Source organism: Ambystoma mexicanum, chromosome 4p (genome assembly GCF_040938575.1).
Source record: "Ambystoma mexicanum isolate Mex_15411 chromosome 4p, UKY_AmexF1_1, whole genome shotgun sequence".
Classification (NCBI taxonomy): Eukaryota; Metazoa; Chordata; class Amphibia; order Caudata; family Ambystomatidae; genus Ambystoma; species Ambystoma mexicanum.
In genome coordinates, this window is record NC_090927.1 from 1,127,559,648 (window position 1) to 1,127,848,005 (window position 288,358).

General features: G+C 46.5%; 1 protein-coding gene across 2 annotated transcripts; it reads left to right on the forward strand.

Moving 5' to 3' along the window:
- Positions 1–22,288: 22,288 nt before the first annotated feature.
- SOD2 (superoxide dismutase 2) lies at positions 22,289–203,755 on the forward strand. 2 transcript variants are annotated; one of them, XM_069606716.1, is made up of 5 exons: positions 22,290–22,435; positions 88,798–88,997; positions 127,333–127,449; positions 202,335–202,514; positions 203,413–203,755. In XM_069606716.1, exons 1-5 carry the CDS (start codon positions 22,413–22,415, stop codon positions 203,559–203,561), a joined length of 669 nt encoding a protein of 222 aa, XP_069462817.1. In that variant the 5' UTR covers positions 22,290–22,412; the 3' UTR covers positions 203,562–203,755. The 2 variants fall into 2 exon arrangements, with proteins under 2 accessions (XP_069462818.1, XP_069462817.1); XM_069606717.1 differs by lacking the exon at positions 127,333–127,449 and having other exon boundaries at positions 22,289–22,435.
- Positions 203,756–288,358: the final 84,603 nt, after the last annotated feature.

The following is a 288,358-nucleotide window of genomic DNA, read 5'->3' on the forward strand; positions in this document are numbered from 1 at the left end:
CTGTGGTTTGTCAATTTGTGGGGTAGCAGGTGGTATGTTTAATTTCTTCTTATCGATTTTAACTTGGAGGGTGGCAATTTTATCACTGAGTGCTTTCTGAATGTGGAGCACAAGTTTTATTTTTGACACAGTTGTCAGGTACTGGGATGGGGTCCTCCAATTCCTTTAGTATTGTAAAGAGCTGGTTGGTGCCTGATTTAGCTTGTGATATTCTATTGTCAAAACTTTCCTTTAAGTGTGCTCTGTGTTTACTGCTCCTCATTTTTAATGGGGCGATGTTGTCAAGGGCTGTGGCCATAGTTGTATTAACAAGGGTGGATGGGTCTAGTGTGTCTGGCAGTGAGTTTAAGGTTGGGAGTATAAGCGGTAGTAGTTTGTCCGTAGTTATATTCTCTTTATTCCTTGTTAGTGTGGGTGGTGCTAAAAGATTATTTTGGGTCAGGTGGATTTTGGCATCTGTAGTGAAGGCTATAAGAGCGTGGTCTGTCCATACCTGTGGGCTGACAGTAGTGACAGTGGTATTGCAATTATAGTCAGCCACCCAGTCAAGTGTTCTACCCTTCTCATGGGTCGGTTGTGTCACTTTTTGGGTAAAGCCGAGCTCTGAAAGGGCATTGGCTATATTTGTGGCTTGTACATCTTTATGATCATTAAAGCCCAGGTTCAGATCTCCTAGTAAGAGAGCTTGTGATGTATGTTTGAGGTTGTCTGATAGGATCATAGATATGTCCTCTTTGAAGGAGCCAATGGGGCCTGGTGGCCTGTAAATCAGGTGTATGGTGATAGTTTAGGAATTAGAGGTCAGTAACTTGACTGTTAAGGATTTGCAGGATTTGGGACGCATAGGTGCTGCTCTTCTCATTCACAGGTTTGTTTTTGCTATGATAGCTATACCTCCTCTGCGGGTGTTTACTCTATCCTCTCTGAGGATGGAATAGTTGGCTGGCACAGCAAGCATCAAAGCAGGGCCAGCTGCTTGGTGTAGCCAAGTTTCGGTGATGGCTAAAAAGTCATAGTTACCTATTTGTAGAATGTCAGCAATTTCTGTAGCATGGGCTATTAAAGACCTGGCATTAATGAGGGCTCCTTTAATGGCTGGATTATCTGTAGGTTGAGTGGGCGAAGTGGAGCTACTAGGGTCAGCTGGGATAGTTAGTAGTTTATTTAGTTTGTTTATTCTAAGTTTGTGATTGGTAGCTGCACTTGGTGGGGACTAATTTGTTTAAGTAGAGGTAGTCTCATATTTATTCCTATGATGGGCACAGACGTTGTGGTATCTGGCAGGTACTTCGAAATATTTTAGGTAGTCTTGATCGTAATTTGGTGTTCCTAAGAGTAAGGTCACACAGGATGTTTGTTCTTGGGGGGTTAGGTAGGTTATTAGGAATGAGTGACTTTCCTGGGATACATTCCATGTCTAAGGTGGTGGTGGCTAGCCTGGTATTTCTATTCAGCATTTTTGTAGTCATATATTGTGGTGAAGGAAGTTATAAACCAGGGCGCAGTTAGGTAAAGGAAGATGGCGAGCATTATAGTCTTAGCAGTGTATATATCTCAGGAGGTGAGATAAGGAACTATGTTGGTACTGTGGGATAACTCCAGACTAAGATATGAGTGCTCAGGGTGCCTAGTTAATCGTAGTGGTTAGCTAGCGTGTAATGCATATCAGATATACACAGGATACGCAGAATGCTAGTAGGCTAGTTCAATAGGCAATGTGTGGTCAAGATTCGCTGGGTCTACATCAATATTCAAATAGGCTGATTCAATATTCAAAATCACTGGGTGTACATCAATATTCAAATAGGCTGATTCAATAGGCAATGCGTGGTCATAATTCACTGGGTGTACATCAATATTCAAATAGGCTGATTCAATAGGTTGTCCCCTTTAGTGCATGGTGTTGGCTTGTATGTCAGATTTGAATACTCCCTGCTGCCCTTAGTTCTCTCATCTGATACATTCCCTGCTCGTCATCTGTGTCATCAGATACTACGCTTGGAGGAGCGGGAGGAGGTGCGGAGGGTGTGTTCCCTCTTCTTTCACCTCATGGTGGCTTAGCATCCACGGACGTCTCACCGTTTCCCCCTTTCCCTCCTGAAACATGCACCACAACTCGAATATGGCCATGCGTTTAGTCAATTTCTTCCCCGTCCTATGTCCAATCTAAGGGTGACGTCACCAAGCTATAGTCACAATACAGGTAGATGGACGATCGTGTACACACAACAATGACCCGTCACTCCAAACCCACACAAACCCCACAGCTGTCTTACTGCTCCTCCGGGCAGCGTATACGAATATTCTCTTGTGATTGAACTGCACCCATTGCATCGCCTAACTTGTGAAACGCCTCTCTTCAAGAGACTTACCCAGTCGACCAAGCGTAAGATATTTATGTAGTCTCTAAGCTTGTGTGTCCTTTTCAGGGATAGCCTGGCGGCGTCAGACGGGAGGCGGCTATCCGAAGCACTGCCAGTGGTTACTAGATGGATGGATCCGTGAGGATGCTGGGCGAGAAGAAGAGCTCCCACCTAGTTAGACGCCCGGAACAGATGAGGATGTGCCTCGACTCCGATGACAATGGGAATCAGGTAAAATGCAATGCACTACAGGTGATGGAATTGCAGGAGTCAGGTAAGAAGCGCTTCAAGCGATGGTATTGCTGGAAGCAGGAAAGGTGCGCACTGAAGATGAGGTGCCAGATTCAGGTAAGCTGCGTTTCAAGCGATGGTGCGCCTGGAGTCAGGTAAGGTGCGCGCTGAAGATGATGTACTGGAATCAGATGAGATGCACGCTGAAGATGAACTGGAATCAGGTAAGAGAGCTTCAGGCGGCAGTAAGGGTTACGCTGCAAGAAGCAAACTAACGTGAAACGCTTGCATGCGGGTGGGGCAGGCTTAAATAGCCTGGTCCCAGCCACGCCCCTTTGGCTCTGCGTTGTGGCCACACCTTGCCACTCCCAGAGACTGCTGCACATGCACCCCAATGTCTCCCAATGGCCACACCCGGCCTTGAAGCATGTGGGGAGCCTGCTGGGGAGAAAGTAACACGTGCCCCAGACACAAAGTGTGCAGAGGACACTTTCTTTTGAGCCTGGTGCCAAAGGTGCCAGGACTGGGTCCATTTGAACCCTTTCGATGATAAAGATAGTGGCCCTTGTCCCTGTGACCATGACAAAAAGGGACTTCTACCTCCACTCCTTGTCCCTACTCACTACAACAGTACTAGACAATACTTTGACACTACTAGGCCATGCTCCGTCAATGCTCGACACTGCTAAACAAAGCCCCCACAATATTCAATGCCCTCCTCACAACCCCAATTGCTGTTAGTCTGGACCAATACTTACATTCCGTGTTATGCTGACACTGCTCGGCTGCCGACTCCCCGTCAAGTGCGCTCGCTTCCCCATCCTGGTCTGATTGGACATCTCGCCGATCTCGAGCATGATGATTTCCAAAACAGCTCCCGACGGCCTTTAAACAGGCACGCGTATTCCCGTCTTCTCAAAATATGCGAGGGTCCCACAGAGACTATCATGTTCACCGACAAAGGAGTCAGTTTAGTGACGGGCTGGTGCAGGTAATCATCCTCTGGCTATCAGCTTGTTGGGACAAACTCCCAGGTAGGTTTGAGGGCTACTAGGAGTTCGCGGACTCAGAACTCACAGAAGACCCAACACCTTCCCTTCCCAAAAGGAACACAGGCACAGAAAACAGCAAGTTCAACTGCAGTTTATTACAACCAAAACCAACAGGGATCAGTACAAGGATAGAAACACAATCCTGGAACGCCTCGTCGTGCCCTGGCTCGCAGGCCAGTTTTCAACTAAAACCATGTCATAGTGACGTCCCAATTTGGCCTTTCTCCAGAAAACCTATCGGGCAACTGGATTGGGTGTTGAATTATAGTCCAGCTATAGTGTATCCTATAAATGTTAGTTCACTGGCTCTCGCATGTCAGGTGGCTGGCCTGGCCCATCCCTGATTATCTAATTCTACACAATATTGCAGTGTGAGGGTCTTACCATTGGTTCTTGCCCATTACTACTCACCCCTAGAATACAGAACTGTGGTTGGCTAGAGCAGACGTCCCCATGCCTAGGATTAGAAATGGTTATCAGCTCGAGGCGTACATTCTCAAGGTAACAGGAGCAACTATGTGTCTGCATTGTAACGTGTTTGCACCACCATTGTCTATGAGAGTGCCGTTCATATCATGCAACTCTTGTCTTCTTGCTGTAACGACTTTGTTGCAAGCTTCTGTCTGGCGGTGTGAGACTGTGTCTCTTCCAAGCGCCAGTTTCGATTAATTATCCAGGCTTGGCGAGTAACATGTCTAGAGACCGTGAATTGTCCTGAATATTGGAGAATTATTTGTCTTAACTGCAGCTGGTGTTACTGTCGTTCAGGGAATGGAATGCCACTCATATCCCTGGCCTTGGCAGCCAGCTTCGTTTCACACATTTGCTTCTCCGTGCAGCCTGAATTTAGCACAGCTCAGCTCTTCGCCGAGGGTCTGTGGCCTGCTGTGATTTTCCAAGCCATGTCATGGCTTCTGTATGTTGTGCTATTCTATATTCTCCATATATTAGTCACACTGGACTGTCCACTGGACTCTCAGGTCCCATAGGTGTTCCTGCAGTTCCAGAAGGTTAGTTGCATTTAAGCATCTGCAAGCATTCATTCAGGAGCTCTTGCTTGTTGCGGTTTCTGCGTTGCTGCGTTTGAGCTAGTGACAAAATAATAAAGCAATGACAGTATGTACACGTGTCTTTCCTCTAACTATAGAACTGTGCATCAGTGTTCTTTGTGTACTCATGTGTGTGTGTTTTATTTTGCGGATGGCAGGTGTGCTTCTTGTCTAACGCTGCTAAGTCGTGGTGTCTAACAACGTCATTGGTTTGGCTTCTCTGCGCTTTAGTCAATGCTGCCAATTGAAGTCTCCTTAGTTGCTGCCTGAGTGTCTTCATCCACTCTGGGCAGGGTCTGTACTGGCCCTGGTCTGTAAGGTTGGCGCATTGGGTACCTTTTGGCATACTTGTCAATGGTTGGAGAACTGGGAATTTGTGCGAAATAGTATGGACGGTTAACAATACCTTTGGTTCTTCTTCCGCATCATGTACTTCATTGGTGGGGAGGAGGGTGTGATTTTGCCCATCCCTAAGAGAGTTGGAGATGGATGAGCGGAGAGCTTGAGAAGGAAGGTGTTTTGGAAGAGAAAGTTGGAGTTAGTGCGGTCCCAGGCCCCAGAAAGCCTTGTGGATGATGAAAGGGTCTTGAACTTGATCCTTGCAGCCACAGGGAGACAGTGAAGCGATTTCAGAGCTGGAGAGATACGAACCCTGAGCTTGAGGCCAAGGACAAGTCTCGCAGTCCTGTTCTGCATAAATTGCAAAGGTCGAAGAGTAGGGTCTGGCAGATTTAGAAAGAGGCTGTTGCAGTTATCCAGCCTATAGAGGACCAGAGCTCTGGAGACAGTGAGCTTGTGGGGGAAAGTGAGAAAAGAAAGAATATCTCTGATGAGGTGCAGCTGATAGTTTGACTTCTTAGAGACGTCTGAGATGGGAGGAGAGAAGGAGAGGGTGGAGTCAAAGATGACACCAAGGTTCTTAGCCTCACAGGAAGGAGTAGGAAGGGGCCCAGAGTGGACAGCCAGAGAGAGAGAGAGGAAAGGCGGGAGCAGGTGTCCCAATGAGGAGGATCTCAGTCTTACTGGCATTAAGGCAGAGATCACTGGCGGCACACCATTCCTGAATTGCGGCCATACAGTCTGGTGTGAGAGAAGGAGCAGAGGTGGCAGTAGGGGAGCATGAAAGAGAGTTGGGTGTCATCTGCATAGCACTGAAAATTGGAGCAGAAAGTAGGAATGCAGTGGGAAAGCGGTGCCAAGTAGTGGTTAAAAAGCCAAAGAGAAAAGTTAGACCCCTGGGGAACACTACAAGTAGAGAGAGAGAAGAGAGGAAAGTCCCCAGTTGGACCTGAGAGGCTTGATCAGTAAGAAAGGAGTCAACCAGGCCAGGGCCTAATCAGTGATACCAAGGTTGTCCCAGAGGCGATTGAGCAGGATGGCATGGTCAACCGTGTCAAAAGCAGAGGATAGATCAAGGAGAATGAGGACAGAAGGAAGACTAGAGTCAAGATTGGAGAGCAGGTCTTCACAGGTTTTTAGGAGAGCAATTTCCCTGCTTCTGGCAGCTCTGAAGACAGACTGGTGGTCGTGGAGACAACCAACAGATACAGTGTACAGATTTAGCTGGGAGATGGCCTGCTTTTCCAGGAGTTTGCCCTTACATTGCAGCATGCTCCTTCTTCACCCTGCAGGCTTACATGTGTGGTGGCACTTCTCTCCCATGTTTCTTGTTGCCATCTGTGTGCCTTAAATGACTTGAACCACCTTGAACCCCTCCCCACTGCCTCAGCATCCGTATAAGTCCCCTTCCTACTTACCTTTTGCAAGGCCACGATTGCTGCTATGACCTCATTTGCTCTGCACGCTATGGGACCTGTCTCTTCCATCAGGATCTGACCAGCATTCTTACGTTTCCCTCAGCCATCAGCTGAATACTTGCTTGGAAGACAGCACTCTTTCAATCTGCATCATATTGCCTCTTTTTTCTATGTCAAAATTACTTTTTTCTGCCCACTACAGTGTAGATTTAGCTCATTATCCATGCTTATGTCTCTCAATGTTGCCCATCCTCATGTACGCTTTTCCTGTATTGTTCCTCTATGTATCTTATACTAATAATTTTGCTCCTCCTGCCTATTGTCAACACTACACCACAGTGGGGATTCTAAACTTTTCCCTGGTAATTACTGTCCCTTTTCCATGTGTAACTGATTCCAAATCTATCTTTTTTCTAATGTGTCTGTTTCCCGTGCTAAACTGTTGCAGCTGCTTGCTCCTGCTTGGATACTCCTTACTGGGCATTCTGTAACCTTCCTGCCCTTGCTGCTGTTTCTCATTTGTGTTTTATAATCTCTGCTTTCTAACTACATTCTCGGCCTGCACTTTTTGTATGTTGTCAGGATCTTGGATCTATATGCAACCCACTCTGCTCAGCTAACTGTTTTCTGCTGCATTTCAGTGCTGTGTTTGAAAGCTGCATTTAGACGTACATTTAAATCTGGGCATTTTAGTGCTTGTCTGAAAACTGGATTTAAACGTACATTTAAAACTGGGTATTGTGTTCTGCTGCATTCTGGCGCTCATCCGGCCTAGGTAAGTACAATCCTGTTACCTTGTGCATATCCTGAACAATGCACCCACTTCATCTTGCCTGCCTGGCTGCAAGGCCACCTGGTGAGTTCATTCATGCACTGTGCAGATCCCTTCTCTATCCCTCTTCCTCTTCCCTTCCCACCACACAGATGGCACTCTCTAGTTCCCCACATCTATTCTAACTGCCATTCTATCCTCTACCCTATCTCCCACATGAATTCTGGAAGAACAAAGCTTAAAAGAGAGAGCCCTCTTGGCCTCGAAAACAGGCCTACCTATTGCTGACACCTACATCAATGCCACTTCCAGCCAGATTATTACTGATATCCTTTTCTCTTTCCCCTCCCCTGACCTATGGACGCCCCACTTGGTATCCACTGTCTCCCCTTTTTCCTCTTCACCCATTAATGGTGGCATCAGATGGGAAGTACTCTTGGCATAATTCTCTTCCTGTAGGTGCATCATTAATGTCTAGCATAATGGCACTGTCATGGCCCTAGGTTCTCAACCAACTGTTGACCTTCCTGACTGGTGCCTGCGCTCTCTTATTAACTTCCCCCCTTCTCCTCCTACTCCTCTCTCCTCCTCGCTAAACTCTCCACCGCCACCAACGGGAGTACCACATCCCTGTACGCCTCCTCAGAAAACTTTCAAAGGTGGCTATCAGCTTCACTTAGCTACTTTGAACGTTCTTTCTGCTGTCAAATACTCCTCTGATATCTGTCTCCTTCTTGAAGAATTTGACCTTGACATCCTCGCCCTTGCCCAGCCATGGTTCAATGCCAGCTCAGTCACTGCCCTTGACACTCTCCTTCCTGAGGGCTACAAACTCCTCTCCAAACCAAGGTCCAACCGGCTCGGAGGTGGAGTGGCCCTGCCTCTATCATAACTTCTCAATCCTACACTCCTATGAATGTCTGGTCTGTAGGCTAGGGGTCTCACTTGCTTTATCACTCACCCTTCCTACCATCTATAGGCCCCCTTCCTCTCTGAATGGGCTGACCTCACTTCCTCCCTCTTGACCTCAACCTCCAAACTCCTCCTTCTTGGTGGCTTCAATATCCACCTCGACTCCCCTGAATCAGCCACCTCAGAGTTCTGTGTCCTCCGTGACTCCCTCTCTCTTACTATCCTTCCTTCCGTTCTAACACACTCAGCCGGGCATACTCTGAATGCCTTTATCTCTGGCGATATCCCTTTCATTAACCTTTTCACCACCCCTCTCTCCTGGTCCGACCACTCTCTCCTCTCCTCCCACTTGGGACCCCTCGGTCCACTGTCCGAGCGGCCTCCTGCACTGCCAGCCTACTTCACCGTCATTCGACTGATGAAGCGAGTGTCAGTCACTGCCTTTCCCTTGACTTCATCCCCCCTCCTATCCCTGCATCTGACTCTCCCTTTGACTCTGTCCTTGCCAACCTTCACCACTCTACCTCCAAAACCCTTGACATCCTTGCCCCTGTCATGAGGATGTACCTGAAGCCCGCCTCCAAGAGCAATAGTTGTTATGACTCTGATATAGCTTCTCAAAAACATAAATGCAGAGTTGCTTGAATGCAAATGGCAGACCTCAGGTTGGCCCTTCGACAAACGAACCTGTCGTCTGCTCCAAAGGCAATATCGTTCCTCCATCCAATCCAGGAAGAGGACCCACATCCCAGCCCGCATCTCTGGAGCCACTTACAACACGGCTGAACTTTTCATAATCTGCAAGGAACTCGCTAATCCAACTTCAGTCTCCCTCCTTCCTAGGCCCTCTGCACCACTTTGGCCTCCCACTTCACTTCTAAAGCTCAGGACATCCTGTCCTCACTCTCTACCACCACCATCCCCTCACTCTCTCCTGCTCACCTGTATCCTTTGGCTTCCCTCCCTCCAACCCACGGACTATCTTCTCTCCTGCCCACAGCACCTGATGAGGTCTCTAAAACTGTCTCCTCTATGAAGGTCTAATCCAAACAGGTGCTCCCCTGCTCCTTTAGAACCATTAAGGACAACGTCTCCACTCTTGCCCCAGCTCTTGCAGACTTCTGTAACCACTCCTTCGCCACTCACTCTTTCCCTCTATCCCTCAAGCAACTCCCTTGTGTATCCTTTCCTAAAAAAGCAATCGGCTAACCCCTCTTGCCTGGCTAACTCCACCACCCCCTTCCTGGGTAAACTCTTGGAGAAGCTGGCCCTCCCCCAACTAATCCTTCATACTGAACTCATTGGTTGCCTCCATGACCATCAATCTGGATTCCGGGCATCCAAAGGCATGGAAACTGCCCTCCTGAACACCCATGAAGACTTGATCGCAACTCTTGACTCTAACTCTCCTGCTATTCTCATTCTCCTCGACCTCTCCTCTGCCTTTGACACAGTCAAGCATTCTATCCTCATAAATCGGCTCTGCGATGCCCGCGGTATCCAAGACCAGGCACTGGACTGGCTGACATCTTTCCTCACTAACCACCCTTCCCAACTGCAACTGGGCCCTTTCTCCTCCACCACCTCACTCTCTACCTGGGGCAACCCCCAGGACTCTATCCTATTGCTGTGGCTCTTCAATATCAATCCCGCCCCTCTTGCTCACCTCATCGCCTCCTTTTCTCCTCACTTCTAGTGTTATGCTGATGACACACCACTCTCCTTCAAACTTCCCTCTTCTATCTCCACCTCCTCTCTCATTCCCGACTCTCTGGCTGCCATTCAGGCATGGCATGCGGCTAATGATCTTTGGCTTAATGCCAGTAAGACAGAGATCCTTCTCATTGAGACCACTGTGCCCTGTTTCCCTCCCACCCTCTGGCCACCATCCTTGGGCCTTCTGCACTTACCAATCTGTGAGGCCAAAACCCTGGGGGCTATCTTTGACTCTGCTCTCACCTTCACCCCTCACATCTTGGATCTTGCCAAGAAGGCCCACTCCCAGCTCCACCAACTTAGAGGCATTCTCCCTTTCATCACCTTTCCCCAGAAGCTCAATGTTTCCAGAGCTCTGGTCCTTTCTAGGTTGGACTACTGCAACAGCCTCTTCCTCAGTCTATCCCTGTTCTCCCTAAGCCCCCTTGAGTTAATCCAGAATAGGGCTGCTGTCACGACCCTCGCCCAAAACCCCCTCTGGCAACCCGTTGGCCAGGTGGAGTCAGGACTCGGGCCTCTAGAGCCTGGCATCCTCGTCAAAAGCCCTCATGGGGCCAGTCCTGGCGCCTATGGCGCCAGGCTCATACACCATGAAAAACAATGTGCTTGGGAACTACTTTATTGTATTGTCAGCCAACATGGAGGCATCCACATAGCTTGGTTCCTAAAAACCAAGCTATGCGGTCTAGTGTTTTGGGTGTGGTAGCCTAGGGACTACTTTACCTGGACTATTTTGTTGGGGCTATTTAAACCACACCCGAGCAACCGCCTTCCGTACTAAATACGGCTTGTTTGAATATCAAGTCAAGAATGCCTTTGGGTTATGCAACGCTCCTGCGGCATTCCAGTACTTCATGAATGACGTCTTAAGGGAGTTAATTGATGTGTGTGCCTTAGTGTACATAGACGACATCTTAGTATACTCAGCCTCGGAACAAGATCATGTCAGGCACGTTCGTTCAGTCCTCACCAAGCTCTGTCAACATCGCTTGTTTGCAAACCTTGAAAAATGCTTTTTTCACGTCACCGAAGTAGAATTTCTTGGTTTTATCCTTATTCCAGGAGGCATCAGAATGGAAGTGCACAAGGTAGATGCCATTCTGAAATGGCCTTCAACAACATCTCTGAAAGGGGTGCAAAGCATGCTGGGCTTTGCGAACTTCTACCGCCGGTTCATCCTAGACTTCTCTCAGGTTGTGCACCCAATCACTGTACTATTACGAAAAAACAATTAAAAGTTTGCTTGGACCGAAGAAGCAGAAGAAGGCTTTTAGGAACTTAAATGAAGGTTTACCTCCGCTCCAATCCTGCGACATCCTCGTCCAGACCTCCCTTATGTCATTCAAACTGATGTATCCAGTCCCACAATGGGGGCTGTCCTTTCACAGAGAGACTCGGAAACCGGCCAGCTACATCCTGTGGCCTTCTGGTCGAAAAAGTTCCCACCTCCTGTTAGGGAGAATTCTCTGTTTAGGCTGAATTTCCCTACCTAGTGAGTCCCCCAGCAGCTTTGCTGGATTTCTGGGGTTTAATTTTTTTCTCCTGCCAAGAGTGAGACTCTTTTACCCTCACTCTTGGACATGTTGAAGTGTGTTTTCTTGGTTAAACCTTGTGTTGAATGGGCTATGGGGTCTTTTACTCCATAGGGCCTCATGTATTTTTGTGATGTGGGTCACACAGCACCCTCTGTGCCGTGACCCAGGGGTGTCCTAGGGACTCCCCAACATAGACTCCATACCCTGGGACTGACTACTGTCTCCCAGGGCATGTAAAGTCACCAAAGACTTTGCTAGTCTTGAATCCTGAACAGAACCAGTACAAACCATCATATTGTGGACGTACTGGCTGGGGCAATTCGATTGCCCCAGGGTCTGTTAGTCGAGGGGGCACGTCTCCGTCCCCCCTGATCGAGTTTTGGCTGGTGGCAGTGGAAACTACTTTTTATATTCGACCGCGAATATTTCCCTATGGGATTTCCCATTGTTTTAGGCTAACACATTTAATTATTTATTTACGGTAGCCTTAAACATACCGCCGGTTTATATATTTATTTTTATAACTCCGGTTGGGACTTTTTGCCAAAACTTGATTCTAAAATGGCGTTGGTGTTCGCCTCTGTAACTCTGACCCAAAGTGGAGCCCTTTGTTCCACTTTTGGCGGGCTTCTCCACAGAAGCCCTCCAAAGTGGTGCCACTCTGTCTGGGGTACTTAGGAGGGGTGGAGGGGGATTTAGGCACCCTGGACTGAGTTACCTTGGTAACTCAAGTCGCACTCCGTCCTGATTGGCCCAAGTGGTGAGCCGCCCGGCTCACCACTTAGCATGTTTGAGTGACAGCTAGGCTGGGTGAATGGGGGTTTGCTGCATAAAAGCAGGGCTTTGGGGACTGGGACTTCAGAAGTCGCCACAGGACCAAGAATCCGACGAGGGAAGAGCTGAGCCGACCTGCTTCGACGACACCACCCGGTGGAGCCCTGCTGAACCGTCTCACCACTTTTTCCCGACGACCGAGGAGAACTCTTAACGGAGTGGCTCCTTCCCTTGACTGGTGGGGACAACCAGTTTTCGCCTTCTTTCCGTTCTTTGAGGTATCTCGTGGCCGCCTTGCCAGTGCCAAGCACCCCGGCAACCGGAACCCCACCACTTTTACCCCAACCACGAAAGTCGGTACGACCCTTTAACCGGAGGACTCCGCGGCTGGTTTCTTCCCGGGCAGTGCAACGACCCTCTTCTTCTGCTCTTCAGCGAGAACTTCTTCTCCCCTGACCGACGTCGAGCCCTGCTGCCACTGCCTGGAACAACTGCCACCGCTGGAGGATCCTTTCCGCTTAAGGTACCGTGTTCCGCCTGGCTTCCCTTGCTACCGACTGTACGGGGTAGATTTAGCCCCCGGCTTTCGAACCTGGGAGTGCCTGGGACACCCTGGCTAAACTTTCTAAGCCACTCTACACTCTTGTCTAACTCTTTGCAAGACTTTGAATCCCTAATAACAGTGTGATCTTGGGCACATTTTCGCTCCGGCTACTCTAAGAGTAGGCCCTGCCTAGTGGCTTTTGCTCACCTGTGACTTTGTGCTTCTTTGAGCCTATTGCAAGTGTTCTGGACCTTAGAGTGGTGTGTTTAACCCATTTCTGCTTTTTCTCTCCCTTTCTTGGAAACTACTAGAGTGTCATCTAACGTTAAGCACTCACCTCTGTTTTAATTAAGTGGTGTTAACCTAGAATTGTCTAGATAGGAGAAAGGATTGAATCTACTTTCTTTGTAACTGTGTTTGAAGTGTTTACTATATTTTGCTAGAGTGTTTTTAACTTATGTGTATTTTAAATAAATAACTATATACTTTTGAAACCAAGCTCTGGTCAGTGTTTGCTTGTGCTATTGTATGTTGGTACATATTGTGTATACTTTGCATACTGCCTAACTCTTCTTGAGAGAAGTCTGACTGCTCAGCCACAGCTACCAGGTAAATCTGGGTGGTACAGACTGCTACCAAAGGGGTTTACTGCTCTACCTGTAGTCTTAAATCTTTTGCAGTGTTCCCCAAGGGAACTGCACAGGTTTCTGCCTAACACTGGTGTACAGCGGTGGGATTTGTATTGAGTATACATTTTATTGTGCTTTAGATACCTTAGTGCAACTAACCACAAAGCTTAGCACTGAAAAAGTAAAACCTCTAACATGTCAGTTATAGAAAGCTATAGTCAAGAGTCCCTTGCAGCCAAAACTGCTGATTGTTTAAGAGTGCTCTGTAAACATAAGGATCTCCTGACTAAGGGCAAGAAAATGGAGCTGATTGAAAGATTGTTAGCTAACCAAAGTCTGGGTGATGGTTCAGAGGAACCTACCACTCCAGCAACTGTAGATGACAGTGTTGAAGTTAACATGGAGCAAAATGTTGATGTTTCTGAGGAAGAGTCAGAAGAGGAGGGTGAGGCTGTTGTAACTGTCCCCCCTAGGCCTCTGCCTGCTCTACCTGCTGTGCCTACTGGACCTTTACCAGGTCCCACATTTAGTCCTCAGTACTTTGAACTGGAGAAAATGAAGCTAGAATTGGAGTATAAGAAACTTAATGCTCAAACTGACAAAGAACTAAGGCTAAGGGAAATGGAGCTCAAGTATGACTTAGAAATGAAGAAATTATCTGTTGAGAATGTTTCTCTCTCTGGCTCCTCTAGAAGTTCCAGTCCTAAAAGACCCCGGATGCCTAAAGAATTGGTTGGTATGTATGAGCCTAAGTTGGATGTGTTGGATTGGTTGTCTCTGTTTGAATATAATCATGGGCTCCAGAACATCACAGGAAATGACTTACTCACCTGGTTGTTCTCTAGGCTTCCCCCTGTTGCAACTGATGTGGTAATGGAGATGGGGGAGGAGGATAGGAAGGACTATGAATGTGTGAAACTAGCTTTGATAGCTAGGTTTGGGAAGACCCCTTCCCAGTATCTTAAGAGGTTTAGGAGCCTCAAAAAGCATGATGGTACCCCTTGGGCTACCTGGGTGAGTGAATGTTTGAAAAACTTAGATGGATGGATTAAGGGTTACAAGGTGAACACTTATGAGGGGATGAGAAATCTCTTTATGTTGGAGTCAATTTATGATGCCTGCTCTCCTGAGCTCAGACAGCACTTGGCTGATTCACAGGAATTAGATCCTAGGAGACTAGCTAAGGCTGCTGACTTGTGGGTTGCCAACAGGGCCACTCACAAGGATTCTGGGGTAACTCAGAAGAAGGATGGGGAGAAACAGCCTAAAACAGACTCCAAAGAGAATTCTAATAATTCCTATCCCAAAGAGGGCCCCAAACCACAAAATAACCAGGGTAAGCCACATGGGAAACCTAGTCATCAGAGCAAGCCACCCTTCCAGAGAGCATTTGGGCAATGCTATGTCTGTCAGGGTACTGACCATATCAAAGGAGATCCCAAGTGCAAGGGTAAACCTGCAGGGATCAGCACAGTCTCCTTAGCCTTCACTCCTGAGGATGAAGTACAGATGGCTAGTGCCCACTTTGAACTCTTTGCTGAAGAACCCTTGGGTCTTCAAGCAACTGTAAACTTAGAGCCTATGGGTCTGGTTAGTCCCCAGAATAGGGTTGTGTATAACTCCCTACCTGTTAACTCTAAGGTGTATTATGTGGACAGTGTTCTTGTCAATGGCCAGGATACTCCTGCCAGGAGAGACACTGGGGCCAGCAGAACAGTAGTGGATGAAAGCTTCTTTCAACCTGAGGATGTGGCCAAAGCACCCAAAGGTCCCACTAAGATGTCTGGAGGCCCTGTCCAAATGGTTCCTATTCTACCAGCCCTCATTCAATGTAACAACATGACAGTAAGGATCCCTGTCAGTGTTCAGGCTGAGGTACCTGGGAAGGTCCTGTTAGGGAATGACCTAAGAACTCTAGGAGTAGTGTCACATACCCCCAGGCCTCCCAGTATGGAGAAGCAGAACTTAACCAAATTGGCTAGAAAGGCTACCTTGAAGGACCCTTCTAAGCCTGTGGGACCCTCTACTGAGAACCCCACTACAAGCCCTGGTGTTAGTAAGTTGACCTCTAGCCCAGGCACATTTCAGGATAGTATGCTAGGAACATGGGCGCCCCAACCAAGCTCCATCATTGTTCCCCTAGTCTCAGAGTCTCTGACTCCCCCTGCTTCTGAGGAAGAGGTGGATAGACCAACTAGGCCCCTATCTGGACCTGAGAGAACTGGTAATTCTCAGTGCTGGTGGAAAACCAGAAAAGAAAAGTCTAAGGCCAAAAACCTTCAGAGTGTTGGACCTTCTACTGAAGACCCCAACTTAAATCCTAATATTAGGGGGGAAACTCCTAAAATAGGTAAGGGTAGATCTAAGAGGAAGGGGAAGCAGGTGCATTGCCTAACCCCAACCCCTCCAACCAAGAGGCCTAAGACCCAACCTGCTCCCACAAGAGAGGTGGTGAGGAACCTTGGAGGCCCCTCTAGATCTAAGGGAATCCTTTATAAGGACCCCTTCAAAAAGCCTAACATAGGTTCAGAAGTTATACCAACTTCTGAGGGACTGGTCAACCAGATCCCCTATAACAAAAAGACTGATGTTCCTCAAAGGGTTTGTAGGTCCTTTAGCTTGCAAAAGAAAACCTTTGAGTCCTCCCTTAAGCATAGGTCAAGGTGTCACCATCAAAATGCTGATGGACTCTCTAGGATGTATATCATCGACTAGAGGTATGAGGTTCATCCAGGAGTGGATTAAATCCTCCTGTCCCTTAGTCTGGGGGGGGCGAGTGTTAGGGAGAATTCTCTGTTTAGGCTGAATTTCCCTACCTAGTGAGTCCCCCAGCAGCTTTGCTGGATTTCTGGGGTTTAATTTTTTTCTCCTGCCAAGAGTGAGACTCTTTTACCCTCACTCTTGGACATGTTGAAGTGTGTTTTCTTGGTTAAACCTTGTGTTGAATGGGCTATGGGGTCTTTTACTCCATAGGGCCTCATGTATTTTTGTGATGTGGGTCACACAGCACCCTCTGTGCCGTGACCCAGGGGTGTCCTAGGGACTCCCCAACATAGACTCCATACCCTGGGACTGACTACTGTCTCCCAGGGCATGTAAAGTCACCAAAGACTTTGCTAGTCTTGAATCCTGAACAGAACCAGTACAAACCATCATATTGTGGACGTACTGGCTGGGGCAATTCGATTGCCCCAGGGTCTGTTAGTCGAGGGGGCACGTCTCCGTCCCCCCTGATCGAGTTTTGGCTGGTGGCAGTGGAAACTACTTTTTATATTCGACCGCGAATATTTCCCTATGGGATTTCCCATTGTTTTAGGCTAACACATTTAATTATTTATTTACGGTAGCCTTAAACATACCGCCGGTTTATATATTTATTTTTATAACTCCGGTTGGGACTTTTTGCCAAAACTTGATTCTAAAATGGCGTTGGTGTTCGCCTCTGTAACTCTGACCCAAAGTGGAGCCCTTTGTTCCACTTTTGGCGGGCTTCTCCACAGAAGCCCTCCAAAGTGGTGCCACTCTGTCTGGGGTACTTAGGAGGGGTGGAGGGGGATTTAGGCACCCTGGACTGAGTTACCTTGGTAACTCAAGTCGCACTCCGTCCTGATTGGCCCAAGTGGTGAGCCGCCCGGCTCACCACTTAGCATGTTTGAGTGACAGCTAGGCTGGGTGAATGGGGGTTTGCTGCATAAAAGCAGGGCTTTGGGGACTGGGACTTCAGAAGTCGCCACAGGACCAAGAATCCGACGAGGGAAGAGCTGAGCCGACCTGCTTCGACGACACCACCCGGTGGAGCCCTGCTGAACCGTCTCACCACTTTTTCCCGACGACCGAGGAGAACTCTTAACGGAGTGGCTCCTTCCCTTGACTGGTGGGGACAACCAGTTTTCGCCTTCTTTCCGTTCTTTGAGGTATCTCGTGGCCGCCTTGCCAGTGCCAAGCACCCCGGCAACCGGAACCCCACCACTTTTACCCCAACCACGAAAGTCGGTACGACCCTTTAACCGGAGGACTCCGCGGCTGGTTTCTTCCCGGGCAGTGCAACGACCCTCTTCTTCTGCTCTTCAGCGAGAACTTCTTCTCCCCTGACCGACGTCGAGCCCTGCTGCCACTGCCTGGAACAACTGCCACCGCTGGAGGATCCTTTCCGCTTAAGGTACCGTGTTCCGCCTGGCTTCCCTTGCTACCGACTGTACGGGGTAGATTTAGCCCCCGGCTTTCGAACCTGGGAGTGCCTGGGACACCCTGGCTAAACTTTCTAAGCCACTCTACACTCTTGTCTAACTCTTTGCAAGACTTTGAATCCCTAATAACAGTGTGATCTTGGGCACATTTTCGCTCCGGCTACTCTAAGAGTAGGCCCTGCCTAGTGGCTTTTGCTCACCTGTGACTTTGTGCTTCTTTGAGCCTATTGCAAGTGTTCTGGACCTTAGAGTGGTGTGTTTAACCCATTTCTGCTTTTTCTCTCCCTTTCTTGGAAACTACTAGAGTGTCATCTAACGTTAAGCACTCACCTCTGTTTTAATTAAGTGGTGTTAACCTAGAATTGTCTAGATAGGAGAAAGGATTGAATCTACTTTCTTTGTAACTGTGTTTGAAGTGTTTACTATATTTTGCTAGAGTGTTTTTAACTTATGTGTATTTTAAATAAATAACTATATACTTTTGAAACCAAGCTCTGGTCAGTGTTTGCTTGTGCTATTGTATGTTGGTACATATTGTGTATACTTTGCATACTGCCTAACTCTTCTTGAGAGAAGTCTGACTGCTCAGCCACAGCTACCAGGTAAATCTGGGTGGTACAGACTGCTACCAAAGGGGTTTACTGCTCTACCTGTAGTCTTAAATCTTTTGCAGTGTTCCCCAAGGGAACTGCACAGGTTTCTGCCTAACACCTCCAGAGATTAATTATGCCATCACGGACAAGGAACTCCTGGCTATCAAATCTGCCTTTAAAGCCTGGAGGCACTACCTTCTGGGGGCCAGACACACGATTACAGTCATCACAGACCACCGAAACCTGCAATATCTCAAAACAGCCAAAGCCCAGTCCTCGCGCCAATTACGGTGGGCCCTTTTCTTCGCCGAATATGATTATGTAATCACATTAAGACCAGGAGTTAGAAAGGGAAAGGCGGATGCCTTATCTCGCATGGGCATAGATGTAAAAGTATATACAACTCCAGACCCAGTACCTATTATACCTGAAGACAAACTCTTGGGTATCACGACAGCCTTAACACAAGCAGAACTACGAAAAGAAATCCAACGGACAATGAATCCTGATGCCTACCTCGCATGGCAAACTCAAGGAGAACAATATACCGTCAAGGACCATCTACCCTTTTTAGGGATCGTCTATATGTACCCAAGAAGGAATTACAACAGCATATTATTTCAAACTATCACGATTCACTGATCGAATGGCATCCTGGGATCGCCAAAACCCTAGCTAAGGTGAAAGAGAACTTTTGGTGGCCTACCTGGCGTAAGGACATCATTCAGTATATTCAGTCCTGCGGTGTCTGCGCACAAAATAAATCACAGAAACAAAAACCATCTGGTCTCCTACAACCATTGGACATTCGTCCAGTTCCATGGCACACTCTTTTCTTTGACTTCATCACTGATCTACCTCCAAGCCAAGAGTTCAACACCATCCTTGTAGTTGTAGACTTATTCTCGAAGATGGCCCATTTTATTCCTTTCAAAGGCCTCCCAGACGCAGCCACTTTAGCAAAAGTGTTCCTGCAGGGTGTGGTTAAGATACATGGCTTCCCTTCGGTTCTGGTCTCTAATCGAGGCAGCCAGTTTGTTTCAAACTTCTGGAAAAAATGTTGTGCAACGGCGCAGATCGACATTCGGCTATCTACCAGTCACCATCCCCAAACGGACAGCCAAACCGAGAGAACCAATCAGACATTCGAGCAATATTTACGGTGCATGCTGCACCACGAACACAGGAAATTGAAGGACCTACTATGGATACCCGAATATGCATATAACAATTCTTTGCATTCAAGCACGGGACAAACGCCCTTCTGTACCCTTTATTGCCGACATCCACGTACCTCTGAACTAGACCTTCCAGCCAGCTTGGAAATGCCAATGGTAAAGACTCTACACACAACCATTACTCAGGCTTTCAAAAGGGCAAAGGAACACCTTATTCATGCCAAAGAAAAAACAAAAGAGATTCTTATGGCGCCAGGCTCATACACCATGAAAAACAATGTGCTTGGGAACTACTTTATTGTATTGTCAGCCAACATGGAGGCATCCATGCGGTCTAGTGTTTTGGGTGTGGTAGCCTAGGGACTACTTTACCTGGACTATTTTGTTGGGGCTATTTAAAACACACCCGAGCAAGACAACAGGCCTGATCCTCTGAGACTCATGCCAGACTTCCTTAAGTTTCCGGGAACTTCTCAGAACTCTGCTTTTCTCTACCTCTTTCCTTTCCATGCTAATCACCCCACTGCTGCTGAGACTAGCGGCCTGGTCCTTCATGAATCTCACAGGTTACCAGTCCCTCCCCCCTCAGCACTGCCCCTGCGGGCCCCCTGCCTGTCGATTGTGTATCTTACACAAGGGTCTCTTCCGCTTTAGCACTTGCCATTGGCCTCCACCCTGGCCGCCCTGCACTTCCCTCCTGGGTCCTGGGCTCCCCACAGTACATGTCCATACCTTGCTAGCCTCCACCCAACCTCCCTTCTGTATCTCCTGCACCTCTCTTCATAGCACTTTCACGTCCAAATATCACAAGGCCTAGTAGGACCATGATTGTACGTTTACTGTTTTTGCTACTGCTATTTTGCCCTTTTGCTCCCCCCACTAGTCTTGTGACGATTTTGTATTTATTGTTTTTATCCACTGTTATTTTACTTCCCTTGCTCCCTCCCCATTTTGTCTTGTGGCGCCTGGAAACACCATTTAGTTGTATAGGCGCATAATAAATGCTCAATAAATAAATAAAGAGTAGAGTTGAGCATAATCCTTTGCCTCTGTTTCTTTAATAGAATTATAACTTTCTGTTACGTTAGTAGGGAAAATCTGTATTAAACTAAACATATAATATATATATATATATATATATATATATATATATATATATATATATATATATATATATATATTTAATAGTGCCTTGATTGGACATTTCTTTATTTTCAACTGTTGTACTTTGCTGTTTGGGTTGCTTCTGGTTCGCTTCCACGCCCCCATAGATGCCAACATCTGGAAATACTTAGGTGGGAGATGTGGCACAGAAAGCGGGAGAAATTATTTCTCTCATAAGTTTGCATAGGGATTTGCATTATTTTAGGCGGTTGAAAGTGAAAAATAGCAATATATTCAATGTAAAAAGCAGGAGTCTCCCACCTAAAGCAGGATGGTTGGCATGTATGCACTCCTCTTAAAAATATAGTCTGCCCTCAGTCCACGTTACCACAAAAGGCAATCTCTGAGTATTGACTGGGCTTGTTTCACCTTTATGATTGGGATCACTCCTATTCTGTAGAAATGTCAGGACTGCGTAGGCAGATTAGCTGCTACTCATCATTGAGCTCCTGCGGGGCAGAAGTCATTTTGTGACAACATGTTGGGCTGAATTTAAACTGGGAAAAGTTAAAATACCTGTTCCAGAATGCCAAGAATAATATCAGTTCTGGTTGACATACATGGACTAGGAAAACTTGAGAACTGTATCATACATGCCAACCCTCCCGATTTAGCCAGTAGACTCTCGATTTTCAGATTCTCCTGCCTAAAATAATTCTAACCGCTGGGCATTGTTATGGGAAAATTAATGGAACAGTGTGAAACCCAGAACGGGCCAGAACGGTACCCTAATATATAAAACGGCAGTAAAAACTCACCTGAAAATGATGCAAACACACATGAAGAACATTTTGGAAATGGAGAAGGTTGAACAATGTGCTGTCATTAACCCAAATTAATGTCTCCCGGTTTCTCTACGGGTCTTCAGAATGTTGGCATGTATGCTGTATGTCAATCATGACATCTTCATATACCATAGTTCTCAACGTTTTCTGGCCCCGGGGTGGGTGAAAACGCCTGATTTTGTTTTTGGGGGGTGAAATCGCATTGGCTTGTATGGGTGAAAGTGCGCTGGAAAGCGACACCCTCCAAAGTGTTTGAGTTGATATGTATACAGATGAAATAGAGAAACCCGCGTCCCGAGAGCTGTGTAATGCGTGATACCTTGCTGCTGTGCTGGCTTTTCCCATTGTATATGTGTACTTGTAGTTTCATTTTCCCTTTAAGTCTCAGCATGCCAACTCGCAGTGAAAAGTACATGTGTCCAGTTGCCATCTGGATAGGCTCAGTCTCTGTCTTCCTTAACAAATGTACATGTGACAGAAGTTAATACAATAAGGTTCTCGACATTTTTAAAAAATATTAATGACAGTCACGCTATCGCTAATCCTCCTGTAAACAAGCATTGTAATTGTTTAGAATTTGGCACGAGGATTCATTTTCAGCCTCAGGGCAAGTTCAAAGTCAGCAAGGTAGACTGGCGGAGGTTCTCGCAGTCACCAGTAGAATGGATGAAGGACATTGAAAGCCATGAACGAGAGAACCGAATTTGGCGGCCATTTTGGAATGGATGTAATGTTGCCTGTTTTCGAATATCTAAGAGATTTTAGAAGGTATACAATCGAGAGCGCATCAAGTATCATGCTGACATTTATTTTAAAATTAAGGAACCACACATATATATATAGTACTTGTGTTTCTTCACGTAAAGATTTCAATCATAAGCTATAGAAGAAAACCTTGCACAATAAATTGCACAATAAATAATGACAATTCAATTTCTTTTTTTCGTAAGTGATAATGGAGTAAATTGTAAGTATTTCAGCTGTCTGAACCGTAAAAGATGACATTCTGTCATGGCCGCCCACTTTGTTTAAATTAAGACGCAGACGCATATGCCCTCTATTGACAGGCGAGGATATGACATGCATGGATCTAACGACTGCAGGTTAAAACGGCAGGATCAGGTTGTGCAGCACGTCTTTCTCGCCTTCCAATTAGAACGGAACCGTAGCCATGCTGAGGTTATATACCACCAGGTGAGGACGTATGCTGGGGCCAGGAAGTCACTTCACAAAGGGCAGTTCAGGCCCAGTAGGCTCAGCGCCTTTGGGAAGTTTGTGTGTACGGACAGCCCTGAAACGCACGCCCCTAGGCTGCCAGCCAACGGCCTTTAACCTTAATTGTCGCTTGTTTAACGTTATTCGCTATATGCCCTTTATATTGAAGTAACGGCGAAGCGTTCATTTTATTTTCAGGTACTTTGTACATGATTCATAAATGTCACCATAAAAAGTTGAACATGTTCATGAAAGAGCCTTAGCGAAATGGGTGTTGGGCATCAGTCGATGGTCCCTGGAATCCCTTTTCCAGGGAAACCGAATAGAGGCAATTAAGTATTACTTAAATTATGACAACATTTCAGTTACCCACAAAAGTTAGTTCAACAAGTAAAGCCCTCCGCCGCCCCCCCCCAAATATTATTTGGCCATATGCAAGTATTACTTTGCACAGCTTACTTCTAGTTATATACAGTGAATATCTCATACTTGTAGACGTTGAATTTGCATCAGGATACATAATAAGGCAGTATAGTGAAACAGACAAATGGAACAGTGAATACTCTTCTTTATTCATCCGATGACTGCCTTATTGGGCGGTAGCTCGGCCCATACACTCGACCAACAGTGGTCGAGATTTTGTGAACATAATCGGGACAGTTGGATGCCTTCCCCCTCATGAACGTAAACGCGTAGCTCTCAACTCGCATGCTTTTTGCGGGTGTTACCCGCCATGAAAACAGCGGACTCACCCGCCAAGCCACCTGCATGCCCATTCGTATCAATGGGCTCTCACCCGCCAAAAACAGAATCGGCTGTTTTCACCCGACTTTGCAACACAAATGGTTGAGAGCTATGTAAGTATGGGACATTGCACCCCCAATTGAGAGCTGAAATTATACAATCTAGCCCATTTCTTCAATCCATCTTGTGGGCCTGTGAATTGTTCTTCTCGATAGACTCCGAGCAGTGGTGGTGCATTTGTCTCTTTTACTGTTGTTGGTATGTATGTCCCCATCCATGACATCGGAGCAGTTCTCTGAGAGGACTGTTTGTTGTTCTCGTTGTATTTCCTTTCCTCTTTTCTTGAAGAAAGAGGAGCTCCTAGTGATCTGGGCTGCCACTGTTATCACAGATCCCATAATGTGTCACAGTCGGGGGCTCCTGGGCTGAACTCTGGAGTTTCTTTGGACTCTTGCAACTGTCGCACCAGCACTTGGTCTCCTATTTCCATCTATGGCTCTCTGGACTTCCTCCTATTGTGAGCATAAATCTTCATTTTTTTTTCCCTTGCTGTCTTCATCCTTGTTTCAAACTCTTAGTGTTAAGTACGCTGCCACTTCAGTGTCCGGGGGTGGGGGGCTGTGGCACAGTAGTCTATGCTTCTGCCTCATCATTTCTGACGGGCACACTCCTGTGGAACTGTATGATGTGTTGCGATCGTCCCTGAGGAGTGTATAGATGGCCTGCATGAATGACCCTTTCGTGATGATGGAACATATTTGAAGAGTCCTTTTTAAGTTGCCCATGAATCTTTCGACGGTCCCATTCGCTTAGCAAGATTATGGCTTGTCAAAATCGAATCCATCACGTCCTGGCCAGTTCCTTGTTCTGTAAAACAAATTCAATCTTTTCTTGGCCTTGCATACTTTTACACTTCATTCAGTATTCTTGTACAGTAATTGTAGTTTTTGTTTCAGACTCTTAATCCAGGTGTATAAGTACCAGAATGCAATGTGATTTAAAAAAAAAAAAAAAAAGAATGTGATAAGAACTGGTTTAGCATCCCTCAGCTGGAATGAACTCATGTTAGCTGCCTTTAATCTTTCCACTGGGTTATACATGTCATTCTCCTACGGTTAGTCGTTATTCAACGCTGGCCTGCAGCTTTTAAGCATGAGGTGCATACAGACAAGAGGCTGAATACCTTTTCACAAAAAGACTTCAGTCATAATTCAACCACCTAATAGTATAGTATGCACTCGGCAAGAGACTGCATGCTTCTCACTAAAACGGACCCTCATTCCCAGCCCAACTTCACATAATGTGTAGTCGGAGACAAGTGTTTAGTGAAGAGACATCAATCATAGATTAGCTTGCAATAATATTTAGTCAAGGAAAGTCAGTTTAACAGAAGACCTCACCCAAAGGCACAGCGTGTGTGTGGGGCGGGAGGGTTCAGCTGCCCCCCTAGTTTTTCAGCAATCTGGGCAGGAATCTCACTTTTCCCCATAGAGAGATTTACAGTTTTCAGTTTCTGGCTGTACATCTTAAAGGACTGCACACTGTCAGTTTGGCTGCAGATTAAACCCTATTGGCTTTAAAGTGAGTCGGGATCCGTAACCTGTGCAACATAATCTGGTAAACAATCGGAGGCTGCAATAATGGAAGATTCAAGCTCCTGGCAGATGCACACTAGTTGACACAAACAAGGACTATATAAATCAGTAGTGAACTTTTTTGTAAAGCGGACGGCCACAACACAAACCTCACTGGCAATAGATGTATATTGGTGATCCTGTTGTTGTGGGTCATACAACATATGGAGGTCCTCGCCTCAAGTTTCAGGAAAATATGCTGAAAGAATAAGACTTGACAGTAATTAACTACTGCCTCATTATGATTGTTACCTGGCGTTTCAAAAATACTGCGCCGTTTCTTTGTCTGATTATATATGAAACTCAACAAAAAGTACAACTACTGTTGGTAATGTAGTGATTTTGGGCACAGTTGGGATCCAGATCTGGTGTTGACATTTGTGAAGTGGGTGATATGTACGGAAAGCTACAAAGGTAGCTTTGCAGTTTGTGGAACTGTTAGATTCAAATCTAATGGCTTTCTTATTAAATAAATAGGTGTTGTAAAATGCACTGCTTAGCCATGGGGTGGGCTCTGTTGTATTCAATTGCACATATTTAGGGCTGGTGTGGGGGAATTGCTGCATACAAAGTGAAAAGTTGGCACCCATGAATTCACGGCTACGCTTCCTAATAACTGCTGTCCGCACAATAGAAGCCTCAATTTTCGTCTGAAGTCTGTCAAGCAAATGGCATCTTTTGAAGCATGTCTTGTGTTTATGCGATTGCCTGTTGTCCAGGAGTGACCACATGCCCCTTATCCCCTCCTCTTGCGAGGCTGTGACAATGAACCCCTGGTCATCAGTCATTCATGTTTAAAACACCCTAGGCCTTGCCCCAGTGCTTAAAGACAGGATGGCCTACTCTCTGGTGTTATGAAAACAATTAAACATACGTACTCGGGGAATGAAGGTTCTTGACTCACTTAGAGATAACTTTCTGACCAGTTGCACTTAAATATTCCTTGGACAAAAGTTATCATTTGAATATGATCCCCCTCTCTTCTGAGGGTTTTCATCATTAAACAAGCTAGAGCAAAAGCAGCTATAACATATCATCAAACCTATGAACAAGATTATCATGTAAGCAAAGAGCATGTTGAATATTCAATTGATGAAACAAGTGATGCTTAGTTTCAAAATAAGGGAAATGCACTCTCCTTAACAACTTCGCGCTACACGCCTCTCTTTATGCTTTATGGCATCTGGACAAGCCATTTGTATGCATCTGCTTCTCTGGACCTGGCATTGTGTCTCTCTCCTCTTCCCCATCCCCTCTCGCTTTAAAGTCAAGTCTGCTGGCCTCTTCCCTCTCTGTCTCTCTGGGCCATATATTTATGAACAGTAAAATGGCGGCCCTGCTTGTGTGGATTTGTCATGTCGTCTTTTTCCAACAATTGTCACTTTCTTTATCCGAAGTGGAGATCTGTAACATTACAGAATCTCATTCTTCGGCAGGCTGTTAAAAGCTTAGTTATCAAAAGTGACATCTTCTTAACTCTTACTAAGTGCTTCTCATTACAAACTATGGGACCTGAGTTTGTACTTGTGCAAAGTGCTCGCTGCCAACTATTCGCTTGCACTAGTGACTTCCTGTTCGACTTAACTGTGCAATGCTAAAAGCTTCCAACTGACCTCGTGTGGTTAGCTGGCCGTCTTGATTAGCTAAGCTAGAGAATGTAAAAACACTGCAAGTTTGGGCCTCTGTCTTTACACATGCTGGGTTATAGCACTTCGGTTCTAGATCTATGAACGCTGTCTTAAATTGGTATGAGTTCCTGGTGCATGTCAACCCCCCCGCCCCCTCAAGACAGCTGTAATAGATCAGAGATCTGTAGTGCTTATGACACTTTTAGGAGATATTATTTGCAAAACAAGCAGCATATAGTAGTAGCAAAAATAAAGCATGCACATTGGAGCAATTGTGGTTAATGATCACTGCATTTACAAATAAATGAGTTTCAGAGTGCATACATGAGCGCCTAGAAACATATCGTAGGTGCTAAGAAAAAACGTAGATGAATAAATGCATGTAACGTGAAGCGTTCAGATTCATTCCTACCAGTGGCTAAGTAAAAACATATATGAATACATTTATTTAATGTAAGGTATTCAGATATTCCTATTACTGGTCATAGCCTTGAGGTAAGAAGGTGGGGGTCTTTGTGAACCCATTGGAAATTAACATCCAGCACAAATTGGCTACTAACTGTCTGCCCAAACAAGCCTTTGAATGCGCAATCTTGCATTTATGGCCACTTGTGTACATTGTCCAAAGTTTTTACGTTGTTGATCCTTGAGGTATGTCTCCCACCGTGATTTATAGGTAGAGTCCAAGGCATACATTCGTTTTCAAAAATGGATTAGCAGAGATTGCTAATTAACATTGTTTTGATTAACAAACAGACACCATCTGATTAGCAATTTTGTACCAATATTAATGTTACCAGAAGTTATTTGTACCCAAGATATGAAATGAGCAACAATACAGCAGTTTTGCAAACCACTGAAATAAGAGCTGATTCAGGCCTTGCAAATACTTAAAACATCTGCTAGACCTGCAGGTTGGGTAACTTAGTTTACCTATTCAACCTAAAAGAAATGGACTCAACCCATAGGAATGGAGGGCAACACATTTAAAATTAGATTTCTGTAAAATGGTGCATGTCACTGCAAACCTGCTTCATGTTTGGCACACTGCTTCTAGCCATGCTCAGTGAAACTTGTATTTGATATTTACTGCAAACAAAGTAAATGTTTCAAATATCCCTTGCTAACGCTTCTCGCCCTTAATAAAATCTACTTGACTGGGCGAAAAGACTTGGCAAGCCCTTGATGAGTGTCTGTAGAAGGTTAGCTGCATGAATGGACACTAATAGATATGATAAAAAGGCTCTGAAAAAAATGTGGCCAGCGGTCTTCTGATGGTACTACTATATAATACAATCGTAATCCTAAAGCAAAGCGAGCAGATGTACAGACTGGATGGAACTATTGATCACTACTTTGCATAAGCATATAGTTGGCTTTGTGAATTAATTATGTAAGACGGGGGAAAAAGAGACTAAGCCGAGTGGATGGCTTAGCAGACAGACCAGTTGGAATATTGATGTCATCCCACTTTCAGGGGACCTGCTATAAAGCAACAGGGTGATAATATAGAATGTCAAAGAGTATGGAATTGTTCATGGGTTTGGCACCAGTTGCAAAATGTATGCAACCTGCAGGTTACAAAACTAGGTTTTCCATCAAAAGCATTTGATCATGTGATTGTGAACATTTTCAAAAGTGTTCACTTGTCAAAATGATGCATCTTCCCCAACAAAATTAAATACACTTGACACTATGAAATGAAGATACTCTAAATAGATGTATAGAAATAATGTATAGATTTTGAATTATTGTATAAAATCATTTTTGTATGACAATCTTGTAAAAAATCATAAATGATTAAATAAAAAAAAAAAAAAGATACTCTAACCTACACTTTTCTTTAAAGCGTGGCGATCATGCAGTGTTTTACAGTATCTGTACTGTAATTATGCATTATGTAACCAGTAAGGAATTGAATTGCATGACTGTTTTATAAAAAAAAAATAGACCGTTAAAGGATAGTTCCGGGACTTTTTTTTTATTGTTCCTATGGTTCGGCCATGTGTTTTTAAGCATAAATCGGTAGATCGTAGAAAACTTTCCTATGGACCTTACCCGACTTTTCGTCCATTAACGCACTCGAAAACATCCGCCATTTTATGATAATCCTCTCACTTGCCGCATCGCCCTGGCTCACCTGCTTTTGCGGCACTAAATCAAATCCCCCGCCCCTGAAACAGACTTGATCAAAACATTCATATTCCCCGCCTCTATCCGTGACGTGACTGAGCTGCGTAGGCAAACGCGCCCAGGCGTCTTCTACGCGACTCCACACAGAACCAGGAAATCAACACAGATGAGCTCAAACAACACAGCGCGCCACAATTGGGAATATGAAACTGTGCTTTTAAATTAAACCGCAAGATTGTAAATTTGGTAAAGTACATTTATTCGACATCAAATGTTTTGAGAATATTCAGCGATTTGCATTTTTATTTGCTCACGTTCCAAAAAGTTCGTTTCGAGGCACACGATGTTCCTTTGCTGTACACAGGGTCTTAGATCATCTCACAATACAGCGCCACAATTCGGAATATGAAACAGTGGTTTAAAAGCAAACGGCAAGATTGTACATTTGGCAAAGTACATTTATTTGACATCAAATGTTTTGAGAATATTCAGCGATTTGCATTTTTATTTGCTCTCGATCCAAAATATTTCGTCTTGAGGCAAGCGATGTTCGTGTGCAGTAGACAGGGTGTTGGTTTACGATAAAATAAGCTCTTCGGTCGCACTGATAATCGCATGGCTATTCCAACAACGAGGCACTAGGGCACCACAACGGTCTGTATGTTGCATCTAGCCGCTAGTACCACGTAAGGGCATACTTGTACTTGGCGATTGTCCCACAAAATGGTCAGGGTGCTAACGTTGTTCACGCGGAGAAGCAACTGGCGGTTGAAAAACCCATCCGCCGGTGTCTGGTACTCGTGACACATGCAGTAATGGACGATGTATCTATTTGAAAAACATAAAAAAAAAGGAAATTAGTCTCACCATCAGATCTTTATTAAAATTATTCATTTTATATATTAGGTCTGGAAATTATTTCATAGCTAGGACAGTGCAACTGGGTTTTATACGTCAAGGGGGGCTGTAGGATACTGAGACAGTCCCCCAGTGCAGGGGTTGACAGGGAGTGCAGGTGGAGAGTGGAAGGGCCCAGTTCCGAGGTCGCAGACAGTGGACAAGTTGTAGCAGGGGAGAGGGAGAGAGAAAGCAGAAGCAAAGAGGAAGGTTTGGAGGTGCTTCCGTAAAAGGAGACGGTTCTCCCCAAGATAGTGCGCGGTACAAAACAATATGCCACATAGAATGAACAAGTACAACTTAACCCGTCTTTAAAGCTACTGTATAGTAATTAAATTGCAGTATAAACTCATCTAAAGAGTTACTTACATTATATTTGCATTTTCCATTGTGTCTGCGCGTAGGGCAGCCCCGAAATACCACTCCTTCTATGCCGACGTTTTATTTCTTCTAATGAACGAACATGAAATGGCTTTCGTTTCTGAAATTATATTCATTATCGTTTCTTATGTGGTCCCGGCCTGTCAAGGTCAAATAACAATAGAACCTTATACTGAGTCGTGGGCCATTCTGGCACTCGAGAAAAAATCAAAGCAGCTGACCGTCACTTTGAACGAACACACATTCCTAGTTAGCTAAATTCAGTGTACGGCCGTTTTCCAGGACTTGAAATTTACACTCCATCTTTGCATTTTGTCTGCTTGCTTTGCTGCCCCACAGAACCATAAATACGGAGACATTCTATATTTTTGGAAAAATAATTTATATTACTGTTTGGTTTAATTTAATGCGCAAATGAACAAGGTTGGATATATAAACATATTCAATGGGCCTGCGACATGAGGAGACTCGAGAGAACAGACAATCAAATTACAATCATTTAAACCGTGATGTGTATTTCTCAATGAGCTCTTCTTTAGGTGGACATGGAACAGAGGCAATGTTGGGTGGCAATGCAGTTGTCACCTGCACAGGTTCGTTCACAACTCCATTTATGTGCCTATCTAGGACGTCAACAATAAGTCTCTCAATAAACTCATATTGCATATCCTCAAACACTGGTTTGATCACCCATTGTTTACTTCTTTTAGTGAAGGCCTTATTGTAGCGAAGCGTCCCTAAAGTTCCGGTCGTCCTACTTTGTTGACGTCCAACGTTATGGTTATGTGCCAAGACCGCTAGAAGAGTCCGATTTATCATGCCCTCCATGCCAAAATGCAATCGTTTTGGCCTGTACTTTAGGCACATATTGTGGAACACCTCCAAATCTCCTGTGTGGCAGAATTCCGTGAGTCCCCTCAAATCTCTTGTTATAGTTTTATCAAATACAATCTTTTCAATGGCTTTGTGAGTGGGTGATGAAGGAATCAACCACTTCTTCTTCCGTGCCTCCTCTGTGGACAAATGGCCATGTTCACAATTGTGGAAATGTTGGTTTGTGTTCCAACGATGAACGTTTGTGCAGTGTGGCATTACTGACCGCCATTTTTCCAGTAGAATTTCCAACGACCCTCCACATGTTTTTGAGCTCCACCAAAGATGGTTGCTGATTGACTTGGACCACTGTGAAATACCTTGCGTTTCTTTTTTTTTTTACCTGCAGCAGACATTTTTTTATTGATTGTTTTTGCAAGATGCCAAACGTCAAATTGGTGATTTATATTTTTGTACTCTTCTCTCATTGTCTTGGCAATTGAAACGTGTCTGTCCGTGGCTATCAGGTCGATCACCATTCCCCGCGATTGTAGTTCTTGCAATGATGCTACAAAGCCAACTTTCTCCATGGCCACTGAGGATGTACTTTGTGACACCTGCACAACCACCAAACTCACAATTTTCTTACTTTCCATGTCCTGAAAGTGGTAGGTGCAGTACTTGGCTGAAAATCCTGGGCTCTCGCACTGTCCATCACCGGCTAGCCTGAACCGTTTGCCCGCGAATGTACTATCAATAGACATTTTTTCCATTCTCCAAGCTTCGCTAATGGCTGGAAATAGATAATCGGTTTGGTATTTGTAGAACTGAGTTTTCGCAATGAAACGGATTCCCACAAACTGAAAGAAAGACTCTAATTTTTTAAAACTTGAACCACTAAAAAGTGCAGCCGCTGCACAAAGTAGATTGCCTGCTGGCAGTTGTCCCAGCATGGGTTGTGCAGACCATGAGAAAGGATGATATTTTGTACAGGTGGCATGTATTTTAAGGTTAGTGCCTCGAATTGCACGAGTCACATTAATCAATGGCTCCCCACATACTTCCCCACCTACCGAATGCCCACATTTCAACCGAATAATTATATCAATCAAACAACTATCGAATACAATGAATTTGGCCTCTTTCCTTATAGTGTCACTCTGCATCCCAGCTGGTTCGGCCTGTAACGTTGAGGACATGTCACTCACATGAAAGGTAGAATCTCTGATATCGTCTTCCCTATGTTCAGTGATATTGAAGGTGTTTCATTGTAGTCCACTTCATTCTCTTCCATTGCAACATCTGTTCCTTCTCCGGCAATGGGTGAATAGGACAATTTCTTCAACTTTCTCGCGGTCTTAGTTTTTGCGGGTGTGGATTCTGTGAATTTATCTCCAACTGCATCCGAACTACCAGGAGGACATTCACTATCAATGGCTGGTGGTGGTATAGCTCTGTTGTCAATCACTTCATATTCTTCCCATTGGCACGATGCATCTCCAGTCTCAAGTCCCTGCCAAAAGGTTTGACAAGCAACATCTCTCGTTCGCTTCACTGTCTGTGTAGATCTAGTTCGTACACCCACTCGCAACTAGAGGACAGATTGGAAAAGGGATGTTCAGTTTAAACACAACTTACAGTATTGAACTATTAACAGTGAAAAACAACATAATATAGTGACCAGGACACTAACCTTCTTTTGCTTTCTTTTCTTTGAAACTTTCTTGCCTCGAACTTCAACATCAGGACGCTGTTGCTCCGACTCGTGTGTGCATGTCTCCACTTCCTCTTGCGCTGCAACGACTACATTTTCATGATAAGCACATCCATCACGCACTGACGCTCCATCGACTCCCTGAAACATAGAACTTTCATTAGTATGTATAATAATATTGAAAACACAAAATGTACTTGGGGACCAATACCCACGTACATCTCAATAGCAAAACACGAATGAACGCTTTGTGTAGAACATTCAAACGACAATTATTCACGCATTGCTGATCTAGTTAGATGGAACTGGCAAGATCCATACCTCGGGCTCCTCATAGACTTCCATTGATGATATTATTGAAGATGATGCTTCAGTGACTCCCTGAAACACAGTAATTGCATTAGTATGGTTTTCTATTTTGATAAAAAGAACAGAAACTTTGTGCAGGCGTGAACGGCTCATCTAAATAGACCTGCACAAATGATCAGTTGTCTAAAATAAATAATGGATATGTAAATATGATTCGATTTGCTTGATCGTTGGAAGTGTCACCACCCAGAGATCTGCATCAACTACTAGGGGTGATGTTCTTGTAGAAGAAGCTCCGTCATCTCCCTGAAACATAGTACTAGCGTTAATAAAGAAGGAAGTATAGCGGATGTAATCACGTCATATGATTTCGCTTGATCGAACTGTCAGTATCCATACCTCGAAATGCATAAGAACATCAAGGGACGATGTAACTGCGGTGCACACTTCTGCAAGCTGTTGCGCCGACCCGTAACTGCATGCTCCCCCTTCTTCTTGGACTAATGCTCCATCGACTCCCTGAAACATAGGACTTTCATTAGTAATGAACACAAAATTGAAAAAAGAAGACACATAGGAGGGCGACGGAACTGTCCTGAAACGTACCTCGAGCATCTGAGTGACATCAACGGTAGTCGTCAATACGTTGGACTCCTCAGCATCTCCCTGAAAGACAGTACTTGCGTTATTTTGGAAAACAATAATTATAACTGAAAACAAAGACTAGAGGACGAGTACAAGGGTGTAACATTAGGTAACATAATTACACGATAAATTAAAACTATTGATTTACATGCCTAAAACAAGTCAGTGGCAGAATAGCCAAGTAAGATTACCCGATAGGCGCTTGAAGTGGCTGATGACTGCAATAATGACACGGATGGAGAATCTTCCGCCTACATATTGAGTGGATACATAAATGGGGAAATTATTGTTAGCTAATGCTACACACTACCGCAAGGCCAAGAGATAAATACGTAAACTTGACTCACCAGTGTAGGGATGTGGACGAATAGAGTGGGAATAGCGGTTGAGAGCAATTTTCGCCTCGCTCGCGGTGTGTTCTTCTTTATTAGCAATGATGTGGAGTACATGTCAGAGGTAAAGTGCCTGCTGCAGATGCGGTATCGATCACCCCTCTTGTCCGCAAAGACCTCTAGGACTCTACTTTCAAGCTCAGACGGTGGATATCCGCAATATCGGACCCATTCTCTTATCTGATCTATTGTCTTAGGGAAAACATGCATTATAGTACCTTCTGATTTATTATGGGTCTTCGAAGGACAACCGCCAATGGAACAGGCAGGCATTGTGGAAAGTTCTGAAAAGAAAAGATCAACAATTCTCTATGAATACCAATGTAAACCTTGACGAACAAACAGTTAGATGCAGGGATCAGAGTAGTTTCTTGTCGTAGAACAGGGAGCAGTTCACAGGTTGCAATCTGACGAGTTTCCTCAAAGTGGTCACGGAAGTTCACAGAGACGAAGAGCAGATAACCAGCACCTTCACGGGTTGACTAGCAAAGCGCAAAGAAGTGCTCATTAGAAATATGAAGTGGGTTATAAAGAATTTGAAACAGGGGTGTGTTTGTGAATGAATGACGTGTATATGTCGTGGCATTATGTGGATTGCAGGGGGCCGTCCAGCGTGAGGGGGGATGCTTGGCAGGAGACACGGGGTCTGGAGGTAGACATGGGAACAACAACCCATGCTCTATAGACCACTTTGAAGTGTACATGGTCTTTGGCACCTCTTGGCCTTTATCGCTCCCTGACTGCTCCAGTTGCCAGCACAAGTACCCCGGTGCGAACTGCCTTTGATAGGGCGCGGGGTGGATTGGGGCGGTGGTCGTGCAGACAAGACTCGTTTGCCGCAGGGCCTCACCAAGGAGAGGCCATCTAACTGCATGTAAGAGGCTGGCTGCAGGATCTAGTACATGGAAGGCAGGGGGGTGAGTTTATAAATACCTCACCCTCCCAGGAGAATATATGGGTGCAGTTCACCCTGGAGACCCTGGATGCCTAGGCAGTTAGTCAGCAGCAGGCTGGCCTGTGGTGGCAAGGCGGCACGGGCCAGAGGGGGTCATCTCTGTACCCGGTGACCAAAAGGATGATTTATTATGATCAACCATATTTACCTATAACCATGTTTTGTATCAATAAAATACAACGGCCTTCCTTTTATTGCCAACGCTTGGACAAATCAAAACAACCATTGTTAAAATATATATTGGGTTTTATTTTGGATCTTAATTTCAATTGAACATAAATAATAAACATTACACATTGTAAATTTGCGGTTGCAGCACATCCAGGGAAAATCCGCGGTATTGTCCACTGTCGCTGGGGAAATGTTGTCTAATGGCAAGTACCGCACAGGCAGGTATTACTCTCCGAACGCGGTGTCCGAGCCTCCCGTGAAGCCACCAAGTGAAGCAACGATAGGCCACCAGCCTGTACCACCTGTGAAAATGAAAGATGCAAACTGTATTAAAATGACAAAACTTTCTTATCACTGTCGATTCAGGTAAAAAATGTCATTCTGCTTTGAAAAAAATTCTATCTAGAAAATGCACAATATGGAACCAATTTACATGCATTCGAATGATATGTAGATGTAATTTTATATGTGGGAGACGACCATGACATAGTAGTGGCATCACTGACATCACAACCAGAGTATACTTACTCGTTACTCGGATTACGCGGACGAACAGTGCCGCGAAGTTCGTGCATAAGCACCATCATCATCCTCAACACGCTCCGTGAGAGGCAGGCTTCCCTGAACTCTGGCAGCTCGGTGATGCATTGCGGACTTTGCTCGCCTTCCTGCAGACTTTGCTCGCCTTCTGAAATGTAGGCCAGGCATCCCGAGTTTTCTCGGCAGCAGCAGTTCTCCTCCTCAGTTGGCATTAGCTCGCACCGATTGCACGTGCACCAGGTGGAGACGCCGTCCATGCGACATGGTCCAGGCTCTTCATCCGTTGACTGGTCCTCCCAACTGCCGTCCGAATCCCCATCGTTTTCGCGTGCTTGCCTTTCCAGTAGTTCTTCCTCGGTGTACTCGGGCTCGTACATATACGGCATTATTGTAGCCATTATGTGGTAAAGAAAGTAAAATAATTTATAGCGGTGGTACTGGTATCTGTTCACACGGGCTACAATCAACGAAGGTAGCAGACCAGAGCACAGAAACGAGTCACAGAATACTCAAAGTAACACAGAGAGAGGAATGGATTCGAAAATCTGCTGCTGTGTGTTGTGAAACGGTCTGTTTATACTTATTGAGGAAAGAGGCGTCCTGCCATTTCCATGGCGACACTTCATTAGCTGAGGCGCAGCGATTGTTGACACGAAACGGGAAATGGGCGGTACGCGTCTGCTGATGTCAGGCTCAGGGGCGGGGGATTTGATTTAGTGCCGCAAAAGCAGGTGAGCCAGGGCGATGCGGCAAGTGAGAGGATTATCATAAAATGGCGGATGTTTTCGAGTGCGTTAATGGACGAAAAGTCGGGTAAGGTCCATAGGAAAGTTTTCTACGATCTACCGATTTATGCTTAAAAACACATGGCCGAACCATAGGAACAAGTCCCGGAACTATCCTTTAACATATATTGGTCTTATAGGGTATAGAAAGCTTCATAAAAGTATCATCCTGATTACTTCTGGTTTGCAATTATTTGGAAAATAAATTCTTGCCTAGCACTCCCATAAATACCTTTGGCACTTAAGAGTGTAGGAGGTGATTAATGCTGCACTTTCTCTCCACTAGCACTTAAACTGAAAAGAGGGTTAAGAGAGCCCCAAGGGCAAAAGAAGAATGCAGGGTGAGTTGTGGTTTCATTGAAGAGGGGAAACTTAAATAGCTAGCTTTGCTACACAAGTGTCCATTTGATTAGCAAACCTACAGAATTGCATAGCAAATTGCTATGAGACACCGCTTATTTTATGTCTTAAGAGTCATCCAATGCGTACTGTTGTGTGCTCAAACTTGGGCCTTGAGGTATAATGCAGTATGATTTCAGTACATTGGAGCCAGATTGTGATTCCAATAGTGGTGGATTCAGCAATATTTCAGTCTTTCTAAATTCAGGGTTTGCTACCAGTCTTGATGTGTGGCAGGAAGCAGAATGGTGATGGATACATAATTTGCATTCCAGATTTCTGCAAGATCATGGGCATTGACTGGTTATGTATGTATTCCTGAAACCAGAAGTATCCATCACCTGTCTCACATCTGTTGGCTCTTTGGGGCCCAGGGCTAGAGAGGAAGCTGGTGTCCTCTTGTGTCTGGCTTGAATCAGACTTAGTGACTGGGCCCTATCTGTTCCACTTGCCGCTGCAGTGGTCTCACAGGAGACATTTGAACATAATCGTCGCTTTCGTCCTCCTGGCTGTGTGGCCTTCCCAGACACAATCCTGTGGCGAGCTTTGGCCACTGTAGGGTTTTCAATAAAATCACCTTTAACACTTGAGGAAAGAATCTCTGGATTCCACACACGTCTCTGTGCTCAGACGGAATTGTGGAGATTCGAGCTTGCCACAATGGGATTCTTTTTTTAGTGAGAGACTGACCCCAACATTCTTTGCGAGAAGCAAGTCCTTGGAACACACCATGCACCTGGCAATGGCTGACACTGCCAATTTGTTCCTGATTAATGAAAAAATAAAATGCCTTTGAAATTGGACACATTGCTGGTACCCCAGGTGTCTGCAGAGTTCAGCTCTGAACTGAAAACTGGTTGCTTCAAGGTGCTGCACGTCATCCACATTCATGATTCATTGTCTTAAGCAGCATAGGAGAGAAATTCCAAGTATTAGCAGCAGACCACACAGTGAGCAAACTGCTGAATAAGTGAGTGTCCTCATGAATGCATTGAGCATGGTCAGGCCTTTATTGCAGGGTTTTTGAAGCGAACATGGTGACCGCAGAGAAAACCGTATTTAATCCCGTCAACTGTGAGCTGTCGTGTGTATTTTTTAGAATGAATGGCCTCTTCCATTATGTCTTCAGAGGCTAGGAGAGATGCAGTCTTTGACTTTTGCAGAGTGTGCTTCGAGCTGAGATTCCTCACTGCTGCACACTCTTCAACAAATGTTTTGTAGGTGGGCCAAATACAGGGTCACTTTAGGACCTTTTAAGGGCCTTAACTTGAGGCTTGACAGGATAGGAATTTGAGTTGTGAAGGCCTGGGTGTATTCAAAATAAGCGTACATACAACGTTTAACTTGTATACTTAGTGATCAGGTTGGTACCCCAATTTTAACATCACAACGCGTTTCATCGAACTCTACAAGATATGAGCCATTTGTTAAGCTATGTACTTGACTGGAAAAATGCAATTGGTGTACGATGGAGTGTGCATTCAGTGTTATTTACTTGTGCTACACGCGCACAAATTATGCCAGTGTAACCTTGGCATTCACGCAATGAGTACAGTGTTATTTCAGTGAACAGGCATGAGAATAAGGCACTACATAGTCCCTAATTCAAATGTCATTAATAAATTGCACGTTACCCCAGGCATGCAGTTCCTGACAAACCATGCAAGGTGTAGTTTGAAGGGGAGTATTTAAAACACCATGCAAAATCCAGTTTGTCAATCCCGTTTCCCAAGCATCAAACTTCTTGTTAGTACACTAAGCAACACAAAGGTAGAGCCTGACATTGCCTGATGCATGGCAACCCTGGACAAGGTAAGTGCATTTATCTGTTCTGGCCATGAAATCCCATTCCAATCTGGGACTCCTGCTGAGTGTGTGCAGAAAGTCTGTTATACCAGAAGGATTTAATGCTGCTTCTTGGTCACTTCCAATTATAGATGGGTCATTTTGAACCAATCCAAATACATTTGTAATGACGTCACTTAGCATCTAGAAGCCCTGCTCTATCGCTTGAACATTAGAATCTGATGCATGGAATCCTTGTCGCTGGGCATCACTTTCAGTCTGTAGGATTTGCATTATTGCTTGTGACCAAGTTCTACCTGTTACTGGCGCATGTCCCACCTCACAGGGTATTCTAGGGTCAGAGGTGTGCAGGTAGCTGATCTCCTGACACGCCTCAGAACAACAGTTTTCTGCATGGTAGCTGTCCAATTATTTTTTTATAAAATTACCTAAAGGATTGTATCGCCTCATTCAGGTGAGATTGTATAAGCATTCCTTGGCACAGTTTACCTATTGATATAGCTTGTGCCAGGGAAGTGTTATGGGAATTCCCAGCCCGATTATGGGCCCACGCTGGGTTCTGTTTTTCTTTTATTGCATTAATAAAAGCTTGAGGTAGAAGCTTAACTTATTATTACTCCAAGGGGTTTGGAACTGCGTATAATTTTAAAAATTACATCAAATGTTGGAATCTGCATGCCATGTCTAATGTGTGAACAGCTTGATTTGCCTTAATTGCTTACCCCAACTAGACCAAAGAGGCACTGTTTCCTGCCATGTTTGTTCAGTCATGTTTGAAAAGTGGTCTTTGTCAAACGAATCTGCAACATACATGTGCTGTGCATAATCTAGCTCTGGAGGGATCTTCCCCTGCTTGGTATAGCTTCAGTTAAATATATGGCAACTGTGCTTGGTATTCAGGACCATCGGTTTGGAAAGGTACTGTACAGTTTTCCTAGAAAGTGTATTTGAGCCACAGGAAGATCTCCCGTTTGACAAACAAAAAGGCATTGTAATCTCTAACATAACACACATGAGACCCCATTTAATGGAGCTCTTCAGTATCATCAAAATCATAAAACCGAGCATTTTGCGCAAATGCCGGGAGCCTAGCCCTAACAGTTCTCTATATGTTCTGGACACAGGATTACCGGGTGCAGTGTCTGGATTTTTTTTTTTTTTTTTTTTTTATTGGCAATTTTGGTTTGGAGCAAGCTAATTTTGCCCGCAAGTGCATTCTGTATATTAGTGCACCAGAGCTTATTTTGAGGAATGTTATCAGTCGTGGGTATGGGTGATTCCATTTCTCGGAGGATGGAGAATAGCTCCTTGGTATCTGATTTAACCTTAGATATTCTATCATTAAAGGTATTCCTTTTAGTGCTTATGATTTCCTTTTTATACTGTTTGGCGAGAGTGGCTAATTTAATTTTGTTCTCCTTAGTGGGTGAGTGTTGCCAAATTGACTGCAGCTTTCTTTTTTGAATTCTGAAGTCTTTCAACTGTGATGTGAACCAGTTGTTTGGGTGACAAAGTTGTTTGCTTTTATGTATTTTGGTGGGGGCAATCAAGTGAAGTACCTTAATCATCGTGCTGTTGTAGGCTTCCACAAGCGATGTGGGGTCTGTGATGTTATCTAGATTGTCGAGAGTGGGGAGGAGGTGGGGGGTAAGAGTTGTTCTGCTGTGATATCTTTTTTTGCTTCTGGTGGGGAGTGGCCGGGTCATAAGTATAGGTTTGGGTCGGATAAGGTCAAGTGAGGCATTGAATACAATTAAGTAGTGGTCAGTCCAAGATTGTGGCATTATGTTGGTAATGCTAATGTTGCAATTCCGATTAGCAACCCAGTCTAGGGTCCTACCTTTGGCATGAGTAGGGGAATCACGAAACTAACACCAGAGAAGTTTACCTGGCATGTCCCAACACAAGGGTCAGGCAAAGTCAGGCAATTGATCAGAATCACACACACACACCTGACAACTCTTTTCTTTCCCCACCGGGATAAAGTGTGGAGCACGAGAGCACACAACGAGCAAGGCAGACCACACAAGGAGACGGCTATCCCAGTATGGCAAGAGAAAGGCGGCTTGAACCAAAAGGGCGACAAGGCGAGAAGCGACCCAAACCCGAGTAGCCTCCGAGAAAGGAATCGTGAGATTGCAAACAATAGAAGATGTGTATTGCAGCAGATGTCAATGGTACGCAGAGCCCTCCTACACTGATAATCAGAACAGTGAAAGGCTCCTCCTACCATGGTACTATCCTTGATTCCAGAGAAAAAGAAAAGCCCAGCGGTTCATCACAGTTGCTGAGTGGAGGGGAGAGCCAATAAACAGAACTGTGTTTAACGAAGGTCACAAATTTAGGGAGAATCAAAGAACTGTAAACTCCTAAGGGGAAAACCAGCTGAGGGGACCAGCACCACGTGGATGCCCATTCGAGAGAGACTGGTTAATTCCCCCATTACTGAAACTACCAATACCAGAAGGCCTTGGGAAAGTCACAAGAAGAGGTCAAAGTGGTCATACAGGGGTCTAGCAAAATCCTGTGTACAGTCAGTCTTTGACCGACCAGAGAAGCTGGCAAACATGAACCCGACAGATGGGTGCTTGTAGAACGGGGTGAAGCATGATGCCCAAAGGAACATTGTGAATAAACGCCATAGTGAACCTGACTGAGAGGCGAACTTTGAAAGGAGGCTCGAGCCCGACAGAGGGAAGCCTTCTTGAAGAGACATTTTGTGAGCTAACGCCATAGTGAACCTGACAGGAGGGAGGCTGCTATATGAAAGGGATCTGAGCCCGGAAGATGGGGATCCAGGGGTGAGAAACCATCACCCACCATACATGCAGAAAGGAACTTTTGTTTTATTATTGTGAATCCATCAGATCCTCGGCGGCAAGAGACTTCACCACCGAAGATCCAGATACTTCAGAGTGGAACTATAGTCTTGTGCTGGGGAAGCTCGGGAGTGTGCTTTGCTCAGGAGTCCTACCTTTTCCCGTGCTCAAAACGTGGGGAAGGGAGACGCCCTCGCCCCGGCTACCACATCCTGACTTATCATTTGTGAACACTTCTTTCTTATGAACACTATCCCTCACACCTTTCGTATTTAACTGTACTTTTTTGGTTTATTTTGTTTGTTTTTAGTACAGGCCCGTTTATTTGACAAGAAAGCATACAATGGTTTCACTAGCTTGGCAAAATTAGACTCTTAAAATATGCCGAAATTGAAAAGGGTATACAGTGATTTTCTTTCTTTTTTTTTTTTTTTTTTTTTTTAACATTTTCTGTAAAAAGTATATATGGGGGTGGGGTAAGGAATTAGAAGGGGTGGGGGTAATAAAGCAAGGAAAAGGGTGCGATTTGGGGCCAAATTGACAAAACAAAAATCTTTTTTTAATTAAGTTTTCGTTCTAATTTCATTTATATTGCATGGAACCTTAGGGTCTCATCACGAGTTGGGCTGTATTCCCGGCTGTAATACCGCCGACTGTAATAGCCCTAGCACCGACCGGTCCGGCTGTATTACCGCCGGATCACGAGTTGGGTGTTAACGGTAAATCCCCATTCCTCATTGGGTCCATTGGATTCAATGGGGCATTTTCAGTGCTAATTATGCGGGCTAATACAGCCGGCAGTAATACAGCCGAAAACGGGAGATTTTCACCTCCAGAGAAAGGCTGGAGGTAAAACAGCCCATTTAGCGCCCAACTCGTGATAGGGCCCTTAAATGTGGCTGTAATACCGTTACCACCGCATTTAAGGGCTACAGCCCAACTCGTGATGAGGCCCTTAATCCAAATTAGTCTTCTTGGAAAAGTACAAAACAGCCAAAGATGCCGGTACGTCTGCTGACCAGCTGAAGTCTGATTCAAGTTTATAACTTAATTCTTGCACAACGTCTGTCTAACCAAGGAACTCGGACTACGATTCTGAACCAATTTGTGGATCTGACAAAAGATCCTGAACCTGTACAACTTCTAAATACTCTAGTTCCAAACATATCATTGGTGGTAGGTAGATCGCTCAGCGGAACAGAGGCCCTTGTGTGAGTGTCATTGGTATCACAGAGATGATATTGACAGATGAAGCTTTGCATAATGACACAGTAAATCCAGCTTTCGCCATTTTCTCAACACAGAAACCTAATCGATCAGATAAGCAAAATCTTTCACAACCCAAGTCAGTTACTCCTAAAGGAAAAGCGATCTGTGTTACAATCGAAACCCAAGAAAGCCGCCCCACAACCGGCACCTAGGAGATCCAATCACCCGGTAAGAATAGGTGTAGCAGGTCTCACTTGTGACTAGGTTGCTATCAGGAATAAACATTTGACCATTGTTTTGAGTTTGCAGTCACAAAGATTGATGGATTTCATTCCATAGGTGAATCATATACAGATAATGACACCCAACAAAATTAATCTACATCCCCGTTTGCAGAAGAGGGTCCTGAAGTTGGCCAAAACTCACTACAGCCTGAACTCACCTCTGCTCTGTTTTTAACTTTAGCAGAAAAAAGGAATAAATGTCTCCTATGATCAGACTCAAGACGTGCAGTTCATTGAAAATACCAACAACAATCTTAGCTCAAAGTCACCTTTCCAGTTAACTGAACCTGGTGTCCATGTCCAGTGACCCATACTCTTACAACCAAAAGATCACCCCTTACCAACTTGGCGAGATGCATCAAACCTTAATGTGACACAATCCAGGAGCAACGTCATCATCTCCCCTCATCATTACTCCAAAGATCAAGACGGATCTCTTAATAACAGACCATTTAGACGTCAAGCTGATGTTGACACACACACACACACACTCTCTCTCTCACTCTCACTCTCACTCTCACTCTCACTCTCACTCTCACTCTCACTCTCACTCTCACTCTCCAGGGCCTCTTCTACAAGATCCAAAATACTGCACCCTCGAGCTTGAACTAATTTAGAACACGAAAGATAACCGAGTTCTCAATCTAAGAATAGTGTTTGATCTCTTCCAATTCATTCCAAATCTACATCATCTGCGATCAGAAGACCTCAGAATTATTGAATTTGTGGATGAAAGACGGACCGATCAAATCTACTTACACCTGACATCACCGGTTATCAAAAATATACTATTAGAAGCTACAGCGAGTATGTTGATGCTATGATTTGACCTTACAACTCTCAAGGAATCTGAAAGAGAGCCCAAACGCTAATGCCAGCCAATGCAGCCAAGTTCAAACATCAAATTCAAATGCCCCGAGTCTATACTAAGTAATAAAGAACCACAATCTGTCAATCGAGACCCAAAGTACTTGGACCCCCTTCAAACGGGACGTGTCCCTATGGATCCAGGACCAGAGCTAAAAGTGACATTTGAACCTTTAAAAACCCAACGGCAGGTCACTAGTATTCTTGAAGCACAGAATGAACCGAAGTCCAATTGGTACATCAAGACTGGTCGTGGCTGTCAAGCGTGTTGACGCCCAGCGATTGTCTGTAGTTATTTGAATCTAAAGAGACGATCCGGGTCCTCTCTCCAAGACATAGTGATGTGACTGGCCCCCGGTTACTATTAGCCTCCTGGAATACCCAAGGTTTCAGTCATTTAACCAAATGAAATAAATGTAGGTCTATACGACCTTTTATGTTTTCAAGAAACATGGATGTGGACAAATCCGACCCTAGATGGTTTCATGTCATCTCTGAGTCCGACCACGAAGGGCAAAAAAGGGCATCCAACATCGGGGTTGTTGACTGCCATTAAATCTGGAACCCCCTGAGTGCCATGACATCTTTCTCAATGACTCAAGAAACCATACTGACATGGGAAACTGGACACAATGGGCCGGCTGACTCTTCAAATATCAAAGTAGCCGTTATCAACGTCTACTGGAATCCAGCTGTAATATCAATTGAGGATTTCATTGATCATGTTTCTGATCTGTTGGACGATGTTTACATCGTCCAACAAACAAAATCATTTCTTTGCAGCGACCTGAACACTCTATCCCTCTGCCTCTCCAATAACAGAACTGGGGAAAATATAATTTGTTTGCCCTATTTTATCAAACACCTGTATTTCCAAAGCAGGTGCTATTACTCTGAACTTAGCTCGACATCCTGTCAGCACCCGACACCAGGCCTTGATCTACAAAAAAAAAGAAATTGTCCTTGACAGCTGCATCTGAAACCAACTTTCCGTTACCAGGTCCTGTGAGCTGGTCGACCTGACACAATTATCGGTTATGTGTTGCGCGCCTCTCTTTCCTCAACCTTGGCTGTATGATCGTTCGCTGGGGGAAGGATGCATAGGTTCTAATTGAATTAACAAAACAAAAGCTCCAACGAGCGGCTTAATTCTCGTAACTGCTAAAAGCCACAATTTCTAGCAAGGCCTACTCCAAAATGGTGAAACCCTTCGTATCACGGCACACAGCCCTCATGTTACTCAAGCACAACGTTTACCCTATCTGGCTGCAGGATACTCCTCTCCTCCCCCGCCCCCATTTTTTTTACCAGCTACCAAAAGCTGTGCTTGATATAGAATAAATCAGCAGGTTCTTAACACAACCAAAATGTAATATAAGTCACTGCTACTAGCTACAAAACTATTAAACAACGCCCTGGCTTTAACAAATATCATAAGCAATGTTATTACATTGTTGTTCCTTTGTTCATTGTGTAAGGCTCTGCGATGCTGCCTAATATGTGTCAAAGTGAACTACAAATAACATCTGTGCAGAATTGCCAATCCAAACGGCAAAATACTGACACTAAAGGAACAGCTCCTTGCTAATACAATTTACGCAGCCTGAACCTCTTTCCATGATTGGGGCATTGCACTTGCATGCCAAAAGGTCCTTTTAACCATAATTTAAAAATTAATTTTTCAGTTTTAAATTACTACAACAAGGTATAAAATGAACAGTGTTGCATAGAAATTTGCTATGCAATTCTGTAAGTTTGCTAATTAAATTGGCACTTGTGTAGAACAGAGAGCTTTTTAAATTACCCTGTCTATTCAATGAAAGCACAGCTTGCTTTGCCTTCCTCTCTTGCCCGCAGGACTTTCTCCACTCTCTTTTCTCTGTTCATTGCAAGTTCAAAGGGGCTATTGGAAACATAGTGCAGCAGTATTCGTCTCATCCACTCTTAAAAGTACCAAAGCCCTGTGTGGGAGTGCTACACAAGGTAAGTTCTTTTTTTAAAAAATAATAGCAAACCAGAATTAATGTGGATGATCCATTCATTAAGGTAACTATATCCTGTCTGGCAAAGACCATTGTGTTACTTTCTTTTTGTGAAAGACAGTCTTGCAATTCCATTCTTAAAAATGTAAGTTGTGACATGATGCATAATTACAGTATTGGTATTGTAAAACACTGCATTCTCTCCATGTTTTTCAGTAAATTTTAGGGTTGTGTATCTAAATCTGATAGAGATAGCATATATTTAATTTTGTTGGGAAAGGTGCATCATATTGACAAGTGAACACTTGGGTACATGATAAAACAACCAGATGCTTTTGATGGCAAATGCTAGTTCTACGACCTGCTGGTTGCGTAAATCGGTGCAACTGGTGCTCAATCCATGAGTTAATCCCAAACTCCTCGACATTATCTCTCATCATCCTGTTGCTTTAAACCAGCTACCCTGAAATTGAGATGGCCAAAAATTAAATATTCCTAGTTTGCTCTATTCTCTGCCTGTTTGCCACCAACTCTGCTTAGTCTGTTATTTTCTTTTAATGCTTACAAGATTAATTCACAAAGATGGTTATATGTTTGCACAAAGTAGTGCTAAATAGTTCCCTCTGTCTATACGTCTACAAATCTATTGCAATACCATACTCTTTAGTTACCTTCCTGACCTCGCTTTGCTCTATGATTATGATTGCGCCTGTGTGGGGGAGAGCTGGGCAATCTAGAGGCCGGGAATATACAAAGAATCGCCAAAAGGAGCAGTCCGCCTTTCATGCCGCAACCAGTATGCCTCTGCATAGCCTTCACCGTGTCCTTGGAGGTAGTGCCCCAGGCCGAGTCTCTAAAGGAGTGCCACACAGCAGCACCCCTGCCCACTCACCTGCACACCTCTGTCCCATCAGCAGGAAATAGTTTTGCGGACATGTGTAATTTCTTTTAAAAGGAAGCATGAATTGTGCAAAGCCTGGTTAACTTATTTTATTTAAAGGCAACAAAATAATTATCGGCACCCCCAGGTGGTGACTCAGAGTGCTTATAGCGATAAATACCACATTCATGGGTACACAGGGCTGGAATGCTGCGCGTGAGCCTACCTGGCTTGGGCATGAGTAATGTTAGCTGCTGTGACCTCCCCCGATTATTGAAAACATTTGATATCAAGGCATGGGCATCATGTCAACTTGAAGTTGACATTTAACCTGCCTGCTACAATACTATACTATGTACTTGGTCACAGGCTATGGCCTTCCATTAACATTATGAACCTTTTCATTTCTGAAACTTCTAAACTTCTCCTTACACAGTAAATGATGGGTCAGCAGAGGGCCTTGCACTGAAAACAATTTTCAGAGCCTTTGTATCTTATCTATTTATTTGTGTCTATTTATGCATCTTACCTTTATGTTGTACTGACACCTGTCACACTAATGGCTTACTTCCGCTGTACACCCACATTCTGTATTTTTGCTAATTTTATTTCTTGGGTGCAAACAACTTTTGATGACCTTAAAAATATTAATACGCGGGGGGCGCTGTTGTGCGCATCGAAGATGGCTGCCTGAAGGGAGAGCTCTGGCTCAGACGAAAATCCTGTGTGTAAATATCCTTCCTGAGCCGCTCTACACGCGTTTGTAGAGGAGATTCCGGAGGTGAGGGGTCTCCTACATGCACTCCCAAAAATCGGGCAAATCCGTGGCTGGACTGCCGAGATATCCTGCTTGGAAGAAGTGCCGGCAAGGGACAGGCGGCGTAGCTGCCCAGCAGCTCTGCGACATATTCACGGGAGGCCAGAGGCGGAAAGCGGAGGACCAGGCCGTAGTTGGGGAGGAGCGCGGCTGGGGGCGCAGTGGTGCAGAGCCTCCTGGAGAAGACACGGTGGCCCGGTTCCATTGGGCTTACACGCAGAGAGCCCCCGCTGCTGGAACGTGCGGAGGGCACACCTGTGGGCGTGCTGTCGGGGAGCCGGTGTGCGCATCGGCGCGAGCCGTGGGCCCCAACCAACGTGAGCCGAGACGGCATCGTCTCCCTGTGGGACTGGACCCGCTCCTGCCTGGATAAGGCGCAGAAAAAACACCGGCGGCACAAGTTAGTGGAACCCCCGCCACCTCCATCCCCCGCAAACGGCATACGCGGCCCAGCGAACACGGCAGATGCCACGTTGTGTGGGAACGACATGGAGGTCCGGAGGGGCCATTTTTGGGTCCATGCAGACACTGACACCCTGCGCACCTGGGCGAGGGGTAAAACTCTGCCGCCTGCTCCACGATTCACCCGTTAGTGGCACGGGAGACCCATCAATGCCCTGAGTGGACACAGCAATATAGGGCCTAGGCTGCCAGAGGGCGCGCCTGTGGGCGTACTGCTGGGGAGCCGGTGTGCACATCGGCCCGGGCCCCGACCAACTTGAGCCGAGACAGCATGGTCTCCCTGTGGGACTGGACCCACTCCTACCTGGAAAGACGCGGAAAATACTGCCGGCCGGCGACACAAGTGTGTTGAACCCCCCACCGCCCCCATCCCTCGCAAGCAGAATACGCGGCCCAGCGAACACTGTGGAAGCCACGTTGTACAGGATCAACGCGAGGGGCTGGAGGGGCTATTTTGGAACCGCGCAGTCACTGATACCCGGCACAACCATGGCGAGGGGTAAAACACTGCCGCCTGCTCCATAATTAACCCTGCAGTGACACAGGAGACTCATCGACGTCCTAAGTGGACACAGCAATATAAGACCTAGGCTGGCTCCCCGTGGAGGGTCAGCGTGATGCCCTGCTAAGGACTAAAGTGTACTGGACATCCTAAGTGGCTAGGGTGGGGCCGACCTGGTTGCAGTACTAGATCAGATAGGGGGAGCAAGCGGAGGTCAGCAGATATCCGAACCCGGGAGCGGGTGCAGACGACACAAAGCCCCTATATTGTTTGGTCCTGGTCAGCGACTCACTACGTGGGAGGACACAACCCACTCCGAGGACGCCCATCAACCTACATGGGCAGTACTGAAAAGAAGGGTGCAGGAGGCAAAAAGGTGGGCCCAATGGACTCCTTCGCTAGCTCCCAGTCGTGCGGGGTGCCTGGTGGGTCGCATTTACCCCCCCCCCCCGGACAGGCAAGATGACGACCCCCCCCCCCCTGGAATGCCTGGCGACATTGGTCCAGAATGGGTTCATTGCTGTCAACGTCAAGCTGGATGATATAGTGGCGACGATCGGATCCTTGAAGGCCAGAGTGGAGAAGGAGAGTTCACGAATAACAGAGACGGAGAATAGAATAAGTGCAAGCAAAGACATAATATCTCAACATGGCCAAGACATAGCCCAACTCAAATCTGAACTTCGCAAAACTCAGAGTAAATGCGAGGATTTGGAATCCAGATCCCCTAGAAACAACATACGGATTGTTGGGGTGGCGGAGACCTTTGGCAAGGGTGACATGGAGCGGCAGGTAGAACAACTTTTAAAAGAGATCCTGGGGCCTGAATCTTTCTCGGAGCATTTTCTGGTTGAGAGGGCTCACCGCACCCTGGCGCCTCTGCCGAAACCTGGGGCACTGCCTCGTACCATAATAGCACGTATCCTTAACTATAGAGACAGGGATGCCATCCTCCGTCTCTCCAGAGAGAAGGGAACGTTACACTTCGAACACAATAGAATTCATATATACCCGGACTTCTCTGCCGGGGTGCAGGTACAACGTCGATCCTATGAGCCGGTGAAAAGACAACTACGGATGCAAAAGGTATCGTATGCCCTGATCTTTCCTGCAAAGATCAGAATCCAACATGGAGATAGAGCCCATTTCTTTGAAAATCCTAAAGAAGCCATGGCATACGTGGAGGCCTCTATTCCTTTACCTCCCAGAGACAGGGCGCACGACCAGAAAGTCAGGAACCAGCCCGGAGCGGTGGGGCTTGACGCGGCAGATTGAGGGGTCCCCATCACCTAACCCTTGCCGCAGGGAATCATGAACCATTACAAAGAGCGGCCTGGACACAAAATAAATTTAGGTTCGAGCCGTGAGCCCCCCTGTAAGGTGGCCAGATGGCGACAGCAGGCTACCCTCAGGAAAGTTCCAGGTTTTATTTTTGGGGGGAATGCCCATCGGGCAAGTCCCGAGCGTTGTTGGCCAACAGTCATGTTGGGGAAGATGTGGGGAGGGGGCCAATATGTTATGATAGACTTTTTTTTTTTTTTCTTTTTTTTTTTGGGGGGGTGGGAATCTATGGGATTTTTGAATGGGGGGGGGATTCTGGAACCCAGTTGGAAGGGTGTTACAAGTTAAAAGTGGTGGTTGCATTGCTGTACATGGCATCCGTCCCGGGAAAACCGGAACAAGAAAAACGATATTAACACACGGCCATGGCACTCGCCGGAGCAAGAGATAAGGGGTTGATGTTAAAGCTCCTCACGGGGAACGTCCGGGGTTTGAACAATCAGGCCAAGTCAAGAAAGGTGGGAGCCTACGTTACCAGACATTATCCGCAGGTGGTCATGCTACAAGAGACTCATGCACTCAGAAAGGTAAATTTTCAATACGATCCTTGATGTTAAACTGGATCGTTCCAGTGCAAAACATCAGGCCCCCTCCAAGGCGGCAGGGATTCTGCTACAAATCCTCTCACAATTGGCAATGGTTGACTCCTGGAGAACACTACATCCATGTAAGAGACAATACCAATTCTACTCATCGGTGCATGACACTGAGTCCAGAATAGACTACTGGTTGGCTTCCACAAGCCTCATGCATCAGATAGAAAACTGCGAAATACTCCCCCGTAGCCTTTCAGACCACTCTCCTGTCATGATGACAATCACATTAGGAAACATAAAACCTCCAGCCAGGATATGGAGGATGCCACCTGATATCCTCAAAGACCCAGCGGTTGCGGAGGCATTACATAAAGAGGTAGAGCACTTCCTCAAAATCACCAGGGGCTCAGTGGATAGCCGTCATACCCTATGGGAGCCCTTTAAGGTATGGGTGAGGGGAATGCTGCTCTCTAAATCCACAGGTATGTTGAAGGCTGTACGGATAGAGCTAGAGGAGGTGGAGAAACGTCTGGGGAACCTGGAAGCGAGATACACTGATAGACATGATAGTGAAATCCTCTCAGATATTAATCTCAACATTTTGGAATTCAATAAACTAGCTACCAGGGAACTACTATATATGTCAACCCCTCATAGAGCACGTAGATATGGTGAGGGTAACAGAGCAGGACGCACCTTGGCCAACCTACTGAAAGCTGAAAGGCAGCACACACCGATCTCCAGTATACTAACCGAAAATGGTTCAGTGGTCACCAGTGAAGACGGGATAAATAGGGAATTCACCCGTTTTTATTCAAATCTGTATTCTAACCACGACTCGAAATCGGCCAAGGACGTGGAGGCGTACCTCCGCAGCATTACTCTTCCAGCGCTGCCCACAGAATATAGGCTGGCATTGGACCAACCTCTGACCACAGAGGAAGTCGCTGAGGCGATGAAATCGTTGGCCAGCGGAAAGGCACCGGGCTCGGACGGGCGGGCTTGGTGCAGAATTATATAAGGAGCTAAATGAGGAACTGGCCCCGGTGCTGTTGTCGGTTTGGGAGGAGGCTGTGGAGGTGGGTACTCTGCCACCGTCAATGAGGGAGGCCATAATTACAGTATTGCTGAAGCCCCGGCGACCACCCAATGAGATGTCCTCTTATCGACCCCCCCTCCTCCCCGTCCCTAATTAACTGCGATGCTAAGATATTTGCCACAAGATTTTTTTCCTCACATGTCCACATTTGTACACCCTGATCAGTGCGGCTTCATTCCTACCAGATCGACGGCCCTCAATCTCAGGAGGCTGTTCGGAATAATGACCCAAATAAAACCAGAAGCTCAGGCAGTTGCTGTTTCACTTGACGCTGAAAAAGCGTTTGATTCAGTATCATGGCTCTATTTGTTCAAAGTGCTAGAAAAGGTCGGTATAGGACCATACTTCCGGAGATGCGTTGGTCTGTTGTACTCGGACCCTGGGGCCAGGGTGCTGACCAACCGCATGATGTCCGACTGGTTTAGACTGGGCAGGGGTACGCGGCAGGGATTCCCTTTTTCTCCCATATTATTCGCCCTTACAATGGAACCAGCTGCAGCAGCAATCGGGGAGCACCAAGGGCAAAGGGGCATAACAATGGCGGGCTTGACCCAATCAATATCCCTATACGCAGATGATGCATTGCTACATATCCGAGAACCAGTTGTACACTTGGGCCCTGCGACCGAGACAATACATGAGTTTGCCGAATACTCGGGCTATAAAACTAATGGGTCCAAATCCGAAATATTCCCCTTGACCCCCCCGCCACGAGGTGCCCGGCTAACACACATGGTCTGCAATGGTCCCCCACCAAAATAAGATACCTCGGCATTGTGTCCGGTGGAGCGGCGTCTCTCTATGCCGACAATCATGAACACCTACTGAGCAGTATATCCACCAACTCCGATTATGGACCAAACTCCCCATTTCACTTATTGGTCGAGTGGCCATACTAAAAATGGTAATACTCCCGAAATTGCTATATATATATATATATATATATATATATATATATATATATATATATATATATATATATATCCCGTTGTGGCCGGGGACACAGTTTTTCGTAACCCTTCGATCCTTGGCGGTGGAGTTTGTATGGGGTACAGCCAGACTGAAATGGGAAAAGATGGTGGAACCTTATGGCAAGGGGGGAATAGCGGCTCCAGATTTTGAGCTATACTACTTAGTTGCACAGGCCCAATTTATCAGATACTGGTATGATGATCTGAACACCTCTCAACACGTTGTTATCGAGAGACATGCTGTTCGCCCGACTGACATACGGTCCATAATTTTTAACAAGAAACATAAAGATGATTGTCCATTCCACCCGGTTAGCATAACAGTGCATGCATGGTCTAGACTCTTCCTTAGGCTTGAACTGACAACCCTTTATTATTCAGAAGCACCCTTTTGGAACTTCCCCGGTATAGCCCCATCCTATGACCCGGATGTTCGTACAAATTGGGATCCGGATGGGGAATTTAAACTCCAAGACATATACCCTAATGGCAAGTTCATAACTTTGGAGGAATTTAAAGTTGGGATGGGAAGGGATCCACTGAAAATATTACAATATCATGGCATGCGATGATGTCTTTTAAAGCCAGATGGCCTTTGTTCCCTGATGAGCCACCCACTCACCCATGCCTTGCTGCGCTGTCCACCCCGAGGGGAGTTGGTGTCTCGGGGCTCTATGCAATTATGCAGGCAAATACACCCACAACAAATAAGATCAAATCAACCTGGGGACCACAATTCCAGACGAGAAATGGGGAAGATACTGTGACCTAACTAAAAAGGTGTCCATCAATGCAGGCCTCCGCCTGATCCAAAACAAGCTGCAGTACACCCCTCAGAAGATAGCTAAATTTACACGAGATGGCTCAGGCAGATGCCTGAAATGCGGGAGCGAGCAGGCTGACTCGTTCCACATGTATTGGAGCTGCCCACCCATACTCAGATTCTGGGGCGAGGTAGCTTCTATCCTAGAAGATATCACACAAATCCTGGCAGACCGAACACCCCCCCCCCAAATATTTATTCGGAGACATTGGCAAGACCTCGGAGGTGAACAGACGATTATTTAATGTAGATTGTATAGTGACCAAAAAATGTGTACTGCAGCAATGGAAGAGTATAAATGCCCCGCGTGCAAATCACTTCCTCAAAGAACTGGCTTATGTAAATGAGTGTGAGGAACAATACGTAATGTCGTTACCAAGTCCATGCAAACCCAAAGATATATGAGCTCCGTTCAGGGTATACTTGTGTGACGCAGAGTCCGCTCGGAGCAGCTCGGCTGGACCTGATAATGTGCCGACTGTGTAGAATCTACTAGCTGTAATCAAGTTCCGATACTGGATGTGTATAATGTTGATTGTTATGTAATGTCATGTTGTGAAGTAAAGTGTACCACCACAATTGATAAAGTTTAAAAAAAAAAGAAATATTTATACGCAATTGCTAATCATATCAGTTTGTTTTCTAATCAAGACTATTTTAATGAGAAAAATCTGCTAATCAATGTTTTTTTTTAAATGAATTCCCTATCCTTACCTGACTTGGGTATGCTTCCAGATGTTATGATTTCCTGGACCAGACCTCCTATCCTTCCCTTACAACACATGTGATAAAGCTTTGGATTTAATCTTGGAATGGAATGGGGCATAAGTGAAATTAATGTTATGAAATCTCAAATAAGTAGTCCTGGCTGATACTGCTTCTCAGTGTATGTTTGCTAAAACCTTGGAGACTGCTCTGCCACCTCTCCCCATCCTTCAAAAAATATTTTGGGCTATTATTTGTAGATGGGAATATTCTATACTATTGATTGGAATTTTTTGTTTGTTTTTGTAGCCTAATATCATTGCTAAATGTAGATGTCCCAAGTACTGGCTGAAATATTTGCCGGATGATTGGGAGATATTCTGGCACATTTCATAAACGCAAATCAGACCAATTTCATTGTGAAGCAGAGTAGTTTTGACAACTTGAGGGAGGGACTTGATTAATGTAGTCAATTAATTTAAAATTGATCCAGAACATGTTGCTGTCATTGGAATTGACACTGAGAAAGTGTTCGATAGGGTTTGTTGGAATAGGCTCTGTGCTGTTCTGCACAGACTTCATTTTGTCCCACATTTCCTGAATATCTTTCAACCATTTTATGGTAAGGCTAAGGCACAAGTTTCATTAATTGACGTATTGCCTTTTTTTTTCCATCCAATGTGGCATGAGTCGCCCCCGCCCCCTTAATTCTATCCGTTGAAACATTAGCTTTATCAATTAGATATAATGGTAGGATTGTGTGTATTGTATTGGTTAACTGCACCTTTACTTTGTATATGCTAATGACCCTGTGGGCAGGTGTCGCATCCAGAATCTTCAGTTCATCATCTTTTTCAATGACTTGGATGATTTGTCAGGCATTAAGTAATTATCTATGGCAGAGATCTTCCCAATATCCCCCTCATCTTTTTATTTGAGGTTTGTTGTTGGGATAATAATGGGTTTCAGTATTTGGGGATCACTATTTCCATGGTTATAATGTACACCATGTCTAATAGCATATGAAATATCTAAAGAACTGAGCTCTGCATGCGGAAGACTGAAGAAGCTCAATCTGGATAAAATTGGGATCCGGAAAATTACTTTGCCGCCACAATTGCTATGTTTTTTTCATTACGTTTCTTCTTTCTCTTGGTAGTCCAAATGTGTAAAAGCTTTTTGTATGGAGGATAGGGAAGGGCCAAGAATCTTCTATACATCCAAGAAAGCCTGGTCAAAAGCAGCGGCTTCGGATTCCAAGACATCGCAACTACTCATTGAGAAGTCTGAATTACTGGGTGGGTGTGACTTAAACACACTCCTCCAACTGGGCTACCAATTGAACTCATTTGTACTGCCTAAACTTATTTGCAAACCTATTGACCGTGGGAAAAAAGCCTATGTTTTGACCAATACTTCACCACCTGTGTGTCATAATGGAAGTTAAGAAATAAGAAGATGGGAGAAAATCATCTGCTATCCAATGAAGTATTCATGGAGGAATCCAGACCTGACATCGATAATCAAAAGCTTAAGTAGAACTCCTGACAATGAGAAATGTGCAAGATGAAACATGTTTTATCTGATATGACACTTATTGAATTATTACGTACAGAAGTCAGAAGAAATGTTTTTAATTTTAAATCTGGGAATATACCTACGGATATGGTTGGGGAACATGGAAAGGTATAGACATAGAGTAAACTGAACCGCGCTTATGTGAGGTGGTGTGATTTAAAAATATATATATATATTTTTTTTTTTTGTTTTAAAGGCCCCAGGATAGCTTTGTTTTAAAGGATAGCTGTTAAAAGACTATATTCAAGGCATAAATTAGTTTTCAAAAATTGATTAGCAGAGTTTGCTAATGAAATTTTTCTTGATTAGCAAACGCACCCATTTGATTAGCAATGTTGTACTAATGTTTTTAATGCCACCAAAAGATACTTGTACCCAAGATCCAAAATGAGCAACAATACAGCAGTTGTGTATACCGCTTAAGTAAGACATTATTGAGATAAGTCAGGCCTTGCAAATTCTTTCTGTAAAATGGTGCATGTCACCACAAACCCCCTATAGTATGGCACATTGCTGCCACCCATGCTCAGTGAAAATTTTATTTGACATTTACTGCAAGCAGTAAAGTTTCAATAAGTTTCCAACATCCCCTGCAAATGGTTCTGGCCCTTCCTAAAATCTTCTAGACTATGCGAGTGGATGAAAATATTTGCGAGCCCTGGATGAGTCTGTAAAAAGGTTAGCTGCATGAATGGCCACAAATAGATATAATAAAAAGGCTCTCAAACCAGTTTGGCCAGCTCTCTCTACTGCAGGTGCAAATATATAATATAATCATAGAGCGTGAGCTCTGGAGGCCAACTACAGTGTACAGATTTGCAGTAGGTCTGTTGATGTACAGACTGGATGAAACTATTGATTGCTACTTTAAGTAAATATCAAGTTAGCTTTGTGTATTCATTATGTAAAAGACTAAGCAGAGTGGATGGCATAGCAGCCAGAGAACTGGGAAAATTAGGCAGAATATTGCAGTTTTTGGCCATCTCTCTTTCAGGGTAGCGGGTATAAACCAACATGATAAAATCAAATGTCAAGGAGTATGGGATCAGCTCGTGGGTTGAGCACTAGTTGCAAGCTGTATGTAACCAGCAGGCCACAAGACTATGTTTGCCATCAAATCATTTGGCCGCGTGGTCATCTACATTTTCCAGTGTTCACTCATCATATGATGCATCCTCCCCAAAATAATGAAATCTAGTTGACACTGAGATTTAGATACACTTCACTGTAACGCAGTGGGGTGTGGCTTGGAGCCCAGTAGTACTCGGCGGGAACCAGGCAGAAGAATGTATTCCAGCGGGAGAGTGAAGGAGGAGGAGAAAAGGCTGGTCTTGAGGAGCTCCCAGAACTTCGGCTCAAGCCTGAGGGGGGCAGGGAGACCATTCCAGAGGGAGGCTCCTGCGGAGGAGAGACATCTACCCCCCCTCTCCCCCCCCCCCCCGCCCTCCACTCTTTGCTTAGAGAAGCATCTGATTCGCAGAGTGTTGGAGCTAGCAGACTGAAGGGCTCTAGCAGGGAGGTAGTTGGGGGGGGGGGGGGGAGAGTTGATTGTAGTGGGGTCCCCGGGAGCCAGAGGAGAGGAATTGGGGCTGGAGAGATGCAGCCTCTAGGCCTGAGGCCAAAAATAAGTCTCCCAGTCCTACGAAAGAAAGAGTTTCTGGGGCAAGGTGAGGAAAGGGGGGAATACCTCTGAAGAGGTGCAGCTGATCGTGTTCTTCTTTGTAAGGTCTGCGATGTGAGGAGAGACGGAGAGGGTGGAATCAAAGATGACAAGGTTTTTGTAATCACGAGACGGTGAGTGGAGGGGACACATAGAGGGCGCCCAGAGGGAGTGTGGGAGCTGGGGGTCCCAATGAAAAGTATCTGGTTCTTGCTGGCATTAAGGCAGAGATTATTGGCAGCACACCATCACTGAAAAGCAGTCAGTCTGGGATGAGAGAGGAGGAAGAGGATGGAAGCTTGAAGGAGTGCTCTGTGTTGTCTCCATAACGCTGGAAGTGAGGAGAGAATGAAGAGATCAAGTGGGCCAAAATAGCAAGGTAGATGTTGAAAAGCCACGGTTGGAGGATAGAGCCTTGATGGATGTGTTGGTGGAAAGTGTGATGGGGGAGAGAAAAGGGCCAAGTTGAACCTGGCAAGGCCAGTTGGAGAGGAAAGAGGTCCACCAGTCCAGTGCTGTGCTTATGATGCCCAGGGTGTCACAGAGCCGATTTGTCAGGATGCCATGATTAATCGTGTCGAAGGCAGAGGAAAGATCCAGGAGGATGAGAACGGATGGAGAGTTGGAGTCAAGCTTAGGGAGCAAGTCATCCAGGGTGTTGGGTAGAGCAGGTTCTTCGCCCCTGGCAGCTCTGAAGCCAGACTGGTGGTCGTGGAGACTGCCGACAAATTTGTTTTGTTGGGTCATTTTGGAGATGGCCAGCTACGCTCCAGGAGTTTGCCCAGGAAGGGGTTGATGGAGATAGGTGGCAGGGCAGGAGGGGTCAGAAGAGGGCTTTTTAAGGAGGGGATGCACAAGGGAGTGCTTCAGGGGGAAGGACTGCTGGCAAAGGAATGGTTAGACATTTGCCAGGGAAGGCTCAAGGGAGGCAATGTTGTCCTTGATAGTTTTGTAGGAGTAGGGGAGCACCGGTTTGGAGGAGACTTTCATCGAGAGGACTAGTCTAGAGACACCATAACGGTGCTATGGGAGACGTAGGGGGAGGGGAGAGGAGTCCAGCGAGGAATGACCCCTGGGGAGGGAGGTCGGAAGGAGGGAGGGGGAGAGGGAGAGCAGAGTGAGGACAGAAGGTCCGGAGTTTTAGAAAGGCAGTGGGTGGCCATTGAGGTACAGAGGGTCAGGGATGGCAGGGCAGATGTGGAGCCTGCAGAAGGCTTGACGAGTTTCTTGCAGCTTTTAAACAATTCACTGTAGTTGTTCGTGGCTCTGGAGATGCAGGCTTGGATGTGAGCCCTCTTCTTTGAGAGAATGAAGAGCCTGTATTGTCTTTGCAACAGGCTACAGGCCAGTTTCAGAGGATGTTTCTGATGCATGCCACTTCCGCTCAGCCACTCTGCACTAGCGTTTTAGAGGGGCTATGGCTTGGAGGCAGGCTTCATTCGGATCCTCATGATGGGGGGGGGGAGGCAAGGCTATCCAGGGTGCTGGTGATAAAAAGGTGAAGATTAGCAAAGGCAGAGTCGGTGTGGGAGTAAGTGAGAGTTGGGAAATTAAGGTGGCCGCAAAGGAAGCAACTGACACTCGCTTCATCGGTCGAATGACTGGGGAGACGAGCAGTGCAGGCAGAGGCTTAGCAGGGGGGGCCACAGAGATCCAGATGAGAAGACCGGAGGGAACGGTCACACCAGGAGAGGGCAGTATTGAGAGGGTTGGAGATGGAAACGTTGGAGGCGATGAGTGCATCCAAGTTTTGCCCAGCAGAGTGCCTCGGACCAGAGGGGATGAATGGCGAGGGAGACCAGGTTGCAGAGGAGTCCGGTGGCCGCCTCAGGAGAGTCGAGGTGAATATTGAAGTCACTGAGGAGAAGTGTTAGGAAGGAGGGACGATTGTCCCAGATTGGATGAAATGGAGGCCTCTAAATGTGCAGTAGGGGCCAGGGGAGGGGGCTGTCGATAAAGGCTATAGTGCAGGAAGGGGGTTGCACGTTTCACCAAAGCATACATGGTGTGTCGCCATTTTATGTAGTAGTAGCCATATTTGAATCAAGGCCTAGTTGTGTTCTGAAGCCAGGCCGCAGGCCCAAGCCACACGCATAGAAATAATGTGTATGCAAGCAGGAATAGGTTGTAGCCCAAGCACCAGTGAGAAAGGCCAGAGCTGCAGAGATTCAAAGACCCCCCTCATTGTCTCATGTTGCCAACATCTCGTATCCCAGAGGGAATGCGCCCTGCAATGGCACAAGGGGTTTGAGAGTTCACTGTGAAAAGCGATTCCATGAGAAGGAGGGCACAAGCCTCAACCCTTCCTTTCCCAGCTCTAAGTAATAGCACCTGAAAGCCTCAGTCCCATGACCCCTGGGATTCCAAGATAGCAGTCAGTCCCAAACCACCAACCATAAAACTGTTGAGTTCGCACAGCCCCCCCCCCCCCCCTCTCCCATCAATTGATCAGAAAGCATCTGCAAACGGGAATCGGTTGCCTTTATCATAGGTTGCGTGATTTGTGCTGTGAGGTTCCGGGAGGGATAAAACAACCTAGCTAAAACGAGAGTGGGGAACCTTGGATGGGAGCCAACGTGACTGGAATCAAGTTATAGTTTGTTAGAAGTGATGTCCTTGAAGTAGTCTCTTAACCATGTCTACGGTGCCAGGTGCACATCAGGTTAGAGATAGAGCCAGTATTGTTATGTTTCACGTAATTGCCAATTAGCTACAGTTTGGTGCCTGGTGACTTGCAAGGAGGAGCCCATGTGGAAGAAGATGAGGCAGGGCTGGGACCAATGGCCTGGCATCCCCCATGGAGCGGGTAGCCTGTGTATAGGGTTTCGACCAACCAGCCACGTGGGTTAGCTCGCTATGTAATTCACATCACTGATGATGATGTATGCCTTCTGTTGCTCATACTGATTTCGGCAGAACGTTCTGTGACAGCAGAGTCCTTTGCTGGTGCATTTCTATTTTTGTGGCACTAAAATGTTGTTCTCCTCAGGTGTTCTGGGTATTTATCCCTTGTAGGTTGTAATTTATTTAGTTTTTATTTATTTCTGGTGTGAGCGTTGAGTGGCTTCTCTACAGACGTTTGGAGGTAGAGGCAAGAAGGGAAGAGGTGAGGTCTGACCACTCGGAGAGCAAGAGGGTCAGGGGTCCTGTGGATGGTGACGAGAGTGTCATGCCGCCGTCTTTTGGAGGTCGCTGGCGGTTATGGAAGGCTTGGCGTTGGCGGCGCCATTAGAAGCTCCGGGTGTTTTTTCTTTCACTTCCTGGTTTGGCGGTCTAGCCTTTTCTCTTGTTTCCGTATTTAACCACGCCCCTCTCTGGGCTCTGTTCGTTGCAACTTTGTTTCTTTCGCTTTGTTGCCGTGCTACTGTGTTTCCAGTACTGTTGCCTGATTTACTCAGTACCTTAAGTAGTATTCCTTTCTACTGCTCCTTCCCCTTCCTTGAATTTCCCTGTTTTTTCCGTTCTAACGGTTCCCGTGCCTTTCGGGGCTCCTCTATCCCTTCCTGTTTTCCGGATCTCGTTCCGGTTTCTGGCAGTGGTGTGTACTTCCATCCCGGTTCCTCGGGCTTCTCCTGCACCAACTTCTACTATCCCGGACTATACTACAGCTTTGACTTCATCGGATAGACTTTCCTGTTTTCACCTGCATTCCGGACTCACCAGTCAACTCCTCCGGCACTGATTCGTTACCAACAACATCCGGTGAGAGGTTTTTTTAAGCGGCTGCTTTTTTCCTCTCTTCCTGGCATCTTCGGGACAGGGGCCGGCTGCTTCCCTGTTTATCAGGGAATCAGGGTGGCTTCTTCCCGCGGACGACCGTATCTCTTCACAAAGAAGAAAAGACCAAAGGACAAGTTCTACAGACGAGGAAGTCTTCTGGAAGAGACAGGTGAGGAGAAAGGGGAGGTGGACATAGACTTATCTGATTTGGAGGATTCTCCGTTATATCCCAGCACTTGTGACAGTTTGCAACGCCAAGAAGAGAACACAATGTCTATTTCGGAACAGGTCCAAGATTTGCTCACTGCAATGCAGAATGTGACATTAGAATTACAGGCTGTGAAAGCCGAAAACGCTGCTTTGAGGCAGCGTGTCGATCACTTCGAACAGTCCCGGAGTGATCTGCCTCCCATGCCCTTAGCCTGCGGTAAATACGATGGCTCTCCAGCTAGATTCAAAGAGTTCATGGAGGCATGCATAATCTATTTCACTTTCAGACCACAAACATATGCCTCATACTCAGCCCGTATAGGTTTTCTAATTTCTAACCTTACGGGTAACGCTCTTTCTTGGGCTACCCCTCTGGTGACCAGTGCCTGCCCTTTGCTCCAAGATTATGCCGGGTTCACCGCCCAATTCAAATTGGCGTTTGAAAGGCAAGAGTCTGCGGTAGTCGCCAGTGAACAGTTACTGGATATTCGACAAGGAAGTTCGGATCTTCTGTCATACATCTCCCGTTTTAAACGGGTGGCTGCTGACGCAGGCTGGCAAGAGAACGCTCAGTACACCATCTTTCGCAGAGGATTAAGGGAGGACCTTAAAGATGAATTAGCAAGGGTTAACCGACCAGCTACTTTAACCGACTTGTGGTCTACTGTTGTTCAGCTGGACTTCCGCATCTCAGAACGACGGTCTGAACGTCGAAAACAGCGTGGATTTCCTGCTACACCTGATCCTGGGATTCCCTCTCCCTCTCCCACCTGCATGTCGAAAGAGGAACCAATGCAAATTGGAACTACCCGAGGGCCACTTACCTCGGAAGAAAGAAGACGCAGACAGAACAACCTGTGTATGTATTGTGGATCCAATCAACATATTCTTAGACTGTCCTAACATGCCTCCAAGACGTTCGGGAAACGCCAGTCCTCGGAACTAGTTGGGACAAGTTACCGAGGGGGATTTCCTGGTCCCTTCGTCTCTTTATCAGTCACACCCACGCCGTCCACAGAAGACAACCGTCTTATGGTAGTTGGAGTAGAGGTATGCCTCTCTCAGCAGTCCTATGAGGTTTTGGCACTACTGGACTGTGGTGCTGCCTGTTGCTTTATGGATTTGGTTTGGGCAGAAAAGGTTGGCATTTGCCGTTTGCAAAAAGACGAGGATCAAAAGGTAGAGGGTGTAGATGGTAGACCACTCAGCTCGGGCCTTATCACTCATACTACACCTCCTATACAGATGAAGATCCTACATCACAACGAAATCATTCAATTTGACCTCATCCGAGCAGCACATTTTCCATTAATCCTGGGAGTCTCGTGGCTTCGGAAGCATAATCCGACCATTGATTGGACAAAGAATCAACTGTCATTTACATCAGCCTTTTGTCGTAGTTCATGTTCCTCACAAACCCAACATACTGCGATTCATGTTTTTCCGGAGTTAAACTCTAGTTCGGAGGTATTAAAGGTAAACAGCATCCCCAGAGAATATCTTCGCTACCAGGAGGTGTTTACGGACGATGGTCCTCAGAAGTTACCACCTCATAGACCAGAGGATTGTCAGATCGTTCTCCAGCCCAACGCTGTTGTACCTTTTGGAAGGATGTTTTCTCTTTCCCTCAAGGAAAAGAAGGCACTTAAAGAATACCTGGATGCTAATTCACATCATGGCCTGATCCGACCTTCGTTTTCTCCTGCTGGGGCTTCACTTTTTTTTGTTCCAAAGAAAGGTTCCGATGAACTTCGCCCTTGCATTGATTATAGAGGTCTTAACCAAGTTACTCTCGGAGATAGATATCCCATGCCACTGATCGGAGACATCCTGGAAGCTGTTCAAGGGGCGAAGATCTTCTCAAAGATTGATTTAAGAAGAGCCTACCACCTTTTGAGGATACGATCCGGTGATGAATGGAAGACGGCCTTTCGCACTCCCTTCGGACACTATGAATATTGTGTTATGCCGTTTGGTCTTGTCAATGCTCCATCTGTATTTCAAAGATTCATGGATCGCATTTTCTCCGATCTACTTTTTCATTGTGCTGTCGTCTATCTCGACGACATTCTGGTTTATTCTAAAGACGCTCAACTTCATGCTAATCATCTCCACCAAGTCCTTCAAAGATTGCAAGACAATCTACTCAAGGCCAATGCTGACAAGTGCATTTTTCAAGTCTGAGGTCAACTATCTTGGCTTTATCCTGTCTTCAGAAGGTATCCGCATGGATCCCGCTAAGATCGACGCCATCTTGCAATGGCCAACACCTCATACCATCAGAGACGTCCAAAGGTTTTTAGGTTTAGCCAATTTTTATCGCAAATTCATCCAAGGATTTTCGGATCGAGTTCTACCCATTACAGGGTTGCTAAAGAAGTCATCCATGCCCTTTACCTGGTCTTCTGAGGCAAACCGGGCTTTCCAACTTCTCAAGGAGGAATTCTGCTCTGCCCCGGTACTTCATCAACCCGATCAGAATCTAAGATTCATTGTGGAAACTGACGCCTCTTCTGCAGCAATTGGGGCAGCTCTCCTACAGGAACATGAAGGGTTAGAATATCCCATTGCCTACATGTCCAAAACATTGAATGACAGCCAGACACATTATTCGGTAATAGAAAAAGAACTACTGGCAATGAAATCCGCATGCGAAGAATGGCGACATCTCCTACAAGGACCTAATCATCCTTTTGAAATCAGAACAGATCATAAGAATCTTAAAATTCTGCAAAAGATGGAATGCGTCAACTCACGTCAAGCTCGCTGGGCACATTTTTTTCTCCCAATATGATTTCGTACTGACTTACTTACCAGGTTCCAAGAACATACTTGCTGATGCCCTTTCCAGAAGACCAGATCCAGACAGGGTTCTGAAGGAATTTCCCAACCTCATGCTACCAGAAGTTAAAGTGATCTGTTCTGTGGAGTCATTCTTGGACAGAGTCCGTAAGGTCACGCGGTCCACTTACCCTCTCCCCCCGAAGGATCTATCCATGCAAGATGGTTTATGTTTTCAACAACAACGATTATTTCTACCAGACAGTTTCACCCGTCAGTCGGCTTTAAAATGGTGCCATGATGATCCAACAGCAGGACACAGAGGTGTAAAGAACACTTTGGAGTTGCTTCTTCGCAGGTTCTGGTGGCCTGGGATGGCCAAAGAAGTTACAACCTACGTCAAGTCATGCCCGGTATGTTGTCGATCTAAACACAGCACTCAAAAGGCAATTGGGTATCTCCAACAACAGGACCTTCCAAAGAGGCCCTGGAGCGTTATTTTTACAGACTTCATTGTGGATCTGCCACCTTCAGAAGGTTGTTCATGCATCATGGTAACGGTCGACTGCTTCACTAAGATGGCACATTTCACTCCCTTGGCGGGTCTTCCTACTGCAGCTGAGATGGCGGCTGTATTTGCCAAAGAGATATTTCGCTTACATGGTACCCCGGACAAGATTATTTCTGACAGGGGATCTCAGTATACCTTGAAGTTCTGGAAGGAACTTTGTGAAAGACTGGGTATGGAACGTGCTTTGTCATCCGGTTTCCACCCACAGACCAATGGACAGACAGAAAGAACGAATGCCACTCTGGAGCAATATCTTCGATGCTTCACTAATGCCCAACAGGACAACTGGGTTAGTCTGTTGGTTACTGCAGAGTTTGCCTATAACAATGCAGAGCACAGTGCCACTGGTCTCAGTCCTTTCTTTGTTCCTATGGTTTCCATCCCAACTTTATTCCTTCTCTCTCTTTTCCTCCTTCTACAACTCCATCTGTTGATGCCCTACTTACCAGTATCTCGGATGCTCACAAGTCTGCCACAAGTTGCTTGCGAGCTAGCAGTCTCCGGTATCGATCTTACTGCAACCTTAAGCGCCAGCCGGTTCCGGCATGGCGTAAGGGTACCAGGGTCTGGTTGTCGACTAGGTTTCTGCCTCGTTGGCTTCGCCCCTCTAAACTATCTCCCCGCTATCTGGGTCCTTTCCCTATACTTCACCAAATCAATCCTGTGGCCTTTCGTGTCCAGTTGCCAAAACATATGCACCGTCTCCATCCGGTGTTTCATTCCTCTCTCCTGAGGGAATGCAATGGTGATCCTTACCATCGCACTTTGCCGTGAGATCCGGTTCCCAAGGTGGTTCCTTCTGATGAGTATGAGGTGGCCTCCATTCGGGACTCCCGCTATCATCGGGGTCGCTTGGAGTATCTCATCCACTGGAAAGGATATCCACACTCAGAGGACTCCTGGGAACCGGTATCTCATGTTCACGCTCCAGCGTTGATTCAGCGGTTTCACCGTCTGTTCCCGGGTAAACCGGGGGGGTGCCGCTTGGGAGGGGGCATACTGTCATGCCGCCGTCTTTTGGAGGTCGCTGGCGGTTAAGGAAGGCTTGGCGTTGGCGGCGCCATTAGAAGCTCCGGGTGTTTTTTTTCTTTCACTTCCTGGTTTGGCGGTCTAGTCTTTTTCTTCTGTGTGTCTTTCATTTCACTTCCTGGTTTAACGGTCTAGCCTTTTCTCTTGTTTCCGTATTTAACCACGCCCCTCTCTGGGCTCTGTGCGTTGCAACTTTGTTTCTTTCGCTTTGTTGACGTGCTACTGTGTTTCCAGTACTGTTGCCAGATTTACTCAGTACCTTAAGTAGTATTCCTTTCTACTGCTCCTTCCCCTTCCTTGAATTTCCCTGTTTTTTCCGTTCTAACGGTTCCCGTGCCTTTCGGGGCTCCTCTATCCCTTTCTGTTTTCCGGATCTCATTCCGGTTTCTGGCAGTGGTGTGTACTTCCATCCCGGTTCCTCGGGCTTCTCCTGCTCCAACTTCTACTATCCCGGACTATACTACAGCTTTGACTTCATCGGATAGACTTTCCTGTTTTCACCTGCATTCCGGACTCACCAGTCAACTCCTCCGGCACTGATTCGTTACCAACAACATCCGGTGAGAGGTTTTTTTAAGCGGCTGCTTTTTTCCTCTCTTCCTGGCATCTTCGGGACAGGGGTCGGCTGCTTCCCTGTTTATCAGGGAATCAGGGTGGCTTCTTCCCGCGGACGACCGTATCTCTTCACAAAGAAGAAAAGACCAAAGGACAAGTTCTACAGACGAGGAAGTCTTCTGGAAGAGACAGGTGAGGAGAAAGGGGAGGTGGACATAGACTTATCTGATTTGGAGGATTCTCCGTTATATCCCAGCACTTGTGACAGAGAGTCAGCAAAAAGATTGGAGAGGCGCAGAGCATGCAGATGAGGCATTCAACGGAGGGGTAGGATTGAGTGGGAATGAAAATGGGGTATGCGTCCTTTTTCAGACACCTGTTTTTACAACTGGTGTTTTGCTGTGGGAGTTTTTATGAAAAACTACATTTTTTGGGGGGGGCTAGGGGTGGGCAAGGGCAAATAAAGGGTTGGGGGGGGGGAAATACAAAATAGTCAAATGAAGGGGGGGGTTTAAAAAAAATAAGATTTCAAACTTTTTTCGGAAAACCTCCCGCGGTGAAACACCCATCCTTAAAACGGGTGTCGGTGAAATTACATGGAACCGATGGTAGCAGGGATCAAGGCCACTCCGCCTCCCGACCGGTTAGGCCTAGGCTTGGAGAGGATCTTGCAACCTTCAGGAAGGAGTGTGTCAATAGCAGTGACGGCACTGTCAGTGTACCACGTCTCAGTGAGGGCGCGCACGTCAAGGTTTAAGTCTTCGAGAAGAATTCTGGTATAAGGCGCATGTTTGACAGCAGAGCGAGAGTTGAGAGTAGCCAGGTGGACCTGGTTACCACATTTTTGAAGGTCTTGCGAGGAGGGGTACAGGGACGTGGTACACCCATCGGAGGTGGAGAAGGGGCAAGGGGGATGGCTGCCGGGATAGTGGCGGGAGAAGGGAGGACGTTGATGAGAGACGGAAGACGCCTATCCAGAAGGTTATGTTGAGAGCTCTGTGCCATGACAGTGCCATTGTGATAGACATTAATGATACACCTAGAGGATGAGAAGCATGCCAAGAGTACTCCCCATCTGGTGCCTCCATTAATGGGGGACAAGGAGAAAGAGAGGAGACGGACCATATGTGGGGTCAATAGGTCTGGGCAGGGAGCGAGCGAGCGAGCGAGCGACAGAGTATGTCACTGATAGTCTGCCTGGAAGAAGCATCAGCGATGGGCAGGCCTGGATTGGAGACGAGGAGATCTTTTTCTTTGAACGTTTTCCTTCCAGGCTTCAAGAGGGAGGTAGGATAAGTCCTAGAGTAGCAGTAGGAGTAAATGGGTGAGATGGAGAGCACCATGGATGGATGGAGGGAGCAGGCAAAACATGGAAAGAAAGAGGGGAGAGATGGAGAACTGCACAAAGCATGACAAACTGAACAGGTGGCTTAGCAGCATGCACAGGTGCTGATGGACTGGAGTAGACCCTATCCTTACCAGACCTTTCACGGCTGCAACTGGCCAGTCAGGCTCTCCTTCCAATGGGACAGGTGCACAAATGCTTCTTGAGTCAATGATGCCTGTAGGTAGGTAGTTTTCCTCTCCGGTATAGGCCGTCTGTCGTGTAATTTCAGTGGCGGCATCGTGTTTGGCTCTGAGGAGCACAGGAAGCGTCTCTGAAGCCAGCAGCAGCCGCATTTGTTCCTTGTCTCTTGCCAGCATGGTAGGTCCTGTTGCACACGCGCCAGGCCCCTCACAGGTTGAGAGCTAGCTACCTTAAAGATGAAGTAGGGGTGATGTGCTTTCAAGGTGAGGTAGAGATTAAAGTGCAAAGCCTATCAATATGGCAGTGGACTTCTTCATGTGGTATCTAGGGGGCGTTGCGATAATTCTGTCATAGAACAGAAAATGAGTTATTCATCACAATGGAAGGTTTGCTTACTGACGCCCGAGTATCTCATAACTGCACATGGTTGTTTGATGACAGGAAGTGCACGCTGGAGGCACTGCGTGTTAGAGAATGCTCTGGTCATGGTCAAAGATTCCAAGTATGTCCAAGAGTATCAATTGTATCTGTTGGTTGTGAGTGATGGATCATGTGTGGACAAGGCTCCCATTGCCACGGCCGTCTTCATCGGCACACTTCGATCTGCATCACGCAGCAGCCAGAAGGGGCCATTTCTCCATCACTGAAACAGTGTAGCGCATGATCCCAAGTAGATCGGGGGGGGGGCTGCTTCCCTTCCCACCGACAGCAGAGACCCTGCAGGAGAACTCGCCACAACAAAGACGGGGACAATGTGAAATGGGAAAATTATGGGTGTAGTAGAGCAGTCTGTGTGTAACCCAAATCTCGAAGTAACTTGGGGAGCTCAGCCTTCTGTCCCTCAACGTTGTATCACAGGTGAGCCAGTGCAGAACATGCAGCGGTGTGCTCAAGATTGGCAAGGAGATGGAGCGAGGATGGACCATACCATACTAGCCAATATCTGATGGCCTTCGAGCACCTACCTGTAGACCGTGCTTCTCTCTATTACCCCCTGGAATACTCGGCTGTGCTGCAGATCCATCCAACGCACCTGCGTAAATTTGCGCATGCGTGTGTTTCACAGCGAGACCAAGTGAACATTGAAGCCCATAGCCCGGCGTGTCCTGGTGCCTCAGATTCCAAGAGAGTATTTTTATACGGTTTGAGTGGTTATGTGTATGGTTTAATAACCTATAACTGGCAATGTTGTTTGTATTAAGTTTTGAAATGTATATTTGCATGGTTTGGAAAACCTGATTACAAATAAGTGGAATGAACTGCTACAAATCTGCAGTTCACTGAGATAAAAAATGACTGGGGGTTGTCTTAAGTCTTCCTGCATGCCAGCTCTGTGTTGCTTCTTTGGCTCTCCCTGCAGTTGTTCCTCGTGACCCATCAACTTCCATGGTTCCTCTGCTTAGCAATGCTGTGCAAATCTAATTCCCTACTTTTGGTATGGATTGAACAAGTGCTCAGAGATCACGGCTGAATGGATGGGGTGGGTTTTGGGGGGGGGCCTGACCACGTGCTACAACTCTTTGTTTTGGGCTTACTTCGCCGCACTGGGGTTTGGTTTCATGTTTCGCTTTAGGGAGCACTCTGGCATACAGGACCATGAAGGGTTTGTTCTCCAACCACAGCACTGTCCATAAATGTTTGTTTTGTTGGGCAACCTTACTGTTCGTTTCTAGGGATTTGTAGGATTTAACACCAAATGAACTCTAGGACCTTACCTAAGACCATAGGTTTTCTACAGTTTGCATGCCTTTCTCCAAACTGCATGTAGCAGCTAGGGACAATGTTTTGACCTTTAAAACAACAGTGAAACTCTGCATCCTGAGGCCACAATTGGCTCCCTCCCTGCACTGCCTCAAGTTGGCTCACAGCTCTTTCTGTTGCACTGGTAGATCTGCTTTCCTGGGCTGCAGGGTCTCCTCAATCCTCGGCACTGATTCTCAAGTCTGATTTAGTTGAGCTTGAGACTTCTCCAACATCTGACCAATAGCAACAAGATGCAATTGTTTCAGGCAATGCTGTCTTCTTATTTTTTTACATCGAGGTAATCTGCGTTAATTCAATGCTAAATTGTCACCGTCAAATAAGTTGTACTAATGGAACTAACATACCCATGTAAATGTTTCTCAATTTGTTGTTTGCATGCCTTTTATACACATCTAGTCTGTCCCAACCCCCTCCCCAGTGGTGATGATTCTGCCATGTCCTTTAAGGGTGCAGCGGAAGAGGTATGACATCGAGGTGACATGATGATTGTCAAACTTTTAGTAAATTGAGGGTTGGAAAAATGCCTCCCAAAATGCTAAGAGGGGGTTCCTTAACTAATGAAACTGCCAGGATGCCTAATAAGTTTAGTCAGTTGTGTCCAAATACCCTAATTCTGACTCTAACACAAACATAAAAGGGATTGTAAGTGGTCTTTCTGGTCTTCGCTGGTCTGTGGGGCCTGTGGACCTGACCCTCCGCCACCTCCAAGAAAGACTCCTTATCTGGCTCCTTACGCTGTAAGCGTGCCATCTGTTCTTATTTCATTTGTGCAGTTGCTGCTGGCTTTCATCGGCCTTTTGGAACAGTGAACAGTGCATATTCTCCGCTTCAGGCTTTCACCCTTGCTGGCCTAGAAGGTTAATTAGCATTTCCTGCTTTAACGTTTTTGAGTCCCGGCACCCGTGGATCTGCGGCATCCCAGAGAAACTGAATGTGTTCTTGATATTTACCAGTTGCGGGCCCGCAAAGTTACCCATCACCTTTTTGCCTGACTCCTTCGGGCACTGGCGGTCTCATGTCCCTGCAGAAACTTTTTGAAGGCTCCTCTCTTGGTTTTAATAATGCTGGAGGTGACTGTGGGACTTAAGACCTTTTTGAGCCTCTTGCTCCTTCTTTAATCTTACTTGCCACTTTTCACCAACTACCAAATTTGTACTTGGCATCCAAAGCTTCTTCATTGTGCAGCAGGAAGCAATCGGCGTAAAAGAGGCGACTGCGCGTCTCTGACTCTTGGAACCTTTTTCCTCTTTTGTCTGTGGTCTTTTAGTACTAGATTGCAAATAGCAGGAGTGACTGATTCTATCGATGAATTAAACAGTACCAGCAAGAGTTCCAGGGGAATAATTACCCCCTTTCTCAAATGGACTACTAAGGCGAACAATTCTGCTTTACTACTGCTAGCCTGTGCAGAGCTTATGTCCGTTCCCGTTTCACTTGATACCCAATCTTTCACCACACCACACGACGGTTTGGCACTGCTGGCTGAATCAAACTCGTTAGTCTCTGAAGGCCCGGAACTGCAGAAAGTCTGTCAATACCCTATTTCATCAGGGCCACAAGCAACGGATTTGACCAACTCCCTTGACCTCCCAGCGATCGCCATGGATATGATATAAGATACTTTATTTATAGCGCACCTATACACAAGTGTTTCAAGGCGCGAAGATGTGTACGCCTCACCAAGATGAAAGGAAGACCGTGATTCCTTTTCCCACTCTTTTTGCTCTGAAGCGCCTGACACTGAACTGGAAATCTTACCTACTTTAAACGCTTTGGTTATGCTATCCAAAACTATAAGGAACAACTAATATTAAAAGCAGAACTTGCAAAAGCATTAGCGGTTTTTGCATCTACTCAGGCCTGTAAAGAGAAAGTGGCACAAAAGGAAACGTGCATGTGTGATGCTATTATCATACACGACATGCAAATCTCCCCCAAAGGAAAGGTTGGTGGTAAACGCAAGCACATGGGGAAACTAACTAACCTAAACCTACCCATGGGAAATAAACCAAGGCTCAGATCTCCGCCAGCCTCGCATATGCCTGGCATTGGCCAAATAGCAAAAAGCCCGGCTCATGGGCCTATTGTGAAGTAAGCAGGTTAACAAATCACATGGTTATATACCTGGCTTAAAGCTGCCTACTCTTAATGATCACCCTATTGAGAGGCTGGACATTTCAGACAAAACTAGACCCAACTTATTTACTTCATTAAATGATACAAGAGGAGTCTGCCCTAGAGAAAGAAGCTACAGTACTCTACCTACTTTTGAAGGTGGGTGGAGAGGAGACAAAAACTTGCCGGACACCCTGGAAATGTACAAAGCCGCCCAGAGTGCGGGTGGGGAAACAACAAACCTGCCCGCTGAAGGAGGATGCCCACTATAATACCAAAGTCTATTTACTTCGTGTTCTCTGATGCCTCTTCTACCCAGATAAAGATTGTAGACTTGGATGCCAACTCAGCCATTCCATTTTTTTAATCTATCTAAAGTGCTTGAACCCGTAAATCGTCTTCCTACCCTAAATGAGATTACGACGCTAGAGTTGAAGCGAGTAGAGGTTCCTCGCACTGCTTGGGGCCCAAACTGGGCAATACTTCACTTTTTCTCTCCCATAATTACAGAACCTACGTTTCGGGCATTTTGCTTTTAGAACAAGGGCTACAAGCTCAAAAAACTAACAAAACCAATTCCCCCAGTTTGGGGGGGGGGGCAACTGAAGCTAGAGGTATGGGGGGATTTGCCCTCAGTGGATTATATAAAGGATATTAGGTTCTCTCTATAGTGCAATCCAGAGCAACCTTACCGGAGAGGCAAAATAGCTACTCAATTGCGGACTTTGAAGGGATAGAATGACCGGGGGGGATTGACCCCGCTCCCCCTTCCTCCTCCAGATTAAAATCAGATCATGGAGTACAAGGGGCTATCGATCATTCATGTCCAATCCAATGGGCACACAAATGTTGCTTGCCACTGATGGCCTTTTACAAGAGACTTGGTTGAGGGAAAATGTGTATATAGATGGCTATGCTACTTTTCAAAGACATGCGCGTAAGAACAAGCATGGAAGACCTTTTGGGGAGGATTGATAACTGCGGTTGCTTTGCATTTAAAGCAATCCAATTCCTCCCCACACTAAAATGTGAATCCGTCCTAGCAGTGGGGCTGGAAGTGAAAGAGGGAAAGCAAGTCTACTGTGATCTTACTGCTTAATGTATACAGCCCTCCAGGTAATTGCGGTATAGAGGCCATCATTACTCATATAGATACTGTAATAGAAAACTGGAAAAATGTCCGCCCAGAAGGCCTCTTTTATATTGTAGGCGATTTTAATAATCGCCGTCCCTGTTTCCCAGATAATAAGGTGGTCTTTTTACAAGAATACTCTTATGTAACAAATGATTGAGACATGGGCCATCGAGCTGGACGATGAGGAGTCAGCCTTGGAGTTGTCTCCTTTGATGCTTTTTTATAAAGACCCTGCAATTGTTACAAGCAGTTAATGTCCATGCTAATGATCTGTATTATACTTGGTCGAATGGCCGATCCTTCGCCTGGATTGACCTAGTATTGAGACTACAAAAGCTTCTCACAAATAGAAAGCTCTAAGCTTATACCAAATAAAATAAGTGATCACGTAATGTTGTAATTTACCATTGGCACAAGCCCCAAACCTCAAAATGTATTGATGACAGGAAATGTTGATGTAAACCTCCAGGGCAATCGCATCACCTGATCATAACACCACTTGCAGAAAATAAACCAGCAGCTGTTAAACGCCCTGAGTGCAGACTCTATGCCCACCTTTAATAATATTGAGAATTTCTGTCAGATTGTCGAGACTCAAGTCCAGGAGGTGAGGTCTAACCAGAAAAAGATCACTTTGAAAGATTGTTCACATAAAAATATGTATGATGAAATGGTTGCTGAAAGAGTTAAGAGCTAATATACGATGGGTTAAGAAATGTGTCCAAGAGCCCTCTATACGAAAATGTGAGGTAAATCAATTTAAAATGCGCCATAAGAACTGGAATAGAATGCATCAGGGAACGGTCATCGGTACAATTGGAAAACCATGTATACTACTCTTAGGAACAAAGATATGCAGAGATTTTAGCATATTTTTAATAAATATAATTCTCGGGAAACAAAGTCAGATAAATTAACCCTTTACCCAATCTAGAGTGGAAAACCTACATTCTCTTACTATATTATAGGAATTAAATTATGTAGAGTGATCCCTGTTATTTAGATCTGTGACCACATTTTTTCACTTTTTCTGAAGATGACGTTGAACAAATTATAAACTAAAAACCCTCTAGAGCCCAAGGGCCTGATTGTCTTCCAAATAATATTCTTTTCAAATCTGAGCCAAAAATATCGGCTAGTATACTTCATAATCTTCTGTGAGATTATTACCATAGAACTCCTACCTAGGTCCTGGAATTGTTCTCGGCTGATTCAGATTTATAAAAAAAAAAAGAGCCAGAGACTTACCATCAAACTACAGAATCCTCGCAATGATTGATTCTAGTGCCAAGATTTTTAGCAATCGGCTCTTAAGTTATAGAAGCTCTTGAACTGTGAAACATAATATTCAGTGTAATCAAATTACTGTTTCTTGTTAAATTTGTAGATGAAATAGGATGCAAATGTCTCTGATAGTAGAATTTAGCTGCAAAATTCACTGAAATAAAAAAAGGCATTCGTTTGGGATCGTAATAAGCGCACTGCACATTTGTCAGCAAAAACTAGTTACGCTGTATATTCCAAACGGGCCTTTCCAATTAATACAACATGTGCTTATATAACAAATCTGCAGAATAATAATGTAAGAAGATTCATAATGCACTTGAGGCTGATCCAGCTTCCAACTCTGGCCAACAGAGGTGTGTGGTTTAAGAGCCATTAAAGAGCGCCCTTGTAGTCTATGTGGCTCTGAGCCTGAGACCGCCTGGATCGATTAACTGACTGTATAAAACTAACATTGGTTTATGAAAAGGGCTACACCAAATTGGTGCGCTTTATAATTTTATTTGTAGTAAGCAATTTTGGTCTTCATTACATGCAGGGCACAACTTGGTTATGAAATTGACTCTTTTACATGTGGCGAGAAATCTTGAAGTTTTAAACTGATTATTTATTCATCCTATTAATGCAAAACTGCTGCATTTTATGATTATCTGTGTTCTTAGATTTGAGCTCTATGACGAAACCAAATGATACTATTCTGTACATTTTAATGTGAGGAAATTGGTAATTTATGAGCTTTTGATCTGTAAGGGAAAACCTTTTATGTATACTTCTGTTCATTTCTGTAATGAAGAAATAATGTTTGTGCTAATGGTTACAATTGGCAAATAAAGCACTAATAAAAAAATAGTACAAGGATGCTCTTCTCAAAAGGTGATGATAAATCTCCTTCATCAAATGTTTGGATCCTGACCCTGGCGGTGGATATGCGAGGGAGGATCACCTGGGTGGAGGGACCTCTGAGAGTGGGAGGAGGATGTCTTCAGGTGAGACATGGTATGCCCCTTTCCAATATGTCCTGCCTTCGTAGGGTATTGCAAGCCTTTTTCGCTTGCGCACACACTCCCACTGTCCCACAATCGTGTACTTTAAAGACTGGGACGAGGAAGAGGCATCTAGGAGTGATTTCACAACTATGGTACTGGAACGAGGAAGATAACTATGGAGGGTCAGGCATGTCCAGTTAATTGTTACAATTGTGGTCGGGCAAAGGACTTGCACCTGCAGCCCATTGAAAGGCAACAGGTGCTTAAAAGGAGAGGCCAGCAGCGGCAGAGGGAGAACCTGCCTTGTGAGAAGGCTGCAGCTGCGAGGAGCTGGCAAGAGAGGGGCCAGTAGACGGGACGCCGTCCATTATATTGTGAGAGGCACTATGACCCGAACAGGCCATGAGAAGGTTGGAGTCCCTGCAGTTCCCTGTGCCGCATGTTCGCAGCTGGAGCTGGGGATGACTGAAGCGCTGTGGGTTGCTGCCGCGAGGTTCACAAGAGACTAGCGCTGCTCACTGTAACTACTGACTCGTACCCGGGAGTAAAGTGGAAGCCGGGGAACAGAATGAAGACGCCCGGAGGAGCAGACAAACCCAGGTGAGTGCAAGACAGGGAACACTCGTACCAGGGCGCTCCAGTGGCGGGAATTAGATATTGGCTGTTGGCAATCGAACGGAATCTTAAAATAATGGGCTTTGGAACCCAAAGGAGAGAACACTGAATCCTGAACAAGTTGTCAAGTATTTTGTGAAATACAACATATATTGAATACCGAACTAAAGAAAACCTATGGAAATAATGTGAAATTACAGCAAGAGTGTAAAGCAAATGTGCTATTGTGGAAGTAGTGAAAACTGCTAGGAAAGGTTGAACAAAGAAAGCACGTAAATGAATACTGATGAGCTAGCTGAAAAGCAAGTGTGAAAGAAAAGTTGCTGAATTTGATTGCACAGTGTGAAAGCAAGGTAGTGGAAGAGGATGTACACCACAGAATAAAGTGAATACAAGTTGTGGCAAAACTAAGCCTGCCAGTCTACAAGTTGTGGTAAAGCCCAAAAGACTACCAAGGACAATAATACAACAAACCTTGATTGCTGACGCAGGTTCCAGGAGAGGGAGCCTGTGTTGAAAAAGGTTTGATGGTGTCTGAAATAAAAATTGTATCCAGGCCAAACAAGGATGCCGATAAAGAAAAATGGCATTAAGTGGTAACATCTGATACAGGTTGACAGAGAGGATATGCCAGTTAATAACCAAGTATCATGGGTCATAGGGAGCGTGACCTGTAATTGGCAGACCATGTGGTCCAACAACTGCACCAAGACTGACGTGCCCGCCTTGGGAAAGAGCCAAGTGACCAGGGCTGTGTGGTATATGTGTTGAAGTAAAAGAAAGCAGCTGTTTTAACTATTTCAGAGTCTAGAGGATTATCAAGTGAAACGGAGTATTTTTGAAAGTCGAGCGACTCGAATTTGGGGAAGGGGAACCCTGAGAAATGTTTGTTTCTTTGTTGAACTTTGGGAAGGGAACCCTGAGTCTTGTTGTGGAACTATTTGAACCTGGGGAAAGGGGAAGTTGAAGCAAACCAGAGCTGGAAGAAGCTCAGAGCTTTATTTGTAACACTTTCTTTTGGTTTTGACATCCCTATACATTGTATATCTTTTTGTTGTGAGGGCAAGTATGGGTTTTGGACACAGACTTAAGTTGAACTCGCGGACACAGACTCTCCTTAGTTTCTTTAGGTAGGGAAATCCCACCTTACTATACGGCAAGGTAGGTCTTACTCCATCTGACATTTAAAATAAACTTCTGTTAAGAAAAGTGAATCTACTGTCTGTGTCTTGCTTAATGATGTCTTCACAAAGCGAGTCCCAGACTCGCTGTGCTGTTTTCAGGTAGCTTGCTTTACTCTCCTGCCAAGCCTGTACTACTTCTATATTTGTCTTTCTTGCTTTCAGGGTCTGACCCTCTTTGGGATTTGCACCCACATTTGAAACAGACTCGTAACACCACCTCTAGTAGCTTGGGTCAATGTCCTGCCAAGCCTGTACTGTTTCTATATTTATTTCTCACGCTTTCAGCGTCTCTGACCATTGTTTCAAATGTTGGTGCAGGTCCCAGACTCTCAATACAGTTCTTTGACTGCTCGGTTCACTCTCCTGCCAAACTGGGTTTTCTCTCGTTGTTGATTTTCTGTTGGTTAGGTTATTTCGCCCTCAGTTTATCAGCATTTCCCTCAGGGTGTTGGCTTGCTGTATTCTCGGTCCTTCGTGCTGCCCAACCCTCTCATTTGGTTCTCCCTCTGCTTCCCCGGACTTCCTGTCCCTTTTCACCAGCCCAAGTACCTTGGCTTTCGGTTTGCATGTATGGGGCCACAGGACTCCCACTCGAGGCTCCGGTAGCATTCAGTATCCTTTTGGTGTCGGGCGTTCCTCGGTGGTGCTCAATGTCTCTCTCGCAGTTTCCTCTCGGCTTGCTGTTGCTGCGGGTACCGTGGGATGACCGGGAAGCAAGACTCATAGGTCTTGGGCTACGGTTTCTCTCTTCTGCTCAGTGCACAGCTTCTCTGCTCCCCGCTGGTTGCCGGGACGGCTTCCCAAATGGCACTTCTCCAGAGGATCTCGCTCTCCTTTGGTTTCCCTCGTCTATTTTGTATCTCGTTGCTCCAATGAGATCCGGTGGAGGACTAGACCGCTCACCATAGTTTAATGGAGTGATCTTCCTACACCTTTTCTTCCCAGTACCTGCTAAAGCTACAGGGCAGGAGAGTCTTAACTTCTTGAGGCTTCTTCCTATAGATTTGTGTTGGCTTGACTGACCTTACAATAAAACACGTTGGTATTGTTTGGCTATATATCTGAGTGGTCTGATTCTGTCCCATAAGGAAAGGGTAGCCCATATGTTTTCTGGGCATAGTCTCTCCCTAATCCCATAAGGGGCTTCCTCACCCATGTGACTTCCTCCCACCCCACCTGTGCACCACCCTTGGGGGGTGGGGGCCGGGGGAAGGGAACTATTGTACTGTGGACGCACCGCCCTAGTCCCTAGGGGAGAAAGGACGACGACTGATGATTTGTCACTGTCCCTATAAAGGTTTATACATTTTATTTTTAAATGGGGCTTGCAAAATGGTTTCACAGCATTTGTGTCTTTATGTATAGGTGGCCTTGGTCCATTCCATTTGCTCCGTATACGTTAATGGTCAACATTAACTGTTTCGTGTTTGCAGCTGAGTCTTAATAACAAAAATCATTGAAAGAAAGTGCGCAGAAGACATAGGCAGCAACTCTTTCCTTGCACTGTAGCTTCATTGGTGGCCAACTTGCAGCTATTGGCAATCCCCTTGTAAATACTTATTATTTTATTTCTCAACCATTTGTTTATGTCTGTGTTTGTATATAGCACTGCCTGAATGGATAGCAAAACAGTAGGAGTAATCAGTGTCGAACATCCTAATTTGTAATTGTGTCATGCAAAAATCATAGATACATAACTTGCACAAAATATGTCAGTGGTCTGAATGCTAACGTCAAATGAAAATGTTAAGGAAAGCAGTCCGAACCAGATGTGGGACAATTAGAAAACTGAGGTGATTCTGAAGTAAAGGAAGGTGTACATTTGAATTGGACCAGTCAAATAGTTTAAGATTGAACAGCAAGGCAGGACCGTAGACGGCGTTGTTACCTGAACTTCTAAAGCACAACACCCACCAATCGGGTATCTAAACGCTGATAGTGAGCAGTAGAAAACCAACATACCAAATGACCGGATCCTGCAACCTTTGGCCCGCCAGATGTTTTGACCTACAACAAGCATAGTCGGTGGTGAGAAATAAGAGTCGTAATCCAAAACACCTAGGGAGCCACCGAATTCAGACTCCTGCGGTAGATGGAGCCCATAACGTGAGACATAATCCATGATAACATAACTTTAGCAGAAAAAGGTGTGGTAGTTTAAGGGTAGTCGTTTGACAGATACTCTTCCAATTACCTACGCTATTCAATGTGCGAGTCCTTTGCACCTGTTGGCCTAACATCTGAAGGAATCATCCTTGGGCGCTTGGTGCCCTGTACTGGGAGCACTCGGACAGTATTTATAACTTTGATGCATTGCTTAGTTTGTAAATAAATGTGCCAGGGCCCAGGCCATGAATGTGCCAGCTGGGGGCCCTCGACTGCAGAAGTGCATCAAAGCCAGAGTCCTACTGGAGCATATTTTGTGTGCCATCCTGGCTACTGAACTAGTGACCTGCACCTGGTTTCATGGCTACGCGCACCATAGTCCCAAGCCACCCACCCTTCTGCATTAGTGCTGCTAGTCAGCGAGGTTGGCTACGGCAGTGTGCTGGCATGACCACACTGGCATGGCACCTCATGCCCCATTCATGAAACTTAACTAGCACAGCAGTGCCAGTGTGGCTCAAACTGTTGTTGTGTGACTAAGACTCCATGGCAGTGGAAAGAATAAAGTTGCCAAAGTACAAGATCGTAAATGATTGGGGTCTGAGACAAGTGCTGGTGCTCAGAAATAAGTGCCGGGACTCAGCCCTGGCAAACACCCCCACCAATTAAGCACTGCGTAGATGTAATAGAGGCGTAATGTGACGAATGATGAAATGGTGAGTTGGGAGAGAAAATTAAATGATAGAAGAGAAGTACTCCTATTGAGGAGCAACAGAATAATTATCTGCATTCATAGGGTTTTGATGGTATTCACCATTGTAGCAAACTATGCAGACCTTTACAAAAACGTATTACTATTTTTTTTTTTTGTTCACCAACCAAAGTATAAAAATATTTAACTTAATAGATTCATCTTCAATTCATCATGATATATCTCATAATAAAAACAATTCAACATTACGACCAAGCTTTAAAAAAAAATATTTAAAAAAAATGAATTTCCTTTCCCACAAAGAAAACAAAACCATTCTGTAACCAGTTCAGGCCAAATTAGTGTAATTACACTGGTAAAATTGTCAATACCCATAGCATAGGCCAATTAGCATCACCTAGATGTTAAGACTTCAAATTAATTTAAAGAGTTGGAATAGGGATGACCTAAGGAAAAAGAATTAAAATTCATCAGGTCACTTTTCCTTCATATAAACCCCACCGTTCCGTGTTTTCAGGCCACAAATGTGGCGAGACTCCTCCCCTCTATTAAGAAGATTGATTCCTATCACTACCCCCATTAATTTTGGTGAGCAAGGCTTCATCAATAATTACCAGAAGTTGAGTTAACCTTAGCAGAAGCCGTTGGCTGGTACCCCACATGCATCGCTCCCACAAAGACTGTTTCCATTTAGTCTAGTCAGAGTAAAGAAAGGAGCCAAAGATCACCTCCCGCTCAGAAGCAAAGAACGGGCACGACCTAGTCAGATGTTTGAGTTTCCAGTTCTCTGTCTAATACAAAAACGGCACCTGCCGGATAGAGAAACAGCTTCCTTGTCTCCCCACTGTAAGAGTCTTTTGTTAGTCTTTAATTGATTCAATTTGAAACTTCGGTAGACCGGTCTGGCAATACTGCACGGGAAGATCACTAAGTAACGAGCCTGCTCACCAAGTTCTCGAGTGAACTTAGCGTATTCATTAAAGACCTTACTCTTACCTATTCTGTAATAAACGCCAATAAAAGGTTTGATATTTCCTTTTGCAGGCTGGAGTACTAAGCACTAGGTCGTCCTTGTCATTCATGGTTCCTCTAAGATTTTATCAATTTTGTGTTTAAGTCTAGTGATTGAGGGCAACCGTCCCAACTTTAATAGCTCGGCCAAATCTACATATAGAGATTGCTTAGGTGGCATCAGCATTTTACTGTAGTTGTTCATCAGACGCCAATGCCATTTTACCGACAATGGCAGGATATCCAGTTCATGGCAGATCAGAATATTGGGAATGGACATTGCTAAACCAAGGACCACCTTCCACAATATGCCCTGTATACAATCCAGAAATTCCTCCATGTCGAATGTGCAGATATCTAAGGCATACAAGATAATTATTTCAACCTTTATAGGTAGAACTGTATGCATAGCAACAGGGAGAATTTACAGAACCGGTGGTAAATTATCTTCATTTGTGAAGTTAATTGCTTCACTTTCGTGTTAACTACTTTCCACATGGTTACCGAATAGTTGGATGCAAGTTGATATCACAAGTATCTTATGGATTGAACCTTGGGAATAACAACCTTGTTTAAAGTACATGTGAATTTGGCTGTAGATCTCTTACCATCTGCAAATACGACAATAAAGGACTTCGCTGGATTCACCTTAAAGTTGTTCTTAAGGGCATAGTGCTGGAATGATAGTTTCGCCTGTCGGCCAAAGGGTATGCGGTCCATAAATAATTGTCCGCAAAGCCCAACCAATTAATTATTAACCGACCCAACTTAACCAGAAATATAACTGCATCAACCCATGCTGATTCCAAGTCCGCCAGGTATAGATTGAAAAAGATAGCAGCCAGGTTGCATCCCTGCTTGAGGCCTATGACAGTTGGTATTGAGTCGGTCATAGCCCCCTGCTTGGTCAACCTGATCTTGTAGTTTGTGTTTTGGTGAAGAAGAGCAATCATTGCTACTAGGTAACTCGGAATACCCAGGGCAATCATCTTCTCCCAAAGGACAGAACGTATGACCGTATCAAACGCGGAAGTAGGTTCTAGGGCCGCCATATAAAATTGCCCCGGTATGTGAGGGCTTGGTTTGAGCATATACATGGGCCACAATGGTAGCGTTTAGTGGACATGCCATGTATTTCCGAATGCCTATTTGGAATCGTGGAAATACATCAAGTATAGCTATGTGATGCCGAAGAGTCTCCAATAACAAATGGGCAAAGATTCTGGTAGATGCGTCCATCAACGCGATGGGCCTGAAGTTGTTTGGATCATCCAAACTCCCTTTTTTATAGATAGGGATGATAATGGCAGCACACCACGATGGAGGGATGATCCCTGTTTTTATATATGCTGTCGAATTTAGTTTGTAGTATCTTAGCCTACATGCGGGTCGGATTTGAACACACAAGGTGGAATACCATCAGGGCCAAGCGCCCGGGAGCTCTTAATGGTCCGTATAGCCCTGGTGATGTCCTCCATCGACTACGGGGAGATTTGCAAAATGAGTACTAAAATCATGCACAGGGGCACTGACCAATCTAGTTGGAAGGGTATATTTATTGTGAATAAATTTAACCCAGCTGGCGGCATCAACCGCGGCTTCCTTTACACGATCATCGGGGTCGACCATAGCTCTCAACATGGACCACACCTGTCTCGTATCACAATTTAAAAGATGGTGGGTCATCCTCTTATCATACAACTTCAGTTCATGTCTCATCTTGATATGATTCCGGTAGCTTTGTTTCAGTTGTTGCTGCTAATCCCAATCAGGTTTCCCAGAACCCAAAGCCTGTAAATCTTTTCTTAATGCCTTACATAAGTTCACCAACGTGATGTTCTAAAAGTGGTGATGGCTAGGCCCAGTCATACTTAATTTCTGTAGGAAAGCCACCTGCTTTTTATGTTGCAGAATCCGGGGATTGTTTTGACGTTCTGCTTGTATACATCCTGCTCCTGTACGGTCATCGGGAAAAATGATCCAGTATTCGTCCCTTAGACGGGACACCAGCCTGTGACAGGTTTTTTGAACCCACCTCACAGAGATGTTGGAGCGGTCAGCTACCACTAAGTTTAATGAAGGATTCAAAGAAAAGAGCCTTATGCACTCATTCAGGGTAAGGTTCAGAGCCAAATGATCTCCACGGGCAAGATCGCAAGTAAGCATCCTATCAATGTTCACTAGGAGTGGGGTGGAGACAAAAAAATAGTCAATCTGAGTACAGTAGGGCCCACGTGCCCAGGTGTGAGCAAACAACCCCGAGTTCGAGGGCACTATTTGGATGTCCCAAGTAAGAAAATAGTTCACCCATCTCTTCCCATTATGTCTAGAGGTTACACCTATTTGATAATATGGAGGATTACATGCATCACCCACTTCTATACAAGTTGAATTAAAATCCCCCCCCACTATGACCTTAATACTGGGATCGTTACTGAAGGCATCCTCAAGGATTTTGTCCAATTGGTTAGACACTTCCAAGAATGATGCCCACTGCTTTATTCCAGCAGATGCAGATGACCAAAATCTCGCTTGAGGTGTTGCCAGAGAAACTTATGCGAACTGCTAGAATAAAATAGTCCACCAAGACCAATACAGAGGAAATTCTAAATGTTTTATCTATCAAGACGGCTAGGCCACCTGAGGGATGCCCCAGTTCGCCCTTTACTGCAGGTTGAATATGAGTATAATAGCCATTCACTTCAAATTGGTCCAAGTGCATAGTTTCTTGTATTAGCATTATCTCAGGGTGGGACTCCTCGTCAAGGTTTGTGGCCCATGATCTAAAGTTATTGAGACCACATACGTTCCAAGACATAAGTGTCACCCCCAATCACTCATTCTAGTATTCAACAACTGGATTGGGAACCTGAGTCTGAGAGCCCAGAGGACCAGCAAGTGCTGCGGCAAATGACATAAATTGCCTGAAAAGTTTGTCGCTAAGTGGGGCAACCACATTGCCCAACTCTTGCCCCATGGGTATCGCCGGCCTCGGTGGCGGTTGCTCCACAAAGGTGTTTGCTTGAGCTTCTTTGCAAAATATGTAAGGGGTTAGACCCAACAATTCATAGTCCCATCTTTGGACACTAATCAGTTTCATAATGATATGGGAGTGATACCCACATATCATCCTGGTATGATTGTTGGAAGAGAGACGGACCCAATCAATGTCATCAGATCTGATGGTTCTTAAAGATGGTATGGCCTGAAAGTCCTTTAGTATAGCTGATCGATTTAGGCTAGTTTTCCCATTAGAGGGTGACTTGCATTCCCAACCCATAATCAATGGTGTGTCTACTATTAGAATGGGACCTTCTTCAGTGTTGCCAATAGCGCTGTAAAACTCTGACCCATTCCCTACGGCCAGTGCTGTTCAACATACCTTTGGGGGGGGGGGGGGCATGGTAGGAACAGCGACCAGAATTTCTGAACTTTCAGTACTTCCAACACCTCGGGTAACATTCGACATAGTCACCCCAACCTTTGGGGGAGGCATGGCAGGAACCGCTACACTTTCAGCTCCAGGAACATCCAGGGGAATCGTGCGAGCTTTACCTTGACTGAATTATACAGACATTGTATAATAAATGAGTTGGTGTTGAAGACTGTGATTGTGGAAAAATAATTGAGGACGGAAATGTTTTTGGTTATATATATATATATATATATATATATATATATATATATATATATATATATATATATATATATATTCACTCGTTGGAGAGGACCCTGGCAGCCACCTCATACTGCCCCCTCATTTATTATTTCCCTTATCTACCCCCACCAAACACATGTATGCAGCGAATGTAGCCCTCAAAACATATTCAGCATTTTCATCTTCGCAATGTTTACATCCTTTATTTTGGTGCGATACCGAATGATGCTAGAGCTGCTTTGTGTGCTCCTTTGGGGGTGCACATTTAGTGTGAGATTGCAGCTCGTGTGTATATTTTTATTTAAAAGCATGGTGCAATGTACTGTCACTATATGAAACCCAACTAACTTTTTCTAGTTACACCTTCATGAAATGCAAGCCATGGGTGTACTTGGAAATGTTGATGCTCACTATGTCTTTAAACTTTATTTAACTTGCTTGACAATACAACAGGAAGTAACTAGCAGTATAAAACATCGACGTTAGACACAGGAAGTGCATAATCTGGCAATGTGACCACGCAGGGTTGTTACAGAGGAACGTATAGACTGTGCAGTACGAAGGTAGGTACCCAATATGTTATCCGTTGAAAAAGCCAGGGGACAACGGATCGCCACTGTCCCCCCCCCCCCCCCCCCCTATCCTCAGTGTGTGTGTATATATATATATATATATATATGGGTCCAGATGTTCCTGGGTCTACTTGTCACTGGTTGCATGGTAGACACGTGTTTCTCCACATCTGAGGCCCAGGTGACAGCATTAAGGTAGGGGCACCAGGGTGCAACCAGAGCAGCAACACACAGTGGACAGTGAGTAGCATACAGAGCATACAGAGACCGGCCAATCTCTTGAGGCCACGGCCGGCGCAGGGAAACCCGTGAAACAGACAAGTCATTAGGGATGGTGGGATCGTGCAATCTGTTAGCTGAGACAGCCTCACAAACCTCCGCCCAAAAGAAGTGGAGTTTTGGACAGGACCAGAGCAATGTGTATGTAATCTGTGTTGTCTGATCTCACTCAGAGGGCCCATCTCTGGACATACGATGTAGCCTAGCCGTGGTATGGTGGTATCTGTGGAGTATTTTAAACTGGATCAATTTAAATCTGGAGTTGAGGGAAACTTCCTGAGTGCGGGCAAACATGAACTCCCATTTTTGGTTGTTTATCTCAAAGTCCCAGCTCCCCAAAGTTTATCCCATGGACGGCCTATCATCCATTGAAGACCATACAACCTGGCGAACCCCCCGCCCCCTGCACCCCGCCGCTCGTCCGGGTTGCAGTGCCTGACATAATCTCAAGAGTAGCGAATCATCGGGGGGAATCGAGGAGAATTCATGCCACCCACCGTTGAGCGGCCGGCGCAGACCGGCATATTACAACCATCTGCCCCCATGTATTCTTTATGTGTATTAGTAATAGCCAATGCATTCCTTAATGACCAAACTAAATGTCCCTGTGTAAAAATGACTGTTTCTTTTGACTGTTACTTCTGAGCTCCTGCAGAAATGTTCTTGAAAATAGCAGTGATTAATTGCCGCTCTGTCATTTTGTTGGTTTGTCACATGTTGTGCTAGATTTGTGCAATGAGCTAGCAGATTAATTACAGCTCCTTTTTTGCAAGAGAACCACAATTTAGTTGAACTGCTTCAAAGGTTCTAAATGCCGTCCTTGGTAAAACAACACATCTATGGAAATCTGGTGCAGCAGGCTTAGAATAGGAGTGATGTGGTTGTTCAAAAATGTTCCCGACATCAGACTGGCAGTTGCATATTTTTTTAAGTGAACCAGCTTGGCATTTCCATATTGAGCCTGGTTATCCTCCTGTATGATAAACCACTGGTAAGAGTTTGGAATGTGGTCCTCCATATTTGAATAGATCTAGTTAGTTGTGCACGCCCATGTGTATATTTTTGTGTTTTGATGGTGGTGACATTTATTGTCCCAACATGAAATCCAGGTATTTTGCACATTGTTCTGTAGAAGAGACCTTCTGTTGCAAGTGCGCTGAATGCCTCAGGGCGGGGTGAGGAGTAGTTCGTAAGAATTAATTATTTTGTGGTTTGTGTTTTAAATGATGCTTTGAAATTCACGATTCTAAGGAATGGCACAAACTGTATTATGCACAACGCTTTTCTTTATTTGTAAACCAGAGCAAGAAAGGAAAAACCTACTACTCAATGTCCTGTCCCTCCTTTCATAGTCCACCAATCGGGGTCTCTCTCTTTCTTTTTGTCTTTCTTTTTCTTTCTCGCTCTTTCTTTTTCTCGCTCGCTTTTCTTTCTTTTTCTCACTGTTTTTCTTTTTTTTCTCTTTCTTTTTCTCGCTCTCTTTTTCTCTTTCTCTCCCACGGGGCTCAGCAGGATTTGGCCCTTTCATCGAGGCATTTGTTACTACCAGGGGGGACAGCCCAGTCCCAGAGCCCTCTTCTCTCTGCAGAGGCTGCACTGCAGACCTATGGAGGCAAGTTTGGTTTCTCCTTGTGATTTTTCCAGTAGGCAGTCGGCTGCTCTATTTTCTGACCTCTTGGGCAGCGCTTTCCGCAGAGCTCTTAGTTTTGGATACGATCGGGGGGGTATCATATCGACATACTCGCATCACCCCATAAGGGCTCCATTCCAAGGTCACTTAGGTTCAATCAGACACAAGCAAAGGCTGTAATTTTTTTCAGCATAATCTTTTTGGTCTGCTAGGAAGGGCGCGCCTAACGCCCAGTTTTCAACCTGCATGTTCTGAACCAGTTTGTCTGGTACTATCCTTTCATGATGAATGATTCCATTTTCACGTGACTTATTGAGGCCAGGCGATTGGTTGGTCTGTTTGGACCCCAAAGATGCCTACCTGATGGCCCCCATTGTGCCCAAGCATTTCTGTTTCCAGTGGCCTGTCGGGGTGTTTCATTATTCTTCTCTGCCCTTTTCATTTTATCATCCGTGCTTTGGTATTTCTCAAAGCTTCTACGACTTGTTGGTTTCTTGTGACTTTAGGTATCACATTGCTAATATATCTCGCCATTCCGATTATGGCGCAGGAGGTCTGGTTAGGTCATCTATTATGCAACTCTGAACTATTACAGTGAGTTTTTCGATCAACTGGAACAAGAATGTTTTCCTTCCCAGAAAATTCAGTTTTTGAGTTTCATCATAGATTGTGTTCTCTCTATGCTCTGACTCCAAGGACAAGATCTGCAATATCAAAAGGGAGATTGCACATGCCCTGCGCTCACGGGGTGCTCCCTTTGTATAGTCCTGGGGGATCGCTGGACCCCTCTGGGACTTTCAGGCACAGCTTCCACATTTATTACCACTTTGTTGGCCCTTACTACTCTTAGATCTTATATGGCCTGGGCAGCTTGGATATGCTGGTCTGCTAGGTCAACAGATCCCCATCTGGCCCCTGTAGTGTCTGTGCTAAATTTTTTTACAGAATTGTCTTCTTCCGCATTGTACTGGGCAGTGAACCTATACGGTTAGCTGATCTCTACTTTTGACCTGGTGGATGGGCTCCCGGTGTGGGAACATACTCTTGTATGTCACCTGCTTAAAGGGGTTCATGCCAGGGAACCTCTGCCCCCTCGATACACTCGCATGTGGGACATTAATCTTGTGCTTTACATTTTCGAGTAGTGGCCCGCTAAGGCTCAGTTGTCCCTCAAACGGTTATCCGCTAAGCTGGTTACTCTCATGCGTTTGGTTGCCTTTCGGCATGTGGCAGACGTTCGTGCTCTGGCTCTTAAAGGTGGAGTATTTACTTCCTCTGGGATGTCCTTTAATTTATATCTGTGTACAAACGCTGCTTCCAAAGTGATTGATTATCCCGCTTACCCTAACAATGCTAAACTGTGTTGTGTTCAATTCCTTACACAGTATGAGCTAGCTACGGCTGCACTACGAAAATACTTTGGTGCTCCTGTTTTTTTCATTTTGTATGACTTTTGCTCTTGTTTCTTCACCTAGTAGCAAGCTGGGTCAAAGGTGTCGTGCAAGAGGCATGGGTCGATACAGCCATGTTTGGGGCCAACCAGATCGGGGGCGCTATGGCCTCTAAAGCTTTCTGGTACAGAGTTCGCTTGGAGGGTATTGTGTGGCTTTTTATTTGTTTTACTATGGCACACTCTTCGGCAGTGTTTTCTCACACCCTAGAAATGCCATGCCTTAAAATTCAGATTAGTCCTAGTTTAGGACAGACAGTCATGATTCTGTTAATAGTATAGAGGCAGTATTGTCCCTCCAGTACCCTTCCTCACACTGTAGTGTTTCTTCTCTTCTAGATTCCATGGACCAGCAGGGCAGACCTTCTAGCAGCCAGTGCCTACCAAAGCTCAACTGGGGCTGCTATATGATCCTTAATTTTCTGTTCCTGCAGAGGTCACAGATGTAGAAAAGAGGACCGAGGACGAACGGGGAGTGCAGGAGGAGGTTGTGGATAGCGGGCCTTGATTGTTGAACTGCGAGTGGAGGGACAGGAAGAGGACTTGTGGGAGTACTAGTTTCTGTTTCTTGCTGCAGTTTATAAATAAGAGTTGTGCATAATACTCCCCTCCGTGCCATGAATAGAATTGCGACTGTCTGTCGGAAACTACGACTAATTTGATCTAGAAATGTTGGCAGATGTCTTGTTGTTCTTTGATTGTAAAATACAGTTGCGTACCATCGTCTTATTGATGGAAGAAGATGCACGTTTCACATTGGTTATTCCAGAGCCTCTAGTCTATCCAAAGGTTCAACAGTCTTTGGGAAGGAATTGAGGCCGAGGTACTGTTTGGATCTTTAGATGTTTTGGACTACCTCTTTGTAATATTGTGCGACGCAACCACCAGGAAACCTGTTAAATCTTCAAAATATAAATGACAATCGCAGACAGTAATGTGGTGTCTCCTTTTTTGCTTTATTACAGACCTATCGGGCTTATTCCAATTCTTGGGAGCCTTGTATCTAGACAGAAGCACGCCCTCCCAGATTTGCCTTATGATTTTGGTGCACTACAACCTCACATCAATGCAGAGATCATGCAGTTACATCACAGCAAGCATCATGCAGCATATGTGAATAACCTCAATGTAGCAGAAGAGAAGTATGCAGAGGCTTTAGCTAAAGGTATGTTTCTGTCCAAACTCTTACTCGGAGAACACTGTTGGTGAAGTTTACAGTAATCTAGACTAACTTTTGATTGCGTTTAAAATTGCAAGTTCTTATGTACATATTGTTCTAATCAGGATCAGTTAAGGTTTGTTGCTCTGCCGCTGGAATGGGCTTTTGACGTTTCTGTATCTGGTGCTTCGATTCTGCCTATGACCACGATCTTCTCTTACAGCTTTTAATTTGACACACAAGCCTTTTTTGTTATGCCTGAAAGGCCCATTCTACTATGAAAGTGCACACGATTAGTAACGTGTACCCTGACCCCTGCCAGTGACACGCTAAAGGCCAATGGATGCTTTTATACATTAGCCAAATTGATCACTGCTATAGTATTGAATATAATATGCATCCATGTAATTTTCGCATTTCAATCCTTAATGTGAATGTATGTGTAGAGGTCATTTAATATAAGTGGTCATTTTAGGTGTATGCTTTGAGGTTGAGTGTTCAGATTTAAGAGTAAGTATCATAATACATTTTAATTTATTTAAAGGTTTACTTTAGTGCCTCTCAAATGCATTGTGTGCTTGCTGTCTGTTTTTGTTATTGGTGTGCGTTTAAAGATTTTATTTGCTGATGTTACCTTTGTCATGCCGGTATTGAGGGTGAGCTAAGTTTGTAACAATGTTAGTTGCAAGGTTGGTTATATTGTATAGTTTGTCATAATTTTGGTTTTATGTTGTTTAATCTGTTAAACAGACTTTCCCAACCTTCATAGACTTTTCGTAGATATAAAACGTTTTTATAAATGTTTTATCCCAATTATATCCTTCCTTTTTGTTTTGGGGAGGATTTTCTAAATTGATTGTGTATTATGATGCAAGTCCCTACATGTGTGCTCTTCATTCGCTGTTAACTGGGGTTGGCAGATGAGTATTTCCTCATTTCCGATATTATTTTGGTGGTATGTAAGTAAAGTTAGGCAAATTCATTTTAGTATGTGCAATGTTTTTTGAGTGAATTTAGTTATTAGACACACTTTAAGCACAATTTTACAAATATACTTTCTAAAAAAAGCATTGTATAAATAAGGACAGATTTAAAATAACATTTTTAACATTAAATTCCTCTTCATAGAAAAATAAATAATTCATACATTTGAGTTTGTCTGGTTTAGTCTTATAGCTGAAGAAATGTCACAACTTTAGAGCTTCTTTCCAAATATTGTGAGCAGCTGCACTGAGAACAAGATATTCAGCATCAAAAAGGGTACTCCAGAATTTATCTGTTCCAACATAATTCAATTTGGTTGCCAAAACTACTGTAACCCCTGACATGATACGTTTTTAACAATTTGCATGCACACAGTACGTGTTGTCTAGTTTCTACATTATTCTGGCAGAAGTGCGCTTCTCAAGAGGAATTTTTTCCATGCCCCTGTGTATTCTAAGGTGGGTATAATATATATATATATATATTATCTCTCTCTCTCATGAGGAAGACCGCAAAGGTTTTATTCTTTGAAGATGCACTCCCATCTCAGTAGGATTACGGCATAAGTTGCTGAAAAAACATCAATAGTTGGGGAAACACCGAAAAACTGCCCAGCAAAAATTGTCTCAAGTAAAAAGCTTCATTAACAAATTGCAGTATAAAAGGCTTCCCAATGCCATGAGAGGCTGACGCCTTTCGCCACACTCCTAAGGCTTGCTCACAGTAACTCCGCCCTGTAATGGGAGCCCATTTTAACCCATACACACACACACTAGCAAACCGTGAAGAGGTGACTTACATAACTTCTGTTATTGCTGTCAGCCATCTTTGGGAGGGCTCATATTATTCTCCTTTGCAATATCTACATAATTGAATTTTAACCAGCATATATGGATGTCGGATACATTAAACTCATATTTTCTCTGAGTAGCAATACATGAGTCTTAACCACTAGTTGTAAACATTACACAGATTAACAAATTATCTTTTTCCCATCATTTGCTTCAATCCAAATTTGGAAGGTCATGCAACTTATGATTCTGTAATGTTATAATTAGTAATGTGCCTTTTTATAATTGTCTAATATGCGTGCATGTCCTGGATGGTTTACTATTATTTGGGCAGCCATTCCAAGCTTGTTATGCCTTTTTAAATATTGTGACCGTGTTCGCATATTAGCATGGTTATGTGTGTTGGTCCTATATTAGAGGTGCAAATGCATAGTGCCAGAGTAATAAACAACATGGTTATATAATAACATGATTATATGTGGTACAATATTGTTAAAGTGCCAATGCATAGTGCAAAAATAGTAAACAGCAGAATTGTAAGACTGGATCTTTAAATATCCGTCATATATTAAAGTGCAAGTGCCTTGGTTGAAATCATTAATTGTGAACATCATATACTTTACTAAGATTGACATATAAGTACCATCTATAACCAATCAGCCCGAAAATTATAGCTGTTCAATGCATTTGGATCTAACACAATGTATTTTAAAAAAAAAGGAGTGGGTGTCAATGCATAGTGCAAGGAAGGTACTGCATTACTATGTGGCTGACGCAATGTGTACCTGTCATGTATTGAGGTACAAATACCTTTATAAAACAATAATGGTCATGTATGCTGTATATCTATGACCCATAGTAAAGTGCTAATGCAATCTGTACAGTTAATCAATACAATAGTAAAAGCTATTCAATACATATAAATCAAATGGCGCCATCTATAAAACTATACCGCAATGCTTGCTCACTGATTAATTGCATAGCTCTTTGGGAAGCCTGTGTATGTTCATATATAGTGGTGATGGTGTTATCCTCACCTCTTAGTTTTTGAGGCCAAGATACTAATATATTTAAGTCCAAGTCACCTATATCTGTATGGGTATGTCATCAATTAGTGATAAAAATATAAGAATTATGTAAAAATCAACTAGAAACCCTACACAGTAAAGCGCAAGAAAAAAGCAAAGAGCAAGAAAACAGGAGGAAGAAGAGAAAAGAGAAAAAAAAAGTATTAGAAAATTCATCAATGGATTATTTTGCCAAAGGAAATGAGTAATGTCACAGAGCAAAATAATCACGGTCTATAGAAGAATAATTCTACACAACATATTTTATATGTACGCTCATTACATCATTCACACATAGCAGTAAAAAGTTCTGTATCTCAGCGGGCCATTCACAACATCGGAAAATACACCCCTTGTCAACCGCCAAGAGCCAGAAGGGAAAGGATGAGGATCATCTTTTGCCTACTGGTTCACTCACAATATAAACAGTTAAAAGTCAGTCCCAAGTGAAAATTGGCATTTTACATTAGATAATGCCAGGTACTTGGAGTTTTCTATAGCTATGTCTGCACGACAGTGTATATAACTTTATTGGCCAATGTAGTGCCAGCCACTAGGAAAGTCTAACTACTTGTACTGATAACACACAATACATATAAGGCGCCTTAACTTTAAGGTCCTTTTACAACATCTAAAAATGTACAGACAGTAGTCTATATGAGACCTGTTATATAGCACAGGTCTAATTGAATTGTTTCGGTCTATGCCAAATTATTCTGTACACCGATCATAAAAGTGCATGAGACCAGCTCATGCTATATCAAGGTCGACCGGTTTGCAAATCTTTTGTTAATGCTTTTGAATGTGATGCCATCTATCCAGCCTCAAATCCCTTCCTTGATAAAATGAAACTCTGGAAGAGGCATATAGATGACATTTTCATGATTTTTAGAGGCACAGAAGCGGAGCTACATGAATTCCACATTTGGCTCCATCTACAAAATCCATTTTTGAAATTCAATTTAGAATTCAATAAGAAAACAATTCATTTTGTGGACCTCAACATTATGGTAGTTGCAGACAAACTGTGCTCAAAAGTACACAAAGTTACCGACAGGAACTCACTGACATATTCTAGCTACCATCCGCAGGCATTGAAAGATAATCTTCCTTTCGGTCAATTCCTCCGACATAGAAGAATATGCACACAGACAACAGATTATGAAGAACAAGGAAATACTTGAAGAAACAACTGGCCAACAGAGGCTACCCAAAGAGGATCATTGACGCTACGTATGAGAGAGCTTGAAACATTCCAAGAAGCACGACTCTTCAACAACACCCTAAACTGCCTACACATGACCATATTATGTCAGTTATGAGTTATTCACCCATGTTGAATAAACTCAAAAAGGAAATAAAGAATCTATGGCCGATTCTTAATACTGGACAACATCACCTGGATGAGCCGAAATTTGCCATTAAAAGGGGAACTAACATCTGGGACAAATTAGTGAAAAAACTCGAAGACCGAGAAAAACGCCCCGCAACCATCTCGCAAAGTATTGTCCCTACAGGACATTCCCCATGTGGATCCTGTTCCATGTGCTCACAAACGGAGGGCACAAAAAAAATCGACCTTGGGCTTTGAATTCCTTGGAAACAACGCCAGCTTACTAATTGTAATACTGCAGGAGTTATTTATCTGATAAAATGCCCGTGTAATTTTGAAATACGTGGGCATGACTATGAGACCTATCAAACGGATGATTGAACATCGGTCCTGTCTCGGGACCAAAAAGTTGACAGCACCCATGATCAATCATTTAATATCTTAAGGACATAGCCCGGAAGAGTTTTTAAATGGACAATAATTGAGAAAATACAAATCCCCAAACGAGGTGGTAATTATCACAACATTCTCTTCAGGAGAGAACAGAATTGGATAGTCAGGCTTAACGCACACAGGGGAGGGTTGAATGAACTAATCCAATGGAACAAACTAGCTGTTCTTCCACGCTAATGTCACCACAGTAGAGGATATGGTCATACTCCGTGAGTACATGTATATAATAACCAGGGGAGTTCTGTACATTTGGAACGCCCCCTGTTATGAGTTGTTTTCACACATGGTACTGGACTGCTAAGAGATTATGATGAAAATGTAGACAATAGCCGTAGCCAGTCAAAGCACTCACTCAAGGGTATTTGGCATAAATAACGTTCCACTCTAGAGGGGTCTTAAACACTATGCATGCACATGGTTAGGCTGCACAAAGGTAAAACAGCATCGGAAAGCTAAGCTTATGATGTGAGCATGTAATTACTGTAGTAATGTTTACCATCACATCCACTTGGAACAATGGGTTTGGTTAAGCCGTTTGTAACGAACAGCCTTCCAGTATAGGCTTTACAGGTAATTATGTCATGTTACCGCTCGGAATTTACATATTGCAATGTTTTCCTAAAATCATATACGATATGTTGAGCTTTGATATTAACACAAGCAGACACCTTCAAGCAGTGTTACATCTAAGCTGTGGGACATGGCCACTCCACCAGGGGGTCTGTTAATATTAGTTCTGGTGTATCCATATTTAGCCTTGAGAATTTGTATTGTCAGCATTTGGACATTTCTGTTCAAGATCCTGCTCTGCGGGATGAAATGAGGCTGTGGTTTTGCATTTCTTCGCACACGAACCTGGAACACACATTTTTCATGCCTGACCTAAGATGGCCGATTACATGACCAATGCCAAGATGGCGGAAGTACCATAGAGTTTAGCTGGCCTTGTTTGCGTCTCTTGCATATCCGCTGGCACTACAGAGCCAAGTAGTAGCGGAGCACCTCATCGTTTAGTAATCACCTGGACGTGTCCATTTACTCACCAGCGTCCCGCCAGCACCTCGAGTAAGATTTCTCTCTAGTGGGGTCGTTTAGCTGTCCCCGCCTTTGCAGGGAACACACTCGCACACAGCTAGCGCTTTCAAAGGAGGCAATTTACTGATTCAGGCTTTCCTTATGTGTTTTGTCTAGGTGTTGCCTTAGAGCCAGCGCCATATTTGATAGCGCAGCACCTTCCATTTACAGCGCCAAGGAGCGTCTGTACACACACCTTGTAGCTGGTAAGTTCTTCCAGCCCTTGCATAGGACAATGGAGTTACATTGGTGTTTAAACAATGTGCTCTGCGACACGAAAGGCACCCGTTGACTTCTCTTCTTTGTTCATTTTATTTTTACGTTGAAATAGGAGCTTGCAGCCCCTTAATTCCTTTGGGCACGGTAAGCCACTCTACGCACTGTATATTCACAAAGGGGTTATAAGGTTTATGACCCAGCACACATCCCTGGTAGGGGAAGTAAACAGTGGCGCACCCCTGAGCACGACTTTCTCCCTCCCACACCCCCCACTCCTCCCTTTCCCTTCGTTCTGTGTGACAAAAGGCATATTCTTGAAAACAAAAGTCTTCAACTAGTTATATAGCCTTGTGATATCTGTAGATGCACATTTTTCAAGTAATTGATGTATAGCAGTAAATACAAGCATGATATAGGAAGGGGCCCATTAGTGATCCACCCCTCCTTTTCTGTTTTCTCTGTCACTTCTCTATAGGAACAAGAAAACACACGCAAGTAGCTTACGCACACAGGGAGCTAATGCCCCTTTGTTATGAATAAAGTCCTGATGAAGATGACCTGAACAAGATATGGTTATGAAACCGGTCGACCTTGATATAGCATGAGCTGGTCTTATGCACTTTTATGATCTGTGTACAGAATAATTTGGCATAGACTGAAACAATTCAATTAGACCTGTGCTATATACCAGGTCTCATATAGACTTCTGTTTGTACATTTTTAGATGTTGTAAAAGGACCTTAACCCTTTAAGTGCCATGGGTATTTCTCGCCAGGGCCTTTTTTGGTGATTTCGGTATGTGGCCATTCAATGGCTTGTAACTTTTTTGTTACATGAGATATCTCGGCCAAATTTGGCTCCTTTTTTCTCCACAAGTAGGCGGTCGTAACGCCACCCTGGAATGCTGTAAGGGGGTGAAAATAACCAAAAAGGGGGAAATTCAGGGTTTTTTTCAAAAAATGCCAATAAACTGATGTACAAAGTAGCCTGTGGTTTTTTCCTTGTAAGAGCTAGGAACACATGGTTTGCTGTGCTTGCTGAATTCCCCAATTTCCTGGCTTTGAAGAACAGGTTGAGTGGAAATGGAAAAAAAATATTTTGATGTAGTTATCAACCGTTTTGTGAGAGGTAGGCAATTTTGCCCATTTTTGCCAATTGGACATGCATGGACGGAATTGAAGAAAAGGGTAGGAAAGCCGATTTGGAGGATGGAAAGGCATATATTTCTGAAAAGTAGACAAAATTCCAAGTTTGGGAAGGGGTGATTTGCATAGGTCAGGCAACAACTAGGTAGTGGAAACTGCCGTAGATTGGGGGGAAAAGCGGGAAAATGACCGAAAAAAAGGTATGTGTTTTACATGGTTGGCTTGGTACGGCAATGGCTTCTATGAATTTTGAGAAAAGCAATGCTCCGCTACATTCCCCCGACTCTTGCAGTTAGGATAGCACACATTTTTTGTAGTGTTTTACAAAACAAGCAATACCACAAGCCAAACACTGAGCCATGGTACACAGGAGTTTTACGCTCACGGCCTGAACAGACACACTTAGCATGTGGAAATCGGGAAAACCAATGTGGTGAGGAACGGCAAGCATACATTTTTTGAAAGGGCACAGGCAGACCTTTTCAAGGGTAGGTGACTTGTGCAGGTCACAAAAGTGTATGGTGCCTAAAGCAGCGACTAAATGTAGGTCACATTTGGGAAATGAAAGGTTTGTGTGACAAAGGGCACCAACAAATGGGTCAAAACGTTATGAAAACCACACAACACATGGCCTACTGTCCCGCGTTCCCACAGGTGTCCCGATGAAAACGGTACCTCACATGTGTGTGTGCATCTACCTGGACGCCAAGGGGAAAGCCTAAAACACAAGCAACCCCAAGTCTGTTTTCAGACCGGAGTTTCAGACTCTCTGCCGACCGGCACAACATACAGATATGGGCCTCGGGTGTCCAAGCCACCAAGGAAAATGCATTTCCAAAAAGAGGACACCCGTGGGAATCCGCAGAGGTATAATTTGCACAAATCACCCCAGAATGTATTACCCAGAGGCCCCGGCAAAGGCCGAAATGTGCCGAAAAAACCCACATTCTTCACTGTCGGGGGTTCTGGGTAAAACATTCTGGTCCGCTTCGTGGAAGTTGGATCTCTGTGGATTCCTACTGGTTCCCTCTTTTCAGAAATGCATGGGGTTCCCAGTTTTCCTTGGTGGCTTGCACACCCTATGCCCAAATCTGTAGGTTATCTCCCCAAACCTTTTTGTGGTTATCAGTAGGTTAGCCTTTTCCCTTTGCAGCTAGATTGGTGAACCCACACATGTGAGGTACTGTTTTCGTTGGGACACCTTTGGGAACGCGGGAAGGTATGACCTCTGTTGGCAGCATGCTTCGGTGGTTGAGCAGAGTGAAATGTCTGGAAATTGTGTTTTTTACCCCCAAATTTTGAATTTGCCGGGGGTTCTGAGTAGTAGATTCTGGGCCGATTTGTGCAAGTCAGACCTCTGTGGATTCCCACGGGTGTCCTCTTTTCGGAAATGCATGGGGTTCCCGGTTTCCCTTGCTGGCTTCGACACCCTAGGGCCAAATCTGTAGGTTGCCCACATGAACAAAATGTGGTACCGTTTTCATCGGGACACGTGTGGGGACACGGGAAGGTAGGCCATGTGTTGGCGGTGTGTTTCGGTGGGTGGCCAGAGCAAAAGGTCTGAAATTGGCTGGAAATTAAGACAATTCTCAGAGACATTGCCCTGTGTCCACTCACCGAAACAAGTCGGCAACAGATGTCATACCTTCTCGTGTTCCCACAGGTGTCCCGATGAAAACGGTACCTCACATGTGTGGGTGCACCTATCGGGGGCGCAAAAGGAAAAGGGTAACTCCCTGGGAACCCCAAGCCTTTCGCCACTGCCCATTTTGTTCATGTGGGCAACCTGCAGATTTTGGCCTAGGGTGTCGAAGCCAGCAAGGGAAACGGGGAACCCCATGCATGTGCCGCCATGCTTTGGGGGCCGGGAGGGAGGAGAGGGCTGCTTACTTGAAGCAGCCCCCTTCCCTCCCAACTCACAAACGGATCCATGGTGGTCCAGTGGGTTGCTGGTCACGGATCGAGCGCTCTGCGCCGATCCGTGACCAGTAATGCCTCATGTAGATGGTGTCCACCACTTTTTGCCATATCCCTGGTGGTCTAGTGGGCCCCAGGGCCCCAAGCCCCCTTTTCCAACGATACCCGCCTCGATCTCCGGCTTGAAATGCAGCCGGAGATCGACGCGGAGAAAGAAGGGCTCTTACTACTTTCTTCACTGCAGCAGCCGAAACTGGCTGCTTCAGTGATTTTACTTTCAGTTTCAGTGATTTTACTTTCAGCTTCACGCCGACGTGCGTAACGCACGCCGACGTGAAACTGAAGGTAATCCAGCCCCCTGGCAGTGAGGTCCCCCCCTCACATAGCCCGGGGGTTGGATTACAGTTTTGCTCGATCGATTTGCAGGGATCGAGCAAAGCAGAGTGCCAAAACCGACGAGCCGGCTGGTCGGTGGTAACCGGGAGCGGTTTTCACTGACGAGTCAGCTCGTCGGTGGTACTTAAGGGGTTAAAGTTAAGGCGCCTTAGATGTATTGTGTGTTATCAGTACAAGTTGTTAGACTTTTCTAGTGGCTGGCACTACATTGGCCAATAAAGTTATATACACTGCCGTGCAGCTAAAGCTCTAGAAAACTCAGTACCTCGCATTATCTAATGTAAAATGCCCATTTCCGCAGTTTTCATTTAAACACTTGGGACTGACTTAACTGTTTATATTATGAGTGAACCAGTAGGCAAAAGGTTATCCTCATCCTTTCCTTTCTGGCTCTTGGCTGTTGACAAGTGGTGTATTTTCCGATGTTGTGAATGGCCCACTGAGATACAGAACTTTTTACTGCTATGTGTGAATGATGTAATGAGCATATATATAAAATATGTTGTGTAGAATTATTCTTCTATAGACCGTGATTGTGTGTGACTATGTATCTAAATTCTCGGTAGAAATGTAAATCAGACCCCTTGTAGGTCGAACCAGTAATACCCTTAGTGTTACAACAGAGCAAAATAAAACAGAAGAGAGAGGAGGAGAAAAAGCAAGGAAGAGGAACAAGTATACATTGCCTACACTCCCAAAAAGGTATATAACTCCTTATCTATATTATGGCCTGTTGGATTTTTGCTTTCAAAATCAATTATGCTTTTCGTTTCTTCTTGTTGCAACAGTTTCGCTGTCGCCTCCTCTTGGGCCTGTTACACCTTTGTGGACACCAAAGAATGTAAGTTTTAGGGTCTCCATCATGAAACTCAAAACATCTTTTGCCATAGGATATGTATGGTCCTTGTTGGCAGTGGCTCTGATATGTTGTAAAACTTGTACTTTTAATTTACATTTGGTGCTGCCAACATACCACTTAAGGCATGGGCACATCAGGACATATGGAACTAGCTCAGACTCGCAAGTAATTTTGCTCTGAATTTGTATCAGTGTATTAAGAATTGGATGAATGTAGCGACTACAATTAAAAGCATATTTACACACTTTGCATTTACTGCACTTAAAAAAAGGCATTTCGTCCCCCTGAAACAATTACTGCCTTTGTGAGTGCTGTCTGAGACCATATAGCTTTGAACTACTAGATCTTTTATAGACCTACTTTTATGGAAGGCTATATTGGGCCGTTCTTTTAATAAATTGCCTAGATCTTTATCCACCTTCAGAACTTTCCAGTATTTGGTAATAATGTTTCGTATAATAGGTGAATGGCTTCCAAAAGTTAGTATTAATCTATTAGTATTCTCTTCTGTTGTATCCCGAGAATCAGATTTAGATGTCGTCAACGGAACTTGTCTGTTCATATCCCGGACGTTAAGATGGGATCTTTCAATTACTTTTTTGGGATACCTCTGTTGTAAGAAGTTATGGGCTGTTATTTGGCTTGCTAGGTCAAAATCTTTGACATTGCTACAGTTCCGTCTTATGCAAAGAAATTCGCCATATGGAATGCTCCACAGAAGGCTTTTAGGGTGTGCACTGTTTGCGTGGAGAGGAATGTGCGCTCTTGTTGTTTTTTCTATAAAGCTCACACCCAATTTTTTCATCTACAATTTTGACTTTTACATCGTGAAAATAGGATGGATTGTACGCTATGTTTTGTAGAATCTATGATTTGTAGATTCAAGTTGTTAACATTCAAAAGTTTAACAAAATCGCACCAAGATTTTTCTGTACCATTCCAAACAATAAATAGCTCGTCAATGTAGCGTGTAGCGCAGCCATAGTATTATTTTGTCTGTGAAGATCTCATTTTCCTCAGTCCATACCACTGATTTCTCCCAGTGACCCATCATGAGGTTTGCATACGAAGGCGCAAACTTAGTACCCATTGCGGTGCCCTGGATTTGACGAAACGATTCATCAGTCTCACCATTTCAAGAATCATGGTGGAGTGATCCAGGTAATTGAGAGATCGCGTTTTCAAATAGGTTTCACAAGCCTGTATGCCATCCTCATGGTGAATTGATGTATACAGTGACGCCACATTCATGGTGGCCAATAAATATGTTGGTTCCCATGGCAGATCATCAATTTTGCATAAAAAGTCTGTGGTGCCTCTAATATATGAGGGTAGCATGGAAACAAAGGTGCAAAGTATTTCGTCCACGAATTTAGACATATTTTCAAGGAGTAAGCCACACAATGTCACTATAGGTCTCCCTGGAGGTCTAGTGGGGTTTTTGTGAATTTTTCGGAGAAAGTATATCGTGGGGGTGACTGAGTGTTTTGTGAATACAAATTTCACCATTTCTTCCTCCAGGATACCTGCGTTTTTCCATTTAGTTAGAAAGTCCCAAATTGTGCTTTCTATTTGTTTGATGGGATGTCTCGTAAATTTTTCATAGCATTTGATGTCATTGAGCTGTCTGAGCTTCTTTTACATAGTCCTGCTTGTTCATTAGGACGATGTTGCACCCTTTATCTGCGGGTTTAACTATATATTTATCCATTTTACATATGCCTGACAAAGCCTTTTGTTTCTAGGAAAGATTGCTTTTGATGCGTTTATTGTTTCTCCTTTCTTGTTTGAGGTCATAAACACCACATTTGAGAACGCTTCGATATGGACATTCTGAGCACTCAATGGATTGAACTTCGATTTGCATTTGAGTTTGCTTTTAGATGGCCAGTCTGTACAGATGCTAGTTGCTCCACAGCAGGAATTGCTAGGTTTTCAAATGTTTCACCCAAGGCCTGCTCACTTTCTTGTTGAAGAGTGACTAGTGTACTAAGAGTGTCCATATCTGCAATAATAACATCTGTCTGCCCTTCCAGCATCGGTTTAGGTTTCTTTTTATGTGTTTGTAGCAAAAAAAGTTAAACGCAATTTGCGTACAAAACTGTCCAGATCTAATCTTGTCTGCACATAATCATAGCCTGCCAGAGGACAGAAATTCAGTCCTAGTTTGAAAACCTTTCTCTTCTGGTGTCAGAACATGTTCGGAAGGGTGACAATTTGTTGCTCATTTAGACTGTGCTCAATGTTTTCATTCATTTGCCAGAGCGCAGTGATCTTGGAGGAGGGTTGTTGCTTGTATTTGTTGCCCCTCTGCCCCCTCCTTGTTGCTTTCTCCCTCCTCTTCCTCTTGTTGTGGCTGACCATTCCAAGTTTTTTTGTTGTTGTTTGAGCGGCCATCTTGGCATAACAGCCTCATTTCCTCTAAAAGGTTGAGGCGTACTTTGGGTTCTTTATCTTCATTTTCTGTAATGTCTGATTCAGAATTGCATGCTATAGACACTTGGTTTGTTTCATTTTCAGTTCCCGAAGGAACCACTGTCTCCTTTGCCCTTTGTCTCATGTGATCAAAGCAATGTGCAAAGGTGTATACTCTGCCTTGTTCGTAAGTCGCCTTTGTCTCGCAGAAATTTGTGCTGTTTTCTCAATTTTATCTCCTCTTATGTTTTTAAACCATTTTCTATATTGATTTGAAGTTTCTTCCCTTCGCTCTCCTTCATGCTCTTTAACTTTTCTTCAAGCTCACCTATTTGTGCAAGAATTTAGTACGGTCACGCCCAGCATATTTTACTAGGATGCACAAAAAAAGTCCTGGAACATTGGTCAGAAGCATCCCCCCGCCCCATTCTCTAAGCATGATTGGATATTGTTCTTCAAAAGATCTCAATCCTTGTGGAATCCTGCCCACATCCAAATAGTTCTGTAGGGAATGTTCTTCCCACCATTTACTTGTTTCTCTTTTCTTTAATTTCTCCAGTTCTTTTAATAATGAGATCTTGTTATTGTCCCTTGATTTGTCTGTTCTTGCTGTATCTTTCTCCTTAACTGTTGGTAGGGTTTCATTGAATAGGCTGGCTGCCTGTTCTTTTCTCATAGCCTCTATACTGGCTTGGGACGCCATGGGTCATTTGTAATTATATCTGATACGGTGTAAAGTTCCCAAAGCACAAGCAATGCTTAATAGGTTGTGGAATCCGAAAGATATATATTCTGAAGCGCCTTCATTCTGCAGAAGTTTAGTCTGGTACATACAGGGGGCATACGCTAAAAAGCTCTGGTGGGAGAAGTCTGTGTATCTCTTTTTCATAAAATAGTTTTTCGACTTTGTTTATTCTATCCGAATTACTTGATTTTCGCTTTAATTTCAATATTCGGTGTTGAGCGCAGTTTCAATGGGTATTTCTAAGAGATAGTGTAAGGAGATCTGCTGTAGTTCATAAAGAAACAGATTTTTTTTAATGGACAGTGTTTTCTTGCCTATTAAGCTCAATAGGTCATTTGAGGTGGAATAAAGTTCTTTAAAGTAACCACATTGAAATAAGAGATGGAAGGAAAAATTCCATTCTTAAGGCTTCGAACAGGATTGAGGAAGGATTGCAGAATTCTTCCTTCTATCTTTTTCAAGCATGCTTGAGCAACCGCACCACAAGACCATGCAATAAACTCTATGTAATGCCGACACAGTATATGTCCAACGGGCTCACAACAAGTTGTCCCCCTTTATTGGCAATGAAATGCTTTGCTACTGACCATTTTAAATAAAGAATTTTAACCAAACCTAAATACTGAAAATCACTGAATTTAGTATACAATGCACATATGCTGGTGGGGTAATGCATTAAAAAGGGTGGGATTATAGTCCTTGCAAAACAGGGGTTTGGGGGGGGGGGGGCACAAAATTAAATTTGGTATTCATGGTTCGGTAAAAATGTAAAAATGTTCGTTATAAAATCTTTGGTTAACATCACATAGAACTGTAAAATGGTATTGTCGGCGTACGTCAGCCAATAGACTGGTACACCATTGAGTTTGGCAGGGAAGTTATTGGCATTGCTGATAATGTCAGCCACATATAAATTAAATGAGAGGCGCCAAGACACAGCCTTGTTTTAGGTCTCTATTAATGTACGCTTTACTTCCCAGCTTGACTCAAGCGCACTGTAACTAATGTATCAGTATATAGCAATTTAATGAGCAGCAAGAGGTCAATTCCCCATAGCTCTAGCGTCTTCCAAAGTCGAGGTCGCGAGACTAGGTCAAAAGCCTTACTATAATCTACATGGCAACAGAACAGGTTATTGTGTTGGGATGATAGTTTGCCTCTGAGTTTAGGTACTGAATGGCAGTGACGTTTAGAGTATTATGTTCCTTTCTAAAACCAGTCTGATAGGGCCTTAGCTTTTCACAGCTTCAGGCCCATCCAATGAGTCTCTTCAGGAGCATAGTAGCAAAGATCTTTTGGTTAGTGTCCATCTCCAATAGGTGATAATTTACCAGGTCCTGCCGATCTCCATTCTTAAACGGGTACAAGAAGGGACTTTTTCCAGTTGTCAGGAATTATTCAATTACCCTCTACAGTACTAAAGGTGCCCATCAATAGACTGGCCCAAGATTTGCTCTGAAGAGGATGTTTGCAAGACCATCCGGGCCCGTGGCACATGAGGGCTTCAGATTCATGATGATGGTAATAAATCATAGGCTAATGATCCAACTTTGGAATTCCTGAATGACCTATTTCAGCAACCGGGGCCAATACAGGTTCAAAATAGAGAGCCCTAATATGAGGTTTCCATTATGTTACTTGAACCAGATTTAATTCAATAGAAAGAGGGGCTGAGCGGAATTCATTAAAACAGGACTAGAACTTACAATGTTCTAAGTGAAGAGATATTTTCAGAAATATCGGTTTACCAAAAGATGGATTTGGAAAGACCGCTCCTTGACCGCATGGAGCGTTCTTTCTGAATCATGCCCCTGCCGCACACGAGTGCGCGCCGGGACTGACTGGCTCTGCAGGACCCGGAAGCGGACGGCAAGGATAACTGATGAGTGTCTGTCTGTGTTGTGGTTGGGGGTGAGGGGAGAGTCTATTAGGGGGCTGAGATTTGAGAGATATCCTCCAGGAGGGTGGGGGCTGGTGAGGAGGAATAAAGGGGTGGTCCAGGGGTGACACCCCTCTCTCCCCCGAACATTAAAAAAAAACTCATTGTAAAGATCTCAAGCGAAAAATACCATTACAATGCCGGTTTCAAGAGAAATAATGCGCTCAAAAATGTTATGGGCTTAAAAGAGGGGCAATAATACAAAATGTATAATATCTAGTAGCGAATGCCACTGCAATTATAAATACAACGTTGTTATTTATGATTTCGATGGTTTTCTAACCACGGCAATCATAAATACAACAACGTATTTATAAAAGCACTTCTCTGCTCTCCGCGTCTCACTAATGAAGCAAAAGCCACCGCTGTAATAAAAGCGACCAGCAGGTGGCTTTTGTTTAGTCTTGTGAGGGCAGAGATCAACTCAAGCACAGGAGGCTCATCCATTTCACAAAATGGACGCCTCCTAGTGCTTGATTTTAAATGGGTTTAAACATGTGTAAAACTTTACATAGGAACTTTCATTAAAAAGATGTTTATATATTTTGTATTATTGCCCATCTTTTAAATCCATGACATTTCTGAGTGCACTATTCCTTTAAAAAGATCGGTCATTGTAAATCGGTCTTTTTCATTTGCGCTTCAAATGAGGTCATTTCACATAGAACCACTTACAGTTGTCATTTCACTGTAACAGACTGGTCATCAGCTGCCAATTAGCATAGTAAAGGGAATGCTTATGTTGTCGAAGCCTTTTGTATAGAGTTGCCAATTGGCATAATGCAGCTTCCTTTTCACTACTAGACATGGTAATTTGTCCCCTAATAGTGGCCCGGCTTTCTGATAGACCACCTTTTTATGGATGAATCTCCATATCAAATTGAGCCAGATGACCACTACCTGTGTTGCCAAAAGGATTAGATTTATGTAAGGAAGTATTTTTGGTTATATTCCTAATCATTGCCTCAATGTCCCAGTTGTGAGTCTCCAGCCAGGTTTCTATTGAGGATTGATTTACTAGAAGAGTGTTTCTCTTATTTACTACTGCGCCAGTCCATATGTGTTTCCCTGACTATTAACCTTAATATTAGAATTTCTCAAGGTTTTCCGATCCTGCAGTCAGCCTTGGATATCCAACTTAATGAGGCGTGATCACTCGGGTTATTTAAGTGCAATAATCTAACATTGTTGAGTCTGTTATAACATAGCAGGGCTCAAAGTTGAGGGGAGCTGGGAGCTATTTAGCTCCTACTTCTAGCATCGTAGAGCCTTGTTAGGTAGAAACCAACAGCTACCAGGAGCTACCTTCAGCTCATAGGGCCAACTGGTGCCTTCCAAAAATGTACTTTGTATTTGAGAATGGCAATAAATAAGAATTGGAACACATCTAATATACATTTAAACACAATGCTCCATACAAAACGTTAAAAGAGCATCTCTGATGGCTCCTGCCTTCAGGGGGATGGCCGACCCCCAGGAGCTGGTTTTAGTTCTCGTTCATCGAATCTCAATTTCAAACCCTGCATAGTCGATATGGGAATGAGCACACCCATTAGCCCAGGTATAAGTTGGAGAGTTATTTGGAGATTGAGTATAAGGTAAACATTTTTAGTCATAAGCTATCAAAAATGGCTATCAAAAACGGTTCCACTCAATGAAAATCCTGGATATTCAAAAATGAGTCTTCACCCAAAACAATGTCACCTATTTTGTATTTATTTGAAGTGCATTTGGATACATTGCAAGCTTTTCACACTATAACAGAGTAGTGTATCTCCGTCATATGTACAAATACAAGTAAAGCATATAAAAACCAATATGGGATCTTAGTTTGCTTCCGATTACAAATTTTATTTTCCCAAAATCTCTGCTAAAATTAATACAGGACCATCAAAAATTGATATTGGGACTTACTAGGAATTACATATAAAAATTGTTTAATTTCATATATTGATTTCATGGGGCTACCGACGCTGTCAAAAGTTTACTGGCAGCGATTTCCCACACATGAAAGGCAGAATCCAAAATGAACAATGGCTCTGCCACAAAAACACGGCTCCAGAATTGGTCAGATGGCATAACAAATTTGGTGTAGGCTTTCTCATATAGCCTGTCCGGTGCTTCACATTGTGTCAGGATATGTTGTGCTGATGATTTTATGTTTTTTGTGCAGTTAGAAGATTCTTTGTGAGCTTTATTCCGCCCCGCCCCCCCTCTCAAGCCCCCTAGGTTTTCGTGGACCGGGAGGGTCTGAAGCCTCACTGAGAGGATAAATCTGATAAGGGCCCGGGTATGACATTTTACTAAATATGTTTTAGGTACTCCCAAAACAAAAGCTTGGTCGGAGTAGACCACAGATTTCCGAAGGGACCGTAAATGGCTTAGGGTCTGGTCCGCATCAGAATTCCAAGCTCTCTGATATCTTGGCCAGATTATATCCGAGCCAAGAGTCCGGAATTGGTGACACCCAGATGTCACCCAGGTATCTTCTGACCCTTGCGTCTAGATTCTTAAGAGAATGTTGGACCGAGTGGTGTCCTCCCACCCCCCCACCAACTCTTATTGTATTCATGCCCAGAATTTACAAGTCGCCAATGACCATATTGTGGCTAAGGAAGGTAGTCCAAGTTCATGCCTAATCGCCTGAACCGGGATACAAGGTGGGTAGGTTCACGGAGGATCTTTCCCCTCTAACTTACCCAGGGAGCCACCAACCTCCACAGGAGCATACTTCATGGTAGGGACAATTGAGGTCTTGTATGCCAGAATCGTAGCTTCAATGAATCTTACTCCCTGGAAGTCAATCATTTTGTTAAGGGTGAGCTTCTTATGCCAATCTTTATGGGTAATATCCACCAGATGGGCACCAGCAAGATTTGGCCTTATGGAAATACCTAGGAATCTATACTCCTTAGTCCTTCCTTGTCCCCCCCCCCTCTCTAACCACCAGTTGTGTAAGCTCTTTACGTTGCCCCCCCCGACCCCTGCAACCAAAGACCATGACCTTGGTCTTATTGGTATTTGGACTCATGCCTAGGTTAGTCCCAAAGACATGGCGTGCCTGCAGTGAATGCTGTAGAACAATTTTTGTAACATCTAAAATGACTACATCATCTGCATATAACCTGCACAGCAGCCCCTCTCCCCCATACTGGGGGAGCGGGGGGGATTCAGTACCTCGTGTAACCTCTGGGCAAGCTGTGAAATGTATAGGTTGAAGAGCAGGATGGCTAATGAGCACCTCTGTTTTAATCCCCTCTTAGTGGGAATCGGTGCTGATCAGTCCTCATCTTGGGAGAGTCTGATTCTGACCTCTCTCGCTGTAATAATGCTTTGATAAAATAAAGCAGGGATGGCTCTGTTTGCCAGTTGTCCTGCTTTTCCTAGAAGCTGTCAAAAGCAGCTGAGAAGTCTATGAAGCAGACATGGAGCGACGCCCCTGGATAACATTGAGTATCCGACATTAACGTCAGCAGGGCCCAAATTGAATGGGATGTAGCACAGCCCTTTCTGAAGCCTGTTTGATGGTAACTTAATAGATGCTTTTCAACCACCCAGGTAGTAAGCAAGTCTAGTAACAAGTTGGCAAATATTTTTCAACAAAGCCAGCAGTCTATAGTTGTCTGGGAGGTCACAAGGCCTCTTTTTGTGGACTGGAATTAGAATTGAAGTTTTCCAAGTTCTTGGAATGCTTCCTGTTTCACAAATATGTGAACAGTTGTTGTAAAATATGGGCCCATAGTGACGTGTATGCATTCAAAACCAGATTCGAGAGGCCGTTGGGGCCTACCACACTCGAGGCCTTAGTTTTAATAATATAAGCCTCTAAATCTGGCCTTTTTATGTGCAAGTGCAAGCTCACTATTGAATTTGCCATAGCTTTGGCTTCTCAAAGCCAGTTTTGCCCACCATCAAAGGCCCTTTCGATGAACCTGGCGCAATTATCCTCCGTTACCCCTACCAGCTCAATGGGGTCTGCAGCATTCATTTGCGATTCCCCCTCCACCAGTGCCAGAATTTCCTGGAATCATTTATCCTAATTAGCCTGTTTAAGAATCTCCAGCCTGTCTCTTTTTGCAAGAACCTGTGATTTCTGAGCCAGTTCTTATACCTAGCCCTAAGTCTGACTAGACCTTTTCTCTTTTCGTCAGCCAACAGTGTGCTGTTACTAGTTATATTGCGTATGGTGGCATTTAACTCGTGCTTCTTTTTGGCAATGTCACTATCAAAGCGGCGAGCCGCCTTGTAGCGGCCATTCTGTTAAGCAACCTGTCTATGCTCCAGCGATCGTGCACGGAGTATAGCTTACTTATTTTATTATACTGTGACAGCGATTTACTTTCCAAATATAAATTCAGCTGCTCAATCTTTCTCACTGACCAGCAGTCTATTTTCCCCCAGTATTGACCTCTGGGTTGCAGCCCAGTCTTTATCTACCAATCTCCTGGCTGCTTCATAATTCATTGACAGTATCGCATGATCACTTGCCTTGGTGTTTCTCATCGCCAGCAGAGGATTAAGCCCTGCCGTCGTTTACGACTATAAAATCAGTGCGACTGCTGGAGTGACCATTTAACCAAGTTGTCTTGCTTATCCCTTCTCCCTGACTTAACAGTGAAGTTCAAACTCCTCCAGGGCTCCCAACCACTCCCTAGCTCTCGCAGACTGTCCCCCTTTTCTGCCCAGCCCCACCCCCCTTCAGCCATACAATTTACATTGAAATCCCCAGTTAAGATGATGGTTCCTCCCGGTGAGTGTGTGACATGTGTCTCCACGGTGGGATCTGTTATTTCTGCTGGCATGGCACCCCCCAGGGGGGGGGGGGTCGTACCCCGTTGCCAGCAAAGCTGGCACAATGCTGCCTTCCTAAATTCTTTATAGATGCTGCTAGGAAATCGGGGTGGGCCAGACCTGGACAGAACTCTGGAGGTTGGTGGTTACTCTGGCCCTAATACAGAGGGTGCCCTTCGGTCTATGTTTCTGGGGAACCCCCACCAACCGGAAGATTAAGGAGTAGCCGTCTAGTTCGAACGTGTCACACAACTAGGTCTCCTGCAGACAAAAACACATGGGACCCATCAGTATGTTCAAGATTTTGGGATTCAGTAAAAAAGAGCTGTGGCACCTAGAGTACCATGAAAAAATGTGCAGAGCTTTTGGGGCTACCACTGCCCCCTGTAATACCTGGGGTATCTCGGCCCATCTTCCGCTCTGCCTCAATGGTTCTAGGGCCCGGTTCCTTACCCAGGATCCGCTCTGGGGTTCCTTGGGTAGCATTGCTCTGTTGCCTGAGGTTTTTTTGGGCAGTAGGGACAAAAACAAAAATTTCAAAATCCAGCTGGTTTAATGCATTGAGGTTTTTACATATGCGTTCCACCACCACAGGGGACACAAACGTTGCCACCACCCAATTGTCGGCACTGTTGAATTTAGGCAGTTCCAGCTTGGAGAGATCCTTCGTAATCGGGCCCAGATCAGGAATCGTGAGCAGAAGCTCAAGCAACCAAGATCTGCTTAGGAAAGGGCAGTGCGCTGTGTTTTTCTCCATGAACTTAATGTGCAATAGATTGGCACACCATACGGGGCCACACCATACAGGGTCAATCTTTTGAGGTCCTGTCCCAGGGCCTGGGCCTTAATTGTTCAACTCGGTCAGATCACATTCATTGCACATCAGGGGTCGATGAATGGGCATTTTGTTGTGCGATAGTAGCTTCTCTGGGGTTAGCTTTTGGAACACTGGTAATGCAGGAGTCAACAAGCGTGCCCCTTGGGCATCACCCCTCCCACTTGGGTGCATAGCTTCTCTGTGCATTGTTGATGTCCTCCCCGCTGGAGCCGCCCCACCTGCAGGCCCTGCAGGACCCAGCTTGGTCAGCCCTAGGCCCGGCAACAACTGCTTACTGGACATCTGTGTCCTTTCCAACTGTACCGGTGGCCTTGTAGCAGGTATACCATGCAAGGATGTCCTAACCAGCGATCTGGACACCCAACCATCAATGGGACCTTTAAGGCACACCTGTCTGATTCGCAAAAATATTTGAAACGCAGGACGCCCCCATGCTAGATTGTTGGCTTTTCAAGTGACCCACTAAGGACTGTTTTTTTTCTCTGGTGTCACCAAATTTGGCCCCTTGTTCTTTCTTGGCCTCCTCTTTAGCCGTCTGACTTTGTGGGCAGTTTATTTGGTACATTTACCATTGAAAGTTCAGTGCAAATGGCCTCCAGCACCCCACTGTCCGATTCAGCCACTGCGTATGCCCTTTCTTCCCTAGTTGAAGAAGTGGCACTAAGCTTGTGGGTGGCTGTTAATCAGTTACCTGGTAGAACATGCCTTTTTACACTTTGTAATAGGTATACTATTCCAGGCATGTCCTCTTTTAGGGTCCGCTGTACCTCCACCATGCTAGTACGTAGTAGGAATTAGAGCCTCGATTTTTACTTCCAGTGCCCTCAATACGTTATTCTCTTGAGGGGGGGTGGGCTTGCACAATTTCCTCAACATCCTCTCTGATATCCTCAACTCTCCTCCCGATCACTCTCCCAGGGGGCAGATTCCGAGGTGTTCAGTTTTCCAAATTATGTGTGCAGGAAAGATTAGAGGACATCACATTATCTGTCTCAAAGTTTGCTGGCGCCATGGAGTTCCTTTTTACCCCATGGCAAAGTTTCAGCAACAAACCATTGTTATCTATTGATGTTGCAAAATCCGACAGTCTTCAAGCAGCTGGGTATTTGCTGCAGTCGTGAGGGCTACCGGGAATAACTTTGTAGGTGCGAAAAATGTTTTTATCTTCGACTGCAGGCACTGGCAGCGCAGGAATCCTGCGTGGGACTGTTCTTACAGCCAATTTGTTTGTATTCAGGCTTCTCGCCTGTTTTCCCTGCATCTTTATTTCCATCTAGTTACTCATTGCTGGAGGGGTGGGGGGAATCGCCAAGCTTCCAAAGGAGAGGTTTAAATATGTCTCTTTGGAGGATTGAAGAAGCTTCTCCCCTCTAGGGTGGCACAGTTCAGGAGGAAATGTTCTAGGTGAGAAGACTAAGCTGAATTTTTAGGTCAAGCTTAATTTCTCCCCTGCCCCATAGGGAAGCAGATCTTCCAATCAACTAAGTTATTCACACAGCCTTAAATAGCCTTGGAGGAAAGGGATACAAGGGCCAAGTCAGTCTAAACACCTACTGTGCCTCTGTATATGGATCCAAACTGTTCCTTCCACAAGGCGGCTGGGTCCCTCTCAAAAGGGTGACACCACTGCAGTCACTGCGAGCAAACACTGTTCTCACACTAATTGGTCAGCGACTACAATTTCATGTTGGTGCAGTCCACTCCTTTTGATATAACCGGCTGTGTCTATGCTGTTGTTTCCAGTTTCCATATTCCAAATGAGGTAAATGAGCAGAATGTGCATAGTGGGCAAAACCAATAAAGGATACCTTTTAGACTGCCAGACCGCCAGCTGGCTGCCGAATGTCACACTTTTCTGCCGCAAAGTCAATTAAATCCCTCCTTCAAGGAATTAAAACGTTAATAACCAGTTTGAATACAGCTCATACAGGAATCCAATAAAAAGGCCACTCCTTAACAGCAGCTAACGTAGGCCATGACAAGGGGCCAACGAGCACGACTCGGGCAGACTCGCGTCCCTTGATAAGGAGCCAGTGTAATTCCAGGCGCCCACGAGATGGTGCCAATTGCACTCCCTGCCTCGGCCCGACCAAATGTGGGGTTTTTATAATGAAGGAGCTCACCTTATGTTATCCACGGCTCTCCTTGTGCGTCCTTGTTTTATCTAGTTTGTCTGTTTGAGCTGCCAGATTGCCACCAACACCAACCACCACGGCAATGGATTCAGATCCCGGCACACAGCAATGCTCTTGCTCACAGCTCATAGGCTCACAGTAATAGGTTGTTGGAGGAAAGGCACAGCGAGCATGTTGTTAAACTGCACTGCACGCAATCATCAATATGTCCCCTATTGATTTCTGAATTTTTCTTGTGTACAGATCATTAGGGGGATCATGTACATTAATGATAAACATTCAGGCTACTGCATTTCGGGAGGGGAGAAACAGCCAATAGAATACAAAGAGAGATTAGATGAACTGGGAACAGCTCTAAATGAAAGTTGGGGATAGGAACCAAGACTAATCCTCCACTCACTCTACCGTGAGGTGGTGTCGCAGGGTTATGCACTATGGTATAGCCATCTATCTCAAAAGTCTTAGTGACCCATGTCTCTTGTAAAATAAAAAGATCAGAATCTGTTATGGAGAAACCCCGTGGGTGAGTAAGAAAGGCCCTTTAGCCCGTCATATTCTAGGAAAGCCAATTCAGAGGGTGTTGGGGAATTTTGGTTCTTTAACAGCCCGTTCTCGGATCCATTGTTCTATTTCAGTTATTCTCAATTTTTTTTGATCATTATAGTATTTAGAGTCTCGTAGAGTAGCCTGTTCTGTTTCTTGGCGTTCCGCAAGTTTAAGTCCTATCAGGAATTGAACGTTTTCTAAGAACTGTACTTGTTTCTTGATCTTACGGCAAGTGGTTAATGAAAAGACCAATAGTTCTAATGTGCTGGTGCCTGTTTTTGATAGTGCCACCATCAGCGTAGAAGTAAGTTCAATGAGTTCCCAGTTCAAGGCACTACCCACCGTAGGGAGCTATATATGGGCAATATCAGCTGAACAGATTACTTTTATCTGGTTGACTTTAGTAAATAGTTCCAGGATATAAGTGAGATAAAAAGTGGCTGTAACTAGTGGGGTAACACTCCTTCCGTTTTACCCACTTTGCGGCCAGCAAGTATCATTACCCATAAGATTTCTTTTTCCACGGAAGAAGTCAATGTACTTGCCTCAGGTATATGTGCGGTTGCTTCCTGAACATCCTTAGATTGATTTTATAGGGACGATTTCTCTTAAGCATAGGTTGCTAGGGCCCTGGTCGGGATCTTAAATAAAAGGGTGATTTTCTGTTGTGAGGAACTCATGGTGACAACAAGTAAGACGGACAGAACTGATCACAGTTCAAGGGTGTTCATTGACTACTGAATGCTGTGTGCAGGTTGGAAAAACACCTAATCTAAACCTAAATCTAAGCTGGGAACAAGCGTCGACCATCAAATGAAAAGAATAAGGCAGTCCTAGTGGCATTGTGTCAAAATAAAAAGGGCCTGTACTACGAAACCTATTGCTAAACCTCACAACTAATACAAAAAGGGGTGTGGGATAGTTCTCAAGAAAAGAAAGACGTGTTCTAGAATAGGTCAGGATGCAGTAGCCTGGGCCTCCCTTCCCCACGTTTTGGACACTGGGTAAAATGGGAACTTGAAGCACAGTACAGTCTCGGGCTTCTCCAGTACGAGACAACAGTTCCAATGGCAGCTCTCAGGACACACTCTTAGGCTTTTCTAGCACAAGATGATAGTTCAGCTTGTAGCCCTCAAGCTTTCAGCTATCGGGGCCGTCGATGGCCAAGTATCATTTCACTTGAAAGTCTCTTGCCTTCGAGGACTTGACGTGTTCAAACAACAAAACTAAAGTTCCTTTAACACGTTCTCTTGGGGTGATAAAAGTTTACCCCTGTGTCCCCCTTTTCTGGGTGCTGACCCTTCTCAATTGTTTATCATTTCACATAGGGTGTTGGCTACACCCCTGGCTCCCCCTCTTCCAGGCGCTGACCCTTTACGTATCATATTTCAAAATATTTCACAGTTCCTTTATCAATCAATGGTGGGTGACCGCTTCACCCCTGGATCTCCCTCGGTCGTGCTCGGACCCCTCTCGACTTTAGCGTATTCAATTCCCTTGGTTTCTCAATGTTTATTCTTTGCTGTGGGATTCACTTCCTTTTCTCTCACACTGCTTGTAGATCAAAGTCTTTCGATTGTATGGGGATTTTGCTTGACTCTCTGTATGACCACTTTGACCTATTTCACTGGCCCTCCTGTGGCCTTCTGCTAACTTCTTTTTTCCTCATATGGGGCTTGACCAGAGTCTCTTGAGTTTGCACCCACGTAGTGCTCTGCAGCTGGTCTCCCCCTCACCCTTTTTATAATTCATTCAAAGTTCATCAGCTTTGGTTAAAAGCTGTTCTCACTCAACACAGACCGGTTCTTATCGGTTCTCCCCTCGACTCACCGGCTGTGATGAACCGCTTGACTTTTGGCTTCTGTGGAGTCAAAGCTGTTACCATGGCCACAGAAGCTTCCCTCGATCCTGCTTATCGGCATAGGCTTGCCCCGTGTACCGTTGACATCTGCTGCAGGACACTTGTGCTATTTGCGGTCTTAAGCTCTCTTCCACAAAGGTTCAGCGGCCCTGGGACGAAAAGGGCAAGGTCACTTCTCTCCTCGCCACCCTCTAGATTCCTGCTGCCTTTCTCCTTTTCTTGAACTGCTGCGTGGTAGCCGTCTTGTCGTGCTGTCTGCTGTACTCGCCTTCCTCTTACTGCGCACTCTTGCTCCACCTTTTATCCCTTTGGGGAACAGGGAGGGCTGACGTGTGTGTGTGTGTGTGATTGCGTGTGTGATTGCTTGACTTTGCCTGTCCCTTCTGTCAGGCCTTTTCAGGTACATAGTTCTATTACAAGACCGTAAACCAGTGTTCATGTCGGAAAAGGAAGGGGTTGGAGTATTGGAAAAAGCGGTTGGTAGAGTTTTCAAACCTCCTCCGGAAGGGAAAGAGGTGCTGCATGGAATTCTAGCCTTCGTTTAGGTTTAGGTTTTGTTAAATGGATGTAAATGACCGGGATGGAGAACAGAGGGGATTGTGGGAACAGTAGTGTTCTGTCATAGTGGATTGGTTGTTTAGAAAGTGACAATCGGAGGACCGGGTTCATAAGGTTTGTGGGGCAAACGGGAATAGCTGGGGCCATGAAATAAACAAGAGGGATTGTGGGAAACAGTTTTTTGTTTGATCAAGTTGGGGGATGCAGAAAATAATAAGCAGAGGGATTGGAGGAAGAAGGATGGGGGTTCTTCGAATGTTGACAGGTGAAATATGGATTCTCAGAGTTATGCTTTTTGCGTGTAACAGGGTTTGGGACCTTAGATGATTGTTTACGCATGGAGGGGTTGTTCGATCTGGGCCGGAGAGATTTAACCAAAAGAAGGGGGGCAGATGTGGCACAGCCCATAACGGTCTTGGATCTCACACTCCTCCTTCTCCCCCTGGTAACCTACTGCGTCTCACATGGGGCATTCCCCCAGGGTACCTCATTCATGTGATTTTCCCCCCCCCCACTCGTCCACCCCCAGGGTTGGTATCTGAGAGCGCCAGCCCTCCCCTGGCCACTCTGGTTCCTCAGACCGTTGACCAACCCCGGGGTGATTCCAGGTGAGTGTTTAAAATGCGAAATGTACATATTTGCGGCCCAGATTTATCATTCAAAAAAGCTGCAGAGAGACAGTGAACCAGAGGGACAATGAACCAATCGATCTAGTGCACCTCCGAGATGGACCTGCCTGGTTGTACCATCTAGTAAGCTGTTCGTTAAAAGCGTTTTCGATTGATGATTGAAAGGTCGTAGGTTTCTAGTTAACAAGGCTCTACTATGCTAGAAGTAGGAGCTAAATAGTGCCCAGCTCCCCTCAATTTTGAACCCTGCTATGTTATAACAGACTCAACATGTTAGATTATACGTCCGCAATCAGCAGGCCCATTTTTTTGTCCTATTTGCCTCGGACTCTTTATTTTGTCACTTATGGCAACTTGTTGTTCTTCTTCATCTTGGGTTTAGTAATCGATGAGATAAGGGCTGGCTTCAGCCTCTCAGAAATAATTACTACGCCAATGGGGGGAGAGGTATGGAGATCTCTTCATAATCCCACTCGAGATGAAGCAAGCTGCACCATCAGCGTGTTTTGTCTGAGAGGGATTCTAAGAGGGGGGAGAGCATTAAATAGTGTATCTGTAGTGGGTTGATGAGCCATATAAGCAGATCCTGTCTAGTTATCAAAGATGAAATCGACCACCCTTGCCAAGATATGTTTAAGGGCTGATTTGTCCTTTTGCGATGGTTGCTGTTCGAGTAGAAAGAGCATCAATCTTAGACGAGATTGTATATAAAGTGTGTGAGATGCGGTTGGTGCTTGCAGGAACTGTGGGTCTCTGCGCTAAGTTTTGAGTCTACGTTGGTGCTTGATTTATTGTGATCTGGTTGTCTCCGGCTGCCTATATGTAGGTTTCCAAATGGACAGAGCTCCTGCCGTCCAAGTTCTATGTATGTGTTTTTTGCTGGGGTTGGAACCCTTTTGTACCTTGGCGCTGGATCAGGTAATAACCCGTTTTATGATGACATTAGGCTATTTCCTTTTCCAATAATATTCCACACCTTTTTAGGCTTTGAGAAGATATTGATTTTTTTTTTTTTGTCAGTTGTTACACACGTTTGACATTGGTTGCCACTTATGTGACATACATCCTAGTGCTTACGTTGTTCTCACTGCTTATCATAAAGCCACATGCTTAGGATTTTTGAGTGCCAATTAAGTGTGGTAATGAACTTGATCTCCAGCTGCCGGATTAATTCAGATTGAAAGGCGGGTGGAGACTCACTATTCTTCCAGTGGGCCTGAATAGTCTGATGAATCGGAGGAGGACAACAATGTTGTTAAATCTGGCGTAGCAGAAAGATTTGTTCCAATTATATTATCATTGTCACAGGTGATGGGAGTGATTGACGACAACCTAATGAGGCTCTCTGAAGACCTATACACATTTAAACGAGAATTGTTAATTGTCAATTATCGGGGATAGGTTTTGCCCAAACGTTATTTATGTGAGTGGGGAGACGATGCAGAGGGAAGTGATTCAACCACATTCAATGTAGCTGCATCATTAAAATATCCCGTACTAGCGGGCTGCACTCCATTACCATTCTCAGTCTCGTTCCCTTTTTTTTTTTTTTTTTTTTTTTGAAGGCACTTGGTCCCTAGAAGCATCATCAATGGCAGGGGTCGTAGATCTTCATAATCCATATTTTGAATGGATCGAGTCCTCCAAAGTATTCCATATTTTTGACATGTAATGTCCACAGCTGTGCACTTCGGAAACTTTTTCAGCAGGGGGTGTCCTGTGTCGTCGATGACGGGTCGATGTCCCTCAAAGGCCTCTGTCTAGGGCGACGTCACCGGATGTTATAATTGGGTTGCACGGCACCCGCAGCCTCAGTTCTGTTTTTTCTGCGAACGTGTTGCTTCGTGAAACTTGGCGCGCCTCGTGTGTCATCATCGTTGAGATGGCTTTGTTTTCTTCGACACCTCCGACTCCGCAGTATGGCTTTAAGAACTGCCGGGACTGCAAGTCGAAAATGCGATGCGGGTCGGTGATCGACATTTGTTTGTGGTGCCTGGGCGAGTCGCACGAGACCGACGACTGCTCAAAATACCAGTCGGTGACTGCCAAGGCCTTGCAGAAGGGGAAGCTCCAGGTAGGTAGTGGCTCTAAACCTGTTAAGTCCTGAAAAAAATCCAAATCGTCCAAAGGGGTTTCCACCGACGACTCGAGGGGCGACTCTCTGCATTGGAAGGAGTCCCGGGGATCTCAGTCCCGGAGTGGTTCCCGTCATTCTTCTTCCTCGTCCCGGCACTCTAGGCATCGCTGTCACTGTTTGCCTTCCCCGTCCACCTCGGAGGATGGTGCCTCGAGGAAGGTTGCATGCCCAACGAAGTCCTCGACTCCGTAGGAATGGGCTGTGTTTAAAGAGCAAATGTTAGCGATATTTCAATCGCAGGGCACGGGTTCGGTCGCGTCTTCTACCGAAGCCGGCCAGGATCGGTCATGTACCGTGGCTCGCACACCTTCGGGCTCGGGTCCATGACACAACTCGCATCGGGAAGCTTTGAGGTCCCATACGGACAAGGTTTCGAACAGTCGCCAGAGACGTGCTTCTAGGTCTCTGTCCTCGTCCCCCAGCAAGACCGCAGCAACCTACTTGAGGGGTCGAGGCCGGCGTCAACACCTGTGTCGATGCTGAAGCCTTCCGCGCTCACGACATCGAGGTTGTCGACGCTCTCTGCGTCTAAGCCTTCATCGCTATTGGCGCCTTTGGGGATTTATTTCTCAATTTGCCTTTGGAGTATCCCGATGTGGTGGATCCTCCTAGGAAAGCTATGGTGAAGTCTGTGAGGCCAGTTTTGGACTCTATGCCATCTTCTGTCACCAGGTCCGGGTTTCAACTCCCTCTGGCTGGCATATATGAAGAGGAAGAAAAGTCTGAATTTGAGGACCCTGGTGAACTTGAGGAAGCTCAGATGTTTTCTGGAGACAGTCAGTTGAAGGAGTTGAGGCAGACCCTCCATGACGCCAGTCGGTTGGACACTTCTCCGGATGTGGAATTTGGTAGGCCTGAGCCTGGGGCTCATGCAGAGTCTTCATACCGTAGACTCATGACTAGGGTCTCGGAGTATCTGGGCTGGTCCAGTCCTCCTTAAGACTTTGTGCAGGATGGTCTAACGGACATCTTAGATCAAGATCCGTCCTCTGACCCAGTTTTACCATTGCATCTCACCTTGCAGAAAAGGGTGGCAGCTGCATTTCACTCCCAGGAATTTCTTCCGGCTGTTAATAAATCTTTGACTAAGAAATACCGCACTTCCATTAGCGACCCCAGCTATTTATCTACTCAACCCACTCCCTAAAGTTTGGTGGTTCAGGCAGCTACGGCCACCTTGAGACAGGCAGCGTACCCTACCATCCCTCTGGATAGGGACGACAAGCGCTTCGACGGTTGGGCCCGGAAGGTATTTTCTGCTGAGAGCATGGCCTTGAAATCGGCCAACTCCACGTGTGCCTTGGCAAGCTTTTCACACACTCTGTGGAACTGTTCCTTTAGCGGCTGAGCATATTCCCGAGGGGGAAGTAAGGGATGGCTTCCTTGCTCTCGTGCAAGACGCCAAGGATGCCATGTGTGAATTCCTTCAGTCGGGTTTGGATACGGCCGACAGTGTTAGCCACCCATGGCTGCGAGCACCGTTCTATGCAGATTTGAGTGATTGCGCAAGTCTGCTTTTGCTCCAGATGTGCAGGCCCGTCTTCTCAACATGCCCTTTGATGGCGCACATTTGTTTGGCAGCAAGGCTGACGAGAGCCTTGAGAGGTTGCAGACCTCGAAAGCTGCGGCTAAATCTTTAAGCATAGCTGTGCGTCAACTTCCGCCTTTTCGTCCTAGGGGACAGCACTGGAAGGGAGATTCTTTTCGTTACTACTCCTCTTTTGGTAGAATGAGAGTGGGCGCCAGTCAAAGGGGCCAGCGAAAAAGCACCCATGGAGGTCGGGGAAATCGTGGTACAAAAGCCACTTAGGCAGCTGCCTCTTTGCCTTCAGGCACTCCCGCAGCCGCTTCCAACAGTCATACAGCCATGTCCCAGGGTTCGCCGGTTGTCTCAGCATCTCGAAGAATGGTGTGCCATTACTTCAGATGCGTGGGTTCTGGATACCATAGCCCACGGCTACTGCCTTCCCTCCCTTCAGCTTCCTCACGACAATCCATCGGGGAAACTCTTTGAAGCTTCCGGATCCACTCCTTGCGCAGGAAATCCTAACCCTGCTGGAAAAAGGCGCTATAGATCTGGAGCTTGTAGCGGAGAGGAACAAGGTGGTATTCCCCCTTATTTTTTGATTCCGAAGAAAGACTGGGGATTGAGACCCATCATGGACTTGGTTGGTTGAACACACTTCTCAGGAAGGACAAGTTAAAGATGGTTACTCTTTCTCAAGTCCTCCAGGCCCTTCAACTTCAGGATTGCTTGGTGTCTCTGGACCTACAGGATGCTTACTTTCATGTGCCGATCCATCCCAAGCACAAAGTACCTGAGGTTTGCGGCTGGCGACTCACACTTTCAGTTTTGGGTCCTGCCATTCGGATTGACCTCCGCCCGAGGGTCTTCACCAAGCTAATGGTGGTGGTGGTGGCAGAGTACCTGAGGCTGGGGAGAGGGGGGGGATTCACATCTACACCTACCTGGACGACTGGCTGATCCAGGCAAGCTCTCCTGAGCAAGCGTTGGATCACCTTGGTCTCACATGTTGCACCCTCTACAGGCTGGGCTTCTCCCTGAATATCAAGAAGTCGCATCGGACACCTTCCCAACATCTCCAGTACATCGGGGCTGTGTTAGACACGTCCTTGGAAGTGCTTGCCTCCCAAGGCGAGGGCTCATCACATTGTGCAGATGGTGGACAAGTTTCAACATGACCAGAGTCTCGCGGCTTTCAAATTGTTAAAGTTGCTCGGCCTCATGGCATCCTGCATTTTTCTGGTGCCAGAGGCCAGGCTGCGGATGAGATCCCTGCAATGGGTTCTCAAGATGCAGTGGGCGGAGTTTTCAGGCAAGATGTCGGATCCCGTTCGGATTCCACTCTCGGTCTCCCAGGATCTTCTGTGGTGGGCCAACAAAGGGAACCTGAAGAGGGGGGAAACCGTTTTGGAAACCATGGCCGGAGGGGACTGTAGTGACGGATGCTTCCCTCACAGGATGGGGCGCTCATGCCAACGATTTGACAGCCAGTGGTTGTTGGTCTCCGTCAGAGTCCACATCAGTCTGTTAGGGCAGAGAGCCATCAGGCTAGCCCTGAAGGCTTTTCTGCCTTCTGTACTGGGGAAGAGTGTCCTGATCATGACGGACAACACATTGGCTATGCATTACCTCAACAAAAAAGGGGGGGGCGGTTGTACGGGTCACTCCCGTTGTGCAGAGAGGCAATGCAGCTCTGGTCCTGGGCCATCCAGCAGGGAATTTTGATCTCGGCAGTTCATCTGGCTGGAGACAACAATGCGGCGGCAGATGCTCTGAGCAGGCAGAGCTCGATCTCTCATGAGTGGGAGTTGGCTCAGGAAGTCCTTCAGGAGATTTTGCTGTTTGGGGAACCCCGCAAGTGGATCTCTTCGCCTCCAATGTCAACCAGAAGTGTGAGAGATTCTGCTCAAGGGAAATTCCTCCTAGAGGAGCCTTGGGAGGCATGTTCGTGGTGGATTGGTCATTCCCGCTGCTGTAAGAGTTTCCTCAAGCCCCTGTCATTCCTCAAGTGTTGCAGAGGTTCGGTTACCACATGATCCTCATTGCTCCGGGTTGGGCCCGGAGAGCATGGTACCCGGACCTTAATGTCAATCTGCCCTCCAAGCCGTCGTCCCTACCGAGATATATAATATATATATTCTCTCTCCCCCCTTGGTATCTGAAAAGTTGAGGTGTAAGGATTGGGACCTCCCAGATGACGTGATGGAGGTGTTGCGGCCGGCAACAAAATCCCTGTACTGTTGGTGTAAATTCTACGACTGGTGCAGAGGTCACAATGTTAATCCTTTTCAGTGCTCCATTCCTATGGTTTTGTCTTACTTTCTTTGGCCGACAGGGACCTTCAAGTGAGTACCTTTTTAAGAGTTAGACAGCGCTGCCAGGTATCTTTAAGCGCTCGTCTGAAGAATGTTCTTACTAGATTCCTCAAGGACTGACTAATGTATTCCCACCGTCCCCTTTCCAGGTGCCGGTTTGGCACTTGCATTACTTTCGACATTTCTCCTGGGTGCTCCGTCCTGTCCTTTGAGATTACTATCCTTCAAGACTGTGTTCTTGGTTGTGGTTCCGCTTGCAGAGTGAGTGAATTGCAGGCACCTTCATCTAAGCCACCCTTTGCTGTGTTTCACAAGGACAGGGTTGCACTGCGGGTACGTCCCTCCTTTCTACATAAGGTAGTATCTGAATATCATTTTAATAAAAAGGTGGTTCTTCCATCTTTCTGCGCTCCTCCTCATCCTGGTAAGGAAGAGGAGTGACTCCATCGGATGGATTCTAGGAGTGCTCTGAACCTTTACATTTCTAGGATGGCCAGGGTCAGAGTGGACGATCAACTCTTTGTGGGATATGCTGGACACCGATTGGGCCAGGATGTTACCAAACAGACCTTGTCCAGGTGGATTAGCCTCACCATTACGTAGTGTTACTGATTAGCTGGTAAGGCCCTCCTGAAGGGTTGCAAGCTCATTCTACCAGGGAAGTGGCTACTTCCACAGCCCTCCTGCGGAGGCTTCCTATTGGGAATATTTGTGATGCAGCCACATGGGCTGCAATCCACACCTTTTGTTAATCATTACTCCCTGGATAAAATCCATGGTCAGGAATATGGCCTTTGGGAAGGCGGTTCTTTATTCCGCACTCTGATTGGGTACTCTAAATTCTTTTCCCTCCTCCATCTACTGGTACTGCTTTGGGAGTCTGTTAAAGATGTGGAATACGTTGGAGGACACAATCCAGTCGAAGAACAAGTTACTTAACTGGTAACGTTCTTTCGACTGGATGTTCCTCCAACATATTCCACATCGCCCTCCCAGCCTGCCCCTCTGGAGAATTTCCTATGCGATTGCAGCTTCAGTTTCCGCAAGGCTATGTGCAGTCAAGCAGGCATGGAACTGGTGCCACACGTTCTGAGGGGAAAAACTTGTACTGAGGCTGCGGGCGCCATGCGTCCTATTTATAACATCTAGTGACGTCGCCCTCGACTGAGGCCTTCGAGGGACATCGATCCGACGTCCTTGATGCAGGAAGCCCTCTGCTGAAAAAGTTTCTGAAGTGCACAGCTGTGGACATTACATGTCAAAGATGTGGAATACGTTGGAGGAACATCCAGTCGAAAGAAAGTTACCAGTTGGTAAGTAACTTGTTCTTACGGTAATAGAACTTTTAATTGCTGCGCTGTATACTATCACAGATAACCAGGCAATGCCTTTTTTTATATGCCATTTTGTGCTAGATCCTCAGTCATGCAAATTGAAAAAGCAACATTATTAATAAACTGGAGCGCCAGTAAAATGAGTTTGTTTCTCTACGTGGTGTGCCGACTGCACTCACCGCGTTGAAACGGCTAATAATGGAGGTTAAGGAGAGCACTGGTGCTGGGACAGTAAGTGCCTACCTGTGCTCAGCACTGCACATTACACAAAGCCGCTTCCGACAGGTTTCCAGATTGTTAATTTGGTATGTGGGGTTCGTACAGCATACCATGGACAAAGTGGAACTTTTGGTGATTTGTCCATACAGTATTGATTAAAGTGTTCACCTATAAATGTTGTTCATGGTCACTTTCTTTAGTATAGTGTTGGTGATTGGAGGAGTGTGGTTTGTTCTCAAAACCTTGGTGTAAGTAATGTGCGGGAAAACAAATCTTCAGTGAAACTTTAGTTTAAAAAAAAAAACAACCACATGGAATCGTTACAGTAGTGTGCTTCTCAGTTTTTTTTTGTTTTGTTTGGATGACCGTTTAGAAGTAGAGTTTTTTAAGTGATCTGAAAATGGTGTGAAAAGAAATATAGATTTTCAGCAGATGAGTAGGGTTTTATGATTTAGTATATTTTTGAAGGGTTCATTTGGTAGAGCTATTGTTAAATATTTTGTTTGGGGATTGTCAATGGGAAACTTTATTTTACTTGTTAGGCCTATTGGCTATGTTTTAGTTTCAGGGTTGTTGTATTCTTGTATTTTAGCTTTTCTCTTCTATAGTATTAATAGTTCTGTATTTGTAAGTAAGCATGAATGGTAGAGTATTTTGTATTGTGTAATATTAAATCATACACTTTCGTTTGCAAAGCTTGTTTTTATGATTTGTGCATTATATTTTCAGTTAGCTATGTTGGGTGGCATGGTGTGGATCGTTTTAACATTTGTAAGGGTTTTTTTCAGGTTAATTACATCTTTGGAATTTCTGATTTCATAAGGTTTTTCCTCCTTTTTTTTTTTTCATTGTCTTTGGTTCTGTGTGAATGATCTTTGACTAGATGACAGTAACTGGATTGTGGGTGTGTCAACTCATCACTCGGCAATAATCCAATCTCCAGGGAAGATTGGTAAGCATCTTAATGGCAGTGAGCAAAGCAGCATACAGATATCCTCCGAACAGGACAACATGAAAACACCCGGATCTCAATGTTTGGACAGTACCAGATACCTCCTACTCCCGTCCCTCCCCACAAACCAACTCCACTCCTTCCATTGCTTTTATACTTTAAAATGGTCCCCTGGGAGGGCCGTACCAGACCATTTGCGATGACATCAGTAGACGATTTTACAGTTTTATCATAGCACAATACATAAGCATTAACTACCTTTTCATGGGTGAGTGCACTTTGCAACATGGAGCAGACTAATTCAGATACAGTTTTAGTAAATCAGCTGACTCTAGTAGAGCCAGTTCTCACAAGACTATGGCCTTACCTGGTCCACCTAATATTTCTAATTCTGCACACGGAAGCCATCTAGCCAAGCGACACAGTGCTCTAAATCTCGCTTGTCCGAGCTAGAAAGGAACTACTTAGTAAACAGTGTATGAAGTGGGTTGCTTCTTGCAGCGCATCTGGCGTACATTTGCTTCTTGGAACTGAACCGTAAAACATCTCAACAGCCAATTCCAGGCTACAATATTGGGAAACTGCAGAATTGGGATATTCTCCAAATGCAACATTTAATTCTAATCCTAGCATTTCAATTGGCTACTCGTCATCAAGTCCCTAAAGAACACTATACATTGACCTTTGTGATTGGGAGTTTATTTTTTGGTCACTATTAAAAATCAGCCCGCCCCCTCCCCTCAAATGACATTTAATAGTCAGCAGAAAATGTTACATAGCCATTGGTTGGCACTCCTCATGGTGTAATTGATAAAGCTTGGACAGGGACACCTGAGAGTGAGACCGCTTGGGCTGTAGCATCCCACCCACTAAGACTGACCAATCATAAAGTGAGTGAAAATCGGTGAGGTCAAAACTTAATCCCTTCACCATAATTGGCCCTCTGTCCTTCCACCTCTTGCACATCCCATCTCCAAAACATGTTGCCAACTCGGAATCTGACTTTCTAGTGATCTTCTCGCAATGAATAGCTGTGTTAAAAAAACATGTGCTCGTCCCTGCTGTTGGAAATTAATTGCTTATATTTATTTCACCAAGGCAGTTTTACCTCCGAACCAAATGCCCTGCTGTCAGAGGGGGTGCTGTGCTCACATCCTAGTTCTTCAATTTGGCAATGCTACCGTGTGGACTATCTTGTGTGTATCACTGTGTCCTTCGCAACCGTTCTGTACTTATTCGGCTATCGTCTGGAAAGGCACCTGCTGTCTCGAGTCTCATTTTAGGCAACTGAGAACTTTCTCCCTTGCAACAATTACCTGAACACTGTTCTGCATCTCTTGCCATCCTGCCCTTGGCTGCTTGAAGCTTTCTGTGCAACAGCAGAAATAAACCTTCAATTAAATGATCATAGCTTGCACACTAGAATGGGGAAAATATACAGCCTTAAACATAAGTGCATTCTAATATGGCAGACCTCTTGCTCAAAACATCACCTACCAACTACACTTAATAAAGCTCAACCTAAACAATCCAAACTGCATAAACTTATCCAATACTAAGTGTGATTTAACACGGACTGAAAGCTCCTTGAATTGTGGCAATACTCTCTGCCTTGTTTTAGATTTGGACCATTTATAACTGGCCTATCCCTTTTTTTTTTTTTCTTTTTTTTTTTGGTGTCTTACCAAGAGTTGGTGTTATACACATGTTGGCACTCGCCAGTTTCACTTTGTAGTCAAGCATATGTAGCTTGGAATGGCACTCGACTCCGTCATCTATGACACTACATTAATTTTAATCATCCTACAAACTCCTTGCCTAGTTCCGGAGGATTTCCCTGGAACAATGGTCAACTGAATGAAAGATGATTTCATTTGTCTATGGCTTCGTCACCTGGTTGATATTGACGTATGAGACTGAAGAAACGTGTGTAATTAACAAAAGCTTAATTGAGAAAATCTACATTCTGGCCAAAATATTATGTTAGGAAGTGAACCGGAGTTGTCAGGATGGTGCTTCTACAGTATCTCGGAGAAATACAGAGTCCACAAAAAAAACCTCTCCCGTTTCGTTAAGCCCAGGTCCTGGCCTTTCTTGGTAGGGCAATATAATGATCACACTCTGGTTTTAAATGTTCCTGCACTCTCCTTTCTGCTTTGACCGATTCCGTTATACTGTCTTTTATTTTATTTTGATATGTAGCATGCCATAAGCAAGTACGGTTGGCCTGAAGGTGCAATGATTGTGGAGTTGGGGGGCATATAGAAACCTAAGGAGGCTAAAGGGCAGAAAAACACATTCTCAATCCAACCATAGTGTCACATGTCTGGCAATATTTCACTTCAGAGGAAGTTGAAAAAGGTAGCAGCATTGCCACAACAACAAGGATTGGGATTGCATTGGTGTGAGAAGGAATGTCCTTTGGTCCCAGATGGATTAACCAAATGCTTGTTTTAGGAAGTTTTAATTTGTTTGTTTTCGATTGGTTTTCCTCTTATAATTTTTGTAGCTCTGGTTGCAATCTCAGCTGACTGGCAAGGACTGGGTCTGAAGCGTAAAAACCAAAACTTGTGTCTGGGCTCTACATCTTCTTTCAGTAAACCTTAGAAATTGTTCTCTTTTCTAATATGGCACTGAAAAGATTTTTTTCTCCTTATAGTTGGACATTTCTCCTACCATTTCTATATGTGGTTCCTGGTCCCCTGCATGGTTTAGGGCAGAAGGGATGTGATCTAGCAGTTCGATTGGACTTCCCCTTTGGGGATGGACCAAGCATGATTTGCATATGGTCTTTACCCCTTCTATAATGGCTTGGCAGGCGTAGAACGATGGTCAGGAGGTTTGCCCAGTGCAATTGCCAGAGGTTTAAGATTGATTCTAATCCTTCCTGCCATCACCTCTGTTTTGCCTAGCACAGTGCAACATATTACAACAGACATTAAGACCTGCGGGTCTAATAGTCCACAGTCTAGTAACTGAAGAAATCTAGGGCCGCTATGAATGCTGGAAAAGCTATTGTATTTTGATTGTAACATTTGGTTATTTCATCACTTTTCTTCTAGAAAAACACACTTGGCTTAATAACTTGAGCATGCACTGTTTATGTAGTCAACACATGTGATTACACTTCATGTTGCTTAAATCAGATGGTTTTAATTTTCTAGGTGATGTTACAGCACAGGTGGCTTTGCAGCCTGCCCTGAAATTCAATGGAGGTGGTCATGTCAACCACAGCATCTTCTGGACCAACCTTTCACCTAACGGTGGAGGTGAACCTACTGGTAAGAATGTATTTTTTGTTGTTGTGTTCATAGATTCTATTATTGGAAATTGAATGTTTTCCCACGTTGTGTGATGTCGTTGGAAATCGTGGATTTTGTACAACTGTAAGTTTGCCTCGCTTGAAACAGTACTTAGAATTGTTCACATAGTTGGCCCCATACTGTGGTGGTGGTGGTGGTGGTAGTAGTAGTAGGAAAGGCCCTCGCAGGACAAGGCTGCAGTGTTGTGCGACACAGTGCGCAGGAGATTATACATAAGTTGCGCCTATGTCCACGCATCCAAACCTTTAAGATCCGAGGATCGGACCCTCTGCAGCAACGTCCTTGCAGGACAAGGCTGCTGTGTTGTGCAAAGCAGGTATTTGGCAACGAAGGAGTAGCGGCGCAAGTGTGGGCACGCAGCGCAGCTGTCGACCAGCAATGACCAAAAAAGTAAGGTGCAGGAAGTGGAACACACTAATGCTCCGTATTAAACTTCCTGGTGTTTTGCATGCACTTCCACCTAATCGTCTGACATAATGTACTCACTCTGTGCAACCCTAGGCTCTCCCCTTGGTGGTTAGCCATACTTTTTTGTCCTTTCTCTAGGTCCCTTTTGAGTTGCGGTTACTGTTGCTCTGTGTGCTGTGTCCCATTAGGCTCCCACTCTCTAGGTCCCCTTCATCTTTTACTGGTGTGCTGTGAACTGTGTATCATAAGGCTCTCTCCAACCATCTAGCTCCCCACCTAGTGGGGCGGGGATTACCGGTTCTACTGCTGTGTTCACCTGTCTGCATCCCCTGTGCGCGCCTTTCTGTGTGATTACCCCCCACCCACCGCTTTTCCTGCACTGTGCAGCGCTGGGCTGTGCATCTCTCCACTCTCTCACTCCCTCCTCCCACTTGCCTCCTTGCACCCAACATTTGGTGCTCTCCGTTGCTCCAATCTTCTGTAACTGCTACTCTTATCACCGGTCCTATCCCTCTCACTAGTCTGGAAGGAGGACTTTCAAGAGGGACATCATAGTCTCCAGCCCAGGCCTCCCTATTGCTGATACCTACATCAGCACTTCAGACAGACTCCACCGACATACTCTTTGACATTCCCTCACCAGACCTCTTGGCTCTCACTCCTATCTCTTCCTCTCCCAGTGATGGTGGCACCTCCTTTCACTATTCCAAGATCCTCCTTAATGTCCATTTGAATGGCACCGTCTTGGTCCAGGGTTCTCAGTCCAATCTCCTCCTTTTCAATAGGCGTCTTCCGCATCTTACCAACTTCCTGCCTTCTCTTGCAACTCTTCCTAGCAACTCTGGGCTCCTTCTGCCACCTCTCTGGCACCTTCATGCTCCCCTCTGGCTACTATACTACCTCCTGCTTCCACCTTTGCCCACTCTCGGGCACCTCCTCCATTGGGTGTACCTCAAGCCTGTGCCCCACCACGGAAGTCTTTCAAATGTGGCAACCTGCTCCCGGTCGCTACTCTTAACTCTCGCCCTCCTGCCAAACACTCCTCTAACATCTGCCACCTCCTCGAAGTATGGTTCACGGCCAGCTCTGTTGCGAGTTTTGACACACTGATCCCTGATGGCTACAAGATCCTCTCCGAACCCAGAACCAACCGACCTGGAGGTGGAGTAGCCCCGATCTTTCCGGAGTCGGTCCCTGCTTCTGTCATTCCTACACAGGCCTACTCCTACTTTGAATGCCTGGTCTGCAGGCACTCGATCTCTCCTGGCCTCTCATATTGTGGCCACCATCTAGGGGCCACCTGGCCAGGTTGCCCTCTTCCACAGTGTGGGCTGACCTCTCCTCTTCTCTCCTTGCCTCTACTTCTCAACTTCTCCTCCTCTGAGACCTCAACATCCACCTGGATGCTTCTAATCCCTCCTCTGGGCTCTTCCGATATATATCCCTATTTTGCTGATAAATATTATGCATTTTAACAACTGCTGCTATTGCACTAAGCACTTTAGATTTGCTGCTAAAGCACTTAGCACTTTATATTGTCTCAAGACTGCATTATTATGTTCGATTTGTATTACACCTCACATATGTATGCGTAAACTTAGACCTACATGACTATATATCTTTTTTTTTTATTCGAGACTAACGTTGGACACTTAGAATGGCTACATTTTGTCTAGTAAACACATCATGTTGTGGGGCTGCTTGGACACCGTTGAGGTTAATGGCTGTTTCAGACGTTATAACGTGGACAGACCAACAAGGCAGGGCTCGTCATATTTGGCAGTTGCCCTAGAATGGCATTATTTTTTGACTTTATTTTTATCTTGGGTACCAGCCTTTGTTGACAGACAGATCATTGGAAAACACACGTTTATTTTGAACGATGTGTATTTATATATATATATATATATTTATATATCCTTTTTTATATATATTTTTTCCTTAGACACTCGTTATGTACCTGAGGTTTTCTTTTTGCCATTTTCCTCCACAGTCCTCGCAGCCAGCACATCTGTGCAATTGTTGCTATATTCTTCATCATATAATATTTGGTTGATGTATTGACACCAACGATGTGATTGTATTTTATTTAATGCACTGCATGTTCCAGTGCTTTAAATGTTCTAAGATGGCTGCCATGTGTTCATCAATTTGTACCACCTCGTGAATGGGGACATTCTATGCACTTGTATCATAGAGGTTTTTAAAGCATATATAAGAAGTCCTTCTTCCATGAAACACCCTAGCTACGTGAACAAGCGGTCAGTGTACCGCGAAACGCGTCGTTTTGTATCCAGGCTTTCCCTTTCTGCTGCACCTTTTTATCAATAAAGAAACATTTGTGCTGCCTGGATTTGCTGTCATGCCTTTTCCTTGCTGAGACTGGATTTCGTTTCTCAGCTGCTCTTGGGAGTGCAATCCATCGAATCTTGCCCTGTTTTAGGGCATTTTTTCTTTTTTTGAAAAAGAAAAAAAAAAAATATATATATGTGTGTATATATATTTTCTTTCTCTCTCTCTCTCCTCCCTCCCTCTCCCTCTCCCTCTCTCCCTCTCCCTCTCCCTCTCCCTCTCCCTCTCCCTCTCCCTCTCCCTCTCCCTCTCCCCCTCTCCCTCTCCCTCCCCCTCTCCCTCTCCCTCTCCCTCTCCCTCTCCCTCTCCCTCTCCCTCTCCCTCTCCCTCTCCCTCTCCCTCTCCCTCTCCCTCTCCCTCTCCCTCTCCCTCTCCCTCTCCCTCTCCCTCTCCCTCTCCCTCTCCCTCTCCCTCTCCCTCTCCCTCTCCCTCTCCCTCCTCTCCCTCTCCCTCTCCCTCTCCCTCTCCCTCTCCCTCTCCCTCTCCCTCTCCCTCTCCCTCTCCCTCTCCCTCTCCCTCTCCCTCTCCCTCTCCCTCTCCCTCTCCCTCTCCCTCTCCCTCTCCCTCTCCCTCTCCCTCTCCCTCTCCCTCTCCCTCTCCCTCTCCCTCTCCCTCTCCCTCTCCCTCTCCCTCTCCCTCTCCCTCTCCTCTCTCCCTCTCCCTCTCCCTCTCCCTCTCCCTCTCCCTCTCCCTCTCTCTCTCTCTCTCTCTCTCTCTTCCCCCCCATGAAATGCATGTCAGTGGATGCCTTTGCAGCCACTTTCTCTGCTCCTCCTATGCCTTTGGCTGTCTCATGCTCTGACACAGCACTCTCTAACCTTTATCTTTCCATCTCCAACACTCTGGACCTCCTTGGCCCTGTCATGAGAATGCATCTGAAGCCTACCTCCAAGTGCAACTCTTGGTATGACTCCGACCTTGCAGCCCTGAAACGTAAGTGCAGGGTGGCTGAGGGGAACTGGAGGACTTCGGGCGCATCCTCAGACAAACTAGCCTGCCACTTGCTCCAAAGAGGGTCCATATTCAAGCTTGCATCCCTGCAGTCTGTAACAACACGGCCAAACTCTTTAAAATCTGCAAGGAGCTGGCCAATCCTTCTGCAGTCTCCACCTCTCCTGTTCCCTCCGAGGCCCTCCGTACAGCTCTGGCTTCTCGCTTCTCAATGAAATCTCAGGACATCCTCACTCTCCTCTTCATCTGCCTCTACCTCTCTTGCCTCCATGGCCGCCTCTCCCTCTCCTCCACCTTTCTCCTTTCTCTCCGACACCTGTCAATGTTTCTAGACAAGTCCAATCTATGAAAGTGTCGTCCAAACAGGTGCTTCTCTGCTTTTCCAGAACCAGCAAGGACCACATTGACACCCTTGCTCCAGCCTTGTCCGATTTCTGCGATCACTCTTTCGCCACTGGATCCTTCCCCTCTCTCCCTCAGCACTCCCTTGTGCACCTCCTCCCTAAAAAGCCTTCTGCCGATCCTACCTGTCTGGCAAGCTATTGCCTGATCTTGATCACTCCTTTCAAACACTTGGAAAAGCTGCCCATTTCCCAGCTTACTCACCACACTAAATCTGTTGGTTATTTCCATGTCCATCAGCCTGGCTTTAGAGCAGCCAGAGGCACAGAAACTGCTCTCCTGAACACCCATGACGATCTGCTCTCTAATCTAAATTCAAGCCTTCCTTCTGGCCTCATCCGCCTTGATCCTTCCTCTGCCTTTGACACGGTCAATCATGCCATCGTGATCAAATGACTCTGTGAACCTGGGCATCACGTATCGGGCCCTAGAGTGGTTGACCTCCTTCCTTCTGGACCAACCCTCCAGGTTCCAACTTGGGTCCTTTCGCTCCACCTCTCTCTCTCTCTCTCTCTCTCTCTCTCCACATGTGGTGTTCCCCAGGGCTCTATCTGTTTGCAGTGATTGCAACGAATTAAAAATTACGAATGCAATTTTTAACGAACCCAAAATAACGAAAAAAATATTTTATTTTAATATGTGGGGGTGGGGTAAGTGGTTAAAACGGGTGGGGAGGTGTTGGGTTGGGGTTTTAAACATAGGGAAATGGGGGGGGGGGGCTGGGACCCCCAAAATAAAAATGAATTAAAAAAATCGATATATTGTCATTGTTTTAGGTTCATTAAAAATGCATTCTTTATTATTCATTTGTTAAAATCACATGTACCCACTCTATCCTCTACCCCTGGCTCTTCTATTTCTACATTGTCCCTTTGGCCCACCTGATCTCTACCTTCTGCACTAACCTTCAGTATTATGCAGGTGACACTCTGCTCTCTTTCAGGCTCCCCTCAGCCTCCTTTTCTCTCTCGCTCATTCCTATCTGTATCTGCGATTCAGGATTGGTGTACTTCCAAGGACCTCTGCTTTAATGCGAGTTAGACGGAGATCCTTCTCATTGGTACCCCTCAACCTGCTTTCCCTTTCTCACTCTAGCTGCCCTCCTTTGCCTTCCTGTGTGGCACCACTCTCTCCTTCTCTCCTCCCATCGGACCCTGCCAAGAAAGCCCACGATCAGCTGCACCTCCTCAGAGGTATTCTTAATGTTCTCATTTTTCCCCAGAAGCGCACTGTCTCCAGAGCCCTGGTTCTCTAGGCTTGACTACTGCAACAGCCTCTTTCTTAGCCTACCTTCCTCTACTCTCTGCAACTAATCCAGAACAGGACTGCAAGACTTATCATTGGCCTCAAGCCCAGGAACCGTATCTCTCCAGCCCTGAAATCTATCCACTGACTCTCGGTGGCTGCATGGATCAAGTTCAAGACCCTCTGCATTGTCCACAAGGATTTCTGGGGCCGGGCCTGCACTACATCCTATGTTCTCTTCCAAAATACCTTCCTTCTCAAGCCGTTTGCTCAGCTACCTCAAATTCTCTGAGGGTCAGATGCTTCTCGAGGCAGAGTGGGGGATAGATCCCTCTCCTCTGCAGGTGCCTCCCTTTGCAATGATCTCCCTGCCCCTCTCAAAGTCGAGCCGGATCACCTGAAATTCCAGAAGCAGCTCAAGACATTCTTTTTCTCCCCTGTTCTCTCTCTCTCTCTCTCTCTCTCTCTCTCTCTCTCTCTCTCTCTCTCTCTCTCTCTCTCTCTCTCTCTCGCGCGCTCTCTATCGCCAGATTCCTCCATGATCATGCTCCCCTGCACTGCCTCTGGTCCTACTGCGCACTTAGGGGCTGTACCGTTGCCCACAGTCCCCTGTCTCCTTGCACTCTCACCACCCCTCAACTGCCGCCGCCCCCCGCCGCCGCCTTCTTCTTCTCCTCCTCCTCCCTTCCCCCTGCACTTTACATCATTGCACTTGCGGGATCTGAATGACACAAGGCCTAGTGAGATAGTTTCCTGTCATGCATAGAAACACATGTGTGTCTGCGCCCTATAAATTACATATATCTAGTTGATTGCTTGTAGTCGTACATCCAAAATAAATTCACTCCTAAGGCCCGTCCTTGTTCCTTCATGCTCTTAGAATGCCATTCCCAGGAAGGGGACGGTAACGGTGCGTGCTGTGCAGTAGCCTAGGAAAAAAACACATGGCGCATGCAAGTTCAATTTCCCCCCCCCCCCCCGCATGCAGGACCTGCCTCTCGCACATGCTCCTTTTTCAAACCGCCATTTTTTTTTTTCTCTGCTCACACTGGACATTATTAGTATTCTGCAGCTGCCCATTTTCTCACCCATATTTCATTTATTCTTTGCCCCTCCACATGCTATTGCCCCATACCTTTTTTGTGTTTTGTCTTGTGGTCCTTCTTTTACCAACTCTGACCCACATTTGCTTTGTGAAGGTATTCTGTTTTTCGGTTGTCCTCAAGACGCCTCTGGTCTGTGACCCAATTCAAAAATGTCCACCGCTTTTGCTGACTGAGATCTATGCATGGAAGGGAAGGCATATATTTTTTTTTTCATAGGCATCCCAATCACCTAGCCGGGTGATGGATCCCAGAAACCTGTTTTAGGGTTTACAGATGGTTACAGGACTTGATTCGGGAAGCATTCCTGGATCTAAGCCTATTAAGGTAGTTGACCAGTCCATAGGGTTCCCCCTCACCCCAAAACCCACAGTACTACCCAGTAGTTGTACCCAAATACAAGGCTGAAGCCCTCCTTTAAAGTCTACGACCTAACCTGGTGCGTCAATGAGTGGCGCTTTTGGGCCTATTGTTAGTCCAATGCTCAGCACACATGTCCAGTGCCGTTCTTGCCATTTTATGGTACAGCGGACATATTCCATTGTTCCTACACTGGTGACATTACTACTGTTCCACCTGCCTGTCAGGGGTGTGTTGCAGAATGGGAAACCATGAGAAAGGCTGATCCCTGAGAGGCGATGGGCAGAGCAGTTAGTCCTGAGTCAGTCTGAGTTGGGAATGCAGGTCTCCATGCACTGAGGTTTAGAGCATTGCTCCCCAGCAGAGTTTGGCTCTCTGGAAGATGAAGGTCTCTCAGAACATGCAAAGTAGAGGTGACACAGTATCTTCTATCCCTGAAAAGTCATTGTTCCTTCCAGAATACACAGGACTCTCCTACCTTTGTGGGGCCTGCCCCCTCTCCCGCAATCCATCCTCCATAATGTGCACAAGACCTCTTTCCCCCCCCCCTTTACGAGGACATTTGAGAATCTGGCCTTATTGGCAGGCCGTGTCCCTGCAACTAGAGATATGAATCCACTTTGAAGTAATTTGCAGTCACTGATGACCAGTTTCCAGTAATGTCAACAAGGTCATGCCTCCTCAGGCTCATTTACTGGCAGTTCCTTCTCGTATTGCAATCATGGTTGCCACTATATCCCCTCCTGTGGTTCCTTCTACTCCTGTTCAACTGGCTTCCTCATCTCCTCCCTTGGTCCAGAACTATGAAGCACCACTTGAGCCCTTGCTCTGCCTGCTCCTACGCTGGCTCATTACCAATACTGCGATGCCCCCGGGCTGCCTGTGCGCTTTATAAATGTAAAAAAAAAATGGCTCCCCAGTCTTTTGACTGGAGTACTGCACATCCTACCTCCTGATGCTCCCAAATGGCATGGTGAAGATCTTCTTGGGGAGAGAGGGAGAGTCTATGTAAATCAAATGACTTGTCCCAGTATTGGTGTGAATAGAATTAGAAATGGAAGTAACACGCCAGAACTGTTAATGAAACGGAAGGAACCACAAGTAGTACAAAGTGGGAGGGAAGAAAAGTTGGAAAATTCACGGTGGGAAAAGACAACCTAGATCTCAATGTCAAAAGGAATAGAAGGGGGGGGGGGAAGACACTTGGGTAATAGTCTACTGAAGTATACGAACACATATCGAGATCCAACGGTGCCCGGACCCTACAAGAAGGAGAAGGAACTTGGAATTTAACTAAGATAATTAGAAAGAAGGAGAAAAAGGAAACTGCCAATCCCCTGACAAAGCTACAGAGCTTCACTAAAAATATACCAAGACTATGTGCGTTTGGACTACGGAGTGGAACAGAGCAAATCTAAAGTGACTCCTGTGAAGAACACATTACATGGGAGAAGGGAGTCCTTCTCCTGGTCTTAATTGGTTATATTAATGGTAGGGTCAGATAGGTTCTATTTGGACAGTGGACAGACTGGTTTTGAACATTGGAGTGGCGAGCAACATAGTAAAATAAGTAGTGAACCTCACAGTAAAAATGTCTTTACTGTGTCCGTCTCCTTCTGAACCACCACAGCACCAAAAGAGGGAACTGATGTGTGCTATAGAATTACCAACCCTGGGCTCTCCACTTTGTTTACCCCTGGAGCTTTTGCCAACTTCTTGCACCCATCCCCCTGCTTCCCCTGCTCTCCCCCCAATAACTAGTTACAGGAGTCTCCAGTCGAGTGCTTTGGTCCCTTGACTACACGCTGCTCTTAGTTCATCCGTCAATTGGAACAGATTTTCTTTCTTCCTGTTAGAATTAATTTTAGTTGCATAATATGACCTCTCGGGTACATTATATTTTTTTAATCTTTATTTGCATTTGGTTCAATTACATGTAGAGCCTTTACAAAATCTAAAAATCTTTTCGTCAACCATTAGTTAGTCATATCAAAAATATATAATATAATAGTGTGCAAATATTTTTGTTTCCTTTAAAATTATTTTTTCTTTCCTCTGCTTCCAGGATTCTGCACGTACGTTCACTATGTTTCTGGATGAGCAATTTCACAAACGTTTGTTTGAGGATTCTGCGGCCTGATGCCACGTGCATGTTGGTGATTCCTCATGCAGGATTCCACATGGGGGGGGTGGGGGAGATATGAAATTTCACCTGGCAACTTGGTGGCCACAAGTGAGTCAGTCCTCATCTCAATTCTGGATGCTGCTAAATCAGGCCTTCACTGGTAGCTGGAGATGGCAACCTGTTCGTAAGTGTGCTCTTCTTAATTCCATCTCCATTGATGGTTATTTCCCTGGGCTGTTTGCTCAGTGACTGCGAAGGTGAGGGGGACAATGAGGAACTGAAATCTTTTCCTTTGACCTTGCAGACTATTTCCCTTGCCTCTTACCTGCCTCTGTCTCACACTTCCTCTGCCTCCATTCTAGCCCGTCCTGACCACAGTTGGCCGTACCGCCTACCTGCTTTTAAAAATGGCCAATGTTGGTTGTCCTTAATCTATGTATGTTCACTTATGTATTGTCCACAGTGACTGTTCCATTTACTCCCCTCCACAACCTGGTCAGAATGTCTCTCAAACTCACCCCACTACTAAAAGTTCACTGCTTCCCGTCAAATCTGATTTCTTATCTATTGTACATTCATTTGGGATCAAAAGAACATTTCTCCTCCTGTATATAAATAACTGCTTTTCTGCATTCTTTCCAGAGTCACAAGTTGAGCGCAGAGTCCTTCCTCTAGTCTTGGCCAAAATTGTTCTGTAGTTTATTTTTTTCATTAACCAACCTTTTTGTGTATCTGCAAAACAAGACATTTCCTCTCTTCGAGTCATGATACTGATTCCCCAGAGAATGTCTCCCTTCTCCACGGACCAACACTGCATCCTCCTATTGCCTTCCAGTTGACAAAATGCTGCAGACGTTTAGGGAGTCACAGAGCTGGCACTTTGTTCTAGTACACTCTTGTTGGCTGACCACGATCAGATTCTCTGAACTTCTGGCGGTTTTATGTCAGCCACTGATGATGCTGTCATTGAGGGTGGACTTCCTCTTTCAAATATGTGCAGAAGACTCCTTATCAGTCTGACTTTGACTGGTGGGCCTGTGAGTATTTCATCTTCAGAGGCCTGGTCCTTTCTAGGGAAAGCCTTGCTATCTCTGCGAAGAACAGTCTACTAGATGGCAGTATGCCAGAAGATGGACTAGATGTTGCTGCTTGTGTCTGACTGGCAGGTTAGACTTCTCTGGTCTAGATTTTATTTTTAGTTTTGTACTTGGCCCAGTCCCATATAAACTGGGCCCGTGCAGTATTTGTTTTTCTGTTATTGGCACTGATCGTAATGAGGATTTGCTGAATTTCCACACCACCTCCCCACCTGACTAATGCAGTTATTGGGAACAATGGACTGACAGTTCAACTATTGCTCAAGCCCTGTTCCTTTTGGGAGGGGAATGTGAGTTATACTACTTTGAGTCAGGCCTCTTCATTCCATGGCATTGTCCATATCCGTTCAGTGGTGTGGAAAACTTGGCTTCCTGGTCTTTTGTGTCTACCGGTAAGGTTCTGATTTATTTCTTTAAAGATCTGAACCTAAAGGTGATGCGGAGAGCTCACGGCTTGTTGCCAAAGCGGTTTGAGTTTTCACCTCAACCAATAGATTTTCTTTGTTTCTTTTCCTAACCCAAAGTGTGACGCAGTGAGGTTTCTCCCCAATCTAAATGCTAGCAGGGCCCTCATGTTTTACCCGGAATGTGCCAAATATCTTTGTCCTTTTAAACCTTCTCTTTGTGATGTACGGAAGTTCATCCCCTGGTATCAAATACCCTAACGTGTCTATAGGACAATGGATAGTTCCCTGCATTTTACTGCAAGATCAGGACAATTCTCCTTTCTAAACTATTGATGAACCATTGAGTTGTCCTTTCACAGCCATGTTTGTTCCACTGGAAGATATTTGTAAATCAGTCATTTGCACACACTAGAGATGCCAACTGGTGGGCTGATGGGATTTGCGCAGCAGTCATCTAGAATATAGTTGGTTTAGCTGTCTTTGGCTTCTTGTGAAGTGGCACATCCATCCTATTAGTGGGTGTGTACTCGCCAAGCTTTCAAAAGTATGGAGGAAAGGAATCTGAATATAGGAGTACATCAATGTTACTTTCCATAGTGACAACTGTACTCGTAGTCTATTTCCACTTTGCTCTATATTCCCTCCTGCAATCTACTCTCCATGTTGCTGTGTTTCCGGTGGCCACATTCCAAAACGTGTGAATGAAAGACTATAGACTAGGAATACATTAGTTACTTCAGCGACTAGGATCCACTTTATTCACAAATGAAATAATACATGCATCTTGCACTAAGGAAAAAAGTAAATAGCCTCTTAACTTTATGGTTTTGGAAGCTTGGCTATCCAAAACATGCCTCTAATCTGTCTATACCTGTAATATCTCGATTCTGTGGTCCATTATTTTCTGGATTATATTGCATTCAATGAGGGTTCCTCCCCTTTTTTAGCAGGGAGCAAAGAAAGGCTGGACACCTTCTCGGTCCAGTTTTAATCTCGTGCAAAAACCATGTTTTGATAATTTATATTGGACTAATATTCATCTGGGTGGCACAATGTATCTTTAGACGTCTGTTGAGATTAGTCTTGTAATATAAAATGTGTTACTGCAACCCAGCAGATGTAAACATGCACTTGTGATGTAATGTAATTCTATATGGAATCTGATCCCCTGTCAGTTCCATTTAGAATATAGAATGTGTATCTTTGCTTTAGAAGGCAGTTAGGACGGTCTTCCCTGGAGGACGCCTGCTGTCAGTAGTGTTTGCTTAACTTGTTAATAAATCTTATGTTAAACACCTCGGGTAACATTCATGACTTAACATTGGCGACGAGGCTTTTGGCCCCAGCGTGACCCCTGCTAAGTGCCTGCTCCGGCGGTCTGACAGCAGGCGTGATATTGAAGTTGCCGCCGGAGGAAAGGAGGCCGCAGAAGGGACCTGAGACGGAGCGTCACGAACAGGTCAGGAGTGAGTGAGCCTGTTTATACAAGCGCTGCGTGAAAGGATATTCATTTAAAACTGTATACAAAGTAGCAGCGCCGCCTGCATCCAACAGCGAGCGAGCGCGAGCCCTGCTCCATTGTGTGAGCCTTCGCGCGTGTCAGAGCGTGCATCAGCGCCGCCTGCATCTACAGTGAGCGAGCGCGAGCCCAGCTCCGTGTCTTAAGCATCGCGCGCACACCAGAACGTGAATCAGCGGCGGCCTCGCTGACATCAAAGCGCCAGCTGGGCTTCAGTTGAGGAGCGGCTCGTGAGCTGAAGCCTGCTCGCGAGCAGAGAGCGAGGGCGTGGCGTGACTCGCGGCGCCTAGACTGGAAAGAAGACAAACTTGTGAACTGTGCTAGCATGAGATTATTAAGAGGCACTCTCCGGTCTCCCAAGTGACATTTTAATTAAAGCTGCAAAAAGGTCAAGTTTCAAGCACACGCTCAACAAAGAAGTGAAGTACAGTTCGCATACTGTTCAGTCTACTTACACAGTTTTTACATGTGCACACTCCGGCCTCCCAAGTGACACTTTGCATATTTTGCATATTGGTCAAAGCAAATAACAAGTCTTTAAACAACTCCAGAGTGATAGCTGTCATTTCCACCGTGCAACATGTCCTCCATACCACCTCCATTGCCGTTTGTCAATGAGCCAGGTCGTCCCACCATACCATGGGATAGGTGGAAGGACATTTTTGAAAATTATTTAGTGGCCATGGGTGGAGACAGGTATCCTGCAGCAAGGAAGAAGGCATTACTTCTCCATAATTTAGGCACTGAAGGGCGCAGGATATATGATGGTCTTCCAAGGAATCGGAATCTAGGAGATGGTGATATGGATGAGTACGCTTTTGCTCTGAAACAACTGCGAGACCATTTTGAGCCGAGGAAGAACATCAGTTTTGAAAGGCACAAGTTCTTTCAGAGGGTCCAAGAAAAATCAGAGTCAGTGGAATCCTATGTTGCATGTCTCAGATCATTAAGCTACACGTGTGAGTTTGAGCAGTTAACAGACTCGCTCATCAGAGACCAGCTTGTCAGATGCACAAACAACCCTAGGATTCAGGAGAAATTATTGACGAAAGACATGGTTCTTCAAGAGGCAATCGAAATGGCGAGGAGCGTTGAACAAACGTCCGAGTATGTAAAGGAACTAAAAATTGACAAGTCCAGTCTTGATCAATCATCGGTATGTGTAGTAGAGCAAAAGAAGAAGGGAAATTACTCCATGGCAAAGAAAGGTGCGTGGAATACAAAGAACATGTGTCCTCGTTGTGGAAGCGTCAGGCATGGAATGAACTATCCATCATGTCCGGCCCGGAATGCAGAATGCTTCAAGTGCAAGGGAAGAGGCCATTTTGCAAATGTTTGCAGGAGTAGGTCGATCAACTATGTGGAATCTAAAGTGGACAATACTGGGGAGTTGGACATGAAAACAGAGTATTATACACATGAAAATTCAGCAGGTCAGGAAGTGACCCCTAAGCATGTTTTTCAAGTATCAGAAGTAGCCGCTAACGATAATGGCCCTGTCGACCTATTTAACATTGATGGCGTTGAACTGTCGATGAAGGTGGACTCTTGCTCACCGTGGTCCATCATATCAAGAGACACCTTGAGAAATGTTCTCAAAAAAGATGATTCATGTGTTTTTCCCACTGGAGTGAGAGTATGCGGTTATGCCAACTCGGATATAAAAATTGTTGGGCAAATTTCATCAGAAGTGTGTTACAAAGGGAGAATCTGTCAAGCCATGCTACTTGTAGCAGAGAAAGGAGCGTCATTACTAGGTTGGGAAGAGCAGAAGAAATTAGGAATAATAGTGCAAGCTAGTGCACCTGTTCCTGAATCCATTGCTGAGGTGGGGGATTCCTGGACTAAAGAGTTTCCTGAAGTGTTTACGGAGTGTCTTGGCAAATTTAAGGATTTTGAACATCACATTAAGCTAAAAAAAAGTTGCTCAACCTGTAGTTCACAAGGTTCGTCAAGTTCCTTTAAAGATGAGGGCACAGCTCAAGGAAGAACTTGACAGTTTGATGAAGAAGGGAGTCATTGAACCGGTAGCAGCCACAGAATGGTTGTCTCCGGTCGTGCTAGTTACGAAGGCCAATGGTAACTTGAGGTTGTGTGTGGATTTACGCAGTCTAAACAAGAATATTGTGGTGGAGAGACATCCATTGCCAAACATTTCGGAGATCTTGTCCACACTGGGGGAGCCCAAAGTATTTTCTATCATTGACCTGTCGTCGGCGTACCACCAAGTGCCATTGTCCGACAGTTGTCAACATCTAACTGCTTTTATTACTCCAGAAGGGGTTTTTATGTTTAAACGTATGCCTTTTGGTTTAGCTTCGGCAGCATCTGTTTTCCAGAGGGTAATGGAAACAGTTCTCAAGGGTCTTAACAATGTGACCGTGTTTCAAGATGATATTCTCATTTTTGCTAAGGATATAAGTGAACATGATGCTGTATTAAGAGCTGTTTTGGTGAGACTTAGAAATGCGGGGCTAACAGTACAAAGGAAGAAATGTAGAATTGCCATGACAGAGGTTGATTATTTGGGGCATAATATTTCGGTAAAGGGCATTGCTCCCAGGAAGTCCTTGGTGGACAGCATTGTGAATGCTCCACAACCCCGTGATAAGGATCAGCTACGGTCTTTCATGGGGTTGGCGGAGTATTATCACAAATTTGTGGAGGGATTTGCACACATTTCGGCTCCTTTGAGAGATTTGTTAAAGAAAGGATCCAGATATGTGTGGTCGGATCAATGCCAGGAAGCATTTGTTAAAATTAAAGAGGGCATAGTTGAGGCTCCCTCTCTAGGTGGGTTTGTGTCTGGTAGAAAGACTGTGCTAGCCGTAGATGCAAGCATGTTGGGGCTAGGAGCTGTTTTGTTCCAATATGAAGGGAGCGTTGAAAATGTCATAGCTTTTGCCTCTCGCCCCTTGAGGGGAGCGGCGTACAACTATTCTGTGGTTGAGAGGGAGGCATTGGCTGTTTCATGGGCGGTAAGTCATTTTAAATTTTTTCTTTGGGGTCAATCTTTTCTGGTTAAGACTGATCACAAGCCTTTGGTTCAGTTGTTGGGCAGTACAGACTGGACAAAAGGGTCTCCTAGGATATCCCGGTGGATGGTGGATTTGTTGGGGTATGATTTTAGGATGGTATATGTTCCTGGTGGGGATAATGTTATTGCAGACTGCCTGTCCAGACTGCCTATTCAAAATTAAGAATGCAATATTACAATTACAGAATCTCCAGTTGGGATTTGTGAAATGGTACACAATGCCATATGTGAAGAGGAGTGGATGTCGGCGGATAATCTTGATGAGATATTAGGCCAGGTCAAGAGCTGGGTTAAAATGGGTTGGCCCAGGAAGGATCTTATAGAAAAGAAATTTGATGCATTTTATAATATCAAAGAAGAGTTGAACTTGTCGGGGAATGGGGTTCAACTTAGAAAAGGATTGAGGATAATACCTCCCTCTGCTGTGAGAGCTAAATTGGTGGAGATAGCTCACCAGGGTCACCTGGGTTTGGGAGGCACCAAGAGACACATAAGGCAATCGTTTTGGTGGCCTGGTATTGATGGAGAAGTTGAAAGAGTAGTGAGGAAATGCAAGGAGTGTGAGAGAAGTGATAAAACCAAATGTGTCGGGGAAACGCCCTTAAGACCTGTTAGTATTCCTGCAGAGCCTTGGAGGAAGCTAGCAGTAGATTTGATGGGACCCATTCAGGAGTTGGGAGAGGAGTTCAAGTATATCATTGTACTGGTGGATTATCATAGTAAATGGGTTGAATGGAAAGCTATAAGGGAGGCGACCACGTCCCAAATGATCACTTTCTTTGAGGAAGTGTTCTACAGGGAGGGGTTTCCTTCCGAACTTGTCTCAGACAATGGTGTCCAGTTTTGTTCGGACAGGATGTTAGAATTTTTGAATAAGTACGGAATCAGACATTACAGGACAGCGTTGTATCAACCCAGGGCGAATGGTTTGGTTGAAAGGATGAATAGGTTTCTCAAGGGTGGTCTGCAGTTGGCTATGGCATCGGGACTCAATTGGCAGAAAATTTTAAGAGAAATGGTCTGGAATTACTGTGTAACTCCACATTCCATCACTGGAGTGTCTCCTTTTTCATCTTTAAAGGGTAGACACCCGGGGACAAAGTTATGTCCTGGTTGGATGGATCTTGCTAGGAGTGTGAATGTTGACAGGAGGAAAATTATGGATTTAGTTAAGGAAGCTCAGAGTGGGTACAAGCTTCGATTTGATGACATGAAAGCTACAAGGGAAATGGTTTGGTCAGTTGGGGATTGGGTTTATGTTAAAAATCCTAGAGCATCTCCGAAATGCATTACCAGTAAGTTTATTGGTCCCAAGAAAATTGCAAGTATAAGGGGAAATGTTGTTATTATGGAGGGTGGTGAATGCTGGGCAATGTCTAGATTAGCCAAATGCAATAAAGATAATGCTGAAGGTAATGAGAGGAATCGAGTAGTAGGAGAAGATTCAGATTTGGGACCATGTGCAGACAAGGTGGTGAATGAGAAGGGTGACAGTGATAGTTGTGTCAACACTGGTCTGAGAATAAGTAGAGCCAGGAACAGACCTACCAGATTAAATGACTATTATGTGGGTTAGGACTTCTGTGTTAAAGGAGGGAGATGTGTTGAGATTAGTCTTGTAATATAAAATGTGTTACTGCAACCCAGCAGATGTAAACATGCACTTGTGATGTAATGTAATTCTATATGGAATCTGATCCCCTGTCAGTTCCATTTAGAATATAGAATGTGTATCTTTGCTTTAGAAGGCAGTTAGGACGGTCTTCCCTGGAGGACGCCTGCTGTCAGTAGTGTTTGCTTAACTTGTTAATAAATCTTATGTTAAACACCTCGGGTAACATTCATGACTTAACAACGTCTTATAATTCTAGTCGATGGTAGTCGCAGAGTGAAATAAGTAGCAAAAAACACCCATGCTAGGTATTTCTTACTCCTTGCCAAAAAAAGGGAATTTTCAGTTCAAACGTTGTTGGGTGTAGCAAGAGTATGCGTGGAATGCAGGCATGTGAGGCCACGTGATCTACAGCGGCGTCACTCTGTCAACAAAGACGACTCATAATTGTAATTGTTGAAAATGATTCACAATTCTACCAGTGGAGTGAATTGCACTATGAGCAGGCAATTCACACATTTGCCCATACGATGGTCACAAAATGAAGCACCAGCGATCTTAAATGGGTCCTATTATTGTTCATGTTATTTTATAAACTTAATGAAATTAGCTCTTTGAAAGCAGGAGTTGTTTCACCTTTACCTGACACAGATGATTCTAAAGATGTTAATAAGCATCCTTAAAATGCCTTTGCTGCAAGCAACCTTAATTTATTCTAGATTGTCTGCATGTCCCTGGCAGCTTTCGCCATCAAATAACCTGTGTGGATTTCTCAATCCAATTAAGTTTAAAAGTGGCAATTTCTTTTACCACGGTCTACCCTAAAGCATTACATCGGAGGTAAATGTGTTTGCAGAGTCTAATCAATGCCGGTTGTTTAGTGATTTCTATACAGTTCCATAAGCATGCTGACTTGCATACAATTTGGCCACTAAACAATGTTCCCAAATTTTAAGTGGCCAATGTTACATCGTGTGCCTCATGCTCGATAATGGTTGCTAGCCATTTGAGCTTAGATGCCCAGTATTGTTGTTTGTCTTGCATCCTCCCCATTTAGGGGTTCTGAACAGTAGGCTCCCACAGTTTTCTTTGGGAAGTGGCACTGGCAGGTTGTCTTCTGGCACTTGAAGTGATCTTGCTAATCCTGGAATCAAAGTTGGCTATTGTTTGTCATAAACCGTACATCTATATTTGGACCTCGGTTTAGGTGAAACATCTTCAAGTACTTGAGCTACCATGGTCTTCCGTATGTGGTATTGGAGAGACCATCTTTCAATACCATTTTGTGTGTTTGGTTACCCACTGGTGTTAGTTTTGTGGTTCACTATAATAGATCTAGGTTAGTTTGTTCTTAGATACAAATTCCTGGTGTGTTTCACCTACATACTTTCCTTGCAGGGATTTCTTGCATTGGATGAGGTGTACAGCACTGCACAACTTGAAGTTGCATGCCCCTTCTATCAGTAATGTTTGGCTTTGCATGGTTGTTAAGGTGGGTTCTGTGCAGATGTGTTGATATTTTGCATCACCATACATTTCATGGGTATATTCCAGGTCTTATTTTTTTCGTTGATTTTTTCCAAAAGCTCTGTGGGCAAGGGACCATGCTAGATTTCCTAGTTGCTTGCTGCTGAAAGTTGGTTGTGTGTAGGTCCTTTAAAAATGCTATTCAGTTGTATACTGCTACGTCCCATACCCTTTTCCTCCATTCTTATGGGAGTTCCTGCTGAGCGGGGATGGGGCCGAGCAAGAGCACAGCAACACATGCTTCATCTTTAAGTTTTTGCAGCAGGAGGCGGGAAGCCCTTGCACACGGCAGCCATGCCCATGCCAGAGCCCTTTTGTGCCTTCCTCCTCAGTTCTTTTCTCCCAGTCGGACACATGATGCAGCCTTCTTCTTTTTTGTTTCATGCTTCCCTGCAGTATTTATGTTCATATTTTTCTTTTCCAAGCTCACTTCTGCTCCTTCTAGTGAATGCTGGGTAAAGCAGGGTTTTCTTTGTGCTCAGCCTTCTCTGCAGCAGGCCCTCATGCGCTTTGTTTAGAGTGTTATGGCCTCTTCACCTCGGACACCCCTGCGATGCACTTTCACAGAAGTCACTAAAGCAACGGCTGTTATGACAAGATTTTCAAGATTGCTCCACCGGGTCACCTCATGAGCATTGTGGCTTTTAAGAAAGTAAGTAAACCTCATTACTGCGGCACCGCAACCAGAAGATTAATTTCTGGGATTGAGCAGGTTGGGAGCGCCCACTCCAGGTCTGATGCAGCAAGCCACTGTACTACTGGTGTCTGACCCAAGGCCTCTCTTGAGGTTGTCATTAGTGGGTGCACGAGGACCTTTCAGTGTCAGTAAGTGGACCTCGGTCTGAGGGGACTTTAGTCTCTGTAAGGGCTCATAGCAGTGGTGCTGCTCCTGAGGCCGTATTTCCATGCACCGGGATACTTCCCGATGCCTATCCTGCAGCAGGTACTGGATCCTGACTCTGGTGACCACCCAACCCCCCTGTCTTCTGGTAGTGACCGGGTCTGCACAAGGTTAGTCTTAGCATGCGATACAGCCTCCATGGTCTCCATCTTCGCACCTTGGCTGTGGGTCCGGAAGGTACACTGTTCTTTGGGGCAACAGTCTCAAGCTCGGACTAGGGCCAGTCACTGGGAGGTGTTTTTTCCAGTGGCTTCTAATGCAACGAGGGCAGGGGACTTTAAACGTTTTTTACCTGCGACTCGCTTGGGGTCTCTGGGACTTTTCCCCATGGATGTACTTTTTACCCAGTGTGAGTGACTACTCGGCTCTGTCGCTTATGGTTCCCCAAAGTACTGGGGAGCACATATGCACCTCTGGCCCATCAGGGCCTTCTCTTCATGTCCATGAGGGAGGATTGGTAATTTGAGTGATTTCAGGATCTTGACCATGGCCACTGTGAGGCAATATTTTAAAGACCTACTGTGGGGAGTGGTTGTTGCCAGCAGTACCTCACCATGGTTGGTACTAGTTCAGCTGGCTGTCCTCAGACAATGTCCCCTCAGACATGAGCCGACTCCCATCTCTGGTACCGAACTACCCCAAGTGGACTCTGTAGTCTGCCACTGTCTGAGGTTCTGCCACTGTTATTGCCACTACCACCACCAACTGCTCCACTGCTGACAATACAAGTGCAGCCTCTGCTGCCCACGGATCCTTCTTCGCTGCCGCCACTGCCTCCTGGTCCGCCAGAGGTTGATAAGGAGGGCAGGGGGAGGCAGAGGCACTGATGTTTCCATCGTTTTACGCAGAGGAGGCTCCAATGTCAATGTGAGGCAAAGGGTGCGGGTGTACCCGAGGCATGGCAGTCAGACTGCCTGGAGGACGGCGGCACTACCGGGACAGCAGCACTCTGGGCCAACACTGGTGGGACAGCGTGTTGGGTAGGACTCTGAGCGGGAGAGGCCACTGGGACAGGAGACTGTCTCCGGTGGGGCTTGGCAGCGTGCAGGGGAGACAAGTCGCCATGGCGCGGTCCGCCCCATGGACACCTCGTGGGAACCAGACACCATGGGTTGTGGAATGGTGCAGGTTCCGCACACTGGGAACAAGCCCTTTCGAGGCAGTTACTTACCTTGGTTGCGTGTGGGCGCGGCGTTTCCCGCTGCAGGTACACTGGATGGGGGCCTAGACGGAGCACAGAGCTGTGCTCGCACCTCCCACGTGTAGAGGGGAGCGCCTGCCAGCTTAGAGCACGCCAGAGGAGGGGCTTGTCGTGATCCGGAGTCCCGGTGCACACAGCACCATCTCGGTGGTCACGCAATGGCAGAGCGTTGGATGGCAGCTCTTATAGGGGGAGGGCTCTCACCTTGCCATCCAGTCAGGAAGGGGATGACCCGGACCAACCCTGATTGGTCCAGTATCAAGCCCACTACAGGGGATAAAGGAACATACTCTGACTCCACGTTAGTTGCTCATTTCGGAAGGGTGAACTAAGTGGAAGCGACTGGTGGGCCTACCCAAGCTTGTCGAACTAGGAGGAGGCTGAAAAGGATTAGCCTGACTCCAAGACTTTAACAGTGAAGTAACTGTCCAAAAGTGGCAACACACATCCTTTGAAGGATACTTTTATGCAAATATGTATCATTTGGCATCTCAATACAGTCTCCTGTCCTGAATCTTACAGTCGGCAAATAAAGTATTTGTGGATTCCTATGCCTGAGGTACTGTCATCGGTCCACTCTTTGAAATCTGCAGATAAGTTGGGTATCCATTTTCAGCATGACGTGGTAGAGGAGGCAGTCAAACTTTAGCAGAAAACAGGTCCAAGTAGCCAAGAAAGCAGACCTAGTCTAAGTGCTGTTCCAGGTGAGCAATCATGTGTGATGTCCCATTCTACCACAGTGGCATCAGCTACTCCTTTTTGGAAAAGTGCAGTCGTCTTCTTCCACTTCACATGGCTACTTGGGGTAGGATGACCGCACCCTGGACTCTACAGGTAAAGATTTACCAAAACGCCTCCCTCCAGTTGTAGACGGGCTTACACTGTGGCAGTAATGCCAGCTGCCAACTTGTATCGGGATGATTTTCGCTCTAGGTTTGTTGAGGCTCGCCAAGTGGCTCAGGACATGATGCAGGCATCCTACCAGCATCTGGGCGTTGGTGTACGTGCCATAACCATGTTTGACATGTTCTCTTCAGGGCTATCAAGTTTCAGCTGGACGTAAAAGAGAGCATCTTGGATTTACCCTTTAATACCGTCTAACACTTCAGTCTGGGTACGGATGGATGAGAAGCTTAACAAAAAAACACAACTATCCACACAGCAAAATCCTTGGCATCCCTCACTTAATCCCCAGCCAAGCCAGGGCTGTCATGTCAGCAGAAGGTTTCATAGTCTGTGCAACCAGTCGAGCAGAGACCCCAGCCCCTCCTGTAAAAAGCATATATGTCCCCCACCAAGAGGCCGTTTCTCTCGGCCCTCCTCTACAAATGCTAAGATATTAAATGGAGCAGGTCGACAGCAACCTGGTGGGGGCATAGTTCTTTTTTCATCTGGATAGATGCAAGGAGATTGCCTCTAGCCACCACCAGGTGCACCCAGGTGTCGATTATCTCGTTACTACCGCTTCTCAGCACCTCTCAACGATGCTCAGAGCACATCCTTAAGGCGATTCAGAAGCTCTTGCTGAGGGAAGCCACTCACGGCGGGGCGGGATGAGGGCACCTGGTAAATTAGTTATCTATTTGAGGTTCTTTGTGAACCCAAGAAGGTGGGCCTTAGGTCCACCCTGGACCTCGGCTTTCAATCTTGTCCTGCTGTTTTGTTCCAATATGGAATGGGCTTTACCAATATGGAATGGGCTTTACAAAACAACTCCTAGTTACAAGTAGTCTACCTTGTATTACCCAAATTGACTTTTTACAATTGACCTTTTGCACAATTGACCTAATTGTAGTGGTCCTAATTGACCTTCTGCACAATTGACCTTTATATTATTTTAGTTATTTTATATATGTATTGGGTTGGTTTTGGATTATAAATAATATAAGGGGATGGGGGGGGGTTGCAGGTTTTTTGGATTGGGTGGGGGGTTGCGGGGGGTTTCCTCCCACATATATGTCCTAATTGACCTTCTAAATTAGGTCAATTCTCCCGAGGTCAATTGTGAAAAGGTCAATTAGGATACAACTGTCTACCTAGCAGGGACCGACAATGAGGAAGTTGACACTCCGAGGAGCAGAAAGTTTCGATTCAACCAGGAGTAAAAACTAAACCCTAGTGTCCTGAAGGAGAGTGTCTCCATGCTAGGAGTTCTGCAGTTGACCTTTTTGCAACAGACCCTTAACAGGAAGTGCCAGATTCCCCTGGTCGCTCCCTACTGGCTGACGAGGCATAGGTTCTCTAACCTTCAACTGGCTTCTTGACCACACCTCCTCCTTCCCTCTGTTCTGGGCTTTGATCCCCAACAAGAGGGGAAATTGTGGTACTGCCCCCGCCCCGAACCGCCCATTCAATCACTAAACTTGGCACTCTAACTCCTGAAGAGTTAACTTTTGATCACTTGGAACTCTCAAGACCTCATGCGTAGCTTTGCGGCCACTAGAAAGGGTCTGATTAGGTCACTGGCTTAGATTCTGCCACTGGATGCTGGGAAGACCTCAAAATCCTTGTTTAGCTTATGCACATGCTTTGTCTTTTCTGTCCAGCCTGGTCCACTCAGCATCAGTTTCTCTTTCAGAACATACCTGGTGGCATTGGGAGCTTACTTATCAAACCGGCAGAGGTTAAGTGCATAATGTAACCCAGTCATCAAACATCATTTTTTGACTCTTCCACTTTTTTCATCATGTGCCTAGGCCTATCCTGGCATGGGACTTAATTGTTATTTTGATGTCACTAGCACATGCATTGAATCCATGGCTTCAGTTTTGTGACTTGTATTTTGGAGAATTGCCTTCCTGGTAGCCATTTCATCAGCTCTCAGTATTACTGAATTGCAGGCCCTTTACTCAGGGGGAGCTTTATATCACTTTTCACAGGGATAAGGTGGTTCTGCAAACCTCCTTCCTGCTGAAGGTGGTATCGGAGTTCTACGTTATTTCAGGAGATTTCTAAATGTTTGTAAAGCCCTAAGGTTCGATCTCAAGGATTGGACTCCAAAGGTCCTCGGAGAGGCTGTTATTCCACGTTTGGGGATGCTCATCTGGGCAAACTAGGAGGAAGGGCAACCTCAGTGAAGTGGATAGTTTCCTGCATCAATCACTGCTACGAACAGCAAAGGCAAACTCTTTAAGGGGTTGCATGCACACTTTACAAGAGCAAAGAGTACGGCAGTAGCCTTTTGAAAAGGACTTACTGTGGGAGGCAATCTGTAAGAGCAGAAACCCAATTTGGGCAGCCAGCCCTGCAGAACATGTTTGTAAAAGTTTAGGTTCCTTCTGCGCTGAAGATTGGTACTTTCTCATAAGTATGCAGCAAAGGGGACAGGACAAAGGAGTAAGGAAACCTTACTCACCATAGGGACTAAAGTCTCCTTCCCTCCACAGATCCGCCCTCCCCCTAAAAGTGGAGTTGGTCCTCCCAGGCCGCTCAATGGATAAATGGACTGTGGATAACGTGTGGCGCCGGAGGCATGAGCATGACTGCACGTGCAACCTGCCACCATTGGAACAGTCTTAAAAGTGAAGCTTGCCTTGCTGTGCTTGGGTCCAGTCCCTGCTTGGCAGGAACTCCCAGAAATATTGAGGACATCGGGAATTCAAACTAGGAGAGTAACTTTTCCTTAGTTCTGGATGAGATGCGACCACCAAGGGTATTTTGTTCAGTAGTTCTGCTGCCTGTATTACAGCAAGTTGTCTCTAGGTATTTTCAATGTAAAATAAAATACACTGCCAAAAAGGGAATGTTTGAAGTTGCAAGATACTTCTATGCATACCGATGGCACACCATTTCTTCCTAACCAAGAGTCCATTATCACTAGCAAGTGGTGACTGCAAAATCTGTGCCCTGTTATCAGTTTCTCTGGCTAAGTGATGCTTTTTTTAAGAAGGATGTACTTGGTGTGGTGAGTCGTTTGTCCCATGTCTACCTGTTGGAACACACATGTTAGTATCTGCTGATCTGGCTGTAGATAATAAACCATTTTGTGTAGTAGACCATTTTGTGTAGAAGTGTCTTTTGTGGATATTTGTTTGTCGGTGGGTTTCATGTTAGCAGCTACCCAGCAGAGATGGTGGTATCCAGGAGTTGTATGTTCTTCTTGGAACATTAACTAATTCGCCCAAAGAACTTGGGCACTCACAGACAACAAAAAACAAATAAAGGTCAGCAGGGAGTTAACCAGAAAAAGAGGAAGACATGCAGTTTAGCCTATTCCTTTATCAAACACAAATGTCTTAAGATGTTTCTTTTTTTATTATTGTTTAATCAATATAAGATTTTTTCGTTTAAGTTTATTGTTTAAATGTTGTTGCAACATCATTTCCGACAAGTCACTGTATTTGCCAGCTATTTCTGTCGCCTCCTATGAGCCTGCACCACCACGTTTCTTCCTCTAGCAGTATGTCTGTTCCTGCCACGTGAGATGGATAGCCTTGTCTTATTACGCGAGTCTCTGGACAAACCATCAGGAGATGGCGAATTGTTTCTTGTGGTGGTGGCGATATCTCATGACAGAATCTGCAGCTAGGTGATTGTGCGAGACCTCTGATGTGCAAAATTTCATTAGTTTCCAGTAAATTTAGACATGCTCTTAGTATTAAATTACGGGCCTGTCTGTTTGAGAATTTCTTTATGAAGTTTTGCAGTTCATTCAGCTTTTTTGTATTGACGGGTAGGTGTGAAGTGAGTTTTTGTTTGCCCGCTATTTCAGTCGTCTTTGCACAGTTTGCTTACTTGATTTTACGCAAAATTCTGCATGGATTATGTATGTGTCCGTCTTCATTTGAGGCAATGGTGTCAAGTAGGAGTGTTTTCTTTTTGCCAGTTTGTCAACATCTCGGATCTGCCTGTGTCCATCTCGCGGTTAATCATTTTGAAAATTTAATTGTCGACCATTCTGCACTTCCTGTACAGCATTGTGTTACAACTCACAGTACACTCCAGGCAATAAAGACTCAATTCCCGTCTTATTGCGACTCCTGGTGTAGAGTTCGCTAGTTTAAGCTCCAGTCTCCATAATGAGGCTTCTAGTTTGGGCCAGAGATTCTTTGGAATAGTTGGCATGGCTTCGGTGCCATATGTCACGGCAGGCACCACCTTCGTTTTGTAGAAATGTATTGTCGGTGTTAACGAAAACCTCCCGAATTTTCTATCTATTGCATTTGCCTGAGCCACTAGTTTTTTGATCTTTTCTTGAACTGATTGCATGGCGATTTCATGTTTCGAGCGGTCCAGTTGTACTTCTAGGTACTTGAAGTTTTGGACAATCCCGATTTTTGATTGTCCCAGATGCCATTTTGTATCTTTAGTTTTCTTTTTGTTGTTTTGCAGGATCATGACTTTTTTTTTTCTTTATTCATTTCGAGGAAGTTTTCGTTTGTGTAATGTTGAAGGCCATTGAGTTGTCGTTGCAGTCCTATTGGTGTCTGGTCGAATAGCGTGAGATCATCAGTATAGAGAAGTCGTCCAATCGCTGTTTCCAGTTTTTGGAGGGAATGCGCGGATCGACTTCGAACTTTCTTGTAGGTCCCCTATATAGGCCTGGAATAGAGCTGAAGCTAACGGGCACCTCTGTTTGACTCCACGTGTGATTGGAATTTCTGCCGATAAGTCTCCTTCACCTAAGCGCACCCTCACCAAAGTATTCTGAAGGGCGTGAGGCTTGAGTGCAAGGTTATCGGCCGGAGGTTCTGGGGATCCTTTATGTCCCCTTTTTTGTAAATTGGAATTATGGTCGCTGTTGATGTGGGCAGAGATCTCGTGTCTGCACAGCGTCGGAAGATTACACTCAGCAAATCAGCCCATTCCTTAGGGTGCGCCTTGAGTTCAAAGTTCGTGATACCGTCAGGTCCAGGTGCGCTTGAGTTTTTCAGTTTTTGATTGTCTTCTTTATTTTCGAGGTTAATCCACTTCGAGGTGTTATGCTGAAACTCTCCTGTGTTTTCAGTCATGACGGATTTGAACACTACGGAAAAATGGTTTTCCCAGGTGTTCTGGTTGATGTTGGAGTTTTCCAATGGAGCTTCCGTGGCTCTCAATAGGAACCAGAAGTCTCTCGCGTTGTTCGTAATTAGCGCTTTTGTGATGTCTTCTGCATCCATCTGATAGTTTGGTTCTATGAGATCTTACCCTGTTTTCAGATCTTTGACTTTTGCAATTTCTTCTGGTGTTGATTGGTGTTTTTTTGCTGTCCTCATGGCTCTTCTGTATTCACGTCTCCTTTCGACTAGTTCTTTGTTGTAGATATGATTTTTTTTGTGGTTCTTGCAGCCTTCTGGCATTTTCATGGATGCATATTTGCTGCTAGCAGCGGTTGGTAGTCAACTGCTTTGATTTGTTCCAACTGAGCATTTGCTTTGTATTTTAGTGTCAAGTCCTTGATTGCTGTTGCACTCAGTTTGAGCCGTGATCCCTCAACATTGGTCTCTATTTGAGGGCAAGCTCGAAGGTTCTTTTTGCTTGGAATTAGCCAGCATGTCTCCAGTAGATTGTGGTCACTGGAGATTGTGCGCCGAATGTTAAACGAGGCTGTGGCACATAGCAACGGCTGGGAGACACAAATATAGTCAATAAACAAGTCTGCTTGCTCCCAAGTTGGTATTCTGTTTTGGTTGTGTGAAGGCATCATCAATATTGTGCAGCTCACGTGATTGAGTCAAATTGAGCCATGCTTTACCTCGCTGTTCTGCCGGAGAGTACTGTTTTTTTTGCTCTGCTTCTTTTGAGTTTTGCAAACTACGTTTAAATCACTGCATATCAATAGAGGTCACCAATAGCATAGCCATAGCCTCATCAATCACTTGTTCGCACAATTAAATGAATCTTTCCTTGCTGATTGCATCTGGGTTCCAGTAGGTGTTAGCGATTGCTGCTGTGTTTAGTGTGTCTTTTTTGTTATTTTTTTGTTTCCAGGTGACAGTTACTGCCAAGATTGACAGATTTGCAATTAGTGTCCTTCCAATGGATAACCCGCATCCGTTGCGACATGCAATCATGAGTCCCGAAGTGGGCCGTCCTAGATGTCCTTTGGCTGCTGGGACTAGTATGATTTGGTAACCTTCCATAGTCGGAGGCTGTACTAGCCAAGTCTCCTGGAGACATATGATGTCGTATTCTCCACGATTGACCTCACCCGGCATAGTCAAGTGTGAGTATCCTTGTGTGTTCCACAAGCATATCTTTCCCTTGTGGAGATAGTGGTCTCTTGTTGTGTCGACGTTGTCTTGCAATCTGTGTTCACAAATTGCTATTTTTTCAGTGCATTGTGAGCGCTTTTGTTAGCCAGGCCCAGATTCGTTGTTTGTCTGAGTTATGGTTCATTTCTTGTTGAGTTTGACCATTCTGTACTGTTTGAGAAATGGTTCTTGTTGCTACACTGTGTGTTCTTTTTATACTCTTTTCCCTCAATTACTGTGGGAGGTAGTGATTTTCATACTTTTTGCCTTTGTGACTTGGTCTTTGTTTTTCTTTTTGGTTCATATGTTGTGTTGATGGTCTCTGTGTAGTTGTGAAGCTTTTCCGTTGCATGCTCTTTTTTTGTATCTTTTTGAGGTCTTGCTCTTTTCATTTTTGTCGTGAGCCTTCTCGAGTTCTATGTATTTGTCGTTATCTGCATCCGTCATGTTAGTCTCTTTCCTGTGTGACCGTCTTGCTTTATGTCTTCTAAATTGTAGCCAAGACTGTAAATTTCTTGTTTGCTTTTATAAATCAGTTTATATATTTTAGTGATCCAATATATAGAAATATTGCCGCTCCATAGTGGTCATGCCAAGGTTCGACAATCAAATCTTCTGTGTTTACAGCCTTCAATTTGGAGGTTTGATGAAATATCAACAGTACTGATCTTCTGTTTAGGATGAGATAATTCTTGTTACTGGCTCTTTGTTCCATTCTGAATGTCCGTCTTATTTCTTTTCTTTTTTCGCTTAATTTATCGTAAACCTCTGTTCTTGATCTGTAGTGAACTTTCTGTGCAACTCTCTGCAGTTCTTCTCTTGGCCTCTTTTCTGTAATTGACCCTTTTCTCTGTTCTGAGTCCAGTTTCCTATTCCTTTCCACTGTGATTTGCCCTTCATCATTGGGTTTGTGTTATTTTTCTTTTGTCTCTCGCTGCTGGTAGTCTCTTTTGAGCTTGGCTCTTCTTGTTCCAGCGCTGGTTCGTTTTATTGGTTAAACGTTTACATTTTTTTTCCAAGGTTTCGAAATCTTTCGTCGATTGCATTTGTTTTTTTTTTCTTTCAGGATTGGAGATACTTCAATTTCTGAGGGATGCGTTTGTTCCTTGTCTTGTGATCTTAGCTCAGGTATCATGGATTGCGCTGGTAGTAAACGCTAACGTTCATTAGTGTGTTGTCTGAGAAACTCTGTTACTGATTTTGGGGAATCGGGTCTTCATTTTTTTTCTTTTCAATTCTCCCTTGGTTTGATTTAATCTGCTGCTCCTTGCTGCTTAATGTATGTATAACAGCGTTTGTTTTAGTGTTCTCGTCGTTAACGGACCTGCGTGTTGGATTTATCTCGTGGTTGGTCCGCGTCTTAGTTACCTACAGCTGCCTTAGTCTTTGGGTTTGTTTTTTCGAATATTGAATATGCCGGCTCGGGATCCTCGCTGTCCTCCTTACCGGTCGCTGCTTTTTTGTCCAGAACTAGTACCACCATGGAAGTGTTTTTTGCCATTTGTTTTGGCTTTTTCCATGCTTTCAGCGCCAGGTCTTGTGTTCTTCAGTCCTAGCATAGATGTTGTTTTGCTGTCAGCAGTTAGGTCAATGATTGCTAATGTTTGTGATCCTGAATCCTTGGTTTCAGGAGCAGTAGGCAGCGTTTTTGCATGCAAGTCTAGTTTTGCCATTTTTGCTATAATTTTATCCATCAGGTGAGTCGCAAATTTGTCCGTTGTATTTTCATAGATTTTACTTTCTTCCCTTGCGTTAATATAGCCATCTAAGTGCATTACTTTGGTCAAGATCATGGCTTGCATGGTTTGTTGGTCTTTTACTGTATCGTTAATAGCCTCGTAACGTTTACAAAACGGAGCAATGGCTATTGTTATTGCAGACATTATGTTTAGCATGTCTGGTTTTTTTTGTAGGTTTTTCAGGAATTGTGAATGTGGTCTGCGAAGTGGGACACTTTGAAAATGCTGCATCGCCTGGATTCTGGTTGACACCAAAATACCACCTACTGGTGAAATCCCTATGACAGATTTAGGAAGAATTATCAGAAATGTTCGAATTCCCTTCTAGCTTGGAAACCCCCTGCTCGTTGAGCTGGACTTTAGGACTTTGTTTTAATCCTGGAGAGAATGAGACCTTTTTCCCAGTCATGTATTTTTCATTGATTTGAACACTGTTTCTTTTGGTTTTGGAGTCTGACAAACTCCATAGGCATCATCTTTTTGCATTGTAACACACAGTACCTTCAGTGCAGTGGCACAGGGAAGTCTTTCAGATTTCCCAAAGGTTTAAATACCTTCTCTTGGTTAAACTACTGTTTCCAAGAGCAGTGAAGTGAAATTGACTTAACTTGCATTTTGTAACTTTCTAGCCCCAGCACACCCTATTTTACAGTAGGGTGCTGGAGTGGCTACATAGTATGCCCTTTGCCTAGTTTCTCATTTAACATTTTTATGTTACCCTTTCGACAATTAATGGCTGGTGGCAGTGGTTTACTTTTTCTTACCATTGTGTGTTTCTACCGCGGGCTGCAATTGCAGCTGCAGCGAAGCACCTATTGGTGCCCATTTTGTTGAAATGGTGCTGCGCTTTTTTTTTTTTTTTTTTTTTTTTTTTCCCACCCTTTCTTGTTGGAAAGGTCCTTCTTGAGATTTACTCTGTGCGCCAAACCAGGTTTGGCCCTTTTTTTCTGCTTCGTCTTTGACAGGGTTCACTGCTGAAGTCCACCTCTGGCTCCAGCATGTCTGACAGGGGCAGGAAGTGAGGGAGGTGCCCGAAACTCCCTGTGCTTAATCCCCTTAGTTACAGGAATGCACCCAAAAGGTGATTGGCTGGCTGTCATTCGAGGAGCCATCCTTCTGTGTGATTGACAGCTAGGCTGCGAATGAATGGGAGAAACCTGCATAAAAGACGAGGTCTTTTGCTTGGAAGGCAGAGTCAACCACTGGATGAAGGAATCCGAAGTAGAACTTGGAAGAGACGCTTGCTGCAACTCTTGGACCGTTGGTTTGCCCGGTGAAGCCCTGCTGAATTGCTGAAGCTACGAATTTGCCTCGACTAAAGAAGCCCTGCAATGGACGACTTCTCTCCTTGGGTTGGTGGGACCAATCAACCCCAAGACTTACTCATCTGGAAATCCTCTCGAAGCTGGCTGTACTTCCATTGCTGCTGCAGGAACCAATTGCCAGGGAGAGAAGAACCAGAATCGAGTGCGTCCTCTTAAGTCCGACTCAAGCTGCAGGAAGATCCTCCGGACTCCCATGAAGCAGGACTGACAAAGCCTGAGCCCCCTCCACAGAGTGCTGAACCCCAGATGCGAGGAAAGTCCAAAAGGTATCAGAGAACCGCGGTGGTGCTATGCGCGAGAAGCTGAAACTGCGACGTGCCGCTGTTCTGAAGTTTTCCCACTGCTGCCACAGACCTTCAAAACCTACTGCAGGAGTCCCCAGATGTACTCCCTCTTGTCTCCACGACTGAGGCCCAGAAACAACCGGATCTGCCATACTACAACTGGAACAGAAGCTAGCTGGAACAAATTTCTTCAGACCTAAGGTACTGTAAACTAAGGGGTACTTGCCTCTTATCGTGTAGCCATGCTAGCTCTCAGTTGAAACTTGTATTAGTTGCCTTTTGCAGAGTTGCTTGCAGCTTTGCCTCTCGGAAGCCTCCCAGCTTGTGGGCCAGCAGTGATTTCATGTTCTACAAAGATTTCTAAAACATTATGCAAGACTTTACTTACCTTCAAGAAGTGCATCGGCTCCCCTAGACTTTGCTCAATTGACATTGGCTGTTTTGGCTCCCTGAAAGACTCTCCGATCCTCTGGCTTTGTGCTTTAACTATCCCTCAACAAAAGTCACACATTCTATAACTTGTGTCACTGGGAAAGGGTTAATTTACTTTGCATTGGGGGTTCGGTGAGGAGGGTTGTTAACCATTGTTTTATTCCGTAACCTTTTCCTTTTGACACCAAACTCCGTATTGCTCTAAATGTACCCGTGATATATCAATGTCCACAGTGTCCTAGTTACTTAAGTAACCTCAGGGTTTAGGAATTGTCTGTGCCGTCCGAAATGGGTATCTACTGATTTATTGAAACAGTGTATTTTTGAAGTATATTTTTGTGTTACATATATTGCTCCCTTCTAACTCACTGTTTAAGTAATACATAATTGTTTAATCAAGAAACGTTCAGTATAAGGGTTTATTTCAATACTTGTCACTGTGAGTCTCTTACAACCCTACAGCTCACATTGATCTCTCTTGAGATAAGCCTGGCTGCTCAGTCTCTCTACCAACTTGTGTAGTACATGCTTGTACCAAAGGTTGGGTTAACTATTGCCAAGAGGACAAGGCTGGTGCAGTCACCCACAGGGTACTGCACACAATCTTGCCTAAAAGAATACCGGCTACGCCAATGTATGGACACCGACCTGCAGTGGAGTACTTTGCAACCCAAATCTCCAATTAAGCTTGAATGTACGTTTCATATTTTATATACTGTACTCTGTGTGGTAGACCGAAGGAGTTGGGGAGTGTGAAGGGTTGGGAAGAGGTCAAGTGAGCATAGCCTGTAGTGTGATGACTTCATTGATAGTGGATCTGCAATAAAGCAATTGTACAACAGAAGTTCAACATTTTGTATACAGTGGTTTTCCTACCTCTTGTGACTTTTCCACCGTACGAATGGAATGTCCCCACAATTGAGCCCTTCAAAAAGCTGACTTCAGCAGCTGGGTCTTGGCAACACCCAGGTTGTCTTATTACCACAGGTGCTCAGCTGGCTCAAACCACCAGTCCTTTTTATCCCTCTCTGATGGGACCTCTCCACTATGGCAGCTGGCATGTTTTTTCTTTAGGCCTGCGGCATTGAAAATGTAAATTGTTCTGTCTTTGCCTGATACATAGGGCTTCAAGCCCTACGTGTCTTGCTAGTGATCCCTTTTCACTGTTGGCCTGCTATCACTGTACCTTAGTGTCCAGTGTGGTGAATCCTGTGGAGTCATCACTAATTCCCAGCCCAACACCTCCTCTCATGTGCCCAGGCGAAGGCAGCCGCTACCAGATCCTGCCCTGGGGGTGGTACTGTGGAGAGTAGATCACATGGAGAAGATGGCTGACTGGGGGAGGGAGGGCAATGGCTGTGACAGGAGAGATGCAGTAATTCTCCCTTGACTGTGAATAAGAAACCCTAATACCAGAGTTTCTAATGGCCTGCTGTCATTATTCAGAACCCTTTAATTGTGGGGACTTAAACCTTCTGTTAAACATCTTAAACAGAGCTTTATTCATTCTTTGTGTGTATAACCCCTCTAAAACTCATTTGACATCTGATGTAGACAAGTGTTCAAAAAAACTAAAATCACTCTGAAAATACTTTGGATTTCACTTCCCAGAAAGCGTTAAGTACAGGGACGAAGAAGAGTAGAGTCAATGAAGATCAATATGCTATCTAGTTGTACTCTTATGTCCCATCCCCTTTCCTCCATACGGCATGGGTGTCCGTGCCAAAGGACGAGAGACGGAACCTTTTTCACAAGAAAAAAACCTTCTTCCCCTTTCAAATTTAGAGGTGCGCAGGGGTGTGACCCTGGGAGCATGAGCTGCCCTGACTGCCCTGCGGCACCACACCTCAGTTGCCTTTTCCGTGTCGACGGGTACGGGCCGAATTCACCAGCACTCCTGGGTTTGGCTTCGGCCATGTAATTCCACGCACGGCTAATTCTTTTTTGTCCTTTTTTTTGTCTTTTTATCATGCAGGTACTCGGTCCTCAGGCGTCACGCTCTTCTTCGGCGCATGTTGACTTCTACCGGGTTCAGGGGTGTGTCCATCCTGCGATGGACTCTTCACTACTAAAGACCCCCATGTCCGCTGCCTACGGTGCCTTGGCCCGGACCACGGCTGGCAAGCTTAAACCGCGTGCAATGTGCTTTCCTCAAGGTCTCTGAAGAACAGACTAGCCAGGTGGAGGGAGTTCTTCAACTGATCGGCTCCAGAGGACCTAAAGGACTTTGTCTATCATTTATCCAAGCCCAAGGTAGGGCCGCTCTTTTCCAGGGCACCCCCAAGGAAGACTCCTTTCCAAGGACTTGCCCGCATGGGAGGGACCACCCAGGTCCTGGTACCAGCACAAGTACCGAGGCTGTATCAGCTACCGGCCAACAGGCCGAGTGATCGGTAGATATTCCCGGTGACAGTGCTGAGGGACCGGAAGGTTCTTTTACTGGGTCTTCACCCGAGGGGCCACGCCCTAGTATCAGCATCATGTCAGACGGGGCACCTTTACGCAGTTCTACCAGCAGATCGGCCGATGGTGAATATCGGGCCTCTGCCTGAGGAACATGGTAGGCCCCATGATCCACACTAAAGAGTCCTGGACAGGGCAGGGCCCAGTGAGCCGAGCAACATGACACAGGCACGTGGAAGGCAGCTCGCCAAAATGAACACTATGCCAGAAAATCCAGACATCCGGCCGATGCCTCTCCAGGGAAGGCAGGTGGAGGACAGTGTGTTGAGGTGGGACTGGTGTCAACCAGGTATGTGGCCTACAGCTTACTCTTCGTTCGCACAAGACGGGTTCCTGCTGCGTCCATATGGGCAAGGCATGCAACGGCTATAGCAGCCGCCCGCTACCCCGTCAATATCGCCTACCACCAATCCAGCCTGCGAGGACCGGTTCTTTGAAACATTCCTCAGGCTCATGAAATCTCCTCAGATGGGGGTCCTCCTCGGGGACGCCATCAGAGACTTGCTCCCTCCAATGGTTCTGGCACTGCTGGCCCCAGTACAGGCCCCCAGCCTGGTCCCTGTTCAGCCTCAGCAGCCTGCTCTTCCCCCCCCCCCCTCTCTCCAAGTCCCCTCCCCCTCCCCCCAACCGATTGTACAGGCATTTCTGTACCAGCCTCCGGCTCCTGTCTCAGCACCTCCGCCCTGGCTCCTAGCTGCGAAATTCAACCCGGATGTCCAGGAACGCATGGGGGTGACCTCTTTCACTCCGCAACGGACTAGGAGCTGGATAAAAAGAAAAACGGCTCTCAAACAGCAGTCTTTATCCATCCTTACAAAGGCCACCTCAAACCATACGCCCAGTCACAGCAGCGCTCTGAGAAGGTGTATGTACAGTGGGTTCTGCGGCTTCCAAGAGCGGAGGTCCAGGCAGCCTGACCGTTCGCCGTCCCAGCATTGGCGCAAACAACAAAAGAGGGGAAGAGGTGGGGCAAGGGCTTTTTCCAGTCCCCCCTCCTCCGCAACATCCTCGGAGGGAAAGAAGGCATGAGACACCCCTCTGGGTCCACGTGTCTCCAGTGGGAGGCAGGCTTGCTCTCATGCACATTTCTGGCACCAGAACTTTGCAGACCCCTGGATCCTCTTTGTAGTCTTCACGGGGTACCGCCTCCCTATCCGAGCCTCTCCTCCCTCCTGCCCTCCCCTCCACTCCCACAGTTTGGGACAGCAACTTTTTTGGCAGAGATCCGGTCGCTCGTAGAGAGCAAGGCAGTGGAGGAAATCCCAGCGAGGCTTGGGCTTTTACTCCAGGATTTTCGCCATTCAGAAGAAGAACCGGGCGGGCCTGAGAGTTGTGCTAGACCTTTCCACCCTCAACCTCTCCCTACCTCTACAAAAATTCAAGATGGTTACGCCAGCTTTGATAGCGGAGGCATTGTGCAAGGGAGACTATGTGCTCCCTGGATCTGAAGGACGCGTACCTACGATCTGGCAGCCTCATCGTTCCTTTCTACGATTCAGGATCATGGCTACCATTTCCAGTACAAGGTGCTGCCTTTCGGCCTCAACTCTGCCCCCAGGGTCTTTACCAGACTGATGAACACAGTGGCAGCCCTCCTCAGATCGCAGAGCCACCACATCTACCCGTACCTAGACGACTGGCTCCTCAGGGCGTAATCTCCGGAAGCAGTGCACCATACATCCCAACTCTTATGAACACACTGCACGAGCTGGGTTTCTCACTCAACCTCAAGCAGTCTCAGCTGCAGCCCACGTAGAGACTGACCACCTTGGGCCTCATTTGGGACACATGCTCTTTTTCCTTCGGAGGACACGATCGCGGCCACCAAGAGGGCCACAGCGCACTTTTTCAGCAGAGAAGTGACCTCGGCCTGGTCGTACCAACACCTACTGGGTCTCATGGCAGCAGTTATACGAGACTCAGGATGAGGAGAATACAGCTGCACTTTGCAGCATCTTGGAACCAGGAACGGGGCAGTCAGTCGGAGATGATCAACATTCCTCCATCGCTTCACCAAGACCTCGCATGGTAGTCCAAGGACTGAAACCTGCGGACAGGCAAGCCTTTCTGGCAACCTACACCACAGGTCACCATCACCACAGACTCCTCTCTCAGGGCTGGGGGGTGAGCGGGGGCACCCTGGACAACCTCTGCGTCCATGGCACCTGGACCTGGAAGGAGTACCACATCAGTTGGCTGGTATTGAGGGCCATCTGGCTGGCGCTCGGGGCCTTCCTTCCGGTCATCGAGGACAATGTTGTCCTCATTCAGACAGACGACTCGACCAGCATGTTCTATGTCAACAAGCAGGGAGGTATCAGATCCCCCTCCCTCCACCGTACCCCCCCCCCCTTACCACCCCACTCTGTGCAGGCTGGCAGTCAGCATATGGGAGTGGGCCCTGGAGAAAAATATCTACCTCACAGCGGCCCACCTACCGGGGGAATCCAACCTGGAGGCAGACAGGCTCAGCAGACTGGGAGCGAACAACTACGAGTGGCAGTTGAATAGTGCTGCAGGAGATCTTTTGCAACTGGACTCACCCCCAGGTTGACCTCTTTGCCTCCTGGGGCAACAGGAAGTACCAACTGTTTGCCTCCTGGCAGGGTCAGGGCACGGACTCCCTGAGCGATGCCTTTCAGATCAGGTGGGACGGAATGACAGCATACGCCCTTCCGCCTACACGCCGATTCACAGGGTGATCTGCAAGATCCAGGAGTATTGCCAGCTCCTCATCATTCTAATAGCTCCATGGTGGTCAGCCAGGCCATGGTTCTCTGAGCTGCTCGCCTTCCGACGGACCCAGCACATCTTCTGGCGCAACACAGGGGCAAAGTCATCCACCCCCTGCCAGAGAAGCTAGCCCTCACAGCGTGGTTCCTGAACAGGTCACGTTAGAACATCTCAGCCTCTCTCAGGCTAATCTACAGATCATATAGGGCGCCAGGAGCAAATCTCCAGGGTCCAGTATAGGCGCAAGTGGACCAGGTTCTGCCACTGGGCAGACTCTAAGGGCTTCGACCCTCTGGCATGTTCCTTGGACGACGTGCTCTCCTTTTCGGCGCATCTCTCCCATTCAAGTGTGCAGATGGACACACCTACCTGGCAGCCATTGGGGCTTATAGAAACTCTGGGGAGGAGAGGTTTCCTCTTCCAACCAGATTGTCAAACATTTGACGGGTCTCACCAGGCTCTACCCGCCCATCAAGAGGCTGCACCCCATGTGGGACCTCAACATAGTCCTGGCCACCTTGGCGCACAAACAATTGGAACCAATGGCACCTGCGGACATCAGACTGGTCACCATTAAAACTGCCTTGTTAGTCGGCCTCACCTTGGCTCGTAGAATTGGCAAAATCCAGGCGCTGGTCGCCTCTGAGCCATACACTAAGTTTCACAGGGACAAGGTAGTCCTATGGACGCACCCAGCATTCCTACCTAAGGTGCCTTCCGCATTCCATCTGAACAAAGAAATGGTGATGCCTATGTTTTTTGCTGAGCCCAAAGACAAGGCGCAGAATTCTGCACTGCCTTGATGTGGGGCGTGCCCTGAAATTCTACCTGGACAGGACCAAGGGCTCCCGCAAGTCGGACGCTCTTTTGTCACTTTCGGAGGATCAAGACCAGGGTATCAGGCCTCCATGGCGTGGCCTGGCGAGCATAGTATGAAGTCGCATAACAACAAGCACCAGCCAAGATCCTAGACAATGATCCTTTCTGAGTGGTGAAAACGTACGAAACAACCAAAAAACTGTACCGGAGAATAGAAGAGGCGCATCCCCCACTAAAGGACCGCTGAAGTGGCCGCAACAGGAACCGAAAGACAACGAAATTGTGCTTTCTTTGAGTGTCCCCCTGTGTCCTAAGATGGCGGACGAGGCTGCGTGAGAAGGCAGAGTAGGGGGAAGGGCTGCCGAGCACTGCGGATATCCAGTCGACACAGTGAGAGGCTGCATACGAGAACACTGCGGTACCCCAGCAAGAGGTATGCTACGTCTCCTGGACTGACGATTGGAAAGGCGCAGTGAAGAAGAACTGGCAAAGGACAGCGACCAGGGTGCAGCACACCGTACCGTACTGCAGAGACGTGTAGAGCTCTCAGTCGAGCCCTGCGTCTACCTCAATGTGAGCGGAGCAACCCAACTGCAGCAGAAGTGGAGGCGAAGTGAAATGAGTTACCAGCACGGACACGGGGCAGTGCCGGTGAGGAGCACAGCAAGAAGGCACAGTGCGTACGACCTCAGCCCACAGCGCTGGAAAACGAAAGTACTAGGAGGAGGACCTGGGAAGCCACGGATCGCCTGAGGCCATAACTGATCTGGCGTCCTTCGTTGTCACGGCTTCAAGCACCTGCAGCAGCCCCAAGCCAGAGCGGAGAACACACGAGACGAAAGGTCAGTGAACCAAGAGAAAAAAGATGATGAGGTAACGGCAAAAGCTGCACAGGTTAACTGCCAGAGCGCATATGGAATAAGCGCTGCAATGACAGATGACCCTAGGCAAAGGAGGGTGAGGTTATTGGGTTACCCAACTTGGGCCGCAGGGCATGAAGTATAGATAACAAACTGAGTCTCCACGGAAAGGGGGAGGGTGGGATATGAGCTTCCGCATTGAAACAGGCAACCAAGGCACAAAGAAACCCTGAATGCGCGTCCATCAAGAGGGGAGGCAGAGCTGTTCTGGGTCGCGTTAAGTTGCATTGTGACTGCCATTAAGAGGGGACAACACCGTAAATCTAGGAGGCTACCACACCAATGGACCAAGGAGATATGCAAAATAGGAGCAATAGGTGGTAGTGAAGAGGTGCACACAACTTATCCCCCTATCGGTTCAGAGGAACAGAGCGACCCTCACTCCCCCCAAACGGATGGGAATAAGCAACAGGAGATACAAATGAGCCATGAAGTGAGGTAGCCCAGCACAAAGATAAGCACGCACTACAGCAGTGAACTGAACATGGTTGTATAGATAGCACCGAAACGCTGAATAGAGCACAGGTATCCAGGCACTAATGGATAAGAAGATCTACCACAACTGACTGGAGAACTAGAGCAGGCCAGAAAACTTGATACCTAAGAGGATACTGCTTTTACAACACAGTGCAAGTGCAGTCATGCCTTCGAACAAAGAGAAAGCCAAATCGAGTATCGTGGACTCAATTGCGGCAACTAAAGCGCGCTCTTCGCAGCAAGAGGGGAAAATCACAGCTGAACCCGAAAAGGCAGCGACAACAGAAAACCGAGACGGACAAGTACTAGAGGCCATAGCAGCTCTCAGAACCTTTGACACCAGGATAGATTAAGTCAAGACAGACATGCAGCTAATGAGACAAGATGCAAGGAACCTCGCAGAATGGGTGACCACTTCAGAGGAGGGACTACTCGAGACGACCAAAACTACAACAGATTTGAAAACTAAGGTAGCTGAACTGGAAAGGAAGGTGGCAATACTGAAAGCAGGAGCTGAGGAGGCTGAGGGAAGGTCCAGACGCAACAACATACGGTTGCCCGGGATTCCGGAAGGCACAGAGGGTCTACAATTCCGACTAGATTTGTGGAGTCGTTACTTCAACAAGAGATCGGAGCAGGCAAGCTGTCGCAAGGTTTCGCTGTGGAGAGAGCCCACAGATCCTTTCAAATGAAACTGCCACCAGGGTCTTACCCTCGCCCGATGATCGCAAAGATTCTCAACTTCCAAGTCAAGGAAACCATACTTAAACACTCCAGAGAGTGGGGGGGTGGGGGGTGGGGGGTGGCTGATGGAATGCAGAGACTCCAAAATGAGCATATACCCAGACTACACACCGGCTGTACAAAGAGCCAGGAACTCTTATTTACCAATCAAGGCAAGGCTGCAGCAACTGAACATAAAATATATGCTGCTATACCCCTCTAGATTGAAGTTGCTTCATAAAGGGCGTGCCATATTCCTAGAGACACCAGGGGCAGACATGGGGCTAGAGCACAAAAACCTGGCAGATGACAAGGAAAAAGCCACCTAACACAAGAGGGCACCGAGGGACGAGAGGATGCTAAAAACAATAGCTATCTGTGAACACCCCAGACTAGATAAACCACTGAAAAGATGCGACCAAGGAAGCCTTGGTATTCGTGAATGGCTGGAAAATCAGACCTGCCAACTAGCCTGCACACGGAGGCCAACCCCACGGAATGACCAGTGCTGACCTGTTGTTAGCACATACACTTGCGCTCGATGCCCCGGAAGAGGCAAGACAGCACGAGGGCACCTGAGCGCAGAAGTTAAAATGCAGTCGCTGGGCGCGATAGTTTGATTTGTGTTAAATGTTATGGTTGTTATGTAATGTTTCAAAGTCTTCAAGATATGAAAGAAGGGGAGAGTTGTCCAGGTATATCACACACAAGGAGGTAGATATTACTGGAAGGGATGGAGGGGAACTAGGCCAGGATTACTGGAAGTGGACACTGGGGACAAAAATGGGGAACCTGAGAGAACCAAAGACTGATCATGGCAGTGCAATTTAAAATCTTGACGTGGAACGTGCGAAGAATGGGCTCCTACTTACGCAGGAATCGAATTAAATCCTACTTGCACAGAAAACGAATGGATATAGTTCTACTCCAAGAAACCCATCTCACAGGGGAAGCCATGGTCAAATTGAATGAGTGAGTACTGGGGGCGGCAAGGGCACGGAGCCACCTATTCTAAATATGCAAGTGAAGTGTATACTTGGGTCAGTCCTGGGGTACTGTCCCGGCAGCTGGGGACTGAGACAAAGAGGGCAGGCACCTAGTGCTGTGGGGAGCCATTGAGCAGACTGAGATCTGCATTGTGAACTCCTACTTCCCCCAACCACAGAATACTGGCACATCTAAAAATGTTCCACACAAAAATACTCCAACAGAGGGCAGGTATATACATTTGGGGTGGAGACTTCAATTATGCAAGAGACAGACCTGGACAAATCTGAGCCCCCACGAGATAGAACAGAAGCAGCCCCACGAGCGCTGAATGCCATGTTAGAACAGCTGAACCTGGTAGACACCTGGAGGGAGTCCCACCCTGCATTTGGAGCATACTTGCACTACTCCTCAGCACATGGTCTGTACACAAGAATAGATTATTTCTTTGTAGATAAAGTGCACTTGGCACAAGTAGAATCGATACAATACATGGGCAGATCGATCTCCCACCACTCGCCCCTACTCATGCAATGGGCAATGACTGGCCCCAGACCTCCAATACCTTTATGGCGAATGCCCACAGAAGCACTCACTGATCGGGCTTGCAGGGGGGAACTAGGTGATCTAGAAGAATATATTGCAACTAACCAAGGTAGCGTCAAACATTGGAGCACGATGTGGGAAGCCCTGAAAGTGGTAGTAAAGGGGGAGAATTTTGCGAGTGCAGGGGGCATAAGGAGACTGTTGAGGGTGGAACTAGAGAAGGAGGAGGGTATAAAACAACTGGAATCTGTCACCCTAGGGACCAGGGAGGAAGAAACAAAATTAGCGGAGACTAGATTTGCTTGCCAAGAAGCATGGGGAAGATTATCCAAGTTCACTATATAATGAAAACTGCTAGAACATGTCAGACCAACCTGGCAGACTGCTGGCATGGCTATGTAAGTGGTAACACCCGTGACACCCAACGACCGCACTTAAAGGGATGGGTGGGGTGCTACACAACACACAGCAATCAATTAATGACGCTTTTGCAACTTATTATGCTGAGTTATATGCTCACAAAACCAATGTCCAATTGAATGATATACAAGACACACTAGAGGAAATTGAACTTCCGACACTAGAAGAATCACAACGAGAGGCCCTGCACGAGGTTATCACTTTGGAAGATATTACAGATGCAATTGGGTCACTATCCACCTGTAAAACCCAGCGCACCGACGGACTCCCTCCTGAATTCAATAAAACATACGAATCAACACTGACCCCAATACAACATGAGATGTACCAGGAGGCATACGAAATAGGAATATTGCTGAAAAGTATGAGGGGAAACCCTCATAGTCCCAATACCCAAACCAAATAAACCAACAGATGAATATGACTCATACCGGCCCTTGGCTATGCTAAATTACGACGTTAAAATATTGACCACCATACTGGCTGAAAGTCTGTCCCGAGTAATGGGGAGTTTGATACACGCAGACCAAAATGTTTTTGTACCAGGCCGCAGCACAACAGCGACTCTACGCAGGCTACAGCATATCACGGTGCACACACAACAGGAAGAGGAACACTTAGCAGTGATGTCATTAGATGCCATCAAAGCGTTTGACTCAATTTACTGGAAATGGCTGATAGAGGCACTGCGGAAATTTGGGTTTGGGAACAACTTCGTGAGGTGGATTTGGGTGCTGTACACGGGCCCGACGGCAAGGGTAAAGACAGGAAAGATGGTATCCGCGGCCTGGGATATACAAAGAGACCGAAGACAAAGATGCCCATTATCGCCCATGCTTTACATACTGGGATTGGCACCCATTGCAATATATATTAGGAAGCAACACTTCGATGCTGGAATAAAGATAGGGGGGGGCAATGCCATATAATATCATTGTATGCAGATGATGTCTTGTTCTACTTGAGGGATCCGGAACACAACGCCCCGGCAATACTAGAAGTACTGGACAATTTCGCATATTACTTTGGGATACGCTTTAGTACGCAAAAATCTTGCATATTTCCGCTTGCAAGACTGAAGGGAATAGACACTGAGAAACTACCGGAGGTGGGAATACAATGGCAGCTGGAAACGTTTAGATATCTGGGGGCACGGATCTGGCACACACTAGAACTTGCACATGTGCATAACGCTGTGGCTGTGACACAGGGCCTCTGTAACTCTTGAGGTTTTGGTCTAAGCTGCCGCTATCAATGATGGGGAGAGCAGCAATTGCCAAAATGATACTACAAAGGTTCTTGTATTACTTCCAGAGCATTTGCTACTACATTGGCCCATCTTTCTTACGTACACTGGAGGCAAGGATCAGGGATTTCCTCTGGGGAAATGCACGCCATAAAATAGCACTTACTACACTAACACTGCCGCATAGGGAGGAATACAGCTACCGGACTATGAAAGGTATTATCTGGCAGCAGAGCTTAGCCACATAACCAAGTGGCTATCACACAATGTAATTTCAGAAACGGGGCTATTGCGAAACCTGATAACGCCAATATACCTGAAAGAAATCCTGTGGGCCCCACAAAACCCTAAGGGACAGCAACCCATGCTGGTTACACTAGGTAGGCAAGTATGGAACAGGGCTAAATCGGTGTGGCATTTGGTGCACCCGTACACACCTGAAATGCCGATACCGGCAGAGTTAGGAATGACAGACAATGACCTTCACACCATAAGAACCTGGGGAAGGCTGCGCTTGTACACCTGGGGAGACCTGTATGAGGAGGGGTCTTTAAATGAGAAGGAGGGGCTATCAAGGGGACAATTCTTATGGTATCAAAGGTTTAAACACGCTGCTAAAATAAAACTGAAGAATGGCCAGATGAACCAGAAACAAACCTGCTGATGACAGAATTATATAACCTGAGTGATCGGTGGAGGCCAGTATCGAGAATATATGCTCAATTGAATGACCGGGCAAACCCCCACACAACATTGAAGGCAAGATGGGAGAAAGACCTAGGTGTAGATATTACAGAAAAAGAATGGGAAAGGGTATTATTGCACCGCAAAGTGGTGTCCAGGAACGCTAGCTTCAGACTGATACAGATGAACGTCCTATACAGAACGTACATGACCCCAATGAAGGTAGCAAGATTCAATAAACTCACTAGTTCCGCATGCCCATGGTGTGGCAGTGAGGAGGCATATTTGGTGCACATGTTCTGGGGGTGCATAACAACGCTTCTGGGCAAAAATTAAGCAAACGTGTACAAGGGCAGGAGTCGCCAGGTATGAATGATCCCCAAAGGAGTGTCTACTGGGCACCTACCCTAGGCTAAGCAAAATCAAGCACATAGTAAAAGTGATGGGTATGGGGTGCATACTGGCCAAAAGGGCAATAGTAATGGCATGGAAATCGGAGGCAGGCCCACAATATGATAGGTGGAAGAAGGAAATGGAAAGATGACCAACAGCTGAAACTGAGATCTGGGGTCCGGGGATGGCTGGAAAAATAGATGACATCAGTGTCACATTTGAGGTGTGGAAGGCCCTAATCAGATCCGTTTCTTCCGTCGGATGACATGCCCCCCTGAGTGCAAAAATGTGGATGAGTAAACGCTGGTAAACGCTGAGTTGAGAATGAGACACTGGCCCGTCTATAAGGTTGACGCCTAACTTTGTTAAAGGTAACTGGATTCATACCTCCATAAAGGCAGATCACACAAGGAGATCAGACATATGAAACGAAGACAGTTATTGATTGTTATTTTTTGTTGCACTTTTAATACAGAAATGGCACTGTAATAATGACCATAGTCACAAAATAAAACGTACTGTATGGATTGAAAAATGGCAATAAAAAATATTTTAAAAAATAATCCAGTCATCAAAGAAGACTAAGAGGGACGGCACAAGCCACTGCCGGCCAGCATGCTTGCCCACGCGGTCAGAGCCAAGGCAACGGCCATCCCTTTCCAGTGGCATGTCCCCTGGCAAGTCATAAGCAGGGTGGCCAGATTGGCTTCCCCTTCAGATTTCTGCAAGCACTACAGTTTGGATGCCGGTTCTAGATCAGACGCGGCTTTCGGATAGGCGGTTCTTAAAAACCTCTTTGCATAAGTTATTCACCATAGTGACTAACGTATTCTTAGTCCTCTTGCCACCATACGTCCAACCAACCTCCCCCCTAATAAAACTGGTGTCATTAGGCAATGTTAATCTATTGTCGATGCGTCTATGGGAACTGAGGTGTGGCACCGGAGGGTGGAGTCAGGGCAGTGCATGCTCCCCAGGGCCTCACCCCCGCGCGCCTCTAAATTTGAAGGGGAAGGTTTTTTCTGGTGAAAAAGGTTGTCTCCCGTCACTTGGAAGGAATGCCCATGCAGTATGGAGGAAAGAGGACTAAGGGTACATTGGTCACTACGGTGAGTAATTTATAATTGATCTATTCAGTCAACTACACGGGACATTTAAATCCAAGAATCCCCTGCAGGTGAAGAGAAGTCGGATATGGCTGCAGAGTATGCAGAGCAGGAAGCAGAGCTGCAGAGGAAGGCAGACCTACAGGAATGAACCAAGCTGAATGGGAGGTGCTCCCAGACTGTCACTTGTCACTCTGGTGTACCGCAGTGGCGGGAGACCCAAAGTAGACTGACGGGCTTCAGGGAAGTACAGCAAGGGAACTGCCAACCGTAGAAAGGTTGTCCAGTGCACTGTCGAACCAGAGCTTCAATTGTATCAGCAAGGACCTGGAAAAGGGTTTGACGAGCTGCAGATGTCATACCCGAAGTTAAACTTTGCCGCTCCGAGCCATGCGTCGGAGAAACCGGTGAGTTGGCCCTTTGATAGTGGTAACTCTGGGGCATTGCAGGCACATGGACAATCAAGGGAAGCTTTTGAATACCAACCAAATAGATTTAAAGTACAAGAACAAAAGTGGTACAATTCCCCTTTTATGGGATGCCAATTTAGGGAAATTTGGAAACCACATTACCAAAATACTTTAAAGAAGAAACAAAAGGGCCAAATCGTGCCATTTCCCTCATGTGAAATGTCAATTTGGTGAAACCTCGAGCATTGCCAAGAGCTTAAATATTAAGAAAAAGGTTGACAAAACTTGTGCACAACCCCATATATGGGATATTAATATGGGGAAAGTTGAAACAAGTTTTACTGAAGTTAACACTTAATTATTGAGGAAATACAAGTGTGTGATACTTTAAAAGGAACGTGAACATTGCAGATAAACCTGATGCACAAAATATATCAGGTAGTGAACCTGTTTGGGAAAAGATGCCTGGCAGGAGAGTACATCATGGTATCTATGAAACCAAGAGGGAGATATTCCTGGCAGAAGAGTAAACCAGGAGATCTATTCAATTGAGAAGTTCCTGGCAGGTGAGTATAACAGGAAATTCAGTGTTGTTGAAAAGGGTTTTTGTCCTATAAGTCTTTGTTTAAATTGGATATTTCAATAGAGCAATTCCTGGCAGGGGAGTGCACCAGGAAATCCAAGGTTTTGTTGAAAAATAACTTTTATTTAATCAAGCCTTTGTTAAAGTTGAACATTTTGCTTTGCCATCCTAAAGACTATCAGATACTTTATTTCAACCTGTATTGTAAACATTTGCTTTGCCATCTTAAGGAGAATACCAAGGAAATGCACCTTTTCATTACCTTTAATGGAACTTTGGTGAAACGGAGTGTTTCGAATACTTTTTCCTGAAACAGTAAAACAAATTCTATTGTACCTTTTTGATTTTAAATATTAGTATGCGTGTCAGATGTATTTTGGACTTAAGGTCAACTTACTTTAGTTTGTTTCATAGGTAGGGACGTTTTCTTTTGGTTAGCGCAAGCTGGGCCTTTTTCCAAACCATTTTTCTTTTAATAAATATTGCTAATGTTAACATTAAAGCTTTGTGTCCATGTCTCAATGCTGACCCGTCGCACAGAAATTCTTAGTGGCTAGAGCCGTCTTCTGACGCAGTCTTTCTCAGGTCCCTTCAGTCATGTCTTTCTAGGTGGGAAAGTGTGAGAGGATTATCAAGCACACAATACCACCTGCGATGATGGAGTTGGTCTCTTGTTAAGTCTCTACTTTTTTTTTCTCATGGGCACCCTGACCAGAAAATGATCAACTTAATTCCTAGCAGGACAGTAGGGACCCGTCGGGTTGTATTCTGTTTCATTGCCGACCCCAACTGGGTAGTGGTGCAGGGGAGGGTGGCCTCTCCCTGCTTGGTGTTTCATTGTGAACTTGATCCGATATTTCCCTTTTAAACATGATGATTTGTTTGAGGTGCCTTTTACAGGGCATGAGCCCACATTTTGTCGCAGATGCTTTAATAGCATCTACTACCAGCCTTGTCAGATCCCACCTGCATGGTGATGTAGCAGCCCTTGGGCCGAGTTCCACCTTCGGCATACAAGCTGCACGTTAGTACTGTAGTACAGTCCCAAATTGTCAGGACTCCTCAAAAGCAACAATGTAGGCCCATAGATAGCATTTGTTTCTTCTGCTTGGCCTCCAATCACTTCATTGGCACTCAGGAAGCCAATCTCTAAGGGTAATAAAGATGGGAAATTGCAATGAGCCTACCTATGACCCTAGGCTCTGATGCATTAGGTCATTGGATATTACCTGCAACCCTCACATCTGTTCCCTCTTCTCAAGATATTTACACTTGAAGAAGGGCCATCCAGGGATTTCCACCTTATGAGACATTCTGTTGATACCTCTATCTGAAGCTGCATCTAGGAACTTTGCGGACAGAAGGTGCACTGATTTTGTGCTACCATACAGACCTCGCTTGAACCGTAGGGTGGATTGGACTTTGTGTACAGCACACATGGCGCTGTTTCTTCCTGCTCTTGTTCTGGGGTACCGCCTTGTAGAGCCTCGTATATCAAAGAACTTCAGAACTTTTTCACTCTGCCCTTGCTGCTCATGCCAAGGCTCCATACATAAGACGCCCTCATTGATGAAGTCTTACCTCTGACGCATTGTAATGGTGTTATTCACTCGGTGCCAAGCTGAGACCGATTTCTTGAGTAGTCTTTATCGAGTCCTTTGTGACTAGTGTGAAGGCATCATGAAGTAGACAGACAACTGAATAAAGGTTGGGCTAGAAGCTTTTATTAAAACAAAAGGAACTGTTATTAAAACAAAAGGAGGGGTGGAAAAAGTCATAACTTGCCCTATGCTAGGGTGGGATTTCCATACCTAAATAAAAACAAGTGATAGTCTGTGTCAGGAATGTCTGTGTCCAAAACCTATACTTGCCCTCTTATGTAATTGTATAGAATGTGTGTAGGGATGTCTGCCTCAAAATGAGTAGTGTTCAAATAACAAGATAGTTTACTTTACAAAAAGATGGGTTCTCTTCCCCAAGCTTTCAAGAATCTCAACATGCCAAAACAATAAAATTCCTTGGGTTACTTCAGCTCTTTTGGCTTGGTTGCCTTTCATTAATTTTATAAAGTGCAGTTCCTTGATTTCAAATCACAAATTGTCCTTCATTCAATCACAAGCTTGTTGGTGACTTAAGTGGCTTCTACTTAGGTGGGTGTACTCGGTCTAGGCGCAGTTGTTGGACCACATGGTCCACCCATTACAGGTCACGCAACTGACCCATCTTATTGGCTTCTTCATTGGCACTGTTTCAGCTTCAGTGTGGTTTGACATATCATCATTTCACATCCTGTTGATGCTTTCACTGCTTGGTTTTGCCACCAGTCACTTGTGGCGCTCTCACCTTTCCTTAGGGTTCTTGCCATTGCTTATTCTTAAAGTCACACAGTTCATTGTATTCTTATGGCGCTTGCCAATACACAGTTCCTTTTTTGTCAGGGAGTTGTAAAAAACTGCTTTCAGTGGGTGCTTTGAAACACAATTGACTTGCTGTATAAACGCCTTACAAATGCACAATAAATAAAATCCGATCAAAAAGGTTCTTGTCATTCAAATCAGTCACTTTGTAACAGTTTTCTCTGGCCCTCTCTTGGCTTTGTAACAGCTTGTTTAAACTCGCACTTTCATTGAATTGACCCTGGGATATTGTTAGGATCCAGCTTGGCCTTCCTTTCATCTCTCACAGTTCGGTATTCATAAAACCTTTTGCTTGGTTTGTTTTAACAGTTTTGTTTCATCGTTATTATCATAGGTATTCAGTAACTTGTCTGCTTTCAAACTCGACCGGCATTCATATCGCCCAAACGGTCTCTTGCTCGCTCGCAAGTTACCCAACCTGCAGCAACCATGGGGTCTACACGCCAGCGTCCCAGAGTCGCTCGGGCTTCTGTGACCTCACCGGGTGCGCTGTCTCCAGGTCCTCTTTTCCATGTTGACAGGCTCGCTGTGGGTCTCTCTGCTCATGGCTTGGCGTGTCTCTTTTCCAGGGTGTCTCTGACTCTAGAAGGTATGCAGACCAGCTCGGCTACCAGAGACCTCTCGAACGCTCCCGCCACACTCTGCTTCTGCTGCAATGACTCTGCAGCTTGTAGGCACTTCGGGCATCCATCTCTCTGGCTTCTCCTCCAGCAGGCGTTCGACTGTCTCTTCCGTTGCCCTCAGATGAGCAGGCCATTTATTCCACCTTCTTGGCTTCAGGTGCAGGCAATGTTCGTTCATTACACAACGATCGCGGTATGATATGTTATTTATAACGCTCTTAATACCTATAGGTTTCTAAGCGCGGACCCGGGGATCGAACACCTGTTGCTCTGTGTCGTCTTGCTTCCAAGGCGAGCACACTGCCGCTGAGCTATCCTCCCGAGACAACCCTCTGCCTCGTGCCAGTACTACAGTGCTGTGTATGTGTAAGTCAATAAAGAGAGGATGTATGGCTCTGGTTTGTCTCTTCCTCGTCCCAGTACCTGACTGGTGTTTACTGAAAGTTGATTTTCTGTAAAGAAAGATGGGGAAGGGACTGGTAATAACCGACAAAGTCCTGGGGGATATTGGCCTAGTTAGAAAAGGTAAGTGGGGAGGGAGGGGAATAATGCGTAGCACCCAAGGGTGCATCCTCCCTCGCATATCCACCTTCAGGGTCAGGATTTGATAGCGACAGCCTTTCACTGGCGACCTGGGAGGAGAATATATTGTGGAAAGTGAGGATACCCTCCGATTCCTTTCATAAGGAACTTCTCTCTAGTTTCGAAGCAGATCTCCCACACCGGGTCATACCTTGATTGGCCTGTTTGCCACTGAAGTGAGCATATAATGTCTTCTTTATTTCTCATGCTTGGGCCATGTTCTGGGCTCCAATCTTTCTCTAGGAAACTGGTTCCTTGGCATCCATTTTATTGTCACTTATGTCTTTGCTGGATATTGCCCATGTCAATTCTATCATTTTACCCATCTTTCTTCTAAATACGAAAAAAGCCTTTGATATTGTGAGATGACAATTTTTCTGGGCAATATTCCGAAAGCTGTCAGTTCCAGAGCCATATATAGAGGCTGTTCTGAAATTATACAAACCTCCCCAAGCAGCGATCTACCTGAACAGAATGCTACCTCAATCCTTCACAGTAGTGCTGTGGCACACAAGGCTGTCCCCTGGTCACATGTCCTTTCCCTAGATCTTTGTCATTTTTCTTGACCACTACGCACTTTTTCCTTGACTACTCTCAGTTGAATATTTTTGACTGTTTTTTTTTTTTGTTTTCTGACAGCGTGCGCATTTCAACTAAACCCACCCCCAACCAACATGGGTCCTGCACCTGATCTAAATACCAGCAGACATTTTGGCCAAGTCGCACGTTATAACTTAATTACTGCGATCTAAAATTCAGGTTGTGTATGTTTATTCTTCCAGAGATGAGCTAATCCTATTTCCATAATACAATTGTTTATCTAGTGTGGGTAAAAACAGAATTTAAGGTACAATATAGTGCAATGTGAGTATATATGGCTGTGTCGTGAAAAGCACAAGGTCCGATTCGAGATAGAATTCATTTTGAATTGATGCACATTAAAGGGAAAAGATGCGTTTACCGCACACTTGGAACTATTGCTGACTTACACATTGACATCTAAGGAGGACAGTGATAAGATATATCTATCCACTAACAGTGTATTCGACCTTGGTGTTACTTGGGTTTGAATGAAACCTACAACACAAGTTTTACTATGAGATCATATAACCTTCCATGGCCCTTTGTGTTGAATCTTAAAAAGGTACAAGTCTTCTTGAATTGTGAGGTGGTTAGGGGGTGGCTTACTCGTTTCTGTGCAGTGGTTTCACTTAACGGTGCATGCTATGGAATAAAGAATCTTCCTGAATTGACCTGGATCTCTGCATCTGATTTGTGTCGCTGGGCTTAAATACAAATAATACAATTTTAAAAATAACACAATTTAAACAAATGGAATATTTGTTTGGGAGAAAAAACTTAGTGTTAATCTTATGAGCATTACACCATGGCATGTTTTTCATATGTATTTCTTGCAATCTTGTTTTATTTCAGCTTTTTTGAATGAAAAAACGTTCTGTTCTGAGCTAGTTAATTTGGAAAGAAAAAGGAAAGTACACAATTGGGTAGTGGGGGATAGGGGGTTTCAACTTCTATTCGAAAGAGAAGGGCTACCAGACTTTGTTTTACTATAGTGGGAAGCTACAGGTGCTACGAACTCTGGAATGTCTCTCGCGGGAAATCCAGTAGATCTTTCATAAAACATGAATCCAGAGAAATCCTTTCCTGAAAGTCCATCGCTAGAAATTTGTTAAAAGAAATTAAAGACCTGATAGACACAGGCCCATATTTCAACCACTTTTTCTAGACACTTAATCTAGCCAGTCATACTTGCTACACTTCTCTGGGATACCCCAATACATTCTTGATCAACCAGAATGTAATTGGCCTTGTCTGGAAGCCAAAGAAAATGAACTAGGTGGTGATCTCAATAGCTTCATCCATGTGCTCTCCTTTGAAGAATTCCGCCGAACCTTTGATCTCGCAACTTCACATTATTTAAATTGTCTGTAAATCCAATCCTGCTGCTCACATATAATGTATTGATCACCCCTTCGTCCAAACGCATGATTGTAATCTTTTTTACATTTTTTTAACTTGATTTTTATTAACATTTTGCATAAACAGTAACCACTCAAACAGTGAAACAAAACTAAACAAAACCCAAGTCCGACACAAACTTTGTGTGGCCCTGGATGGAGTACGTAAGCCATTCCATGGCAATGACTGACCACATTTTTGCTACCCACTCAGTCTAAGGGGGGGGGGGGGTTCCTTCGACTTCCACTTGCGTGCCAGGACCATTGCTGCAGGCATCATCATGATGACATAAATTCTGCGGGCTGATTTCGTAGGGAGGTCCGCCAGGTCCCGGTTTAGGCCTAACATATTGAGGCCGCTGTTCCCCCAAACCCCCCCACCACCCCACCCCCCCTTGAGCCCCAGGACTTGCTCCACGGCCTGTTGAATGTAGTTCCAGAAGGTAACCAGTTTCAGGCATTCCAACCATATATGTGCCCATGAACCTCTCCCCCCACACTCCAGCAAAGTTGAGAGGTGCGCGCAAACATCTTGTGTAGTCTAACCCGTGTTAGGTGCCATTGATACATCAGCTTAAGCCAAATATCCCGGGTCTGGAGGGATCTAGCGAGTTTCGGGATTCGGGCCCACAAGTCCTGGCACTCACACTCCACTATTTCTGTGACCGTGCCCACCTCCCATTGCCTCATGAACCTCCTGATCGGAGGGTTCTCCCCTTGCTTGATGTACTTATAGATGGAAGCCATGAGCCCCTTGTCGCCCTCGTGTGTCTCTAGGTATTTTTCAAATGGAGTTAAAAGGGCGTGTACCAGCCCGCCTCTGTTCAGGGTGGGATAACCAATGACGCAGTTGCATGTAACCATGTCTATGGGTCTCACTCAACCCAAAGTCTGCTTTACACTGCTCGAAATCTTTTACCCTGCCGTCTCCATGCATGTCTCGCAACATTCGGCATCCCCCACATACCAATCATTAAATGCCGGGTTTTTATAGCCAGGGAAGAATTGCAGATTCTCGAACAGAGGTGTGTAGGGAGACGGGATGGTAGTGATGTGGGCCCGCCTGACCGCCGCGTCCCAGGCTTCCCCAGTGGTCGAGGTGATATGGCTGATATACATCTGTGATGGTCTATCCGCCTTCGGGAGCCAGTCCATCAACCTCCACACTTATCCCGATCATTTCTCTGCCAATCCCGAAGTGCTCTTATCTGGGCCGCGATATAGTAGGCTTTAAAATCGGGCTCGCCCATGCCCCCACAAAGAGTTGGAGTCCTCATTAGAGTTGAGGCTAATCTGGGGCGCCTACGGTTCCAAATAAAGGGGTTAGTAGTTTTATGTAGGGCTCTGAAAAAGGAGCACGGAACTTCTACTGGAAGGGCGGCGAAATGCAATAAGAGTTGTGGGAGCACTACCATCTTGAGGGCATTAATGCGTCCCGTCCACGAGATATACAGGGGACACCAATCTACTAGCTTGGATTTAATTATTTCCAATAGAGGAATGTATTTTGCCCTATACAACTTTCCCACTGTGTTGGTGAGATGAACCCCCAAGTACTTGATTCCCTTGCTTGCCCATTTGAATGTGAATTCTCGTTGAATATATTGAGCCGAGTCCGCCCGTAAGTTAAGGTTAAGAATCTCACTCATTTGTGCTCACGGACAGGCCGGCAGCCCTCCCGAACTTGTCCAGCTCCTCACATACTGCTATTAATGATGCCTACGGGTCGGTCAATGCGAGAAGCATATCGTCCATGAAGGCCATCACCTTGTGTACCTGACCCCTGAAAATGACGCCCCTTATGTCCTCAGCCGTTCTTACCACAGGTGGAGAGCATAGAACAGCGGAGACAGTGGACACCCCTGTTTCGTGCCCCTCTCTATACTCTCACTGCCTCTGAGATCTGACCATTAATAGCCAGGCGGAGGTCCGGGCTTTGATAGCTGGTGCTTACTTGATCAATGTATCTAGGTCCGAAGCCCATTTTGGTCATTGTGGCAAAGAGGAAATTCCACTCAATGCGATCAAAAGCCTTTTCGGTCGCTAAAAGGAGAGTGGGAAACCCCCTTTATCTGAGTCTTCTCGGTCAGGTGGGCCACCCTGCGCACATTCTCGGCTGTCTGGCGGCCCCTGATGAAACCCGCCTGATCATGCTGCACCAATTGAGGCATAATAGGGTCCAGCCTGGCCGCCAAGATCTAGGTGCGGATCTTCGCATCAACATTTGAGTGCAATTGGGCGATAGGATCCACATTCCTCCGGGTCTTTAACCCGTTTATGTATGAGAATTACTTTGGCCTCATCCATGGACCCAGGGAGGGCTCCGGGAGAGCCTATGTGATTAAAGAGTCTTGTGAGCAGGGGAATTAGCGATTCTTTGTGTAATTTTTAGAACTTGGCCGCAAACCCATCTGGGCCCAGGGCCTTGTTCGGGGAGAGAGCAAGGATTGCCCTCCTAACCTCGTCAGTAGCTATGTCTGCCTCAAGCTGTTTCCGCTCCTCCTTGGAGAGAGTCGTCAGATCGAGCCTATCTAAGTAAGCCTTTTGCGCGTCTGGGTGACTTGAGTATAGGGTGGTATAAAACTGATGGAATTCTCTCTATTCTCCCTGTTGTTAGTAAGCGGCTGACCCTTGCTCTGGTCTGGATGAGGTTCCACTGACCCCTTAGCGTCCGAACCTCCCTTGCTAAGGCCGGTGTATGTTTTATTGGCAATTGCTCCATTGCCTCCCCGAGCTGTCTGCCCAGGTTTTCCTCTTCCAATCTGATTTCCCTGTCCCTTCTGGCCTTGATAGCCATGATTTTCCCCCTTATCGTGGCTTTGAGCGCATCCCACCAGGTTTGTGGTCTAGAGTCATTCCAGTCATTCTTCTCCACATATTCCTCCAGTCCCCTTTCCACCTCCTGGATCAGAACTGGGTTCTTAAATAGCTGGGTCGGGTATCGCCACTTCCATAACCCTGGGGGACCCCGCGGCCTGCTCGGTGTCAACTCAATATGGGTGTGATCTGAAATCGCAAGCGGCCCAAGAGAGATCCCAGAGATTGACCCTAAAAAGGGGCAGACACCCAAATGTAGTCGATTCGGGAATGGGTTTTATGAGTAAAATGTGTACCCTTTGTCGTTACCCTGAATCTCCCTCCAAGCATCCACGAGGGCCAGATCCTGAAGTTTCTTTCCAAGCTCCCCGGAAGGACCCCCCCCCTGTGATCCTCACAAGGCCCTGCTTCTGTCCCTAGAGGGGTCCCAAGCCATGTTAAAATCCCCTGTTAGGATAATGCGACCCCTAGCGATACCGCACAGCTGTGCGAGTGACTTCTGAAGGAAGACGTCTTGCCTGGTATTCGGCGCACATAGCGTGGCGATTGTGTATACCTCCCCTCTGCCCTCTGTCATCACCAGGAATATCCCCCGGTCATCTTTGTGTGTTGTCTTAATCGAGAGATCCAACCCAACCCTCAATGCGACAGCCACCCCTCCCTTCTTACTCGCCTGAGTGGCTTGGAAGAGCCTGGCATATCCCCAGATTTTGAATCTCCAGGTGTCCCGTGTTTGAATGCGAGTCTCCTGCAGCGTAACTAAATGTGGCTTTTCTTTGCGTATGTACAGTTCGATCTTCTTCCTTTTAACTGGCAAATTTAGCCCGTTAACATTCAGTGACAAAATCTTCAGGTGTTCCATGGGATCAGGAAATGTGATTAATCTGGTACGGACTGTGAACCCCCTGTTTATTAGGAGCGATCGCATCCTCTCAACTGCTCTTGAGGGAACCCCCTGCTTCCCCCTCCCCCACTGCTGTGTCCCCCCCCCCCCCTGGGTAGGCTCAACTGGCTTCTCACCCCCCTCGTGGCTATAAAACGAGAGTTGAGCCCCATCTTTACCCCAGGTCTTCCCAACGCAGTATCTCCCAAAACCATCCCAAGAGGCCCTCCCTTCCCTGCAGTAAACCTTTGTAGCTTCTTTCGCCACCCTGATCCGATGCCACAGGCTTAGGTGGTGAATGCCCTCCCCAGTCTCACTAAGCTGGCCCCCCCCTATGATGATAGAGAGTTAGTGGCTGCTGATGTCACAGGCGAGCCGTGCTGAGTGTTGAAACGGCTCCCCCCCTTACCCCGGTGAACTGCCGCTCGCCCTCTGAGGGGCCTCCTTCCTAGATCATTTGGGCCTGACTGTGGTCCATTCCCTGACCTGCGCAGGCCCCGCCGGCTCGCGGGGCCCTCTGGGTCCGCCAGAGGTTGCTCTTCGATGCCCATCAACTCCAAGCCTTGTTCACAGGTCGTGATCTTATGCGGTCTACTTTGCCACAGGAAGGTTAGGCCAAATGGGTGGGACCATCTGTATTTTAGGTTTTTCACACAGGTGTTTCAGCACCAGGAGCATCCGTCTCCTTTTTGTTCAGAGTTATCTGGGGTAGATCCTGGTACAGGAATATCTCGGTGTCATTACAGGATATATTGCCAGCCTTTCTCGCCTTTCCCAAGATCTTCTCTTTTGTTGCATAATTGTGGAAAGCCACTAGCATGTCCCTAGGCCTGGCGCCCGGCTACAGGCGGGGAGGACCCACTCTGTGTATCCGGTCGAATTGTAGGTCCGTGGCAGTCTCCGCTTCCAGAAGGTCCCTGAAGACCGCTGAGAGATCCTGGGGCTGAATGGACTCCGGGAGTGCCTTAACCCGGATGTTGCTTCATCTAGACCGGTTCTCAAGGTCTTCGGCCTGTAGCTCCAGGGTCTGGGTGGCCTGTGCCAAAGTCTCCAGCAAGTTTTCCACCTTCCTTGCATCATCGGTCAGCTCTTGTATGGTCCGCTCGTTTGTGTCCACCCTCTCTTCGATGTTGTGGATATCGCGCTTAATATCCTTCAGCCCCTCTGCCAGATCTTCTCTCAAGGTGTCTATCTGCTTCTGGCTCACTGTCGTGATCTTATCTACCAGTTCACCAAGGACTTGTTGAAGCATGCATACGTGTCACGACTCGCTCCCTTCGCTCCCGTTCCCACCACTTGGGGGGCTTGATTTGGGGTTTATTCCCTACTGGACCTTTCCTCCGAACCTTATGCTACAGTGCTGTGATGAATTGGGAGCGCTAAATCCCTATTTTCCAAGCTACTTCCCTTCTGGATCCATTCCAGGTTTTTGGCAGCCAGCATGCTTCTTTAACCAAATGACTCTGCTTCCCAGAATTCCTGGCCCACTGCTCCACCTCCACCCTTGCAGGACAAGGTTGGGTGGAGGATAGGTAACAGCTGTGGCTGCAGGTGCAGCAATCAGCACACTGAGGCGTGTGCTCGTTAAGCAGCTTTAAAAGCCTCAGTCTTACTTCAGTCCAGCGCTGGTCATCGTTTGCAGTGTTCCTGTTGTGACTAGTCCCTTGTTCCTTGCCTTTGTACCTAGTTCCTAGTTCCTGTTTTCTTGTTCCTCCGCCCTGAATCTCGGATTCATGCACTAATTGATTTCTGCTCCCTTGATTCCCTTTTTGTCTTCCTCTGTTTGCAGGCAACATTTCTCAGTGCTTTCCCCTTTTAGATGCAGCCCAGTTTGTCTGTGTTCTATATTTCTTTGACTCTGTCCTTTGCTGCTGTAAACCCGTATGCCTTAGCCTTCCTCTTAGATTAGCTTCCTATCTTTTCCTTGGAGGGGTAGGGAGAAGTTTGCATTGGTTATTTCGTTTTTCCCTGCTCCTGATCCTTACTTTCTATTGGGATCCATTCCATGTTTTCCATTGCACTTCTGCATTTATTTCCCATTTGATTATTAGGTGTGGTGTGCGGTTGTAGCTAGCTCCTGTGTGAATGCTTATGTTTTCCTCACTAATTTGTAATCACTATTCCAACTTAGGTATTTAGTTTTCCTCCCGTTGCTGTTCTAGCCTTTCTGGGTCCCAGTTTCATCAACAGGATTCGTGGGCTAGCTGACATTCAAGAGGTTTATCTCGTCCCCGTGAGTACAGTTCTTTAGTTCCCTTATTTAATACCATCAAGAGTGTTAGTTCACAGATCCTGTCATTGCTTGCCCTCCACGTGCGTTTCGCGCTGTCAGTACCTGTAACAGCAATTGGGGGTAAGGCGCTTGCCGACTTTCCTCGCGGTCAGGTGCTTACCCCACATCCCTTTTCATATATTGGTTTTGTTGTCACACTCTATTTGCACTCCTGGGTTCTAGCATACATGAGTCGTTGTTCCTGTGTGCACGTAGTTTAATTCGAAGCTATTCACTGTGTGATTTAGTGCACATTTCCCTTGCCATATTCGCTGCCTTTGTACTCGCCTGACTAATCCTGACAATACGTGACCGGCCCATCGTGAGGCTCCGGACGGAGATTTGTACCCCGGGCCTCCGTCCCGCCATCCTCCTGGTATTCACTCTGGGTATCGGCATCTTGCTTGTGATCTTTAGTCCAGAGCTTGGTAAGGGGGCCCTCCTGGGTCTTGGTGCTTTTGAGGGCCGGGGGAAGGTCCCTGGATCTGTGTCTGGACATAATGCGGTCCGGATCTCACGCCAGATAGTTTGCGTGTTGCTGCGTACCCTTGGGAGCGGTGTTCGGAGCGGCGTGGAGGAAGTGGGGGGCCCCCCACCCCGGGATACAGCCAGACGTCACCAGCAGGGGCCACAAGTCCCCCCCTCCCCCCCTCAGTCTCTTGTAGCAGGCCACGGGTCTCTGCACAGACCGGGTGTCTGATTACTCACCCCAGTTGAGTCCCACCTGTGAAGGGATCGAAACCAGGCCTGTGCCAGCCCAGGGGGGGAATTGCCGCTGAGGCAGAGGGTCCAGACCAAACGACCCCCTCAATATCAAGTAGCTTCTCATGGGGCTGGGGGGGGGGCAGGGGGGCGTGAACCTGCAGATCATAATGGCCCAGAGCAGTTAGCCCCCTCAGTTCCCCACTTACTACATAAGTTCCCGGTGCTGTATCTTTGAGTCCCGACGTGTCTAGTTCAGTCACAGTTGCCTGCCTGATACTCTGTGGTATGCACTCCGGGAGGGGGGTGGGGGGGACGCAAGCCTGCGGTCCACAATGGCCCAAAGCAGTTAGCCCCCGCAGTGCCCCACTTACTACATATGCTCTTGGTGCTGCGTCTTTATATGGGTCCTGACGTGTCTGGGCTCCAGGTCTGCTCTGCCGGGTCCCGCGGGCTCAAGGAGTCCACGCCCGCAGGGAGGCACCCGGGGCCGTGCTGCGCCGAGCGTCGCCGCTCTCACCAGGCCTCCCCTGCTCGAGCCTCGAGCTTGCACACTGGTCCACGAAGCCCGTGTTGATTGTTGCAGGCCCACTGGCGTGCCTGTGCAGCTCTTCTCTTCCCTCCTTTCGCCCGCAACGAGGAGGCCCCACAAAGCTCCCGCCCGCCGTCTCCAGGGGCGCAGGGCACCGGAGGACGCCGATTGCAGATAGAGATGCCGGGGAGGGCGAAAGGTGGCGTAAGATGTGCTCTGGCCCGTTCCAGGCGCGCGGGTGTTCAGGAGCTCGGGAGCCGCAGTGTCCTTTACTCGGCAGCCATCTTGGGAAACCCTTTTTTACATTTTTTTTAAATGAAGACAATATTGGGAGAACAATCTTCACCCATAATAAATTGCACAGTGCATGATCCATGGTCTAAGAATTTTACCATTTTTGTATTCCGGACCACAATCAAATTAATTAATAAGCCACTAGTATGGTAAATCTAGCAACCATTTCCAACAGTGCCAGGCTATATCTTTTTCTCAATTTTGCAAAACAAAGACTTTTATTCTTAGTAGAATTACAAACCAATATGACCTGATTCGAGGATCATACATCCGACAGCCTAAGACACTGGAGTAACCACTTCCTTGTTATCGTCTTATATAGGGACAAATGAAGCGTATACATTCTGTCTTGGGTAAACCGAGAATGTGCTTGTCTAGTACCCAGGATTTAAGCAGGCAGTGAATGCAGCCACCGAAAGGCTTCCACGATGAACTAACCATAAAGTTCTAGCATGAAAGAGGCTTGATCAACCGTTACTGCCTAATTAGATCTTCGAACAGGGGCAGAGGAGATGAGCAGATATTCTAATAGTTGTCCAAACACGGGCTCTACAACGTTGTTGCTGTAAACCCAGGAGCTGTCTGGTGGGAGAACAAAGAGGCAGTGGAGGCTGATGTTATACCTTTTTGGTAAGCATGTTTTTTCCAGCTGCTTACTGGTATTTAACCACAGTTTTGGAAAAGGAGTGATTAATCTTTGCGTGGACGGGCAGACATGGGTGAGCAGGTCTGGGGCATTGATCCTATGGTTTGTGGTGGAGCATGGATCTTAATTTGGGCACATTCATCTGCTAAAGGAATGTCTATGCATCACTTGGCCGCCTATTTTAATGATTGAATGTTTCCTGGAAAGCTTGTGTTGTCGTTGCTTTGATATACACTTCTTTAATGAGGGAGTACTCTGTCCATTGATAGCTGTTTAGTGTTTCTGTGGATTTTTCTAAATCCTCCTCCTATCATGTCAACCCCACGTTATTTGATTCTCATATAAATTAGTTCAGGAGTCAAAAGTTCAAGCAACTAGCTAGCCATAGCGGGCCACTTGCCGTGTCAATTCTACTACACATACTCGCAACTCAACATTTGCCACACGCCAATAGTCAATTATCACCATCCAATGGCTAGTGCAAGTTATGCACCCTGAGTTCATCTCTTTATTTTTTTATGTGCAACTTTTTAATTAAAGCCTTGCATCTCCTTACTGTATTCTGTCATTCTTTTATCGTGGTATATTCCTGAGAAAGAGGTGCATCAATTCATTTTCATGTCTTATAAATGATGGATATGATATGGGTTATGGTCTTTCCATCGAATCCCAACCATCGAAAACCAAATCATCGAAAAAATAAAACCAAAATAAATGCATCGAAATCTAAAAGTACATTTCCATCGAAACTTGTCCATCGAATATAGGAATGGACAAGTTTCAATGGATATGTACTTTTAAATGTAAAAGATATAATTTTGATGCATATATTTTTAACAATATAATGTTACATGGAGCTGTCCAGGCCTGAAGTCTTTAAAGTATTCCGGTACTGGCCAGCTTCATGTAACATTTTCTTTTATTGGGGGGAGGGGGGTCCACCCTGACCCCTCCCATACACCTAACCCTAATCGAAATCCAACTAAATATATTCAATGAAAGTGCATTTCGATGGAAATTACATTTCATTGGATTTCAATTCGATATTTTCGATGGATAGTCCAGATACCATACATAATATTTATATCGCGCCCATACACGTGTTTCAGGGCGCGACGAGGCAAGGGAGGACAAAACAATCTTGGTAGGCCCAGTGACCTTGAGAACGCGCAAGTGCAGGGGAGATGGAAGGGGGGGGAGTGCAAGGGGCAGGGGAGGAGTGGGAAGTGCTGAACATGTAATCAAAACAACTGATAGTGTGGAAAGTGCAAGAATTGAGCACAGACAACGGGTGTCTCATACATGCGGGTAAGGGGACAGTAGGGTTTCAGATACAGACCCAAGTGCAAAGGGTTGCCAGGAGGCAGTGCGGGTATGGAACTGGGTGGGCAGGGATCTGGGCCCAAATTCAGAGGGTATCCAGGTGCCCAGTGCAGAAACTGAGATCAGCAGGGGAGAGTAAGGAAGGAGGCAGAAGCAAAGAGCAAGGTATTAAGGTGCTTCTGGAACCGAAGATGGTTCTTATCAAGTTTCAGAGATGCAGGGAGGCTGTTCCAGAAGGCGATCTACCACCAACTCGTTGCTTGGAGAAGCGACTGACCCTGAGTGAGTTGGAGGAGCGAAGACCTCGAGTAGGAAGGTATTTCCGAAGGGAGAGTTGAATGATATTCCGAACCCAGGCCTTATGGACAATGCAGAGTGTCTTGAACTTAATCCTTGCAGCCACTGGGAGCCAATGAAGCGATTTCAGTGCTGGCGAGATACGATCTCTGGGCTTGAGGCCAAGGTCAAGTCTTGCAGTTGCGTTCTGGATAAGTTGCAGAGGGCGGAGAGTGGTAGCCGGCAGGTTTAGAAAGCGGATGTTGCAGTAGTCCAGCCTAGAGAGAACCAGAGCTCTAGAGACGGTCAGCCTCTGGGGCAAGGAGAGGAAAGGAAGATTACCCCTGAGGAGGTGCATTTGGTAGTTTGACTTCTTAAAGACATCAGAGATGTGTGGAGAAAAGGAAGCGTGGAGTCGAAGATGACCCCGAGGTTCTTGGTCTCGCAAGTGAGAGCAGGAAGAGGGCCAAGGGAGGCTGGCCAGAGAGTGACTGGAAAGGAAGGTGCAGGGTGCCGATAAGGAGGATCTGACTTACTGGCATTAAGGCAGAGGTCATTGGCGGCACACCACTCTTGGATTGCAGACAGTCGGAGATGAGAGAGGGAGAAGAGGTGGCAGAGGGGAGCCTGAAAACTAGCTGAGTGTCATCCGCATAGCACTGAAAGTTAGAGCAGAGGGAAGCAATGCATTGGGCGAGGGGTGCCAGGTATTGGTTGAAGAGCCAGGGAGGGAGGTTGGACACCTGGGGAACACCACAAGTGGAGAGTGAGATAGAGGAAAGGAAGCACCCAAGTTGGACCTGGGAGGGTCGATTGGAGAGGAAAGGTCAGCCAGGCCAGAGTCTGATCAGTGATGGTTGAGCAGGAAGGCCCTCTTGTTGTTTATGAACTTTTTTTCCCTTTAAGTAGAAAGCTGTTTAAGGTGATATGATCTGATATTTTATTTATATCGCGCTCATACACAAGTGGTTCAGAGCGCGACCAAGCAAAGGGAGGGAAACAAGGGACAACAAAAACAAAGATCTTACTAGTCCCAGTGACATTAAGAACGTGGAAGAGCATGGAAAAGGGGGGGCAAAGGTCCGTGGAAGGGAGAGAAGTAGTAAGTGCGGAAAAGAGGAGGGAACAGAATATGAGTGTAATAATAGATAAATAAAGGCAGTGAAAAGTGGTTATGCTGCCAGCAAGTGCATAATTAGTCAGATAATCTGTTCAGTGCAGAAGAAAAATGGGGGGCTGTATGTGTACAGATCCCAGTGCAAGGTGTGGCAAGGAGGCAGTGCAGGAGGAAGGCAGGATGAGCATGTACCTAGGCCCGAAGGACCGAGGGTTGCCAGGTGCACGGTGCCGAGAGAGAAAAACATCAGCTGGGGAGAAGAGGGGCAAATGCAGAAGCAAAGAGGTAGGTCTCGAGGTGCTTCCGTAACCATGAGTCTCAAGGTGGAATTTGTGATGTATTTAAATATTCTCATATGACTCTAAGAACAAAGTAAGATGGATGACTAGCTTGTTAGCCCTGTCTCCTCACCCCCTGCCTCCCCAATGCAATGTTAAGGCTAACCTTCATGCTACTTATGGAACTCCCTTTCTGCTCCATCTGTTTCCCAAGTCCAGCTGCTCCGAGATGCGGTTGCCCTGTTGCTCGCTGTGTTGTGATCCAAAGTCCACACTCTTGCAGACACTAAAATTGAGGCAGGGGGGTGGGGGAGTTGCTCCTTGTCTAGAGGCTGGTCTGTCAGTGGCTGGTTTACAGGACGGAGATTTAATGGGCAAAAGAAGGACCGATGTGACTTGCTGCAATCATACACAGTCATGGATTTCCTTTCAGGTATATCATCCTGCAGTAAAACCGGATGCCTACACTGCAGAGAGCTCTGCATCTGTGTGATACAGTTCATGCTTGATGACGCAGCGGGAAACCCCTTTGGGGAAGCCTGCAGCTTGTTGGAACCATGCATGTCTCAGTGTGGTGTAGTTGTGTAACGGGCCAAAATGTTGGTGTACCAAGGGTTTATCCTTTGTATTAAAATGTAGTGATGAGTAGAGTTCCACAATCTCTGGCAGATACTAGCACATTGAAGGGGTTTTACTATAATTGAGACAAATCACGTAGTGCCGTTTTTGGTCTTTTGTTTGTGGATTATAATATGCCTGCAGAATTGGCATGCAATTGCACCAATTGTTGCTGTAGGCACGAGTTTCCAGGTAGAATGGTCATCTTGCACTTGTAGTACGTGCTTACATCCTGGGCTTCCGGCGTTTGGTGGGGTTGGTCACGTCACTTTCTGCCGACTACACAGTGTAGACTGCTTAGAATTAATGTTTCTAGTATTTCTGCAAGTTGAACATGCATAATGTGTTGGTTCATCTCTCCTGTTAGTACAGGTGGTTGAGATTTTTGGACTGACTCTACAGTGTTCTTCTCCCCCACCACCTCTGAGGCTACTCTGGCGATAACAATGGTTAAAGTAAGCAGTGTCCCTTCACCAATCTAGTACAAACACATGGCATTGTAATTATTTGTAACCATGTAAGGCCATAAGTGCACCGATTATTAAAATGTCATGAAGGTTTTTAATTCAAGTGGACCATCAGCAGTGGTCCACTGTAGCACAAAAACTGCTTACATTAAGCCCATATTCATAACAAACATACTGGTGGGCCTTCTCCATAATTTCTAATAACTCGAAACAAGCATTCTCGAGGAGAGAACGAAGGTTCTCCTGGTGATCTGGTTCAACACTATGTAAGGAAACCTAAACTCAGGATGTCTTCTCCTAGTTCTACTGTTGTAAGTCTCTATGGCAATAAAAGGTCCTCTTGCCAAAACTATCCCTCACTTTAGGGTCCAGTGACGCAGCCTGGCTCTTTTAGTGACCCAGACTTCTTTCTTGGTCACTGTCAGATTATCCTTATCCTAGTTGTTCGGACCTCCGGACTTCTTGGAACTGGGTCTTAGGTCGCTCTAACAAGCCAAAGCAGCAACAGGAGGTATGAGTGAGAACATCCAGATTTGATCGCAGAGTTGCCACCCAACTCCAGGTAACTTGATTTGGTTACCTTAATTCTTAAGTTCTTTGAGGGGTCCTGTCCCTGTTCTCCACCACCCTCCTTTCCATTCTGGAACATCCTTGTTCCTAGGGGGATCCTTCGCCTATCTACCCTGCTTCTTCACCTGGCTTCTCTCTACTTAATGCTTCATCACCTGCTTGCTCCTCCTCATCTTCCCCTCCTCACTTCACATTCAAGTTAAGGGCAGGCCTAATTCTCTGTTCTACTACCACTTTGTTTCGTACCTAATTTTGACTTTACCTCCTCCCGAGGAACTAACCTCTACTTCTTCCACTAGTCTTATCTTCATTCGACCCATCATTCTCAGTCGGTCTTATTATTCTCCCATTCTTCTTGTTATCCAGCTCCTCCTAACTTTCCCTACTTTCCACCTCCAGAATGTTCTCTTCCTCCTTCGTCTTCTCATCAGTCACCACCTCCTTTCTCTCCTTCAGTTCCTTGTTGCTTTTTCCTTTTTGATTCGCCACCACCTAATTGTTTTCCTCTCTCCACACTCCTCTGAACTTTCCTACCTCCTTTCTAATCTCTTTTAAGCCTCTACAGCAACACCTCTTTCCTTCTATTCTTCCAGCCTCTGCTTCCCTTTCCAGCTGCACTTTCCCCTCCTTGGTCTTTCCTTCAATTCCTTGCACAGTGCTTCAATGCTCTCCATCCACACAAACGCTTCTGTCAGACCTCATATATTTTATATAAAAGCATACGTCAGTCTCTTGGGATCGCGCTTGTCTAATGGGATCGGGTGTACTGCCTTTTCCTCTCTGATATGATTAAGAATTCCTCTTCTGCCACATCCCCATTGCATTCTTAGCACCATTTCCCTGGTGCATTCCTCTGCGGACCAAGCTAATAAGAAATGAGCTTGCTGCCTTCTTGAATCAGTGTCTTGCGCAAGTGTGCATGGAACTGAGTGCTTTGGATCTCTGGACTTGCTTGTATTCTCTTGCCAGCGTGAACCGGCGGCGCCATGGAGGTTTCCTTAGCATAAACATAACACGCTTTCAAGTTGGTTGTCGCTCCTTTGTTTGTGAAGAATTTCTGAACACCTCTAACTGTTCTATGTAAACTGCTCCTCCCACCCTGCCTGAGAGAGAAGGGGGATTGTGTCATTCTATGATCATGTCTGGGTTGGGGGCCCAGTAGGAAGGGAAGGTAGTGTGCATGGGGATTTCTACTGCACCAAGGCCCCTTGGAAGGAGAACCCTTAACAGTCTTTATGTGACAAGACCCTGCCACAAGGCTAGTAGAGTGGGGTTAGTTGGAGGGGATTTTGAGCCCCCCCCCCTGCCATTTCTCTCCCACCACATCACACCCAAGAACAGCGTCGGAAATCTGACCTTGCTAGATCCCCCCACCATTGACTGAGTCAGGCAGGACACTTTGTCACAAGTGCCAACAAAGAACAAGCTTGTTGGATAAGTGCTGGGGGTGTTCTAGTAGTGAGTCGTTCAGGTGGAGCACCATTCAAGCAATACCGGAGGATGCTAACACAATTTCTGCATTGGAGAAGGCCATATAACTGATGAAATGTGAAGATTGAAATATATCTGCTTTCATGACCAGCCTGGGGGCACCTATGCTGAAGAGGCCTCAACATTCATGGTCTTTGCTAAATGGTTGGGGTATGCATTTTGGGATGATACATATTTGGCACGCACAGAGTGGACCCACTGAGAGGCACAAGGGACAAATCCAATAGACCCCAGCAGCAGAGAATTCTCACTTGGTGTGCACAGTTAATCAAACCTAAAACGTGCCATAATCGCAAACACAATTGTGAATGGGCAAAGGATGTATGTCCCCCATGATGTTGCTAATGCGTTTGGGTCATGAGTGCCTTTCTGGCCTTGAACAACTGGAGGCCTGCGACTGTCCCTTTAACATTTAAGGAGAAGTTGAGGACCAAGATCTCAATGTTTAGTGATCGAGGACTTCTGAAGGAATAGGGTCCAGTAGGCATGATCAGATGGAGATTGCTGAGCAGGATAAGGATCATGTGGTCTCCTCTCACTTTGATCGCAGTTTGATTGCCAGTTATAACTTTGCAGGTTCTGAATGTTCAGATCTGATGGTGCATGTTCATTGTTACTTGACATAAAAGGCTTGCCTGCTGGCTAGGCTTTCTACCGGAAGTAGGAAAGATGCCACACTGTTTTGATTTAGTATTTAAATATGGCAAATTCTTGTTTCGCGTTTACATTTTGAGCTCTAATGTATGTTAATTTAACTCGACTTGATGGCGCAATGATTACTTGTAGTAATATATATTACTCCTACGTCCCATCCCCTTTCCTCCATACTTGTGGGACATTACGTCCTTCGGGACGGGACTGAGCACTTTTGTAAAAAAGGATCAAAAATGTCCTTCCTTCCTGCTCCGGTTCCACGGTCATCTAGTCCTCAGTCTATGCCAGTGCATCTGGGGATTCATGTCCTGTTCTTCATGCGAATGTCGCTTTGCGAGGGCGGATCCCAATTTTCTCTGCTTGGAGTGTCTAGTCCCGGAACATCACTGGGATTCGTGCTTGTATTGTAACTCCCTCTCGGTCCGGGCACGCCAATGTCATCTTCAGTAGGAGGAAGTGTTTCAGTGCGTTCCTCCACCTCATTTACAGCTTTTCATTGACGAAAAGAAGAAAAGCCCGGTAAGTTCTTTACTTTGTAGGGTGCCCCAGCCAGGGGACTCGTTTCTGGGGTCTTCCAGGTCTGGGAGGGGCTTGTGTAGCTCTGTCACCAGGGGTTCCCCTGAGGTGCCTCAAGTGCCTAATAGGCGCACCAGAGTGTTCTCCGAGGATTCATGCAGCGGACCTGCCAAAACTGGACACCGTTCATAGGTTCAGCCCAGTTCTTCTGTCGCTTTGGATACCGGGGTTCGACCATTTCTGGAGCTTTCCGCACTGATACTGGGGTAAGCCCTGAGGTCTCAGTTCCTGGAGCTTTTCATACTGAGTCACGGCTTGAAGCCCCTCTTGTGGGAGCTATACGTCAGGGTTAAAACTCGAGGTTCCCCTTCTTGGGGCGAAGGTCAGCACTGACAGAACAGAGATCCTCTTTGAAGGTCTTGTCGGTGAGGTACATTCCTCGACCGTCCCACGCTCAGGATCATGGTGGTACTAGTTCTGTCGAGGGGGGCAAAGAGGGTGGTCACGGGCCATAATACCTCCAGTATCGATTGTGCCCAGGTTCCTCTACTGGAGGCTAATTCTGGGGCAGTTTCGAAGGTGTCCTGTAAACATCTGAGACCACCCAGTACCGCTTCTGACGAGGATCCTTGTGTCAAGGCTAAGGTGTTACTTAAGTCCATTATCTTCCCTGAGGAGACCATTTCCTCATCTCCACATGTGACGCAGTTCTCCTCGGGTGTCGACAAAATGGTGGCCCAACCTCCATGGTCCATGGCAGCCCTTTTGGGTACCTCTCTGACACCAACGTTCACGTCGTCTGGTGCTGGGAGCATTTCTTTTGGGGCTGCGCAGCCTTTCCCATGCTATGTGGACAACAAAAATCCGTTCTGCCCTTCATTCGACTGCCGTGCTTGGACACCACTGCCTCATACAGTGTCGCTCCCTCCAGCTTCCGCTCCACTGATCTATATGGATCCGGCCAGTGGTGGGCACTCATGGCAACCATCCTCCTTGTGCTAATGGGGGTATGCCCCTCACAAGCGCCCTCTTCCTGTGCCAGCGCCAAAACCTTCGGCTGAGAGTTTTCTGGGAAGTTTCAGATGCTCATGCACTCTGACCCTATGAAGCTGTATTTCAAACGTGTTTTCAGGGGAATCTAACCTGAACCTCCTGTCCCGCCTTCTGCCCCGGCTGTTCCAACACAGGTCCCGTTGGTGCCACTTCCTCCACCGCTTCCTTCTGGACCTCCTCCATCTCTCCCTCCTCTGCCCCCACCGTCTCTTCTAGAGAATGCAGACCGGGACAACACTTTAAAACCTAAGGTGGTATGCCTGGTGGACCAGTCCTCTGTTCCCACCTCGTTGGATCAGCGTCAAGCGGATCGTGAGAGCAATCTATGACCGGGTCCTGGATATGATGACCCTCCTTGATATCCCAGTACGTGATGCCCCACTCCTCAGGAGGGGGTACTTTCTGCAGACTTTACCCTGTCACCTCAGGAGCGCACTGGCCTGTTCCTCCAGAAGGACGTCTTGGCTGAGTACCGCAAGGTCTGGGATAAAACCCATACCGGGCTTGCCCTCAACAAGAGGATTGACGCTCGTTATAAGCTTCACGCCTCTAAGGAGATTGCCTTATCGGCTTGTCAGCTCCCTTCCTCAACAGTGGTGGCAGCTGCCACCCTCCAGTCCAAGCTGACCTCTGCATCTTCAACGGCAGCTGCCCAAATCCTAGCCAAAGAGGATAAGCTCCTGGATGCTTTGGGCAAGCAAGTCTTTGCAGATTTGGCGCTCTAGCCTCGTTAAGCTAACACGGAGCTCATCCTGGCGGCAGCCAATCTGAGGCTGTGGAAAGAGCTAGCTGATTTCCTGGAGTGTATCCCTGCGGATAGGCTAGACGACTTTTTAAAGCTGGTTCGTCGGATGCCAGAGTGCTGGAACAGGATCTACTGGAAGCTGCGGCACACCATGTAGATACCTCGTCTGAAGGCCTTGTGGTCGGGGTTGACGCCTACCGCCAGGCGTGGCTCCACGCGACAAAGTTCTTAAAGGAAGTGCAAGACAAAGTACTGGACCTTCCTTTTAATGGCAAGTAATGGTTTCATTCATCTACAGACGAACTCACAAAGACTAACGCAAGTACCCAAACCGCCAAATCTTTATCGGTCCTGGCATAAGATCCAGCTAAGGGACCTTATACACAGAGGTCTCGGTTCTTCTCTGGATTCAGGGGGTTTCAGGATCGCTGTGTGCGCCGTTCTGAAGCTCTGGTTGGCGGGCCCCATCGAAAGCAACAACTGCAAGGTGGCCGATTTTTCTCTCTCCCATCAGTTTCCTCTCCAGGGACAGGTAGTCTCTCTGTCGACAAGTCATCCAAATGATATATCTGGTCGGTCGCACAAGACTTAGTTGCGAGGACGACTCTCGTCTCATCTGGAGGCGTGGCAGACCATCACGAAGACCGGTGGGTTCTGTCCATCTGGCGGGCTTTCACTTGCCCATCCCCCCCCCCAATAGCCCACCCTTCAACCCTCCCTTCAAGCAGATCGGGTCACCCTCCCTCAGTGTCGAGGTACAGAAACGTGTAGACCTCAGAGCAGTGGAGCCTGTGCCCCTCGGGGAGCAATGGGAGGGCTTCTACTCCTGTCTGTCCACTGCCCAAACCCAACCAGGCTGCCCTGCGCACTATTCTCTATTTTTCCCAGTTCAATCTTTCTCTTCCACAAGAGAAATGCAAGATGATCACGCCTTGCCAAATAAAGTCCTCTCTTCGGAAGGGCGACTGGCTCAGTGTAGTGGACCTTCAGGACGCATACATGCACATCCTGATATGTAGGCCGCATTGGAAATATCTGCGGTTCTCCCTGGGAGAGGAACATTTCCAGTTCTGCATGCGCCCTTTTGGTCTCAGCTCAGCGCTGCGCGTCTTTACAAAGATGACGGTCATCGCAGCTTTCCTCAGGCTGCAGGGCCTTCATCTATACCCATATTTTCAGTCCTTGCCCACAAACGGCATTGATCAATCTCCAGTCACGCCTCCATCTCCTGTTCCACCTTCGGCTGTCGGTGAACTGGCAGAAATCTTCTTGACTGTCTCTCGAGACCAGATTTTCCTGGGTTTCCGTTGGAATACGGTCAGTTTCAAGGTGTTCCTAATGACTGACAGGATGACTGACAGGATGGCGGACACATCAGCCACGTGTCGGCTCTTCCTCCAGTCTTAACACATGACGGCTTGGTGGTTCCAGTCTCTTCTGGGCCTCATGGCTTCTTGCGTGCTAGCCCTTCCTCTTGCACATCTGAAGATGAGGCGTACTCAGCTGGCTCTTCGGAGCTCTTGGTCTCAAGTTCCATCCTACATGACGCAGGATCTACAATGGTGGTCTTCAAACGACAACCTTTCAGTGGGAGCCTACTTCCAGGGCGGTTATCACAGACTCCTCCCTTCTGGGGTGGGGCACGACGCTGTCACCTCCAAAGTATTCGACCTTTGGACACCTCAGGACAAACAGTTTCATAACAATTATCTGGAACTCTTGGCTGCTTTTCTGGCACTCAAAGCCTTTCATCACCAACAAGGTAGTCTGTATTAGCACGGACAATTCTGTGGCAATGTTTTACATGAACAAGCAGGGTGGCACCAAGTCACCTCTCCTTGTGGACCTAGCCATACAGATTTGGGAATGGGCCATCCAGCACAAAATGTGGCTCCTGGCTGTATACATTGCAGGTCACATCAATGTAACTGCAGACTCGCTCAGCCGACAGTTACGAGTGGGAATTAGATGTTCTCTCCACAATTTTTCCCCAATGGGGCACTCTATAAATGGACCTCCTTTGCAACATTTACAAATAGTAAACTTCCTCTATATGCATCCAGATATGGTCTCTGGGTGTCCTCCCTGGGAGACGCTCTCGAGATTACATGGCAGAAGATGAAGGCTTATGCCTTTCCTCCGCTGCCTCCGATTCATCAGTCAGTCTGCAAGCTCAGTAATGCATCGAACTGCACTCTCCTCCTCATAGCTCCTTGGTGGCCAGCCAGATTCTGGCTTTTGGAACTGCAGCGTCTGTCGATTCTTCCTCTGATCAGATTTCTGTTGATTCCCGACCTGCTTCGCCAGTCTGATCACCAGATGTGGCACCCCTCCTCCCCCCCCAATCATTCTGCTTGCCGGCCTGGTGCCTGAATTCAGAGCTTTAGCTCAGTTTAATTTGTCTGAGGCTAACGTGCACATTATCCAAGCGGCCAGAAAACCTTCTACGAGGGCTCAATATAGGAGCAAGTGGCTCCATTTTGCCGCTGGTGCTTAGCTAAACAGATTAATCCCAGGCACGCTACGGTGGACACTGTTTTATCATTCATGTCTCACCTCGCAGCTTCGGGCATTCATGTCTGATCTTGCAGGACATACTTATCTGCCATTGCGGCCTACCTGTCCACGGACAGCTGTTCCTTTTCCTTGACAAATCCGGTCATCAAAAGGCATTTTACATGTCTTCTGCATCTTTTTCCACCGGTGCACACTCCTCATCCCAAATGGGATTTTAATGTGGTCCTCACTGCGTTATGCCATAAACCATTCGAATCTATGGCCACTACTGATCTCAAATACTTTTCCTGGAAGGTCGCTTTTTTGATTGCTTTTCTGATCGCATTGGCGAGGCGTGTAAGCGAGCTCCAAGCTCTTTCTGTGGCACATCTGTTCCTCACTTTCCATAAGGATTAATCATCCTTCCTTCCTGCCTAAGGTGGTTACCGATTTTCATTTGAACCAATCGATCTCCTTACCGGTCTTTTTTCCTAACCCGGCATCTGATGCCGAGAGTCTTGCACAACTTGGACATCGGATGAGCCCTGAAATGTTTATCTTGACGGAACGAGTGAACTCGGGCTCCTCACAACTGTTACTTTCGGGGACCCTAAGGAAAAACCATCTTCCAAGGCAACTATCTCCTGATGGATTGCCTCCTGCCTATACCATCCTAGGACTTCAGCCCAAAAGGCATTCGTGCTCCTATTGTACGTGGCAAAGCGGCTGCTATTGCTTTCCAAAAGTATGTTCCTTGGGAGATCATCGCCAAGGCGGCTACGTGAGCTTCCCCATCAGCTTTTTGTGAGCATTATTGCTTGGACCTGAGCTCCAGAGCAGATGCCCAGTTTGGCCAGGCTGTTCTTAAGAACTTGCTCCTGTAAGGCTTTTTTTCTTTTTTTTTTTTTTCATCCACCCAAACTAGCTGTGGTGCGTGCTTGGGAATCTCCCACAAGTATGGAGGAAAGGGGACGGGACGTAGAAGTATGACAAAGTTACTCACTATAGTGACTGCCTTACTCCGAGTCCATACTCTCCTTTCCTCATACGCCCGCCGTCCCCTCTAAAAAGTATCCTCTATTATTGCTGAATTCGTCTCAGGCCTGGCGATAGAAAAGGACTGAAGGGTGATGTGCGGGCAGAGCTCACGAGGGCGGGGTTACGGTATTGTGCAGTACCCCACATAAAAATACAAGGACAAAAAAATCAAATGCTTGATGCTTTTTTACAAAAGTGCTGCGGTCCCGTCCCGAAAGACGGAATGTCCCACGAGTATGGAGGAAAGGGGACTAGGAGGAAGGTGGTCACTATGGTGAGTAACTTTGTTACTATTTCAGATTTTAAAAAGATGCACTTTTTGGCAGTGTATGCCTCTATGGCCTAGACATCTACAATGGTGTGGGCATTAGGATTTTAGCAGCCAAGAGTTTTTCTGTTAGTGGTTACCTTCTGGTTGTGTGTGTATATTACATGTTTGTTTGCTCTTGTGCTGTCCATCTCTGTTGGGCTTTTATAGGAGTGAGCAACACAGCTGTGGTTTATTTGTGATTTTCTCTTCATGTATCATTGTAGTTGGTGTTTAATGTCCATAGTGGTAATTACCAGAGCCACAGGGGCTCAAACTAGGCAGTTGATATATTCATATTCATGTTGCAGCACTAATGTCAAAAGCCTCACCCTCTGTATGGGTACCAGGGTCACTTCATTGAATGTAATGAGGTTCAGTAGACGGTCAAAGATTCTCTCATACTTGGAATTTGTTCAAACCATAATGTTCTTGTCCAAATGGCAAATTCCAGAAACCTAGACATGAGTGGATTGGGGGGGATGTTTTATCAGTAATTTGTGGCGGGGAAGTAATGGCGTTGGCACTGTAAACTCTGCAAGTATTTCTAAGTGCCACATTTTGGCCCAGGCTGTGGATGACCGGGATGGATTGGTTATCACTCAAATTTTGGTTTAGGTCAATCTCTTCACTACCCAACCTATTTAGGGTCTGTGATGATGTCCCCTTATTAGGTATGTGTGGGAGTATCTTGGGGGTGGTGAGGACAGAATCTGAGAGGGTTGTTAGGCATGCCACCCCCCCCCCTACATGTTGCCCCAGGATCAGTATGAGGCGTATACCCTAATCTCTGCTGCAACACCCGTGGACGTGGGGTAAAGGGCTGTCACTTGCTAATGCTACTGCCCTGCTTAGAAATCGGACTATGGGATATTGTGTTAACCGGGCCATGGTATTTGGCCTTTTCTGATGGCCATCCAAGTTTACAAATGGCGTCCTTTTGTGACAAGCTTGCACTGCTCAGCAGTGAAGGAGCGGCAGATCGCAGAGCAGGTGTGCGGTCCTGCCAGCTGAACTTGCAGAGCTTGTGCATCCAAATGGTCAATTGCATTTCGGCCAGATCAAACGGTGGACTGTGCTGTGAAGGATCAGTATACTTCACAAAAGCCGGTCAAATCACCAACCACTTCCTCAATGGGAAAGATTTTTACACTAGTTTTTACCACAGTGAGGGAACGGTCTGCTGTAAAAACCCACTAACACGGCGTCGGCTAGTGTGAGATTTCTGAGGAGCCAGTTGATCTGCAGAAAGCTTTAAGGGTGCAGGAGAAGGTGAGACAACAAGAGGGTGAAGGAGGTAAGAGCCAAGAGGAGGGGCAGGAAGCAGATGTCGGAGGGTGCGAAGATGGGGATTGGGGGGGGGGGGCAGTAGAAAATACCCCGAAAAGAGAAAGGTGGAGACTTTGGGAGGTGGATAAAGAGGCAGTTGAAGGATAGAAGAAAAAATGGTGAGAAAGGGGTACAGTGGAATATCCTTTGGAGATATAAGCGTGCCAAATGGAAATAGAAAACACATATTTGTATATTGTATAACTTTATAAGCCTTGCATTTTCATAATGTTGTGCCCCATTACCTCCGGGTCTGGAGCACGTAATAAGTGAATAAACAAACAAACAAACAAACAAGCCTATTTGTTGGCAAAGAGAAGTGGCGGAGGGGGCGAACGAGCATGTCTCCTGATTGGTAGTATGTGCTTAACCAATTGAGCCCATTCTTAACCACCTGGGAGGTTTTCGAAATGCCATAGCCTTTTAAATGCCAGATTAAGCCATTTCTTTGTGGTACAGCAGTGTAACAACAATGGCGGTCCGTGTTGTACCTTGTCCCAGTTTGTGTTGGTGGACCTTGTTCGGGCTAGCATTTCAAGTGTTTGGTAGTCGAGGGGCCCTTTGTGGGCACTTCTGAGTGTCTCGGGGGTGTTGTGTGCGGTTGACCGCATAGCCACCTCTTGGGCTCCAGCTCCGGTCTCTTGTCTTTCTTCGCTCCTAACAGACTGGGTTTCACGCATTTTGCTGTAAGCAGGAAATTCCTCTCCTTCGTTTTTTACCAGTCTGCGATTAGGGTGTTGCGATATCAGGTCTCCGTTGTAATTCAATGTTTTCAGTGCTTCTGGAATTGGAAGAGCTCATTCTGCCACGTGTTGGTTCACCAGTACTGGGTGATAGTAATGCATAGAAAAATACTGGCACTTGAGGGAGGGTCAGGAATTGAGGCCCTCAGCTGACATCGATCACCTGTGGGATAGGACTAGCTCAGACTTTCTTTTGCGATGTCTCGCACTCCGGTCTGAGGGGGGTTTTTGTTCCTTCTTGACCAGGCCAGGATTCAGGCCTTGTCACAACTGCTATTATGCTTTTATTACAAAGATGAGTACCATTTACTTGTTTTGTCTTTCTATTTCATACACTGTTTTACCCATGTTTGTTTTCCTTAGGGGACCTTTTGGAAGCCATCAAACGTGACTTTGGATCTTTCCAAACATTTAAGGAGAAGTTAACTGCATTATCCATTGGTGTCCAGGGCTCAGGATGGGGATGGCTCGGATACAACAAGGATACCAACTCCCTACAGCTTACCGCTTGTTCTAATCAGGATCCGCTCCAAGGAACAACAGGTTGGAGATTTTTCATAGCCCATGTTTTTTTGTTTGTTGAGAATGGTATCTAATGAAACTGGATCCCTATTCTAATGTAAGTCAGCAAAGTGTGGGGCAAACCAGATATGGCTGCGCCTTGGAAAGTAGGTACTTTGGAGACTACAGCTAAGGTAGGTGTGTATAGGCTTCCACACAGGCTGCAGGCAAACATCTCAAAGAAAGATTACACCTCAAGCCAGGCGCATGTCCTCGAACATTGATAGCTAAATAGTCCTTTTCAGTAAGAGATGCGAGTTGGCCTTTTGATGTGTTCCTTCAGTTGTGTGCAAATATTTCTTCCATGCCATTCGATATTATGATCAAGATCATAAGTGGTTCATTATAATTACAGATGCCCATGTACCAATACGTGTTTTGACTCCAAAACGGTCATTATCAAGGCTGGGCTTTATTCCACATGATTGTTCTCGGACGTGTTGCCCAGAGAAAATGTACTAGTTAAAAAATGTTATGTCTTTGCAGTAAAACGCTCATTACAGTGTGCAGAATTATAGTACCGAGTGCAGAATTATGGAGCACCTTTCCTTTATCACGAAGACGAGCAGAACTTGCTTTTTTTTCTGAAAACGTTGAAAACCTATGTACCACAATACTGCCTGTGGAATAATTACTTGAAAGCACGTATTCATTCTTTGCAGTTAACTCTGACTGCATTTTTATAAATTACATACCAGTAACATAAATGACTTGCCTGCTCTTCAATTCGAAATCAATTAAGCAAAGGTCAAACACAGAACAGTCATTTAAAAAAATAATTGAAACATGGTTACCTGAAACAAATTCTAAAATAAAGAAGATACTTCAGCTTTGCTTTTTTTTTTACTATTTCTGCTAACACTGTATTTTTGTATCCTAGGTCTAACGCCACTACTTGGAATTGATGTCTGGGAGCATGCCTATTACCTACAGTACAAGAATGTGCGACCAGACTATCTAAAGGCCATCTGGAATGTAATCAGCTGGGGCAATGTAGCAGAGAGATATCTGGCATGTAAGAAGATATAGGTTGAAAACTGATTAAAACTGTGCTGGATTTTCTCACTGACGCCAATTTGACCGCTCTGAATGGAAGAAAAAAACAATCAACATTTGGTGGCTGTCTTCTTATGTTACAAGAGCCTATTTACTTACAGGTTAAGTCTAGAGTCTTGGTGGTTGTATGCATATTACAATAATAAAGCTCGTTTTTCTTCTGTCTAGACCTTGTCGCCCATCTTAATACCTATCTTGATGGATTTTCTCCCAAGCTTCCATCATCTTTTACAGCTCTTTGGTAATCACACCAGTGCAATTCCCAATCATAGTTGCAGTATCTGAAATCTGAAACACAAAATTGGACGCTCACGGGGAGGCACTTTAATCCTTCATTAACCAAATGTTCTCTGGGTTGGAATTCATTGATTCTTGGCACCATCCAAAATTCAGAACACTTACTGGATGTGCTGGCTATTTTGTGTGCTTTGCAGATGACTGTTGGGTGGAATATTGCTTGAAACCTGGACTCCATTGTTTCTTTTCATTAAATAATGTATTCTTTGCACTGAAAAGTACATGTACCTGATTTTGCAGTTCTTGGGCAAAAGCTGAAAATAACACTAACTGGGGCATTCCTTCTTGATTGATCCTAGAGTTCCATTTTGTATCTTCGCCCAGAGGCCTATTTGCAGTCAATATTTCATTAGGTGCTTGGGGAGGGGGGGCTAAAATACTGAAGTTGAAATTCTCTTCCAACAATGGTTCTAATGGAATAATTTTCTTATGGACACTATTCAGCTGGGGGTTATTATTTACAATCTTAAGTGGAGCTATTTTTTTGGTAGGCCGTGGAGACATCTGAGTAAATTGTATTTCTAGTCCTGGCCAAAACCTGCGAGGGCTGTAGTTTAACAACTTGCACAAGTCACTTTTTCCTGGATCTTGGTTCGGTGGCCGAGTTTGCAGGCTTTAATTGGGATCATTTGATTTTCTTTTTTTGTGCTGTAAATCTGTAATAAGAGGTGCAAAGTAAGTCGTAAACCTGTTGTCGGTCTGAAGAGAATAAAAATGAAAAGGGATGGGGTGCAAGGTAATACAGCACAAGAGGATTGGCAGTGAAGTGAATAAAACCCAGGGCTGAGGAAGATTAATAACTCCTAAAAAGCACACAATTAAGGATGAATCTATGTTTAAAACTATGTGCACCGGGGGGGTCGGGAGGGTGGGGGTTCTGTTGAGCAGCCACAAGATGGCTGCCGATCCCAGAGCTCACATGTACAGTGCATCATTGAGCCGCTTTAAACGCATCAAAAGAGGAAGAATCTCCAGCCGCAGACTCATGTGGGGATCCTGCGTGGCCTGGGAAATTGTATGAAGCTACTTTGCTGTCTTTCAGCTGTGTGCTTTTTATAACTGCAGCGACCTGCCGTGATAGGAGACTGGGGTGCGCAGCAGCTTGAAGAATGAGAGGACACGCCGACCGAAAATACAATTGCACAAAGACATTAGCAGACCCAACGAAGCGAGCGCTATGCAGTACAAGAAAGTGGAAGACTCGGACGCTGTGTCCCTCTTCTGAACAGCCCTCTGAGACAGTCTCCGCAACAGCCGCCCGATTAGTTGGTGATGACTGGCTGTGCGAGGAGCGAGGGAACTGCAGGTTGTTACCAGCTGACACAGGGAAAACCTCTGGCACTTAAACAAGGTAACATAATTAATGTGTGGCCCGTTTTGAAGCTAAACACTTCATACTCCTCCCTCCCTCATGATTACTTTTGTGGTACGCGTGCATGCCCAGTGCTGGTCATTGGGCCGGCTCTCGGCGGATCCGAGATCCGGCACCAGATATGGAGACGGATCCCGGGATCCGGCCAGAGTCAGCCGCCTAGGCCCATGAACCGTGCTGGAATAGTTAAAAAAAAACAGAGGGAAAAAAGCACCCGCGTCGGTGGCTTTGGCACTGGTGTATAATGCACAATGCTCGCTACATGTACAACAGATTGCTTTCAGTTGTACATGTAGCGAGCATTGTGCATTACACACCAGTGCCAAAGCCGAGGTAAAAGGCAATGCTGCCGTCGTGGGCACCTTTTTTTTTTTTTTTAAAGTATTCCAGCATTGCTGGATGTTTACTAGGAGCCCCCCCCCCCCCCTCTAGACCATGCCCCCTCGTGCCCCACCCCGGCCCCTGTGTTGTGTTGTGTGATTCCCCACCGCATTTTTTCCATTTCCACCACTGCATGCCGGGGGCTGCTATGACCTCAGCGGTGTAATCCTGGACATTGAATATGCAGAGAGAGAGACTGGGGCTTCCTTCCATAAGCTGGAAACAGTTATACAGCTTCAAAAACGTTGCGCTCACTGCTCCGTATACACCTGCTGCAAGGAAATAGCATGCTCCAGACCACGTATAGAGCCCATTAATAGCGGCTGCTGGGACAAGCATACATTTACAACCGTGGGATATCAACTGGAGAGTGGGCTGCACTGGGTTGTTTTCTTGGATCCTGAGATCCCATCCCCCTCGAACTACCTCTTAAACCCTCCATGGAACTGCAGTGTATAAACCTGCAGAAAATACTGTGCCTAAATCCATTTCTCACCCCTCAAATGCAAACCTAACTGTGCCTTGGATTCATTGCTGCATGTAAATCATTTGTGGGAAATACTCAGACACATACAGCGCCATTTCCCTGACATAAGGGAGGGTCAAGATGCAACAGACCGCAGCCATGCCCAAAGGAGGGGGAAGACAGAAGAAACAGAATACACTTGATGCATATGCATGTCAAGTAAACCAGTCCCGGGTGGGAACATCAGCTGAGATCCAGAGATCTGAAACCAACATGGAAGAGGTACCTGAGACCACTACCTCCAGACAAATCGTGGACAACATGCAGATGGGGTTTGCCTCTATCGCAGGCAAACTAAACGATATTACAACCGACATAGCTACTCTCAACGGTAAGATGGAACGTGTGAGCACATGACTCGCGAAAGCTGAAACCTGAATCTTCTACGCCCAGGTGACTGTGACCATGAGTACAGAGAAGTCAACTCTATTCCGCCACAGGTCATTTTTAGTTGTTGGTACCATTTACCCACTTTAGCACTAACCCAGGGATAAAATCTATGAACTCAATACAATGTAGGCTCATTAATACTTAGTTTACAAATATGGCATGCTGTTTTCAGGAAGACCACATGCAGAGGCAGCACCCCCCAAAGCAAGGTTGCAGCTGATAGTTCTAGTATGTATGCACAAGTTGGGGTTAAGTGCAGAAATAGATGGGTTAGGGTGGGGGCGGTTCACAAAGCCCTAGTTGGGAGGGTAGTGAGGGTGAGGGTAAGGATGGAGAGTTGGGAAATTGAAAAGTTTAAGAGAAAAAGGTCAATCTTTCGCAGAGTACAACTTTGTATGTATTAAAAGCAGAACATAGGTTTGTTCATATCAGTGGTACTTTTATTGCAAGCTAAAATGCACTGGGTTCGCTTAATGTTTTAAGTTGGAATATGCAGGGCTTAGGCAACTTTACTAAAGCAAGGAGGGTGATAACCTACATTAACCGTCAAGATGCCCAGATTTCATTTTTGCAAGAAACGCACGCAAAGGGTGGAACGAATATCACGTTTGCCAAGAACTGGGGCCCAAATAGATTTTTTACTAACTACTCCACACAATCTAGAGGAGTATTAACACTAGTTCATAAAGAAGTAGCCTTTACTCTACTGCACTTAAATACTGACCCGGAGGGTAGATATGTCATAGTTCATGACAAAATATGCGCTAGAGAAATACTATCAGTGAACTCTTATGGCCCCAGCCTGTATGACCCAACTACTATTGGTCACTGACCGATATTTATTTTTACTTATAGCGCACCAATCTCAGAGGCATCTAGGTGCGTGTACTTAAGAGAATGGTTACAGTAAATGCTTATGAACAGTGGTTACAGAAGTGGTTACAATAGTTGGTGTTAAAAAATTGCATTGCATGTAGGCCAACTGGCAGAGACGCACCATGTTACAGGGGCTGCAGCAAGCATACAGGCAATGGGTCAAATCAGGTACGTTACATGACTAATCGGATATGTGGGCAGTGTGGGGCTACATAGTCGAATCAGATGGATACATTACAGGTAAGCTAACTGGCAGTGACACACCATGTTACAGGGGCTGCAGCAAGCACACAGCCAATGGGTCAAATCGGATAAGTTGCAGGTACAATTGGGCATGTAGGCTACGTGGTCAAATTAGGTAAGTTTACATTGAATCAGGTAAGTTGCATTACTAGTGAGCAACTGGAAAAGATAGACCTCATTTTGCAGGCACCGCAGCAGTCACGCTGACAAATGGCGGATGTATATAGCAGTATATCAAGGTTCAGCATGCATGTGAAAAGCAATTTTAGCTTCCACAGTTTGGCAGAGTGCACGGTGCGTATGGAGTCCGGCAGATTTAGAACAACTTTGCAAGAACAAAGATGTAACTGGCCGTAGTGAAATGACGTCGGTCGGGAGAGCACCCAATTTCAGATTGCCATGAATCGGTGGATGCAAAAAACATTGCTCGACGACTCGGACCCATCGCACAAGTCTGCTAGGAGAAGTGCCTGCGAACTGCACTCACAGCTGTAGTTACCAACGAGCTTGGACGTAACGCAGACCTGGTGTTAGAGTATAGAAATGACAAAGAGGCTAGGTGGGTGGTCGTTAGAAGAGCGAGTTGCTATGGCGGTAGTTCAATGGAATAAGGCAACTTGTGAAGGCCAGACCAGTGTGGAACAGTGGCCATCTTAGTGGTTAAGCCACTGAGTCCAATGAAAGTGGAGGCCAATGCAAGCGTTGCACCCCGATGGAGGGGGAGCACTTACTTCCAGGTCGAGCAGCAGTAGGGAGCATCATGGGATACCCACTGATCCCAGTGGTCTGGGGGGGAAGGGGGAACCAGAATACTATCCTTAATTTAGACCTTGACCACACAGGACGAGCGCCCAAGCCATTATCAAAAGCAGCGGATTGTATAATTGATTTGATGCATACCCTTGGCTTATAAGATATATGGAGATTACACACCCGGCTGAGAGGGGCTATACATCTTACTCCAATGCCCATGATATGTCGTCTAGAATAGATGTGTTCCTCATATCGGATCATCTGGTGGCTCAGACAGTAGAGTCTAATATACTACCCTGCACCTATTCCGATCACTCCCCAATCAATCTCTCCCTGCAATGGGACGGAGTAGCTTGCACCCGATACCCCTGGAGATTCATGCCACTAGCCCTACAAGACCTAGTATTCCGCACTGATCTAGAAAATGACATTCGTACATACTTTGCTTTGAATGATAACGGATCAGAGACACAAGCTACACTCTGACAGGCCTTTAAGGTATATAGGGGGAATGACTGTCACACGAATTTGGGCTACTGAAAGATATACACCGGGAACTTGATAAAAACGAAATTGGAGAATAAGAGCCTAGTTCATAGAAACCAGTGCAGAAAAGGCACAAGTGCCACGCGCCAAGAATGAGTGTATGCCACGCGTGCGCTAGCCATGGCGCAAAACAAACAATTGCACGGCATGCTTATTCATGGCTTTCCTGGGGCATCGCTAGCTGTGGTGCAAGGAACATCAATACAAGTAAATCCCCCATCACGCCCCCACGCGCAGTAAAAAGCAAGTTAAATGCCAAACACAGCGCAATCCCCCGCACCATCCCTGGAATAGCTTACAGCTCCCCACCCCCAGCCAAATCGCATGAAAACTCGGTGTGGATGGGGTATGCGCTGAGTTTCCACGCGATTACCCCGGACTCACCTCAGCCAAATCGCGTGGAAACACCTGTGCGTAACCCAGACACACCCCAGCCAAATCGCATGGAAACTCCTGCCCATACCCTGCGATACATGCACAAATCCACTGGAAGCCGATCCCTTATGTGTAGAGCGCACAACAGCCCATAGGCATCATGACGTCTGTTGCAGAGAATGAACATCACTTACCCCGCAGGCAGCCCACACCACAAGGGATGCCCCATCTCCCGACGGAACAGCCACACCCGAGCCCCATCACCAGTGACCACACACCGCAGGCAGCCCACACCACATGGGGACCCCATCACCAGTGACCACACCCTGCAGGCAGCCCACACCACATGAGGACCCCCCATCACCCGTGACCACACCCCGCAGGCAGCCCACACCACATGGGACCAAACCTAATCACCCATGACCACACCCTGCAGGCAGCCCACACCACATGGGATCACCCGTGACCGCAGGCAGCCCATATAACCTGTGACCACACCCCGCAGGCAGCCCACACCACATGGGACCAAACCTAATCACCCATGACCACACCCTGCAGGCAGCCCACACCACATGGGACCCCCCCATCACCCGTGACCACACCCCACAGGCAGCCCACACCACATGGGACCCCCATGACCACACCCTGGAGGCAGCCCACACCACAAGGGATGCCCCATCACCCGTGACCGCAGGCAGCCCATATCACCTGTGACCACACCCCGCAGGCAGCCCACACCACATGAGACCCCCATCACCCGTGACCGCACCCTGGAGGCAGCCCACACCACAAGGGACGCCCCATCACCTGTGACCACACCCTGCAGGCAGCCCATACCACATGGGACTCACCCGTGACCACACCCTGCAGGCAGCCCACACCACATAGGATGCCCCATCACCTGTGATGCCACCCCACCTGCAGCACCCTCCCGACCGGACATCACCTGTATGCTGGATGTTGAAAGTGTTACACATGTTCACTCCAATGATGGTGTCAAGCACCTTGACTGCTGTGTAGTGACACCACCCAGAACCTCCTGTGGAATAAAAAATACCCTGCAAACAGAAAGAAATGCATACACCTGTGCCACATCCTCCAGTGTGGCAGTTGAACAAACACAATTCCTGTCTTCAACCATCTCCCAACATGCACATCACACAAGTGAAGGGTAAAGTGAGGCCCTGCAGTCCATGTGGCAAACTAATGCAAAGAATCACCATGTTGAAATAGTCACACAGTGACAGAATCCTAAGCACCCGCAGATTGTGTCACATGAACGCACTGCCCAGGCGTATCACGGCCAGAGCCACAATGAGCTGACCTTACCAGAACAGATAACCTAATAAACCTATCACTGGTCCTTCCATGTGGAAAGGACATGACATCTCTTCAAATGACATGTCAATTATAAAGCGCATGTACACAAGTGTAAGAAGCCGCAAAGAGTCTGGGGATGTGGAAAACCGTGACGACGGAGACAATGAACCTGGTAGGGTAGGTGACATTCAGATGGCGACAGTGCACGGGAAGAGAGGAAGGAGATGAGGGGGCATTTCAGTAAATGTGAAGTACACCTTAACAATTAGAACGATGTTGAAAATCAAGTAACTGCGGCCAGCATGTGTCGAGTCCAAGCCTGAGTGCAGACAGCAGGTGTGAAGTGCAGGTAGGTGGCTGTTGCCATACATAAAACTAGTCCAAGTGTGGTGGATGCCAGGGAGGCAGTGCGCAAGGGGACCTTTGCCCAAGTTCAGAGGACAGCCACGTGACTATTGGAGATTATGACACGAGTTCAGCTGGTCAGAGTACCAAAAGCACAAGCAAAGAGGACTGATTCAAGTACTGAATTACTACATGGCAATCAGAAAGGATGCTACCCACTGAGACTGCTGCATTTATGTGGGAAAATGCAAAAACAGAAATGCCAAAAGTGACTGCAAGTGCAAGAGGCCCAACCACAACACAGACAATGAAAACAGCACTAACACATGCATGTGAGAGTCAAAGCACGCCATTTGCGTCCCACTGCATCAAGCAATTCCTGGCCAAATATCGTGAACATTTCACACTCCAATAATTACCACACCCCCCAACATAGTGAGGACCAATACACAGTGATGGTGCACATGTGATAGCAAATGAAACATCCCTGTGCATACCGAAACTCGCCCTTCACACACATCCAGTAGTCATGCACATGTGTAACTGCAACATGCAAATGGATAGCAAACATGACACATGCATGCAAATAAGCACACACAAGACCAACAATGGTCCTTACCTGCAACACTAAACAGAGAAACAAATCAGTAAAAATTTGAAAGAAAAGTCAGAGAAGCCATTACTGTGAGTAATGAAATCAAAATATATCATCCAGTTGTATTAATTTCATACAAACTGCAAAACATAAATAAAAATATGTACATTTTGAAACAAAGAAAGTTCAATTGTCCAAAATAAAATTCCAAATATGTACATAAAAAAAGAAAAGTCTCACAACAGGTCCATGTCCATAAATGTCAAATAAAAAATCATCCAAATGTAAACAAAAAAAAATTTCCTGCAATCTTCAAAAAAAAAAAAACACCACTAAACTATGTACAAAGAAACATGGACCGAAGTCCAATTAGCACTCAAATCATAAGAAAACAAGAGGTAAATCACACACAAACAACTATGTACAAAAAGTGGTGTGTAGTCCAAAAACTCCATATCATTAAAAAAAAATGAAATTAAACTTGTCACTAACTATTTACAAGGGCAGCGGGCTAGTCCTCCTCACCATGCTCACTGAATGTGTCTGCCAGGCCATCATTGAACACTGCGTCCGATTCCCCTAGATGTGAGTATAGAAATTACCCTTCCATGGCATAGACGGTATATTTTGTTAGCCGAAAACCAACCGCATCATATATTCAGCATTTTTGGTACTGACTCATGAGCATAACCAGAGAGCTTCCATTTTCTAAGAATAGAATTCGCCATTTTGGTAATTTTTGCTTTTCTTGCTTCTGTTCCAACTGCTTTGCTGTAAGTGAATTCTATTTCATTCTTGCTCATGCATAGAGCAAGGCCACAAGTTATATGTTGAAACGCAGCCCAGACAGCAATGTCCCAGTCGCCTCCCTCACAAGTCCTTGGAAGTAAGCAACAAGGCAATTAATCACTATGCAGGTGCCAGCTAGTCTCGCTGGAGCGGCAGAAACTGTAGAAATGAACAGTTAAAAGCAGAATTATGCTCTCTTCTGCGGCCCCTGTAGATCGAGCTGACCTCTAGCCCACAAATAGAAACTTGAAGATAGTGAGGCCTGGAATGTGTCTCTCCCCTGCACGCAGCTTGCTTGTAAGAACAAGAGCATTATGTTCCCTAAAGAATAGTGTCTGCTTTGAAGGGAGAGTGTCCTCCGACGTATTCCTTATCTTTGATAATTCGTCTCCAGCTTGCTGTCCTCGGAAATGTTTTCTCTGTAGAGGGTGCTGCGCGTTGATGTCCGCCGAGTCGATGTCCCTCGATAGCCACCGTATCGGCGCCGACGTCACCATGCCCATAAATAGCCACGTGCGGCATCCGTTGCTCAGTTCCGTTTTTCCGCGCTTCGTGGGACCTCAGAATATCAGTGCTCAGTTCAGTCAGATAAAACCTCTTATATTTACACGAAATACCAACTCGTTCTCAATGGCTTCTTCATCGGAACCGACGACGCCGCAGTCCGGCTTCAAAAAATGTTGAGACTGCGGTAAGAAAATGTTGATAACAGATCCACACAGGTTCTGCTTGTGGTGCTTGGGAGTCGAGCACCATTGTTCGGAGTGTGAGGACTGCATGTCCATGACGGCGAAAGCCTTGAAGGTTCGCAAGGGGAAGCTCGAGAGAGGTAAGTCAGTCAAAACCTCCTTGAAGTTTCTTCGGCCGAGGCATTCGTCTCCTCGCCGTCGAAAGCATTCCCATTCTAGGTCTCGAAGTAGCTCCCACCATTCGTCGAGATCGAGACACTCAAAGAAAAGACGCCAAAGATCCCCTTCCTCCTCTTCTGTTTCCCCAGAAAGGGTCTCCTGCCCCACAAAACACAGCTCTCAGGGTGAGTGGGAGGAATTCAGGAAGAAAATGCTAAGTGTCTTCGTGAAAGCGGCCTCGACCCCCTCCAAGACAGCTGAGGGTGATACCCTGGGTGAATAACCCAAAAAATCAAAACGCTGCAAGTTGCTGCACCCGGCCAAAGAGTCCACCCGAGAGTGCCACGGGCCATTGGGTAAGAAGGTACCGTCTTCGCCGTCGTCGAAGATCCCTTCGATGCATGGATCGGCGCCATTGACGCAGTTGTCGAAGCGTTCTTCGACGCATCGGTCGATCGAGTCGACGCCGATGAAATAGAAAACCACGGCTACTTCACAGCCAACGGTGATATCAAGAGCCTCCGGCACAACGCCGAGACCATCGTCGACATCCTCGAGTAGGATCCCGATCCTCTCAAGTTCTTCGAGGCCTCTTCCAGTTTTCTCAACGCCTTTCTCGGCGCCTTCGAAGCCTGTCACATCAGCGTCAACAACATCGACGTTTTCTCGCCCAATAATGACGAGTTTGGCTCCTTCTGCGTTAGAAATGGGTTTTACACATTTCCGAGGTCAGAGTACCCCGGATTATCTCAATCAATGAAGAAGGGGAGGATTCTGACCAGGAAACTTTTGGGTTGCAGAGGACCACACTACCTGTTTCAGAGGATTTTACCTCTGAGGAAAGAAGGTTGAAAGACCTAGAGGAATCATTACATGAGGCAAGTGGGCTGGACACTTTCCCAGAAGTGGAATTTGTCAAACCAGACCCAGGGGAACATGCCGAAACACCCTATAGAACCCTAATGGCAAGGATTATTGAATTTATGGGTTGGTCTGCGCCTTCACCTGTTTTTCAACAGGATGACCTGACGGACATACTAGACAAAGGTCCACAGGAGGATTCTGTGGTCCCCTTCCATGCGGCCTTGCAAAGGAAGATTTCATCTAATTGGGAAACTCCTGAGGTTATCCCGGCAGTCAATAAAAGATTGTCAGCCAAGTATAGGGTAGCTGCGGCTAACCCTGAATACTTATCAAAACACCCGACTCCAGAGAGCCTGGTGGTTCAAGCGGCAACTTCATCAAGCAGCAGATCCGCTTACCCTACTGTCCCACAGGATAGAGATGACAAAAGGTACGATTCTATGGCAAAAAAAGTCTTTTCTGCTTGTAGTATGGCGTTGAAGTCCATTAACGCCATCTGTACGCTCACCAGGTTCAGTCACACACTGTGCTTCATCAGCGGCTGACTGCATACCCGAAGGAGAGGAAAGGGAAGCCTTCCTTAACATTATTAAAGATGCCATGTGCGAGTCACTTCAAACTGGCATCGATTCCGCTGACAGTATCAGCAGGGCCATGGCGGCAAGTACGACAATCCGCAGGCATGCGTGGTTGCGAAAGTCTGGCTTTGCTCCAGATATACAGGCCAGACTTTTGAATATGCCCTTTGACGGCTCTTTATTCTGTAAAAAGGCTCATGACAGTCTGGAAAAGTTGCAGACATCTAAAGCAGCAGCAAAATCTTTAGGAGCTGCAATCCGCCAAACTCCTTTTCGCCCCTCAGGAACCTCTGGGAGAGGAAAGTCCTTTCGCTATTATTCCACATTCGGGAAAGGCAGAGGACAGCCGGCTCAAAGAGGCCAAAGGAGATCCACCCGAGCTAGACGGGTCAAAAGTACTAAAGCCGCAGCAGGTGCCTCTTTACCCTCGGCATCTGCATCAGCCGCCCCCAAACCACTCCGAGGTCTTTCCACACAACACCTGTAGGGGGCAGGATAACTCACCATCTGACGGAATGGCAGGCTATAATGTCCGATGCTTGGGCATTGGAGACAGTTGCCCAGGGTTACTGCCTACCCTTTCCACACATCCCTCAGTCATCCACCGGGGCACTGCTCTCTAAAAGTTCCAGATCCGCTCGTCTTGCAGGAAATTAAAGACCTGCTAGAGAAAGGTGCCATAGAACCGGTACCTGTAGGGGACCCCTACTTTCTCCTTCCAAAGAAGGACGGAGGACTGAGACCCATCCTGGATTTAGGAGAATTGAACAAGTTCCTCAGGAAGGACAAGTTCAAGATGGTAACTCTCTCTCAGATCCTTCAGGCCCTCCAGCTCCAGGACTGGCTTGTATCTCTGGACCTTCAGGATGCTTATTTCCATGTGCCAATCCATCTCAAACACAGGAAATACCTGAGGTTCGTAATTGGCGACTCTCATTATCAATTTCGAGTTCTGCCATTTGGGCTGACCTCCGCCCCGAGGGTCTTCACCAAGCTAATGTCGGTAGTGGCTGCGAGTCTAAGGAGGGAAGGGATCCATGTCTACCCCTACCTGGACGATTGGCTAATCAGGGCTGTATCTTCGGATCAAGCTCAGATCCAGCTAGATTATGTCTGCCACTTCCTTCACAAACTGGGCTTCTCCCTGAATTTAATGAAGTCACGGATGATACCATCACAGAGACTCCAGTTCATTGGAGCGGTCCTGGACACTTCCCTGGGAAAAGCCTCGCCACCAGAGGTGAGGGCTCAAGATATTCTGCAGATGGTCAACAAGTTCCAAAATGCCCAACGTCTCCCAGCCTTTGACTTTTTGAGGTTGCTAGGCCTCATGGCATCCTGCATCTTCCTTGTGTCAGAGGCTCGCCTGCGAATGAGATCTCTTCAGTGGGCACTGAGAAGTCAGTGGTCGCAATTCTCAGGGAGAATGACATATCTCCTCCGGATTCCAGACAAGGTAGCCCACGACCTTCTATGGTGGGCCTATCCAGAGAACATCTTGAAAGGAGAACTGTTTTGGCAACCATGGCCGGAGATAACAGTAGTCGCAGACGCCTCGATCACCGGTTGGGGAGCCCATGCCAAAGACTTGACCATCAGTGGTCGTTGGTCTCCATCGGAATCCAGACTACACATCAACCTATTAGAGCTGAGAGCGATCAGACTAGCGCTGAAAGCTTTCCTGCCATCAGTACAGGGGCGAAATGTCCTGATAATGACGGACAACACGGTGGCCATGCACTACCTCAACAAAAGAGGCGTAGGGTCACTGCCACTGTGCAGAGAGGCAATGCAGCTCTGGTTTTGGGCAATTCAGGAAGGAATCTCGCTATCGGCAGTCCATCTAGCCGGAGAGAAGAACTTGACAGCGGACGCTCTGAGCAGGCAGAGCACAGTCTCCCACGAGTGAGTGCTAGCTCAGGAAGTCCTTCAAGAGATCTTTGCCCTTTGGGGAACCCCTCAGGTGGATCTGTTCGCCACCAGCACCAACGGGAAGCGCGATCTGTTCTCTTCAAGGGAATTTCCCCCCGAGAGGAGCTCTAGGGGACGCGTTCGTAGTGGACTGGGAGTTCCCACTCCTTTATGCGTTTCCACCAGTCCCTGTTATTCCTCAAATGATCAGGAGGTTGAGAAGATTCCGGAAAACCATGATCCTAAATGCCCCGGACTGGGCCAGGAGAACGTGGTACCCGGACCTTCTAGATATCTGTCCTCCAATACGTCTTCCACTCAAAGAGAATCTTCTCTCACAATAGGGAGGTCAGGTTCTCCATCCAGACATCGGAACCATCAACCTTTACGTTTGGCTTCTGAAAGGGTGAGGTACAAGGATTGGGACCTCCCTGATGACGTCATGGAGGTGTTGCTTTTGGCCAGAAGGCGAGCAACAAAGTCTTTATACCGCTGCCGTTGGAACAAATTTTGCAGCTGGTGTAGAGAAGGGAATATGAACCCTTTTTCATGTGGTACACCAACGGTGTTAGAGTTTCTACTCTACTTGGCAAACTCAGGCCTTCAAGTTGGCACTGTAAAAGGCTATCTCGCAGCGCTTTCAATCTTCAATCAAACTGCGGAGGAACCATCGTATTTAAAACTCCCTCTAGTAATACAATTTCTCAAGGGATTAACTAATGTTTATCCTCCAAGACCATTCCAAATGCCCTTATTGGACTTAAATTTAGTCTTAAATTTCCTAATGGGTACTCCATTCGAACCACTCCACTCTTGTTCGCTGAGATTTCTCACACTTAAAACTGTCCTATTGGTAGCACTAACATCTGCTAGGTGGGTGAGCGAATTACAAGCTCTCTTGTAAACCCCCCCCCATACAATTTTCCATAAGGACAAAGTTGTCCTACAGATGAAGCCTAATTTCCTCCCAAAGGTGCTTTCTGAATTTCATATCACTCAGAAAATTACCTTACCTTCGTTCTACCCTCCTCCCCATCCGGGGAAAGAGGAAGAAAGGCTACATAGGCTGGACCCAAGGCGGGCTTTGAGCTTTTACATCAGCAGACTTGCTAGGATTAGGCAAGCAGACCAACTGTTCGTAGGTTACTCAGGTCACAAGTTGGGACTACCCATAACAAAACAGACCATTTCCCGGTGGATTATTTTGGCCATTCTGGAATGTTACAAACTGGCAGGGAAAGAGCCACCCCAAAAATCTTAGGGTTCATTCAACCAGGGGTATCGCAGCCTCTTCGGCCCTCCAAAGAGGGGTACTGGTCCGAGACATATGTGCGGCTGCCACATGGTTGTCCGCACATACATTCACAAAATTTTACAACCTGGATTCCTCCACTAGTCAAGAGACCAGATTTGGCAAGGCCGTATTACATTCGGTCCATTCCTAAAAGGGATACATGACATTACTCCCACCTCCAATTACATGCCACTGCTATGGGAGTCTATCAAAGATAAGGAATACGTCAGAGGACACAATCCCTTCGAAGAACAAGTTACTTCTTACCTTGTAATGTTCTTTCGATGGGATGTTCCTCTGACGTATTCCTTATCGCCCCTCCCATCCATCCCCACAGTGATACTTCAAGGTCAATAACCAATTCAGGCATGACGTCTTATGCTACAAAATGGAACTGAGCAACGGACGCCGCGCGTGGCTATTTATGGGCATGGTGACGTTGATACGGTGGCTGTCGACAGACATCGACTCGGCGGACGTCGATGCGCAGCGCCCTCTACAGAGAAAACATTTCCGAGGCCAGCAAGCTGGAGACGAATTAAATGTCTGAAGGGTGTCATATTCGTCATAATTGTCAATCATCAAACCATTGCAAAGAAAGATACATTATGGGCGGTTTTGAATGTGTCACTACTGATAAGATCATCATTTTGTATATATGTAACTGATGTAAAATGCTTGCTCTCTTGCATCCCACGAGGTCTTGGTGGCACATGTTGCGGGACGTGAGACCCAGTCGGCCGACTGAGACTATTTGCTTTGCAATAAACCCTAGATTTTGGGACCTGAACCTCGTGTCTGGCATATCAGTTTGTGTGTGGTGATTGTGCCTTGTTTCCATACTCTAGGGGCCCTATCATAGACGGGCCTCTGCTCTCACCTCGAGGGCTTGCAGGGACTCCAACATGCTGCTCTCACACTCCCTGCAAGTCTCCTCGAGGACCTCAGCCCGCCTCTCTGCCTGACGCAGTGAAATCTCCTCCCTGGCCATGGTGATTTGTACCTCCCATACCCGCTGCCACTCTGCCCCGATCTGGTGCTCGAAACGCTCCAACACGGAAGACCTCCTTTGTGTAAGGTCCACATTTGCCTCCTCCCTGATGGCCGATACCTGCCTCCCTGAGTTGGTATGCCCTGAGTAATGTAGTCTCCTACTCCGAGCCTACTGCTGCCGAATAGCTCGGTGCCTGCTCCTTAAGGACAGCCTCTGGGATGGTGACACTCCCTGGGGCTGTCGTGCATGTGCCCTGCTCCTTCTTGCCTGTTCTCCCTCCATTGCCACCGCTCCTGTCGCTGGCTGGATCTATGTGGTGAGCACCTTTGCTGATCCAATCTCGACTCCCGACTCTTGCAGGGATGTGATCTCCACCAGACTGGCTGCTAGGGTTGGAACAGGTTCACAGGGGGCCCTGGTGGTATCTGGGCCGGAAGGCAGCAGGGAGGACGACTGGTGCACAGAGGAGGAAGACAAGGAGGGGGTTGCAGAAGTGGCCAGCCCACGCACCCAATTCGAGACCAGGAAATGTGCTAGTCAGTTCACAGGACGCGCAACCTCATAGTGATGATGTACAAGCCCCCAATTGGAAGCCTGCACATCATCACAATTGGTGCCTGTACGCCTCACTATACCAGTTAGCAACGGTTCCACCCGGTCCTGAATGGCGACATCCGCAGCTATTGGGGTTTCCGTGGAAACATCTGCCACCTGCAGATGGGTCCGGACTGGGGCATGCCCGCAGGTGCATGCTGGTGCAGTCACAGTCCCAGCCCCAGGGACAGGAATAGGCAAAGGCACCTCCACAGTGACCTGCACTGCCTCCTACAACAGTCACACCCACCTTGTTGCCCCCGCCGGGCCCAATGGACGGCTGATTTGGCCTGCTCCCGCGCCAACCTGGATGCCTCCCCACCGTCTTCCGCAGTGGATTGCACTGGTGCAACCTCACCTGTCCCTCCCACTGCTGAGGAGTCTGCGACCACCTTTGCCCTCTTGGACCTCCCTCTGCAGCTGTGGCCGTTGTCTTGGACACAGCACCAGTCTCCTCGCTCCCCGAAGATATTTGCTGGGAGCGCGACTGGCCCTTGCGTCTGTGCCTGGTGGAGGCATCCCTGCTGCCTTGCTTCACAGCACCTTCTCTGCGTTCTTCCAACGTCACCGTGGATAGGGAGACATAAAAAAAAATACATCAGGGTACTGTACATTTGTGTGTATGGCACAAAGCATATGCACATGAATTGCACTTGTACGTGCATTTAACACACCAGTCAATCGCATCTATGGACAAGGGACTGTCAGAACCTACAAAATGTGCATGCCCCTCACATGCATAATGGGACATACACATGTCATTCACGCACATCACTTGACCGCCCTGAGGCAGAGCATGGAGCTATCACATCAGAGTCCACTCCATGTCAATTTGGCAGCAAGAGTCGAGCACACATTCAAATGCCCCAGTAACATCCATCCAGGAGTGTTGGCCAGTCACACACTCACTACTCGGACACATGCACATGTACACATGCATGTCCATGATGTTGCCAACAGCACCCATGTGTGTCACCTCTCACACGGCCATGTCCATACACATGTATGCCACCATGTGCACATCGTTACATGTTACAGTGCATCACACATTGCAATTGCAACACTGTTGATGTCACACATGCTTGAATGGACACACATGCAGCACTGTATGGCACATGCACACAGACTTCCGTACAAGAGGCATGCCTGACTTAAGGTGACGGTGCACACTCCAACCACACATCAACATGCACATGCACTGTGGAGAACACCACATGGACACTTACCAGTCGACTCCAGACGGAGTGCAATTCCACTACCTGGGCGTGCAGCGCTGGGTAGAACCGCTCCAGGACCAGAATGTTATTGGTGGTCAAACGGCCCCGGCGCCTTTCTTGGTTCTCACCAGCCTGGAGGAAGCGTTGGGCCTTGTTGTGGGTCCTGGCTTTGTAGTCCTCCCAGTGCTTGTGGACATGGCAGAAGTCCTGGGATGCCACCTACTTGGCATTGATGACACCCATGATGTCTGCCCAGCTCTTCTCCATCTTTCCTTTCTGACGTGCGCTGGTCTGTGGAAGAGGGCATCATAATGCCGCAGGACTTGCTCCACCAGGATGTCAACTTCCCTTGCAGAGAAGCTGACCGCCCTCTGCCTCGCTGACCAGGGGGTTGCCACTTGAGCCTCTGATGATGTTGGGTCAGACATGGCAACCCCTGAGGCAGGTGTGGGTGTGCAAGGTGGTCCAAAGGGTGGCCTGTGGAGCGGTGGTCCGGGCACGTCAGGAGTCTTCTGGATCAGCAGAGATGGTCACAGGTCCGACGACAGGAGCACTGGCAATGGCTGTACACCAAAATTGCAGGGCACGTGGGCAGCAGGCCCACACAGTGGGCAGGCAGCAGCAGCAGATGGCTTGTAGGAGGCAGCTCGGGCACTTGGAGACAGATAAATTGGCTTGTAGGCAGGAGTGTGGGTCTTCCGTGTTACTTGCGCGGGCAGTCGGAAACAGAGTGACTCTGCACGTCCGGAAAGCACTTCAGCATGAAGTTAGAGGAAAGGACCTAAGCGCGTAATTTAGACGACACGTGGGGAATGTTGGTCGTATTGTTCAGGATCGGGATGAAGTAGTGCGTAGGAGATCATCGCATGCTTGTGCGAGTTATAGCGGACAGACGTGTGGACTTTGTTTCCATGCGATCTCTTCACTACTGCGACCGTGTGAGCCTCTTGTTTTGGTGGGGGATTGATTCTGTGTGTGTGCCCGCCCATGCGTGTGTATTTAGGAGGCTGACGGTGAGTTGCTTACGCATTTTCCATTCTGTGGGTGCCCCTGTGTTTCACGTAACCCCTTATTTAACATCACTGTAGCTTACGTGTCTTTCACGTATGTATTTTTTGTGTTGCTGGGTGCCACAGCGTACTGCGTTAGGTTTTTCCTTTACACGTGGGCTACCAAGGAGTCGCGTACACATTTTTCATATTTGGTGTGCCTGTGCGTTATGCGGCCTGTTTATTATTCCCCAGGGGTTACATTGAGCCTTGCTGGGGCACACTGGTATGTATAGCATCACGTACACTGCCCCCCCTCACTCAAATTGCCCAGGACAATCGATAGTTGTACATCCCATTGCACTAATCCATCAGTGCCATGACTGGGAGGGCAACTAGTGGGAAGGGAGGCAAAGGTGGCCAGGCCTGTGCAGGGAGAGCTATGCCCCTCCCACCCAACACGGTCAGGAAGCTGCAAGGGCAGCTACATTAACCACCAGCCAGGCCTGTAGTACTCCCCACCCCGGTCCATGGAGACGCAGGGGCAGATGATATCCGTGCATCAAAGGGGAAGGGACCTGCTGTGAAGCGTCCTGGCACCACCACCCAGGGTCCAGATACAGCAGTGTCAACTGCTGTACACACCCGCCAGGGTCAGGTAGCTGCAGACCTCACCACCCAGGCCTGTAGTGCTCCCCAGACCAGTCCACCAAGATGCAGGGGCAGATGCTATCCGTGCATCAATGAGGAAGGGGAAGTACTGTGAAGCGTCCTGGCACCAGCACCCAGGTACAGCCACCTGCAAGGGCACTTACGGTCACACCATCAGTGTGTGATGTCACAGCCCAGGCCACCAGTGTGCCAGCCCCTACTGACCCAAGTGGTCCCAGCCACTCAGGGTCTGCACGACCTTGCAAGAAGGCAAAGCGTGCAGTAGGCGAGCCAGCTCAGTCCCAAGGCACGGCATAGGAGACCCACACGTGGCGAAAGAGGAGCTTTAGTGATGAACTCAGGATCCTTGTGGACTACGTGCGGGAACACGAACATGACCTGCTTGTGCGGGCAGGGAGCACACATACGCCTGCCCAGCGTATGGCCCACTGGCAGTGTGTCGCCTATCTTATGAGCGCCTTGGGCATTGAGGGGTGCGCAGCTTCTGAGGCAGTGAAGCGTTGGAATGACCTCCGGCGTGAGCCAAAGATAAGCTGGGTGCCAACTACGCCTCTAATCTGGTGACTGGAGGTAGACCACCACAAGAGGACGAATAACTCGCTCCACATGAGGATATCATATGTTCTATGATTGATATGGAGCAGATCCAAGATGTGGGAGACCAGACATTCCCTCATGAATTGGCAGGTGAGTGGTGATGCGTGTGTCCAAAACATGTGTATGTTGCTTGGATGACATGTAATGATTGTCTGGCAGTTCTGCCTGCATTTAGATGACTGTCATGGGTTAACCATGCCATGGTGGACATGTACTTGTTGTCCCGCAGACTGCATACACACAATGTGCTGCACACTGTGACAAACCCCATCACCACACCTGCTCACTCCTTCCGTGTCACTCTGTCAAGCCTCTCTTGGCCCTCTTCCTGTTCCAACCTGTGATGGATAGCCTGTGACAATCTTCCACGCCCCACCTGCCTTCTCTCTGCATATCTCTGATGTCTCTGAGAGGTCACCCTGCCAGCTGCACTGCCTCAGGGGTATTCTTCCTCTCCTTCCTCCAGCAGCTCACTGTCTCCAGAAGACTGGTCATACCTATGTTGGGCTACTGCAACGGCCTCTACCAAGATTTCTGCACCTCTGCTTCCTTCCCTCTGCAACTCATCCAGACCTGGACTGTAGGGAATTGTCCTTTTGTCTTGGGGCCAGTTATTGTATCTCCCTAGGATTGTGATGATGACACTGGCTCCCAGTGGCTACGACTGTTCATTTGCAATCCCTGTGCATTGTCCACAGGGCCTTATGGGTCCTGGTGCTGCAGTTCCTTCAACTCCGTCTTCTAAATTTGCTTCCTTCTCATGGTCTTTGATCATCCTTTTCCTACTCCCTAAGGGTCAGTTACTTCTCATGGCAATTAGTTGGTGGCTAATGTTAATCTTTGGCTCGGACCTCCTCTGCTACAGCCTCCCTGCCTAAATGGAACTGGAGGTGAACCTTCTCCGGGTCTGGAGGCACTTATGATGCTTCCTCATGTGTTGTGCTTTCTCTCCTCCTCTCCCCTGCTGGAGTCCTGGATGACTCAGAGAATGCACTAGTCACCTGCCCACAAGCTGGTCTCTGAAACGGGCCTATGAGCCACCAGTTGTACCCATGCCCTGCCTCCTTGCCATCCCCCACACTTGGTGGCTGTTTACTGTATTCCTATAACCCTCTACCAGCAATTGACACTTGATGTCTGCACTTCCATCAGCCCGCCGCATTTTCATTGCTGATTATGTAGTTGCATTTTATTAGTATGCCATTCCCATGTACTGCACTGCCCACTCCCAACCCCGGGTCTCACCTTCACCATGCCTATTCACTCGCGTGATGTCAATGTTACCTGGCCTCATGGGATGGTTGTGTCTGACTTTACTCTATTCCACCACCCTTGAATCGTAACACCTTGTGACACTTGTGTGTATTGGTTGTGAATTACATTTCATGTCACATTCATTGTATGTGGCTCTGGGACTGTAGTCGGCAAGTTCCATCTCATGCAGTTTTACAGTTCAGGCATGGCTATGCTATGTGGCGTATGTGTTTTTGCATCGGTGATGTTGGTGAATGAACTATGCCAGTCAGGTGCTTGTGTGTGTAGCAGGTGCTATGGAACATGCACTACGTGTTGTATTTAGCGCTTCCACACATGTCCATGGCTGCTTTCATGCTACCCTTCAGTTGTGTTGACACTGTGTAGATGCAGGTGTTTGTGACATGGCAGGTTGATGTGTTGCATGACGACATTGATGACTTTGTGTGGGCTATGCTATTTACATGGCTCTTTGTGTATTTTTCGGAGGAGGAGGAGGAGGATGATCCTCAGTATTGACTCCTGTCATGGGCCAACTGATCAAGGGAGGGATGCAGTCCTGCAGCCACAGATGGCGCCATCACATCAAGAGCCTTGGCCCGGGCAGGTGTGGGGTCTGCCAACGCAGTGGCTGTGTGTTAGCTGGCAATACTGTGTGGGAGCAGTCCATGTATGCTGTTGCACAACAACAGGCTGCTTCATAAGATGTTGGATCAGGGCATGGATAGGGTGGCCAATTTCATAACACCCACAGCAAGACAGGTGGAGCAGCAGGCATTGCGGTCCACATGCCGCTCACACAGGCTGAACGTGGTGGCCAGCCACAGGAGACGATGGGCAGAACCGAGGGATCTGCGTGCATCCATTGCTGCAGAGGTTCGGGCCCACAGGGAAGCCCTGAGGTTAGAGCATAGGTCTCTCAGGACTACACTGGCTGCACTTGAGGCAGTTAGCAGTAGACGGTCTGAACAGCAGATGCAACTGATGACTCGTAGTATCATGGAGGAACTGCATGTATCCCATGAGGTGTTGCACGGTGACGTCCGAGGCATCATGTTGCATATGCAAGCATCTCAGTCCTGCATGCCACTGCCATCGAGGATCAGACCAGGGCTATCCGTGGTGATCTTCCCTTACCGCTACCACATTCAGATGCAACAGCAGAGGGTGGCGACCGCAGCGACAGGTCTCCCTATGCATGCTAGCCATGTGGCCCATTAACCCATGGAGGTTTTGTTTTTTCTCTCAACATCCACACATGTGGTTGTTGACGTGCACCCTGCACCTCCTCCCTCCTTGGTGCCCCCCAGATCCTCCATGGACATTTTTGATATATTTTATTTTACTTGTTTTGTTTTTGTCTATTGTGCATTTATACGACAGTGTGTTGCTTTGTGTGGCAGCCAAGGGCATCCACTGTAGATTCCAGCTGGACCCATGCAGGCTTGTCTTGTGTTGGTACCCTCCTTGTTTGTGCCTTAGGGTCCAGACACACATGCCACTCCTGCTTCCCCTTTTCATGGGTTTGCAAGGAGTGCAGCGTGTAAAAGTTACTTACACTGCGGCATTGGGCTTCCATTCTATCTGTGGGCAGTCTCAGGTCCGACCTGCGTATATACCCATAGAGGGATTCATGATTGTTTGTCCAGTGCATGGTTGGCATCCCTTTTCGTTTGGACATTGAGATCCATCCTTTGTTCATGTTCCATCTTCATGCATTGGCTTGACTATCTCCATTATTGTTAGCCTTCCTGCTGTATGTCCTTCCCTGTCCCCTTTGGTAGCAGTGCCACACGAATATACACGGGTGCCCTGTGCCACGACATATTGAAGCACATGTGCATGTGTTGTCTCGGGAGGATAGCTCAGGGGCAACGTGCTCACCTTGGAAGCAAGATGACATGGAGCAACGCATGTTCGATCCCCGGGTCCATGCTTAGAAACCTCTGGGTATTAAGCGTGTTAGAAAGAACCTATCATATTATGTATGGTCACGGTCAGACAGATGCACTCTTCGGTCCTGTGTTTCTGGTATGTTGTACTGGCCAATTGATGTTCCTGTGTACATTATTAGACTGATGAGTTAGAGTGAGTTATTTCTGAACTTATTGCATTGATTGTGCGCTTTGTGGCAATAGGGTTATGTGTTGGCCATTTATTTCTCAGTTTGGACATTGCATGCCATTGTGTGTCAACCAGGTGACATGGAGGGTTTAGGTGACATACTGGCATTTAGATGTGTACGTTGGCATGGTAGTGGCATACTCCATCTTCAATGTGTTCCTTTTGTGCACACCTGATTGAGATACTTTCAGTACTAGGGGATGCACACAATGTAGCACTTCCAAGGACACATTCTCAGGGTTTTAAGGTTGGGACAGATGGTTGTCCCTTTTTCATCGATTGTCACCTGGAATGTGCCAGGGCTGTGTGCACTCTGCAGGGGTTGGATTGTAGGTAAAAAATTGTGCCACAAGCTGGGTACGGGCAGCCTCACCACATGTCCTTCCCCTCCCATGCGCAGCCATCGTGCATGTCGTTGGGGATGTGGGGGCACCACCATCCACCGGTAGGCCACACCGTGTTGCAACGTTGTGCAGGACACAGGCTGTCACAATGGTCCTGCACTCTACTGGAGGTGCATGTAGTAGCTCACTACCAGAGTGGTCAAGGGAGCTGAAGCGTGACTTTAGCACTCCGAATGCGCGCTCCACTATGGCCCTAGTTGCAATATGGGCTGCGTTGTATCTTACCTGGGGTAGTGTGGTGGGGTTCCGTATTGGCGGCGTCATGTAGGTGCTCAGAGGGTAGGCATTGTCCCCTGTGAAGGTGAGATGGGTTGTCAGTGGTGTGGTTTTGTCTGTGTGAGACATGCATTTGCAGAGCCATTTGTACTCGCCAATGAGCCATGTGTTGCCATGCCTCCCAGCTTCCAGGGCCTGGTATAGGGGTGACATTCTTAATATGAAACTATCATGGGTGAACCCTGGATAGTTTGCATATACAGAGGTATTGATTCCCTTGGCATCACATACAACCTGCACATTGATGGAATGCCAGTGGTCGCGATTGTGATAGGTGTGCACTGTGGAAGTAGGGCCACCTAGGTGCAATCAATGGCACCAAGCACTTTAGGGAAGTCCACCACCCTGTAAAAGTCCTGGACCACGGCCTGCCTTTCCGTGGGTTTTCTGGGCATGTATATGTGCCTGCGGACTGAGGGGTGTGCAGTCATGATTGCCAACACCTGGTGTAGGCAGCGTGGTCTGTGAAATGCCCCTGACTATGGCAGTTGTCCGCTGAAATGACCCAGTGGCCAAAAAATGCAGTACATTGAGCACCTTTTCCAAAGGGCTTGGTGCTTGGGAGCACAGGGTATGTGATGTGAGGTCATAATCCCACTCCATGACCAGGTCTAATATGATATGAGGTGGAAACAAGTACCTGCCATAGACCTGGTCATCAGGCATCCCAAAAAAGGCTGGTCCTGGGTAAAAAGAAAATGCACGCCCTGGCTATCCTCCTCCTGCAGTGTCACACGATCACTGCTGCGAAAAGTGGTACATTAATCGTAGCTGTGTACGCATGTTAGTTTTTCGTGCGCCCTTTTTCTGCATTGTTTTTAGTGCGCAGTGACGCTTATGCCTACTTTCGCATGGCAGATGTGTTTCTGCATTAGCGCGGCTTTTTCCGCGCGCTGGTGAGCCCTGGTCGATTCCATGAATTTGTTAGTGTGCATGTAGGCGTTGCCAGTATTTCACTGTGGTACTTCCCACGTAACGCCCACATTTATGCTTGTCCCCCATTCCACATGTTCTGCCCCCTTTTTAGGCGACTGCGCACGACGGTTTGCGCCTTCGCTGGGCGTCTCAGGCAAGGCGTTTGTGGTGTCGCAGTGACATGTCGGCCGTGGGGATTCGGTGCAAGTCGCTGGTAAGTCCCATGCATTGTGTTCCATGAATCGGCGAACAGGCGCTTGCGCGTGTTTTGCATGCAAGCGCCCCTTTTTCCACGCAATTTTATTCCATGAAACAGGCCATAAATATGCAGAAAACCCTGACAATAATAAATTAGCAGAGATTAAAACACAATTGGAGGTCTACAGGCAACTTGCGGACAGGGAAATGAGATACTTTGCTAAACCGGCCATGGCGCGGTGCTACGGTGCTATCCGCATCTGTTAAACTAGATAAGGGACGTGGGAACATAGTGGCAATTAAAGATAAAAACCTTACTTTGCGATAATCCGAAACGGAGATCAATGAGGAATTTGCAGGTTTCTACAAGGAACTATACCAGGAACTCTATCCCTCAAGCTTTCGGTGGAAGCCAGAATTCAAATCAATGCCCCATTCACGACTGAGGAAATATTCCGAGTGATAAAAGAATGGCCGAGACATGAAGCCCCAGACGGCCTCATGGCTGAATTTTATATATAATATGGTGCTTATCTGTCACTGCATCTGCTGAAGGTATGGCCGGAGGTGATAGTGGAAAGACAGCTCCCACAATCTCTCAGAGAAGCGATCATATAACAGTCCTGCATAAAGCGAACACACCATGTGATGAGTGTAGCGCCTAAGGACCACTGTCCCTAATGAATCTCAACACTAAAATATATTGGCAAATAAATACTTCCACTCATGCCTGCATTAATGCATCAAGACCAAGCTGGCTTTATACCTGAAAGAGTGACGTCACTCAATCTTAGGAGATGGTTTAAGGTCATGGGCTGCATATCCCCTGAGACTCATGCTGTCATCGTAGCCTTGGATGCCCAGGAGGCATTTGGCATGGTGTCATGGCCGTATCTATTCAGGGGCCTTCAAAAATGCGGACTGGGCTTGTCTTTTGTCAACTATGTTAAAATATTCTACACCAAACCTATAGCTTCTGTCCTAATTAACACAACCAGCCCCTTTTGAATTGGGTAGAGGGCGACATCGGGGGTGCCCTCTGTCCCCACTACTTTTTGCCATGGCAATTGAACCAATGGCGGATGTAATCTGGGCCAGACACATGTTATGTTATTGGGATTTATAAAGCGCCAAAGCCCGTTACTAAAGGCCTACGAATAGCCGGGACCCCGGAGATGGTCTTGCTGTATGCAGATGATGTCTTAATTTGTCAGACACCCACAAAGAAATTTAGATCCTATTATGCAAGACATAGCCCGAATCGGGGCATGCTCAGGGTTCACAATTAACTATGAGAAGTCCGAGATGTTCCCTCTTATGGATGCTACACCTTGACCCCTGATACAAACCCCACTAAAATGACCACCAGATAAACTGGGATATTTGGAAATAATAGTCTCTAGATCTAAAGGGGTATTATTAACAGAAAAGTATACCTTGCTGATGAAATATGCAAACACAAAAATAACTGCATGTTTACGAAGCCCCCTCTCGGCAGCAGGTAGACTTTTGCTAATAAAAATGATACTAGTACCTAAACTACTGTATACTTTTTGTAAATGTGCCCATCTGACCAGGCTACTGCTTCTTCACAGAATTGCATAACACCTCAGCTAGACTCCCATGCCACTCTGGTGCCTTGAGAAAAAAGTGGGAGGCTACGGCGTTGCCATATACGAAGGGTGGGTTCAATGGTCCCAACCTGGAGATGTACTGGATGGTGTCTCAGGCGCAATTTGCCTCATACTGGTACGACTCGGGAGAATCCCCACCACATATTAGGTTAGAGAAATCAGTGGCAGGAGGACTAGAAATGAGGACACTTAAAATGGACAATATATACAGAGACTGTCCATATGACCCTGTCTCCACTACATTTTCACAGAACAGAGGAAAAACCCATATTACCACTGACTGCCGTTGTAGGCCTTTTCACATCTCTCACCCACATGTGATGTTAACATCTACAGACGATGGGAACCCCTTGGCTACAGATGCATAGGTGACCTGTTTCCTGAGGGAACGTTTTTGACAATCGAGGGACTCTGCGTGAAACATGGAAATACACAATTTGGGCTATTGCAATACTAGAGATAACATCCAGTAATCCAGGCTAGATTGGGCTCGTACCCTATAGAACTGCTTGAAAACAAGCTGCTTGCTTATATATATATTGAATTCTAGTGGGTGTAGGCATATACTGGCTACCATGTATAGAGAAATACTACTTGAACCTCTGACGCAGAAAGACCCTGCCTGACAGAAATGGACAAGAGAACTAGACCAAGAAATACATTATGTACAATGGGGGGGGGGGTGTGCAGGTTTACCACATTAGTTTCTATGAATGGCCGACTAAAGTTAATACAGTATAAAATCTTGAATATGTGACATTACACTCCATAAAGACTTAAGAGAATTTTCCCTGAACATAACGGTACCAGCCCAAGATGCGGGACAGCAGAGGCGGGGTGTCTACACATGTTCTGGTTGTGCCCGAACCTGTCATACTATTGGTTGTATATATATATATATATATATATATATAGGTTATGTCAGAAATAATTGGTAGACACCTGGACACCACCCCGATGTCTGGATTGTTTGGGAAATGACAAGACCCACTGGAAAACAAAACCAGATCCTTTCTAAATGTTTGCAATATAGTAGCAAAAAGATGTATACTCCGGGAAAAGGAAAGTTAGCTGCCTGTCATCTACACAAGAATGGTTGAAAGATTTAACCTGGGTGAATGAAACTGAACAACTGTATATATCCTTGATCCCGCGCATAGCCAGACCCAAAGATATCTGGGGAGAATTTAGACGCTATCTGGCTAAAAACTGAAAATGACTGTGGATAGTATATACTGACTAATGAGCGCATTAACCAGCTCCGTGGTACCACAGGGATTATAATGTGCATTGAGATAATGTATGCTTGGTAGATATTCTAATGTTTTGTTTTACGGTATCCACTCTGTGATGACTGACTGGAAAAAAAACAGAAAATTATGCTTAACCGATCTGTCAAAAAAGCAATGACTGTCATGTTCAAACACCGACCATCCAATGCTATCAAACATCAATCATTTTCTCAACAGCACTAAGGCAGGACTGTCATGGAAGGGGTGAACAGTATATAATAGACCAACACCACCTAGAAGAATGACAGTGCAAGATATATTCTAAAGCAAACTACACTTCAATAGGAGAAAGAATCCTGCCTGCTGTTGTGTTCAACCGTTAAGACTTGAGTTCTCAACTTAGTTCTGGGAGTGACTGTTCACTGCATGAAACTATGTGGAGACTTGAATGGCATGAAATGACGATACAAAGCCTACTCTCAGGGTCCCAATTACAGTTGGGGCTTCGGTGGGCATGGGATGAACAGTACTTAGTAGAAAAACAATATGCATTCTAGGTGCAGCCACGCTTGACAACAAAGTTTCATGCTTGCATTTCAGAAGAGCATGTGTTTTCTTATAAAAGATTGGGCCTTTCACATCTTACTTCTTATGAAAAAAACTTCAATGCTTACTTGCTACTTTTACTTGCTGTCAATGTTCATGGTTCTCATCTTTTAGAGCCAGATGATATTTGGACTTCCACAATCCCAAGAGCATGATCGCCTTGATGCAATTCCATCAGCCACCCTGCCTCATACTCTCTATGGTTGCAAGTGTTATAGATATTTGAAGAATTGAACCTCGGTCCCAACTTTCTTGGATTTAGCCATTCGGCATCTAAGAGGTGTAATGACTGTCCTCCAGGACACCTGTATCAAATTCAACTCTGGCTCTGGACAAAAGGAGTAAACACTAAATTCTAGAGCCAGGAACTGCTACCAACGTTTCTTTCAGAATTGTATTGTATGTAGCTGTTATCTCGGTGCCTGACTGGCATCTTGGTATGTGATCCGAGGTCTTTGTTTTCCACTCAGTGACTACTATGCAGATGTTTGTTTTAGCACAAAGAAACCCGGGCGGTCAGTAAATCATTCTGTCCAGCGATTAGTCTGACTGTCTTACCTGTTCACATTGGTACCACTACAAATCCCTGAAGGAAGAATCAAGACTCCCATTCCATTTGATAGTGGATAGGTGGATGACGATATTACCGATTTGGTGATTTTCAGTTTTCTGCTGGCATATCACCTGCTTGGCTTCTAGATTGACCCTTACAATGTCTAGTAACACTCTGGTACAAATGTCTGAAAATGGCCAAATGCAAGTGTCTGCTTCCCCTTAGGTAATCATCTTCACTGACGGTGCTCAACAGAGGCCAAAGGATAGGAAGAAAATGCAATCTAACTTACATGTACCCATATCCTAGTCTTCAGGTCTAAAATAAATATGTACTAATTTCATTCATGATCACACTACCAACTCCAGTCAGCATCCAGCCCCTCAAAATCCCAACCATCACAAAAAGAAACTGGAAAACCGTAAAAGCAACCAACCTAATAGAACTGGAGACAACCAAACCTTCAACAGCAGAACTGGAGATGGCAGACCTAGATGGGGAAAGTGGAGCTACTCCACAAATGGATTACTGATACTATCGAAAACATCACCCCGGAACAACCATTTACCCCATCAACAAAAAGAGCAATGGCAAAATGGTTCACCCCACTACTAAGCACCATAAAAAAGAACAACAAGCTGGGGTTGGAATGGAGAAAGGAATACGACTGAGATTAGAAAACCCAGTTCCAGAAACAAATCCGATCATATAAGAAGGAAATGCAGAAGACAAAGAGAAGGCATTATGATGACAGAATCACCAATGCCACCAACACACAAAAAAAAATGTTCAACATCATAAACGAAATGAGAAACCCACCAGGTTGCGACAACACTTCAATACCCTCACATAAACTATGCAACAACTTGGCAGACCATTTCAAAAACGAAATCTGACAAATCATACAAAACAGACCAACCAAACCTAACAATAAACCAAATGGACCTCAAGAGTCACAGCACAAACTACAGAAATATCAGTAGAGACATTCATCAAGCTGGTAAAACAAAGCAAGAAAGCAGGATCACCCATGGATGCCTGCCCCCCTGACATCTACAAAAATCAATCCTCACACAAGGAACGCCATCAGAATATTACAGAAACCTCTTAAATCTGTCGCTCACAACTGGGACAGTACCACTGTCCATCAAATCAGCATATATTAAGCCCCTTTTAAAAAAACAAGTGACGACATGGAACACTTCTCCAACTACAGACCGATTTCAAACATTCCCTATCCGGCAAAACTCCTAGAAACGTACGTATACAAATTAACCCAAGAACATGTAGAAAAACACCACTTGCTAGACCAAGCACAAGTCGGCTTCAGACCTGCAAGAGGAACAGAATCGGCACTACTATCCATCTGGGACGACCTAAAAACAAACGCAGTCTCCAACACAACTTCAGCTATGATTCTGCTCGACCTCGCCGCAGCCTTCATCACAGTAAGCCATGACACCCTAATCGAAAGATTGGAAGATATAGGCATAACGGTCATGGCACTACTCTGGATTAAATCATTCCTAGCAGACAGATTAGAAACCGTATGGATAAAACCCTTCGAATCTACTCCACGAGTTAACGACTGTGGAGTACCACAAGGATCCTCACTATCACCACTATACTTCAACATCTACCAGACTCCAGTAATAAGGATCTTCAAAAATACATTGCATGCCACAACTACGCAGATGACAAAATCGAAGATACTCAAGCCGATCACTCAATCCTAGTAGAATGACTAAATGAAATCTTTGACTGGATGAGCGCCAACAGCTTGAAAATGAACCCAGGAAAGACAGAAATCATGATTATGTCAACAAATCAAGAGAACAACACCTACATTCCCTGGCCAACGGAAATTGGAACCACACCCAAGCCATCTAAGGTAATAAAAAAAACTGGGAGTCCAAATGGACAAAAAACACCCTAACCTTAGAACCACAAATAAATGAAATAATTAAGAAATGCTTCTTCCTCCTTCACACAAGAAGAATCCTACCTTTCCTCTCCTTCACCCACAAAACATTGACAATCATCGCCCTCATGATGACAAGAATAGACTACGCAAACAGCTTCTACCTCAGGATCCTGGAATACCTCCTGAAGAAATTACAACGCATCCAAAATGCACCAGCCAGACTCCTCCTCATACTATCCAGAAGAGACCACATCACTCCAGCACTAAAAAATACTACATTGGCTCCCAATCAAACATTGTATAATGTTCAAAACAATGTCCATTACACACAGGGCAATTAGCGGACAAGGAGCAGAATTCCTACAAAGAAAATAATCTACAAGCCAACAAGACTCCTCAGATCAAGCAATGAAATTTGCCTGGAACCAAAACCATATGTCAAACAAAACTCAGGGGCTCCTCTTTCTCCCACATTGCCACAAAAAACCTAGCACAACTTCCCGAAAGAAATAAGCAACACCAACGACCACCTAATATTTAGAAAGCTTCAAAAAATCCTCGCTCTTCAAGACCTCAGAACCAAATTGGAAAAAAAGGAAAAACATTTAAACAGGAAACACAAAGAACAGATTGACAGAATATATGATGGCACAGACAACACCGAGGACCGACTAAGGGAAAACCCAATAAGAACTAGAGAGACGCCGCTAGGTGGAATAGAGCACAAGGGACAATCCCATGAGGACAGTAATGTAACCTACATGCCCAACACTACCAACAACCTTACCTACTCAGAAAGGACGTAGGGTACGGGTGTTGCTCGCAAGTAAATCAATCCAAACCTAGGTTGCAGCAAAGACAAACTGGGATGAAAGGGGGAGCTTAATACAAAGATGGAAACACTAAAGTAGCTAATTTAGCATAATGACAAAGAGATAAGCCAGTCGTATCACGCTGAAACTTAATCACTGAATGGAAACAAACCTCTTGAAATCACAAAGGAGACACAATAGGAATAAGCATCTCTCCTAACAAAAATACTAACCAACCCCAAAAAAAACGCTAAAACCTCTCGACTCCTCACACTCTAACCAAACACAACCACACCTATTAAAGCCGCCGCAACCTGCATGCAGTTCACCGAAACCACACCGCGTAGACCCCCAACCAACGGCACATGACAGACTCAGAACCGAGTAACACACCAATATGCTTGGCGAACAGTGTTCACTGAACCGAAGCTGCCAACAGCACTTCACAGCTCCCTTGCTCTTCTCCAAACTTTGTCCTAACACACCTAACCTACTCCCCCTTTGTTTCAGATCCACTAGGGGGCCACTCCAGTGGTGATAGTGCGCGGTACAAATATCCTTTAACATTAACATAACTCTGAGCCCATTCCTTATGAGATGGATACACACAGGCCTGGATCAGCAGAGTGGGTTGACCTTACTTTTTGGCAAATTTAGATTGACAGTGCCACTATTTATGACCTCTGGCCAAATGCGCTAGAAGATGAGGACTACAAATGTGTTGCCCTCTTATGTGGAAATCTGCTCACATCCCCCTTGTTGAGTTCCCTCAACCCCTCATTTGAAGAATTTTGCCTGGAGATTCCCCACTCCTAGCTAGCTTTCCATTGTGATTAGTCTTATGAAGAGGTGCTTAGGTCTGGCATTAAGCTGCTGGAATTGAAATGCTTTATCCACAGATCTAACAGTCCAAAACATTAGTAAGAAGGGTGGACACATCAGAGCAACTCCCCTCCGTGGAGCCCAGATCTAAAGGGATTGCAATATTGGCCCCTGGATTTCTTTAATCAAATGTTCACACACTTGAGTTCTATGGTTTCTCAATCAGAATATCTGGCGGCTCATGCAATGGACACTGGAATACTGGCTCCACTTCCTTAAATAATAGGTTCTTTGGGACATGGCCAACCAAGGAAGGCACGAAGATGCTTTCTCTGAGCTGTGTGGCTGACAGCTTCTGGGATCTACCGGTCTCTACATTAATTGATTAGCACAGATATTTTCCCACCAGGAGATGGATCCCCGGCTAATGGTTCAGAGCCAATTCAGCAACAAGCTACCCAGCATTCCATAAGGATTGCATGAAGTGTCCAAACGAGCGCTAAAGATGGCCACAAGCTGAACCTCCTGGCGAGTTACGGAGGTGAAGAACGAACTCTGGAATGGGTGGTCAGGTGTGACCTCTAATCACCAGCAAACTCATGCGAGGATCGAAAAGACTGCACCATCTTTGGTGCAAAATGAATGAACAGTGAGGTGCAGAGAATCAAGTGCAATCAGGTGACCCGAGTTTCGGTGGCAGCCATGCCCTGAGAAGCAGGAAAGGAGATCGGCAGAGATTAGTGTGGTCTGGGCACTTCACAGAAACTTGTGTGGAGAAGCTTGGGGTGCGAATGATTGGGCATGCTGAAAACAAGGTGTGTCCTTCTGTGTACCAAGCCATGTGCTGCGTAATCAGTGCACAGCATGCAAAGTACAGGAGTGTGTGGAGCAGAAGATGAGAAATTATTTAAAGGTTCTGGAACAACCCGGAATGTCTGGGAACGATTAGCAAGAGCTATCTGGAAAACATTGTGGGAGTAGGCAGGAGATCCTAAAGGACTGCTAGGTTTATGCAAACACAGCAGATAAAAGGTGAAGAAAAGGTCAAAGGGAGGCCCTGGACACTATATAAACACCAATATCTGGACAGCAGGGACCTCTGACACCTGACCGCTCGAATAGGGTACTGAAAGATCCCTGCCCCTGAAGGTCCCTAAGGCTGAGTTAGGAGCAGCCTGGCCTTAAACCAGTGTCATTTCTGGAAGTAGATTCTAATTAAAAGAAGAGTCAGAGTACCACAACAGGTATGCAAATGGCACCTGGGAAACAGAAAGGTCCCTAATCTGGGGATATCAATCCATTAATGCAGGCCCAGGAAGTCAATAAGAAAAGTGCCCAGCAGGTCACAGCCCAAATACATGTACCCCAGGAGTAAATGATAGAGGATGAGGCAATAGCTACGAAGAATGAGCTGCATCATTTGTTGATGGAACTTAAAAGGGAGATGAAGAACAGCATGTCATATGTATTCAGGTTGATTGCCGACCTTGACAAACATGTGCTGGCAGCAGAAAAAAGGCAGGAGGTGGTGGAGTATATGCTCCATGAACAAGAACAAAAACCGAGTCATCAGAAAAGTTGATGGGATTGGAAAATCCAAATAGAAGCAATGTTCTTTAAAAAAAGAGGATGCTAAAAACAGATTGCAACACAATCCTATTGGTATACGGGTCATACTTTGGGATATGTAGAAAGATGAGAACTTTAGAATAATTTATTACAGCCTTGTTTCATATGGTATGGAAATCTTGCAACATTGTGAAGGAAGAGGCGGCTGTGCATCTTATGACCAGTGCTTGGAATGATCTAGAGAGTGACTCCTCTCCTGATCGAGGACGAGAGGGAAGAAGGAAGTTTCCGAATTAAGGGACTAGGTGGAAGAGGATACTCTGGCCAGAAGAATATAAGGAATGTGCAAAGAAAACTAGACAAACCTTGAACGAAGAAAGGAACTGGTAGACTCCATTGAAATTTTCTAAAACTGAGTTCTGTTCTAGTTGGATTTGTTGGTATTAATAAATGTGCAATAGAACGGGGCCTCAGGACATAGAAGAATCCTCTAGAATAATATAAGTGTATTGGAATTACCTGTTGCATACGGCATGATGAATTGGATGGATCGACAGGCCTACAGCCCCACAGGATAGGGGCCCCATACAACATTAAACCAATGAGGATGGTGTTAATGGATGGGCACTAAGGCAGTGGTAACGTTTTAGACTTTATTTTTCTTGATTGCTTATTTTGTGCTACTTTCATTTTTGGTCCTCTAGGCGGAGGAGAGGGGCAAATCCAAATGGCATACAATCTGTCTACAGACATATTATGGCCACATAGAAAGATGGATATGGATAACAATGAGAGAACTACATTTTGTGACCCTGAATGTTTGTGGTCTCAACTCCCCACCCAAGAGATGTTCCGTATTAAGAAAGTTAGGTGAAATGATGGCCTCAATTGGTTTCTTGTAGGAAACGCATCTGTGGGCACAAGATGAAGGCGGGCTAAAACACTGATTAAACCCTATCCAACACTTCGCCTCAAGTGGCTCTAAAATAGGAGAGTGGCAATTCTGATGAGGAGAGGGATCACATTTAAGAAACAAGTTATTTGAGATCCCGTAGTGTGATAAACCGGGTATTCTCACTCCTCAAACCCTTGTATCCTCCGTGTATGTGGCCATGGAAAGGCCCTCACTATTGGATCCCGGCCCATGGTGCAGAGAAGTGAGGGAGAATCTCCTGGGTGAAGGGGCCTCGGGGAAGGAGGTGCGGGGTGCCCTTGGGCGAGACATGGTATCCCCCTTTTCCTATTGACAACCAACCCAACACTTCCCCAACGTTCATAGGCTGTCATAAGCCAGTTCCCCTAATTCCTCCACAATTGAGAGTTGACAGTACTGGGACAAAGAAGAAGCAACTAGGAGCAATGAAGACTATGCTCTTTTACACTCTGGTACTGGGACGAGGAAGATGCTTGCTAAGATCTGTGAAGGTCCTGCATGTCCCTGTAATTGTGGTCAGGCAGGGCTATTTGGGCCTTCACACCTGCATTCTGTCAAGGGGCTGCAGGTTTATGTAAAGAGAGTTGCACAGTCGAAGAGAGAGCGACAAGAGCAGCAGGAGGAGCAGTGAGGAGGCCAGTACAAGCAGCAGGAACGGAACGCTATATATCGAGGAGAGAGGCGGTCCATGGAAGCGAGGAGCTGGGACCCCTGGAGCTGGCTGAGCATGGTGAGGGAGCCGTGCAGAAAGGCTGTCCCTTTTCTCATTGCTTGAGATGCTTGTTTCCTCTAAGTGATTCCTCATCTTATTCCTCATCTTAGATATATTCGCCAGCTTGCTGCTTCTTTCGGAAAAATGTTAGCCAGAAGGCGGTGTGCTCGAGGCCGCGTAGCTTGGTCCCTCGAAGGCCGCCATCGAGCGCGGCGTCATCCGTCGTATAAATGGACCGAGCCATGCCCGTTGGTTCAGTTCTGTTTTTCCGAGCTTCTGCTTCGTGTATCAAAAACAGTGTCCGTTTTTCTCATCGAAAAATGTCTTCTTCCTCAACCCCGACAACACCCAAGACAGGTTTTAAAAAGTGTCTCAAATGCGGACGAAAGATGTCCATTACGGATGCTCACTGCATCTGTCTTGGGTGCCTTAGTCCTGATCACTGAGTCGACGAGTGCGGTCGTGTCAGGCAATGTCGAACAAGGCTCTTAAGGAACGGCAAGATAAGCTGGCGGTGGGGGAAGAGTCTTTCAAGTCTGCTAAAAGACTCAAGAGAATTGAGATCTAAATCTCGTCATGAGTCGAGGCAATCGAGGTCGAAAAGTCGCTCGAGAAAGTCCTCTTCCTTGTCTTCGAAAAAATCAAAAAAGCGACGTCATAGATCTTTGTCCTCTTCTTCCTCGCTCGACAGAAGGTTAATTTCTTCTCCTTCGAAGCATGATTCCCCAAAGAAATGGGAGGCCTTTAGGGCTTCAATGCTAAAATAATTTGAGAAGGCGGCCCCGTCCCCCTAAAAAAAGCTACATGAAGAGCATGCCCCTGTCACTCTGAAGGTGACAGAGGGAAATCCAAAACGTCTCACACTAAATCCGACAAAAAGTCAAGGGCGTCCTCAGACGATGACTCTCCAGCACGTCATGAGACTGTACAGAAACCTTTGGTGCATATGTCGAGGATGGTTGCCAGACATTTGGTTGAAAAAAATTGGTCGACCAGACAAATGGTCCAACCAATTTGGTCGAAAACCAAATGGTCGAATTTTTTTTTTTATTATTTTAACCTTTTTTTTTTTTTTTTTGGGGGGGTCCCCCCAACCCCCTTTTTTTCTCTAAAAACCCCTTTTTTTACTAAACGAAAACCCGAAAAATAAATATATAAATAAAAATTCGACCATTTGGTTTTCGACCAAATTGCGTCGACCAAATTGCAGTCGACCAGTTTTTTTTCCACCAGTTGACTGGACACCGTCGAGGATGCCTGAGGACAAAATGGCGTCCTCCTCGTTGAAATCAGCTATGGACTCGACGCGTCCTTCGATGACGCCGTCAAAGCCAAAAATGGCGTTGATACCTTCGGCCTCGAAGTCGAAGCCTTACTCGACATCGATGACCTCGGGGATTCCTTCGAGTATTTCGAAACCAGTGTCGATTCCGTCGACGCCTTTGTCTGGGAAATCTTTCATACCGGTTCCCAAGATGACAACTATGGCCAAGGCTAGGTCTGCTCCACCTTTACCAGAAAAATGTTTCCACCCTCAGCCCAGGCAAGAATTTTTTAAATCTATGGCCCTCATCACAATGTTGGCAGAATGGGTTTACCAGCACCGGTAAAGGTGCCGGTGCAGGTAAACCCATTCCGCCCTACCACAAGGTCTCCTTGCGGGACCCGCAATGGGTGCCTGAAAAAACCAGGCGTCCATTCCGGGTCCCGCGAGGACACCAGGGAGCTAACAACGGGCCCGTTATTAGCTCCATCCCCATCCCCATTCCCATTGAGCCCTATAGGGGCTCGAATGGGAATGGGGATGGACCGGGTCCGGGTTCCTCGGACAAGGAATTGCCGGGTCCGCCAAGGTTGCGATGGCCCGGTAAGTCCTCATTTGAGGAACCCGGCCCCAAATGCGGTAAGGAGGCAAACGTGCCGCTTTTAGCGGCATGGTTACCTCCAACCTCCTGATAAGGGCCTATGTCTGCTATTTTTGAGGAACACCTGAATTTTGGGAGACACCTGAATCTCTACCAGCTGTAAATAAGAAATTTGTAGGAAAGTATAGACCTGCTCCCTCGGATCCAGAATATTTATCTAAGCATCCTTCGCCTGAAAGTTTGGTACTTCAAGCTGCGACTGCGAATAGACAGTCGGCTTATCCCTCTATGCCCCCTGACCGGGCCGATAACAAGTTTGATACTTCTGGTAGTATGGCCCTTAAGTCTACTAATGTGACTTGTACATTAGCTAGGTTCACTTACATCCTGTGGAGCTGTTTAGATGCAGCGGCTGATCACATCCCGGAGGGTGAGGAGCGGGATGGTTTCCTGGCGATAGTAAAGGATGGGAAGGAGGCTATGGAGGAGTGCCTCAAGTCAGGACTGGATACTGCAGGGAGTATAAGCAGATCCATGGCATCTAGCGCAGTCTTGTGTAGATTGGCATTGGCTAAGAAAATCTGGTTTTGCATCTGATGTACAATCCAGGTCACTTAATATGCCCTTTGACGACTTGAGGTTGTTTGGCAGCATGGCGGACGAGAGCTTGGAGAAGCTGCAGACCTCGAAAGCGGCAGTAAAATCACTCAGCGCCGCTATAAGGCAACCTCAACAGCACTCTTACACAGGGTCATCTTCCTGGAAGAGTCGCCCTTTTCGCTTCTATTTCTCTTTTGGAAAAGGGAGAGAGCAGGCAAGTCAGAGGGGACAACAAAGAAAACCCTTTCGTGGCGGAAAAAAGAGAGGTGCTAGATCAGCCACAGCAGCAGCTACCACCTCCTCAGCCACTGCAAAGCCACTTTGAGGCCTTAACCCACAAGACCCCACTAGGAGGCAGAATCACTCAGTATCTGGACGAATGGCGGGGCATTAGTTTGGATGCCTGGGCACTAGAGATAGTGACCCATGGTTACTGTCTTCCTTTTCATCAAAGGCCTCCAGATCATCCACCAGCAGCCAACTCTGTAAACATTCCAGACCCGCTCCTTGTGCAGGAGATTTTAACCCTGCTAGAGAAAGGTGCAATAGAACATGTACCTGTAGCGGAGAGGAACAAGGGTTGGTACTCCCCTTATTTTCTCATTCCCAAACAAAAAGGACAGAGGATTGAGACCCATCTTGGATTTGAGAAATTTGAACAAATTCCTCAGGAAGGACAAGTTCAAGATGGTGACCATTTCTTAGATCCTTCAGGCTCTTTAGCTTCAGGACTGGCTGGTTTCATTGGACCTTCAGGATGCTTACTTTCATGTGCCAATCCATCTCAAACACAGAAAGTACCTGAGGTTCGCAATTGGCGAATCTCACTATCAGTTTTGAGTTCTGCCATTTGGGCTGACATCTGTCCCGAAGGTCTTCACCAAACTAATGACGGTAGTGGCAGCGAGTCTCAGAAAGGAGGGGATTCACATCTACCCTTATCTGGACGATTGGCTAATCAGGGCAAGTTCACCCGAACTGTCCCAGGGACATCTGGCCATGACCTGTCACTTCCTATAAAAATTGGGCTTCTCCCTCAATTACAAGAAGTCACAAATGATTCTGAGCCAAAGACTCCAATTCATCAGAGCAGTCCTGGACACCACCTCAGGGAAAGCCTCGCCTCCCGAGGAAAGCGCTCACCACATTCTGCAAATGGTAACAAAATTTCAGAATGCCCAACATCTACCGGCGTTCAACTTCCTAACTTTGCTAGACCTCATGGCATCCTGCATTTTTCTGGTGCCAGAGGCTCGACTGAGGATGAGACCCCTTCAATGGGCCCTCCGGACTCAATGGTCCCAGTTTTCAGGGGAGATATCGGATCTTCTATAAGTCCCATCCAAGGTGGCTCAAGATCTCCTTTGGTGGGCTCACAAGGAAAATATCCTCAGAGGGAACCTTTTTGGCAACCATGGACAGAGATAACTAGTGACGGACGCCTCACTCACAGGGTGGGGAGCCCACACCAACGATCTGACAATCAGGGGTCGTCCAAACTACACATCAACCTTTTGGAGCTGAGGGCAATCAGACCGGCGCTGCAGGCCTTTCTGCCCTCTGAACAGGGAAAGAATGTCCTGATGGTGACGGACAACACAGTGGTCTTGTACTACGTCAACAAACGAGGAGTCATAGGATCACTCCCACTGTGCAGAGAGGCAATGCAGCTCTGGTTCTGGGCAATGCAAGAAGGAATCTCTGTCGGCAGTTCTCCTAGCCAGACAGCTAAACACGGCGACGGACGCTCTGAGCAGGCAGGGCACAGTCTCCCACAAGTGGGAGCAGGCTCAGGAAGTCCTTCAAGAGATCTTCGACCTTTGGGGAACCCCTCAAGTGGATCTGTTCGCGACCGGTGCCAACCGGAAGTGCGAACTTTATTGCTCAAGGGAATTTCCACCGAGAGGAGCTCTAGGGCACACGTTCGTAGTGGACTGGATATTTCCACTCCTTTATGCATTTTCTCCAGTCCCTGTGATTCCTCAAGTAATCAGGAGGTTGAGAAAGTTGAGGAAAACCATGATCCTCATTGCCCCGGATTGGGCCAGGAGAACGTGGTACCCAGACCTTCTGGACATGTCCATCTGCCCTCCAATATGTCTTCCACAAAGAGAGGATCTTCTCTTGCAAGGGGAAGGTCGGGATCTCCATCTGGTACGACGTTGTTTCATCACCTGCTGTTACATCGTCAGGCTTTTAAAAGTGCACATTACATCGTATGTGCTCATCGATTTTTTTAGAGGGGGTGGGAAAGGGCAAATAAGGGTTTGTGCGGGTGGGCAATAGTAAAAAATAAGTGTGGGTGGGTGGATTGGGGTGGGGGGTATCCCCTCCAAAAAAAAAAAAAACCATGAGCACATTTGATGGAATGTGCACGTTTAAAAGCCTGGCGATGTAAAAGCAGGCAATGAAATCACATGCAACCCTCCATTCAGAGGTCAAAACACTCAACCTTCACGCTTGGCTTCTGAGAGGTTGAGATATAAGGATTGGAGCCTCTCGAATAACCTTATGGAGATTTTGCTTTCAGCCAGAAGGCCAGCAACAAAATCCTTATACTGGTGTTGTTGGAAGAAATGCAGTAACTGGTGCAGGGATAAGAATGTGGATCCTTTTCAATGTACCACTCCCATGGTGCTTTCCTTTCTATTACATTTAGCCAACTCGGGGCTCCAAGTTAGAACTATTAAAGGATATTTGGCAGCGCTATCCATCTTCAAGCGCTTCTCAGAAGAAGTTTCATATTTGAAAATGCCTCTAGTTAACCAATTTCTTAAAGGGTTAACAAATGTGTTCCCTCCTACACCTTTCCAAGTTCCCATTTGGGATTTAAATTTAGTTTTAAAGTTTATGTGTACCACTTTTGAGCCTTTAGATTCCTGTCCTTTAAGGCTCCTAACTTTAAAAACGGTTCTACTAGTGGCTCTAACTTTAGCCAGCAGGGTGAGTGAGTTGCAGGTGCTCTCTTGTAAGCCTCCTCACACGGTTTTCCATAAAGATAAAGTTGTTTTAAAGGTTGAGCCTTTTTTCCTACCTAAAATAGTTTCAGATTTCCATCTGTCACAGAAAATCATTTTACCATCTTTTTATCCTCCTCCGTACGCTAGTAAAGAGGAGGAAGGATTTCACAGACTAGACCCTAAAAGGGCTCTCAGTGTTTACATATCTAGACTGGAAAGATTTAGACAAACAGATCATTTGTTTGTCGGGTTTACTGGACACAAATTGGGCCTTGGTGTGTCCAAACAAACTATATCCAGATGGATTATCCTAGCAATATCTGAATGTTACAAATTGGCTGGGAAGGAGCCTCCAGATGGTTTAAGGGCCCATTCAACCAGGGGCATAGCAACTTCCACGGCTCTTCAGAGGGGTGTCCCAGTGCAAGACATTTGTGCTGCGGCCACTTGGTCATCAATACACACTTTTGCAAAACATTATTGTTTAGACAACACTTCTTACCAAGGAGACCTTTTTGCAAAAGCCATCCTTCATTCTGTGCATAATTGAAGAACTATGGTACTCCCTCCTCCTCTAAATTACAACTGCTATGGGAGTCTATCTAAGATGAGGAATATGTGGGAGGACACAATCCATTCGAAGAGCAAGTTACTTACCAACTGTAACGTACTTTCGACTGGATGGTCCTACCATGTATTCCTCATCGACTCTCCCAACCTACCCCTCCGTACAGTTCTTAAGTATGTTGCACTTGGACTTCCTTAAGAGCCTGACATCTGCTGACACAAAATACAACTGATGCGACCATTAACATCGAAAAAACAGAACTGAACCAACGGGCGCGGCTCGGGCCATTTATACGACGGATGACCTCGACGCTCGATGGCGGCCTTCGAGGGACCCAGCTACGCGGACTCTAGCACAGCACCCTCTGGCGAAAAAATTTCCGAAGAAGCAGCAAGCTGGCGAATATGTCTAAGATGAGGAATACGTGGGAGGAACATCCAGTCGAAAGAACGTTACAGTTGGTAAGTAACTTGTTTGTCTGAGGGCAGGAGCTGGAACCCTAAAGCTAAGACCAGAAGGCTGTGTGATCTGCGCTGCAACAAGGGCTGTCAGCCTAGGGCTGTGTGATCCACGCTGCAATAAGAGCTGGGAAAGCGAGCCGCTGTCATGAACCGCATTTTGCGTCCCTTCTGGAGTTCGTGGTCCCTGACCCATAGGGGCCTGAATACAGTAATCCTCCCAACATGGCCGCTGAATGCGGAACGCTGTTTGCCAGTCTCTGCGTTACACACTCTACGTTCTACAAAGCAGACATGCCCCGTGGCTCTGCGCGTCTCAACGCTACTGCTTGCAGTAGTCGGACGTGTTGTGCCGGAGCTCGTTCAGCGCTTGCCTTTGATTCCTGGTTCCTGGTTCCCTGAATTCCTGTTCTTCCTTCCTTCCCCTTATCCTTACCTTTGCATATCCTGGATTTCTATCGCATTCGGGTCTCCGAGTGCGAACCTTGTTATTTCCTGGTCTCCAACATCTGAACGTATCCAAGAGTTGGGTTACGAACCACACACTGGAATCCGAGGATCCACGCACGGGGTTATATAAATCCTGAACTCTGCGAAAGAAGACATCTCCGAAGATCACGAGTAAACAATACAGACAGGTGAGAAGGGGAGAGACTTGTGAAACCCGTGAGTTTTTAATGAATGGGAAACCTGGTGCTCAAGTGTGCGAACTTTGCAATACGTTGAATATTTCTATCTGAGTGGTTGTGTGCCTTGAATAAGCATGTTTTTGAAAGTCTCAGATTCTTTCTTGTCAATTACAGAAGAGAGGGAAAAAGCTTAGGATACTTTGTGTCTGAGTGAGCGCGTGTAGCAAGAAACATGTTGAAGGTCCCAGAATACTGGGCCATCCAGTTAAAAGGAAATAAAAAGCTTATTGAACAACAGATAAAGCACAATGGAATAATTGTTATGTTCTTGAATGGTCGTGCAAATTATGTGATACCTCCTTCCCCAAGTACCTCACAGGCAAAGATGTAATAACTGCCTGTGAGGTCTTTGCGGCCACAGGTGATTGGTAGTTTGTCGAGACAGAATCAGGAACAGCCGAAGAGACCCTTGAGCGCTGTAAGGCAATAGTTAACAGTCAAGCAGTGTAAGGGCATATGTAACAGGAAAAAATCAAGTAATGTACAGGCAACAAAATACACAGGTGAACAAAGGCAGCTTACCTAAGGATGCAATGATCTGGGAATGGAAAGAGCAGGGATTACTTGACTTCAGGTAGAATATCTAGAGGGGTCTCAAAAGCTACCGGAGGGTAGGTTTTAGAGTGCAGTCTGAGAGAAATCGCACCCCAGGATCAGGCAAGAAAACTGGTCGAGTGGTATTCGTGAAACCAATCCGTAGGAGAGCACCGTAGGACTAAATCCAAAAATCAGCAGGGGAAAAGGGAACCGGAATGTCCAGGGCGTCGTAACAGTTCATAGACAAACGGGCAAATCCAAAGAGGTCCGTGGTCGTAGTTCCAGAAATCCATAGATAAGTGTCCAAGGTGAGTTAACAGTTCAGGGCAGAGGCAAGGCAATTCCAAAGGGGTCCGTGGTCGTAGAGGTCGGAAAATCCAATGAGCAAAACGATACGCCAAACAGTACTTGAATAAGCAGCTGAGAAGCACTGCTTACTAGTCCTTAGTGGTCTTTATACACACAGCAGCAGTCACGTGTGACGTGCACAGGAGTCACGTGATTCCACTCGCCGATCACGTGACAATTCGTCTGTTTTGTCATGATGCTTGCGCCGATAGCTGTGCCGAAGAAAAGGGTGCCTCCACTTCAATTGCCAGAGGAGGGAAGGACGGTAAGCACCTGAAGTACCAAACATACTGGTAGGGAAACAATGTTTTCGTTTGTGGGGAAGTGTGTGTATGTACAGGTGCTTGTGGTTCTGTTGGATTGCTAGTGACTGCGGATTGTTGCTCCCATTCACACGGAACCTGGTGGATGTGGGGACGGACGTGACAGAGCCCCCCCGCAAAGGCCCACGACCCCGTGGGCTTGACGGGTTGTCCCTGTGAAAACGGGAGATCAGCTGAGGTGTCTGGACATCACTGGAAGGGACCCAAGAGCGGTCCTCAGGACCATAACCCAACCAGTCAACGAGATACATGAGTCTACCCCGGTGCAAATGGGAACCTAAAATGGCACTGATCTCAAAGACGTCCGGGAAAGAAACCGAGACGGGGGCAGGTGGTGCAAGGAGACGGGTGGAAGCAGGGCAAGGCTTGAGTAAGGAAGTGTGGAAAACAGGGTGGATACACCAGGCGGATGGGACAGAGATACGAAAAGCCGCAGGGTTGAGAACCTGGGCGACCCGGTATGGGCCCACAAAACGAGGCAGTAACTTGCGACAGCCGGGGATACGAAGATGCCGTGTTGACAACCAGACACGGTCGCCCACCTGGTAAGCAGGGGCATCCGTCCGCTTGCTGTCAGCCTTGGTTTTCATAACTGTCTGTGCCTCACGCAAATGGACAAGGGTCTGAGCATGTATGGTGACTAGATCACGAGCACAGGCATTGGCAGCAGGAGTAGAGGAGGCAAAGTCGGGTAGTGGCAGCATGCGTGGATGTTGACCGTACAATGAGTAGAAAGGGGAGAAGCCAGTAGATGAGTGCTGTGAGTTATTGTAGGCGAATTCTGCAAGAGAAAGCAACCGCAGCCAGGAGTCCTGATATTGGAGGGTCAAGCACCGTAAATACTGCTCCAGGGCCTGTTTTACTCTTTCGGTCTGGCCATCGCTTTCAGGGTGGTAAGCCGAGGAATAATGTGAGTCTATCCCTAGGAGTTTGGTGAGTGCCTGCCAGAACCGGGATGTGAACTGCGTACCGCGATCTGAGATTATGACCTGCGGCAGACCAAAGAGACAAAAAATCGACTCGAAAAACAATCGGGCTAAAGTCGGAGCTGACGGTATCCCAGTACAAGGTGTAAAACGGGCCATTTTAGTGAAAGAATCGACTACAACCCAGATTGTATCACATCCTTGTCTGCGGGGCAGATCTGTGATGAGATCCATAGTAATGGTATGCCAGGCTTTGGGAGGAATAGGCAAAGGGTGAAGTAAGACCAATGAACGGCCCCTGCGTGTTTTCCCTTGTGCACAAATCGAACATGTGTTTATGTAGTGTTCGACGTCACGCCTCATCGACGGCCACCAACGTTGCAACAATTCCAAGGTGCGACGTTGTCCCGGGTGACCGTTGATGGCGGCGTCATGAGACCATGCAAGCGCCTGGTTTCGTACCTCGCAAGAGGGAAGGAACAGTTTCCCTTGGATGAAAGGTAGTCCCTCCTGAAGTACTACATCCCATTCTGTCAAGGCATTCGGGTGATTGGAAACCCATTGTCTGATGGTGGAAACCATGGGAGGAGACGGTGTACAAACACAAATGACATGACCAGTGTCTAGTATAGTGTCAGGATATTGAGACAAGGAGCCCCCCCCAGGAGAGCGAGAGAGTGCATCTGCTTTACCATGTGTAATTCCGGGTCTATGTCTCACCACAAAATCGTAGGCTGCAAAGAACAAGTGCCAACGGACTTGTCTACTATTCGAACACTTTAGGGTGGCCAGGTCCTGCAGGTTCTTGTGGTCAGTGTAGACCACTGTCTGATACTTAGCCCCTATCAGATGGTGCCGCCATGTCTGAAGTGCGTTCTTAATGGCTAGTAATTCTTTTTCGGTACCCGTGTAATGGGACTCTGCTCATGTCCACTTCCTAGAATGGTAGGCCACTGGATGCAAACGACCGGTGGTTGGGCAAGGTTGTGATAATATGGCCCCCATGGCAAAAGAAGATGCATCTGCCTCTAAGACAAATGGAAGATCCGGATTTGGATGTTGTAGGACCGGGGCTGTGGTGAACCTCGTTTTAAGTGTCTCAAAGGCGTGTTGTTGATCATGCGAACAACAAAACGGTACCGAAGGACTTGTTAACGCTGTAAGCGGGGTGGCAATTGCTGAAAAACCGGCGATAAAACGCCGATAAAAGTTGGCGAAGCCAAGAAAAGACTGTAGCTGTTTCGGGGTGGAAGGGACGGGCCACTCAATGATCGCACGAATTTTGGACTGGTTCATGGACAGGCCCCCGGGTGTGATGTGGAAGCCTAAAAACTCTACCTCATTGGAGTGAAAGATGCATTTTTCTGGTTTAGCGAACAGGTGGTTTCGTTTTAGGCAAGATAGCACTTCCTTGACATGACATATGTGCTCTTCCAGAGTGGGCGAAAAGATCAGAATATCGTCCAGATATATCACCACGTAAACGTCAAGGATATCTGTGAATATATCATTGATAAAACGTTGGAAAGTAGCAGGGGCGTTTGTCACACTCCGCCGCGACTGGCGTGCATGGAGCCGATGGCGTTGGAGCGGCCATTAGCTGTTCCGCCACGTCCCCATGCAACGCTCAGTGGCAGTCTAGTCTTTCGGCCGGCCGCCGGTGGAGATCGCTTTTTAGCCGCTCCTACCCGGAAGTCTGCGCGTTGCAACCTACTCGCGTCAGGCTTTCGGGTTGGAGCGCTCGTAAGTTTTTCTCCCTTTGTGTGCTGCACTGTGCCTTTTCTTGGTGCCGGCTTTTCTTCCCAACTGCTAGCGCCCTTCCTCTTGTCTTTCTTTGGTCCTCTCTCCGGGGACTCACAGGCTCTCGCCAGGTTTAGCAGGGAGCTTAGTACATATTTCCCTTCCCTTTTCCTCCAGCTTTCCCCCTCTGTCTTGCTACAGTGTTTTCGTGGTCCATCTCTGAGACTCCCCCCAGGGTTCCTCTATTAGGCAGGCTCTCCAGTCCACTTTTTTCTGTATGCTACTTTCCTGCCGGCTTCTCATACAAAGACTTACCTTCTGCTATATCGAGTTGAAGACCATCACAGTCCATCACCCAGGGGTTTTTTATGCCTACGGCTTTTTCCCCTCTGGTCTGAACCGGAGGAGGGGCCCCTCCAGACTTTCTATTTGGAAGTCAGGGTGGCTTCCCTTTGGGGCAGATCCCTTTCACAAAAAAAAGGAAAGAGGAAAGAAGAGCTGTGGAAGAAGCAGTTCGGAGGAACCTTACACTCAGAACTCACAGGTAAGGAGGAAGGGGATTGGAGTGACTCGGAAGGGGTGAAGGGAACACCTGAATCTGACAGCGTTACAAAGCCCGAAGGGCATTACCAGGTATTCGTATAGACCCTGTCGGGAACAGAAAGCAGTCTTCCACTCATCTCCCTGGCATATCCGGACCAGGTTATACGCACCCCGCAAGTCTAACTTGATAAAGAGTGTTGCTCTGGACAATCTGTCCAGTAACGTGGAGATGAGTGGTATCGGATATCTGTTCTTAATGGTAATGGCGTTCAAGCGTCTATAATCGACACAAGGACGTAAATCCCCTTCTTTCTTTGGCACGAAGAAGATAGGGCTAGCAGCAGGGGAACAAGACGGTCTGATATGACCCAAACTCAAGGCCTTTTGAATGTATTCCTTCAATGTCTCTTCCTCGGACTGTGACAAGGAATAGATCCTCCCCTTTGGGATCGTAGCATTCGGTACCAGATCTATAGGGCAGTCATAGGATCTGTGTGGTGGTAATCTTTCAGAAGTTGCTTTGTCAAAGACCCTCAGGTATTCTTGATATTCAACGGGGACGCCTGTCGTCACTACCCCCACACTGTGTGCTGTGGGAAAGTTGGATGTACTATCGGCAATCTGGGTAGCAGCCAAGGCGCCAAGGATACTGGCGGGAGAGATGATTGCGTCGGTTTCTGATAAACAGAAATGTTGACAAACATCCGATTCGGATACCACCTGTCCTGTTCCCCAATTGATTAAAGGATTGTGTTGCCTCAACCAGGTAATACCCAAAATTATACCAAACTGTGGAGTGGAAATGAGGTCAAAGGACATGGTTTCTTTGTGGGTATCTTGGATTACTACTTCCAACGGTGCAGTTTGGTGGACGATCGGACCAGAAGCCAGAGTGGTCCCGTCTACCGCTTGCACGGGTTCTGGATGTGTTTTCTTAATCAACGGTAGGTTGAGCCGTTGTGCTAGTGAGATGTCAATGAAGCACCCAGAGGTGCCGGAATCAATCACTAGATGCACCGAATGGGTGATCTCCGGGGTGGGTTTTAGCACAGCTTTGACTGCTATAGGTCTAATGGGGCCAAAGGCTGGTTCAGTGGGGGTTGGTGAAGTGCTCGTCCGTACCCCCAATGTTAAGGGCGAGCCTTCTGAAAACCTGTGGTTTTGTTTTTTGGCCGGCGGGGGCATTCTTTCACGTAATACCCATTTATCCCACAGTAGAAACAGGCATTATCTGTTCTCCTGCGTTCCCGTTCGATCTGGGTTATGGGACTCCGAATCCCACCTATCTGCATGGGTTCAGTGGTCGTGGTTGCAGGTGCCGGACTTAGAGAGGACTGATTGAAATGCCCAGCCTCGGTCCTGCGCTCGGTCTTACGGGCGTTCACTTGGAGCATTAGGTCAACTAGATCCGAGAAGACAGAGGGAAGGGATGGAACCACAGACAAAGCGTCTTTCATCGCATTACTGAGGCCTCTGTAGAAGACTACCGCCTTCTTTTCTTCGGGCCATGAGGTTTCCACAGACAGCTAATTAAAGCGAGTGATATATTCGATCAGTGATTGTCTACCCTGCGTAAGGTCCAGGAGTTCAAGATCAGGAGATTGGGCTTTATACTTGGTGTGGAACACCTTTGCCAATTCTGTGACCAGAAGATCAAAATCGTACAATGCAGGATGATTGTTTTCCAGTAATGGATTTGCCCAGGTCGCCGCCACACCAGACAGATGGGAAAGAAGGAAGGCAGCCCTAGTTACTGAATCAGGGAAAGCCTGGGGTTTGCATAAAAAGTGTAATTTGCACTGGTTAATAAAAGTGCAGTATTTGCGGGGGTCACCCTGGAACCGTTCAGGGGCCGCAAGCGTAAATGAAGTCGGGAGGAACACGGGAGTGGGTGTGGCGGAAGGAGCAGGGGGGACAGGTTTTGAGGACCAGGATCAGCAGGGTCAGCATCTGTGGGTAACGGGTGGTGTGAACTCTGGAGAGTGTCAAGACGGTGGTGTATTGCGGCGGTAGCTGTGGCCATGTCTGTCCTAAGAGCCGCAACCGCCTGCATTAAAGCGGTCACAGGGTCCCCGGCGGAGGGATCCATAATCAGGACGAACAGGAGGCTTCTCAGTCTGTTATGTTCTTGAATGGTCGTGCAGATTATGTGATACCTCCGTCCCCATGTACCTCACAGGCAAAGATGTAATAACTGCCTGTGAGGTATTTGCGGCCACAAGTGTGTGGTAGTTGGTCGAGACAGAATCAGGAACAGCCGAAGAGACCCGTGAGCACTGTAAGGCAATAGTTAACAGTCAAGCAGTGTAAGGGCATATGTACAGTCAAGCAGTGTAAGGGCATATGTAACAGGAAATAATCAAGTAATGTACAGGCAACAAAATACACAGGTGAACAAAGGCAGCTTACCTAAGGATGCAATGAACTGGGAATGGAAAGAGCAGGGATTACTTGACTTCAGGTAGAATATCTGAAGGGGTCTCAAAAGCTACCGGAGGGTAGGTGTTAGAGTGCAGTCTGAGAGAAATCACACCCCAGGATCAGGCAAGAAAACTGGTCGAGTGGTATTCGTGAAACCAATCCGTAGGAGAGCACCGTAGGACTAAATCCAAAAATCAGCAGGGGAAAAGGGAACCGGAATGTCCAGGGCGTTGTAACAGTTCAGAGACAGTTAGGCAAATCCAAAGAGGTCCGTGGTCGTAGTTCCAGAAATCCGTGGATAAGTGTCCAAGGCGACTTAACAGTTAAGGGCAGAGGCAAGGCGATTCCAAAGAGGTCCGTGGTCATAGTTCCAGAAATCCGTAGATAAGTGTCCAAGGCTACTTAACAGTTCAGGGCAGAGGCAAGGCAATTCCAAAGGGGTCCGTGGTCGTAGAGGTCGGAAAATCCAATGAGCAAAACGATACGCCAAACAGTACTTGAATAAGCAGCTGAGAAGCACTGCTTACTAGTCCTTAGCGGTCTTTATACGCACAGCAGCAGTCACGTTTGACGTGCACAGGAGTCGCGTGATTCCACTCGCCGATCACGTGACAATTCGTCTGTTTTGTCATGATGCTTGCGCCGATAGCGCTGATAGCTGTGCCGAAGAAAAGGGTGCCTCCACTTCAATTGCCAGAGGAGGGAAGGACGGTAAGCACCTGAAGTACCAAACCTACTGGTAAGGAAACGATGTTTTCGTTTGTGGGGAAGTGTGTGTATGTACAGGTGCTTGTGGTTCTGTTGGATTGCTAGTGACGGCGGATTGTTGCTCCCATTCACACAGAACCTGGTGGATGTGGGGACGGACATGACAATAATACACCAAACTAAGGAATATTGAATCCCGAAATGAAACAAAACCATGCTACTAATGTGAAATAAGCCCTTTTGAAGCCTCAAATTCAAACAACATATGGTATATTAATATTAAAATACTGGAGAGAATACAACTTGAAAGAATAAACAGGTTAAGTTCTAAAGTGAATGTGACTTTAAGAAGCCTACAAAAAAAGGTGTTGCAACTTGGAACTTTAATAAGGATACCTTGCTTTTTGAACTGTTACTGAGATTGTGGGGAAGGAAAACCCCGGTCCTGTTCAGACTATTTCCTTTTAAGTCTGCAGAGGATACATTTGAGACTTTTTTTTGTGTGGAACTGTTTCACACTTGGGGGAGGGAGCTGAAAGGAAGCTGTGAGCTGGAAGAACCACAGAACTTTGGGTTGAACACAGTTTTCTTTTTGGTTGCTGACATCCTTACACATTGTATAGAATTAGTTCTGAGGGCAAGTATAGGTTTTGGACACAGATAGATTCTTCATTTGATTGACAGATTGAGACACCAACAAATTGATACAGTTACTGAAATGGAGGCTGCAGTTCATGCGAGGCATGCAGGAGTGAACAACAGAAGTCCAAAATCTTAAGGCTGAGAATGCTGCGTTGAAACAGCTGGTCTTGTCATGTGACACTGCAACCAAAGAAAGCGTGTTATTGGGAGGAGTAGTGGATAAATATGATGGTTCTTCGAAGACCCTTTGTGCCTTCCTCGATTCATGTTTAGTGCACTTCTCCTTTAATCCCTACTACTTCTCCACTCCTACAGCAAAGGTGGGGTTTATGATCTCACACCTAACTGGTAATGCCTTGACCTGGGCAACTCCTTTAGTTAATTCGGGCAACACCCTCCTGGATGATTATGATGGCTTCGTGCAGGCACTAAAGGCCATGTTTGATCGCCCAGAGCAGGTTTACAGTGCTCAAGAACGTTTACTAGAATTTCAACAAGGATCCCAGGATATGCTTACCTATGTGAGCCGCTTTAAACAACTCGCCAAGGAAGCAGACTGGTCTCCAGAGGCCAGCTTCACACTCTTTCGAAGAGGATTAAATGAAGAGATAAAGGACGAGCTAGCCAGGGTAGCTCGCCCAAGTTCCTTCCAAGCTATCATGGATCTTTCCTTGCAAATCGACTTTCGTATCCAGGAAAGAAAGGCGGAGAAAAAGAAATTTAAGTCTCCCTTCCAAAAGGCCAATACTGACCATCCTTCTAGACCTGAGCCTTCAGCTTCTCCGACCACGGACCCAGAACCCATGCAACTTGTGGCCTTCCGCGGACCCATAACCCCGCAAGAGAGGATGCAACGGATTCACACTGGTCTGTGCATGTATTGTGCCTCTGATAAACATCTTGTGAGAGAGTGTCCTATTGCTCCTCCACGGCGTTCGGGAAATGCCAGCTCCCGATCCTAGATGGAGCACAGTTTCGGGAGAGAGATGTTTGCTCCACATCTATTCCATCCTTGAACTCTCCTGGACAAAACAACCTTGTGATTCTGCAGGCCTTTCTATCGCCTTCCAAGAAAGAATCTTACCCCATTTTGGCATTAGTGGATTGCGGGGCCATGGGGATATTCATAGATTATGATTGGGTCACTACTCATAATATTCCATATGAAACTCGACAGATCATGCAACCTGTAGAGGCTATTGATGGGAGACCCCTCTCTTCAGGACCCATAACCCTTCAAACTAAAGAGATCCTGTTTTCTATAAACCACCATCAAGAGAGAACCAAATTTGACATCATAAGATCTGCCCATTACCCAATGGTTCTAGGCATGCCCTGGTTACAGAAGCATAACCCCTACATCAACTGGGCAGCAGGATCCTTGTTTCTTGATTCAGAACATTGTATATCCCACTGTTTATCCATAGACTCCTTGTCAAGATCCTCTGAAGACTCGCAAGCAAATCAGCAAGGTCCACTCACTGTCTCTAATATCATCCAGATTCCCAGGGCCTATCAGGCTTATACAGATGTATTTTCGACCACCATAGTTCAAGCTCTTCCCCCTCACAGACCAGAGGACTGTGTCATCGATACTGAACCCTCAGCGGTGATTCATTTTGGGAGGATGTTCATTCTTTCAGAACCTGAGAAAAGGGCCCTCTGAGAATACCTGGATACTAACTTGGAAAATGGTACCATACGACCATCCAAGTCCCCGGCGGGAGCTTCGTTGTTTTTCATTCCCAAGAAAGATACCAAGGAGCTTAGACCCTGTCTAGATTACCGTGGCCTTAATCAATGCACCCTCAAGGACCTCTACCCGCTGCCCCTCATCTCGGATATCTTGGAAGCAGTAAGAGGAGCTGTAATGTTCACAAAATTGGATCTCAGAGGTGCCTACCATCTTATCCGTATAAAGGAAGGTGACGAATGGAAAACAGCCCTTAGACCACCCTTTGGTCATTTTGAATACTTGGTTATGCCCTTCGGGCTTGCCAATGCACCAGCGGTCTTCCAACATTTTATGGACCGGGTGTTCTCCGATATGCTGTTCCTCTTCGTCATTGTATATCTTGACGACATACTGATATACTCTAAGGACCATCTGAAGCATGAAGAGCATGTAAAGGCAGTCTTACAACGTCTATGTGAACATAAGCTCCTGGCTAAACCCGAGAAATGCCTTTTCCATGTATCTACTGTTCACTATCTTGGATTCATCCTTAGCCCAAAAGGAATTGGAATGGACCCCTCGAAAGTAGATTCCATTCTATCCTGGCCTGTTCCAACTACTGTAAAACAAATTTCAATCCTTCTTGGGGCTTGCTAACTTCTACCGGAAATGTATACCCTCCTTTTTGGAGATTGTACATCCGATCGTTACATTGTTGAAAAAGGATACTCCCTTTCACTGGACAGCAGCCCAATATAAGGTGTTTCAACGGTTAAAGTCTGAGTTCACACAAGCCCCCATTTTACCCCAACCTGACATTGATCGACCCTTTCTGATGGAAACTGATGCCCCCAAATACGCCATTGGGGCAGTCCTGAAACAGGAGTTTGATGACGAGTTAGAGAACCCCATCGCCTATCTTTCTCGCACCTTGACTCCCAGCGAAACCCAAATGTTCCGTTCTAGAAAAAGAATTGCTAGCCATCCGTCAAGCCTTCACTGATTGGCGTCATCTAGTCCTGGGAGCAAAACACCCTGTTCAGGTCCGCACGGACCATCGGAATCTTCAAGTCCTGCAATCCCTAGAATGTAGAAACAGTCGTCAAGCCCGTTGGGCCTTCTTTTTTGCTCAATACCAATTTCAAATCCACCATGTACCTGGAACACACAACATAATAGCCTATGTCATGATACCCTTCATTCAGGACACCGTGGCATCACCAACACCCTTTGTCTAATACAAAGACAGTTTTGGTGGCCGAAGATGAAGGATGATGTCCAGATTTACATCCAAACATGTGCAGTCTGCAATCAAACAAAACATGATAAAAAGAAATCGGCAGGTCTCCTACTCCAACCAGCGATACCAACAAGACCTTGGGAATTCATTGCCACATATTTTTTCGTGGAACTGCCTCCTTCCAGGGGCTACACAACTATCATGGTTACCATTGATTTGTTCACTCACATGGCTCATTTTACACCCTTATATAAACTGCCATCTTCTTCTGAACTTGGCGGAATCTCCCTGGAACATATATTCCGACTCCACGGACTACCCTCCAAGATCATTTCTGACAGGGGACCCCAGTTCTGGAAACAATTATGTTGTATACTGGGAATCCAACGTGGTTTATCCTCAGGTTACCACCCACAGACCAATGGAGCTACTGAACGTGTAAACCAAACTCTGGAACAATATCTTCGCTGTTTCGCCACCAAGGTCCAGGACGATTGGTCACTCTAAATACCTGTGGCTGAATTCGCCTACAACAATTCGGATCACTCGGCTATCAAAACCAGCCCTTTCTTCTGTAGTCAAGGATTCCACCCATCGGTTCTACCATCCATTCTCCCACATCCTACCCCAGTTCCTACGGTTGATTCCTGGATTGAAACCCTTATCAACGTACACAAAGAAGCAAAGAACACCTAGAAAAGGCCTGAAAAGACGTTAACCATCATGCTGACTCCAAAAGAAGACCAGGGCCTTCCTACTCAATAGGTGATAAGGTCTGGGTGTCCTCGAAACTTCTTCCCTGACACCTACGACCAAAAAAATTGGCTCCCAGGTATTACGCCCCTTTTTCCATAAAGGAAGTCATTAACCCAGTGGCCTTTCGACTCCGACTACCAGAATCTTGGAAAAGGATCCACCCAGTCTTTCACACTTTTCTGTTGAAACCGTACATCCAGTCCTCTCAAACTGCTCCAAGATCTACCGCTGTGATTGTCAATGAACAGCTAAAATATGAAATTTCCAGAATATGTGACTCTAGGTACAGACGTGGTCAGCTACAGTACCTGGTTGAGTGGAAAGAGTACCCTCCAAGTGAACGCACCTGGGAACCCATCTCAAACATGAATGCCCCCAGGCTGCTTCAAAGATACCACCTTATACATCCAGGCAAACTCGGAGGAGCTGGGTTTCAGAGGAGGCATGCTGTCATGAAGCGCCGTTTGTGTCCCTTCTGGACTTCGTGGTCCCTGACCCATAGGGGACTGAATTCAGTAGTCCTCCCAACATGGCCGCTGAACGCGGAACACTGTTTGCCAGTCTCTGCGTTACACGCTCTATGTTCTACAAAGCAGACACGCCCCTGCGGCTCTGCGCATCTCAACGTTTCCGCTTGCAGTAGTCGTGCGTGTGTTGCCAGAGCTCGTTCAGCGCTTGCCTTTGATTCCTGATTCCGGTTCCCTGAATTCCTGTTCTTCCTTCCTTCCCCTTATCCTTACCTTTGCAAATCCTGGATTTCTATCACGTTCGGGTCTCTGAGTGCGAACCTTGTTATTTCCTGGTCTCTGACATCTGAACGTATCCAGGAGTTGGGTTACGAACCACACACTGGAATCCGAGGACCCACGCACGAGGTTATATAAATCCCGAACTGTGCGAAAGAAGACCTCTCCGAAGATCACGAGTAAACAATACAGACAGGTGAGAAGGGGAGAGACTTGTGACACCTGTGAGTTTTTAATCAATGGGAAACCCGGTGCTCAAGTGTGCAAACTTTGCAATGCGTTGAATATTTCTATCTGAGTAGTTGTGTGCCTTGAATAAGCAAGTTTTTGAAAGTCTCAGATTCTTTCTTGTCAATTACAGAAGAGCGGGAAAAAGCTTAGGATACTTTGTGTCTGAGTGAGCGCGTGTAGCAAGAAACATGTCGTTGAAGGTCCCAGAATACTGGGCCATCCAGTTAAAGGGAAATAAAAAGCTTATTGAACAACAGGTAAAGCACAATGGAATAATACGCCAAATTAAGGAATATTGAATCCGGAAATGAAACAAAACCATGTTACTAATGCGAAATAAGACCTTTTGAAGCCAAAGAGAACCTCAAATTCAAACAACATATGGTATATTAATATTAAAATACTGGAGAGAATACAACTTGAAAGAATAAACAGGTTAAGTTCTAAGTTGAATGTGACTTTAAGAAGCCTACAAAAAAAGGTGTTGCAACTTGGAACTTTAATAAGGATACCTTGCTTTTTGAACTGTTACTGAGATCTTGGGGAAGGAAAACCCAGGTCCTGTTCAGACTACTTCCTTTTAAGTCTGCTGAGGATACATTTGAGACTTTTTTTATGTGGAACTGTTGCACACTTGGGGGAGGGGGCTGAAAGGAAGCTGCGAGCTGGAAGAACCACAGATCTTTGGTTTGAATACAGTTTTCTTTTTGGTTGCTGACATCCTTACACATTGTATAGAATTAGTTCTGAGGGCAAGTATAGGTTTTGGACACAGACAGATTCTTCAGTTGATTTCTTTGACTCAGACTTTCCCTAGTTTTCTTTAGATAGGGAAATCCCACCTTAGCGTAGTGCAAGTTAGGCCTTTTGCATCATGGCATTTAAGTTAATAAAAGTGTTTATTTTAAATCTATTGTCTGTATCGTTCATGATACCTACGCAGTAGGCAAATATGATCATGGGGTTGATAAATTAGCAACTTTTCACATTGGCATCATCCTATGCCCCTAATGAAGTTCAAGATCAATGTTTTGCTAGCATCCGAGCTAGATTAGGCACGTTCTGTGAGGTGGGAACTACATATTTGGGAAGATTTTAATTGTTTATACCCCGAGATGAATAAAACTCTTCCTCTGACTCTAACCGATGAACAAAAGGTGTGTTCACTAGCAGAGTTATGTGAGTTCTCTATAATTAAGACACAGCGCTTTTTCCACCAAGAAGGGAGCGATTACACACACTTCATCTGTCTATAAGGGTTTTATAAGAATTTACATTCTATTAGTTTCCGTTAACTTAATGCCTAGGTTATCGATTGGTAATGAACAAAGAGATTTTTCGGGCCATGCCCTGGTTTTGCCCACAGTGCATTGGGAAATACCTGCCGTAGAAGTAATGAAACTGTCACCTGAATTTTTTGATTTTGAGAGATGCAGCAAAATGAACCCAAGTAGCAGAAACATTACCGAATTATGTTTAGTAGAACTATTTAGATGAGGTGGATTGAATAATCTGGGATCCTTGCAAACGATCAGCAGAGACTTTCTTCATACAAATGCTGCCTACATGAAGGGGAAAGTCACATCTATTGCCTTGAAAAAGGTGGTAAGAGAAGCAGAAGCAAGACATAAACTGGATCTTTGAAACCCATGGCGCATTGACAATAGCCCGAAGCCAATTAGAAGCTCACCTAGCAGATATATCTGCGCATTCTGTTTCACAGACCACACAAACCTATTACATAAAAGGTAGCAAAGCAAATCACTTTCTTGCATCAAAACTTTGTAAATAAAAAAAAGGGAGGAATTACATTTTTTGGGATGTGGTATGAAATGGGGGAATTAAAAAGGAGAGGCAGATAAGATGAACCTTATTGAGTCAAATTATAGATTGCCAATGCCGAGAATGGATTTAAAGTCACAGGTAAAGGAAGTATTTAACTATGGCCACTGTGTCGTGAATACCAGAAGAGCATATAGAGGCCTGGTGACAGAAAAGACAATAGATTTCTTCTGTTAAACAAGGTTCCTGGGCCAGATGGATTCACTAATCGTTGTTCCAATACATTAAAAGCCATACTGGTGCAACCTCTAATGAAAATATTAACACTATCCCATCATTAGGAACGGACGGTCTTGCAGATCATGGCTATGTCAACAACACTGGTTTTAATAACGGGAAAGCACCCACATGAATGTTCAGCATCCCAATCTATATCACTCAATGTAGACAATTAACATTTGCGTTAAAATCCTGGCAGTCTGCCTGATGAGGGTTTTGCCAATGGTGGTGAATCCAGACAAAACTGGATTTGTTGTAAATCTTAATGCCCACGATAACATCAAGAGGGTTATAAACTAAGTTGACATTGAGTAGGAGATCTGGACAGAAATGTGATTTGCAGACACTCGATGCACAATGACATTTGATAGTATAGATTGGGCCTACGTCGAGGTACTATTGGAGGCATATATGGATTGGGACGTAGATTTTCAAAAATTAAACTTACAAATGTTAACATCCTGATGATGAGAATACATGTCAATGGGGAGTTGACTGGCCCTATCATATCATCAAGGGGCACTCCGGAGAGCTGCCCACTGTCCTCCCCTGATCTTTGCATTGGCCATGAAGCTTTTGTACAGTTCATGAGGACAAATGAGGAGCTCCAAGGGGTAGAATGTAAAGAAAAACAACTTAAATTGGCTCTATATGAAGCTGATATTCTATTTCTACAGACCAACGGGTTTGCACCACCAGCTGCCACGAGGGAACTTGGCTGGTTTGAATGTGCATCTGGATTTACCTTTTAACTATGCAAAAGCTAAAGCACTCAATATTACAGTTGACATTGTGGTGTTTGAGAAATTGAAGAAAAAGTTCCCATTTGACTGGCTAACATGAAGTGTGGAATACTTAGGAGTACAAATGTTTATAGTTGGCCAATATCGCTGGAATTATGGAAAATATCTATAGAAGACCGTAAACATTGGGATTTACAACAACTATCATGGTTTTGGAGAATAGTAGCAGTGAACATGACTTGGCTTCCTAGATTATTATATGTTTAGAGCTCTGCCCATCAATATACCAGTGGAAATGTCTGAAAGACTGCAGGGAGAAATATCTTCCATTATTTGGAGTAAGAAACATCAAAAAAAATCCCTCATAAAGTATTTACTCATCTGCAGCTGCTAGGTGGATTGGGGGGTACTGGACATAAGAAGATACTTAATGGCAGCATAAGGGGGCTTAAGTTGTGTTGGGGACCCCTCTCACTGATTACCAATAAACCAGTGTTCACTGCTGCAATAGCTACGGATAGCTTTGGGGTATGGGAGATAAACAAATCGCTTACATTGTCAGATCTATATGTGAAGGGGAATGTGTTTGGTGCAGTGCAAAGAGAGATTCTTGATAGGGTGGGAAAAGTGTTTCAGATAAGCCCAAATAAGACATTGGATATCACATAAGATGGTGGTTGAGGCTGGCAGAAGAACACAATGTGGTATGGAACTATGGATCAGTGAAAGAATGGGAAAGAGATTGGGGTGAACATCTCCACAAAATCCTGGGAACATGTATGGAAAAGAGCACTTTTATCATCTAAGTGTACGGCCATAAATGAATGCGCCTACACAATTTGTTATCATTGGTATTAAACTAATGCCATTACCAATCCATAAAATTCATGGTTAACTCTCCACTGTAGTATTGCAGGAATCTCAGAGAAATAGGTGTTTTCGTAGATCGCCTTTTAAACGTCTGCACTTTTTGTTGAAATTAATGAAAGAGTTTTTTATTTTATGGTAAGTGTACAAATAGCCTTGGACCCGCTGGTGGTAGTCCTTGGGGATATTCTTGAAGGTAGCAATACAATGTAGGGAGCCACAGCAGAGTTAACCACACCTAATTGCTGCACAGCTAGCGCTATCCTGACACTTGAAGACGGCTGCCCCAAATTTCGGCACAGTGCAGTGATGGCTGAAGATTCATGGGTTAATGACCATGGACAAAATAACAGCATGAGGCCACAGACATTTCCTAAAGTTGAGTGTGTTCTCCTTTCAAAGAGTATGTTAAGGATAGGCGATAATGATTACCAGTAGATCCAATATTGTTGAATAATTTCTCCCTACTTTGTATATGTAGTTATAGGCAGAAGGAATACCGGAGCAAACGGGAATAGTTGAGGGTTACAACTCGGTAGTCATTGGCTGGCTAGATAGCAGCATGGTCTCTCATGAAACCACCTTGTTTACAATTTTCTGTTAATTGCATTATGTTTTATGTTAATATCCTTTTATATTTTGGAATTCAAATATTCTCCAGCATGGGGTCTGGCATGGATTCACATGCTCATGAATATTCCCCGTCGTCAGGCTGGGAATCCTCGGTAAAGAAAAAACCAGTATCAGTTTCGTTTCTGATCTGTCTTTCGTAGTAATAACCAATCACTGGTCTCTGCGTCATACTGACCACAGCCAATGACTGCCCTCTACCTAAGCACCGCCTCTGGCAGCCATCTTCAGATTTTTACCGCACGTTCATGTGTTGGGATCCTCGTGCTATTGCTCTCGAGCGTTAGTGCTATTTTTCGCGCTTTTTTTTCACAAAAAACTTCGATTCTTCGGTCAAAAGAGCCTCAAGCTCCACCGATCCTACATCCGATCAACGGGGACCCGTGTCGGATTCATCAGTGCCCCCTCAAGGGTGAAGATTTCGTCGAGCTACACTTCGGAGGACTCCAGAAGCTTCTCAGGCCCGGTCTCGGAGATGGCCCAGGAGAAGGGAAGCTCGACACCCGGAAAGCTGTTCAGGGTCTGCCCTGGATGCCAGCTGCAGAACGTCTTCAAGGAGGACGAACACTCTTTCTGCCTTTACTGCCTTCATGAGGACAAGACGCACGTGGAGAAGGACTGTGCGTTTTGCGGCAACATGTCGGAACGGACCATGAAGGACCGCCATCAACGTCTCGCCAACTGGCTGGAGGGTAAGAGCCCGTCTGGCGAGAAGAAGAAGAAATCCGAGCGGTCTTCTAAGACCTTTGAGGGCGCCCCGGCGACGGGGGCCCAACATAAGGCCAAGCACCGCGAGTCCGCTGGCACTGGGAGCGCCGAACGGTCGGGCTCTACGGGCGCCAGGCAGGGCGCACCCTCCCCGGCACCATCAACCACGAGCCAACGCTCTGGGTCGGGTAAGAGGAAGGCCGAGCACCCGGCGAAGCTCCTGGAGAGGCCCCGGTCGAGCTCTAAGGCAGAGGAGGAGCGTGGCAGTGCCCCCTCCCTCAAGGATAAGGCGGTGAGCGCACCTAAGGTGGTGAAGGCCTTGATCCATCCGACCAAGCCCTCTATCGAAACGGTCGCGGCGGCCCTGGCTCAGCCTGTGGTGGCTACACCAGTGGTGGCGACCTCAGGGCCCAGAATCTCCCTGCCTCCTCGGAGGGAGTCTTCCTTTGTGCCCATCGATAGGACCCCCGTGAAACCCTCCGTGGGGAAGAAGAAGGGGGGGCAGGGCGTCGTCGTAGATTCGGCCTCAACCTCAGAAGAGGAGCTGATCGAGGTCTTAAGCCACGGCCTAGGCGTGGAAGAAGGCCAGCCCGTCGGAATGGACCCCGACGCAGGTGACGACGACATCGTCGAGGATACCGACGGGGCCCCTGCTCGCCCGTCGGATTCCCCTCTGCCAGCGCCGCAAGACAACTCGGCGGCCATTTTGTTGGCCATACAGTCCTTATGCTCCGAGATAAGGACGAGGCTACCGTTACCGACGGAGGAACCTCTCCCGTCGGGGGATCCAGAACCGGGACCTTCTGGTGTTCCCCCTACCAAGAAAAGAAGGATCCATCCACCACCTCCTTTCCTACCGTCGCGCCCCGTCCAGCCCTCCTCCCCGTCCACCCGAGGGGATGATACGGGGACTGACACGGCAGCGACGGGTACGGACGACGATGCATACGACGAGGATTTTCCGTCGTTGCCTCCCACCAGGGCTTCTCCGCCCGACGAGATCGGATCTTTCCACTCCATGATCTCCAGGGCTTCCGAGCTTTTCCAACTCTGCCCTGAGGAGAAGAAAAAGGAAGGCTTCCTTTACCAGCGGCGCGAGGCCAAGAGGAAGACGGTCCTCGCAGTGCCTCTGTTGGACGACATTTGGGATGAGGGCCTTTCCCTCCTCAAGAACCCTTCCACGACGCCAGCTAGAAGAGACCGGTACGAGAAGAAGTACCGGGTCCCGGACACGGCCCCCCTATGCCTCCGGGCGCAGCCTACCCCGGACTCCGTCGTCTCCGCGGCAGCCAGGAAGAAAGCGGGGGGGGTGCGGCCTCCACATCGACTTCCCCGCCGGACGGCGAGGGAAAGAAATTGGATGCTATGGGACGTAGAGTCATCTCGTCGGCAGCGACGACGATTAAAGCGGCCAACGCCTTGGCTATCGTGGCCCGCTACGACAGGGAGCTCTGGTACAAGATAGCTCCCCTGCTGGATTTTCTGCCGGACGACAAGAGGGCGGAGGCCCTTGAGATCCTGCAGGAAGGTGAGGTGGCTTCGGACCACGCCATCACCGTGGCGACGGACATCGCCGACACTGGGTTCCGCCAGCTGGGCAACGGCGTTTGCCTTCGACGTCGTGGATGGCTCAAAGCTACGGACTTTCGGCAGGACGTCCAGACCAGAGTCCTGGACATGCCCTTCGACGGGAACAACCTGTTTGGGAAGACAGTGGACGATTCCCTTCAGGCCATCAAGGCGGATACTGAGACGGCCCGGGCCCTTGGAGTCCTGCAGCAACGACGGACGCCCTTTCGGAGCGGCGGAGGCAAGGGCGCCTCCAAAGGTTCCGGCGGCGGTTTCGCTTCCTACCGTCAAGCGGCCCGCTCGTCGTCGCAAGAGGCCTACAGAGGACGAGGCAAGTCTAGCGGACCCCGCCGTCGTCGCCAAGGAGGTCAAGGCGGCAAGGCCGCGTCCAAGCAGGATTGAACCGGCCGTGGGGTCGGGCCCCCACCGAAGCACCCCGGTGGGAGGCCGGCTGGCGGGCTTCGTCAGCGTGTGGGAGTCCATCTCCACCGACCGTTGGGTGCTGGACGCCCTGGCCCGGGGCCACGCGCTCGAGTTTCAAAGAAGGTGCCCGCGCGTCCCCCCCGTGGCCAGGAAAGAACTTCACGTCCCTCAACTTCTCCTGGAGGTAAAGGCGATGCTCAGAAAGGGCGCCATCGAACTCGTCCCAAAGAGGCTTCGGGGCTCCGGAGTCTACTCGCGATACTTCCTCGTGAAGAAGAAGACGGGAGGATGGCGCCCCATCCTAGACCTGCGACGGCTGAACAAGTTCGTCAAGGCGCAGAAGTTCCGGATGGTCACCCTCCAGCACGTCCTGGGTCAACTGGAGGAAGGAGACTTCCTATCGTCGTTGGATTTGGAGGATGCCTACTTCCACATTCCCATCCTAAAGGGGCACCGAAAATTCCTCAGGTTCGTGGTCCAAGGGCGTCATTACCAGTTCAAAGCCCTTCCCTTCGGACTACGGTCGGCACCCAGGGTATTCACCAAGTGCCTCGCACCGGTGGCGGCGCAGCTGCGCCGCGAGGGGATTCACGTCTACCCCTACCTGGACGACTGGCTCATCCGCGCCAAGATGAGGGAGCTCGCCGTGGTCCACACGGCAAGGACCGTCCAACTCCTCACGGACCTGGGATTCTCCGTGAACTACGCCAAATCCCACCTGGTGCCCGCGCAGGTCGCACTGTTTCTGGGAGCGAGGCTCGACACAGTGTCCCTTCTGGCCTCCCCGTCGGAGGAGAGGACCAGGACCATCTTGGGCAAGGTGCAACGGATGTTGGTGGCCGACGCGGCCAAAGTGAGGTCCATCAAGTCCCTCCTCGGGATGATGTCTTCCTGCATCTACCTCATCCCCATGTGCAGGCTCCGGATGCGCCCGTTGCAAGAATTCCTGGATGCGCGCTGGATCCAGACGACGGGCAGCTTCGAGGAAAGGATCAAGCTCGACGAGAGTTTCCGACGAGCGATACGGTGGTGGGGCACCCGCGCGCATCTGACGGCGGGCATGGACTTCCAGACCCCAGCCCACCAGGAGACTGTGACCACGGATGCCTCCCTGGAAGGGTGGGGAGCGCACACCGAAAATCTGCACGCAAGGGGACTCTGGCTCCCGACGGAGAAGTCCCTGCATATCAACGTCCTGGAGCTCCGTGCAGTGTTTTGGGCCCTCAGGTCCTTCCTTCCGTCCCTCAAGGGCAAGGTGGTGAGGATCTTCACCGACAACACCACCACCATGTTTTACATCAGGAAACAGGGCGGAACCAGGTCCCCAGCGTTGTCCAAGGAGGCGCAGGACCTGTGGCATTGGGCCGTCGCCCAAGGGATTTTTCTGGTGCCGTTTCATCTGGCAGGGATAAAAAACACCATCGCCGACTCACTCAGCAGGGAGCTGCGCTCGTGCCACGAGTGGGAACTACGGCAGGATCTGGTGGATCGCCTCTTCCGACGGTGGGGCACACCCCAGATCGACCTGTTCGCGACGGCGACGAACACCAAGTGCCGGAGGTTCGCCAGCAGGTTTCCCCAGACGAGGAGCATGGGCGATGCTTTCTCGTTCCCCTGGGAGGGCCTGTTCCTCTACGCGTTCCCTCCCTTGCCTCTGCTAATCCGGCTCGTCAACCAGCTCAAGAGGTCACGGTGCAGGATGATCCTCGTCGCACCTGCGTGGCCGAGGCAGATATGGTTCCCGGACCTTCTGGACTTGTCAGCGTCCCCGCCGATCAAGCTGCCGGCGGACGCGGATCTACTCTCCAGGGAAGGAGGCGCCATCCTCCACCACGACCCGAAGTCGCTGAACTTGCAGGCCTGGCTCCTGCAGCGCTAGAGTTTGGAGGATACGACATACCGGCCGATTGCAGAGAGGTTCTTGCAAAGGCCAGGGCGTCCTCGACTCTTAAATGCTACGGACACAAGTGGAAGAGGTTCTCTGTCTGGTGCCACGCACAGAAGATTAACCCTCTACGGATTACGGCTCCCCAAGTACTGCCGTACCTGCTGACGCTGGCCAAAGCTGGTCTGGCACACGCGTCCATCAAGATTCATCTTGCTGCGATCTCCCGATACACCAGAACCACGGGGCGGACGTCCTTGTGGTCTCATCGTCTGGTGAAAGAGTTCATGAAGGGACTGTTCAGATCGTTCCCGCCGGTGAAGGCTCCGGCCCCGGCGTGGGAGCTCAACGTGGTGCTGACCAAGCTCATGGGACCTCCGTTCGAGCCTCTGCACTCGGCCCCGTTGAAGTTTCTATCGTGGAAAACAGCTTTTCTTGTAGCCATCACCTCCGCACGACGAGTGGGAGAGATCCAGGCCCTTTCCTGCAAGGCCCCGTACTTGACTTTCCACGACACGAGGGTAGTGCTCAGGACGCACCCCTCCTTCATGCCCAAGGTACCGTCGGACTTCCATCTCAACGAACCCTTGGTGTTACCTGTGTTCTTCCCGTCGCCTTCGTCGCCGGCTGAGAGGACTTTGCACTCGCTGGATGTAGCTAGAGCGCTGAAGTTCTACGTGGACCGCACGAAGGGTTTTCGGAAGACGTCACAACTCTTTGTGAACTTTGGACCTGTCAATCAGGGGAAGGCTCTCTCGAAGGCTTCCATCTCCAGATGGCTCTCCGGCTGTATCATGTGCTGTCACCGGTTGGCAAACCGACCGCTGCCTGGCCGTCCGAGAGCCCATTCCACCAGAGCGATCGCAGCTACCACGGCGTTCCTATCTGGTGTGCCCCTGCTGGACATATGCAGGGCTGCTACGTGGAGGTCGACGCACACCTTCACGAAATTCTACTGCGTCGACCGGGATTCCAGGGAGGAGTCCAGGGTCGGCCAAGCAGTGCTGCGCAACCTGTTCGCCTGAGGTGAGCCTGGTGAGGAGGTAAGATGCTTAATGTTGAGTTGATGTGATGCTTAATGTTGAGCCTTTGCCACCTCCCGTGGTTGTGCATGTGTGTACTGCTATGTATTCTTTATTCATGAGCATGTGAATCCATGCCAGACCCCATGCTGGAGAAGGAACAAGTTACTTACCTGTAACTGTTGTTCTCCAGCATGGGTCTGGCATGGATTCACATGCGAACCCTCCCGCCTACCCCTCTGCGGCTCTTCACTTGGTCATACTGCCACTTCACGTGCTTCCAAATCTGAAGATGGCTGCCAGAGGCGGTGCTTAGGTAGAGGGCAGTCATTGGCTGTGGTCAGTATGACGCAGAGACCAGTGATTGGTTATTACTACGAAAGACAGATCAGAAACGAAACTGATACTGGTTTTTTCTTTACCGAGGATTCCCAGCCTGACGACGGGGAATATTCATGAGCATGTGAATCCATGCCAGACCCATGCTGGAGAACAACAGTTACAGGTAAGTAACTTGTTCCTTATTGCGATGTTGGTTATGTTAGCTGGTGTTCGTAAGCGCATTGGTCACCCGAAGGCTGTATGGCGTTCTAGAAAGAGACATATGGAATAGCCCATGGGAGTTCCTGGCTATACAAGAGAAAGTAAAGAGGAAAGATTTCGAGTATTTCTGAAAGTTCCAAAGGTTGAAGTTTTGTGCAAAACTGGTGGAATGGAGTTCCAATGTTTGGCTGCCAACACTGGGAAGGAGCGGCCTACCAAATCTTCTTTTAGGATAATGATCCGTCTGTCCGAGTTAGATCTGAAAGGATGATTAGGGGTGTAAACTTGTATTTTATCTGAGAGTAGTGTGGCATTTGGATGTCGGCATTTAAAGATTAGGCACCTACTCTTGAATTATATGACTTTTTTTTTGGAAGCTGCCAATGTAGGGTTCGTAAAGGCAGGGGTCAAATGTTCATATCTGTAGTTTCAACATAATCCTGACGGCAATGTTCTGGATCTTTTGTGGTCAAGATAGTAGGGTGGCCGTAAGGACGATATATTTTATATGTATACATATATAGTCCAAACGGGAAGAGGTAGAAGCATTCATAAGCATGACCTGGTGGGCGAACTGCAATAAAGAAAGTAAATGTTTGAATTTCCTCCAAATAAAGAAGTAGGATTTTAAGACTGCAACCATTTGGCTCATTAAAAAAAGTGCACAGAATAATGGCCAGGTTTTTAACCTTTTAATTATGATTATGGTTGGGAATTGTTACGAAAGTGTGAGGTTTGTGTTTATTACTTGTCAAAGAAAATAAAGCTTAAAAGAAATCTCAGGTTCTTTACGGAATAAGGCTTCCTGCACACCTCTTCCGTGACCTAACTAGTTGGGCGGTGATGATCTTTCATCTCAAGTAGCTACAGGACTACCATGCGAGGGATCCTGGGCCTGCCATATCTGTCAGAAAAGTAAAGACCATCTGTTACTCTCCCTGTCCGTTGCCCGCTCACATCTTAACTCGCCTCTCGGTATTAAGCGCGTTATAAATTACCCATTACAATTAGCTTTATTTTTTTATTTCACATTGAATTTTTTTTAACTTTTTCCAAGAAAGGTGCATAGCAATAAACCACTGAAAAACATTGTCAAAGAACAGCAAACGGAACCACTCCCTTCCCACCCTCTCCCACCCCCGCTCATACAAAACCGAACCCAATAGGGCAATGGAGAGTCAATCATTGAACAAATTCGGAACCAGACAATGCAGGCTCGTCTCAAAAAACAAAATGAAGAGATTATTATAGTAGGAAGGTCAATACATATTATAGGTTACTCGTGCCCCCCACCTCTCAGAGTCTCATCGATTCACAGTCTTCGTGTAGCAGAACTACCATCCAATCTTGCAAAAATGAGTTCATAGTGTCATGGGCAAGAGCTGAAAGTTTCTCGCATGTGAATATCACCCAGAGTTTGGCCAGCCAGTCTGATTTAGAGGGCACCAAGCCACCTTTCCACCTTTGAGCAAGGGCAAGCCTCCCTGCACGCAACATGGCTTGGACCACTCTCGGCAAGAAGGGCTTGTCCGCATCTGTCGACGGATCCTTAAAGAGGAGAACGAGGGGCAGCAGAGGCAAGTCGGTGCCAGAAATCTCCTTAATCAGGCTCCAAAGGTCTGACCAGAAAACCTGTATAGCGGGGCACTCCCACCAAAGGTGGAACCAAACTCAAGCTGACCACAACTCCTCGAGCAGAGCGGGAACACCCCCGGGTACATTTTAGCAAGTCTCACTGGTGAAAGGTGCCATGCATGAAGCATCTTAAAGTTGTGTTACATAGCTGCTGTGTAAAGGGAACCAGAGAAGAGAGCCTTAAAGATAGACAACCATGTGGACTCATCTACTTCCCCCTCCACCCATCCTTCCCACTGCTCCTTAAAGCTTTGTCTAGGCTCTGCATCTGCTGTAATTAAGGCATTATAGAATTTGGAGAGGACCCCTTCCTTGACTTAGGATCCATTATCACTTTTTCAAGAGGCGTTTTTAAGTGTTCCCCAAACTGAATTTATTTTCACCATCCCAACGATCCACATCACACGCACACTCTTCCCCTGTATCACCCTTTGTCACCTGCACCCTTGCTCTCACGTCCCGTCCCCTCCATACTTGTGGGATATTCTGTCCCTCGGGACGGGACCAGAGCACATTTTGACAGCATCCCAAAAATATTGTCCTTTTTCCATTTTTACACGTGTCCAGCATGTGTGGCTTTAGCCCTGCCTAGTGCATCGCCTTCAGTCCTTTTCTATCTGCGGTCAGGATCATATGCACTTAGCATTGTGTTCTTTCTTTTGTTACTCTGCTTTGTCCTTCATTTTGTCTTCCTGCCTTGGTACGGCAGTAGTTTTCTTTTCCTCCGCCTATGCCAAAGCGTAAGGGTTTCACCTTGTGTGTCTCTTGTTGATGTCATTATGCAGTGACGGGCCTTCGTAACCTTTGCCTCCAGTGTCTAGGCCCAGACCATCGCTGGAGCTCGTGCTTATACTGCGACGCCCTCTTGGTACGTGCACTTAAAGGAACCAGTGAAGCTTCCTTTTCAGACCACCCTGTCTGGGTGACTCCTTCCTGGAGTCATCCAGTTCAGGGACTAGCTGTGCACACTATAGTGTAACCAGGGCTTGCCCTGATGTGCCTCAGTTTGATTCTAAGCTCGATACCAGAGTTCTCTCTGAGGCTCCCCCTCTGGGGGCTAAAGGCACTGGGGTCACTCCCTAGGTTCCCCATAAAGGGGTTAAGAAATCCATTAGCAAGGATGAGCATCCCTGTTCCTGGGCTGATAAAACCTGATTGATTTCTGAGGTTACCCTAAATCGGCAAAACTTTGTACCAGCCAGTCTGAGGGAGCAAAAAGGACTGAGGCTCATCCAAAGTCCCCTTCTACCGGCTCTGCCAAGGATCCCTCAAAGAAGACTAAGGAATCATTGAAGGCTCCTATAATAATGGCCAAGCCCACAATGGCCTCTGACAGCTCTGTGACGCATGTCAACAGTCTCAAAATGGCAACCCCTCCAGTTTCAACGATGTCGGACATTTTGTTGCCACCTTCAGCTGATTTGGGTGTGGATACCAGGTCCAAATCTTTTCTGCATCCTTGGGGAAAAGGTCCTTACAGTCCAAGACCCACTTGGTAGCGGGTGTCGACGAAATCGTGGATGCATTATCCGTTGGACAGACCGGTTCCGACCCCACAGCTAAAACCATCTACAGAAGAGGCTTTTTTCTGCTGTTTCTAAAACATGATGCACTCAGACCTGATGAAGACCTCATTTAAGGACCTCTTCAGGGAGGTTTGTCCCAAACCACTGGAACCTCCAAAACCAATGGAAGTACCGCCTCTTCAGAGGCCAGTAGACGTTTCACCTCCAGCTCCTCTGGTGGGGCATCCTCCTGTACCTGTGCCTCATGCTCCGCCTGCTGAGCTCAAAGGGGTGTGGCAGATGTGCATGAGGCGGATGATCCGCCTTCATCACTCGGGGCGTTTCATGGTAGGGGGTTGATCTTATGTTGTATTTAGACCTTCTGACTCCTGATCCTCCTAGTCTGCAGGTGGATGTTCTGTCAGGAGCTCTTACTTTGGAGACACCAACAGTCAGGCCTTTTCCTTCAAAAGGATATTTTGGCTGAGGCCCAGAAATTTAAGAGAAGCCACACAAGGCCCTAGGCGTAAGCAGCAGACAGTGAGTGGTCCAGGGTTTTTCTCTTACTCTGCAACCTTCAACCAATTCCTGGCAACTCGCCCACTGCATTGCCACTTTCTCCTCAAATTTCCAGTGCTACGCTGACGATACTCAACTCATTTTCAGGCTGCCCTCTGCCACCTCCTCTTCCTCTCTCATCTCTGATTGCCTAACTGCCATTCAAGATTGGTGTGCCGCCAATGATCTTTGTCTGAATGCCAGCAAGACGGAGATCCTCCTCATTGGCACACCTTCACCATCCTTTCTCCTCACTCTCCGGCCAGCCTCCCTTGGCCCTCCTCCTACCACTACCTGCGAGGCTAAGAACCTCGGGGTCATCTTTGACTCCACCCTTTCCTTCTCTGCCCACATCTCCAAGGGCTCTAAAAAGTCAAATTTCCTACTGCACCTCCTCAGAGGTACTCTGCCTTTCCTCTCTTTCCCCCAGAAGCTCATGTTATCCCAAGCTCTGGTTCTCTCTAGCTTGGACTATTGTAACAGCCTCTTTCTAAGTCTACCTGCCTCTACTCTCCGCCCTCTGCAACTAATCCAGAACAGTACTGCAAGACTTGTCGTTGGCCTCAAGCCCTGGGATCGTATCTCTCCAGCTCTGAAATCTCTCCATTGGCACCCAGTGCATGCAAGGATTAAATTCAAAACCCTCTGCATTGTCAACAAGGCTTTCTGGGGCCTGGGTCCAAAATACCTTCAGCTATCCCTCCGCAAATACCTCCCCTCTCAAGCTCTTCGCTCCCCTACCTCCAACTCCCTCAGGGTCAGTCATTTTTCAAAGGAACGAACTTGGGGCAGATCTCTGTCTTCGGCTGGGGCCTCCCACTGGAACTGCCTCCCTGCCACTCTAAAACTTGAGGAGAACCATCTCCGGTTCCGGAAGCACCTCAAGACCTTCCTCTTTTCTTCTGCCTTTGCTCCCCCTCTCCCCTGCTGATCTATTCTCTATTGGCACCGTGCACCTGGCCACCCTCTGTCTTCCGGGCCCAGGTACCTGCTCACCTTGCCAACCTCCCGCTCTGCCTCTGGGCTACCCCTTTCACTGGGGTCTGTATCTGTATCGATACAGCCCCCCCCTTTTTCTTCCTGCACTTATCAGACCTACCCTGTCTGCTGCCTTAAACCTAGCACTTGCAAATTGCTGGGTGCACTACCACTGTTTGTTGCCTTTATTATTTATTTATTGTTATTTATCTGTTTCTCCTCTGCTTCGCACTTTCCACTTCTCCCCCCTTCCATGCACTTTTCCCATCCCCCTCTCCCATGCACTTGCGCGTTCTCAATGTCAGTGGGCCTAGTAAGATCGCTGTTTTGTTCTCTCCTGTTCCCCTCCCTTGCCTTGTCGCGCTCTGAAACACTTGTGTACGAGCGCGATAGAAATAAAATATTAATATCACTATCAATAACCTCCCCCTCTGGAACCAGAACCCTCTCTTCTGACAAAATACCAAATTATGGTTTGGAATGGTCCCAATTAACTCTGGTAGGGGGATGCATCTCTTTACACCTGGAGGCCGGGAAGACCATCGTGACGGATCTGTGGGTTCTACCTGTGACCCGTTCTGGTTTCTGTCTTCCCCTTCTGGCAATTCCTCCATCCCATCGTCCTCTACAGCAGACAGGATCACCCTCTCTTAGTTAGAAGGTTCTGAAACCTCTGGACTGAAGGGCGATAGAACGTGTCCTTCTGGCGGAAGAGGTCGGGGGCGTCTACTCTTGTATTTTTTACAGTGCCTAAATCCAACCAGGCTGGCCTGCGAACTGTTTAGACCTGTCGGATTTCAATTTCCATATTCCCCAGGAAAGATTCAAGATGACCACGCCCACACAAATCTGCTCTTCCCTTGTAAAGGACAATTGGCTCCATGTAGTAGATCATGATGCATACCTTCATATACCAATATTTCCCCAGCTCCACACATACCTTCGTTTTTTGGTAGGGAGTGAACACCTCCAATGCCGTGTCCTTCCTTTTGGGTTGAGATCAGCGCCAAGAGTCTTCACAAAGATGATGACAGTGATAGCAGCATTTGCCAGGCTTCGTGGAGTCCATGCCTATCCATATCTGAATGACTGGTTCCGCAGGAATCACTGTCCTCGGAAAGCAGCTTCACAAATGCATTTGTCACTTCAGCTTCTCTTCAAACTGGGATTGTCATTGATATGATATGATATCATAGGTTATTTATAACGCGCTTAATACCCAGAGGTTTCTAAGAGCGGACCCGGGGATCGAACCTGTGTTGCTTCGTGTCGTCTTCTTTCCAAGGCGAGAACGGTGCCCCTGACCTATCCTCCCGAAACAGTGAACTGGAGGAAGTCTTCAATGACAGTCTTGCAGGACTTGATTTTCCTTTGGTTTTCGATGAAACACAGGAAGTGCCAAGGTCTTTCCAACAAACGGCAGGATTAGGGACATAGTGCTTACATGTTCCCTATTTCTGAACTCCATCAGCAGGTCAACATGGTGGTTCCAGAGACATATGGGCTTAATGTCATCCTGCATCTTCTAGCAAGGTTAAAGATGAAATTTACACACATCACTTTCAGACAAAGCTGGTCTCAGGTGACAGACCCAGACTCCAAGTTGATTCGGGTGTCCCCGCACATGACTCCCGACCATCGCTGGTGGTCAAACTTCACCAACCTTTCAGAGGGGACTCCCTTTATCGATCCGTCTCCCCGCCTTGATTATCAACGCAGGAGGGCCATGGACACCTCCCACACACAATGCAGGATTCCTCAGCCTGGTTTCCTGGTCTTACGCTTTCTACTCTCGAGGCTTTGTGAAAGTAAGGTTTCCCTGTCGAAAAGGTCAAGGGAACTTCCCTCCTTGCGATCCCCTTCTGTTTCACCGTCTTTCTCTTCTTGTTTAACTGCCATCTTGGAACTGCTGTTACTCGTGCGCTTTGCCTCGCTCAAAGTGTGCTCTTGTGCTCCACCTTTTATCCGTGTGGAGAAGTGTAATGAAAGTGAGGTGTGTGTGATGGTCAGTAATTGGCTGACCTTGCCTGACCATTGTATTGGGACACATCAGGTATACGGCTCGGGTGTTAGTCTGTTTTCTCTCATAGCAGGCTGTCTGTCAAAAAGTGTTTGTGTTTTAAAAGGTTGGAGGGGGTTGAGTTCCTAAATATCCTACCTGATAGGATGCGGTAAAGGTGTTACAGGGAAGGGAATACCGTGTCTCACCATCTGGTGTCCCACTCCCTGAAGACCCCTCATCCAGGTGATCCTCCCGTACTGGTCCACCCCCAGGAACTGGATCCAAAAGCGATGGCTGTGTCCTGGCCACCTGGATGACAGATCCCCAGGGACTAGTGGCTGAGACACCTTCTGGTTTCTCACAGAGCATACATACCACAACACAGAATCTTCTTCATTCACACTCCCAAACCCTGTGATCAAACATAATTTTGCTGGTCTTCATCTCTTCCCTCCCATCAAGCCGCCTCAGGTGAAATGGGACCTCAGTGTCGTGCTCACAGCACTCTGCCATAAGCCATTGGAGCCCATGGCAATGGTGGACTTCAAAGAGCTCACCTGAAAAGTGGCCTTTCTAGTCGCAATTACTTCATCCAGAAGGACTGGCGAGCTGTAGGTGGTCGCCATGGAAGAACCTTTTATGTAATTTCATAAAGATAGGGTTGTGCTGCGCACGCACCCTTCCGAAAATTGTTTCAGAGTTTCATTTTAACCAGTCTATCACAATACCATGTTTTTTCCAGACCCTGTGTCGGATGTGGAGCCGGTCCTACACAAACTTGACATTAGAACTCTCAAGTTCTATCTGGATAGTACAAAGTACTTTAGAACCACTTCTCGCCTTTTTTGTGACTTTCTGAAATACAAAAGGAATGCAGGCCTCATTTTCCAACGGGATAGTCTGCATTACAGAAGCCTACACGGTACAAGCCCTGCAGGGCCCCAAGGGCATCCATGCACACCTAGTGAGGGGTAAAGCAGCCTCTGTCAATTTCCAAAAGTATGTTCCTTGGGAAACCATTGCTAAAACAGCCACTTACTCCTCCCCCTCAGTGTTCTGGAAACATTGTCTTGACATCAGCTCAAGAGACGACGATCGGTTTGGTTAAGCGGTCCTCAGAAACCTCTTTAATGGAGTTTTTACATCCAACTAGTTCTATACATCCGTGCTTGTGAATCCCCCACATGTATGGGGAAAGGTAATGGGACGTAGGAGTAAAACAAAGTTACTCACGGTAGTGACTAATGTATTCCAAGTCCATAGTCCCCTATCTTCCATCCTCCCACCGACTTACCCTCTATATAAAGGTTCCCTAATATTGCTAAATAGGTGTACCGCCCTTGAAAATACAAAGGATTGAAGGGTGATGCGCTTGGCGGGGCTCAGGAAAGCAGGGCTAAAGCCACACGCGCTGGCCCTGCGTAAAATAGTAAGGACAATTTATTTGATGTAGTCAAAATGTGCTACGGGACTGTCCAGAAGGACTGAATATCGCAAAAGTATGTTTTTCTTGCACTGTCGCTCTCTGGTCCGCCATCACACCCTCGTTCATACTCCTAGACCCTGGCTGTTTACTCCCTTGCACAGACCACCCTCCTTCAAATCCCCATTCAGAGCCAGTGACTGTTGCAGTGTGACATGCAACTGTTTCTTTAGGTATATCCCGGTCAAAACCAATAACATTAGACACAGTAAAGACTTCATACACATGTCTATTAATAATGTGTCTACAAACACTAACTTTCAGACATTTGTGTATCTTAACTAGGTATGTAAGGGACGAGTGTTTACAGCATGTTTGCCCCTAAATACAAAACGTAATGAACTGCAAACACAAACTGTTGGCTTTGCCATGCATGTTTATTACAGGTTAAATACTGCAACGTTCGTTTCAGGCTCTCTCCAGCTGGCAACTGATAAAAGGCCTTTATCCTGGTGTGCATCTGCATAGGTTGCAGGAACTCTGCCTTCCATGCACAGCTGTGCTTCCTTGCTTCTTACTTTTGGGCCAGCCAGTACTACACTGGTATATGTCTGTCTGGTTCATACCTGATGACTGCATTGCTCCGAGCATCTGATTACTGCAGATGCAAAGGAAAGACTTGCATATACAAAACACAACGTTGATTTATATGTGTTGCTAAAATACTGAATGTTCATAACAAGGCCTTGGGGTCAATAAGGCATGCGGCACAGTGACTAATCCCCTTGCTACTGTGAGTGGGATGTTTAGATGCTATTAAAGACACAGAGACAAGTATTATGCATAATCTTCATCCAGCAGCAAACTGAAAATGCTTTTCAAAGACTATGTCCAGCATTAAGAGTTTTAGCCAAGAACCTGAAATTAGTTTGTGAATTCAAAGATATTGTGGAAACATACTACATTTCCCTGGTGTAACCGAGGGAAAAATATTATAGTACGATTCGTTTTTTTTATGGTGTTAATGTCCTCTGGGGGCTTTCATAAAGAATGACAGACTGATGCATGATTGACCCTTCCGTATGGGAAAGGTTGTCATTCCTGGTGGTAAAGTAAGAGTTGTATTTTCCTACCTGATACCAGAATCCCTCCCCACCCCATTTCTCTCTCTCCCCCCATTTGGGAAACAATGTGTATTCTCTGAAGTTTTAGTCTGGAAGGATCTTGGGGAATCATAACCCATAGAGTACAGCACCTCTCTGTAATCCTAAGAGTAATGCATCGGATCCAAGAATAGTCTACCCACTCTGATTCTATGGATGTACGGGTACTTTGACATATCCTGGCGAGGGATCTTTGAGTGCCAGTTGTAAGAGTGGGACAAAAAGCTGAAAATCGTAACCTAAAAGAAAATACTAGGAGGCTCTATACCCCCATGTCGGTTTAAGTGCCGTTACAATGTTGACCTTCAAAGTCCCCTGAGCACCCAAAGAGAACATGTAAAGGGAAGTTCATAGCGCACAAAGTTCCTTTAATTTGTATGCCTACCTGGACTTAATGTTGAAAAGAACACTAATGCTAAAGTCAATGTACTCCTACAAACAGAATGTTATAAAAGGATGCTAGCAATAGCCATCCTTGTTAATGGGGATGGATGAAATTGAAAACAACTACTAAAACATTTAAGGTTAGTCAGAGGTCGAAGTGGTGGGAGCAGTTGGAAGCCGTGCTCCCATACTTTTTATTTTTAAGTTTCAATGTGCCTTTACTTTTATTTTAAAAAGAAACCGTTCTGGAATGGTTTCGTTTTAAAATAAAAGTGTAGGAAGAAGTTAAAGCTTGCACTGCACTGCACATTCCCATAAATAGAAGGTATGTTTGTTTGGGGGTTTGGATTGTGTGTGTGAGGGGCGCAGGGATGGGGTTTGTGGGGAGAGGGGCAGACCAGCAGGGAACATAGTTCCACTACTTCTTTTCGTACACTTCGACCACTGAGGTTAGTGGACAGTCTTTGCTAAGATCATGAATATCAAGAATGGATGAACAGACCACTAAAAAAAACCTTTCTGTCCATGTACCCGCTGCGACAGGGTCAGGGACCTGATCCTGTTAAGAGGGGATGGGGACCCATCTATACTTTGGGTAGGAGGTCTACCAGGGTGATTGCCAGAGATGCGGTGAGGAAGTTGAGGACCCCAGTCTCTGTCCCTTCTACTACAAATCTCGAGTAACAATTGATATCACACCGTACCTGCTATGGACAGTGTTTTTTTTTTCCACAACTCCAAATCCCAGAAGTCCTTGTGGTGGCAGAGGAGGAAAAGAGCGACCCAGCAGTAAGGGAGCCAGTGGCAAACAGCTCGGCCCCAGAGCGGTGTGTGTTGCTGACTGACAACCAGGAGGCTCCACTACAAGTGAACAGAGACTTTGGGAAGGATGGTGTTTCTAGCGCACCGCCCTGTCAAAAGTATGGTGCAACCGCATTTGGAGACCACACGCATGACAACGGTCATATCTGCCGTGAGCTGCAATTGCCAAACAAGCGCCCGAGGGGGAGGGGCTTCAGAAGCATTTTAAAACCACATACCCATATGCCAGTAATCCCAGGGAAAGAATTGAAAGTGATTGGCCCAGGGAACCAGTTGGGCATTAGGACCAATGGGATGGGAGGCGGGGAGCTATAAAGGGAGACACAGGAAACGCTGTAGTGTGGGTTTGGGTTGAGTCAAAGGAGGGGGTGGATTGAGAGACCAAGAGGAGGAAGGATAGTGCAGCAGAGCGTGAAGGAAGATACTAAAGCGTGCGTGCAAGTTAAGGAATTGGCTTGTGAGACTAAGTGGTATTTGCATGTATGATGGGTGTAGAGCGAGTGACTGGGAAACAGTAAAAGTAGGGGGTGGGTATGCGAGTGATTGTGGGAGGTGAATGAGAGAGAAATGTAATGGTGATTGGGAGATGGGAGAGTAGTATAGGGGAGATAGTAGAGTGGAGAGTAGCAGCCAAAGGGAAAAGAGAGAGTGGGAGGAAGAGAAGGCAGGAGACCAGAAGGAAGGGAAAGAGAAAATCTGGACGAGGTGTACAACGGTGTGAAAAGGCAAGGATACGTCTGGAACGCACCCCTGCTTAAAATATTAGGATCCACCTAGAAATTCCCAGAGGGCGCCAGATAGTGGAGGCGATTGCCTTTAGGCTGTTGCAAGTAGCCAGCCAGATCATTGACCCTAGGGTTTACTTGTCAAGGAGTTCCCCCCTTCTCACCTGGGTCCGATGTTTGCCGGTGACTTCGATCGCTGCCTTCTTGCGAACGCTCCTGGTCTTGAACAGCGCTGCTCGAGATTCGTCTGGTTCCAGGTTGCGTTTAGTTCTGGGATCACAGAGTCCAGGAATCCGGGAGACTGGAAAGGCTGGAAAAGCTCGGAACCAGGAAGGGGGAAAGGAAAAGGAGTGGGTAATAGCACTGAGACAAAAGGAACAATACCGCGAGCTACGAACACACGTCTGAGCTACTCTGCAATAGCATTGAGACGCGCGGAGCCGCGGAAGGCGTGGTCTATAAATAGACCACGCCGCGTTCAGCGCATGGAGCGAGCAAGGGCTTCAGCTCTGGACAGCCATGTTGGAAGTAGTACGGAATGCAAGCCCCGTTGAGACAAGGACCAGGAGGTCCAAAAGGGGCGTGACCTGAAGTTCATGACAGCATGCCTCCTCCGAAGGCCTTTCCCTCCAGGTTTGCCTGGGTGTATTAGGTGAAATCTTCTGAGCAACCGAGGAGCCTTGATATTTGAAATAGGTTCCCAGGTCCTTTCGCTAGGAGGATATCCTTTCCACTTCACTAGGTATTGAAGATGGCCCCGCTTATACCTGGAGTCACAAATCCGGGACACCTCATATTCCAGTTGGTTGTCAACCAGTAGAGGAGGTGGTCTACTGGAATTTTCGAGAGGATTGGATGTAGGGTTTCAATAGGGATGTGTGAAAAACTGGATGAATTCTTTTCCAGGAGTCAGGTAGCTTGATTCGATATGAGACAGGATTGATAATCTCCTTGATGGGAAATGGACCATAGTAGCGGGGAGCCAGCTTATTTGGTCGTAAGTGTCGGGGGAGTAGTTTTGATGACAACCACACTCGGTCACCGACCGTATAGGAAGGACCTGGTCTTCTCTTGGAATCTGCATACCTCTTGGTCTGTAATCTGGCTTTCTCTAAGTGTTCTTTAGCCTCCCGGTGAATGTTGATAAGAGTTTCGATCCAGGAGTCGACAGTAGGTACTGGTGTAGGGTCAGGAAGAACCGAGGGTAAGACCGATGGATGGAACCCCTGACTACAATAAAAGGGGCTGGTCTGTAGCGCTGAGTGTTCGGAGTTGTTGTAAGCGAATTCCGCAACGGGTATCAGGAGAGACCAGCGATCCTGGACTTTGGTATCGAAACATCGGAGATATTGTTCCAGCGTCTGATTTGCAAGTTCTGTTGCTCCGTTGGTTTGGGGGTGATATCCTGAAGAGAGGGCACGTTGGATTCCTAATACCCGACAGAGGTGTTTCCAGAATTGTGAAATGTATTGGGGACCCCGGTCAGATATGATCTTGGAAGGAAGCCCATGTAGTCGGAATATGTGTTCCAGAAATATTCCAGCTATCTCTGAAGAGGAGGGTAGTTTCATCAGTGGCGTAAAATGGGCCATATGGGTAAACAAATCTATGGTGACCATGATGGTAGTATATCCTCGGGAAGGTGGTAACTCCACTATGAAGTCTGTAGCGATGATTTCCCATGGTTTAGAGGGTATAGTGGGCTGCAGAAGAAGACCCGCCGGTCTCTTGTTATCATGTTTATTTTGGGCACAGGTTATACAAGTCTGGATGTATTGCTGCACGTCAGACTTCATTTTAGGCCACCAGAACTGTCTCTGTATAAGACGGAGGGTGTTGTTGATACCTCGGTGCCCGGAATGGAGCGTGTCATGACAAAGGTTTATTATCTTTTGCTGTAGCTTCCGTGTAGGAATGAATAGTGTGTTGTCCTTGAATAAGTAGCCTTCCTTGGCTCTTAATTTCCAGAGATTACATGTTGAAAAGTCCTTCCATAATTACGAGGATTGAGTTTTCCATCAGACTTCTTCCAGGAGATCAACTGCTTGGGCTACGAATATCGTGGGAGAGAACATTTTAGGAAATGCTTTATCTTCAGTGGTCACGTAGTCAGGACGTCAGGCGACAAGGCGTCAGCGATCAGGTTCTGTGATCCAGGGACATGGCTAATGTGGAACTGATACTGGGCAAAAAAGTAGGCCCAACGTGCCTGACGACTGTTCCTGCACTCCAGTGACTGTAGAATCTGAAGGTTTCGATGATCAGTACGGACTTGGACAGGATGTCTGGCTCCTAGAAGTAGGTGTCGCCATTCGGTGAAAGCTTGGCGAATGGCTAAGAGTTCCTTTTCCAGGACAGAGTAGTGTGTTTCACTAGGAGTTAAAGTTCTTGACAGATAAGCAACGGGGTGTTCCAAATCGTCCTCCATCTTCTGCTTCAACACTGCTCCTATGGCGTAATTAGAGGTATCCGTTTCCACTAAAAAGGGTTGACTAGTATCGGGTTGAGCCAATATGGGAGTTTGTGTGAACTCAGTCTTTAAACGCTGGAATGCAGTTTCTTGTAAAGTTGACTAGACACATGCGGTGTCCTTCTTTAGCAGAGCCACTATGGGTTGTACAATCTCGGAAAAGGTGGCTATGAACTTCCGGTAGAAATTGGCTAGTCCTAGGAAGGATTGGATTTGTTTCACGGACGTGGGAGTAGGCCAGTCGAGAATGGCCTTTACTTTTGAAGGGTCCATGTCAATCCCCTCTGGACTAAGGATAAATCCCAGATAGTTCACAGAGGTAACGTGAAACAAACATTTTTCAGGCTTGACTAAAAGGTGATGTTCCCAGAGTCTTTATAGAACTGCCTTAACATGGTGAATATTACGGCTCCTCTCACAGCTTCCAGGATATCCGAGATCAGGGGCAGTGGGTACCGATCCTTGAGAGTGCATTGATTTAAGCCTCTATAGTCGAGGCAAGGTCTGAGTTCTTTGGTATCCTTCTTGGGAACGAAGAACAATGAAGCACCCGCTGGAGATTTCGAGGGTTTTATGGTGCCATTTTCAAGATTAGTGTCTAGGTATTCCCGAAGGGCCTTTCTCGGGTTCGGAAAGAATGAACATTCTGCCGAAAGGAATTACAGCTGAGGAATCAGTATCTATGGCACAGTCTTCGGGCCTGTGAGGGGGTAAGGCCTGGACTATGGCAGTAGAAAATACATCAGCATATCCCTGATAGGCCTCTGGAACTTGTATGATATTGGAAACCATGGGTGGTGTTTCTTGGTTTCTTGGGGGTTCTTTAGGAGTTACTGAGGAGGGATCCAGGGACAGACAGTGGGACATACAGAACTCTGAGCCCAGGAATAATGATCCTGCTGTCCAATTGATATACAGATTGTGCTTTTGCAACCAGGGCATTCCCAAGACCATGGGGTAATGGGCTGACTTAATGATGTCAAATGTAATCCTCTCTTGATGATGGTTTATGGAAAGTCGGAGCTCTTTAGTCTGCAGGCTTATGGGCCCTGAAGAGAGGGGTCTTCCATCAATTGCTTCCACCGGCTGCATGGTGTTTCGGGTCTCATACGGAATATGATGAATAACCACCCAATCTTGATCAATGAAAATTCCCATAGCTCTGCAGTCCACCAAGGCCAGAATGGGATAGGTCTTGTCTTTGGAGGGCGACAGGAAGGCTTGTAGGATCACCAAACTGTTTTGTCCAGGAGAGTTCAAGGATAGAATTGATGTGGAGCAAACATCTCTCTCCCGAATCTCTGCTCCATTTAAGATCGGGAGCTGGCGTTTCCCGAACGCCGAGGAGGTGCCAGAGGACATTCCCTGACCAAATGTTTGTCTGAAGCACAATACATACACAAACCTGTATGGATCCTTCTCAATCTTTCTTGAGGCAATATGGGTCCACGAAAGACTCCAATTTGCATGGGTTCAGGTTCTGGGGCTGGACTTGAGTTTGCGTCCGTTCTGGCTCTGCTCTTAAAGGACGTCTTGGGTGGGTTTCCCTTGAATTTCTTTCTTTCAGCCTTCCTTTCCTGGATGCGAAAGTCTATTTGCAAGGCCAGGTCCATTAGTGCTTGGAATGAATTTGGTCTGGCCACCCTGGCCAGTTCATCCTTGATCTCTTCGTTTAGGCCTCTCCTGAACAGGGTAAAACTAGCCTCAGGGGACCAGTCTGCTTCCTTGGCCAATTGTTTAAATCTGCTCACATAAGTGAGCATATCTTGGGGGCCTTGTTGAAAGTCCAGCAGGCGTTCTTGAGCAGTATAGACCTGCTCTGGACAGTCAAACATGCCTTTAAGGGCCTGTATGAACCCATCGTAGTCGTCTAGGAGGGCATCGCCGGAGTTGACAAGGGGTGTTGCCCAAATTAAGGCGTTGCCGGAAAGGTGGGATATGATGAAACCCACCTTAGCCCTAGGAGTCGAAAAATAATAGGGCTTGAAGGTAAAGTGGACCAGGCATGAAGCCAGGAATCCACGGAGTGTTTTTGCCGAACCATCATAATTGTCAACAATACCGCCTAACAGGGCACCCTCCTTTGTAGCAGAATCCCGGGATAAGACCAATTGTTTGAGCGTGACGTTTTCCGCTTTAAGATTTTGAACCTTGGTTGATAGTTCTTGCATGCGTCGCATTAAGTCCTGCACGCCGGCTTCCATCTCGTTATTAGGTTCGGTCAGGTGGCGTCTCAAACTGTCAAGGAGGTCCCCCCTTCTCACCTGGGTCCGATGTTTGCCGGTGACTGCGATCGCTGCCTTCTTGCGAACTCTCCTGGTCTTGAACAGCGCTGCTCGAGATTTGTCTGGTTCCAGGTTGCGTTTAGTTCCGGGATCACAGAGTCCAGGAATCCAGGAGACTGGAAAGGCTAGAAAAGCTCGGAACCAGGAAGGGGGAAAGGAAAAGGAGTGGGTAATAGCACTGGGACAAAAGGAACAATACCGCGAGCTACGAACACATGTCTGGGCTACTCTGCAATAGCATTGAGACGCGCGGAGACGCGGAAGGCATGGTCTATAAATAGACCACGCCGCGTTCAGCGCATGGAGCAAGCAAGGGCTTCAGCTCTGGACGGCCATGTTGGAAGTAGTACGGAATGCAAGCCCCGTTGAGACAAGGACCAGGAGGTCCAAAGGGGGCGTGATCTGAAGTTCATGACATTAATGATCTCTAGTGACTGCCGTGAGATTTAGGGACGTCAGAGCTATGGTGGTAAAAGCCCACAGTGATGTGAGAGATGGACGGCCCTCAGTGAGATCTGACTCAAACATTCAAGTAAAAACCTTTTGAACTGTCTTCAAGAGTTGGTGTGTTCGGTAGCCAGTGATGATATTGTTCCCCACAACGATGTTTACAGAAACGGAGACAAAAAATAATGGAGGAATTTACTAACAGTGCCACATAATATCGTTCTACATTCTGTTTATAAATGAATAATTGTAGCCAAGTGATGGTGGTTCAGGAGTAGGTGGGAAAGGGTGAGGTTTGAGGGAGTGTCCCCCGAAAGGGTTAGTAGACCAACTGCTTCTTATTTCACTGGCCTGAAACTAAGTATTTGATGTAAGGTAACCACTTCTTACCGTATGTGGCTGTAAAGTTTTCTCGTATCAGGTTTCTGTGATCGTAAATCTCGGTAGAGCAGACTTGCCTCAGGCTGAAGTGGTGCGATTCTTATCTTGCTTGTGTAAGCGGTTGCACATTTCCACGTGGTTTTCACCTGCACTGCCTGGTCAACCTCTGTTTGACGTCTCTCTGCTCCTTTCACGCAAGTGCTTAAAAAAAATAACCAATATTTGATTTCTCCATCACATCTGTGTTTTCTGAAGATGTTTTAGGAGCAATATTTTTAAATGTGCCATTTTTCTCAAAGCACAATATTTAAACACTCTTTAGTTTTTCAATGACATTTCTACAACACAATGTTTTAAAAATGATATCACATACAACCGGTGTCACCATTTGTGACACCCCTTAACCTTTCCTCACAGTAATAACATTATCATCAGTGTTCATCCCCAAAAGAAATAGATCTTTCTCTTGAACCCTTAGTTGGATGGTACCAGTTATGGCTATGATGATCAAGTGAAAACCTTTATTTACTCTGACAATTAGATTTTACTCCTCGACGTCATCCCCACACTAGTCAATTATCTTAGTGAGATGTCACTATGGAACTCATGTCAGTCTTCTCCTACCTACGGTAACACTTTACTTACTGCCATAAGGCACATAGAGACAGGACAGACTGATGACCTAAGAACAGACATTCTGATAAATAACACTGTATACATTGCCAGTATTTCAATGTCGAGGATTGGTGTCAAGATCTGGGAAGGGAAATGCATATGAAATATGTCCAACACATTCCTGAACATACATGGAGAAGAAATGAACTTCCAAGAGTAATAGTGGTGTAGGGGGTGGTGTGGGAGGTTTGAAGGCATCATGAAGCAAGACACAGACAACAGACTCCAAGTTCAAACAGAAGAAAGGATGGTAGAAGGCTTAACTTGCCCTATGTTAAGGTGGGATTTCACTACCTGAACGAAACAGAGGCAAGTCTGAGTGAGAGTTCAACTGAAAAGTCGATCTGTGTCCAAAACCTATACTTGCCCTCGCAACTAAAGCTAAAGACTGTGTTGGGATATCACTAGTCAAATAAATGGCATTTACCACAAAGTTCTAAGCTTCTTTCAGCTTTCTCAGCTGCCCTTCCCCAACTTCAAGAAAGTTCCACAAACTTCTCAAGGTCCTTTCCCCCAAGGTCAAAGTAACTCAGTTCACACAAAAAGGGTCTTTAGGCCTGTAGTTCATCAATTCACAGGGTTCCCTTCCTCAAGACTTCAACATAGCAACCAATGTTTTACAGCTCAATTTTACTCTGGGTCAACCTGCACCTCCTGCTTTTCCTCACCAGATCATTCAACGCCCACAGTGCCAGTATTGAAGGAGAAGCCATCGACGCCTCGAGTGTCGACCCTGTCGACGCTGTACTCGACAATTCCTTTGATGTTTTCGGCGAAGACCTCGAAATTGATGTCGAAGCCATCGACGACTTCAGAGAAATTGAAGCCGTTGATGTCATCATCGAAGTTTTCGACACTTTCAGCACCCATTACGTCTATAGCGCCATCTTCTACCTTTGAGAGGATTTCAACTTCTCAACCTCCATCAGACTTCTTCAAAACTCTATCCTCAATCTATGAGGAGGCTGAACACTCATCTGTGAGGAAATACCTTTTGGTCTTGAAATGGGACACCTTCAGTTCCAGAAGAACTTTCATCAGAAGAATCCTGAATTAAGAACCTGCAGGAAACTATGCATGAGACAAGTGGCATAGAAACTTACCTAGAAGTGGAATTTGGTAGAGCAGATCCAGGAGATCATGCTGAAGGCAACTATAGACAGCTCATGACTAGAGTAATGGAATACATGGGATGGTCCAGACCCACAACTGTTTTCAAGCAGGATGATTTAACAGACATACTAGACAAAGGACCACAGGAAGACCCTATTGTCCCATTTCACAAGGCTCTACAGAAGAGAGTATCTTCCAACTGTGAAACACCTGAGGTTGTCTGAGCAGTAAATAAGAGGTTAACAGCTAAATATAGAGCATCAACTCCAGACCCTCTATACCTTTCGAAGCATCCAACACTAGAAAGCCTGGTGGTACAGGCGGCAACCTCTTCTGGCGAACAAAATACCTATCCCACAATCACACAAAATAGGGATGAAAAAAAATACGATGCCAGGGGCAAGAAAGTTTTCTCGGCCGGTAGTATGGCGTCAAAGTCTGC

Excerpts from the sequence above, each read along its gene's own strand:
- SOD2 (XM_069606716.1), top strand. The coding sequence starts at position 22,413 with ATGCTGAGGTTATATACCACCAG. Across the intron at positions 88,998-127,332 it reads TGCAGAGGCTTTAGCTAAAG|GTGATGTTACAGCACAGGTG; the intron begins GTATGTTTCTGT and ends TTAATTTTCTAG. Across the intron at positions 127,450-202,334 it reads CGGTGGAGGTGAACCTACTG|GGGACCTTTTGGAAGCCATC; the intron begins GTAAGAATGTAT and ends TGTTTTCCTTAG.